General features: G+C 49.0%; 1 protein-coding gene across 1 annotated transcript; it reads right to left on the bottom strand.

Annotated features, from left to right (window-relative positions):
- Positions 1-71,776: 71,776 nt before the first annotated feature.
- Positions 71,777-278,527, bottom strand: LOC119389326 (neprilysin-1). Its single transcript, XM_049415052.1, has 11 exons — positions 278,437-278,527; positions 160,085-160,206; positions 159,959-160,024; positions 159,743-159,904; positions 151,137-151,585; positions 94,838-94,927; positions 73,893-74,023; positions 73,617-73,839; positions 72,871-72,981; positions 72,754-72,816; positions 71,777-71,791 (listed from the first exon to the last, which is right to left on the bottom strand). Exons 2-11 carry the CDS (start codon positions 160,137-160,139, stop codon positions 71,777-71,779), a joined length of 1,365 nt encoding a protein of 454 aa, XP_049271009.1. The 5' UTR covers positions 160,140-160,206; positions 278,437-278,527.
- Between the last annotated feature and the right edge of the window lie 9,831 nt (positions 278,528-288,358).

Below are 288,358 nucleotides of genomic sequence, written 5' to 3'. Positions count from 1 at the left end.
GCACACGCACATAGGTGTTAAAAAAAACGGGCCAACTCACGGCGTGGATGAACTCAAGACGATGAACTCAAAACGAACTCAAAACTTCGTCGGCACGGCGTCATTAGCCAGAGCCGCCTTTCGTGGTGTGCTCACAAGAACGTGCCCTTTGTTCACTGCTTCCCACGTCTTCGTTATGTACCTCGGCTCGAAGTGCTTCTCGCACACGTAATCAGTCGACTGCAGCACGCGGTCCTTGCGCGGAATCGCATGGCGCCTAACATTCAGGCGTTCCGCATCTCGGGGTGCAGAAAAATCGACTTTTCAGTGCAGGTCTTGTACACAGAGTTGCACCGCGGCACAAAACACTTTTTGCCCATTTCACGGCTTTCTCACTCGAATAGCATGACCTGCCATCGCACAAAAAGAATTAAACGAGGAAGCAATGTGGCGACAACTGCTTCGTCACCGTGGCTTTGTCGGAAGAGAGGCCGGCGCGCGCCGCTGTGAGCCTCTTGACTGCTCCTGCCATCTCGCGGCGTGACGGCGCGGAGGAACCGAAGTTCGACGCAGCGAGCGCATGGCGCCGGTGCTGCGTCGTTCCACCTGTACTTCTAACACCGTGGTTTAGACTACTTCTTGTTCATCTCCAGCCCATATTCCTGTGCAATGAGTTCAATAGCACTGTTCACGCGAATACGCATATATGCGCAGGTAAGAGTTTAGTACAGAGCTTTCATCGATTGATTACGTGCACGACAATGATGCAACAAAGGTCCGGTTATATTATGGAACAAGTGTCTTTTTTTTTTTTCAAACTAATAATGTCCGCTGCCTTCCATCAATTTGTAACAACTCCGCACAAACGCTCAAGATAATGTAAAAATAAAGGATGAGATTTTGCATGAAATTATACGACATAAATGTAAGGCACGCCGTCGGGATTAATTTTGAACATCTGGGTCCTTCAAAGCGTACCTAAATCTAAGCACACGGGTGGTTCTGCATAAACGTCGTCCCAACTTAAAAATTGCGCGCGGCAACTCCGTTTTATCACTGCCGTGTCATTCCATTGTCTGTTTTTTTATTTTCTTTTTTTAGGGACAGTTTCACTACCGAAGTCTCAGACTTCACTTGATAGAAATATTTCGCTGTAGCGGGACCACGACCTACAATAAAAGGACATCTTAAGCACAACTAAAGCTGATCGTGAACTGGAGTGCCGCGGTTATACACCCAACAACAACGCGAAAGTGCATGAGCCTCGTTTTTGTTTACCACCGAGTCGATAAAATGCTGCATTCACACACTATTTAATGTTCCTCTTGTTTGGGACTATGCCAAGCGCACTTTAGGGTGTGCTTGAACCAGAAAGCGGCACCAACACTGAAATGATTCTGTCGAACGAAGGGTACGACACCAATACGCAGCCCTCTCGAAAGTCGCATTCACTGATCTTATTACAATGCGCATGCAGCGGAGCAAGCTCATTTGCTTCTGTACATCATATTAGGTATACGTACGAGCAGTTAAACTCGCGCTAACATAACAGAACAAACCGTTCTTTGAGAAAGTGCAGGACGTACGCACACGTGCAAACACGACGTGGCTAGCAGACGACGCAGGGAGCAATCCACACTAGGCGCGCTTCAGCCAGTAGCCGCCAGGCGGCGACTCCGCTCGATCTCGCGGCCAATAGACGTTTTGCCGCAGCCGGTTTGTGCGAATAAATTCAGATGGCCCCACCGGCACCATGGCCTTAATCGTGGCCTTGAGCAGCGCTGCTCAATACCGTCTTCATCCACGCCGCGTCGCGCACCACGGTGGTGCGTACCATAGAGTTTCTCACAATAATAACTAGCGCGAAATATAGCGCCACCGTCTATGGGAGTTTCCTAAGGGGCCCTGTGCCGTGATGGGAATGACGGCATGCGCGTCTGCGAGACTTGTGTTGGCTGGTGCTGAGGAAGGCTTGGGTTAAATCGAGGATACGAATGCGCGAGCAAAGCTTCTCTAAAACAAAAGCTTTATAAAATGATCTCATTATGCTGTATTATACTGCCACGCCCGCTTCTTCTTGTATTTTGATGTATTCGGGTTTGACCAGCAAGGACGGTTATCAACGCTCGAAGCTGACCGCGGCGCAGTGTTCGAGAAGCTTCGTGATTGTTGTAGATCGTTTTGTTAAGATTGCGCGCAGGGCGCGAATAGTCTAGATTGTTCCAGTGCTTGCGCGACAACCAGCGATAAGACTGGAAAGTTCCGAAAGCGCCAACTGATGTCTCTTGAAAGCGCCGACTGATCTCTTCGTCGACGTTACGACCACGTGACGATATTAGAGTCTTTTAGCAAGTTACGGAAATACGGTACGCAAATACGGTAAGGCAGCACGGTACCGCTCCTCCTTTCCCGGTCGTTGAGCGGCCAAAGCACAACCAGCGGGAAAGGAGGAACGCTACCGTACTGCCTTACCGTATTTGCGTACCGTATTTCCGTAACTTGCTAAAACTCTCTATTGTCACGTGACCGTGACGTCGACGAAGGTAGCAGTCGGCGTACCCAAAATTAAACTCTATTTGGCCGAACTTGTGGCCGGGAAACGGAAAATCAAATTACAGCAATACACATTGTACACTGGTAGCGGTGAAGAGAGCGTCGGCCGTCGATGAACTGAACATCGCCGGGATGAGCCGTCCTTTATACACCACGCATCGAAACTTCTAGCCCCACCACTGGTGGCCGCGCCAGATCTGGAATAATCTTGACTATTCGCGTCATGTGCGCAATCTTGACAAAATGATGTGCTACAATCTGGAATGTTCCCAGACATTCTAGCGCGGCCCGCGCAAGACAGCGATCACACGTGCACCGGACCAGTTAAACAAACACAGTAAAAGAAGCGCGCATGGCAGTATTATAGAATAAAAGTTCATTCACGTGCACAGCATAACCAAACGGCGAAAGAAACAGACGGCAAACTGTCGCAGAGCGAACGCTGACCTTGTCGTGTGTCTTCCAAGTTTTTCGGCCGCTCGCTAATTTTTACGTTTCATAATAGTGTACATCGAAGCAGAAGTTGTGAGAGTAAAATAATACACGTTTCTTTATAATGATAAGAAATAACTAGCTTACTACGTGGTGCTTCAGTACGAAGTTAACCGTTTTTATGCAAGAAGCGCGTCATACCAGACGCGTCTTTGAGGTGTTCGGGCTCTTCGTGAACGATGCCAGTCCGATCCGACACATTCCAGCATTCCCATGCATACAACAGCGTCGCCGCGCCCGTTTTCCCTCTATACGCCACCTCAGAAGCTCTCTCCAGCAGTCATGGGCGCATTACCAGTAAAAAGTAACAGTGTAATTGTTACAGTTACGTAAGCTAAAAAGGTTACTCTGTTAAAAAAGTCACAGTTTCGCCGCAAGGGCGAAGCAATGAATGCGATAGCAAGAAACTAATGCTATACGAAGTGAGGCTCGCCAATGGATACTCTCAGTTTGAACAGCGCTCCTGTTGCAAAGGCGGCCGAAGCAGCGAAGGAAACTAGCGTACTTCAAATGTCGAGCTGTGACACTTGATAGTTCGCGCTCATCTTCTGTTTGTTCGTTTAGCGGCGTTCCTTGAGCTCGAGTGACTTTCGTAATCTCCGTAAAATGAGCGCGGACATCAAGGTGAAAGCTCGAAACATCCCTCTTCCCCTCATCACGGGAAAACCGCGCGAGCAGACAGCGGAAGGGCAAGGTTCTCCCCGCGCAAATATAAGAAGAAGCGAGCGAGCGCGCCGACAACTTTTAAATCCCCCGTTACGCTCCTCGCGCCATCTCGGTGGTAATGAAGAAACACTTATAAGCGCCTGCCGTCTCTGAGTCCTGCCAGCGGTAAAGGGTGTGTGTATAACGCTCGCCGTTAGCTACCTGAAGGATCTGCGCTTTCTGGCGTAGTGGTAGCGCCACGCGCTGCGGAACGAGAGGTCGCTGGTTTGATTCCGCGCTTCGGAAGCATTTTTCTGAGTTATGTTTCTTTGGGACTTTGATATATATATATACATACTTATACATATAAGGTGCATGACGGCGGCGACGGCAAAATCTAGCCGAGACTGTCCATATAATTGCTATCGCAATAAAATTACTTCGCGCAATAAAAACATGGCACACCCTCCATGTACTTTCCTTGTATGCCATGTTTTTATTGCGCTAAGTAATTTTTGTCAGTATGCACCAACTAGGCCCTCAAAAAGTCCTATTAACTCTGCTACAGTTACAGAGTTTCCAAAAGTAACCTGTTACAGTTACAGCTATTGTGAAAAGTAAGGTCGTTATTCTTCCGTTACTGTATAAAATAAGTAATAAATCACAAACAAAATGATATCATTTAGTTAATAAAAGCGTACGAAGGCATGCGTGCCAAATTGTACGTGGTAAAACCCAAGGAAACCTAAAAGGTGGCCAACAAAAGTAATCGTTGTGTAAGCCTCATTTTTTTCACGTCAATAGACGTCCAAGGGTACTAGAAGTGGTAAGCGAGGTTGATTCACTTGACGACGGCAGTATCCTTGAATTGGTATAGCGCATTACGGGGAAGAAGAAACGGCCGAGCAGACCGACACAAGAGCGCTATGTCCTCTTATGTCGCTCTGCTCGGCCGTTTCTTCTTCCCCGTAATGCGCTATACCAGTTCAAGTACGACGAACCAACTCGCCCAATCTTCAACACTTGTGGGCAGTATCCTAGTACGTTTATTAACGATACCCAGAAATGCATGCGAAGAGGAACGGGAATGCGTAGCGAGTGAAGACGACGTCCATTGTGACCCTGTAGGGAGGCATTTGCGTCCGCTGGGCTGTTATACCTTGGGACATGTGTTCGCAAAAAGCCAGAGTCCCTGCCGGCGGCAAGTTATCTTTTCGTCCACTTTACTGTCTTCCCATTTGTATCCCAATTATTACAAATGACATCCCCTATACTTTCCTTGGCATTATTTTCTGTTTGTTCTCATTAATGTTGTGTGTAACAAATAAAAACGAGCCCTTAAAAGCCACCTTCTTTCCTTCATTCATAGCGAGGGTCTCGTTCTGGCAGACTTTGTGCCTTCAGGTAGTATGCGAGGGATTATTGGTCAGCTGCCATCTCGTAAAAAGATCACGTGCTACGTGATACCAAAAGGCATAGAAAGAGTGTTCCACACTCGCCGCCATGGCTGCGATCGGCGCTGACTAACACTCCTAGGTTCAAATGCACATATATACCCTCTAAAGTAGACGGTGGGATGACCGCCGCCGTAGCTCAGTGGTAGAGCATCGGACGCGTTCTTCGAAGGTCACAGGTTCGGTTTCTGCCGGCGGCAAGTTATCTTTTCGTCCACTTTACTTTCTTCACATTTATATCCCAATTATTACAAATAACGTCCCCTATACTTTCCTTGACATTATTTTCTGTTAGTTTTCATTAATATTCTTGTAATTTGTGGCGCGCCCGCGGCTTGTAGCACTGCCACGTGTGGCATCGTTGATCGAGACGGCATTCTGCGCACGATGCGCGTGTTTACTTAGATGGATAGATAGATAGATAGATAGATAGATAGATAGATAGATAGATAGATAGATAGATAGATAGATAGATAAAAAACTTTATTTAGGTCCTGAAGGAATCCACCCGCGTTTTATAGGGGGAGGATCGCGGGCCGCTCCCACGTATATAGGGACGGGGAGGCCGCGCCTCACCGCCGCGTCGTGGGCATTCAAATGTTTGAAAAAAAAAATATCGGTGGTGGTTTAGGGCACCTTTATAAAGCGGGATGCTGATGGCGCAGCGCGCTCTATGATGGAGCTTGTTGAACAATGCTGGACAACAGCTTCGACCTCAACAACGGGGGAAGACAAGAGCAAGAAGGTCAAGTGAGAAAAAGAATATATGTGACGAAAAAAAAAAAAACGAACGTAAGCTTAGCAAGCTGTTCAGTTGGAACATGATTGACTTACGACGTGTAGTTTACAATTAAACTTGAAGTTGCGTCAAAGACCAACCTGGGGCCACGGTCTTATGCACGGAAGGTAGTCCTCTTAGCGGCCCCCTCTCCTAAACTGCTAAGGGGAGCCCTATTATGGAAAGTTGAAAGGTGCAGAGGATATGATACAGATGGAAGTTCGAAAAGTGGAAAGCGTTTAACGACGGCCTTCAATTAACGAGTCTTGCTGTTGGATAGTTTTTTTATCAAAAAACTATTTTTTTACAAAAACAGAAGTAACTGTAACGGTATTTGCCGTACCGTACAGTTACTGCGCAAAAAAGGTAACAGTGTTACAGTTACAAGTTCCTCCTAATTAAATGTAACTAGTTACAGTTACAAGTTACTGAAAAAAGCAACCGGTAACGCGTTACTAGTAACTAGTTACTGCCCAGGACTGCTCTTCATCACTGTGAAGAGCCCCATAGCCATGTATTCGTCCGCGTCGCGTCGTCTGCTCAGCGTCCCGTCTGCGCGCACGTGTTGGCAAGACCAAGGTGGTAAAGTGGGCATGTTGGTATTCCATGTTTAAGAAGGGTAAGAGCGCACTGAAGACGAACACACAATGAAGGCACACACACGTACACACATAGCGCTGCTTTCAACAGTTTATTTTTGGGATCTCGACACTACTTATAGGGCAAAACCATGAGCACATCTGCTACTCTGAAGTAACAGCAACATTACTAAGCATCATAACGGACACCAATGAAATCAAATTCCTTTTTCGTCAGCGCGATAGAAGACATACTAACACACCTGTCACCCAACTTTTCAAAATCTCCTGCTTCGATTATCTCGCGTGTAAGCTGATTTCTATTTCTTGACAGAACTCTGCACGTGTCGAACAAAGGCATACAACCACACTTCTTACGATGTATTGCTAAGAACCCACCTGCCACGTTTCTAACATTGTAATGGTGCTCACGCAGCCGGTCATTCAAGCAACGACCGGTTTGTCCGACGTAGCTGCGACCACAGGATAGCGGCAGGCAATACACCACGCACTCAGCGCAATCAACAAACTTATTTTTGTGATTAGTTTTGCAGCCACGATTTTCGTTTGCATTCCTCGTCGTAATCTTGCACAGCCTTGACAATTTGCTTGGCGCTGAAAAGAGCACGCGCACTTTGGCCCGCTGAGCAATCTTTTTCAGATTATGGGAAACCGCGTGTACATATAAGGTAACATCCTTATGCGATTCCCTTGCTCAAATCTTCTCGCCGCATTTCGGTTTTTGCTGTCCCTCAAGATACACTCAGCTACGGAGACAAGCAAAGCCTGGGGAAACCCGGCATCCAGCAGCCTCTTTCTTTGCTGATCGAAACTGAATTGGGCCATATGGTGACACGACTTCGTTAAGGGCACTCCTGAAGCAAAGCTTCGTAACCGCCCTCTTAGCTAGTTTGAAATGCGCTGAGTGGTAGGGGAGTAGGGGTTTACTTGCACGAGGTTCATAATGCCAAAGGGAATGATCACAGTCGAGCGACAGGCGAAGGTCCAGAAACCTCATGGTGCCATTCTGCAGAAGCTCATGCGTCACCTCTAAGGGCTCAAGACAATCCTTGATTACTGGTATAAGACCGTTCAACTCAGCAACTAGTCGCTAGGTAGGACAATTCATGAAAAACAGGAAATAATCTATATCTAAAAGTTCTAACTACCTTGTGGCTTTCCTTGTGGCTTTGTGCTACAAACGGGTGGTTGTCTATTTTCCCTTTCTTAACCCTTCCGCCACCTTGCGGGTTTCCGCAGAACTGATTTGCAATATGTGTCCAGTTGCTTCGAGTTGTCGATGGATTCGCCCTCGCGCTGCCAATTGCTAGCTTCCTGGTTAGCTCAATTGGTAGAGCGACCGCCCCGGATAGGCGTTGGTCCCGGGTTCGATCCCCAGACCAGGACGAATTTTTCGGCAACTAAGAGGCTTTATTTCTGAGAAATCCGTTTGGATTTCCTTGTGGCTTTGTGCTACAAACGGGTGGTTGTCTATTTTCCCTTTCTTAACCCTTCCGCCACCTTGCGGGTTTCCGCAGAACTGATTTGCAGTATGTGTCCAGTTGCTTCGAGTTGTCGATGGATTCGCCCTCGCGCTGCCAATTGCTAGCTTCCTGGTTAGCTCAATTGGTAGAGCGACCGCCCCGGATAGGCGTTGGTCCCGGGTTCGATCCCCGGACCAGGACGAATTTTTCGGCAACTAAGAGGCTTTATTTCTGAGAAATCCGTATGGATTTCCTTGTGGCTTTGTGCTACAAACGGGTGGTTGTCTATTTTCCCTTTCTTAACCCTTCCGCCACCTTGCGGGTTTCCGCAGAACTGATTTGCAATATGTGTCCAGTTGCTTCGAGTTGTCGATGGATTCGCCCTCGCGCTGCCAATCGCTAGCTTCCTGGTTAGCTCAATTGGTAGAGCGACCGCCCCGGATAGGCGTTGGTCCCGGGTTCGATCCCCGGACCAGGACGAATTTTTCGGCAACTAAGAGGCTTTATTTCTGAGAAATCCGTTTGGATTTCCTTGTGGCTTTGTGCTACAAACGGGTGGTTGTCTATTTTCCCTTTCTTCTAACTACCTTAAAGGAGCACTGACACAAAAATTTTGCACCTTGTTTTTTTTGTTGCAATAGATAGCTTACGATCCACTTATCACGGCTGCAAACCTCGTTTGCGCGAGTGCGCGACGGTTATTTATTTAGAGACGTTTTTAGAGCGCCCAGTCGCAGTTTCGGTTTCAAAGCACCGAGCTGGGCAGCACAACTTCCGGAGGACGGGTAGCCACAGCTGGCCACGTGAACACGCAAAATTGTGACGTAGGCGACGCGCGAGCGTGAGTGCGATGGGCGCCGAACCAGGTGAAGTGGCGCCAGCTATGGAGGATTAGAAACAACTAACAAACGCGTAATCTATGTCCTCCGAGCATTCGGAAGCGCCCATCTCGACTCGCTAAGCTTACAGCATCGATTATTTGACTATGGCTCTCAAAAACGGCGCCGAATCGGGACGAATACATTGCTGTCGAAGCTTAAGGACATGAATCTAAAGCAAATGGAAGCATCAGTTCGGAACTTACACGTTACAGAGCGCACGGCGGCCACTTGATAGATTCGAAGTGGACGACAACCGCTTTTGGCAGTGCTGCCATGTTTTTCGGAGGCGCGAATGCCTCGCCTGCGAAGCTTGCCGTGCAAGTTGGACAGCTCTCGCGCGTGCGGCGACGGCCGACGTTCTGCGGCACCGCGCCGTTGCGGCAGGCTTGCCGCTAGCGTGAGCGGGCCATAACATCTGCCAACGGGCACGACGAGCGAACAGCGGAAGAGAACACAACTAGAACACGCCAAGCCGCAGGCACGGTGGAAGAAATGGCAGGTAGCACGGCACAAGCGCAAGGGCACAACCAGCCACCAGCCAACACAAACTCGTGACGTAGGTTTGTTTACACACCCCCCGCGTTGATGTCGGCGTCGCGAAGCGCTCGCATCTCGCTCAGTCGCGCGGCATGCACTTTAAAATTGATTTTAAATATGTTCTAGGCTATATTGGCCCTTGATATTTCGTAGACGTTGTGTACGGCTCCGCATACATCTATTTAACTCATGATCTCGCCTTCGAAATTTTGTGTCAGTGCTCCTTTAATACTCTTCAACCTTTTCGACAGCTTCACACAAAGCTGAGCTAAAAACAGGTCACTCAGTAATACATACTTAGCAATACATTGTAAGAAGTGTGGTTGTATGCCTTTGTTCGACACGTGCAGAGTTCCGTCAAGAAATAGAAATCAGCTTACACGCGAGAGAATCGAAGCAGGAGAGATTGAAAAGTTGGGTGACAGGTGTGTTACTATGCCTTATATCGCGCTGACGAAAAAAGGAATTTGATTTCCTTGGTGTCCGTTATGGTGCTTAGTAATGTTTGTTACTTCTGCGCAGCAGATGTGCTCATGGTTTTGCCCTATAAGTAGTGTCGAGATCACAAAAACAAACTGTTGAAAGCAGCGCTGTGTGTGTGCGTGTGTGTGCCTTCATTGTGTGTTCGTCTTCAGTGCGCTCTTACCCTTCTTAAAAAAAATATTGGCAAGACAGACGGCATCGCCGAAATAAAAAAAGAGCATGGCTTCACTCATCGCAGCTGGTGCCTTCCGCCTCGAATTTATCAAGTCGTGACCCCTAAGTTCCAAATTGGCGCGTGTACTTGCTTTACATTTATGTGCCGAACCTTCGACAGCAACGTATTCGTGACTATATTGCGCTATTTCCCAAAACTGTTATCAAATTCTCGGCCCGTTAGGGTTAGGAGGTGTGGCTAAACAAACAGCAGATCTCGCAAATAACGACAGAACGTACCTGGTGCCTTGCCCTCAGCGTGAGATGGTACAAAGCGATGACCCATTTCACCGTTTATCTGTGGCTGCCACCGCAGTGGGCGAGTAGAAAGCGCAAGCTCGGATCGAAGCGGGCGGGCGGTCGCATCCAACGTTCACCTGGTGCGCCACCGATGGCGGCGCTGCGAACGGCGCTCCGGTGACGCAAAGGCGGGGATTCGGCTTTTGTCTTCCGCTAGGCTGTGGCTAGAACAGCAGCATTTTTGTCATAGTTCGCTCACGTCGCACGGCGTTTCTCGACTACTAGCTGTATTTTCTTGTTATGATAGTTCTTTAGATGGCTGCTAGCATTATAGGAGGTTAATGGGGTACTGACACTTTTTTCCGGAGGCGAGTTTACTCCGCCATACCAACCTCCTGAATGCACAGACGGCTCTGAGCAAGTGTGAAGCTCAGCAAATGCTGATAAGATATTTTAATTTGATATAAAGTCAATTTTTCCATGGCGCACCTACTGACATCGACACTAGCTTGACGTCAGGCTACAGTAGAAATTTTGGTGACTTCAGGCAGCAGCTGTCTAGTTGTGATGACGTCAGGTACCCAAAACCTCCATGATGGCCGCTTGTGCGTCATGAAAACTTCCAAAATTGCCGCTTTTGCATCACCAACGGAGCCACGGCGCGGAGCGGCCGTGGAAACGTCATTATGTATTGTGCGAGCACGTGACGAGAAGCTCATACCGTGTTGTGACTTCAGGGTACAGTAAGAACCGAAACTAGCTTTTAAAAACATACTGTAATTACTTTTCCAGGGCGCAGTCGCGCTTAGCACTACCTTTTCGAGGCTCTTGGGGGCTTGAGCTTTCATTTGATGCAAAGAAACGACAACTGAAAATATTCGTGTCAGTACCGCTTTAAGAAACGTTAACATTTAAAGTATCTTCTATATACAGAGAGCCATCGCGGTCAGCATCATGCCACCGAGTTCGTAGCGTCACTCACTGGGCTGGATGGCGTTGAAATAGCTTACGTGAAAGTGCGCACGTCCCGCCAAGCAAGTTAAAAAGAGTCTGCGCTGCTTTGGAAGCGAAGCGCGATCAATTTTACGGCTTATTCGCAAAAGTTAGCGTTATATAAACAGACTTGAACGAAAGTTCACACTCCACCCCCAATTGTAGTCACGTACAAAAAATTCACCGCCATAGCCACGAAGTGAATGATGTTAGAGGAGCTTGCTCGGAGATGATCGGGTAACCCGCAAATGCTCCGTGCACATTCCTCTACCATCATATATAGACGTGACAACGTTGTTATGTATGCATTACATACACAATGTTTATTAATGTAAGGCTGGATGCTCTATATACATTTCGATGAAGTATATATACATTTCGATGAACTATAAATATTATATATACACAGGAGATGTTGTTTTACAAAGTTCAAGAAGGGCGTCCCTCGATGAGTTCGGGGACTAGTTTCCCTTTAAAGATGATTGCTTTATGATGGACGAACTATATGCATTACATATACACAAGAGATGCTCTTTTACAAAGCACAAGAAGGGCGTCCCTCGATGAGCTTGGGGACTCGTTTCCCTTTAAAGATGATTGCTTTATGATCAGTAAAGTATGTTGCCAAGGGATCATCGATGATGGGACGCAATGGAAAGTTCGAGAAGGCAACAACGATACAGGTGCCCCTGATGGTGGTGGGACGTTTGCAGTCCTACGATACGCATCGGAGAGCGTAACGTGACATCATGTGTTGGCTGGTTATCGCCAAGGCGAGATCTTCCCGAGCTGCTCCTGCGTTGCGAGCCCGTCGCGCTGCTGCCGTTCATGCTGCGGAGCGGCAACGAAGAGTGTTCAAGCTCCCGGCGAAGAGAAAGGAAGCGAGCCAAACGAGAGGTGCGGCCCTCGAGCAGTCACCTAACTAGCGCTTGCGCCGAGCGTGGTGTGTGCCGCCTTGAGCGGCGGCGCCATCTAGTGAGCATTCTTGAAATCACCGGAGAGAGCGCAGCTGCGCCGAGCGTGGTGTGCGCCACCGACGGTCACGCAGTGTGAGGACAAGCCGCGAGCATAAGAAGCTTGGCGAGCAAGCTCCTAAAACGTTCGCCGACAAAATAAAATTGATAACTTCATCGACCAGTGGGTTATTGCGAACAACTAGCGTTAATTGCTCGAGTTAGATGCACATTAAAACTTGTTACAGACCGCACCCTTGTGATTAGAGATAGATACGCTCTTGCGGTTTGCCGCTCGTGAGCCAGATTGATGCTTCCGATTGCGCAGTGCTACCTAATCGGGTGTGCGTACATGTCAATGATGATGACAGGACGGCGCGCATTATACAGTTCCTAATGCTTATGGAACGCACTCCACTGTTCGTGTTTCATTTGTCACCGATGATACAGCTTGGATACAGTAGGAAAACTCGGCGAATATGTCTAGGAAGAGGAGCAAGCGAGTACTTTCGCACCATTATTTCGGCCCCTTTATCTGGTTATTGCTACTCTTTACCGCGCTGTAACAAGGTTGAATATTTTACGGCGAAAGCTTTGAATTCCTGATTAAACACGAAAATTCACCGCCGGCGTCCCTAGTCGGCAATGTCAACACGAGTGATGCAAAAAATCATCACACGACGACGTCACCTCATGACGTCCTCATGACATCACAGACTGCCAATATTTGTGACGTCAGAACGTCACATCACATGATGACGTCATCACATGACATCGTCGGTTTCCATTGCCTCCGTGATCGGTGGGTCGATCACAGAGGTAATGCAAAACCAGGCGGTGTGTAAAAAACTTGCAATGCCTCCGATCCTGGAGGCAGTGCAAAACCACGTTACGTCTAGAAAGCATTCGGAGGGGGGCGGAGAACGAGCAATACATCGATTGAAGAAAAAGAACATGGATTTCGCTTTCGAGTCATCTTAGGCGAATGCATAAGGGACATTCTAAAAAGACAGGGCGTGCAAACACGGACACAGGAAAGAAGTCAGGACACCACAAACGCCGACTAACAACTAAATAGATGCACAGCGGTGGAAAAGAAGGCACGAAAACTTATCTGCGCACGCCCATGCAATAGGCGAACCTATTAATCTGGCACGTGTGGGGGCCTACGCGAAAGGTATACCTGTTAAGGCATTCGATTTCATCTTTATGCAAGCTAATCGACGGTTGGCTCACGCATGCGCTACCACTATTCTCGATATGCCATGCCTCAATCATCAGACGCGTTTCTTCATTCCTACGTCGGTACAAAACTGCGCATTCATTGAATTTTGGCGTGCACTTACAATCTCGACAATGTAACGATAGCTTAGAAGGTGAGCCTCCGATTAGTGCTCTTTTATGTTCTAATAATCTCTGGTTAATGCAGCGGCCCGTCTGTCCTACGTAGAAGCGGTCGCAGCTGAAAGGAACCTTATACACCACACTTGAACGGCAATCAGTGAATTTGTTTGCGTGTTTTACGAAACAAATATCGCTTCGCTTCTTGTCTTTTATTGGCTCATTCTAATAATCTCTGTTCTAATAATCTCTGGTTAATGCAGCGGCCCGTCTGTCCTACGTAAAAGCGGAATTCATATGCAGGGTAAAACTTCGAGAACTTCAACCCTGTAAGAGGAAGATTTCTTCTACTCTTTCACCGCAAAATAACTTGCTAGTCCTTGGAGGATCTGCCTTGGAGTCACTGCAAAACCCCAGCCTTAGGTCCCAAATACTGTTTTAAGCCGAACCTGAAACCAAGAGACGTTTTAAGTTTGCCGCGTACAATCACTAACTAGTTCCTGAAGGAGAGCGCTCCCACTGCATTTCAGACTGCGTTGCTAGTATAATTGCGTTGCTAATGTGCATCTCAAGTGTCCTGATCCTATCCGGCCTTTGGTTAATTATTGAGTGGACAAGAAACTCAGGCCAGTAATTTCAGGTAAGGAAGGGTATTTTGTAACTATGCCGGACAGTTTGTTGTCGGAAAAAGCATTAACAGCCATAACAAATAATTTTAGGACGGTAAAACCTAAACCATCGGTAGTGAGGCAACGTGCTGTCGACCTTTTGTTAAGACATTCTTGAGAGAATAGCTGGTAATGTCCAGAAGGCTAAATCATTTACTTTAGCTTTGTTTTTTTTTTCAGCGAAAACACATAAGAATGAGATTCCATTTTGAGCAATTGTATCAGAGAAAGGCACCTGGCAAGTCACTGTTTATCTAGTTATTTGCAGAACTGCTTAACTTCGTTGAGTTTTCGAGGCCCTTTTCGTATGCGTAATTCTCAGGCGCTAGTTCAGTTCCTCTCAGAGAAGAACCCCGGCATTGTAAAGCTTTTATATGGATATTGAAGACCTTTATTAGTCCTTGCAGCATGAGGACTTGTTAAAATGTGTTAATGAATATAATAACGTACAAGGGCACGAGACGGTTTTCACCGATAAATGTGGTGTTTCTACCGGGGATTTTCTAGAAATTATTCCCATGTATTTAAAGTCGACGCTGGTAGGTTGGAAGGAAGGCATTTATGTGCAGAAATCAAGGATTTGTATTGGCTCTAAGGTTGCTCCGGTTCTTAGTGATTTATACCTTAGCAAGGATGACCCACTTTTGGAAGGTGCCTTAGGTAATTCTGTCATTAAGGTTTTTCGTTATGTGGACGATTACTTGATTTTTTTGTAGTGGTGAGGGCTTTGAAAACGTGGGAACCTCAGTGAGCGAAAAATTTCAATTAAATAGAGGAGGGCTGAACTTTACTGAAGAGTTGCCTCAGAATAATGGAATACAATTTCTACACATTTTCTTAACGTTTCAGAAGAACCACGTTTGCTGGCAGTATGCTCCTAGATCTTCAAAACCGCTATTAAATTTTTCGTCGAAGCACTGGAAGGTCGTAAAAAACGGTATCGCCATGTCTTGCCTTAAGTCTGCCCTCACCAAGTCGTGTGAGCACAAAATGAGTGATAGCTTTAACGCACAGCTTACGCGTCTTTTAGATGTAGGTTATCCCCGTGATGCAGTGGCCACTCTCGCTAAGCGTTTAAAGAAATCCATTATGTTAAGTCCGAGCATGGTTGCAGAAATCGATAGGAAGAAACGTGTCGTAGGTATACCGTACATTCATTGCGTATCTCGCAGGCTAAAGAAAGTAGGAAGTAGATACGGCGTTAATGTTGTTTTCACGCTGCCAATAAGCTAGGTAACATATGTGCCGCTCTGCAGAGGAAGAATGAGCCAATAAAAGACAAGAAGCGAAGCGATATTTGTTTCGTAAAACACGCAAACAAATTCACTGATTGCCGTTCAAGTGTGGTGTATAAGGTTCCTTTCAGCTGCGACCGCTTCTACGTAGGACAGACGGGCCGCTGCATTAACCAGAGAATATTAGAACATAAAAGATCACTAACCGGAGGCTCACCTTCTAATCTATCGTTACATTGTCGAGATTGTAAGTTCACGCCAAAATTCAATGAATGCGCAGTTTTGTACCGACATAGGAATGAAGAAACGCGTCTGATGATTGAGGCATGGCATATCGAGAATAGTGGTAGTGCATGCGTGAGCCAACCGTCGATTAACTTGCATAAAGATGAAATCAAATGCCTTAACAGGTGTACCTTTCGCGTAGGCCCCCACGTGTACCGGATTGATAGGTTCGCCTGTTGCACGGGCATGCGCAGATAAGTATTCGTGCCTTCTTTCTTTTCCGCCGTTGTGCATCGATTCAGTCGGCGTTTGTGGCGTCCTGACTTCTTTCTTGTGTCCGTGTTTGCACGCCCTGTCTTTTTAGAATGAATACTTACCAACTAGCTCAGCTCTCTGTTATTCTAAGCATAAGGGACCTGCGAGTCTTTTTTGTACAGTGACCGCATGACGCCCGATCAGTAGTGGACCGTTGAGAGTGATTTACACTATTTTATTGCAAATACATCTTACTACGACTTTTGATGCGAAAGCTTTGCATTTTTCTACGTTAGTATGATTTCACTAATTGTGTTCAGCATTCTTTCAAACGACCGGGAACGACTCAGCAAACGTTGATTTATTAACGTATGGGTTATATTATGCTGCAACACACACACACACACACACACACACACACACACACACACACACACACACACACACACACACACACACACACACACAACCTACGAAATATTTCATACCGCCGTTGTGCATCACCTTTTGACACGTGCCCTCAACCTTTTTATTTCTTATTTAAACTTCAAGTACTTACGACGCGCTTAAATGGCAGCTGCTCAAAACTTGAATTTAACTAAAGGTTGTTGCGTGTAACGACCATTTAATTTATTTGAATGACATCACACGTCGCTTGTAATGCGGCTAAAACTCCGAACAAAAGAACTGAATCGAATGAGCAGGCTTGGCAACCGAACACGCGCAGCACGCGGTATACGTATATTGCGCTTTAGCGCAGACACGAAGCCCGAACGCTGAAATCAGTGATCGAAAATGGGCCGGAAAGTCATTTTAAGTGCGCCACAGCAATAGGAAAGTCGTGAAAAGAAATTGCCGCCATACATGCAGATGTACACACTGATGGCTAGCAGACGACACCGGGAGCAATCGACACTGAACGTGCTCCTGAGGGGAACTCCGCTCGATTTCGCTGGTCATTTTGCTTGAACGTTCAGTACAAATTGCTTCATAAACTTGCCCACTAATGTTTCAATAACTCGAGCAGAAGAGACGGCCTGGTTGCGTCGTGCAGCCTCCATGTAGCGAACGCGCGCGTGAAGAGCGGCGCCCGAGTCCCCTCTCTGGCGTCACACGCGAGAGGACGCCACTCAAAGATCTCGAGGCGAGCAGAACTTGTTTCACTTGCCGAACTCTCCACCTCCACCGTACTCTGAAAGCGGTGCGCAACCGACTTCCGGTACAGCTGGCACTACTGCAGCAAAAGGCTCTACGTAGCACACGGCGAAGCGCGAGTGAAGGCGTCTGACAGCTGCGATTGTCCGCGCAAATATTGGTTATCAACGCAGTTGCGAAAATGACTTATTTTTATGTTTAGGTAATCATGTTAAATAGCGCGATTGTCAGCAACAATATTTCACACTGGGTCTGCTCGCGTTCTGTCATCATCATCATCAGCCTGTCTACGCCCACTGCAGGGCAAAGGCCTCTCCCATGTTCCGCCAATCAACCCGGTCCTGTGCTTTCTGTTGCCACGTTATACCTACAAATTTCTTAATCTCATCTACCCACCTAATTTTCTGTCTTCCCCTCACGCGTTTACCCTCTCTTGGAATCCAGTCAGTTACCCTTAATGACCACCGGTTATCCTGCCGACGTGCTACGTGCCCGGCCCATATCCATTTCTTCTTAATTTCAACTATGATATCCTTAACCCCCGTTTGTTCCCTGACCCACTCTGCTCTCTTCCTGTCTCTTAAGGTTACACCTATCATTTTCCTTTCCATCGCTCGCTGCGTCGTCCTCAATTTAAGTTGAACCCTCTTTGTAAGTCTCCAGGTTTCTGCTCCGTAGGTAAGTACCGGTAAGATGCAGCTGTTATATACCTTCCTCTTGAGAGATAGTGGTAGACTACCATTCATGATTTGATAATGCTTGCCGAATGAGCCTCATCCCATCCTTATTCTTCTAGTTATTTCACTCTCATGGTTCGGCTCCGCGGTCACTACCTGTCCTAAGTTCTGTGTTATGCGAATAACAGTAGACACCGAGAGCACGGCCGTCGCTGCTGCTCTCGTCATGCTCATTGCTACAGGCATTAGCGTTGCTCACTGGCTAAGTGAAATGTTGAAATACCAGCTGATCATTAACAAACCTCTTTTCGCCAGGCTACCAGAAGAGTCTGTAAAGGTTCTCGTTGGAAACAAATACGTCACTGCATAATTTCGTCGCGAGGGTGTAATAACGTTTATTGTTTTCCCTTCGTGCAGCCCCTCCTCCCTTGCCCAATTAGGTTTTATTGCAATTCGCATTGCTGCTTATGTGAATTGCCCAAGGAACGGCGGGAATACCGGGAAACGCAGCTGTACATTGTCGTCATTCATATCAATATAAAGCAATGTAGTAGCCACCATATTTGTAGGACGCACTCGTATAATTTCAGTCTCGCAAGCACGTGATGCGGAAAGTTATTTATGTGCCACTCCATGAAATGTGGTCATGACAGACTCATTCGTGCAAGTTACGGAAAGGGGCGCTCGATGATTCAGAACGGCCGCGACTAACTGAGATCGAACATGGCCTTAACATGTACAACTCTGTTCTCAACTCACACGACATAATTCGCATTTAAATGAGTACTGACACGATTCCAAGACATCGCAAAAGGGACATATTTCGTTTCCTTGGCATGCAGTGACAACGCTCTGGACACACGGGAGTCAGACAACACGTTTAAAATATTTTACTTTAATTTTAAAGTTTTCGTCGCTGACCAAAGAACAAAGACGCGCACACGAAGGAAGGCACAACACCAGGCTCGACTTGAACTGATATATAACTGAAAGCCACACTGGCCTCAAACAATCAAAACAGCCAACACATGCACCATGCACCAGTGGATGCGTCGTGGTGGTACTTCTGGCGCCCTTTGTCTTGTGTTGTGAATGACCATGCCAGTTGGCGGCATTCTTCAGCGTATGTAGCGGCTTGGGATAGAGTCGTGGACTTGGAGGAGTCAGGTCGGTATAAAAGATTGGTGTCCATAGTGCAGGAAGGTTCGCGTCCGTAAAGGAGAAATAAGGGGAGAACCCGGTAGTGCTTTGAATGGCGGTGTTATAGGCGAACGTAATAAACGGTAGTACTCGGTCGCAATTTGAGTGGTCTGACGAGATGTAAACAGACAGCATGTTACCAAGGGTGCGGTTGAAGCGTTCAGTCATTCCATCGGTTTGGGGATGATAGGCGCCTGTGGTACGGTGGACGACACGGCACTCACGCAGCAATGCTGTGACGACGTCGGAGAGGGACACGCGACCACGATCATTTAGCAACTCTCGAGGTGCTTCATGACGAAGGACGAGATTGTGCAGAATGAAACTGGCAACGTCTTTTGCTGTAGATGAAGGAAGAGGTGAAGTTTCGGCGTACCGCGTGAGGTGGTCGACGGCAACGATGATCCAACGGTTACCGTCTGCAGTGCTCGGAAGGGGACCGTAGATGTCGAGGCCGACGCGGTCGAACGGCCGGGAGGGGCACGGCAAAGATAATAAGGTACCGCTGGCGTGTTGAGGGGGAGTCTTAAGTATGTGGCATGTGGAACAAGCCCGAACGTACTGTTGAATAAAACGGTACAAACCACGCCAGTAATATCGGAGCCTGATCCGAGAATACGTCTTTAGGAAACCTGCGTGGCCACATGGGGAGTCATCATGGAACATGGAACAAATTTCGGACCGCAGGTGACGTGGAATGACGAGTAGCCACTGACGGCCACCGGGTGTGTAGTTTCGTCGGCAAAGCATGCCATCGCGAGTGGTGAAGTGCTCGACTTGACGACGCAACGTGCGAGTAGAGCGAGAAGCGGTTCGACCAGCCAGGATGCCCAGAATGGATGCAAGCCACGGGTCCTTGCGCTGCTCGGATGACATGTCGGCGATGGTGAGGGCAGTGGTATCACAGAGAGGACTTGTGCAGGCGGCCGGGTCAGAAGGACGGGGCGAACGGGAAAGGGCGTCTGCGTCCGAATGCTTGCAGCCGGAGCGATACGCCGCGCGGATATCGTGCTCTTGTAAGCGTAACGCCCATCGGGCGAGGCGACCACTTAGATCCTTTAGTGACGACAACCAGCAAAGGGCGTGGTGGTCAGTCACGATGTCAAAAGGGCGTCCACACACGTAAGGCCGAAATTTCTCCATCGCCCAAATAATGGCGAGGCACTCCTTTTCTGTGACAGAATAGTTGCTTTCGGCTTTACTAAGAGTTCGGCTTGCGTAGGCAACGACGTACTCTTGGAAGCCGTCTTTCCGCTGCACAAGAATAGCGTCCAGCCCGACACCGTTAGCGTCTGTGTGAATCTCTGTCGGTGCAGATGGGTCAGTGTCGCAGAATAGGCGGCAACGTAAGGAGGCGGCGCAGTTCGTTGAAAGCATCGTCACAAGGGCCGAAAGATCACTAGAGCCGGCCGAAAGATCACTAGAGCCGGCGAGGAGCTTCGTCAAAGGAGCGATGATGGTCGCGAAATTGCGAACGAAGCACCGGAAATAAGAACGAAGACGAAGGAAGCGTCGGAGCTGTTTCATGGTAGTGGGTTGGGGAACGCTGAAACGGCTGTAAGTTTGGCTGGGTCAGGGAGAATGCCATCCTTCGAAACCACGTGACCTAGGATCGTAAGCTTTCGAGCGGCGAAGTGGCACTTCTTCAAGTTCAGTTGCAGTCCCGCGGCGGAGAGGCAAGCGAGAACTTGCTCGAGGCGGGTTAAATTGGTCGAAAAATCGGTTGAAAAGACGACAATGTCGTCTAGGTAACAAAGGCAAATATTCCACTTGAGGCCTCAAAGGATCGTGTTCATCATTCGCTCGAATGTAGCTGGCACGTTGCACAGGCCGAAGGGCATGACTGTGAATTCGTAGAGCCCGTCGGGCGTGGCGAAAGCTGTTTTTTCGCGATCGGCCTCCGCCATGGGTACCTGCCAGTATCCAGATCGCAGATCTAAGGAAGAGAAGAATTCTGCTCCCTGTAGGCAGTCTAAGGCATCGTCGATACGCGGCAGAGGATAGACATCCTTGCGGGTGATTCGGTTGAGACGCCGGTAATCCCCGCAGAATCTGATGGATCCGTCCTTCTTCACCAGCACAACTGGAGAGGTCCAGGGACTGCTGGATGGTTGGACTATGCCACGTTTGAGCATGTCATCGACCTGGTCACTGATGACACGGCGTTCGGCAGTTGACACACGGTATGGACGCTGTCGCAATGGCGCCTGTTGACCGGTATCAATACAGTGAACAGCTGACGCACGACCTAAGGAAGGCTGATCGTGGTCGAAGGAGGCTCGAAAACGCTGGAGGAGCTTGACCAGCTGTTCCTGCTGCCCAGGCGTGAGGTGGGAGTCGACAGATTTGCGGAAGACATCCATAGGAACTTCGTGTCAGTTGCAGGTGCAATGGCACAAGTCGGTAGTGATGGCTTGTCTGGAAGCCTTGTGTCTTCGAAAATGCAATCCAAGGTTTCGAGGGTCCCCAGACACTCGCCCCGTAGTAGGGTATACGGGCAAGCAGAGACGTTGCACGCTTAAAGTGCCGCGGAACCATTAGAAAAGTCGATGATGGCAAATGGGAGGAGGAAGGTTCGGTGGCGCGCACTAGCTATAGATGGTTGAAACAGTAGGGCCGAGTTAGTGGCAGCAGGCGAAAACACAAGCACTAGAACGGCGGACAAAGGCGCGATGTGAACGTCGGCTGCGGCAAATACTTTAGGCGCACCGCGGTCGTCGAATTCAGGGCACGGAGTCATCAATGTCAGTTCAGCACGAGCGCAGTCGACGAGGGCCTGATGGATAGAAGGGAAATCCCATCCTAGTATGACGTCGTGGGATGAGCGGGGAAGAACGACAAACTTGACGGCATACCAAATACCTTGAATAACAACGCGAGCTGTACACTGAGCCATCGGTGCATGTAATGCGAGGTCGCCGTACGCAGGGCAAGATTGGTAAGCGGCGTTGTGACTTTTCTCAAATTGCGGCACAGTTTTTCACTAATTGCAGAAACGACAGCGCCTGTCTCTTCATGTGCACGTACGGCGACACCTTCTACTTCTATATCGATTTCGTTGGGCGGATAAAGAGGAGTCTTGAAGAGTTCAACGACAACGCAGTTCTTGCCTCCGGAACTGCGGCTGTCAGTTTTCCTCTCGTGCGGGGCTAGGGCGGCGATGCATCGGGGAAACGGATCGGCGACGAGGCGGTGATGACCTGCGGGGGTTGAAAGGGCGTCGTGGAGAAAACGAGTCGGCGAGAGGAGAAGAAGGTCGTTGGGGAAATTGAGCAGCTTGATTTGTGGAAGTCTCACCATCCTGAGACTGGAGGTTGCGACGGCGACAGTAGCGTGCTATATGCCCCACAAAACCGCACGCAAAACATATAGGCCGATTGTCGAAGGTACGCCATGGGCTAACGGCAGAAGATCCTGTGGGCGATGTAGGATGGGGTACCATATGTGTGGGCGGCGTCGTAGTGTAGAAGGACCCTGTGTCCCGGTAGGTGCCAGAAACAGTTGGGGCCGGTGGTCTGGAAACGACGGCAGCATACGTCAGCGGTGTAGTGGTAGCCAGCGATGGCGGTAGTGCCTGCGCTACTTATGTCTCAATGACCTGGCGTAGACGTGGGTCTAATGATGTCACTGGCTCAGGTGTTCGGATGACAAGGGAAAGTTGAAGCGCAACTTCCTCACGGATAAACTGCTTTATATGTGGTGTAGCGAAGAGGAATGCCCAGCGCTGCAGCCACATCGCCAGCTCTGCTCGAGGCACGAGCTGGAGCTGCCCAGCCTGTGTTTGCTGAAACGCTGGGCGCAAACTTGTTCCTGTATCACCTGGCGTATGTTAGCTGGCAAAGGCGATGGTGGTTGGCCGGCTGTGGATAGCAGCGAAAGCTGACGAGCGACCTCAGCACGGACAAACTCCTTTATCTGGGAGAACAGTGACTCGAGGTGAGGAGCGCTAGCCACGCTCGAGATGGCTTCGTCAGATACGTGTTGGCGGCGCGTGAGAAGACGCTGTCTTCGGAGCTCGTCGAAACTCTGGCAAAGCTCGATGAGTTCAGAGACAGTGCCAGGGTTCTTAGAGAGCAGCATTTGAAAGGCATCATCAGAAATGCCCTTCATAATGTGGCGCACCTTGTCCGCTTCCGCCATCGTCGGGTTGACCCGGCGGCAGAGGTCGAGAATGTCCTCGATGTAGCTGGTGAACGTTTCACCTGCTTGCTGGGACCGGCTTCGTAGGCGTTGTTCTGCCCGAAGTTTGCGCACTCCAGGGCGTCCAAAAACTGCTGCGATGTTGGTTTTGAAGGTCGTCCAAGTGGGGATATCAGCCTCGTGGTTTTTATACCACAGCTTGGCGACATCCGTTAAATAAAACATTACGGTGCCGAGCTTCATAGGATCGTCCCATTTGTTGGTAGCGCTGGCTCGTTCGTAAGATTCAAGCCAATCCTCCACGTCTTTCTCATCGGTGCCGCTGAAGATCTCGGGTTCGCGCAGAAGTTGGGCACCAGGACATACCATGGGCGGCGAAGCCGTGGGGGGTGTCGAGTTGGCGTTGTCAGGCATGACGGCCGGCAACTTTCGACTGCGTAATTCCAGGGCCGGGGAAAACCGCAGCAACCTCCACCAAAAATATAATAAAAACACTGGGCCGGGAGCGTCCGAGCAGGACAGCAAGAGCTGTACAGGCGCAGGCAGCGTTTCAGCAAACACAGGCTGGGCAGCTCCAGCTCGTGCCTCGAGCAGAGCTGGCGATGTGGCTGCAGCGCTGGGCATTCCTCTTCGCTACAGTGGCAGTAAACGGTATGATCAGCAGCGACGTCGTTGACAAGGGCGGAAACCTCAGCTGTACCTTCGGCTGCACGGCGCGTCGAGACGCGCTGTTTTCGCAAGTCGTCGTACGACTGACAGAGTAGGACCATGTCGGCGACAGTCTGAGGATTCCGAGCCACGAGCATCTGGAACGTATCATCGTCCACTCCTTTCATGATGTGCTTGATTTTGTCAATTTCGGCGAGAGATGGGTCGACGCGCTTGCAAAGAGACAAGACATCTTCGATGTAGCTGGTAAAGGTCTTGTCCCTACGCTGGATTTGCCTACGCAGACGCTGTTCCGCACGAAGCCGGCGCACGGCGGGACGACCGAAAACCGCGGCGATGGTTGTCTTAAAGGTCGAACAGTTGGTGATTTAACCTTCATGGTTTTTAAACCAGAGGCTGGCCACATCAGCGAGGTAAAAGCGCACGTTCGTGAGCTTGTCGCAGTCGTCCCATTTGTTCGAAGCGCTTACTATTTCATACTCGACGATCCAATCCTCCACGTCGTGCTCGTCGTTGCCGCGAAAGACGGGTGGGTCGCGTTGCCGAGGCACACCAGTACAGAAGACTGTCGTGGTTGCGGCAGCTTGCGAAGGGCCAGGAGTAGTCATGGTGAAAGGCGGTGGTAGCGTCCGATTGCGAAGTTCCAGGTTGACGGGAACCCCGGCTCCTCCACCACTTAAATAGGGGTGTAGTACGTGAAGAAAGGGTCAGACGACGTTGCTTTGCGAAACTCCTTATCAGGCAGGTCTGGCTACTGGTGAGCGCGTGCACGAGCGACAACCACGAACCATATTATATATATATATATATATATATATATCCACTGTTAACTACGAGATCGACCGCAGCGTGGCTCCACTCGGTCGCCAGACTGACATCGTTCATGTGGGCAGATTAAGACGATATCACCCGCCCCTGCATCTACGACTCTCTCGGGGGGAGGGGGAAGCGTGTGACGAATCACACGAGAACGGTGTGGTGCGGTAGTAGTGAGAGAGGAAGACGAAGTGTTTAATAAACATGGATCTTCGTACAGCCATCATGTCTCCTGCGTTACACACACACACACACACACACACACACACACACACACACACACACACACACACACACACACACACACACACACACACACACACACACACACACACACATATATATATATGTGCGTAACGCAGGAGACATGATGGCTGTACGAAGATCCATGTTTATTAAACACTTCGTCTTCCTCTCTCACTACTACCGCACCACACCGTTCTCGTGTGGTTCGTCACACGCTTCCCCCTCCCCCCGAGAGAGTCGTAGATGCAGGGGCGGGTGATATCGTCTTAATCTCCCCACATGAACGATGTCAGTCTGGCGACCGAGTGGAGCCACGTTGCGGTCGATCTCGTAGTTAACAGTGGATATCTTGCGTATGATCGTATACGGTCCTTCCATTATTGCACTAAGTTGGCCGCGGTTTGGGTGCCAGGGTGTTTCGTATAGAACGAAGTCTCCCACTTGAAGCTCCGATGGAATGAATTTCTTGTCGTATATAAGCTTGTTTTTCTCGTGATATGCTAGTGAATTGCGGACCGCGTTTGCACGAGCGTCCTGCAGGTTTTCGGCAACGTCGGAGAGGAGACAAGGGTACGATGGTGTGCCATACATAAGGAAACAGGGTGGGTAGCCCGTGACCTCGTGAGGTGTTCTGTTGCACTCGTCAATAACGTCAGAGAGGAGACGCGTCCATGGTTTTCGGGGTTCGTCATTAATCTTGCAGCGAAGGCGAGTTACGATGGACTGATTGGTGCGCTCACTTAGGCCATTACACTGCGGGCGTTGTGAGCTTGTAAAAAGCTGATGAATATTGTTGTGCTTGAGGAACTGCTTGAATTTGCCGGCGGTGAATCCTGTGCCGCGGTCGGAAAGGAACTTCCGAGGCTTTCCAGCAGCGAAGATACTCTTCAGGCAAGAGATGTAGGCGTCGCAGGTCTCATTCTTGTGTGCAAAAGCCCACACATAACGGGTGGCATGATCAACGGCTAAGTGGATAAATCTTTTGGAGGAACCGTAGTTGGCAAAACCTCCGATAGTGTCCATGGCCAGAAGATCAAATGGTTGTTCCGCTGGTGGCAAAGACTCCAAGGAACCAAAGCGTTTGGTCTTCGGCTTCTTGCAGCGCTGGCAAGTATCGCAGTGTCGAATGTATTCGGAAACGTCGATGACGATGTCAGGCCAATAGTATTGTGGAGAGAGAAGCCGCAATGTCTTCTTTACACCGACGTGACCGAAAGCGCCATGAGCTTTCTGGAGAAGAAAAGATCGGAGGGCAAAGGGGACGTAGACTTTTCGTATCCCTCTGCGCGTGACTATGGTCATTCCGTTCTCAATGGTATGCTTGCCGGGCGGTTTGTCGTGGGGATGCTCTCGCAGTTGTTCAGCAGATAGGAGTTGAATAATCGGGTTTCGAGACAGTGCGTCGGCTTCGATGTTGTCAATGCCCTTTTGGTGCTTGATGTTCACGTCTTACATGGAGAGCTTCAAGGACCATCGGAAGAGACGCCCTTGGGGATTTTTGATGTTTTTAAGCCACTGCAACGCCGCGTGGTCCGTGATCACAGTGAAAGGTTTCCCGTGTAGGTAACAGTGCCATTTATCAATGGCGTCAATAAGTGCTAAGCATTCAAGTTCTGTGATGGCGTAATTGATTTCGTGTTTGAGTAGCTTGCGTGAATGGTATGCAATGGGATGCTCTCGACCTTCATCATCCGCTTGCTTCAAGACGGCGCCGATACCTTTGTTGGACGCATCGCACTATAGCACGCAAGGTTTGGAGGCGTCGTAGATTTTAAGGATGGGCTCTTCTTTTACGCATTTCTTGAGCTCAGTGAAAGCCAGCTCACAGTCCGAATCCCAGTTCCAGGTGGCGTCTTTGCTGAGCAGGCGTGTCAGTGGGTGAGCAATTTCACTGAAGCGGGCGATGTAGCGACGGTAAACATTCACAGTGCCGAGAAAACGCTGTAACTCTTTAGGGCGTGATGGTGTCGGAAACCGTAGGATTGCATCCACGTTACTTTGTTTCGGAGTGACCGTGCCATTCGATACCCTGTGTCCCAGGTACCCAACGGAGGTTCGGGCGAATTGACATTTCTTCAATTTCAGCTTGACGAATTCGCTTTTGAAAGCTTAGAAACCGCCTCTAGATGCTTCAGGTGGTCTGGGAACGTGTCGGAATAGACAACAATATCATCAAAGTAATTCGTGACGTGCGTCAAGCGGTGTTTTGTCAATATGGACTTGACAGCCCGTTCGAAAGTGGCTGGGGCGTTCCGTAGGCCAAAAGGCATGACAAGCCACTCGTAGTGACCGGTACGTGTGACAAATGCCGTTTTTGGAATGTCTTCGGGATGCATCTTCACGTGCCAGTAACCAGACGTTATGTCTAATGTCGAGAAATACGTAGATTTCCCGAGAGAATCGAGAACGTCGTCGATGCGAGGGATGGGTTGATAGTCGGGCACCGTCACTGCGTTAAGCTTGCGGTAATCGATGCAGAAACGCGTGCGTCCTTCCCCTTTTTTCTCTGCAAGAAGTGCCGGTGCAGCGTATGGTGATGTAGACAGTCGTATGACGCCTTGTGCAAGAAGGTCGTTGATCTGTCTGTCCATTTCAACGCTATCGGCTTCTGAGCATCGATAGGGAGCCCTGCGGATGGGAACATTGTTGGTGAGAAGAATGTGATGCGTTTCGCTGATGATGCACCCGATGTCTGTCTGTGACTTGGAAAAAATGTCGTCGTACTTATGAACAAGCTGCTTCAATGCGAACTCTTGAGTTTCATTTAGATGCACTAAATCGCAAACTTCAACATCCTGCAAAGAAGCGTCCATATTAGCCGTGGCATGGTTTGGTGCACGAGGATGCAGGATGTCATTCTCTTGGCGTAGAGTCAGGGTGTCAAGGTCCAGAGACAAGTTAAAGAGACAGGCACTGTCCAAGCCAAGAAGTAAGTTGCTCTTCATGCCTTGTAGAACATGTGCCTGAATTTCCCTTGTGACTTTTCCTATCTGTATCATTAGATTGACGCGACCCAAAGTTTTGGTAGATGATGTGACTTGTTGAACTGAGATGCATGAATTTCTCATTATTTGTAGGTGAAGAGCCTCCAGCACTGCTTCGTTGATACAGGTGATCGTAGCTCCAGTATCAAGAGTAGCGCTGACAGGGTACCCGTTAATGAGTGGATCAAACTGAATTACATGAGCTTTGGGTCGCCCTCCTCGTTTCCCTGGTCGGTAGAGAGGGCGGAAATGCTTGCGCGTCGTGGGCATTCATTGTGCCAGTGCATCTGTCTGGGTAAGCCATCCATTGCGCAGTGTCTGCATTCAGAAGCGGGTGTTCGTAACGGCGTATTAGGTGGACGCTGACGGGCGCTGCCGCTTGCTGCGTTGATCTGCGTGTTTCGACTGGGAAGAACGCGCTGTACTTTAACTCTCTGCAAAGTTGACTCTACGCGCAGCGCAGCTGAAAGCCACGTCGCTGGTGTAGACGGGTTAAGCCCAGCAAGAGCCATTTCCATATCGGCGGGAAGGCCGTCATTGAGCCTGGAAATAAGGTGTGCGTCCTTTAGGTCGGCAAGGCGTCTGAGACACGTTTTTTCGTTATAGTAGTCCTTCAGGCTCTGGCCTGGCTTCAGCCGACAATGAATGAATTGACGGAAAGGATCCGCTACGGCGCTTGTAAAGCGTTGCTTCATGCATTCGGACAAGCTGTCCCAAGATGCGTCAGTGTCGAACACCTCGGTGAGGAACCAGCGGAAAGCCTCACCTTCAAGGTAATCGGAGAAGTGGCACAGCTTGTCTCGCTCCGTACATGCAGCGGCCGCAGTCTTCACATCGAAGAGCCGGAGCCACTTGTAAAGGGGACGTCCTCGGGTGCTCCAGAGAACTTTGGGATGTTGATGACTTTCTTGGATGTTGCCATGATGAAGGGCACGGTAGATCCTGTCGACTAGTGTAACGCAGGAGACATGATGGCTGTACGAAGATCCATGTTTATTAAACACTTCGTCTTCCTCTCTCACTACTACCGCACCACACCGTTCTCGTGTGGTTCGTCACACACACACACACATATATATATATATATATATATATATATATATATATATATATATATATATATATATATATATATATTGTAATGACGAAGAACGGCACCGTGGTTTGGACGTTTGGGCGCTCGCACGCGCTGAATCGGCTAGCGCGAAAGAGAGAAGGAAGACGAAGCAGAATAGAACAGCCGGCCTAGCGAACAGGCGTTGTGTCTCTCTCGTCATGACAATGGCGCAGTCTACGACCGTCGAACCATAAGCGCGAACATCGTCCATGACACCAGTCAACGTGCAGCCGCAGTAAGCGTGAGTAGAGGACGGCGTCCAGGCCTCCTCAGCGCCCACTAACCTGCCGCCGATGCAACCACCGTTCGGGGACGGCGCCTAGGCCTCCTCGACGGCTCCACACCGTTTCACCAACGCCGTGATACCTGTTCACGAGCAGGGACTCCGTCCATGCGTCCTTGACCATGGATTCATCCGCTGTGAGTACCGGGACCATCGCGTACGCCGTGGACACCGCCCATGGCTCGTCGGGCGCCTCAACCGACAACGGCGCGGAACTCTTGCGTGTCCTCACGGAACTCTCAACACCACAACGTGACGTCGTTGAACTCCGGGTTCTTGCCTGCCGCTTCACAATCGTCGGCCGTTTGGGCAGTGCCGGTGTTCCAGAGCTTCCAGGACGACGTCTTCGGGTGGGTTGAGACTATCAACTCGCTCGGCACCCACCACGCCTGGTCGGACCATCAAAAATGGCTGGTTGCCGTCGAACGCCTTCGCGATGCCGCCAAGGCATGGCATGCCTACGAAGGCGTCCGGCAGCGATCCTGGTCGGAGTGGTGTGCGAAGTTGACGAGTCTCTTTCGCCCACTTTTTGATGTCTGCGACTTCCTGCCTACCGACCCACTGTCTACCGCGGATGGGAGCTGTGAGACGCAGAATCCCGACGGTGCAGCTCGGGCCCCCACCCCCCTGCCCTCTCACGGTGACCGAGATCGTGAAGGGCACGGCGCAGCTGTGTCCGCTAGCTGCTCCACGGACAGCTTCGCGGAGTGCCCTGCGGCAGTCGTCGACACTAGCCGCAAGGTTTACTTCTCCCTACAGATGTCCGACTTCGTCTCGGTACCCACCACAGGGCCATCCTTGACAAAGACTAAGACCGTCTGCTCGCCACAGCAGCCGGCGAGCCGGCCTCCAAGCTGTCCAGCGCTAGAGTGCTACACTCTAAGAAAAAAAAAAGAGTCAAAAGAGTGTCATGGAACCGTGACTCTCTTTGGGCGTCCATGTGACCCCTTTTGGAAGGTACAGGCAGAGAAAAAGAGTTAGCAGTTCGGAAGGAGTCACTGGACGCCCCTGAAGCGCGTTTCGATTGACTTCTGTCATGAAAGAGCCGCCGTATACACCATACATATCGCGCGCTTGCCCTTTGGCGCCGTTGTGGCGCGTTGCTCGCCAACGGAGATGAGGTTGGCGCCGGGGTGACGCGCCGCTTCTGCCTTCTCTCTCAGTCGTCTCAGTCTCCTCGTCTATGCTATTGGAATGTGTTGCGTTGGTTGCGCGGGTTGCGTGTCTTGAAGTTTCATCAGAGAACACCCATACACTTAGAGAAGGGAAACTGTACCTTTGACAGTGCAACGGAAATAAGGGTAGCGGTGGCGTTGTGGACTAAAGTAGCCGACCAAGAGATGCCGTTGTACAACAGGAAACGGAAATGAGTTTTATGCAATATGGCTGCCGTCGCTCGTTTTTGGTTGCTGTGCAGTGCGCTCCGGTCGCCCGTGCTCGTACAAAAGAAATAAATGTATATGCCACGTTTTGTTCACTTACCGAGCCCTGCGAGTGTCGCAATGAATCTTCTGAACTGTCTTTCGTGTGTATTCCGTGCCCCAACTGTGTGAAATGCTACGAAGGTGCCAGGAGACGCCAATGCCTCAACTGGCATTAACGCACACAACACCGGCGATGTGTAAGCCTGATAATGTTTTATTACATATTCATAAATCATTACAAGACAAAGTACACCACTGAGCGTTCACACAAGCAAACAACGCGGTTACATCGTGAAGTAATGGCTCATAAAGCGCGAACGCACGAGCAAGAAGAGCTACGAAGCGTATGTATACGCTCGTGTACACTATTATTATTTCCCTATTTCCTCGTGCCAATTTTATGCAGCCTCTTTGGGACATCACCTGGCCGGTAGCCTTGCGGAGAGAATACGATAGCTTGCAGCGCAAAACTCAGTGGCTGGCAAAACTCGCTTCTCTAGACCTTTTGACTTCACATTGTGAAACCACCCGAATCCGTATTTTCCTTACTACTGGCTTGTTTCTTGACAAGTTTAGCATAGCAGGTAAGGTGCCGTCATCTCCTTATATATCATATCAATAAAAAAAAAAGTGCCGCGCTGGTAAATGCGAGGACGCGGGTGTGAATTCCCTCCACGACGGCCGCATTTGTTTTGTTTTATCGCCTAGGAAAACTAGGTGACGGATGCGGCCGCCGTGACGGGCATTTCGGTGGGGTGCGAAAACCGAAAACACGTGTACTTGGATTAAGGTGCACATTAAAGAGCCCCAGGTGGTCAAAACTGATGCGGAGTGCCCACTATGATGCGCGTCATAATCGCATCGTGGTTTCAGCACGTAATTCTCCAAAAACAATTCATATATTAAATTTCTATGGATTCAAAACTATTTTAACTGGTGGAGCGAACCTATAATAAATTCGCCCTGGATGAAAAATTATCCTAACGTCTAGTTTCTCTCTGCAGAGGCAATCGGCTAAGTTGTGTCCAAAGAGGCAAGTAATGGCTCGGAGTAGCACAAAATTTGTTTCAGCTTGCAGCTGACCACAGACAAGTGGGCTGGGAAAATTCCAACCTTTCTTGGTAAAAGCCCACTTGACAGCACGGCAAGTGCCCAGAAATGAATAGGTATGGTTTAATCATTCTGTGCGTTCCCACATTGTAAGTAACCAGCTTAATTCACAACACAGATACATAACAAACACTTCATGGTCACAACAATACTGTAGGAAATATCAGTACATTGCTTGTAAACACATGGACAACAAGTAAAATTGTACAACCAAGTCATGAGCTCCTTGGATTGCTTATCCTTTTTGCTTAGAACAATTATAACACAGCAGTGTATGAGCACAAAAACAATAGTCTTGAACTGCTAAGTCAATTTTTACAGCAGACTTCCAAGTCTTTGCGTGGCTTAATTCTCTGTTTTTGAATTCCAAATACCAAAGAATCCTAATATGTACAAACTAGGGGTGTGCGAATATTCGAGTGTCGAATTCGAATCAAATAGTACCTAATCGAATAATTCGATTCGACTTTCGAATAGCTAGTATTCGAAGTTTCGAATAATTCGACAGGACAAATATCTAAAGCGCGACAAAGGCCGATGGTGCAACTTGGTTAGGGTGGGGTGGCAGAAACTAACGCTAACGTCGTTACACTAGGCCTTCCGTTAAAACTTTCACTGACATCCTGGTTCAAAAGCGAGCGCACGCTCATCTTAAAAGAGATTGTCATTTCCGCAGGTAGGAAAACACATGAGAATACTGTCAAGCCCTTCACAACTTCGTTCCCAAAACGAAGGCACGGACTTCTTGCGCAGTTCGGTCGCGTATGCTGCAAGCGCCGTAAAACGTCCCGACTTTGACCTGTGAAACCCTCGGTCATTGGCTTTGCTTGTAAAAGTTTGTTCACGCTGGGCAGTCGCCACTGCCACACCGAACCACTCGTTCAGAAACTTCCGTCGTTGCGGCACGCAGTTGAAACGCTGCTGTGACCGGGCGCCCGAAGATTTTTGGGCACGGAGCACCCATGGCGATGAAGCACATTACCGTTGTCAGATGAGCCGTATTGCGCGACCATGGGGAAAAAACTAGCCACCATACCCCCCTCTGTTAGTCTTTAGGAGGTTTGGAGTGGCGCTGCTGACTGGAATGGCGGCTCTTCTATCAACATGCTCGCGTGCCCATAGAAACTGAAACAAAAGCCACTCTCGAACAAGTGCGTAATGAAACTGTCGGCACGCCGTAGCGTCCCTGATTTGTCCTTTGTCTTGCCGTAACTGGCGGTACACATTTTGTCTAAGTATACTATTCGATATTCGATATTTTTGGCCACTATTCGATTCGATTTGAGGTGAAATTTCACAATTCGCACACCCCTAGTACAAACATTTGCAGAAACAATTTGCGACAGTGAGCACTGCAAAATGGGCCATTAGTCATCTCCATCATAATACGAAGCAGTTTCTCTGACACCCCTCTCAAGTGTGCTACAGCACCTATTTGAACAGAGAATGATTCTTCAAATTTTCTGACAAAATTGAAAGCTGCTTCTGTGGGCACCGTTAAATTACCTAGAGTCTTGTCCTGCACCTCCACTGCTTTGAACATCATGGAGATTTGGTTTGGTGAAGACAAATCTTGGCTTTTGTCTTTCAAGAGATCCTTGCACTGTAAACATGGTGCTTTTTTCAGAAATGCTTGTACTAGGTATACTGACACATAACAAACTATGTTTGATTCAAGTACATCTGCTGGTTCTTCGGTGTCTGAAAGGTTTGAGCTGAAGGTGTCGGCCACAGTAGGACTTTCTTAATCGAGCCTCAATTTCTTTAGCTCAGTTAGAAGAACAGCCTTATCTGCTTGGCAGTTGCTGCCATCTGAAAGCTTGAAGAGCTTCCCGACAATGATATGCCTGAGACCGGCAGTGAACTGGAATGTGTTTGCAGTCTCGTTACAGCTGTGCTGCTGCCGAATGATCCCAAACAAGTTCTCCAAGGGATCCTGATTCAGACGACGAGCGAGCAAAAACTTGAAGTTATAGGATTCCTGCAGATCTACCCACAGCATACAAACCGCTTTAATTGTCACCTGCCAGCCCTAAATGGTTCTTGGTTGCCTAGGTTTTTTGAATTTCCAAGATTTAATCCATGCAATCCAAGAATGCAAGAATTCAATGTGCCCTGTAGAAGTATTAATTGTATACCTCATTTTTCTCTCAGCTATCAACACAAGAACTGTTTAATGAATCAAACTGATCTATTTTCACAACAAACTCAGCTGTGCTTGTGGCTTCTGGTGGAGAACATTAAATGCTATGAATGCTTCTATTGCTAGATAGACACTGTTGCTGAGCGCCCACTTTACTTTCATGTTACCAAACGCACTTTCATAGATGTGCCTTCAGTGAGTTTAGGTAGACATTTTAGTTTCAGGTGATGTGTTGATTCATACAAAGTCTTAATATGCCCCCAGGAAGCAACCTTATTACCAATAGGAATATCATGCTTCCTCAGATTATTCCTCATACATTTCAACAGGTGGGGGGCGTCAAAAATGAAGGAAATCTTCTATTTATCAGCAATAAAGAAAGGCCTGTCAGGGCTCACACCCAGTGTCCTTGCAATAACGCAATTGCTGCTACCCTGGTCACAAACCAATGCTTTGACGAAGAGGCCACATGCCTTTAGCTCAATGATTAGCTTTTTCAATGACGTTAAAAGGGGCCCTGCACGAACTGTCCCCTCTCTTCTCAAAAAGGCTACTGGCTGTATCCATTTCTTCGCTATCCCAGAAACCACAAGTGCTGCAGTGTGCAATGTGCCATTTGTTCTTTCTCTGGCATTATCAACATATCCATGTATGATGTCTTCCTTAGGGTCATACTGCAGATTTCTTTTTAATGAAATTTTGTCAAAAATTAGGCAGCAAGCTCTGTCTTGAATTTCCCAATTTTTTTTGCCTTTTCTTTGAATAACTCGAGAATCTGAGGCAGAACTCCTGTCTTTATATTTACGGCCGACAGCCACGTCCTTCAGGACTTTACTGTGGGAAGGCTCAGTACTAGGGGTGTGCGAATATTTGAGTTTCGAATTCGAATCGAATACTAACTAATCGAATAATTCGATTCGACTTTCGAATAGCTAGTATTCAAACTTTCGAATAATTCGACAGTGCGAATATCTAAAACGCAACAAAGGCCAATGGTGCAACTTGGTGAAGGTAGGGTGGCTAAAACTAACGCTAACGTCGTTACAATAGGCCTTCGTTAAAACTTTCACCGATTTCCTGGTTCGAAAATGAGCGCGTGTTTACTTTAGAGGAGGTTATGTTATTTCAGCACGTAAAAAAAAAGAAAGACAAGAAAAGTGGCAAGCCCTTCTCAACTTCACTTCCGAAACAAAGGTACGGACTTTTGAATAGTTCGGTTGCGTATGCCGCAAGTGCCATAGAACGTCCCGAATTTGGCATGCGAAACCCTTGAGGATTGGCTTCACATGTGAAAATTTGATCACGCTACACATTCGCCACTGCCGTACTGCATCGCTCGTTCAGAAACTCCCATCGTTCTGGTGCTCAAACAAAACGCTGCTGTGAATGGGCACCTGAAGATTTTTGGGCCCAGAGCATGGCCATGGAGCACAATAACGTGACAGTTGTCAGATGAGCCGTATTGTACAATTATATAAAAAAAACTAGCTACCGCACCACCACCCTCTGTTGCCCAAGAGGTTAAGAGTGGCACGGCTAACTGGAATGGGAGCTCTTCTATCAACATGGTTGCACGCCCATAAAACCTGAAAAAAAAAAAAAAACTCCCGAACAAGCACGTCACCACGCCGTAGCTTTCTTGATTTTTCCTTTCTCTTGCCGTTACTGACAGTGCACGCTTCGATACTATTCGATATTTTCGGCCACTATGCAGCACTATTCGATTCGAGATGAAATTTCATTATTTGCACACCCCTACTTAGTACCTTTGATAGATATTTATATGCCTCAGGGCTTGTAAAGTAAAGACTGAGGGCAAACTGTCTAAGTTGCATCGGCCATCGTCTCCCATGTTTTTTCAGTGGTTGCAGATACATTTGCACTCTTAGAATTTCCAAAAAGTCCTTCTTTAGGTACCTGCCTGCTTCAAGAAGAAGCTGCGCATGAGATGCAATTGGTTTCTTGGACTTTTTAAGTCTTGCAACAATTTGATGGATGTGAGAGTTCTCGTCGCGGTAGCGCTGAAGCCTCTTCATATAACGTGGAGTGAGCACTTTCCGGGTCCTGGCTCTTGGGGTTCCTGGAAAATCAAAAAGCCACATCACTAATGTTAAGTCTAAGCAAGAGGCTTTAAAACTTGCACTTTGGTTAAATGGTTTGCTAAGTTTGGTACACTAGAAACACGTACATTTGTATTTTAATGCAACGTATTATTACCCGGAATTTTGTGTGCATCCTTTAACAAATTTGCAAGCTATGCCCAAATTGAAATACGAGTTCAGGCTAGTGTAAAAGGCTAATTTGGTATTTTTGCATGTTATGAGAACAAAATAAACACAGGCAAAATGTATTTTTTGTCACACAGCCATGTATATGACTGGCCAAAAGTAGGCACACACCCAGTGGCGTATAGTAAAACGTTAAAACAAAAGTGCATTTTTTAATGAAAGCATCTATTTAATGTAATGAGCTGTATCATTAACTAGCTGTAGTGCCAATATTTATATATTGGGGACGCATGTGGGAATAATTCCTTTTCGTTTTGTAGAATGAAGACACACTTACTGGAATTACTATGTAATCTTGCATTAATCTTGCTTTAATAAGAGGAAGAATACCTACTCTGTGTAGTTTGTGCTGTTGGCAATGGCTCCTGTGCCCCCTGGGATGCTGGTATTGGTGGAGAGATATTGAGGGGCACTGGAAAAGAATGCTGTGTATTTAAGCAGGAGCAATGGCATTGTGCTTTATTTTTGGAAAGCTCCCACTTACTGGTCTCACGCCTTGAGGCTGAGAGCTCTGGAGAGAAGTCGGGGAAATCTTGGTATTCTGAAAGTACACATCATTACATTAATTCTATATCCGCTTTAGAAAAAAACACATCAGATGAAATACACACTTTCGATCAAGTAAACAATGAAAATTACCATCTATGGAAGCAGCGAAACGAAGCTTCGACACTTGTGACATAAATATTATTCGCGAAACCACTGCCGTTACAGGGTGGAAGGTACAAAATACTCATCAGGCAAAATTCGTTACAAAATTTAGATTTTATAGTAATCGTGAAACCAAGGAAAATGATAAGAGTTTCTGAACAATCTCGACGGTCCCAACACACACACACCCCTACATTCTGGCGAGATGGGTCTTAGATCTCAATATCGGTGGAGGGGTATGAGACCCCCAGAGACCGCATTAACTTTAAGCCCCCTTGACTTTAAGGACTGCTGATAATAATCTAAATGTTTAACACAATCTAATCATTGATGAAGAACCCCAAAGCACGTTCTCTTTCACCTAATGCGATTATCATTACGTTCAATAATCACCGCTGTTCGCGCCCTTCGCGGATATAAAATCTCTTTAAAAACTTGTGCTCGATTATTAGAAACGCTGCACGCATAGCCACTTCAAATTGCCTAGGCGTCCTATTCAAAAATCACGCGCAATCCCTTTAGGTACAGTACACCGAAATCACAAACCAGACGTGTCGCGTGTGCAAGTTACACGGCAATGCAAAGCTGACACTGAACAATATGTGGTGTATGTATTCGTCATTATAGCAATATATTAGTTGATGTAAAAACTATGTCAAAGAAACGACGACGGACCATTGAACAAGAGCATAACTGACGCTCCGGCTTACCTGTTTACGGTGCGGAATCAAAAGATCGACTCCATGAAAGCGTCAAACGTACCCCTCGATCTCGATCGCTGCGGCATTCCTAAATTCGCCGGTAAACTGAGTCAGCTACTATTGCTGTAAAGATAAAAGGGCGTCTGCGAACTGAAGCGAAAGGCGCTTCCGCATTTACGTTGCCGCCGAACAATTTGAACGCCAACGGCCACGGAAAAGATGGATACAAATTGGATTTTGGTCCAGTTAGTCATCACTGAAGTCCTAAAACGTTGACACTTCAATTAAAAAGCAGCTATACATATTAAGTCTAAACATAAGTAACTTTTTAGCTATCCTAAGCAAAATAACATGTTTGAATGATTCATTGGCTTGCGCAAAACAATTTCTTAAAGTGTAAAATTTGGGTGGTTTAGCGCCCCTAGCAGAGAAAATGCAAACTAAGATAGCCGACCGCTAAAAGAGGAGTCAGTAGCTCCACTCTACGCGCATATCGATGGAACTCGCTGCGGTCGATTTTTTCGCCCTCTGTGGCGATCGCTAGAACTTGAGACTTTCCGGGGCCTGGTTTCATCAGTTCATGTTCATGCGCGTTTTTGATGGTGTTGACGCCGGCTCCGCGCACGAAGTGACGCTTGCAGGGCGGAATATTCATGGAGCTGCGGATATGGACAACGGGCGCCAGTTAACGGTGAGTGTACTGCTTTCGTAGGCACTAATTATACAGCTTTAGCTGGGCGTCTGCAGCAGCTCTGCGGAAGTTATCTGCCAGCCATTTCCAACAGCAGCCTGTGTCCGCGGGGCTGTTGCGGATGCCCAACTAAAGCTGTCGGTTAACGAGTTGCCACCGTTATGCGCGTTGCTGTACAAGCTCCCATAAAGTGAGCGATGCAAACAATTATCAAGGGTCATTTCTTGCTGATCGCGCGTTGTGTCTGCACTACTGAAGGTGCAAGATGTCGTTTTGAGATGCACTTTAGTCTACTTCATAATAACATTTCCATCGACCTTGAGTGTGCTGCGTGCTTCCGCGCGTGGGAACGTGAAAAAAAAAATCTGTGTACAGAACGCTCAGACGCACTATATATAATGGTTTTTGTTGGCTTAAAGACGGTAGCTTGAGGTGCAGATATAGTACGGTGGCTTCTAGAACGTATGCGGTAGTCATTCAAGGTGGACACGCCTCGCCGCTAAGGCGAAAATGCTAGACTTTCGACGGCGCCCGTTGTTGCGGCCGTCGCCGTGCACTTTTAAATGCGAAGCATTTCTTAGCGAACTTCTGCGAGTTTGAGCCTATCTATCTATCTATCTAGCCGCCTACGACTTTGTGCTCTCCTGGCCGTTTCGTTAATGGGATGTATACCAAAATTGATATGGAATAACATGACCGTATTACGAACATAAATGACAGGTCATAACATCAAAATCATGACATGCATGTCATGAACAGCATGATTTACATTCCGGGGCCTTGGGGCTCTTGCGGCCATTCCGTTAATTTCATATATACCAAAACTGGTATGACGTGACAAGAGTTCATGGCGAATATAATGACAGGTCCTAACGTGCAAATCATGACACGCATGTCAAGTGCGGCATGATTTATATGACATGGTCTCGGGGCGCTCGCGGCGGTTTAAATGAATGGATACATACGAAAACTGGTATGACGAGACATTTCGACATGACGAACATAAGTGACACGTGGTAACATGAAAATCATGACACGGGTGTCATGCACCCGTGTCATGACGCACTCGAGGCCGTTTCGCTAGGTTGATATACACCAAAATTGGTATTGCGCTATGTGACTGTATGAAGAACATGAATAACAGGTGGTAACATGAAAACCATAACATGCATGTCATGTATGTCATGATTTACATGCCACGCTCATGGTGCATTCGCGGCCGTTTCGCTGGCTAGATATACGCCAAAATTGGTATTGCGCGACGCGACTGTATGACAAACGTAAATTAGAGGTGGTAACATGAAAACCATGACATGCATGTCATGCACGACCTAATTTACATGCCACGCTCATGACGCACTCGCGGCCGTTTCGCTAGGTTCATATACACCGTATTGCGCGATGTGACTGCATGAAGAACACGAATAACAGGTGGTAACATGAAAACCATGACATGCATGTCATGTATGTCATGATTTACATGCCACGCTCATGGTGCATTCGCGGCCGTTTCGTGGGCTTGATATACACCAAAATTGGTATTGCACGACGCGACTGTATGACGAACGTAAATTAAAGATGGTAACATGAAAATCATGACATGCGTGTCATGTACGACATGATTTACATGGCACGCTCATGGTGCGCTTGAGACGTCCCCCCTTGATACCGACCGCCAAAGAGGGGAGGCTACTAAATCCTTCTGCTCGAGGCTCCGTGCAGACGTAACTCCGCTCGGCGTCCCTATAGCGGCAAGAAGCGCAGATTTGGCGGGATGCTCTGACGCGCTCGCAATGGGGTGAAGTCGAGGAACTATGCCTTTTCCGATGACTACACTTTTCGTGCTTCTCGCGCTTGGCTAGTGACCAGAGCGACGGTACGTCCGCGTTATCAACGCGATCAGTCAGCCGTAGGTGGTAGACGATAAGAATAATATAGCATACAACATCGCTCCGCGATTGCACCCCTGCTCGCTCCACGCTCCCGCTGTGACGGCGCGAGGTATTTTCGCGGGCAGTTTGTTTTGTGCCGGTTCCCCTGTTCGCATGAATGCTGAACTCCAGGAATAATTGCTGCGTTGTTGGTTGCAATAACCCCTAAAGGAATTCTCTGGGCACGCGTTTTTACCGGTTTCCATTGAGAGAATACACTGTAAAAAAAAATGTCTCAGTTCACGGCAGAAGCTGCTGGTAAATCGGTGCCAGAGGCATTCTGTTAATAAGGAACAGCAGGCTCCGTATCACAGAGACTCCGTTATTTATTTTTCTGTATCCGCGTTCACAGCATCCTTCTGTTATTACGTGCACGTCATATCTCTGTCATCCGAAACACTGCAGCTCTGTCATCCGAAACACAGCAAATCTGTCATCCCAAACACAGCAAATCTGTCATCCCAAACACGGCAAATCTGTCATCCCAAACACACCATGAACCTGTAACTAGGAATACAGCAAATCTGTTACTTCAAACACACCATGACCCTGTTACTAGGAATACAGTATTTGCGGTATTCATAAAAGAGAAAAACGAAGGTTGCCGTATAACGGTCTGCCAGTGAATTATTCTGTTATTGTGAACGAAAACTGAAGCTCTCGTAAAAAGGTTGGTTCAATTTAATGGCTTTTCTGTGCTTAAGGTTTTGTGTCCTGAAGGATTAAGTTTTAGCTTGAAGGAAACAGTTGTTTCACTGAGCATTAAGTAAACTTAGGTTCGGTAGTAACTTAGTTTGTGAAAAATTAACACAAGCCCTTGTTGAATTGTGGAGAGGTGTGAAACGTCAGTACACTGTAGAAAAGCCGACGTTTCATAGGAATGTTTATGGAGCTGCTTAAATTCTCACAGTAGGGTGTTTTATCATATTCAATTACACATCACTATTTCTACACCACAAGCGTGTACATTTGACAGCACTATTTTAACCTACACTAGTGCTGTCTTCATGTACTGTGCATGCGTGCACCACCTCTGCTACAGCATGCCATATGAATAATAATGCACCTTTAACAACACATGGATGAATTTATTTACACAAAATTTATTTACAAGTGTTGTGTCACAAACCAGCTAGTGACATTTCCACAGACTGCCACTTCAGCACGTTGTTTATGTCTGAAAGGAATGTTAAAAACAAGTGATCAAAACACATCCGAGAAGCAACAACGTACACTCTTTATAATGCCTTCTCTGCACGTGTATATGGCCTTTGATGCGCATATCCAAAAAGTAGGGGCAGTGCACTTAAGACATTTCCCAACTGGCTCTGATCACGCTCAGAGTGAGCAGCAAGATTTTCAGAAATACTATATATACTGATCTCCAACTGTAGGTTCTGCTGTTAAGCTCCATGTGCCACACACAGCTACAAAATATGGCTGAGCTTTGCTTAGCAGTGTTCATTGATCATAGAATGTGTTTTTCTTTATGCCGGAGGGGTGTTTGAGGAACCCTTTAAAAACTGAAAAAGCTTGACCTCAACTAAGAAACATATGTGAATATAGACTACACTTAGTGGTTTAGATCAGTAGCGAAGCTAAGGGGTGGCACACCGGGCCCGTCGAAATTTTTTTTTTCTCCATGACATGCATACATAGCGCAAAATGACCATTTGCCTGCCCGGACCCACCTTCAGATCAAGGAGGTGCCCCCCCCCCCCCTAAAACATTTCTGCCTACGCCCCTGATTAGGTGGATGAATTTCCCAACCCCATGTAACATAAGCATCAGTGAGATTGATTACTAGGAGAAAATTAAGGTCGAACTTTCAATTTTTCTCTTTTCACTTCATGCTATATCCTTCGCGCAATACACAGTATCTCGAATGAGAGTAGAACAAAAACTTCGCCTTCATGTGTCGAATCTTGTGAAATAATAGGAGTATGTTTTGACAACAACCAGAAATATACTTAATAGTCCTGATCATGCATGAACAAAGCCACGTGACAGTTGCTGCCCCTGCGGTCTCCTTCACCTTATTTTGTAGTACAGTACGTACGACTTGCAAGCTATGCAAGCATGGAAAGTACTGTCTGCCCTCGATAAGACAACAAAGACACGTACACGCTTAGTGCATGTGACTTGCGGTTCAGGCTTGCGAGTGCACCTTATAACAGCCATATGTTTGGGTACTGGTGAAATTACTAATGACTGCGTGCCAAAACTGAGCTGTGACATTCCCAAACTACAGAGATGCAGCCCAGCATCAGGCTTCACCGCAATACGTTTGTGTAAAACGGTTACGTGACGTGTGAAATCACGTTATTGCTGAGCGCAAGCAACGCGTCATTGAATTCAGAAAAATTCAACTGCTCGCTACACTCCTTCCTGAATGTGCAGCTCAATAAAGAAGACGCAACACAGCGTGCGAGCACAATGGTCGTGCCTCAAGGCAGTCACTCCGAATCAACAGAATGCATTGAAATATGCCTACGCACAGTAAAATTACAGCTACTGCCTCTACCATTTCCTGCACCTAATTTAGTAATAAGATATGTATGAGCAATGCATGCATGGCGAACACGTGTTTAATCTTATCCCTAATGCAAGCATGGCAAACACGTGTTTAATCTTTATGACCTGCGGCATGCGAGTGCGCCTTATAACTAGCTGCTTATGAGACTATTGGTGAGTAGGTAATGATCGAAACAGTGAAGTATTGCTTACCTGATTGTGATGTGTGCGAGGTGACAGACTTGGCAGGCAGTTGCGAGAGCGCTGACCAAAACCACGTACGGTGCCGGAGAACACGAACAACAATGTGAACACGGTGAACAGCGCGCCAACAACCTTTGCGCAGTGCGCGCCCCTGTGGTGGTATGCGAAGCACGTACTAAACCGATGGATGGACGAAAAGTTCATGTAAGCAAAGTAACCAGCGTCCCCTCAGACGCACACGTTTTCTATGTCGATTTTGAAAGTTGCGACCGAGCTCGAGCCATAACCGAGCTACCATCACTACCATTGCGGTGGCGAAAGTAGCGGCGGCGCTGTGATCGGCGGCGATGGGAAGCGCGCAGCGAAGGCGGCACCGGCGGTCTGTAGCGGCGCGGCTTTTAATCGCGCTCGCGACGCACTACGTAAGTCAAACTAACTTCTTTAGCGCCTGCCTTTCACTCTTTCTGTATTCTAGCCTATACTGCGATGCACCAATTCTATGGGGCGGTGACGGCCGTACACACCACAGCAGTCGTATTAATTGATATGTCGTTACAAATCTGCACAATGGACAGGTAAGAATAAAACAACCATTATAACAGAAACACGCATCTTACCGTTTATTACGCATTTCTAGGGTACGATGATGAATTTTTCAAGCGTATTATGTGTGGCCATCTGCGCGCTTTTTTCTTTTTGCCTGTTGCGAAGAGTTATGGTGGTGGAAAAACTTTATTGGTTATTCAGGGGAAGCGGTAGAATGGTAAATAGTTCTCAAGAATGGATGTTCTTGTCGCAGGTATTGAGAATATTTTAACAACCAACGAATTCTTCGGTGAAGAAGTGTATTCCTCGTGGATGTTCACCGAGCAGACTGATTAATACATAAAAGAACAAACATTTGCACGAGCCTTCAGAAGAATATTGTTCTCGCCTTATAGTTCAGAGTATTTCATTATTGCACTAACTTACGTAAGTTAATCGCGCGTGCCTTCGTTACTGTGTTTCATTGATGGCGTGTTGATTAGTGTGCTAAATACGCAACGCACCTGCGATGCTAAGAACGTTCTCACAAAAGAAGTAAAGGCGTGCAAGCACAGATAAAAGGGATGAAAACAGGAGAACGCGTACACTGTCCGTTCTCCTGTGGGTCGTGCATTCTCACGATGTGATGAAGAAAAAAAACGTAAACTATTATACGCACAATCGAGATTCACATATGCGGGGATCCTCGGACGGGTATGTTTTTTTTTGTTTTTTTTTTTGTCAATAAGGGCTCGTAGACGCAGTACAAGTACCTGTTCGTTTTCAATCTTGCAGGTGTCTGCGAAGTGCAGCCCTTCGACGAAGACCATAGATCTAGATGTAGTGCGGGTTTTACCTCTTCTGAACGACGTATCCGCTGCTATTTAGAGGCTAAAATTACGTGTACCATCTTTCCCGAGTGGCATGTTTCGAACTATCCCTTCCTATAATTCTCTCGTGTAAGTATGCTACTTGCATTTCCATGCAAAATACCTAATCACTGAAACATATTGCTCACACCAAATCTCTTGCGCTTAATTGTCAAGGGGTGCATGGTGTTGCATGGAATTCAGGATGCATGTATGGATGGATATTTTAAGCGTCCCCTTTGTAACAGACACGCTGACCTGTTAGCCATAAATCTTTTTTTTTATTCTGTCTAATTATTTGTGTATAACTAAGGAAAAATTTTATTTCTGTGGAAAAAAAAGGCGTTTCACGGTACAGTTCCTTGGTTTTCATGCCATTTAATTGTCCTTTTTCCCCACTTTTCCGCCTTAGAGTTTCCTAAGGCGGAACCCTAACCCTATGCGGGACACCTCAGCGTAGTCGGCGACTATAGTGCTGCCACTATACGTTTGCCACCCGCCGCGACAGCTCTCTCAAGGCGCTGCACACGGCTGTTGCTTAACTGTTCTAGCTCAATGTATCATTGTCGAACGGAGTCGATGGTCCAAGTTCAGACAGTGTGTCCGCCATGCACACAAATTACGGAAGCACACTACATGCGTGTTCTTGAATTACAGAAGACATACGTTTTTCTGATGTTTTACGGAAAGAGCGACGGAACGGAAACGTCGACTACTCCTTTACGTCCAGTCCCGCTGTTTCGTAAAAGACGCAGCACATTTTGTGCTCTAAACGTCCACTTCCGCCATTTTTCAGGAAACAAATCATACTCTGTGTTTCTTACGGTCTGTTCCGACGTTGAAACACGATATATTTTTTTCAGTGTATGAACGGAATCGGCGTGAACGGTGGATCGCACTCGTTCGACGACAAAAGTGAGTTTTGTAAATAGTTGGGTTTTTTTTTCTGGGGTTGCATTTCCCGTGATTGTTGATCTGCCGAGCAACACCTCTTCCACGGCGCCGTGAACGTGCCCCGCTTCGAGGAGGTCCCTGCCCTTCTTCAGGTTACCTCCTCGGAGGAAACTATATCACGTAGCTCTCTGTATCCAAACGTAATAATAATTGGCACGATTTGCAGTGCCATGGCAGCAAAACAGGAGCCACGACGACGAACTCGGCTGCACTGATTAAGTCGGCGCAGTGAATGCAGCGCCATGGCCGTTCGATGGAAAGCGTTTTTTTCATTCAGTGGCCGTGACAGTGCAATTGCTGGTATTGCCAGTTTCAAGCTGCCGCTGAGTTCGCTGCCGCGTTAGCCCGAGGGTGATAAGCTGTGATTGTTTAGTGAGCGAGGCGGCCCGCGTTATACGTGCGCAGTTTCGCTCAACGGGCTCGTCACCTCCGTTGTCTTCCGCCAGCTCATGCATTTAATGTTGCCGCGTTCGCCTGAGGATACACGAGGTCTGGCGAAAAGAAGCACCCGCGCTAACGCTACGTTCTCGGACAGCTGCTAACAATTTGACGTCTTTTGGAAGCAAACGGGAAAGGAAACGCCTCAAGCGAAGCACCACGGCGCAGGGGCTTGCCGCCGCCTGCGTTGTCTGCTCCCTTATCCCGCCAGATCTGCTGCCGTGGCCGCTTTGGCGCTGGAGGCAGCGCGCGACTGTGGCGGCTCCTAACGTATGCACGGTGCCCATAGCACCGCTACGCTCGCTCACCCCCTCTTGGCTATGCATCTCAACATCTACTCGAAAAGGATTCGTGCTGGGGCCGGGAAGGAAGAGAGGCAACGAGCTTCCCTTGTGTACAAAGAAATTATTTAATAGTAATTATGACTGGCATACAAATATGCTCTCTGCACACAACACACGCCACACTAAATCATACCAAAAGAACACAACACTCGCGACAACATTGCAGAAAACAGGAGGATGATATCAATAACAATAAAATAACGCGATTAACACGAGGGGTGGAGATAACAATTATTCAAACTGCGCAATGTCTCAGCACGCCGCTTCCCGCTTCGCTAAGTTCGTGAATATAGGAAAAGGGTGTAGCTCATCTCACGAGTGAGTCCATGATGTCGCAGGCCTAGGGGCTCGTTGTTCGGGTCGGTTCGGGTTGAGGCTCGTGAGTTGTCTTCCGGGTCACTGTCCCACTCGTCCGGCTCGATCTCTTCCGTCCTCATCGTCTCCATCATCTCCTTCATCGCCTTCCTCAGTCATCATCTCATCGTCTCTACTCTCTATCTCATTCCATCCTCTGCCTCGGTCCTCATCTCATCGTCTCTCATCTCGATCTCATCTCCTCGCTTTCCATTTCTTTTCTGATCGTGGTCCCGCGGCCGCTTTTCGTAGACCCTGACTCCGCCCCTCCGTAACACCCAACCAATTGTCACCATTTGCGCAAAATATTTCCTTGTCGGTCGGCTTGCATCAGCCCGTCGACCGCCCCCCATAGCCCACAGCCACGCAAAACCCTCTCCTGAGGCAAAACAGAGCAAAAATGCACAAGCGGAAAACTTGGAGAGGGCAATCGGCAAGCTTTCCATAGAAAAGGGGGCGCCCAGGAATTTCAAAGGCCAAACAAAGCGCGCCGCCTCTTACGTCCAACGCGCAGTGTTCTGAGCGCCGCGCAGAAATGCCTCTGGCTGTTCCCATCGCCCCCGTTTCTGCTGCGCCAGACAACCACATGTCAAGGTCGTGTTTCAACGCTTGTAACAGGCGTCTTCGGTACGGTTCCTCGTAGTTGCTGCCTCTTCTCCCTGAGTGTCGCAGGCGGTCATTCACGGAAGACGCGGTAATGAGCCCTGGGAGCAATGGAGGGGAGGCTGGCCCGGCCCGGCGCGGCCGGCACAGGGCTATCGCGAAGTCGCATGAATGAAATCAACAACGGGCGTTCCGCTTTCCCAGGCCATAAAACTGAGGGGTGCGCATGGCGCCTCGCCGCCGCAGTGACCGCCGCCCAAGGACGCTGCCACCCGATGCTGGTGTTTGCGTGGTGGGCCCCGCGAGGACCATTGACAAAAGCTTTCAAGAACCCCGCTGCGGATTGCTGTCTTGGTCGTCTCCGGTGGGAAGGGGAAGGGGTCTTCTTTTCTTCGAGGCGTCGGTTAAGAGAATGGGTGTAAGCACTTTACGAGGCCGGGGTCCGGTCAGCCCAAGTCGGACGTCACACGCTCACGGCCGTTTCGCTAGATTGATATGCACCAAAATTGGTATTGCCCGACGGGCCTGTATGAAGAACATAAATGAGAGGTGGTAACATGAAAATCGTGACAGGCAAGTCATGTGCGACATGATTTACATGCCACGCTCATGATGCGCTCGCGGCCGTTTCGCTCGCTTGATATACACCAAAATTGGCATTGCGCAACGTGACTGTATGACAAACATATATGACAGGTGGTAACTTGAAAATTATGATATGCATATCATTTACGGCATGATTTACATGCCACGCTCATTGTCTGATCGCGGCCGTTCTGCTAGCTTGATATACTCCAAAATTGGTATTGCGTGACGCGAATGTATGACGAACATAAATGACAGGTGGTAACGTGAAAACCATGACATGCATGTCATGTACGGCATGATTTACATGCCTCGCTCATGGTGGACTCGCGGCCATTTCGCTCGTTTGATATACACCAAAATTGGTATTGCGCGATGTGATTGTACGACGAACATAAATGACAGGTCCTAACATGCGAATTATGTTAGGCATGTCATGTACGGTATGATTTACATGACACTGTTATGGTGCGCTTCCGGCCGTTTAGATAACTTATAGACCTCGTGAGCTGGTATGGTGGCGCTACTGCTCTCGCCCTCTATCGGGCTAGCGGCGCACTGTTAGGATTGTCGCCTACGGGACCGACTGCATGTTTCGAGGCGGCGGCTACGGTTGCGGCGGCCGCTGTTCTCCAAGAACGGCCGCCGTAGTTCTTTTTTTTTTTTCTGTCTGCGTGTGTAAATACGCTGTGCTAACTTATCTTTATTTATGTTCTTCTTCCTGTCTGAAAAACCTCTTAAACTACAGCCGTTTAAAGCTGCCGAAAAACCAGCATGCAGCGACTCTTGTTAACGTAAGCATTCAAAAAAACTTCGTCCCCTATTCGCCTCAAGCCATTCGAGGAAGACAGGCCCCTCTCAGTCATTCTTTTCGCTGAAAACCGAACTGCGAGCCCTACCAACAAAAAAAAAGAAAAGAAAAAGCCGACAAAAAACAGCTGTTTGCGCCGGAAACAAGTTCTTTTCCGTCTCTTGGACGCCATGCGGGGAACAGTAGACCACCCCCACCCCCCCTCCCACACACACACAAACACGCTCACAACGCACGCACACCACACAGGCGAGCGAGCGCACACACTTCACAGACAGTGAGACTGCAAGCGAGCGCCCATCAGTTCGTCACTGCATGGTTGTCGTCTGCTAGGAAAGCGCATCGCCAGCCACGGCCGCCAGCTTGCGCGTGAACGTGAGGACAAGAAACGATGATCGTCTGTTGTTCTGCGGTTTCCGTAGGATTGAAATTGCAATAACGTGTGTTTCAAAAGGAGTTCTTGGTCGCTTGGTACGAAGTTGCACGCGAGTGGTGCGCGATGGAATCTTCCGACATTATTGGGAAATGCAGAGTGCAATCGAAAACCGAGGACTACGCCGAACGAGTGGAGGTGAGCTTTTGATTTTTCAGTGCTCTACGTGTGCTGAGCCATACCGAACTGTTTTCGTTCTCAGCGAAGAGGACACGGCAAATTTGTGTCTGATTCCGCACCGGCTACCCCTGCTCGCCGCTCTGGCTGGCAAGCAATCACGCGTGAGAGCAGAAGACGCAGACAGGCACATTGCCCCTCTAGGTGGCCGTTGTCAGCCTGCTTTCTTCCTATTTCTTTGTGACCTTGTAAGCTTGTGTATACATTTAAAATAAATTATAAAAGGCGAAAAAAAAAAACGCACGAGAGTGAGGACACTTATGGACAGAATTCGAGGCGTTGCTTACGCAGCCCCGCACAGCTGCGGTAGAGTAGTCTTTCATTTTCGTCCGACTTCTGAGGTAACCCGCAGAATTTTAAAGCTAGTTGCTTCCGAACGGTGTTCCTACAGCTTTTGTGCCAGCCATGCACGCAGAAGTACGGAAAATTACCGGAGTTCTGCGACGTTTTTACGTCCTTTCGGCGAGGAGCCATGCGTTTCTACCGTGACTGCGGGCACGGGAGCAACAAACGACAATCCTAAGTTTTCCGCCGCGGCCGTCCGGTGGCGCTGCCTGTTCGGTTCAAAGCTGCAGCGCACTAGGCCTATACCAAAATTGGTATGGCATGACAGGAGTGCGTGATGAACATAAATGACCGGTCATGCAGTGTATATACCAGAATATACGTTTCATTGGCATGGTATTTACCACACTGTGCATGCACGCGTGCATGGAAAACACGCGATATATGGTGAACTAGATGCCATGGCATGAATGATTTCATGTAGCTGAAAAATAAACAAAGCGATGTATGCAGCTCTTTGCTGGCTACTTCGCATTACATCGATTCCCACAGTGCGTGGGATCTGCCGGATTTTTTTTTCCTTCGTTTCTGTTTGCTGTTTTCATGGTTTGCCAACATCTGCGATGACGCTATAACGGAATCAAGTGAGTGTACGTGATTGTGGGAGTTCTGTGTGCTAACTCTGGCATATGACATGTCTGATCTCGACGTAGACGGCGTCCGCACGCGCTGGGTGTCGTTCGGGCCCTCGTACTCGCATGTGTTTATCTGAGTATGGGTTACTTTTGTAAAACATGCGGTCAGTAACCGCTTACGGCGTGCCACTGACTGCCGGAGGAAGTGTTCGGGTGTCGGGGTAAGCCGGCGCAAAACCGTGTTTATTCTGAAACCAAATTTTGAAGCAATTTCTCAGAAAAAAGTGCTTTCATTCGTGTATAGCCAGTGCCTATTGCGAGACGAGGTTCCCGCTGCCTTTTACGTGAAAATTTGTTTTCGTTCCTTCATTGTGTCTATGTGAACCACGTATTTTGTAGGTTTTGCAAACCATTACTGGAATTTCATTTTCTCATCATAATATCACGTTCTGCTTTTCAGATACCGTTGTTCATGGTGCTCACGCTGAACAGGAGCGACAACCTAGCAAGCCACAAGTCTGAGACCTCCAGCCGTCACCACTTTTTGATTTATTCTTAATCACAAGGAATAAAGATTGAAACATGATGCCCATTTCTGTAGATTATTTTGCACTATATGACACTATGCACATCAGTCACACATTTTAGTTGGCTATACTCATAGAAGCAGGTAAACGAGGAATACCCAAACTTCTTAATTGGAAATTAAATACCATCTTTTCGCGCTTTCTATATAACTTTGCTGGAAAATATGTGTTGTTTTGACGAGTTTTATTAAAATATTGCTAAAACTGAACTATTCCCTTTTTGCAGTCGCTGGGCAGAACGGCAAGTATTATTGGACATGCTTAAAATGAATACTCCACTATTTTCAACAGTAGTGGCGCAAAAGTAGAGCAAGGGTCAAATGAGTAGCTTAAAATAATCGTGGAGTCGCTTGACGCTTCGGTGTGGGTCACTTGACCCCCGTAGGAGTGTTACCGGCAAGAGTCGTCCGACTCCCTATAAGTGGTAACGTGATCCTTTGGATGAGAGTCTCAACTCTTCCTAGAGGGTCGGGGGACTCTCCTAGAGCGAGCCGACCTTGACCCACCAAGAGAGTCACCGTGACTATTTAAAGAGAGTCCTATACGTGGCAAGTCAAAACTCTCCGAAAAGAGTCACGCATACTCTTTTTTTCTTAGAGTGCAGGAGGCGTCGGGCGACGCCAGCCGTGTGTTGACGTCAGCTCCATCGCAACCAGCCAGTGACGAAACACTAACCACCACTCCCGGTTGGGCCCACAGTCAGGAGCAACATCATTGCCGACCATCACCGCAGTCATTGGCCGAGTGTGCGGACGCTCGCCCCCATCCAAGCACCGATTCCCTAAAGCAAGCTGAGGTGCTTATCCCAGCTGGGTTCGTTGACACCAAAGACTTGCCAGTTCAGGACGTGTCTCAAGCTAATGACACGGCTTCTGACCAGTACGGCTCAAATGTTTGCGACCCTTTGGCAAGGACAGTCACCTCGAGCACCTTGGGAACATGACGGCAATACTACCACAAGAGCATGAGCTTCATCAAGAATCAGCTCGGAAACTCGCTCGCACTTCGTCGCACATGGGCAGGAGAGCCAGCTGGACCCACCGCGATCAACTCCACACGATCCGACATTCAAGAGTTGCGAATACGCGTTGTCTTGCCCGGTTCATAGATATGCGGCGCGACCAGCGTCAAGTCGACCTGTGGCAATCCGGAAACAGTCGGGTCCGCCCACCAGAGACGTCGCCGACAAGTTTTCAGAAGACGTCGCACTATGGACAAGACCGACCACAGCGACAGAGCCAATTCCGCCCGCCAGAGAACACACTGGCAGATCCCCAAACCAAGTCAGAGCGTGGCCGGGACCGACCACCAAGATGCAGCCAGTGCGCCCACCAGAGACACAGTCGGCAGCTGCGGCCGCTCGCAGTCATGGCCGAGTGGAATGACGAAGAACGGCACCGTGGTTTGGACTATAGTTTGGACGCTTGGGCGCTCGCACGCGCTGAATCGGCTAGCGCGAAAGAGAGAAGGAAGACGAAGCAGAATAGAACAGCCGGCCTAGCGAACAGGCGTTGTGTCTATTTCTCTCGTCATGACAATATATATATATATATATATATATATATATATATATATATATATATATATATATATATATATATGGTTCGTGGCCGTCCGCCCCACGGAACGCCGTCAGAGATTGCTGGCGAACTAGAATAACATTTATTAGTTAAAACAAGCGTCACAGGTAAGGCAAAATAACAGTGAAACTTCCGGCGCATAACCTTGGCCCCGGCGGGGCGCACGCCGCGTACACGAGTGCTCCTCGAGACAGTCTGTCGGCCCCCATGGCTGTCCACGGTCCGTTCTTATATCTTGTTCCTGACGCGTGGAACATGCGTACTGCCACCCTAGCATACATTAGGGGCGAGGGGGTTTATCGGCCGCGATCCCCTATATATATATATATATATATATATATATATATATATATATATATATATATATATATATATATATATATATATGTGTGTGTGTGTGTGTAACGCAGGAGACATGATGGCTGTACGAAGATCCATGTTTATTAAACACTTCGTCTTCCTCTCTCACTACTACCGCACCACACCGTTCTCGTGTGGTTCGTCACACGCTTCCCCCTCCCCCCGAGAGAGTCGTAGATGCAGGGGCGGGTGATATCGTCTTAATCTCCCCACATGAACGATGTCAGTCTGGCGACCGAGTGGAGCCACGCTGCGGTCGATCTCGTAGTTAACAGTGGATATATGTATATATAATATGGTTCGTGGTTGTCGCTCGTGCACGCGCTCACCAGTAGCCAGGCCTGCCTGATGAGGAGTTTCGCAAAGCAACGTCGTCTGACCCTTTCTTCACGTACTACACCCCTATTTAAGTGGTGGAGGAGCCGGGGTTGCACACCAGCGTAAAGTCGGGAGACACAAGTACAAAATGTAGGATATTCATTTGATCATTTATTGAAAAATTTTACACATCAAAACAGTGCAGAAACACGCAGTAAACTAAGATTGTATAGGAACACCAATGTAGTTCACCACATCACCGGTACATGGACGTAAAATTTTTATGGCACAAGAGAGCCTGCACAAAAAGATTTATGGCGCAAAAACTTTCACGTGCATACATGCGAGCTCGCTGCATGCCATCTCTGCGTTCTGCCACCTTCTCTATTTTGCACCGTCAGACAATGCTTCGTCAGGGAAGCCCACGTTAGAGTGGGCTTCCCTGACGAAGCATTGTCTGAAAGACAAGCAGATAAGCCTATTCCTTCAACAGCTCTCGCACCTTCGGTCGGGACTATCATGCTTTATTCGCGTCCCATATTTTCTTCACTTAGTGTAGTGTTCCAGCGTCTATTGCCACTATGCTTTCGCGTGCGTGTCACGTAACTGTTACTTCTTGAGAGTGAACTGCGACGTTGTGTTCTTTTCTTGCGTCGCGGCAGAGTGTGATTTGCTTGTGTTTAGTTTGAGTATTCCTTTGTTTGTGATCACTGATATCGAGGCGCGTGATTTTTGTTAAAGCGAATGTTCGTTTTGACGTCGCCTTCCGTACGAGTCCCCTGGCCCGCAGTCGATCAGGGGCCGTATTCTCAAATGACGACAATCGCAAAAGTATCGCCTTTGGTGCGCGCTGATTGGCTATTGATTAAAACAGGAAAAGTGAGGGCGCCATCTAGTATTTCCGTCGACGTGACGGTGCTCTACGGCGCTCCTGTAATGCCTGGAATAAACGAACACACCTTATCACCGTCGGTTGGTGGTGAAGACTAGCATTTCAGTGACGTAGGCGCTAGCTTCTAGTATTCAATCCTCGGTGGATCTACGCAGCATTTTTTGCGCTGAAGCTTTCAGCGAGCATTACGTTGGGGTGTTATCACTATTCGTTCCTTGCCAACGCCTGTTTTTTCGTGGTTTGAACGTCCCAGGAACATGAACCGTGCGTTGCTCGCGTGGCTTATCGCGAGCCGGCAACATGCTGAGATGTTGAGACGGTATCGCTGCGGCGGCACACTACAGCTGAACTCTCCGAGCACGCCGTGTTAAACTCTCAACGAAAATACATTTCACGCAAAGTTGCATTCTTTCAATATTATACTGTGCATTAAACAATCGCACAAAAAAAGGAAGGATGGCTTTTTTGACCTCGGTTTATACTCCCACAATGATACAATGATACACTCCAGTTTTTAGATTTAGCATTTTTTTTTCAATTGTGACGACCAGATTTGCTGGGAGTATAAACCAAGGTCAAAAAACGCCATCCTTCCTTTTGACTCATCTCATACTAAACTGGTAAGAAGAGGGATTGCTTCCTCATGCCTCCACTCGGCTCTGACAAAATCATGTTCTCATAAGGCCAACCTTGGCTATGACTGCCAGATTTAGCGCCTTCTTACGTCGGGTTTTGCTTCCACTTTGCACGTTGCCGTTGCTTCCACCCTTTTTAGACAGACTGGTGCCTCACCCAGCGTTACTACACGACAGAGGCCCAACAAGTTTGTTGTCATGCCCCACATGCATACACAAGGTTTCACATAACCTTAAGAGGATAGGATCAAAGCATGGGGTAGACCTCGTCTTCACGGCACCCCTTAAGCTTTCCCGTTTATGCAATCTTGGCGGTGAAAAAACAGAGAATACAGTCTGCGGTAGGAAGCATAAGAAGCCACTTGTTCCCTGTGCTGCGGAAGTCGTATATAAGATACCAATCAGTTGTGGAAAATCTTACATAGGGCAAACGGACCGATGTCTTAAGGACAGAATAAGGAAGCATGCAAACACGGTGAAAGCTCAGAATGAAGGGCCCCCCTTCCTGCGCATTGCAGGAATTGCGGATGCAGAGCACTGTTCGAGGTGACTGACGTCATGAGCAGAGTAAAAGGCAGGCGAGAAAGGGAGATCGTAGAGGCTGACCAGATAAATGCTGCAGTAGACAGGTGCATCAGTGTCCCTTCGGTGCATCTGACAATGAAAAATAGAGTTCCTTCAAAGCGGATAAGTGTAAAAGCTGATCAAACACAACCCATGCACGTTATCGTAGTTTGTGAACGCGCTTTCCCAGAAATTTGTTATTGGGTGTGTGACAATCTGCCGTGACGCGCCTGCGCATACGTTTTCGTGGTGAGATGCCTTTCGAAATAAACTCAGTTGCAAGTTGACCGTCTGTTCTTCTGTTTGGCCTTGTCCTTCCTTCCAAGCCTTCGCTCTCCAAAGCCAGATATGTTGAACCAACTAGCCCAGCAATTAATTATGTTGAAGATAAACAGGCGACGTTGGGCCAAGCGCGCCGGCCAACTCGCTGCTGACCTGGTCGATGGCCAGTCACGGGCCGACCTCTTTATTTAGTTGTATGGCAGACCAAATTGGCCAACGACTGCTTCCCAACTCGTTGCCAAACGTCGGCCACTGGCCATGTCCCCTTGGGCACACACAAACACACAGTTGAGAAGCAAGCCTCTTTTGTCCCGCAGACGCGTGCAATCAGCTGCTCTGAGCTGAGCATCAAGTATGTTTTCGGGCGATCGCTCGTAACATGAAAAGAGGCATACACGCTGCTGCACTGTTATCATTTCATTTACTTTGGTTAAGCCTTATGGTGAATTCCATTGGCAGATTCAGAGCACTTCCGGTAGCAGTTTATCTGCTCCATTCGGAGCAAGTCTGTTCCATTGGCGGATTGAGAGTGCTCCCTGTATGCTTCATCGGCAGATCTGGAGCAGCTACGGCGCCAGATCCACTCCACGGAGCAGCTCTCTCAACTTCGCGAAAAGCGGCGGATTCGACCGGAAATCGCAAGCTCCCCGCGCGTGCGCAGAGCAGGGCGTACCGCGTGTGCGATGAAATGCGCTGTCCGACCGCGCCCGTTCTCTCCACTCGCGCCCGTGAAGGCGAAAACCGCGCGAACCGCGAGGAATACTGGGCGCTTGCAAAGCAGATGTGCGCTAGCGCCCCCTACCGTTTGCTCTGGCGAGGGCGCTTGTGTTCCATTGGCAGATTTCCTTCGGATGCTATCCACGGAGTGGAGTGCTCCGGCGTATAGTTCGTCGGCCACTCCGAATCCGCCAATAGAATTCACCATTAGATGCCTGATCGAACACGAAAATTGACCGTCTGCGTTTCGCGCCGCCAACACGAGTTATCCACAAAATCATCACGTCATGACGTCATCATGACGTCACAGATTGACAAAATTTGTGCCGCCACTGTGACGTCCTCGTGACGTCACATAATCACGCCATCGCATTTATGATCGCTTTGTTTTGCCTACGTGACCTGGGGCCGATCACGGAGGCAGTGTAAAAGCAGGTGAGGTGCAGAAAGCTTGCAATGCCTTCGATCCTGTGGGCAGTCCGAAACCACGTTATGTGCAGAAAGCTTTCGGAGAGGAGCGGGGATGATCAATGCATCGACTGACGAAAAAGAAGAAGATGGCTTTCGTTTTCGAGTCGTCTCAGGCGAATTAAATAAGGGACCATGTTTTTTTTTTTTTCGTGTATTTTTTTCGCATACGTTGCACCTATGCGGTAAGTTCTTCAATGTATAAGTCTTACATGTTGACATCGATATTGGTGACCACCACGTTTTTATCACCTGACGGAGACAAATCGTCAGACCACACATCGTCAGAATTATTTCTGGCCGAAGAAAGCGGGTTTGCGCGCCACACGCCATATTATCGTTAGTCGTTACGCATATGGCAAGCATGTCAAGTGAGTGATGCCATGACCTCTCATTCATCTTAGGCAGATTCGTGCCCTTCCATGCCAATTTTGGTGTACACCAAGTGAACGAGACGCGAGTTACGCGTGTAATTTTTTTCTTTTGGTACCGCGGCAACGCCGACGGACACATTCGGCTTCGCATGAAAAGGCTTGAAACAGCAGAGCGCGGCAGGCAGCCTAGTAAAACAAATGGAATGCACGAAATAAAAGAAAGGATATGAAGGGGGCAAACGCGTCAGCAAGAGCTACCCATTTACTAAGTGCATATCTGCCACGTTCTCTTGGTTATCTCCGTGTTCTCTCCTGCAGCAAGTGTACGTTCGTCATTCCACACGAACGTAAATTAGGCGCCTTCTGTCACGATGAAGCGCGCGCAGAATGTGGTACTCAAACAACCGCGTAAGTGTAGACCATTGTGGTGACAAACCATCTGAAAGGAAGTATACAAAATCCCCGTAACGCTCAAACGCGTTCTCTGTGCGATGAGTCGCTCCAGTATTATGTTGCTTTGACGCAGTATTAAGAATTGCCCAAATTCCCGCAATTTCGGCTAATAGCGGCCAAGATATCAGGAGCGTAGCAAAAGCCCCTGAAACATCGTAAAGTAGCGACACTCTCCTCCTCAGCTCTAGTTCCTCCTCGGTCTCCTTCTCCTTCGAACGTGGCGTTACCTACTTTGCTCCTGCGTAGCAGACGCCCTTTCGCGGAGATAGCGCTTGCTTGTCAGGCAGTGCGCTGCAAGCATTCGCACCAGCCGTCTAGCTCTTATGATCTTTTTTTAAAATAATGTTTGTTTCGGATATGTTAGCATATATCACCGGCTACTCCTTCTCGCAAATAGAATTGGGGAAAATCACAGCACCGAAAAAATTGCATAAAAGAGCACCAAGCGAGAGTTCGTGTAGGTGTCCTCTTCTAGAGCACAGAATTTCTCGCTGGTGGCTTATGCCCATTTATTAACTGCCCCTTTTGCTCTTTGATGACTCATTCTAAAATTATCTAAACGAGCGTAACGCTGGCCCATTACAGCTCTGTCTAGTGCCGCATAGGGTATACAATATGTGCCGAGAGCGTGTGCTTGCCTTTCATTGGTAAATTTAGTAGCTTTTTATTAGCAAACTAGTTTTTTCAGTGGTAAATATCGACTCACGAGACGCACTGCAGTCCCTGAAGTCACCGCGCGCGCAAGATCAACTAGTCCTGGACATGAGGCGCTTAGGCAAAACTCACAGGGTCGCTTATGCGTTCGCCTAAGACGACTCGAAGGCGAAAGCCATCTTCTTGTTCTTCTTCAGCTGAGGTATTGATCCCCTACGAAAGCTTTATGCACCTCACCTGGTTTTCCATTGCCTCCGTCATCGGCCCAATGATCACGGAGGCAACGCAAAGCATCGATGTCATCTGATGTCATCGTGTGACGTCACGTTGTGTGGCGCCGAGATGACGTCATCAGTTCTGGCGATCTGTGATGTCATGGTGACGTCATCTTGGGATGATATTTAGGATCAGTCGTGTTGACGCAGCCGACGCGGGACGCCGACGGTCAATTTAAGCGTTTGATGAGGCATCTAAAGCTTTCGCATTATTAATACATGAATCATAGTTGACATATGTGGACGGTGTTGGTTGAGATTAAACACACCAACCGTATTGCGCAAGTGCGCCTTGTAGCTGTATCTGAAATACGAACTATATCGCTGAATGAACGAGCAAGCGAATGTAAAAACTAGCGTGTCACCGTAAACGTTTCCTTCGCGAGACCTCCACTCGCGGATATTAACCTTCACACGAAATAGCACGTAAACATATGCGCGAAATGGCCCGTATACGTGAGGTTCCTAAACGATGAAAGCACCCTACAACTCGGTTGGGCGCGCACGCTTTGCATAGCTACCTTCGCATCTCAAGTCCATCGGCTGATCGGTCAACGTAAAAGAGTCAGAGAAAGCTATTTCATCTGAATTAAACGAGCATGCAACAAAAAGAAACGGAGAGTATAAATCCTAATGTGAGCTTTCGCACTCCAGCTTTGTCTCTTCAAAACAGCTGCGCCGAATATCTGAAGTTTCGCAATCACGTCTTGAGTCCGCGCGCATGATGCTAGCTGCGCAAAAACCAATACCGCGAACTCGAACCAGTCGGCGCAACACGTCAAGCAGAAAACTTAACCGCGTATTGTTGACAAAAAAAAACAAAACAAAAACAAGGACCCCGCAGCAGCAGTAATAAAATGTGTGTGAGAGATGGCGACGTACTGCAGTGTGATGCCCGCTCTACTATACGGCGTTAGAGCGGGTATCGAACTTCGCGAACCTCAGCGCATACTTACAATGAGAGACTCGCAACTTACCTCGCATAGTCGAGTCGAAAATGTCGGCCTGAAGCTCTCCCTTCTGATTATATGCAACCAAGCATTTCGTCGCAACTCGTTGCGCTTACCGGACGGTATCATGTATCTTTCGGACGGTATCCTTCGCTAGACTTGTTCAGGCATAAGATGGCGCAGCAGCCGCCTATGGCAGGCAACAGCGACGTCGGCCTTGTGTGAAAAGTATTTTACAGCACAATAGGCACGGAATGACAAGTGCGTATCCAAGAACACATGCGCTGTGCACCAGAGAGTCCACGCTTCACGAGCAAAGATGGCATTCGAGAGCGACTGTAAACAAACCAACGCTGCCACGTGACGGCAGCTGGCCAATACCGACGCGGCGTCAGCCTCGGAGAGGACGGAGTAGGGAGAGAGAAGAGGAGGCGCGCTTTTAGGCACCTATGCCACTACTTTACGATGTTTAAGGGGCTTTAACGGGTCTGGCACGGCAGCGCCGCGGCGCGGCAGTTCACCGCAAAAGGACCTCGCTCTTCCCATGTATTCGCGCGGCGCTTTGGACACTCCCCCTATTCTAGGGCACTCTAGTAGTGCTGAACAGTAGCGAGATGCAGTATAGGTCACTGTTTCAAACTTATGGCACGCACGTAGTGGCCGAGCGAGCAGACGGCAGCACCACAAAAAATAGAACATGGCGGCACCCGTCAAGAGGGGTTCCTTCCGCCTATTACGTCGTCGTGCGCTGTAGTTGCTTAGTGAAGGAAACCGTGGACAATGGCTGCAAAGAGGCGAGAAGAGAGGCCAATGCAGTCTCTCTTCGTTCAAGAAACGAGTGCTGCTTTCTTTTTCGTTTTGCTTAGCACGAGCTTGTTTTTCCTCCCTCTACCTGAAAGAAGAGTGCGGTGCCTCGGGTGACGGCCATTGGATGAAAGTGCCCCGTTGCGCCCGCTTGGATGCGGATTGCTCAGAAAAAAAGTTTCTCGGCAGTGGCCTGAGGTTGTGTCACGTGCATGACACGTGAGGCAAAAGGTAAGTCACAGTTTCGCCGCAAAGGCGATGCAATCAATGCGATAGCAACAAATGTTATACCAAGTAAGGTTAGCAGTTACCCTGTCACACGGCCACCACCGAGCTCCGTTAAACTTCCTAAATGTCCAACTCCATTAGGGAGTTCGACGGAGATGAGCTGTGGCCATGTCAAACAGCAATTTTACGAGCTTTGGACAGACGCCGCAAGGGGTTCGTTAGGCGCTGCTGCGCCTACGTCTGCATGCAAAACTTAGCGGTTAATTTCGCTGAATACACTCTCAATCGTACGTATGGTTATAAAACTAATTTATTCAAATCGAAATAAAAAGAGACATTCTGGCTTTTATCGCAGAAACGCGCACGTACAAGCATGCTGGCAGTAATGTTGACAGGAGTTCTGGCAACACTCTACGTTTTTTCTGGTACGCGTTTTCTCAACATGCAATAATTGTCGAACATACTGGAAGTTCTCATCGATTTCTTTCAAGTTACGCTTCCACCTACATCACGTTGTCCTTTCCAATATCGGAGGAGCACAGGTCTCACGTTCAGTCCACGAAGCCCTGCTTTGGATGGGCACCACAACAGTTCGCCTGTGCTGTCGGCACGACTGCCTGAGTCTACTAAGAAGGAACAACCCGCGTCACTCACTGCTGCGACTTTTGGTAATGATGAAGGAGATCAAAGAGCACCGAATGGGAACGGAACGAGATGCACAGGCGTAAACACAACGGTGCGCACGCACTCGGAGGCCCTTATTCAAAATGGCGTTAGGACGGTAATTCGCGAGGCATGGTGCGGAGTGCACTTATACGCGCATTTTCTTTTATGTTAAACGCACCTTATGAATGAATTATGCAGCGAAAGAACTTTTTGCTTTATTCCGCCGTGCTCGAGCTAAATCACACTGTTACATAGAGACGACGAAAATGTAGAAGTGATATGGATGAAGATTTGTGCCACACTAATTCCTTCGCACGGTGGAAGCGTTAGTCTGAGAGTATTGTGAAATGCGCCGGGTATAAGGCGAGATACATCTCTGTCCCACGGCAACGGTGATCGGACGACCGTGCACGGTCCAATAGCGACTGATGAATTTGTCACAGAAGCCGGGAACGCGCAGCGGATGTCTCCAGGGGAAAAAGCCACAACACGGCGAGACGAGGCGTAGCGAGACTTTCGAGCTTCCTGCGAGAGGCACGTACAACTCGGTCAACAATAGAAGACACTTCGCCGTGATCGCCGAGGAGGACGCGTGGAGCTCCAGCGAGAGGACTTGGGGATCGTCACCACTTAAGAGGGACCGCTTTATTCAGCCGCGCTAAATCACACTGACGACGAATATGTACGAGTGATATGCAAAGATGATCAAGAGTCATTCATTTGTCGCGATCACCATATTGATATATTTCATTACTGCGTTGACTGCGGCTGCTTTGTGCCTGCAGTTTTCTTCCACAACTACAGCTTACTGGGAACGAGAGCACTCCATCCCACCGCTAATGGACATCGCCGAACACCATTTGTAGAACGCCCCGTTTAACTTCCTTGGCGTAAAGGAGAACACGGGTCACATCTCTCTTGACGTAAAGACGAGGTAGTTAAACTGAGTTCGCAAGTACCTTTGTGATAGAGGGTGTGCCTCTTTTGGATCCGATATCGCGTAACTCTACAAAACACTGGCGCGAGGGAATGCGGCCGCTCCAGCGAGCGCAGCGGTTTTCTTGCTGTCTATCGTTTCATGGCGAAGCAAGCGCTGCGAGCGCAGCACGTACAAAGGTATCAGCCGTCTGCTAATCTCTGTCGAGATATTTGATCAAAGTTCGCAGTTCCTGCCCGAGCGACGCAGGCCCCGGCACCCCTTCAGGCGCCTTCGCGCGCTAGTGTGTTTCATCTCGGTCTGAGCCGCGCCCGCCGGCGGCACTCGCAAGCTTTCGCTCGCACACCGAGCATACGACGTGCTGGGCGCCGCTATCGGTTTGGACTTCACGAGGAACATGACGGCGAGGGCAACAATGCGCCTCATGTGTCCATATAAAGGTTATCGCGATAAAATATTTTAATTTGAAAAAGTGCTGCTAGCGTGAATAAGCCGACTAACGCTCCCTGAAGTCGTCGTGTTTCGTCGTCCTAAGTTCTGCGCCTTAAGAAAAATAAACATTATTATTGCCTGTGACGAATATCGATTATTACCGACCACGGGGATCAATGCCAGCGGCCAGCCACCTCGGCAGGAGAACACCATTCGAAAACAACAACAAAAAGCTTGTGGCTTTGCCCCTGACGTGAACTTATTTAAACGCCACGAAAATGTAATTCACTTAAGCAAAATGCTCTCGACAATACTAGAAAAAAATAAGAGCGGGAGCCTTGCAAAAGGCGACCAGGTTAAGTTTGAGCAAAAAACGAAAGAGCGCTCTAACCTATCATTTCACGATTGTAATTTTTATTGACTACTCGATGATATTATTAGACATGATTTGGAAACTACGTTCGCTAAATTAATCAATGATGTTTTTAAAATTACGCTAGCAATGTGAGGATGATAAGAACGTGCCTTGCGTCATAAAAACCAAAGTGATCGTAACAGAACTAATTCCTCATGCAGCCGAAGCAAGGACGTATAAGAAACTGGTGGATATGCCACAGCACTTATCGCATTAAAATACTGACCAGGAAACTTATACATGTGACGCGCACACTCACCGATTGCATTTCGGTAGACATCGTACGAGACGGCCATGCGCAACTGAGGAACCGGCAACCTGCAAGTAAAAAATTCCACCATTTCCCTTTAAAGAGGACCGTGAGGCGATGCGAAGCCGGAGCACTTGCACGATAGCGTTCAGTTGGCGTTCGTTGGGCATGCTCCCGACCTCGCGTCATGGAACGCGAAGAGGAACGCTACGCGCGTCTTGTCTTTCCTCTAGCCTGGCGGTTAATTCTCACAGGGCGAGCGGGGAACACGGTCGACAGGCGTGCGAGAGGGGGGCAGCGTAGGAGAGGAGAGAGAGGTGAAGGGGACACGCATGCGCTGGCGCTCATCGCGGCGTTGCGCAGGAGAGAATTTCGGCATGTCTAGTCCGCGTTTCAGAGGAAGAGTGGAGACGGGTAGGGGGAGAGGGAGGGAGAGGGGAGAGGAAAGTGGAGAGGAGGCAGAGGAGAGAGGGAAGTGGAGAGGGGAGAGGGTGAGTGGAGAGGGGAAATGGGAGAGAAGTGGAGAGGAGGTGTGCGGAGAGGGCATGCGCATGCGCAGTAAGGGTGGTCACGCCGCACACCACCACCACCACCACAACCGGTTAGAACTCCGCTATAAGATGCTCCGCTTCTAAAAAACCATTTTTCCTCTCCGCACAGATGCACGCACAACTCACCAGACAGGGCAGAGATACCCAGAAAAGTATTCCGGAATACAGATATCGAAATACATGAACTAGAAGCCCGAAATACAGATACTGAGATACATTTGCCTTTAACGTAACCGGGTATTTCGGAGATATTTTTGCAATAAGAAGAAAAAAGTATTCCGGAATACAGTTACAGCGATACAGAAACTGGAATACTTTTTTTTATTATAAGGATGCGCGTAGTACGCAGACATTTATTAGTGCAGCATAATGTTGTAATTAAAGTTGCAGCGCGTTGAAACTTTCAGTTCAATTATTTGTTTATTACAGTACCCTCAGCGCCATTAAGACATTGCAGGGGGGGGGGGCGGGGTACAACGTACATAATTAGTAATAGCGACAGAACTACGAGTATCAACTGTAATAAAAAGTACACTATTTCACAGCAACAGTAACAAGCATTGAACACCGAAATCGACAAACTTGGTGACAACAAAGTTACCTATGCTAGAAATGGCACAGTTTAAGCAAATCACTCCAATCACTAATGAACACGAGTGAATTGAGAAAAAACATACATTCATCATGCACATAAGATCATTTTTGCTGAGAATGTTGCTGTGTAGGCTTCTCAAATAGGCTGTCTTCTAGACAGCGTCGGTTCGGCCTCAGCGCAAGACTCGCGAAAGAAAAAAAAAGTCTCTCTACCGCTGAAGGCTAGCACAAATTCGTGTTACAGTGCATAAATACCGCCTTCATTGCCGGACTGCCTTGTAGCGTGGTGATATCTCATATCGGGTCATCCAGGTACCGAAACACTTCCGCCCTCACGTGGTTTGTTCTGACCGTTCAGAAGCCGAAGTCGGTCCCCATCTTCGGCATCCTCAGCTGTCTGAACCGATTGGCGCCGGGTCAGACGGCTGAGAATTCCGCTGCCATATAGGCCAGCCATAATTACCTACGCGCAATGAAGCCCAATATGTCAAAACTGCACAATTCAAACATTCGGCTTCCTAAAATCACGTTCTTAGTGGGTGAGAAGGTTTACGCCCTCCCAAGTCGCTCCTGCTATTTGGTACCTGCTGGTACCACAAAAGACCGTTTCACGCTTGTGATAAAATAGGAACGCACCCTGACACGGTGGAGAGGTGGCCGAAAGCGCGACAAAGATACCCATCTTCTAGTCACTTCCGGCGCAGCTACGGGAACTGCTTTCGGAAGTGCCGCCGCTTTGAGAATTGAACGCAGGCGAAGCATTGCAAAGCTTCTGTTCCAAGGCGGTATCCGCGCGGGGATCGCGAAGTAATGGCTTGCCACCCGAAAAAAAATGAGGAGTGCTGCACTGGCCTTGAGAGACAGCGACTTTGGTCGGCAGAGGCCGACAACACTGCCTCCGCGATTGTGCCGTCTGCGGCGTCGCGCGCTTTACCACATGGGCCATTCTGTGCTTGAGGGGAAACCATCGCCGCCCTATCTGTCAGCGACCGGCGACACACCTTTGCTTGTCTTGGCAGAAAAAAAACGTCATTCCCCCGTTGGAAACACGCCTCAACTCATTTCCGACAAAAAAAAAAGCCGGCAGATCCCACGCATTGTGGGAATCGATGTAATGCGACGCAGCCAGCAAAGAGCTGCATACATCGTCTTGTATGTCGTTTAGCAAAATGCGTGTCATGGTTTTCATGTTAACTCCTATTATTTATGTTCGTCACACAGTAACGTCGCGCTATACCAACTTCGGGGTAGATCAAGCTAGCGAAACGGCTGCCAGGCACCATGAGCCTGGCACGTAAGTCATGCTGTACATGACATGCGTGTCATGACTTTCATGTTAACTCGTGTTATTTATGTTCTTCACACAGTCACGTCGCAACATACCAATTTCGATGTATATCGAGCTAGCGAAACGGCCGCCAGCGCACCATGAGCGTGGCACGTGTCATGCTGTACATGACACGCGTGTCATGATTTTCATGTTAACTCGTGTTATTTATGTTCGTCACACAGTCACGTCGCAAGATACCAATTTCGGTGTATATCAAGCTAGCGAAACGGCCGCCAGCGCCCCATGAGCGTGGAACGTAAGTCATGCTGTACATGACATGCGTGTAATGATTCTCATGTTAACTCGTGTTTTTATGTTCGTCACACAGTCGCGTCGCGCAATACCAATTTCGGGGTAGATCAAGCTAGCGAAACGGCCGCCAGCCCCATGAGCGTGGCACGTAAGTCATGCTGTACATGACATGCGTGTCATGATTTTCGCGTTAACTCGTGTTATTTATGTTCGTCACACAGTCACGTCGCAAGATACCAATTTCGGTGTATATCAAGCTAGCGAAACGGCCGCCAGCGCCCCATGAGCGTGGAACGTAAGTCATGCTGTACATGACATGCGTGTAATGATTCTCATGTTAACTCGTGTTTTTATGTTCGTCACACAGTCGCGTCGCGCAATACCAATTTCGGGGTAGATCAAGCTAGCGAAACGGCCGCCAGCGCCCCATGAGCGTGGCACGTAAGTCATGCTGTACATGACATGCGTGTCATGATTTTCGCGTTAACTCGTGTTATTTATGTTCGTCACACAGTCACGTCGCAAGATACCAATTTCGGTGTATATCAAGCTAGCGAAACGGCCGCCAGCGCCCCATGAGCGTGGAACGTAAGTCATGCTGTACATGACATGCGTGTCATGATTTTCGTGTTAAGTCGTGTTATTTATGTTCCTCAGACAGACACGTCACGCAATACCAATTTCGGGGTAGATCAAGCTAGCGAAACGGCCGCCAGCGCCCCATGAGCGTGGCACGTAAGTCATGCTGTACATGACATGCGTGTCACGATTTTCGTGTTAACTTCGTGTTATTTATGTTCGTCACACAGTCACGTCACGCAATACTAATTTCGGGGTAGATGAAGCTAGCGAAACGGCCGCCAGCGCCCCATGAGCGTGGAACGTAAGTCATGCTGTACATGACATGCGTGTCATGATTTTCGTGTTAAGTCGTGTTATTTGTGTTCCTCAGACAGACACGTGGCGCAATACCAATTTCGGGGTAGATCAAGCTAGCGAAACGGCCGCCAGCGCCCCATGAGCGTGGCACGTAAGTCATGCTGTACATGACATGCGTGTCACGATTTTCGTGTTAACTCGTGTTATTTATGTTCGTCACACAGTCACGTCACGCAATACTAATTTCGGGGTAGATCAAGCTAGCGAAACGGCCGCCAGCGCCCCATGAGCGGGACACATAAGTCATGCTGTACATGACATGCATGTCATGATTTTCGTGTCAACTCGTGTTATTTATGTTCGTCACACATTCACGTCGCGCAATACCAATTTCGGGGTAGATCAAGCTAGCGAAACGGCCGCCAGCGCCCCATGAGCGTGGCACGTAAGTCATGCTGTACATGACATGCGTGTCACGATTTTCGTGTTAACTCGTGTTATTTATGTTCGTCACACAGTCACGTCACGCAATACTAATTTCGGGGTAGATCAAGCTAGCGAAACGGCCGCCAGCGCCCCATGAGCGTGGCACGTAAGTCATGCTGTACATGACATGCGTGTCTTGATTTTCATGTTAACTCGTGTTATTTATGCTCGTCATACAGTCACGTCACAAGATACCAATTTTGTTGTATATCAAGCTAGCGAAACGGCCGCCAGCGCACCATGAGCGTGGCATGTAAATCATGTACATGACATGCGTGTCAATATTTTCATGTTATGACTTGTCATTTATGTTCGTCATACAGTCATGTTACGCCATACCAACTTTAGTGTACATTCGATTAACCAAGCGACCAGGAGAGCACCAAGTCGTAGGCGGCTAGATAGATAGATAGATAGATAGATAGATAGATAGATAGATAGATAGATAGATAGATAGATAGATAGATAGATAGATAGATACGCTCAATGTTGCAGAAGTTCGCTAAGAAATACTTCGCATTTAAAAATGTAACGAGATACCCGTGTCCTGCATAGTATCGCGATACAAACGATACATCTTTAAAGTATTTAACTACCGAGATACAAATACATTTTTGAAATGTATCTTGATACTGAAATACAGATACACAAAAGTATCTCGGAAATACTATCGCGATACTGCCCAGCCCTGCAACTCACCGATCCAAGTGGTTGTACTTTCCGAGACGCATCCAGCTCTGTTCTGCCCTGGCCGAGAGGAGTATGACCACATTCGTGCCGAAGCTCGATTCTGGGTGCAGCTCCTGTAGCGCCGGAATGCAATCATGTTGGACAAGGAAAAATGTGGCCACGATAGGCGCAAGTCACAATGGAGCTGGATTAATTAGGATTAATTAGCATAATTAGGCCTCATGAAGCTCAAGTATCTCAGGTGGGCTTGGTTCGATCTCACACAACTTAGTCGTAATAAAGCTTAGTCTTAAACAGCAGAAATTGGGAATAATAGGGCTCCATTAGGCTCGACTCGGTCAGTAATAATTCGGATCTTCCTGAGCTTGACTTCCCCGCCTCATCGGGAATCCAACTTGGATTGCTCGCTTTCTGGTGACGCGAACCAGCACAATGAAAAGCCTAAAGGGGTTCCGCAACACTTTTTTGAGTATGGTCAGAAAACGCTGCCGATCGGTAGCCGAGGCTCCTGAGATCATGCGAGCCAAACATTATAGCGCGGCCTGGAATTCACAACTAATTATCAGTCAGCTACTCGGGCTACTCGTAAGTGGACGTGGAGGAGTTCTAATGGCGAAACTAAAAATGAAATAGACTTCATAATGTGCGTCCACCCGGGCATTGTACAGGATGTAGAAGTAGTTAACAAGATCCGACGGTGTGACGATAGAATGTTAAGATCTAGAATTCAACTAGACTTGAGGAAGGAACGGCAGACACTGATACACAAAAAGCCGATTAATGAACTAGCTCTGAGAGGGAAAGTACAAAAATTCAGAGTTTCACTTCAGAATAGGTACGCGGCTTTAACCGAGGAAACCGACCTTAGCGTTGACGCAATGAATGATAATCTGGCTAATATCATTAAGGAGTGTGCAGTGGAAGTTGGGGGTAGAGTCATTAGACAGGACACTGGTAAGCTATCCCAAGAGACGAAAAACCTGATTATGAAATGTCAAGCCATGAAAGCCTCAAATGCAACAGACAAAATAGAGCTGGCGGAGCTTTCAAAGTTAATCAATAGGCATAAAGTAGCCGACATAAGAAAGTATAATATGGAGTTATTTGAGCATGCTCTAATGAACAGAAGAAGCCTCAAAGCGATGAAGGCAAAACTGTGCATAGGCAAAATCAGATGTATGCATTAAGGGACAAGGAAGGCAAGCTCACAACCAATATGGATAGAATAGTTGAGGTAGCGGAAGAGTTCTACAGAGATCTGTACAGCAGCCGAGACAGTCAGGATGAGAACGTAAGAAGCAGTAATAGCCCAGAGGAATCTGACATCCCACCAGTATTGACAGGAGAAGTAAAAAAAACGCTAAAGGGAATGCAAAGAGGCAAAGCCGCTGGTGAGGATCAAGTAACATAAGACCTGTTGAAAGACGGTGGAGAGATTATGCTAGAAAAACTGGCCATCCTGTATACGAAGTGTCTCTCGACGGGGAAGATACCAGAATCTTGGAAGAATGCCAACATGATCTTGATCCATAAAAAAGGGGACGTCAAGGACCTGAAAAATTACAGGCCCATCAGCTTACTCTCCGTTGTCTACAAGCTATTTACAAAAGTAATTGCTAACAGAATTAATACGACAATAGAGTTCAAACAACCAAAGGACCAGGCAGGATTTCGTACAGGCTTCTCAACAATAGATCATATTCATACTATCAATGAGGTGCTAGAGAAATGCGCGGAATACAACCAACCCCCTATACAGGTTACGAGAAGGCATTTGATTCGGTGGAGACATCAGCAGTCATGCAGGCACTGCGGAATCAGGGCATCGACGAAGCTTATATAAACATAATGGAAGAAACCTACAGCGGATCCACAGCCACTATAGTCCTCCATAAAGAAAGCGACAGAATCCCAATAAAGAAGGGTGTACGGCAGAGAGAGACGATCTCTCCGATGCTATTCAACGCGTGTTTACAGGAGGTTCTCAGGGCCGTAGATTGGGAAGAATTAGGGATAAGAGTTAATGGAGAGTATCTCAGTAACCTGCGATTCGCTGATGGCATTGCGTTGATGAGTAACGCGGGAGACCAATTACAGCTCATGGTTACTGAACTGGATACGGAAAGTAAAAGAGTAGGTCTGAAAATTAATATGCATACAACTAAATAATGTGGAACAATCTTGGCAGAGAACAGCGCTTTGCGATAGGTGGCGAGACACTGGAAGTTGTAAAGGAGTACGTCTACTTAGGGCAGGTAGTAACCGCAGAGCCGAACCATGAGAGTGAAATAACTAGAAGAATAAGGATGGGATGGGACTCATTCGGCAAGCGTTATCAAATCACGAATGGTAGTCTACCACTATCCCTCAAGAGGAAGGTATATAACAGCTGCATCTTACCGGTACTTACCTACGGATCAGAAACCTGGAGACTTACAAAAAGGGTTCAACTTAAATTGAGGACGACGCAGCGAGCGATGGAAAGGAAAATGATAGGTGGAACCTTAAGAGACAGGAAGAGAGCAGAGTGGGTCAGGGAACAAACGGGGGTTAAGTATATCATAACTGAAATCAAGAAGAAATGGATATGGGCCGGGCACGTGGCACGTCGGCAGGATAACCGGTGGTCATTAAGGGTAACTGACTGGATTCCAAGAGATGGCAAACGCGTGAGGGGGAGACAGAAAATTAGGTGGGTAGATGAGATTAAGAAGTTTGTAGGTATAACGTGGCAGCAGAAAGCACAGAACCGGGTTGATTGGCGGAACATGGGAGAGGCCTTTGCCCTGCAGTGGGCGTAGACAGGCTGATGATGATGATCAGTCAGCTAGAAATCGCTCACTCTTCGCTCGATAAATGATGCCATAAAGCCAAAGCCCACGGACACTGGCTGATTTGAGAATCGTGAGCTGCATAGTGATCGCTGCCGCCGCGGGATGACACGACGTGCCCGCACGCTCGCACGCGATCCCACTGAAAGTAAGCCACACGTTCGAAGAAAAGGGTGATGATGGACGCTTGATGTTACCCCGTGCCATCCCTCGTCTCCAGCGCGCTCGCCGGGAAGAGAGAAAGCGCCCTCCTGAAACTTCCCTCGCTCGTACTTGACGGATTCTAAAGATTTTTGCGGCAGTCGATTTTTTTTGTAATGAAGCCATTCCAAGAAGACTTGGAAAAGTGTTGCAGGGCCCGTTGAACAGCTCCGCTGCCGAATGACCGCTGCAAGATGGGCGCCGAAGAAGCGGATGTCGAAACGCGCCGCTCGCGACGTCATCGCCTTCACAACGTCTGCCTTGAACAATACGTTCCCAATGAATCAAAACTCCTCTGCGCCACTGTCCAGTTCCGAACGAACGAGGATGACCCACCCCGCGCACGCGCAGATTAGAGCCTTTCACTCTTCGCGGCATGCTTCCACAGTTTTCCGGCGATCAACTGAGCGGCACTTCATTTAGGCCTAGCTGGTGCATAATACTGAGATTAAAGCTACAGCGTACAAGACGCCCGCCAAAGAACAAGACGAGGCACACACAAGTGGCGCTCGACAAACCTTTGTTGCCGAGCAGCACCCGAAGAGCTACATGCAAGCGCCAAGATGGGATCGTTCGTTGTTGACCTTGTGCTGGATTGTTCATCTTCCTTTAAGCTCCTGATCTCAACTTGTTGCCATATACACTGCTGAGCGCGCAACGTATGCGTGCAAACGCTGCGTCAAAAATAGACCTAGATTTCTGGTGTTTTGACGAGGCAGTTTGTGCTAGTGATTGGAAACGTAATACGGGTGCTATGGACTCATAAAAAAAACTCGGCGGTTTCATGCGAAGCAGTCAGCGAGTACTTTTATGCTGTAATTTATGGCTTTGAGCCAAGCGTTACGAGATGGATCGACGTGTTTTTGCAAGTGCAGTAGCTGTGTGCACAGTTTGCTGCATTTTCAGCATCACCCGGCATGGTGGTCTCGTGTTTATGGTGCTCGACTGCTGACGCGAAGGTCGCATTTCGATGAAGGCGAAATGCTAGAGGCCCGTGTACTTAAATTCAGGTGCACGTTAAAGATCGCCAAATGGCCGAAATTTCAGGAGCCCCCCACTATGGCGCCTCTCGATCATTTTGTGGTTCCGGGAAGTAAAACCCCAGCAGTTATTTTGAGCTTCCCTAGTTTCGTCATATCATCTCGCCACCAATAAAATTGACTCACTTTTAAATCGTTCAGCTTCCACACTGCTACGAGAGAACGATCATTTGTAATACAGGGCTCTTATCAAATACATTCGTGCGCCATTGAGGTATTCAACTCGGAAGAATCATAATAAAACAATACGTCAACAACCCTGTCATAATAACGCTTATAAATACTCTTTACTTACACACACCATTTCCCATTGGGATACACTGCCTGCTGATGTAAACTGCTCATCTGCCGATGAATTCATTAGCAGCATTCAGAATTTAGAATTGAAATGGTAAAAACAATTGGTGTCATTAGCATTTCATATAGTTTAGCCTGCACAGTTGTTATAATGCTGTTTTGCTGCTTATATGAACACCTTTGCATAATGTTCGTATTCCTTGTTCATTCTGTATGTGCTCATACTCTTTGCTCTGTATATATGGTCTCATTTTTTTTCAACTTTTGTGAACTGCATTTAAGTTCAACCTAAAGCCCCTCCATGCGTTTTCCGCCGGCTAGGTTAAGTAGCGCCAACTCGTCCGCCCCCTCTCCTTTTACACCGGTTCCCCGCCTAGCGGAAGCCGAAGTGCCGCCATGATGTTTCTGCTGCTTTTCCGCTTGATGCACCTGCCCCATGCCCGCCCACGCCCTCGCGACGCAGAAACACCGAGCGAAAACTCGCTCGGCGGCTGGCAGTTTACGACGAACCTCAAAACAACAACACTTGCAAAACGGAGAAGCAAATATGTTCTTTCTCGCGTGTGCACATGCGTGCGCAGAAACAAGATGGAAGGAAAAAGCGGAAGCAAGTGGCTCAAGAACTTCCTTCCGGAAGCTCCGAAACCGGAAGTGGGCGTCGTCGTCTAACAATAGATGGCGGTACTTAAAAAAGCGGCAGTAGACGCGATGGAGGGGCTTTAGTTCAACCCACTCCTGCATGGGCCCGAGAAGGGCCTGCAGTATTGTGAAATAAATAAATAAAATGAAGCGCGAACGAATAGCACAGTCCACTCACCGGGGGCTCCCACTCGAGCGCCGTGCTGTTCACCGGCTGCTGAATTAGCCTCAGCCGCCTGATCTGCAACGCGGTACGTTACGATGAAGTGAAGGCAGGTATGCAATGTGCGCGTACCTTTGCTATGGCCACCTCCTTGGACTGCTCGTTGAGCCAGCTGACGTCGCTTCCTTTGAGCAAGAGCAACAGCGAGGCCCTAATCTCTTCTACCATCCGCGATACGAGCCGCTGCAACAGTCAATATACACACGCAGAAGCTTCGAGAAAACGCCACACGACGGAAGGTCGAATGCCCCTCCACAGCTGCAAGCGAACAGGGAATCTGGCTGAACGTCCTGCCAAAACTGTGTAAGAAATTAAGGAATAGGCAAGAATCCCTTGCTGTCTTGTTTGCCTGTTTGTTTTGCAGAACACGCCATATATTTGACGCAGTTTGATCCATCGTTATATGCATTAATAATAACAATAATATTAACAAGTTTATCTGCAATATTTGTGAGACCACCGCCAATTAGGCACGAACGTATGGGCCGCTCAATATAGCTTAGTGTTGACCCAGCGACCGACTCGGCGGTTGGATATTGTGGTTCGATATTACAAGAAACAAGCTTCACTCTTTTCCAGCGTATGAAACCACGCATCACTGCGTATACAACGACATCGGCTGAATTTGACATTTCTTCTTTGTGTACTTTTATGTCACTTAATTATGTCACCTTGTAGCAAAGCCCCGCAATGCTTTTGATTATCTGCTAAGCCGCTGATTCATTCACGATTCTTGTGCATCGCTGCAATAACCGCATTTTGCTTTCATTCCCGCCCAATCCTCGAAGAAGGTGGCATACTTGATCGAAAGAGCAAACCTGCGCGGAATCGGCGCCGCCCACGGCACGCAACGCCATGCGACCGACGGCCACGGGCAGCATCCGGGCCGCCTGCTCGAAGCAGAAGCCCAGAAGCTGCGGCTGATCCTCGGCACCAAACTTGGCCATGTAGAACGAGTGACGGGCGTTCATCATCTCCACAGTGGTGGCCGGACCCAGCAGCGCCACCACCCGCCAGCCCAGGTAATTGAGAAGCATGCGCCTACAGTGCAGGTCAGTGAGCGCAGCACACGTGCTGAGGAAAGCGTGACGCACCGGTTTTCTGAGGCGAGGAACTTGTCCAGCGTCTGGAAGATGCTGGCGTTCCACACCAGCAGCTCCTCGTCGCATCGCGCAGCCACGCCGCCACGCTCGTGCACTTGGCGCACGATGCCCGCCAGGAGTTCCTGTTGTTCATACCGCAATCTCTAAGCACTCGATCGTTCAACCACATGGAACCAAGCACAGCGTTTTGTCCGTGTACGACCACCATCATCTATGGAAAAGCTTTCGCCGCCTATCATTGAGCGTGAATCTGGTCGACGCTTTTTTTGGCGCTCGAAGAAATATCATTTGAAAGCGCGTATGCTTGCGCATGTTGGTAATTCGTATCCGATTTTTAGCGCACAAACAAGGACGGCGCGGACACAGCGCTGTGATAAAGTGAGTGCTTTGTCCGCGTCGCTTTTCATCCGTGTTCGTTTATGCGCTAAAAAGTGAACATGAAAAAATGCCGGTTTTGAGGTCAATGCAGCTGCGAACACGTTTTGTAGTTTTAAACAGCTGGCCAGCATATACACCAGGAATGGTGTAGAGTTGGTGACAAAAGGTTATTTGCAAGCAGTACAGAAGAAGGCCGAGAACTTTGCTCCACGAATCTTTTGCTCACCTTAGAGGGGGGGGGGGTCAACTGGGCTCTGCCCCCCTCCCACACCCTCTCCCACTGACAAAGGTTTTTCGACAGTGGTGACTGTCGCCTGCACACTGGGAAATGAACCAATGTGGCCAAGTTTTCACAGGAATCACGTCATCATATTAAGAAATTCGTCCCACGCTTCTGCTCTGAAAATGGTCTTCGGCGTCTCACGACCACGCACTCCCTGCGGCGCAGGCCGCCTATGCGACGCTTTCGCGCCTTACGCTCCAGCATTCTAAAGGAGGCTACCGCTGGGCAGGGGCACCATAAAGGTAGGGCACTCTGTGATGCTTTTATTCTGCTTTACCTGGCCTAAAATTTACATCATCGACGACAGGAATACGGGCGGGGACCAGTAGACGCTTTATGGACCGGCGAAACGTTGTACCTGTTTGAGGACATTAATTTTCTTTCATCGAAAAGCATCACCGCTGCTCTATATGCAAGCTGCTGTGGGTCGATGAGAGTGCACAAGTGTCAAGTGTGTTATTTCGGCCAAACTGCGAGAGCTAAGAAAATTTTTCTGCTTTAGTCTCCAATCAACCTGCTTTGCCTTGCTTATCATATGGTAGCTTTCAGCGATCGCGGCGGCTTGCAAAAATGCGATGTATAAGGACTCCAGCACATTGGGAAGACCAGGCTTGCCTCGCAACTTTTTCTACGATACCAGGAAGATCGTCAAGGGCCAAGGCTTTCTGGACTAAGGAACCTGAATTTACAGCCGGGCTTGAGTCATCTTGAATTCACTGGTACGGCGCAAAATACAACTCGGATGGCAAAGAAGCACACACGACAAGCGCTGTTTATTTCTCTCCCCCCCCCCCCCCTCTCAGCAAAGCTGCGTTCACAGAATTGTATACGCGCAGAAACAGCTCAACATCTTTATACTACAACAGAAAATACTTATGCTCATATGAATTCATCTCACCCGCTGCTATAATTAGCCTCTGCCTGTGTGAGCGGCGGGCAGCCTTCCCGAATTGCGTTCAGAATGACACACTTCCCGTCTATTCCGAAAAAGGATAATATAGTTCAGCATAATAATGTGATGCTTAATGTGCATACGTCATTTTAACGCCTCGAGATTTCACAGATTTGTGACGTCCCGTAGCAAGCGGGCAATTTTATGGCAGAGCGAAAAGTTTTTGACGAATGGCGAAGAAGCAATGATCAAAAATAGGCTGCATTGAATATAGTGCGTTTTCGTACTTTTTACGCAGTCATGCATAAGTGGTCACTACGCGACTGATCATTTTCGCGTCATTTGTTGCCTCGCGTTACGAGCAGTTGTTATGTGCATGAGCGAGAAAATTTCGACCAATCAAACAGCTAACGACCAATGCGGAAGAAAACAATGCGGGGTAGGTTAACGTTATAATCGCCCACATTTTTTAAAAGAAGATTCGAACTTACATTGTTAGCATAGGCGCATTTATTTACTGCTAGCATAGGCGCCCCTTAAGGAACGTCGCAAATGCAAATGCGTTGAGTATAAAGAATGTAATACGCCTCTAATAGCACAAATTCTTACATTTTAAGAAAAACTTGTGCTGGACAAGTTAACAAGAATGGTAATATAGTAATATGATGATGATGATAACAATAATCAATCAATCAATCAATCAATCATTTATTTAACGTGCCCAGGAACAACCGTAAGGTCTTTGTGCAGGCGCACGCAAAAAAAAAACAAAACAAAAAAAAATAAACTATACAATACAGACAGTCTTCAGAAATAAAAAGAGCAAATACACGTAGACAAAGAGAAATGAACACAAAAGGGGAGGAGTAAAATAAGACAACACGAGAAATATTGAAGGGGAATGAAAAATTAGATTGCATATATACAACTATGCGGAAAGACGGAGAAGGGAAGACTTTGTACATTGTGCCATACTATGTCAAAACAGTACAAAGCTCGGATAAAAACAATGATTGTGGACTATGAAAAATGTCAAGATCAAGAAAATTAACATTATAGAGACTTTGTATTCTGTGAACGGTAGAGTGTTGGAAGAAGCAGGCGGGTACATGAAACGGTCGGTTCTCTCTGGTTAACTTACGCGGAATTCGAAAATTAACACAATTGAGAAGTACAGGGCAGGATATGATACCGTGGACTAGCTTGTAAAGAAACAAGAGATCAGAACGATTTCGTCGGCAGTGAAGTGATGGCAATGATAATAATTCAGCAGTATTTGAACGAGATTTTTTAGCAAAGCGATGGTTATATATGCTAAGGAATTTTTTCTGGACTCGTTCAATGGTGTTACCGCTGGATTGAGCAATGCCATTCCATATCACGGACGCATACTCCAGTTGAGGAAGACATAGCGCGGTGTACAATTTTCGGAAGGGCATAGGAGAACGGAATTCTCTAGACAATCTGCAAACACAGCCTAGGGTGCGAAGACCCCGCAAAGCAACACGCTTAGCGTGAGCAGAAAAGTTTAACGTGCTATCAACAACAACACCAAGATCACTGATCTCATAAACCTTGCATAAGGACACAGAATTGACAGAGTATTGAAATGACACGCTAGATGTTTTGCGAGTGATAGACATGAATTTTGTCTTCGAGGCATTCAGAGAAAGGTTATTAGCGTTGCACCATTCGGAAAAAGAGCGCAAATCTGACTGCAGCAAGCGACAGTCGTTAACTGAATGAATTTCCTTAAAAATCTTGATGTCATCGGCATATAAGAGGAAAGAAGAATTACGAATGGCAAAAGAAACATCATTAACGTAAATTAAAAATAGGAGTGGGCCTAATACTGACCCTTGAGGGACCCCACTAGTCACTTTATACAAAAAAGACGTTTGGCCATTTACCGCTACATAACAATATCTATTGAGCAGATAGCTCTGCAGGAGATTCACAACCGACAAGTCAACATGAAATTGCGCAAGTTTAACCATAAGCAGTGTGTGGCTGACTACGTCAAAAGCCTTGCTCAGGTCACAGTAGAGTACGTCAACCTGTCCTCTCTGAGAAATAGGTGTGGAGATCTGCGTCATGAAACTAGCAAGATTTGTGGTAGTTGAGCGGCCAGCGAGAAAACCATGTTGATTAGGAATCAATGAGCTTTTAACACTAAAAGACAATATTTTGTGAAGAGCCAGCTCGAAGATCTTTGATGTGGCACATAGTAGAGAAATCGGGCGATAATTAGAAACATCTGTTTTAGAGCCCGACTTAAATACTGGGAAAACACGAGCAGTTTTCCACATGCTAGGAAATGTGGAAGTGTCCAGGCAGTTATTAAATATCGTAGTCAGTACTGGGACAAATATACTACTATAAGCTTTTAGTATGGCGGAGGGGATGCCATCTGGGCCACATGATAAGGATGGTTTTAAGCACTTAATGCATTCGCAGATAAGATTTTCATCCAGCGACAAAGCACTGGGTGAGCCAACTGCCTTAGGCTGTCTGATATCAGTGCTAGAGTCTGAGGCCTTATAAACGGATGAGAAATGTGCGGCAAAACAGTCAGCGACGGCATGCACTTCTACCCCATTTGAGTCTAGTAGTCTGAAAGACTCTCCGCTTTTGCTGGACCGTTTACGTACATACTTCCAAAACTCAGCTGGTCTGTCAGAAGCGCTTTTTTCTAAGAATTCAATATACGAACTATGATCCCGTTTATATAGGCGTTTAGCGAGAGTTCGAAAAAGGCTGAACTCTTCCTTCCACTCGCTCGATGGAGAACATTTAGATTTCCTGTGTGCGCGATCTTTATGCTTCAGTGCACTGATAAGTTCAGATGAGAACCAGTGGGGATATTTACGTTGTTTATGTGTGTATTGGGGAATAAAATTACGTATGCTGCTCAGTACAAGCTCCGCAAACTGATCAACCTGGTCATCAACATTCGGTTTGTCAGTAACCTGTGACCAGTCAACGGTGGACAAGTGATGATAGAGGCCCGTGTAATCACCTCGCTTGAACGCAAATCTTGGAGATTTGTTTACGTAACTGCTGTAGCTCGTTGTTTCGGCTGATGCAGATAATCTTACGTTAAGTGGTGGGTGGAATTTGTCCGGACGTACAAGAGAGATGTTGGAGCGGGAAACTTCAAGGGGTTGATCGTTTGACACACACAGGTCTAAGACGTTGCCACTGGAATTGACGACTGAATTATGTTGCACTAGGGAATTAAACGCCAGAAAGTCCAAGAGCAGGCTGCACTTTTTCTCTGTGAAATGATTGTAATGAGAAAAGGTAAGCGTGCTCCAGTCAATTCCAGGTGCATTGAATAATAATAATAATAATAATAATAATAACAATAATATTATTTTCCTAGAAACAGTATTTCGACTACGAGCAAACAAGGCAAAATATAACATGTGCAAGAAAGTGCAGTATTAATTAATGAAAAGAAAAGGTGCGCCCGTATTCACAAACCAACCTTATCTTAGCGCTATAAGGCGGACTTTCGTAAGGAAGGGAAAAGTGTAAGGATAAGAAAAGGTCACAGTGCGTTTCATAAACTCGCCTTATTCGGTTTTAAGGTAGCCTTACGGAAGGCGGCCTTGTCGTCATGAGGAACGAGCATGGGAGCGAGGCTATGAACTTTTACTGGCTTATTGTTGGTTTATTAGCAGGAAATAAAAGCTGTATGCTCCTCAAAACAATAAGAAAAATGCAGGAACGCATACCCGTACAAGTTTCGGTACGAACGCGCCTCGTCTGGCCGCGCCTTCTGCTCCTTTTCTTTGTTAACGTTTCTTCCGTTGTCATAGCAACCGGCGGCTCGCGTACACGCGCCGGCACATGCGGAGTCAGACGCGCCGGTCCACGAAGCGCTGGTTTCCACAAGAGCACCGACAGGTGCGTGGCGTTGCGAGCGGTTTTTGACCGTTTGCCTGCGTGTGTGGCTGTTTGCGTGGATCATACATAGGCCCGTATTCACAAACCAACCTTATCTTAACGCTAAAAGGTGGCCTTTCGTAAGGAAGGGAAAAGTGTAAGGATAAGAAAAGGCCGCAGTGCGTTTCATAAGCTCGCCTTATTCGGTTTTAAGGTAGCCTTACGGAAGGCGGCCTTGTCGTGATAAGGAACGAGCATGGGAGCGAGGCTATGAACGTTTGCAGGCTTATTGATGGCTTATTAGCAAAAAAAAAATAGCTGCATGTTCCTCTAAACAATAAAATAAATACAGAAAAGCATGCCCGTGCGAGTACCGAAAAAGCTGCCAACCTTAATTCCGCGCGCCGCGTCTCGCCATGCCGTCTGCTCCTTGCGGACGCGCGCCTGCGTCTCGAACCGCCGGTTTCCATGGCAACCGACGGACGCGCGGCTATTTATAGCACCCGGCAAGCGTGCGTGTGTGTTGCGCGCGTACATTTCTTTCTCTCCGTTTTGTTATTGAGCGCGCAGGCATTTCTTTTCTTATTGACGTTGCTTGGTCAATTATTCGCCATGGCAGCAGAAAAGAAAAAAGTGAATTTTACTGAAGAAGAGAGAGCGCTTCTCATCGACTTGGTTAAGAAGCATCGCAATGTTATAGAAAATAAAAAGACGGATGCGGTGTCACTGACAGACAAGAAAAAAAAATGGAAACAGATAGAAGAAGAGTTCAACAGCAAGAGCGACGTGCGGCCGCGCACCGAGCAGCAGCTACGCAAGTGCTGGGACAATTTGAAAGGAAAGTGGCGCAGGGCCAAGGCAATTGACACAAAGGAGTTGTTTCGAACTGGTGAGTCGTTTTCGTCGCCTCCTGTTTTTCAGCAATTATAAATATACGTCCTGTAACGGCACGTAACATCACAATTATATTTAAACATAGCGCAAATGATACTCATTTCGCCGGCTAAAGACTGTGGAGTGCCGACCGGTACGTGCAAGACGCGCCTTGGCCTATTGGAAACGTACGAAATGGGATTTTTGATCTTATAATATTATAATTGTTTCACTTGGTTTGATTTACGTACATTTGGATCATTAGATGCACTTATAGTCATTGTGTTATACAATAAATTTTAAGAAATTTTACTTACGTAGTGCGTCACGGGCGTGTAGGGTATAAATAAATAAATAAATAAATAAATAAGCAATTTCTGTAATTGCACTGCACGTCGGATACCAGTAGTTATGCACGTTTATAATATCGGACAGAGCTGCAGCCAGAAATTTTTTTCGGAGGGGGGTGGGGGAGCTCAACCATACTTTATCTATGTTCGGGGGCGCATTTGTATGTGTGCGTGTATATATATGCAAGCAAAATTGAAAATTTTCGGGGGTTTGAACCCCCCCCCCTCCTGGCTACGCCCCTGCTATCGGAAAGTAATCGAGTGGTCGCAATTTATCTGGCGTAGCGTAACGAGTATACGGTATGAGAAAGGTGCTGAGCCACGTACACAATTATGTTTATGGATAAATCAACTTGTGGCACACGTATAGCAAGGCGTTGACTATCGCGGCTTGAATAATTTGATAACACGGTAACGATGACACTCGCTTCCTGCTTTTCAGGTGGCGGCCAAGCATCAGAGAGTGCGCTGACAGACGAGCTGCAAAGAGTCGGCGCTGTGGCTTCACATATGTCGGTCCGCCTCGACAATCCATTCGACAGCGACCGGGCGCGGCACAAGGCTACTCACGACCATAGCTGCACTCCAGCTGTGGCAGCACTGCTGGCACCCATGCAGGCGGTTCCAGTCGCTCAGCTCACAGGTGACATCATGTATTTTCTCTTGGAAAATAGCAGTGTGCTGCTGGTCATATTTTCAACCGATCAGCTAAAATTCGTCCTGCAAAATGATGTGGAGTTGAAAAAAAAATATGGTGACGCAAAATACCTCGCTTTAATTTTTTTAGTTGAATTTCGTGTATTTGCCACAAACTGCCCGATAGCTGTTTGAAATCATTACCCCTGTGCCCTCTTGGGAAGTGTATAAAGACAAAGAGTGTTCATGCAGCAGGCAATCATATCCACGCTCCGTATCAATTTGCTACCTGTTCTCGTCACAGAAAAAAATCATAAATATTTCTCTCATCGTAATCATGTTCCATATATATGGCCAGTGCCTGCAGCAGTAATGTTGTCTAGTGATGCTTGCAAAGAGGTGCTATCTCGCTAATGTCAACTTCAATTTTTGTGTAAATATTAATGAACGCGAATGCTTATTGCAAAGAAAATGTGTCTAAAATAAGAATTGTTTATTTCTTTCCAGCTTCTAACCACGCCGAAGATTTGGGCAGCCTTGCAGACACCCCAAGGGACCTGGATATGTTCGACCCGGATGTACAAGACGCAGCAGCAAATGAAGTCGTATTTTCACATCCAACACCAATGCTTGAGCCAGCCTCGAATGATTCGAACGCACTTCAACAAAGCAGACAAATTTCCCACAGTACTCTCTGTGCTTCTGGTGAGACAACACGCACAGGACGAAAGACAGCTCGAGCATCAAAGCTGGAGGAAGAACTCGAGGCAGGCCTAGAGGCTGTTGCGGAAGAAAGAAGGCAAAGGCGGAAGGAACACTTGTTTCGCATGCGCATGATGCGAGCAGAGGGAAAAGAAAGAAAGGCAATTAATGACCAAAAATTGAAGAATGCAGAAGCAAAGTCTCTTCTCTTGAAGTTAAAAGTGGAGCTGCTGAAGAAGCAGCTACAATAAATTACATACTTTCCCCCCACCCCTCCCGAAAGAAACTGCCGGAGTGACATAGAATAAAGTTTATTCAGTCATTCATTTATGACAGAGTCGACTGCTTGCTTTCGATGTGTCCTTAGCGAGTGTAGTAGTCCCGAATAATGCGCCTGCGGGCTCTGAATCCGTCTTCCGTGTCCACTGGCTCGCCTGGCGGCAATGCATCACTCGGCTGTGCGGCAGAGCCATGTGCGGCAGCAGGGGCGGGCGTTGAAGACGACTGCGGCTGCACGACCTGGTCGTCTTGGGGAAGAGGGTCATTCAGGTGTCGGCTGAAATTGTGTAGCGCAGCACACGCTGTTATAACCAGAGCAGATGTAGTTGCTTTGATCTGCATCCTCATGTCGAGGCACGGAAATCTCCTCTTCCAAATGCCAAAAGCCCTCTCCACCGAGCATCTCGTTTTCTTGTGGGAGCGGTTGTACCTGAAACATATGCACTTTTAATTGAAGTATTACACATAAATTTTAGTGAAGGCTTTGCACTACTACCGCCAGTTTACTTACCTGAACTCTGCGGCGTTTTCAGGGTCCTTAAGTGGAGTCATCAGGTAGCGATGGCACGCATAACCCATGTCTCCCAAAAGCAGACCAGGAACATCACCCTGCTCATAGCGAACTCGAGCGTGGTATTCGGCTGTCGTGGTTCGAGCCGGGCCAGCTGGCCACAACATCAAAAAACTGCAGCCCAGGTCCCGCCTGCAAAAACCAGGCGTGATGTCTGCTTGTAAGCCGATCCTAATATGTATTTTTTTTTCATTTGTGCACATTGATCACAGCAATCAGGTAAACTACTCTCGCGGTGACGTATAAATGCGCAACCATAACGTCACTCATTTAGCTGGTGAGCCCTGGCGATAAACAAGGCTGTAAGGCCATTGAACTTACTGCGAATCACGGTTCAAATGGAGCTAATATGTTAAAAATAAACTTAATTTTCAGTTTCAATACATGTCATAGCTTTTACAATTGTGAAAAACCACCCTTGCTTCGACACTAAAATTATATCCTTAGTGCATACGTCACTCGATCGGATCATTAGGCCCCACTTCAGTTGTAATGGCGAGAGGAAAACAAAGGGTTTAAGTAAACACGGCGAGTACGGCAAAGCGTGTCGCGAATGGTTTGTTATGTGTATACTGTATAGCGTTTAGTGTAGCGTATACATCGTACATAGCTTTAGAAGCCGCACATATATATATTTCATCAAATTATTTTAAAGCAGCAAACACTATATGCACTTTTTACGAACCTGCACGTTGATGGAAAAATATCCCTTCCGGCAGCGGAAGACCTCCGCATCGTCGCCTCCAGGGCTCTTGATCTTCACATGAGTGCAGTCGATGCATCCCGTCACGCCAGGAAAATTGGCAATGCGATAAAATTCTTCCATCACTTGCCCTGCTTGTGTGACATCCGGCAACTTGACGAGCGCAGGGAACAACGTACCCGCAATAACTTTCGTCACTCGTTTAACGATGCGGGACACTGTCGGCTGCGATACCAAGTCCGCACTCACAACTTGAAAAGTCCCGGCACCGTAGAATCGGAGGGCCACCAGAACCTGCAGAAGTGGCGGCACAGGGCAACCGCGACCGTCGAGGCTCGGTTCCAGCGGCAGCACGGAGAGAAGCTCGAGAACCGCTCGTTTCGAGAAGCGGTATCTGCTTAGGAACTCGTCCTCATTGAAGATTTCCATGGGATTTTCGCGGTCCCTCAGCACACGCAGCGGTATTTGCGCGTACGGACGCGCACTGCGAGCTTCAACCTCTCTTAATAGCGCGACGAAGTCGATCACATCGGAAAAACTCCTTGCATGACCCGCCATATTGCGTCGCATAAGTGGCGCCTTAAGGTACCTGCCGGGCTACCTTATCGAACGCCACCTTTTCACGGCGATAAGGTTAAGGAAAGGCTGGATTGCGGCATAAGGTTTGTTTATGAAACGCCTTAAGGGGCCGAAAAGGTAAGGAGGGCAAAAGATAAGGAAAAGGTTGGTTTGTGAATACCGGCCTTAGGCTTGTTACTGAGTGCTACAGAAAGGCGAAAATTGAATTTCACTGAAGATCGAGCGCTACTCGTCGACTTGAAAGCGTCGCATTGTGAGAGCGAAAAATTGTGATAGCACGCGGTGTTAGTGAAAGACAACACAATGGGGGCAGCTCAAAGCAGCAAGAGCGACGTGCGGCTGCTCACCGAGCAGCGGCTACATGAGTGCAAAAATAGGTAAAAAATATTCCATTCTGCAGAGAAACACGTCGGCTTCCGCGCCGTACTCTGACTGATTTTTTTCACACGTTTAATAATGAGGGGCAGTGTGGATGTCACCATTCACGATTTGAAAAGCATCTGAGCCGCAGAAACACCGCCACCAGCAGCTGAAGGAGCGGTGGCACGGGAAAGCCGAGGTAGTGAGGGTCGTTTCCAGCGGCAAGCTCGGGGACATAAAGTGCTCGCTTCGATGAGCGGAATCTGCTCAGCAACACATCGTCGCTGAACTCTTCCATGGAATTTTGACGGTTCCCGAGCACTCGCAGCATAAATTGCACATATGGATGCCGGTAGCGTACGTCACCTTTTCTTTAATGACATTGTAAAGCTTCTTGCGTAATCAGCCATAGCGCGCCGCCTAAGTGGCGCCTTAAGGTCTACCTTAACCGGGCTACCTTAGCGAACGCCACCTTTTCACGGCGATAAGGTTAAGGAAAGGCTGGATTGCGGCATAAGGTTTGTTTATGAAACGCGTTAAGATGCCGAAAAGGTAAGGAAGGCAAAAGATAAGGATAAGGTCGGTTTGTGAATACGGGCCTAAACCGACCTTATCCTTATCTTTTGCCTTCCTTACCTTTTCGGCACCTTAACGCGTTTCATAAACAAACCTTATGCCGCAATCCAGCCTTTCCTTAACCTTATCGCCGTGAAAAGGCTGTGCACTGAAACGCAATTAACAGAGAGTTTGGGAATTTGGGCCCCAAGGAGCTTGAGGACCCAAGAAGCTTGCAAGCCGCCAAGGCGCATGCGCAGAGCCCAAGCCACTCTTGGGCTCTGGCGCTTGCGTTGACTCAAGACGCAAAGCTTGAAAACTAGCGTGGGTCCCCAAGGGGTCTTGGGTCACCAGCGAGAAGACACAGCGCGGGCCACGGCTCCCGTATCTCGCATGATATAAATTTCGTCAGTGTGGCGCTCCGTGCGCTTGCCCAACGCGCAGCCTGCATTGGCCCAATTCTCAAACTCTGCTGATCATCCGAACGCAAGCGCACGCTGCCCGACGCAGCTTGGGGACCCAGCGTCTTGGGTCCCCAATTCTCAAACTCTCTATTAGTGAGCAGCTTTTAGACATCAACGAAATTTCATTGAATGACACAAATCTAATACAGGTAAGGCCGCCATGGACATAATTGTATTGATGCATAAAGTTGTGTGGTTATTGTATAAAAAGTGTTGCTTGTAATACCATTACACGCATAACACGCATAGCCTATGTATGGTTGTCCCAGTGTATGCTACGTAAAACTGACTGTACTTCTATAATGCTATTAAATAGAGCTAAGCAAATTCTCATTCTATATCAAAAATCACTCCAAACTGAGTGCGAACGAACAAGTTCTCTTTCGCTCTCTCTCTCTCCGTATATATATATATATATATATATATATATATATATATATATATATATATATATATATATATATATAAACCTCAGTGATACGAATCTCGCGGGGTGACCAAAAATATTCGTGTCATCGGAAATTCGTATCACCAGAAAACATGAAAAATTAGTATGCGACAAAAAAAAGTTGGCATACGTTTTGATTCAGTGTTTCTCAGGGCCGCAGCGACGTCATGAACGGCTCTCAATGATTGCCAGTAAAGTGTTTAGAGCTCAACGATCATACTTGCACTGGTCAATATACGGTGCATGCGCGCGTGTGTAATTAATGAACCAGACGTGTTGTGACCCGTGACCGCTAGTTGCCCCTTCCTAATCGTACTACGCTTTTCTGCATGACAGCAGAGTACTGCGGCTAAAGTGACTTAAGAAGCGCTTTGCACGCGATAGATCAAGGAAAGAAAATTGTAGAATCGCTGTCCTTTGATGCTGTTATTTTCTTATCGCGGTGGTGTTGGGGGCGCTTTTCGGGAGATTTACGGCCATGACCGCACAATCGGGAATGGATGGATGGATGAATTACTTTATTGAGGTCCTTCGGTGCGCGCAATTAGCGCGCAGCGGGCCGCTCCCATGTCGGGACAGAGAGGCCTTGCCCCTCCGCCGCGTCGCGGGCACGATGGCTCAAAATTCGGGAGTCTCCCGTGTAAATCGGAGAGTTGGCGGGTGTTGCGAGGCCTAGCTCCTTCGCCAAGACCGTCAGCTTCGTCTCTTGGGGTCTTCGTCCACCTTTCATGGGACTTCAAGACGGACCCGCAGCCCAAGTTTCAGTTTTGTTTCATAGAACGTCTGATTGCGTGGTTATGGCTCGCATCGACGTGGCAGGCACGTGTTATCACAGTACAAAGACGCTGCTTCCTCGAGCATAGGAGCACGCGTCAACGCGTCGGGAAAAAAAAACAACAAAAGAAAACCGCGACGTCAACGCCATCTGTAATGTAAAGGCGAAGGCGCATAAAGGCCTCCAAGATTCGCGCGCACTATGTCGGAGGCAACGACGCACCGTTGATGGTCGCGCAGCGCGCACGCCCGCGACCACGCGTGACTGCCGCGCCTTCCCCGACAGCGCGGGCAGCACCTGTTCGTACCTGTGCGCTAGCGTACGTTCGTATCAAACGTCGCGGGGTGAGAATCGGTTCGCAACAACCGAACTCCAATACATTGCAGTCAAATGGGCCTTGGCCGGGACCACAGAAACGTTCGTATCACCCCGAAATGCGTACAAGCCGTGATCGTATCACCGAGGCTTTACTGTGTGTGTGCGTATATATATATATATATATATATATATATATATATATATATATATATATATATTGTAATGAAGAAGAGCGGCTCGGGCACATGCTCGGGAAGCGCGAAGAGGAGAACGAGAGGGGAGAATGGAACAGCCGGTCCAGAGGACGTGTCTACGTCTCTTTTCTCATTTCGTTACAATGGCGCAGTCGCGAAACACAGAGCAATCAGGAGACGTTAATCACCTGCCTCTATCACCCTTCGAAGCGGACGAGTGCTTTCGGACTCGCAGCTACTACCTTCCGGGGACAGCGTCCAGGCCTCCACGGCGGCTCAACCACAGGGTTGCGACTCCGAAATGACCCAGTTGTTGGACGTGTTGACGCAACACCTCACCAACATGGCAAGCAGTTGCACTTCCGCCATTGGATGCGCCGCGCTTGGGCCGCTACCTGAGACTGCTATTCCGGAATTTCACGGGTTTCAGGACGATCCTAGGTTCTCGACCATCGACCCTGTCGCCACGAAATATTCTGGGCCTGAGTCTACCAAGAAATCCGTCGCGGAAGGGCACCTCTGAGGAGCTGCACAAGCCTGGAACCGTCTTCAGGGAAGCAAGTATGCCTCACTTGGTGCGCGGCCCTCACGTCGACATTTGCACCGCTTCCGAGAGCCTATGACACTCGCTTCATGGAGATGCGGTCAAGCCGGCAAGCCCTAACTGAAGACATTGCCGCATACATCTGCGACAAATTACGCCTCCTACAAGCTTGCGATACTGCCTGGCCCTTTCCGGCAGCCAGACAGTATGTCGTCGATGGCATATACGATTCGACACACGCGGCCATACGTCAGTGCAGACAGCCCTAAATGACATCGATGCTTTTATCCGACAGGCGGCAGAGTTGCAGGAAACTGCAAGATGCTCCTGCAGTCTCCCCACAGGAACCACGCGGCGCGGATGCTTTTCCTGCGGGCGCTTCGGGCATGGATACAAGGACTGCCCACAAGCGCCACGTCAAGCCATCCAGTTATAAGCGCAGCCACTTCCAACAGTTCGGGTCCTCGCCGACGGCATCGGTGAGCTCACGACATTCGAGGATACTGGAGCCCAGCGAACGGCGCTGCTTCGCCGTCACGCCCCAGTCACCCTCTAGCCTTGGACCGAGCTGCCCCTACGCGGCCTCGGTGGCAGCGTACTCCCTGTAGGTGCGGTAGACCTGCAGCTACACACCCAAACTGGGAGCAAGTGACTTGCCGCCGTTCCCGTCTTCGAGGACCTACTCGCTGACATGATTCTGGGAGCGGACTACATCATGTCAGGTCAAGTGCAGCTCACCATACGTAGATGCCGACGGCGTCAATATCTGCGGCTTGACCCCGAGTACTTCTCCGGATAAAAGTTCCTAAGGCGAGCCAGCAACGCTGCACTCAATCTCAGACGTGCTCAAAAGGCACAAATCACTTTTCACCGATAGTACTGCGCAGCTTCCCGGCACAGTTAGCTTACTAGTACATCGTATACCGACTGACAATGATCCGCCGGTGTCTGTGCCGTTACGGCGATAGGTAGAAAGAAAGCGGGCCGTGATTGGCGAACAAATAGAAGAAATGCTAGGCGCTAATGTAATCAGGCCGTGTTCTAGTCCATGGGCTGCGCCTGTCGTTTTAGTCCGCAAAAAGAACGGTAGCCTACGATTGTCTGTGGACTTCAGGGAGCTAAATAAGCACACCATACGCGGGGTATTGGCAAATCAATGTCGCTGAAGAGTATATGTGCAAGACGGCTTTTCGTACGCGTTCTGGCTTGTACGAGTTCAACCGCATGCATTTCGGGCTGCGAACAGCCCCAAGCACGTTCCAGCGAGCCATGGATACAGTACTGGGTTCGCTGAAAGACCAAGCTTGCGTTGTGTACCTCGACGACATCCTTGTTATCGGTGTAACAGAAGAAGAGCATCTGCGAAATCTCGACGGAGTTCTGAAGAGGCTGCATGACGCTGGATTCCGCCTTAACCGGGAAAAATGTCAGTTTGGCTTGACGACAACACCCTATCTCGGGTATACCGTATTTTAGGACGGCGTGTAGGCCCTTCCTGAAAGAATTCAAGCGGTGACGAACTATTCCATGCCAACCTGTATTAAATAGCTGAAGGTATTCCTGCAAATCGCGTCGTACTTACGCAAGTTTGTCCCCAACTTTGCGTCACCAGCTGCACCGCTCACGGACCTGTTAAGGAAAGGAACGCAATTTCAGCGGGGACCTTCACAGGACGACGCCTTCCGGACCCTTAAATTTCAATTGACCTATAGCCCTGTTCTGTGCCACTTCAATGAAAAATGGACTACAGAGGAACACGCCGATGCAAGTCAAGTTAGTATAGGGGCAGTTCTCATACAGCGTGACCCGTACGGACGTGAGGACGTCGTCGCCTACGCCAGCCGCAAACTGTCTGACGCGGAGCGCCGTTACCACTCCAACGAACTAGAGTGCCTGGCTGTCGTCTGGAGCGTAGACGAGAAGTTCCGTCACTCCCTGTTTGGCCGGCAATTCGCTATTGTAACGGATAACTCCGTTGTGGCGTGTATGTTCGCTAAACAGCACCCTAAGCACAAGTTTGCATGGTGGATAGTTCGGCTGCAAGATTACACTTACAACATCCGTCACCGCGCAGGAGCACAAAACCAGGTTGCGGATGCCCTATCGCGAAAGCCAACAGAGGAACGCTCCCTGCAAAACCGCGAAGACTGGATCATGTTCTCACAGCACGAAGTTTCGAATGCTCAACGCGCCGACAAAGATTTAGACACAATTATGAATTCCATATACGGGATGCAACGCCAAGCTTGCTTTACGCGGCACGCTGTATCGCCGTCGTTGGATGGAGAAGCAAGACGAACGCCACCTTTTGGTCATTCCTACCTCCTTACGTTCGAGTTTTCTGCATGCCATCCACGCAGGCCCGTAGCCAGTGGGAGGGGGGGGGGGCTAGGCCCGCCCCCCCCCCTCGAAATTTTTGTGAAGTAGGTGTTTTGACCAAAAATAAATAATAAAAATAGGTGTTTTTCTCAAATAGTCAAGGTTTTCAGCCAGTGCCCCCCGAAAAAAATTTCTGGCTACGGGCCTGCACCCACGACACACCCGAAGGAGGCCCCGTCGGCTACCGAACAACATTGCGCAAAGCACGAGAGCGCTTTTGGTGGCCGAGAACGGACAGGAATGTGCGTTCGTATGTCGCAAGCTGTAACGTGTGCCAACAGCACAAACGGCGTCCGGGCTGTCAACCTAGATTACTTACACCTATTACGCCTCCGGAGATAATTTTTCACACTGTGCGAATAGATCACATCGGACTTTTTCTAGGGGTGTGCGAATATTCCAGTTTCGAATTCGAATCCAGTAGTTTCTAATCGAATAATTCGATTCGACTTTCGAATAGCTAGTATCCCAAGTTTCGAATAATTCGACAGGACGAATATCTAAAACGCGACAAAGGCTAATGGTGCAACTTGGTTAGGGTGGGGTGGCTAAAACTAGCGCTGACGTCGCCGTTCGTTCCGCTTTCACCAACATCCTGGTTCCAAAGCGAGCGCATGTTGATCTTGAAGGAGACTATGTCATTTCCGCACGTAGAAGAACACATGAGAAAACTGTCAAGTCCTTCACAACATCGCTCCAGAAACGAAGGCACGGACTTACGTAGTTCGGTCGGATATGCCCGCAAGCGCCGTAAAACTACCTGACTTTGGCCTGCGAAACCGTCGGTGATTGGCTTTGCATGTAAAAATTTGTGCACACTGGGCAGTCGCCGCTGCGGTACCGCACCACTAGTTCAGAAACTCCCGTCGCTCCGGCGCGCAGTTAAAACACTGCTGTGAACGGGCGCCCGAAGACTTTTGGGCCCGGAGCCCACATGGCGATGAAGCACAACATTACCGTTCTCATACGAAGCTGTCAGCACGCCGTAACGTCCCTCATTTTTCCTTTGTCTTGCCGTAACTGGCGGTACACATTTCATGTAAATATACTGTTCGATATTCGATTCCATATTCGATATTTTGGGCCACTATTCGGCACTATTCGATTCGAATTCGATTCGAGATGAAATTTCACTATTCGCACACCCCTAGCTTTTTCCAGCATCGGAAGCAGGCAACAGATATATTATAGTCGCTGTGGACTATTTGTCAAGATATATAGAGGTCGCTGCCATGCCTTCCCTTGCCGCCATCTGCATCATAAATTTTCTGCGGGACCACTTCGAATGGAGACACGGCCTCCCTAAGAAACTCATCTCCGACAGGTCGACCACTTTCCGCAGCCGTGAGCTCCGTAGCAACTTCGGCAAGCGGGAGTTGAGCATCATTTCGCGGCAGCCTACCATCCACAAGCGAACGGCCTGACAGAGAGGTCGAACCAGACCCTACAAGCTAGTCATCGTAATATAATCGACAGCGCAACGGGTTAAACACGGCCAGAAAGAAGAGATGGACACAGCGCCGTGTCCTTCTCTTCTTTCTGTCCGTGTTTAACTCGTGGCGCTGTCGATTATATTACGATGAACATCCACCAACTAGCCCAACTCGCGATCCTACAAGCTAGACTGGCACCGTATTGTACGAACAAGAAGCCCGGTGAGGCCGACTTGGGAAAGATGCATACGCAGTTAACACGGCGTCGCAGAGTTCAGCCGGAACCCCTCCATACGAAATAGTCTACGGCCAACTACCAAAAAAAAACTAGGCGCTACACTCTCCTTGGACACGCCTGTACAACCTGGACGTTCTGCTGCACGAGGGGCACTTTGCCGCAAAATACGAACCGAGGCGCACAAGAAGATAATGTATGCCCAACAGGCGCAAAAGCGACATTACGACCGCCGCCACCGTCGGGCACCGCCATACCTTATCCGCGAAGAGGTGTGGGTGCAACGAGGTACACCGTCCCTTTCGAAGAAACTATGTGCGAAGTTCGAAGGGCCCTTTATTATTACCAAACAACTGGGCGAGAACACTTGGCGAGTGCGGTCCTCGGATTCTGACTCGCGCGCAGACAAAAGGAGGCGAGACGACTTTGCCGCGTGCATGTGTCGCGTATTAAGAATTGTGTCCGTAGAGGTCTGAAACGCCAAAATCTGGTTTTATTTCAGAGGTGGACATTTCGCAGCGTGGCCGAGTGTAATGACGAAGAGCGGCAACGGGCTCGGGCGCATGCTTGGGTAGCGCGAAGAAGAGGAGAACGAAGGGGAGAAGAATACAACAGCCGGTCCAGAGAACGTGTCTACGTCTCTTTCCTAATTTGTTACAATATGTATACTCGCGAACAAGTTCGCACGCCACTGGATGTAACCAAAGGTGCGCCTATTCGCGAGAACTTTGTAATTAGGAGCAAAGCACATGCACTGATTTACTTGTAGGTCGAAGTGAACAGCCTAGCTGACTGACGTCATAAGCGTCGCCGGAAGAGCGCACCCCAACAACGTTTTTTTGGGTGCCTACAGAGAGAGGCGCCTCCTTTCCCAGAAATAGCATCCTCTCTACCCAGGACTTCTCGAAACATAAATACAACCAAGTGTGACGACATAGAGCGTCGTGGGGAAAGTCCGCCGTCATGTTCAAGATCGAGCAGAAGGGCCTGCAAGACTATGGTAGTCCCAGCACAGCGGAGGCTTTCGCTGCAATGTTGTAGGAAACTGTACGGTCGGTAACAATCAACGCATCTCCACGAAGTGAATGATGGTGAGTGGGCGAAGCACAAGGGGATCGTTCGGTGTTACCGCAAATCGCCCGTGACTCTCGTGTATTTTTCACTGCAGCATGCATTGTGCTGTCATATGCTTGAGTGATGGGCGCTTAATGTCGGTGTTCTTACGGTGTTTGAGGCACGTAGGCAAGGGGGGGGGGGCGAGGGCCCGGGCCCCCCCCCCCCCGAAATTCGTCCAGCCTTTTATATTCCCGGGCAACTTTTTTTTTCATTTTACCATGAAAAGACTTTCTTTCGAATAATTAGGCCTTAGGCCCCCCCCCCCCCCCCCCCCGAAAAAAAATTCTGGCTACGTGCCTGCGGTGTTTGGTCATTTCATTTTTGCGCTTGTTCGCCGTTTGTTACCCGTTAGACGTCTTGTTTTTACGGCATTTTTGTCATCTTATTTTTGTGAGATGTTTTCGGTTTCGACTGTACACAGTGCTGTCGGTTTCGGTTTCGTGTACCATGACCGCCGGACGCGGATGGACGGACAAGCCTCGGCCAACAAGAGGAAGAAAGTTCTCCTTGGCGCCAGGGTGCGCTCACTTATCATCAAGGCGTTCAAAGAACAAGATGAAGAAGACTTCTCTTTGGCGCGAGCTCTGTCGGTTTCGCGTACGGTGACGGCCAGACGCGGATGGACGGACAAGCCTCGGCCCTAAGGTGCTTAGCCCATAAAAGAGGATGACCTTATTTTCAGGTCTGCCAGTCCCATACCGCCAATTTCCCACAGGGTGGGTGCCCTCCCAAGCGACTACGTACTTTGTTCTACCGAGCTTCAGGCCTGAAGTGCGCTTATCCCTATTTCACCGAAAGGTGGCTGCAATTCTCCCACAGCAGCGGCGGATGCTTCACCACGGCTGTGGTGGGTCAAGGTGCGCCTTTACAGAACCTTATGGGCCACGTTTCCAGATAAGTGCCTACGAACAACCAAGCGCCAAGTCGGTGCACTCCTCTGCCCTTTTAGGAAAAATCGGTGGGTTTCCTGTCGGCACTGGGAATCAAACCCGGCACCTACCGCATTGGAAGCGGACGCTCTACCATGTAGCCACCGCTGCGGTCACCACTCTATAGTCGGTGAAATGTGGTGTCCACGGTGATTCGATTCGGTGACGACGCAGTTCTGCGATTCGCCTTTCGCGTCAGCGTGCGACGCCTCCTAGCTATAGCGTTAGCAAATGGACTAACGGTGTTTCTCCGTCGCCTACAGCTTCGAGTGCACTGGCGCCGACCACTAGGGAGCGCACACCTTGCCGTTTCTCTCCTCAAATGACGGCGCTTTGAAAGAGTGCATGACGAGTTATTGCTTGTTATGTGCAAGTTGAAGCCATCTTTGATTCAGCGTATGCTGTGCGCAGATTAACCCCTACCGCTACCACAGAAATCGAGATTGAGATGCGTCACCAGGCGTCAACGTGGATGCGTCCACATGAAGCGGTGCTCTGCCAAACACCAATAGACGTTGTTCAAGCTCTCGTATATCAGAGTATAATAAACATTCAACTACTTCTGCGAGGAAACGTGCCATTTTCGTGTTAAACCGATTACTGTGACGGAGGGATCCACCATGTTTTCGACACATGCGACGGCTTCACGCATGCATATCGAAATCCCATACAACAAAGTATAAAGCAGTAAAACTTGAGCATGCCAAGTGAAGAACAATTGCGATAACATTCTACGCGATGATCACGCATGTGCGCAGAACCCATGGCAGTATACATCTTTCGGATGAAATAGAAATAGCGGCCGTGGCAAGCATAGAGTTTTTCCTCGTGGAAGAAATGTACAACAACAATATGAGAGGTTTCTTCTACTTGTATTCGCCAACACAAAAGAAAATGTTTGTGTCACCTTTGAAAAAAACCTTCTAGAACGGCATGCGTGGTGAGCAGGAATCGATTCTGCTTTCAAATATGTACGTTATCCGAATGGCGGCATTTGCCAGCCCCGTCGTCTTCTCTCTACTGTGAAACAAAAAAGACTGACTCCTCACCAATGTGGGCCCTTGCTGGAGCTTGTCCAGAGCAACGATGTTGTCGCTGCTGAATTCCGTCAGCTCCCGCAGAGTCTGGTACTTGGAAAGCTGGGGAGAAAAATGCGATAAGTGGAGAGCTCACCGAAGGACGGCCGCTTTTATCTGTCCCTTATATCTCGAAATGTGATGAATGCTTTGTTGAGGGTCTATATCTTGCCATCATCCTCAGCCCAGATATCAATGTTAGCTTGGGTGTGCTGAAACGGTGCGAACGCTTAACACGGACTAGTGCTACCGTGGTATCACGATTCCTACTTTTTTAACACGAAAGTGTTTTATGCCGGTGTCCACCAAGACTTTCATGACGTACTTCCATCACGTAAATACGTCAGCAAAATGCACATGATCAGATAGCAAAAAAAAGAACTAGAAAGAGTCCTGTAAATGGGAGTCGAACCCACGACTTCTGAGTCCGCGACAATATGTGAGGGACGCTCTTACCACTGCACCACGGCGACACATGCAGGAGGCCTTACGAACGCGCTTTTTATCTCTCACGCTTTCCTCTCAGAGTGCTCTTGATTCGCGGGGTGATGTGGCCTTCTGGGAGCGGCAGAGTAATGTAATGCATGGCCTCCGCGATTAGCTCCGGAAACGCGCCGTTACATGCACCCTTGTCTCATCCGGCACGTTTCCGAAAGAAGTGTAGTTTTGTCAACGCCTTACACCGCGAGGTGGCGGCTTTAGCCCAAGCCTCGCTCATAGCACTCATCCATATTAAGAAGTGGCGATTCGACGCTCGCCTGGCTGTCATTCCGCGTTCCCCGCTCGAACCATGAGAAATCACGGACAGACTAGAGGGGAGACACGACGCGCGTCGTGTTTCCGATCACGTTTATAGCCCGGCCGTGGTGTGATCTTTCTCTTGACTCTAACATTCCAAGGGATGGCGACCTCAGCCCCTAGCTCAGTAAAGAAGCTCAGCGTCCAATAACCGACGCTCTTTTGGTTGTCACACCGTTTTCTCTGATTACGCTCTCCCCGTGCGAATAGAACGCCCGAGCAACACTAGCAACGGCGCCTTGCCGGAGCCATTCTAGAAGGCCACGAGTAATGCATCATGACAAGAACGAGTACCGACTGCGAGCGTTTCGGTAGTCTCAGCGCGGCGGAGGCTTTCGCTGCAGTATTGTAGAAAACTGTATGGTCTTTAAAATGCGGCGTCCACGGTGATTCGATTCGATGACGACACACTTACGCGATTCGCCCTTCGCGTCGGAGTGTAACGCCTCCTCGGCAGCGTAGTGGCGCTTCCAAATTGACGAGCGATGTTTCTCCGTCGTCTACAGCTTCGTGTGCAAGGGCATCGAGTGCTAGGGAGCGCACACCTTGTCGTTTCTTTCCTCAAATGACGACGCTTTGAAAGAACGTATGCCGAGTTAGTGTTTATTATGTGTACGATGAAGGCATCTTTGTGCGGGATTCACCATATGCTGTGTCCAAGTGTATGTCAACTACTACAGCTGCCACAAATGTTTAATCATATTCATGAACGTTAGTCGTCGGGACGGAGATGTGCCACCAGGCGTCAACGTAGGTGCGTACACAGCAAGCGGTGCTAGAGCTGCCAAACACGAATAGACATTATGCAAGCTCTCGTATATCTATGTATTGCCACGTGCGTTTCTTCTTATCACTTTTGCTGCATTCGGTTTTTGCCCCCAAAGACTGTCAGCAACGCTCAGCGCAAACCGCACCTGACCGTTCGAGAAGCTTCGCGATTATTGTAGATCATTTTGTTAAGATTGCGCGCAAGATGCGAACACTCGAGCTTATTCTAGAGATTGCGCAACAAGCAGCGATATCGCTAGAAATTTCGATAGCGCCTGTATAAAAGCCGACGCGCTTCACCGCTTGTGAGTTGATCGACGGTCGACGCTCTGTTCGCCGCTATCAGTGTATTGCTTTTTAGTTTCCCGGCCACAAGTTCGGTCAAATAAAAGAGTCATGTCTGACGCGCTGACTGCTGCCTTCGTTGACGTCACGACCACGTGACATCTGGTGGAGGTGCGGAGTACGTTCATGTTCCGGACGCCCCCGTCAAGCCGTGAACCCAGCCTCGCTCGTGAAGAAGACACCGACACCATCAGGGACAGTCAAGCAAGCCGGAGACTCAAAGGGCTAACCCTCAATTTGGACTCTTACCGGACAAGCCAAGAGCCACGGCGACGAAGACAACGGGCACGATGACAGCCGCAGTGTCCCCTGCAGCTGTCGTGATGCAGCCGCCCAGAGAGCCGCCTACCTTCCATGGATCGCCAAGCGATGACCCCGAAACCTGGCTGGAGACGTTCGAACGGGTCTCAGCATTCAACAACTGGAAGACCGAGGACAAGCTGCGTCACGTGTACTTTTACCTGGAAGACGCTGCAAGAACTTGGTTCGAGAATCGGGAATCCAATCTTCGAACCTGGGACATCTTTCGCAGCGCTTTCTCCTGGAAACGTTCACAAGCGTCGTGCGAAAGGAACGGGCCGCCGCATTACTGGAAACTCGGGTGCAGCTCCCGAATGAAAAGGTGACAATCTTCGCGAAAAAGATGAACCGACTGTTCCGCCATGCTGACCCTGACATGCCCGAAGAGAAGAAGGTTCGTTTCCTCATGCGAGGAGTAAAGGAACAGCTCTTCGCTGGACTTATGAGGAATCCACCGACTACCGTCCAGGAATTCGTCTCAGAAGCCACGACCATCGAGAAGACGCTGGAGATGCGCACCCGGCAGTACAATCGCCGCGCATTTCAAGACAGCGCTTGTTCATGCCCTCGGATCCGACGACTTGCGCGAAACGATCCGAGCCATCGTGCGAGAGGGGCTGCGAAAGCTCGCACCTTTTGCACCGCCCGAAGTGACGTCGATTGCTGACGTTGTACGCGAGGAAATCCAACAGTCACTGGGTGTTTCTCAGCCGACACCGCCGCAGCTGCAAGCAATGAGCTATGGTGCTGCAGCCCGACGCAACGCCCCCCTCCTCGCCCACGTCAAGACGCTGCGCCGCCCCAGCAGTTCCGCCGCCAGGCACCACCACCACCACCACCGACGTCATACCACCCGTCAGCCGGCCAGCGATACACGCCGAGGAAGACCGACGTTTGTCGCGCCCCTGACAACCGCCCCCTCTGCCTCCCCGCTACCACTGCGGGGAGGCCGGCCACACGTACTGCCGCTGCCAGTACCGAGAGATGGGGCTACGCGGATTCGCCGTCAACGCGCCGCGCCCGCAGCCAAGCGAACGGCCTCGCGACATTGACGACTACCTCACAGGCACACAGTGGCAAGAACGACGACCTTCCCGCTCACCGTCGCCCGGCCGCTACATGTCACCGCACCGCCGGCAGTACACTGGCCCAAACCGGGGCCGGTCGCCTAGCCCATATCCGGAAAACTAAGGGCAACAACCGATGGAGGTGCGGTTGCTGAACGACGAAACGCTGAAGATCCTCCGCCGTCGACGATGACATCGCGACGAAGTTCCGAGCCCCCGCCGCACGCCGAACGAAGTCGACGTCCTGAAGACGAAACTGTGACCGGAAGCAGACCTGACGACGCAACGCGGAAGTAGCGATGCAAACCGACGTAGCCGTGACCCGACGCCGCGACGTAACCGCAACGCAAGACGGCGGATTAGCGACCTCGACGTTCTGATCGACGGCCACAACATCACCGCTCTCGTCGATACTGGAGCCGACTATTCCGTCATCAGTGGGCCGTTCGCAGCGAAGTTGAAGAAAGTTAGGACTGCTTGGGAAGGCCCCGAGATCCGGACCGCTGGAGGCCATCTCATAACGCCGATTGGTGTCTGCACGGCGAGAGTCACCATCAGCAACCGGACTTATCCTGCCAGCTTCGTAATCCTACAAAACTGCTCCAGGGATGTGATACTTGAAATGGACTTCCTAAGTGACCACGGCGCCGTCATCGACTTAAGAACCAAGTCGATAACCCTATCGTCAGAGAAAGCGACACCGCCGGATACGAAGCCATGTCAACATGCCCTGAACGTGCTCGAGGATCAAGTCACCATTCCTCCTAGATCCAGCATCATAATTCCCGTCGGCACCGAAACGGCTGAATGCATCGAAGGTGTCATCGAGAGCGATCAGCGTTTGCTGCTAGACCGTGACATCTGCGTCGCAAGAGGCATTGCTCGGCTGTATGAAGGGAAAGGAAGCGTGATGCTAACGAATTTCACCCAAGAATACAGACACCTGAGCAGGGGCACGACGACTGCGTACATCGAAGAAATCTTGGTTGTCAGCGATGCGTTTGCCTTTTCAGATTCTGACGAAGCTACAACGACAACCGCAATGCCTGAGCCATCCTTCGACGTAAACCCAAGCCTTCCCGCCCACCAACAACAACAGCTCCGATGCCTTCTGAAGAAATACAAGGACTGCTTCTCGTCGTCATCACGGGTCCGGCAAACGCCCCTTGCTAAACACCGTATCATAACGGAAGAAAATGCTCGACTACTCCGTCAGAGTCCCTACCGGGTTTCGCCGCGAGAAAGGGACGCCGTTAAGAAACAAGTGGACGAAATGCCACGCGACGACATCATCCAGCCGTCCAAGAGTCTGTGGGCGTCTCACGTAGTGTTATTGACGAAGAGGGATGGAACCCTACGTTTCTGCGTCGATTATCGTCACCTGAACAAAATCACGAAGAAGGACGTGTACCCTCTTCCACGGATAGACGACGCCCTGGATCGACTCCACAACGCGAAGTACTTTTCGTCGATGGACCTCAAGACTGGCTACTGGCAAATCGAAGTCGACGAGAGAGACCGAGAAAAGACGGCTTTTATAACACCAGACGGCCTCTTCGAGTTCAAGGTCATGCCCTTCGGTCTTTGTTCGGCACCTGCGACATTCCAACGTGTTATGGACACAGTGCTGGCTGGCTTGAAGTGGCAGACGCGACTCGTGTACTTGGACGACGTCGTTGTGTTTGCCTCAAGTTTCGACGAACACCCCCGGCGCCTTGAAGCTGTACTTGAAGCAATCAAGACCTCCGGCCTCACCTTGAAGCCTGAAAAGTGCCGCTTCGCGTACGAGGAGCTCTTGTTTTTAGGTCACGTTATCAGCAGGGATGCTGTTCGCCCAGACCCGCGGAAAACAGCTGCCATCGCTGCCTTCCTGCCACCCACTGACACCAAAGCCGTGCGCCGTTTTCTCGGCTTGTGCGCCTACTACAGGCGCTTCGTCAAGGAATTTTCACGAATCGCCGAGCCGCTAACTCACCTCACGAAGACCGACGTGCCATTCAAGTGGGAAACGGCGCAAATCGAAGCATTTGAAGAACTGAAACGACGCCTTCAAATGCCTCCGATACTAGCGCATTTCGATGAATACGCCGATACGGAAATCCACACCGACGCAAGCAGCGTAGGACTCGGCGCCGTCCTTGTGCAGAAGACTGACGGGCAGGAAAGGGTCATCAGTTATGCTAGCCGGTCGCTATCAAAGGCAGAAACGAACTATTCCACAACGGAAAAGGAGTGCCTAGCGATCATCTGGGCTACATTCAAGTTTCGCCCCTACCTCTACGGCAGGCCCTTCAATGTTGTGAGCGACCACCACGCATTGTGTTGGCTAGCTAACTTGAAGACCCTTCAGGTCGGCTCGCACGGTGGAGCCTACGACTTCAAGAATTCGACATTACCGTCGTTTACAAGTCCGGAAGAAAACACTCCGACGCTGACTGCCTGTCCAGCGCCCCCGTCGACCCACCGCCGCAGGACGACAAGGAGGACGACTGCTTCTTGGGAACCATAAGTGCCGACGACTTCGCCGAACGACAGCGAGCGGACCCAGAACTCAGGGGCCTTGTGGAATACCTCGAGGGCAGGACCACCGTTGTTCCGAAGGTATTCACGCGGGGACTGACGTCGTTTTTCTTGCGCAACGGTGTTCTCCTAAAGAACTTCTCACCGCTTCGAGCCGATTGCCTTCTCGGTACCCTCGACATTGCGGCCAGAGGTCCTCCAGTCTCTGCACGACGACCCGACGTCTGGACACCTAGGTGTTTCTCGCACGCTAGCAAGAATACAGGAGAAGTACTACTGGCCGCGCCTTTCCGCTGACGTCACCCGTTACGTAAAGACCTGCCAGGACTGTCAGCGACGCAAGGCACCGCCCACTAGGCCAGCCGGACTTCTGCAGCCTATCGAGCCACCTCGGCGGCCGTTCCAGCAAATCGGGATGGACTTACTGGGGCCGTTCCCGACGTCCAATACCGGAAACAAGTGGATCGTCGTGGCAACTGACTACCTCACCCGCTACGCCGAGACAAAGGCATTGCCCAAAGGCAGTGCCGCCGAGGTAGCCAAGTTCTTCGTGGAGCACATCGTCTTGCATCATGGCGCCCCAGAGGTTCGCATCACCGACAGAGGTACGGCGTTTACGGCTGTCCTAACTCAAGCGATCTTGGAATACAGCCACACAAGCCACCGCCGGACCACCGCGTACCACCCACAGACCAACGGCCTGACCGAGCGTCTCAATAAGACCATCGCCGACATGCTGGCCATGTACGTCGACGTCGAACACAAGACGTGGGACGCCATCCTTCCATACGTGACCTTCGCGTACAACACGGGCGTACAAGAAACGACGTAGATGACGCCATACAAGCTGGTCTACGGACGAAGCCCGGCAACGACGCTCGACGCCATGTTACCAAACGTGACCGACGAGGAAAATATCGACGTGGCCATCTACCTACAGCGCGCCGAATAAGCACGACAGCTCGCCCGCCTACGGAACAAGAACCAGCAGACGACTGACAGCCGCCGCGACAACCTTCGACGAAGCCACATGGAATACTAACCCGGGTATGGGTATGGACCGTGTATGGGTATGGTCGCCAATACGTCGACGGGGACTTAGTGAGAAGCTTCTTCGTCTTTACTTCGGACCGTACAGGGTACTTCGACGCCTCGGCGCACTCGACTACGAGGTTGTCCCTGACGGCATCACGAACTCTCGGCGCCGCCGCGCGCGACCTGAAGTCGTCCATGTCGTGCGCCTCAAGCCATATTACGCGCGTTAGTTAATCTGAGGACTGTACTTTTGCTTTAGTATTGTACTTTAGTGCATGTGCTTATTGTTTATTGTACTATCTTGCTTGTTCGTTGTACTTTCTTGCTTTATTGAGTTATTTATTGTTGCATGCATTGGCCACCTCCCCCCCCCCCCCGGCCGTTCTGTTTTAGGCATCGGGACGATGCTTTTTCAGAGGGGGGCATTGCCACGTGCGTTTCTTCTTATCACTTTTGCTGTATTCGGTTTTTGCCCACAAAGACTGTCAGCAACGCTCAGCGCAAACCGCACCTGATTGTTCGAGAAGCTTCGCGATTATTGTAGATCATTTTGTTAACTTGTTAAGATTGCGCGCAAGACGCGAACACTCGAGCTTATTCTAGAGATTGCGCAAGAAGCAGCGATATCGCTGGAAATTTCGATAGCGCCTGTATAAAAGCCGACGCGCTTCACCGCTTGTGAGTTGATCGACGGTCGACGCTCAGTTCGCCGCTATCAGTGTATTGCTTTTCAGTTTCCCGGCCACAAGTTCGGCCAACTAAAGAGTTTCATCTCTGACGCGCTGACTGCTGCCTTCGTCGACGTCACGACCACGTGACAGTATAATAAACAATTAACTATTTCTGCGAGAGCACTTTCGTGTTATACCGATCCCTATGACGGAGGAATCATCCATGTATTTTTTTAGTAGATCAGCGTTCTGCACCTCACCCGGTTTTGCCCTGCCTCCGTGATCAGACCGCCCTTGACCATGTGGTGACGTCATCACATGACGTCACATGGTGGCGTCATCACGTGATGAGTTTTTGCATCCCTCGTTCCCGACGCCGCGGGGCACCAACGGTCAAATTTCGCGTTTGACGAGGCATTTAACGCCTTGGCCTTAAAAAGGCCGTGTCCTTTCAATGAGTCCCGACTTGCCACTCTGTTGAAGGAGACACGTTCACTCTCTTCTGGACATTCCGAAGAAGAGAGTACAATAATGTCTTTCGAGATTGGTGTGCTACACGGTCACTGAATACCAGCGAGACTGAACATTTCATTCTATCGCCGACCTAGCTGCGCACCCTCCGTGTACAAGATAAATAATAGCTAATGTGCATTCCTTCAAGTACCTAGGTCTTCATCTGTCTCAAGATTTGTCTTTGGACAGATCATGTAACCCACATTATCAATTCAGCTAGACAAATGCTTGGTTGTCTTCGCCGCAATCTTTTCATGGCACAGTCACACGTAAGATTACTTGCCTACAAAACGCTCGTGCGACCTAAACTTGAATATGCCTGTGCTATCTTTGACCCCCACCACTCTAATCTCACTATACTCGGAGCACGGTGTAAGACCATGACTCGGAGACAACTTTCTTTGGCAATGAAGGGAAAGCTAGAGAGCCACAATGCACCCATCCAACCGCTAATGAATGTAGTCTCACAACTGCGTCCATATTTTCTGCGTGAGATATATAAAAAACTCCTTCATTTTCTACATGTAGCTTTTCGAGACGGAACGCAGCGCACACAAGCGAGGTATTTCTATTTCTTTTACTTGATACGTTGTCACAGCGTTTTTGCGTGCGTGAAAAAGTCGCGCCTTTTACCCGTACCTTAGGCGCTAAGCAGCGTTTGCGTCGAAATGCAACGCTAGCCATCACTTTCCCAGTCGTTACGAGACGCGCGCCAAACCGGACTACTTCGCGTAGCAGTACATGTGCAGGCGCTCCGCCCGTAGCTTTCCCTTCATTGCCACAGAAAGTTGTCCCCGAGTATAAAGCCCTCGAATCGGTTCAGAACCGTTCTGCTAGATGTATTCTCTCCGAGTACTAGTAACACACAAGCGTTTCGTCTCTAACGTCTAAACTGGAGCTAGTACCTCTTGCCTCGTCTCACGCCTATGCCTCGTGACAGCCAGCTGATTCAACTGACTCATCGTACATCTCGAACGGGCCACCTGAACGCAGTAATTCCGCTGCGAACCCGCACCACTACATTCCATCAGCCATTCTTCGTCCGAACTGTCCGAGACTGGAATGGCCTTCCGGGAGATGTTGCACTCGTCCGTGATGCAGCGCGCTTCCGATCTGCTGCCGAACACTTAGTCTGATATATGGAACTGCTGTTTTTGGACTTACCTTTGTAAATAGTTTTGTAGCGTTAGCTACACTTGCCTAGCCGGAGCCGATTTCGTGTGGAGCGTCATGAGCCGTGCTGCGCATGCGCGAGGATCAGTGATGTCACACAGCTGGGTCACCGGAGCTGGCATCTCACACGCTCTCCGACACCGCCGCGCGCGGCTCGCCACTGCTGGTTTGCGCCGCGTTCGAGAGGAGTGACGTCGTAGACACAGTGGCGCCAGGGCGCGCGCAGCTATTCACCTGCGCCGTGCAGTCGCCGTCTGACACTGCGCTGGGGCCGCTTGATAGCGCCTCTGAGTGGCGTTTGCAGGTGGGTAACGCCATGGAGAAGGAGAGCGCGAATGCTGCTCGATGGCGCAGAAGAGCCGAGAAGCTTATCTAATAGGATCCTGAAGTACTTGCCTGGCAATTAGCGGTTACTGTGTTGTGCCACAGAGACGGCAGCGTGTTACTTCACTGACCATCGAGCCGTCTTTGTGGCAACAGAGAAGCAGCCTGACGTTGAGCAAAAATATGCATGTGCCACATAATACGAATACCGTGTGTGTGACATTGGAGCAGCAGTAAGCATGACAATCAAGCTAATCCTAGACAATCTGGAAAGCTAAGAATAATCAGCTGAACCTTTGCTAACACTACGTATACCCTGGCATAGCCGAGCTAAGCATTTTTTTGTTCTTGCTTTCAAATTGTCATCATTGCCGTCTTTTGTACTTTGTATTTTGTGATTGTTTGTTGTAAATTATTGTATTTCTTTTCTTTTTTCTATCTTTTGTTCTTACTTTTGATGCCCGCCCCTTCATGTAATGTCCCTTGGGACCCTTGAGGTATAAATAAATAAATAAATAAATAAATAAATAAATAAATAAATAAATAATCTCCAAAGAGAGTTCACGTGTGTCCTTAAATAGATATACAGACGTGGCAAGTCAGAAGTCTCAGAGAAGACTCAAAGGACATTATTTTTTTTTCTTGGAGTGTACTTACTGCATGTCTGTCTCCATTGCACACCTCCAAGTTGGTTGTTTACCGACCAAATGGCATTTCGGCACTCAAGACTGAAGTGACGAAAAAAATCTAGAGTGATGCGTTAATTACCGAATGTCGGGAGAAAAGGGAAGAGAACGGAGAATAAAGGCAATGTACTTACTCTCGGAAACGAATGTCACTTAATTGGGGTTGCGCTGGTGAATGCCAGCAGAGGTAATCCCATCAAATATTGAAAGCGGTGCACAGGCGCATTTACCGGCAGAAAAAATGGGGGCTCATGCCATATACATGTGGAGGCGGTCAACGTTAGTTTCGCACTGCAAAACCAACAACATCTTTATTGAAATATATACCTCACAGGCCCCTAGGGCTATATATCGCGTAAGGGGGAAATGTAATAAATGAGAAATACAGTAATTAGAAATCATATGAGGAAGGAACACAAGTATGCGCAGTAATGAAAACGCGAACACAAAGGGCAAAATTTGCGTTTGTGTAACAATACATGCAAGAAACAGACAGAAGAGGCAAGCAAACGTACGCTTTCGACCACGACAGCTCATTAAACAATAAAATTTAAGAGAGCAAAATACAAACAATAGAATTACAGCACAAGCGGGACGTTGGCTGCGGCGCGCGAAATTGGCCCATCCAGTGACCCCGACGTCATGAAAACGTCATGAAACTTGTTCAGAGAACGCCCTGAGACTACGTGGCATTCCACTGCAGCAGCAGACAGGAGTTATTTTTCGTCTCCCGAGGAAGACGGAGTGCCGTGCGCGGGAAACAGCGGCGGCACAGTCATCATTTCACCGCTTCAACAAACACGCTTCGTTCCGCAAAAAGTGGGCAAAGATGCACGCAGGTTTTCATGATTCCTCTCACTTGGGGATATACGCCGGCCAAAAAGGCCAGTGTCTGAACAAAACACCGCAATTTCGGGTAATTTTGCAGCGCACTGTCCAAATTGTCATTGCAGACCAAGTTCTGATACGAAATCTATCGCACGTGGGAAATAACAGGAGTAAGGGGCAAGTAAAGAAACCGTTGTTTATGATATCGGGCCGCCATTGCGTAAGCGCACCCTCAGCAGTATTATACAGAGACACTGATAAATTTTTAAACGACAGCTTTCACGCACGACGACGAATAGCTTCACGCCTTTCAGACACGTGCTCGATAGAGCTGTTGTTACTGCACACTTTGTGTCATAGCACACGTATTTGAGGAGCGAAATGCGAATGAACAAACGTTGTTAGTGCGCAAGGTCCGTTTCGTGTTCTTGTGCGTCGGTGTGCACTTGTGTAGCGCATCCGATTATCCCTTCTCTTTGATGGCACTGGCTGAGGCTGTAGTGGACAGGCTGACCTCTCGTGACCCCCCAAAAAGGTATGAAGCAAACGTCGAAAAAAAAATTACGCCATCTCCCGCTAAAGGCACCGTGCAGTCGAGTTTTCCCGTGTGACTGCAGCGCCAGAACGCAATGCCTAGCGGATAAAAAAAGCAACTTTGAGACGATGCCAGTCAAAATGGAACGCGATGCGCGCGTCTCCCTCCCTGCATTAGTGGGCGCACTGTGGCTGGGCTACACGGGGGACGCATTCGCGCGTCTGTTTTCTGCGTGCCCCTAACGGCCAATGTCAGCGAACTCGGGACAGGCCAGTGGGTAGGGTGCCTTGATGCGCGTTTTGTTGCGCGTTTTGGGGGGCGCACACATCGAGGCACACTACCAGTGGGAGCAACGCAGCTCCCTCTGGCCAGTGGACGGTGCCTAAAGGGGACCATGAGGCGATGCGATACTGTAGCACTTGCACGATCGCGTTCCGTTGGCGTTCGCTGGGCATGCTACCGGCCTCGCGTCGTGGAACGCGAAGAGGAACACTACGCGCGTCGTGTCTTCCCTCTAGCCTGGCCGTTAATTCTCACAGGGCGAGCGGGGAATGTCAACACCTTCTCGAAAAATATGAAGGCCTTAGTTCTGTTCCCTTTCCACTCGCGCTACGTCAGCAGATGGGGCGAACGCATGAGGCGGCGAGCGAGTTTTTCTAGTCGCCGCGACACGACGCATCCGCGCGTCGGGATCGCGCCGGTGCGCTTCCGGATCGCGCGTCTGCCGAAACTCATTCTCCGGCGCGTCTGTACTGACGTACTGTACATCTCTTCACTGTTCCGTTGGCTGCGTTTTCTTTACTGTGAAAGGAATGTGAAAGCGACGACGCCGAGATGCCGTGCAAATTCTGTGTCCCTCGATGCCGCGGTAACTACACGGGGGACACGAAGGTGCACGTCTTCCAGTTTCCGAGAGACCAAGGTCTGAGGAACGCTTGGATTCGTGCTGTGCCACGGGAAAACCTCACGGTTATCGAAAATTCCAGGGTAAGTTCTTGTTTTTAGGGGCGAAGCTCCTTAAGGCGGCACCCGTTCGTCCCTCGTAGTCGTCGTCGTCGTCGTAGTAGTAGTAGTAGTCGTAGTCCGTAACAAGTCTTACGCTTTGACCTCCAAGGTGGTGCCGGTGGGAGACTTTTCCTGTGCGTTGTTGAACAATAAAAAATTCGCAGCGTGCGCGTTAACTAAAAGCCGAATTCTTCTGCCTCTCATTCCCCATTAGCAGCCATTGGCATGTTCCAGTAGGAAACGTTAGTAGAAGTAGAAGTGTAAGTGTTAGCTAAAAGCCGACTTCTTCTGTCTCTCATTCCCATTAGCAGCCATTGTTTACCTCCAAGGTAGTGCCTGGTGAGATTTCTCCTGTGCGTGATTAAACAATAAAAATTTTGTTCAAAACGCCGTTGATTGATTAAATAAACCAACGAAAGACGCCAGATGTTTTGTAAAAGCAAAACGAAAGAACGCCAGATGTTTCTAAAGCAAAACGAAAAGACGCCAGCTGCTTAACGAAAGACGCCAGATTTTTCTAAAGCAATGGTTTTCTAAACAATGAAAATTCACAGCGTACATGTAAAATTAAAGTGAGCTGCAAGTCGTCATAACTCATCGAACCTTTAGTATAAACGCGCCGGATCTCACGTCGGTGATGATGTACTGGGCAGAATTCACGGAAGATTCACGGTTTACCGATGAACCTCCGCAGCTTCGCCCACTCATCATTCACTCCGTGGATATGCTGTGATTTTTTTCGTATTTAAGTGTTAGTTATTTCAAATTATATATACGTACATGTGTAAGTGGCTCATGAGCCGCACGTTTGTATGACAAGTAGCCATCGGTTTGCTGATTGCAGTTAAATTTTTTTTCTAGGTATGCGAACTTCATTTCATGGACGAGGACATTATTCGAGTCGCGACGCATACAGACCAAGCAACTGGCCGCGTAATGACAATGCCGCTAGCTCATGTGCGCCTTCGCCCAGACGCTGTACCGTCGAAGTTCCCGAATTATCCGAGCTACATGTCCAGAAAGACCGCGAGAAGGGAAGATCCTGACTCCAAGCGCGCGCGCATAGAGAATGCAGCCCTCCAGAAAGCCATCGCTGAATCCAACGAGGCGTTTATCCGAGCACGCGTGGAGGATAAAGTCAACAGTTTGAGCGAACTTGCCAACCACTTGAGGAGGCAACGGTTGAAGTTCTGGGATGTAATCGAAAGAAATGAAAGGCTTCATCTCATTCACATCGTCGACGATGAAGCGCCGTAGTTAAAATACTCTGTTTGCGTGAAAGGAGACGAGCGTGACACTACACGTCATGAAAACAGCCGTAAAAATGCTAGGCGCAAATCTCTGCGTTCTCCAAATCGCTAACAGTAAAAGGGGTATGGTGCAACTCCTGGAAGGCATCGAGAAGTGGGACGGTGACCTGAGGCGGTTTGTTTCACTACTAGATCTGCTTTGCACGTCCCAAGCAGAAGACGACGCCAACTGTATTCGATTTCTGAAGGAGCAAGTCCCCTTGCACCTATCGAAAAAACAGCGCAGGCGCTACTCTGCTCATTTCATGATGTTCTGCTGCATTCTTTTCACTATATCGCCCCATGCGTACGCGTTCATGCGCAGCCATGGAAGCATCACCTTGCCGCATCCTATGACAATCAGATTAGTGTGCTCGTCTTATGGTATGAGTCTTCAACAAGAGCATCAGAGCAAAACATTCCTCAGCTATATGGTGAAAAGAATTTCTGACGTGAAAGATGACCAGCGCTTTGTCACAGTTATGGTAGATGAAATACATATAAAACCCTACTTTGACTACAGAGAGGGTAATATTACTGGCACCGCGCTTAATAGAAATGAAGCTGCTAACTGTGCGCTCGTTTTCATGGTGCGCAGCCTGACGTGTAAATTCAAAAAAGTTGCACACATCATGCCGGTGCACCGAGTGGAGGCGGAGTTCCTGCCAAAGACGCTTAAAGAAGCGATTTGCGGGCTGGAAAAGATTGGTTATCGGGTTATGTGCGTCGTCAGCGACAACAACTCTGTCAACAGAAAAGCGATGTCCCTCTTCGAATCACCTCCTCGTAGCAGAATTGTGTACCAACATCCATCAGACCCTTCAAGGCCGCTGTTCTTCGTTATAGACCCAGTGCACATTCTAAAATACATACGAAATAACTGGATCAATCAGAAGCATGACCGAATTTGTTTCTACTTCCCGGAGATCCAAGGAGACACGCCACAATCTGAGCGAATGCAAACAGCGTCATTTGCGACCATCAGGGACCTTCACAGCAAAGAGTGTGACCAGCTGTTGAAATATGGCTATGGGCTGTCGAGAAAAGCCCTCTACCTTTCGGATCTTGAAAGGCAGGACGTAAAGCTTGCTTTACAAATCTTCAGCGATTACTTACCAGAGGCGTTACGCGCTCTTGGAGCAAAGCACAACCTGTTCTATTTTAAGGCTACTGCTACATTCATCGATATCGTACTCAAGTGGTGGAAAATTGTAAACGGCAAAACTCCATGGAAGGGAGAAAGGCTGAGAGATCAGTTCCAACAACCAGTGCTTTCCATTGATAACGATCCAAAAATTGCCTTCTTGCATATTTTTCCTAAATGGCTCGATGAGTGGAAAAACAAAGGCCTTGACAAGGGTACTCTGACAAAGGAGACTCACGCTGCTCTCGAACACACTACCTATGCGCTTGTTGAGCTCGCTAGGTACAGCTTCGAAGAGCTTGGAATGTCGTATGTTCTTTTTGGGAAGATACAGACCGACTGCGTTGAAGATCGGTTTGGAAAGTATAGGCAGCCGGCAGGTGCGCAATATCACATCTCCATCAGGCAGATATATGAAGTCGAAAACAAGCAGCGCCTGCAAAGTACCTTGCCTACAGTTTCCACTGACCAGCACTGGGAATATGTCCGAAAGCAAGTCGAGGCATTGCTTCCCAGCAGCAACGTTGTTGTGACCAGCCAGGCTCTTACACAGATGCAGGACGTCCTCCCAGTCCTCGTCTACGTTGCAGGTTATGCAGTATACGCCTCCCTTGAAAAGTTGAATTGCGCGCAATGCAGGGACTCGTTGACCGTGGAAAAGATCACAGTCTCTGCCACAAACGAACATTATGGTCTCGTGAAGCACCTGGACCGAGGAGGCTTAGTTTATCCATCGATGTTTGCACTTTACGCAGTTACTTACAGCTACGTTGTGGTAGAGCAGCTCGCTCCAGAGCCAGCACTGCTTATGATGCCTGAACAACGCCAGGTCGTCACGAAACTGACGCTACAATTGCTGGCTAGTGAAGAGCAGTCAGACTTCGATACGTGTGAGAATGGCCACACGATTGAACTAGTGCTTAAACACATCCTGCAGTGCAGCACCAACATTCTGCTAAAGAACTTTTGTAGGAAGGTGAACGACAAACTTCTCGACGCTGCCGATAAATAAAAAAAAGGAAAGCCACAAATGTCGAGGTCAAGTAACTGCATGTATCGCTTCTAATATAGAGCAAGTACAAGAAGAAACTGCACTTCGTAGATAAATGTTTTGCTGCTACAGTATTCTTGCCCTCTAATTTCTTTTAAATGCATGCATGATTGTTCTTGCAGAAAAAAAAAGCTTCCGCGCAGCGCACTTGCGAGACAACCTCTCTTGAATAGCGCTCTTTATTTTTTTCCAATCCGCCCCATCGTGTGACGTCACGCGGAGAGAGCCGAGGCCTTCATATTTTTCTAGAGGGTGTTGGGAATGTCGACAGGCGCGCGAGAGAGAGGCAGCGTAGGAGAGGAGAGAGAGGAGGAGGGGACGCGCATACGCTGGCCCTCATCGCGGCGCTGCGCAGGAGAGAATTTCGGCATGTCGAGCCCACATTTCAGAGGAGCCAACCGAGGCAAGCGCTGGACTGAACGCGCGCAGCGCTTTGCCATTTGAAGGAGAGGAGACTAGAGGAGGAGAGTAGCGTATGCGCCGTGAGAGCAGAAGCGAGAAAGCAGGAGAAGCGCAAGCAGGTGCTGGTAGAGAAGTGGAGAGAGTAACGCGCAGCTGTTGGAGAGAGAGAAGGAGGAGAGTCGCGCATGCGTAGTGTGAGTGCGGACCACAACACTGCGTGCGGATGACCACGCCGCGTTACATACCCCCGAGCAAGAGATACTTCGCATCTAAAAGACTTATCAAATCGAGTAATGGTGTAGTTAATGAGTGTATACGATAGATAAGATGATAAGGATTAAGGTGACTGAAGAAAAAAGTTTATATTGGCCCCGTGGGTAATTAACTGAAACCTAATTAAATTGGTCACTTGTAGAGAGCACTTTATTGAAAGCAGAATGATAAGGCAGCGTTTATTCGCCTACTTGTTATTCTGCAGGGAAGAGAAGGAAAACATTTGCTGATCCACCTTTCATAGGAATCCGTATAACACGAAAGTGAAACATGTCTTTACAGGGGTAGTTGAACGTTTATTGTGCATTGTTTTGCCACAAGAGCGAACGAATGAATGCTGTAGCAAAAAATTTTAACGTCACGCGAAAAACGGCAAGCAACTCGAAACTTGCAGCGCGCTCTAAAGCAGAAAGGACTCACGAAAAGAACGTACAGAAGACAAGCGCTAAATAACAACTGTCACAACTGTTACTCCTTTGTGTGTGAGCAGCACGCTCCTTTCGGAAACGCGGCCACTGCAGCGAGTGAAGTGACTTTCGTTCTCTCTGTAACGTCAATGGAAACTTGCGGTGAACGCACAAGACGTACAAACCACCCCCATCAAGAGATAAACGCGCGCGCACGAGAGCCACCCCCTGTAGAGGTGCGCTCGCATCGTAACGCGCGGGGCGACGACCTTTAAAGCGCGCCCTGCGCGCCATCTCACTAGTGATAATAAGAATACGCTGAAGCAACCGAGCTCTGAGTACCGCCAATGGTAAATGGTGTATATAAATAGCTCGCCGTTAGCAAGCTGGAGAACATATGCTTTGCGGCCGAGTGGTTTCTCGCCACGCGCTGCGGAGCGAGAGGTCGCCGGTTCGACTCCCGGCTTACGAAACTTTTTAGTTTTTTTTCTTTGCCATGTGTTAGTGTTTATTTTACAGCGTCATATCCATGACGGAAATACGTCAGTGGAGCCGTGCTGGAACCCGGCATAAAAAATTTTCGTGTTAAGAAGGCCAGAAGCGTGTGGGCAGAAAGATATGTAAAAAAAATCACAGCATATCCACGGAGTGAATGATGATGAGTGGGCGAAGCTGCGGAGGTTCATCGGTAAGCCGTGAATCTTCCGTGAATTCTGCCCAGTACATCATCACCGACATGAGATCGGGCGCGTTTATACTAAAGGTTCGATGAGTTATGACGACTTGCAGCTCACTTTAATTTTACATGTACGCTGTGAATTTTCATTGTTTAGAAAACCATTGCTTTAGAAAACATCTGGCGTCTTTCGTTAAGCAGCTGGCGTCTTTTCGTTTTGCTTTAGAAACATCTGGCGTTCTTTCGTTTTGCTTTTAGAAAACAACTGGCGTCTTTCGTTGGTTTATTTCATCAATCAACGGCGTTTTGAACAAAATTTTTATTGTTTAATCACGCACAGGAGAAATCTCACCAGGCACTACCTTGGAGGTAAACAATGGCTGCTAATGGGAATGAGAGACAGAAGAATACGGCTTTTAGTTAACGCGCACGCTGCGAATTTTTTATTGTTCAACAACGCACAGGAAAAATCTCCCACCGGCACCACCTTGGAGGTCAAGATCTGGTATTAGCGTTACGACTGGTTACGCACTACTACTACTACGACTACGACGGACGAACGGGTGCCGCCTTAAGGAGCTTTGCCCCTAAAAGTAATGCGATGAAAACACAGAAAAGTGCCTGTATGTCCGCCGTAAGTGGACATATATAAAGGTAACGTTTCGTGAGTGCGCAGTACACAAATGTTGGGCTATACTCGGCGACAACTTATCTTGACATTGGAGCGAAGGCTACGGAGGCACTGCGCTTCCGCACATTCGTGTTGCTCCGCAAGTAGTACGCAGCTTGCGGCTGATTTCAGTTTTGCTCGCTCGCATCGTTAACGCGTTTATAAAGATATATACACGAAAAATGTGAATGGGGGCGACATCTCGATTGCTCAGTGTAAATTTTAGTGTCATATTACGAGTATGTTTTTCTTGGAGAACTTAAACAGGGCGTTTGCTGCCGCACACTGAACCACTACGTCATGGACGCCATGTTTACCTTGCAATACGAGCGTGCTGGAAAGATTGTCAAGAAATGGAAAGAAAAGGAAGGCATTCTTGTAGAGTGAACAATAACTGTATTTTACCTACGACTTCCTGCAACTCTTTGAGTCTTATAATAAAGCAACATTTATTTCAGCAAGGCCAATGAAAAAATTATCAGTAAACTTAAGTACTATTTCTTGGCGCGGTAGTAGGCATGCATTTTGGTTCAGTAGCTTCCACAGTGCTGTCAAGGAAAGTCGTCGCCGAGTATAGGAAGCAGTATGCTTACCGCGTGTAATACTTAATAAGGATTAATTAAGGGTCTCGTTAGGCCGCCAAAGCTTCGTTTGCAAATAGGGGTATAGGAAGACGGGGTTTGGGATGTAATGTCCACTGCATGAGCTGAGGGGGGGGGGGACCGTGCATGAGGGGGGACCGTAGGAGAGGAGAAACATCTGGCGTCTTTCGTTAAGCAGCTGGCGTCTTTTCGTTTTGCTTTAGAAACATCTGGCGTCTTTTCGTTTTGCTTTTAGAAAACATCTGGCGTCTTTCGTTGGTTTATTTCATCAATCAGCGGCGTTTTGAACAAAATTTTTATTGTTTAATCACGCACAGGAGAAATCTCACCAGGCACTACGTTGGAGGTAAACAATGGCTGCTAATGGGAATGAGAGACAGAAGAATTCGGCTTTTAGTTAACGCGCACGCTGCGAATTTTTTATTGTTCAACGCACAGGAGAAATCTCCCACCGGCACCACATTGGAGGTCAAGATCTGGTACTAGCGTTAAAGGGACACTAAAGGCAAATAACAATTTATGTCAGAGTGAAAGCCCAATGTATGACAAATTCTAAAACGGCAATATTATCAACAGCAGTGCCCTACTTACCGAGAAATTAAGCTAAATGTATCACATAATGAGCGCCACGAGTGGGACATTTTCGAAGTGATCCCGATGACGTAGGGAAGTCGGCCTACAATAAATCGCTAGTAATCAAACTAGCAGCAGTAAAAAAAGAACATTCCGAGCATCAAAAGACGTAATAAAATGCTGTTTGTTCGTTTCCACTTGATTCATGGAAAACAAAACCTCCGTGGCGTTGCCATTGGGAACGGCGCGCGTGGTTCAAAGGTTCCCTTTTCGCCGAACTGTGCCTCGCCCGTCTCAGTCGTAGTTTCGGGATCGCGTACTGCCGTGCGTGTTTTGCGCGCTCGTGAAAGTCGCTGTGACAGAAAGTTCGACAAAATGCCGCGTGCGTGTGATATTGCCGGATGCCCGAATGGTGCACAACGCCAGTGCTGCAGCAAGGAAACCGGTGTGTCTTTTAACTGGGCGCCGCGGAATGAACCCTTACACTCGAAGTGGCTTAGTGTCATGCCATTGCGCCAGTGTGCTAAACAGTCAAAACCTCTGCGTGTGTGCTCGCTGCACTTTCGTACTGAGGATTACGAGACCAACCGCAACTTGGTGACGGCTTTGAATGTGCCCATCCGAGCAAGTCTTTGCCGCAGCGCCGTTGTTGCTACTGTGGGTCCCGCTACTTCCGCTCGGATGCTACTAGTGTCGGCGGCCGCGCAGTAAAAGCGGGCAACGTTGGGCACGGCAGCAGTGACGTATGAGAGTCGTATTTTCAGGCGGGAGATTTGAAGCGCGCTAACGCGATGCGGACCACTAAAAACGTGATTTTATTTCAAAATAAGCACTTCCTTGGCACAAAAGCAGCGCTACGAGGTTTCTGGACCGCTATTTCAACAATCAACGTCGACTTAATATTTGCCTTTAGTGTCCCTTTAAGACTGGTTACGCACTACGACGGGGACGAACGGGTGCCGCTTTAAGGAGCTTCGCCCCTAAAAAAATAGCTCTCAGACGCTCGTGTGGCTGTTACACCGCATTCCCCGCTTGTCCTGTGAGAATTAGCGGCCAGCCTAGAGGGAAGACACGACGCGCGTAGCGTTTCTCTTCGCGTTTCACGACGCTTTGAAGGAGTGCATTTCGAGTATCAATGTTTATTATGTGCTTGTTGATGTCATATTTGTGCGGCATTCAACATATGCGGTGTCCACGTATATGTTAAGAACTTCAGCCACCGCGAAGGTTAATTCATGATCATAGGCGTTAGTGGTCGGTACGGAGACGTTCCACTAGGCGTCAACGTGAGTGCGTTCACACAAGCGGTGCTATATCTGCCAAACAACAGTACACAATGTACGAGCTCTTATATGCCAGTGCACTCACGTGCACTGGCATATACAGTTCGTCCATAACTTGTGCGTCTTCGAGGGGTTCCACGCTGCCGAGACATTCCCCTCGCACCAACGTGACACTGTACGGGGATGCATTGATAAAAATAGAGGTGCTGCCCTGAGTGTTTTGCACGGTCGCGAAAGGCACCAGCAAGCCTTTCTTCGTGCAAACACGGTCAGATGGCGAGAGGATGCAACGGCGTCGGAGAGACTGGCGCGATAGACTGACACTGCCGTTGACAAGTTTGCCGGCACCTTGGTGTCGTCTTTGACAAGTGCCTAGCCCGCAGCCGATGGACTGTCTGCCGGCGTCAAATCAGAGAATGGTGAGAGCTCTATTTCGGCGGGTGCGCAATGAATTACGGCGTCGTGGCGGGAGAGAAAATCCCATCCGAGGATGACGTCGTGAGAGCATGCAGGAATTATGATCAATTCGACGGCGTACAGAGCATCCTTAATCATGACACGGGCTGTGCACACCGCTGTAGGGCGAATACTTTGGGCGCTGGCTGTGCCGAGGTAGAGCCCGGAAAGTGGCGTCGTCACTCTTCGCAGTATTCCAGTAAGCTTTGCGTCCATAACGGATACGGCGGCTCCAGTGTCGATAAGGGCAGATGCGCGAACGCCGTCCACAAACACGTCAATCACGTTCGATGGGCTTCGCTGAGGGCTTTCGCAGTTCGATAGAGTCGCAGCCCTTGCGTCGTATACTGCGACGACTATTTTTCCTGGTCGCGTAGGACCAGATGTAGCCGCATCGGGGACAGTGAGCGGCGTCGTGGTGACGGTGAACGGCGGGTAGAGGGAGCTGGGCGAGACGGCGGTGACATAGGCGGCGGCGAATCGTAATACGGGCAGCTTTACTGACTTGGGACGGTTGAGGGGACTCGAGGCGACTGCACGCAATTGCAGTAGCGGCCGACGTGACCGAAGCAACCGCACGCAAAGCAGATGGGGCGGTTGTCGGAAGTGCGCCATCGTTTCGCCGGAGTAGGTCCCATCCATGGCCCAAGACACGGTGGACGGTGCGGCGTCTGATAGGACTGCATGGTGGGCTGCAGTCGTGGCCTAGGAATGACGTCGGCGTACGCAGCCGGCACACTCGCCTCGAATGCCTGTGGTCTGGTGACGCCGTCTGCGTATGTATGTGCGGCAGACACAGGGATCGCTTGGGGTGGCCTGGCTACAACTAGCGCGTAGCTGAGCGGCACAGGCGCCGGATGTGGCTGGTGGTATTCGAGCATGACCTCCGTGATTTCCTGCTGAATAGCTCGGCGTAGGGGAGGCAGCAGTGTGGTCGACGGCTGTTCAACATGCAGCGGGTGAGCGAAGGCCAGTAGAGAAAACTGTCGGGCAATTTCTTCGCGCACAAATGACTTGATCTCGGCGAGCAAGGCCGAGTAATCAGAAATGGCCGGCAAGCCAACGAGATCGGCGTCGCGTGATGGAGGTCGACGGGTAAGCAACCGCTGCCGGCGCAGCTCCTCGTAGCTTTGGCAGAGCGTGATCACCTCTGTCAGAGTACGACGGTCCTTGGCGAGTAGCATGGTGAAGGCATCTTCGTCGATGCCTTTCAGAACGTTGCGGATCTTGTCAGACTCAGACATGGATACGTCGGCCTTCTTGCACAAGTCGAGGACTTATTCGATGTAGCTCGTAAAAGACTCACCGGTCTGCTGAGCTCGTTCACGTAAACGCTGTTAGGCTTCCAGTTTACGAACGGCAGGGCGGCCAAACACGTTGATGATGGCGGTCTTGAAATCAGACCACGTGAAGAAATCGGTTGCGTGCTGGTGTACCACATGCTTGCCACACCCGCGAGGTAGAAAACCAGGTCGCTCAGTTTTCCTGCCTCATCCCATTTGTTGGGTACGCTCACGCGCTCGTATATCGCGAGCCAGTCCTCCACGTCAGTGCCATCCTCGCCGGTGAAGACAGGAGGATAGCGGATGCGGGGGACACCGGGACATGGTGTCGGTACAGGGGAGCCGTTTCCTGGGCGGCGTCTTGAGGCATGGTAGAGGGCACGATACGGGATCGAAGCGCCAGGGGCATCGAACGGGGACCGAAGCTGGTTGGACGGCGCAGCACCTCCGTCAAATTATAACGGCGCTTAGTGACGGCCATAGTCGACGAAGCACAGCGGCGATATATATATATATATATATATATATATATATATATATATATATATATATATATATATATATATATATGGAGGCGCGTGCGTGTGTTGTGTGTAAATGCCCTATCGCAATTCGCTAACAGTTCAGAAGTAAACAAAAGCTGGTGTACAAATGACCAGGCGACGTTGCTAATTCCTGAGAGCCAAGGAGTTGAGCCGTCCCGCAGAGTGCTGGCTAGTCTTCTTGAGTCGGGTAGGATTGCAGAGCGGCCCGCCACGGTGGTCTTGTGGTTATGGCGCTCGACTGCTGACCCGAAGGTCGGGGATGGATTCCCGGCTGCGGCGGCTGCATTTTAGATGGAGGCGAAAATGTTTGAGGCCCGTGTACTTAGATTTAGGTGCACGTTAAAGAACCCCAGGTGATAAAAAATTTCCGGAGCCCTCCAGTATGGCGTCCCTCATAGTCATATGGTGGTTTTGGTACTTTAAACCCCAGATAGTATTATTATTGGATTGCAGAGCAGTTTTCCCCAGGAGTCTAATTTGGCCACCTATACAGTTGGCATTCTCAGTATATGATGACTGAGGGGCGCGAGAGAACGGCGCACACAAATCAGATTTTCCTTTCCGTGCGATCGTGTCCGAGAGAGGCACTTGGTCTCTCGCGGTGTCTACGTATCTACAGTCGCAGTTGAGCACACTGCGATGACCCGTTCATCATTCCGAACCGGTAGTCAGTTTCATCAAAGAAGACGGCCATGAGAACACCACGGGATTTAGCATCGACATAGAAGACATATTATTCACTGCCTCATGATGAACTGATGACTATTGTAAGAGTGCATATGCAACAACGATGAAGTGGAGTTTGTGACCAAGTGCGGTATCTCGGTGGAAAGTTTTTTAGAATTATTGTACTTTTACATTAAAAACACGTACGTCAGCTGGAAGGGTAAGAACTTTGTCCAGAGATCAGGGGTCATTATTGGATCGAAAGTGGCTCCAGTACTGAGCAACATTTTTTTGGCCAGAGTTGACAACGAGCTTGTAACTGGCCTTGATGGTTTGGTCCAAAAAGTGTACAGATATGTGGACGACTACTTGGTGTTGATTAATTCAGCCAGCTTTGATTGCAGGGTTGATGAAGTGCTACGTGTGTTTGGTAACAAGGGGCGGGGCTTGACTTTCACGTGTGAAATGCCGAAGAATGGAGCGCTGCGTTTTCTGGATTTGCAGCTGTCATTCCAACAAAAACACGTGTGTTGGATGTTTTCCCCTAGGACCGCGAAGCCGCTCCTTGATTACAGCTCTGGGCACTCTCGCCTGGTAAAAAACGGCATTGCGCTGACTTGCCTAAGATCGGCGTTGGACAGGTCATGCCCACATCTTATGGAGGCAAGTTTTTTCGCGCAGGTGTAAAGATTAAGAGACGCCGCGTTTCCTGATAATGTCATAGCTGCCACTTGCGAAAAAATAAAAAAGTCCATTAAGCAACGGCCTGGGACAGTTCCAGCCAAGAATGTCCCGCAGGAAAGAAAAAGAGTGTCAAAAATTCCGTACGTCCACTGGCTCTCGCACGGCCTTAAGAGAGTGGCTTCCAGGTATGGGGTGGATCTCATGTTCTCCGCAGAAAAAAAGGTGGGCCGCATCTGCTCAGCCGTTGGGAAGAAGATAGGTAGGCAAAAGCAGTGTGAAAAAAGAGGTTCTGCCATTAAGCACGTAAGGCAGTTCGTACCTTGCGCACGTGGTGTTGTATTAGAATACCACTGTCGTGCGGCAAGGCATACATCGGGCAAACTGGTAGATGTCTCAACGTGCGTTTGCGAGAGCACAGCAGCTCCTTAATAGGAAGGCCGTTCACACATCTGGCGACGCATTGCAGAGGGTGCGATCTAGACATGTGTGCCAGACCCAAAATCACCGGCGGCGGCGCGCCGGTGTTTCCACCTCCGGCGGCGGCGCGGCACGGCGTGGGGGGGGGGGGGGAGCAGTGAATGCCATAAGTACACGCCGTAATGTTACATGAACGAGGGCTAGCAGCTAACTTTTTTTGCTCCGATCTCACTTAACTCTACAAAACGCTGGTGTATGGCAATACGGCCGCTCCCGTGAGAAAAGTTGTTTTAGGTCAGTTTCTCGTATCAGTGGTCCGAGCGCGAAGCAGTGAGCTCACAGCGCGTAGAAGGTATACGAGCCGTTCGCTGGGGGATGTCTGCCGAAACAGCGCGCGCGCCAGCGCTCTCGTCCGCGCCCTTATAGTCAAAGTTCACAGTTGCTGCTCGAGTTACGCAGTCCCTCTCCCCAGACATCCCATCCTGCTCCTTCGCCCATCAAATGACGGGCGGGACGTTTCCTTCTGCTTGAGAAGCAATCGACGGCAGGCCTCGCACGCGGGTTGATGTTATTCCGTGTGACGGAGATGGCCAGTTTCTTTCATCTCTGTATTCATTCTAAAAAGACAGGGCGTGCAAACACGGACACAAGAAAGAAGTCAGGACACCACAAACGGCGTTTGTGGTGTCCCGACTTCTTTCTTGTGTCCGTGTTTGCACGCCCTGTCTTTTTAAAATCAATACTTACCAACTAGCTCAGCTATCTGTTATTCTAAGTTTCATCTCTGCTTCAGCCTTGTTCCTTGCCAACGCTCGCGAGCTTTTACTCGCGGGTAGAACATACAATGCGCGGAGCGATGTTATCGATTTAGAGTTTATACGGAACATGACGGCGACAGTGAAAACCTGTCCTGAGTGTCCATACAATTGCTAACGCAATAAAAAATATACAAAAAACCGTCCTGCGCTCGCCCTTTTCCTGGAAAGCTGCATCGTCTCCGCTGTAAACCGTTCGAAGAATCATATAATCCGGCGCCTTTTCCACTGGTTTCGTTCTCGTCTCCAATACCTTTCTTACAGGGGACATCTCCTCGCCACTTATTTCTTCATAAAGCACGCGTACAATGCCAGTACTAAGCGTTGAACCTACCATGATTTCGCGCTTGTCGGCTACAGTCTGTTATCTCTTGCATGCGCGGTCGCAAACGCACAAAATGGAGCGAAATCAGTTAATCGCACACGATAGTCGTGCGAGAGCAGCAATAGCGGGTGGGCGGCTGCATAGCAAAGCAGTATGGGAGACAATTTACAACCGTTATTTCTCGTATATGAACCAGTCGAGAGTATGTACGCTGATAATGTCACGTGAATCACTGTTCTGGAATCACGAAGCGCACCAAAAGACAAGAAACGCCAAGAGAGAATAACGTGCTCGTTGTTTTTGTTTTTTGTTGTATTTTCAGAGGATCTTAGGGGCCCGTTATAAAAACAGGGCGTGCAAACACGGACACAGGAAAGTAGCCAAGACACCAGAAACGCCACTAACAACTGAAAAATCACACAGCGGTGGAACCGAAGGTAGACACAAATATTTATCTGCGCATTCCCACCTAAGAGGCGATACCTAAAAATCAAGTGCGAGTAGTGGTCTACGTGAGAGATATCTGTTCACTCTCTCGACTTTTCTCATATGTCCGCGTTTCCACGCCATGTCTTCTTAACATGAATACCTACGAACTATAGTTCAGCTATATTCTAAGTTTGCCATTCTCTTTACTTCTGTATTTATTTATAGATATACTCGAGTAAGAATGAAAGGAAAAAGTGTACTAACGCACCGAGATATATATATATATATATATATATATATATATATATATATATTACTTATCTATTTTATTTATGCACAGTGTACTAGGTCCAATACTCCAAGAATATGCTATCCAGCGAGTTGGGTCGTCGCCCTTTAAGGCTGAAGGACGCGGCAGCGTTAAGGTCAGGCAATACACGTGATATTTCTGAAGAAGAAAAAGATACTACAACTTCTGGGGAGCTATTCTGGATGCGTTCATCCAAAGGAGATCTCCAGAGTCCAATTCGGGAGAGCGCATTCAGTGTTTCGAAATAGCGGTGAGCCGTGATGCCACATCGCTCTTGACCACGTCGCCGCACCGAACCCGCCAGCACATTCCTAGCGTAAGAAGGGAGTGGACGAAATGCACAGAAACAGGAACTTTTCAAGTCTGAATTTGCATATGAATGTGTCCCAGATGTTTGAGAACAATGCAGGGAATGCGTACCGACCTTACAGCTGCGTTACGCGAGCGGCCGCATTAAACCTAAATCGATGGCTAACACGATCAAAACACGTGTGCACCGAAAATCGGATCTCTGAGGGCTGCGTTCGTTGCATTGAAGCGCATTCTGTCCGTATAATTTGTGTCGAGTGTTTGAAAGCTTAGTGATGTCATGATGGCGCTGCAGAACAAGAATTGGAACCAGGGGGCACGATCTCTCGCCGAGTTCCCGCTATTCAGCGGCCGCTGAAATGCACTGTTCATTACATGGACACATCGGGAAGAGCTTCTCCGGCGAAGTGCTGTATTTTATTTTCAGATTCCCCGTTCGAATTAAAAGAAAAGACTAACGGCGGCGCGCCGCAGTTATTGAGCGGCGGCGGCGGCGTGATCTCTCTTGGGACTTCGGCGGCGGCGCGAGCGGCGTGACCAAAAACAGGCGGCGGCGGCGGCGCACACCTCTAGCGCGATCAGGGTAGCTGCAAGCCTACATTTGAGCAGACCACTGTAATCTACAGGCACAGAGGCTCCGCGGAGAGGGAGAATATAGAAGCCCTCTTTATCCAGAGGGAGGGGCGGGATTGCATCAGTCTGCACGAAGGGGAGATAGCCTATCTACAACGGTACTTCACGTAGGTATGCCGGGCATATGGTTTTATATTTTTTGGTCGACTCGTTGGGTTAGATTTGATTTCACTGCGGTATAAATATGTCTTTCCTGAATAAAAATATTCCAGTTGCTAGTAGCGCGTCGTCCCGTGTACTTCTTTTCGTTGTGTGCCGTTTTCTCGCGCCCCTCAGTCATCATGAACAAATACCAACTCGCCCAACTTTTTACCTTACTTAATTCTCAGTATACACTGGTAACAAACGAGCGAAGATCGACCAGTGCCATATAGCTCTTTGTGAACGTCTGGCTGGGGGCCGCGGTTGTTGCTGCAAGCCGATGGTCTAAGACGAATGAAGCACGATTTCAGGAGTTTTCCATTGCCCCACTTTCGTTCCGAGCCAACGTCGTCGCATCGTTTAGGTCGAAGCTATGTCCTGTGCAAGGATCTGCATGGGTGCTGTTTCGACTTGGAGGCGTGGCTGGTGTGGACACGAGTGGCCTTTGTCTGAAGCAGTCAGCAAGACAAGTTGATGGAAGAAAATACTTTATGTACAAGTATTTACATCGTTCGATCTCAGGGATTCTTCGGTGTGCCGGATAAAACATAGGTGAGGTCCATTCCCTCTTTCGTCTGTCCATGGGGTGGTGTGATGAGTGAAGCGCGCATTTGAATTGTACACCTTTGAAAAGTGCGCGTCATAAAGAGAAAGACAACAAGGAGTGCGCGCGTGGAGATGAGCACAGTACCGAATGGAAGACGACGACGATGAAAACCTTCACGAGGGCGCGAGGCGCAATAAGAAAACAATACGGAATATGTCAGGGGCCAATCACCTGTCAATGCGGCAGTGTCCAATGAGGAGTAGACAGGTGGACCCGAGGGCGAGAAAGCCTCGTGCACGGAAGAGCAGAGGGCACTTCGAGGAGGACAAGACGAGCAGAAAGTGTTTCTGACACGGAGCGTTGAAGACGGGCCGTCGGGTTGCGGACGCGAGCTTTCAGGGCTTGAACCGGCCGGAGTCTCCTGCCATCGTGTTTCCGAGCTAGGACACCATATAGCCATGACACGCGAACTTCAGCTCAAGGCCGGCGGATTTCAGTAGCAGCAGCAGCAGTTGGGCTACGGGCTGTGCATCGAGCTGCCTGGCCAGGGTGCCCCTGGCATCTCAGCGCGTTACCCAGCAGCCGTCGTTGCCTCTGCGTCACTAGCCAGCCCGCGTGAACTCTTCAAGCCGGAGCCACCGCGTTCCGGTTGCGTCAGTCCGCCCTAAACGACATGGTGAGACTGACCACCAGTAATTCCACCGCTCATCCGCGATGAACTATACTGCTTAGTTTTAGTGTGCGAATTAGCATTTTGTGTCGTTAGAAGTATTTAACGTGTGCAGTGGACCTTTTGATAAGTGTTTAATTTTATGTAGATAGTTTTGTAGCGTTAGCTACACTTGCCTAGCCGGAGCCGATTTCGCGTGGTTCCTCATGAGCCGTACTGCACATGCGCGAGGATCAGTGCGGAGCTGGCATCTCACGCGCTCTCCGCCACCGCCGCGCGCGGCTCGCCGCTGCTGGTGGCGGAGAGCGGGAGGAGTGGCGTCGTAGCCGGGCAGACAGACTGGCGCCGGCGCGCGCGACTCGCCGCTGCTGCTCTGCGTATTAGAGAGGGGTGACGTCGTAGCCATGGCGCGTGCAGCTATTCGCCTTCGCTGTGCAGTCACCGTCTGACAATGCGGTGGTGCCGCTTGATAGCGCCTCTGACTGGCGTTTGCTGGTGGGTAACGCCATGGAGAAGGAGAGCGCAAATGCTGCTCAACGGCGCAGAAGAGCTGAGAAGCTTATGTCATCGGATCCCGAAGTAGTTGCCTGGCAATTAGCGGTTCAGCGTACGAAGACTGAAGAAGCAACCTGACGTTCAGCAAAAATAAATATGCATGTGCCACATAATACGTATACCGTGTGTGTGTCATTGGAGCAGCAGTAATCATGAAAATCAAGCTAATCCTAGACAATCTGGAAAGCTCAGAATAATCAGCTGAACCTTTGCTAACGCTACGTATATCCTCGCATAGCCGAGCTAAGCTACTGCACTTTTTTCCCTCTAGTGGTTATAAAAAGTTTCTTTGTGTGTTGAAACCAACGGTTTGTCCTTAATAAAGCTCTCCAACGCTCAGTCTTCGAGAGCTGTCGTAAAAAGAGAAAGCACTTCCATCACAGGTGGCCAGTATTCCGCCAGTCCTGCGGCACTGGTAGGTGCTTAATGAAAAGCACACCCGCACCTCAACGTCCAGTTGACGACGTAGGTGAAGAGTGACACCTCGGATGACCCTTGTTGGGGAATTGGCGGCTCGTTGAAACCACTTAGTCGCACCTTGACGGGATAAGGCCAGGCTCGTGAGAGGATCTGCACGGAGTCGGAGAGGCGACACCGCAGGTGCGCGGAGTGCTATTGTTAACCATCCCGCCCCCCTATCCCGCTCAGAAATGTTTTCAGTCGCTGAAAAGCGTGGGAGAACGGCGACTGGCGCCGGCGGATGGGGCCGGCAAGGCAATGGCACAACAGCGCATAGGTGGTGAATGTCATTTTGTTAATAACTGTTTTGTTAAATCGAAGTAAACCTCTTACATGCATGGATAAACCCGTCTTTTGGAATATGGTTTCTTCTATACGTAGTTTTGACGTGACGTCACAGACAGGGTCTCTGCGCTGGGTACCTCAACACGGCGGCCACCGTGCCATTTATTCTCATTAGGGAGTGTCAGTGCAGGGGAGGACACACAGTCGTTCGGTCCCCTCTTTCTTCTGTTCGCCAGCCGCGCCAAGGGGGAACACAAAGGAAGGCGGGGGGGCACCATCTATTAGACACTTTGCCAAAGGCCTTGTAACCAAAAGGGCGGCCCAGCTGATTGCGGAGATGGACAGACAAGAGATCGAAAGCCGCTGGTTTTCTGCATACAACGGGTTTGTCGATCTATCTCGGAAGAATTTAAATGAGCTGGCTGACGAAGCTGCACGAGGTCTTACTATCCGTGCACTACGCGACCAGGATCCCAATAACATGCAGGGACCATTACTTATAATGAAGTCACGAAGCATTACTACATGAAAATAATGGAATTCTCAGTGCCACACGCTTAGCTCAATAGAGCTCAAGCGGTGGCTGTGAGATTGTTACAGACAAGAGCTAACCCGAATCCAAACTTATATATCCAGAAAGTGAGCTACAAATCAATTGAGACAACTCTAATGGCATCATTACTATGGATAATATGCTTTGGCAGCGTCCTGGGGCTTTTACAGCATGTGACAAGGAAAGCGACTGGTGACAAAGAGTCATTCCCAGTGGACCTCTTTTAGATCAAGTACAGGCGGTCAGAAGGCCCAAAATACGGCAGTAAGGTTAAACCTGATTGTAACGACTTGGGAGCTGCCAGCGTCAACGTAAGGGTTGATCTTCAGGACCCGAATAACGTTCAGCATACCATACCATCGCCCCACTCCCCGGCCGAAGAAACTCGTCGCTTTGGTCTTACAGAGTTGGCTGCGATAGCAACAGTGCCTCACCCTGTCATAAGTGAGAACAGTCGGTCGTAACATATGGATAATGATAATAATAATAATAATATCTGGGGTTTAACGTCCCAAAACCAAGATATGATTATGAGAGACGCCGTAGTGGAGGGCTCCGGAAATTTCGACCACCTGGGGTTCTTTAACGTGCACCTAAATCTAAGTACACGGGCCTCAAACATTTTCGCCTCCATCGAAAATGCAGCCGCCGCGGCCGGGATTCGATCCCGCGACCTTCGGGTCAGCAGTCGAGCGCCATAACCACTAGACCACCGTGGCGGGGCATGGATAATGATAGTGGCGTACAATCGAGCGGAAGGAATTGCTGCAAAATTGCTACGTATGTTGTTGGCACTTGTCCAGTACCCATGCCAAAGTACAAAACGCTGTCTCTGGCAGCGGGCAACCGAAAAAGCGGTTGCTTGCACTAAGCTTATTTGAGGGTGCTGCTTTTGTGAGTGGGTGCGTAGTCAAGTGTTATTTTTCACATTTTGCTGGTTTTCTATATCAGCCGGAAAAAATGAATACGCAGTTACTACGCGTTGTTGAAAATAAAGCAGTTAGATGTCATTTGAACATGCCTGTATACGTCTCATCGACATTCTGATAAGTAATAACGATATCTGGGGTTCAACGTCCCAGAACCACTATATGATTATGAGGGACGCCGTAGTAGCGGGCGCGGAAATTTCAACCATCTGGTGTTCTTAACGTGCACTGAAATCGCACAGTACATAAGCCCATAGCATCTCGCCTCCATCGAAATGCGACCCCCGCGGCCGGGATCGAACCCACGGCCTTCGAGTCAGCAGCCGAGCAAAGTAACCGCTGCACCACCGCGGCGGACATTTTGATAATTAGGTGAGTGCTTGTCGTATTACAAGTATAATTGTCACTAATTCATTAAACCTCCCTAACGACAATATTAGTGGTGGCTACTCCACTGTAGTGGTAACAATATGAACTAGGTTCGCTTCACGTTAAGCTGTTCCTCTCTTCTAAACAAATCTTGCTGCGTGATAGTTGGGACACCCTGTATATGACAAAGAGAAAACGTGAAATTCAGGGCCTTCTTTTCACTTTCCGTCCAACCGTTGTCGTCTCCTCGCGTACGAGAACTGATCAGATAACCATGCAGAATAGAAAGAGGCTGTTTCCCTGCATATTGCGTTTAACTAAAAGCCTCAGGTCTATATACATGCTGTGTTGCTTGAAAAATGTTTCTGGGCCGCCATATTTGCTGGAAAATAGGTGAATACAATAAAGGCCGGCAGTTATATATTGTACTCTCCGAGAAATAAAAAAATCACGCCATATACAGGAAGTGAATGATGATTGAGGAGCTGGCTCGGAGATAATCGGGTAAACCGTGAATGCTCCTTACGATCCCTCTACTGTCATATAAAGACGTGACACGTTGTTATAGTAGCGGTTGTGGTCAGGCTGTTGTCGAACCAGAAGCGGTCGCAGACCTTGCAACTGTGGCCGAACTGGTGGTCGAGGAAATCGCGCTTGAAGCGCGCGTCGGCGCCACCAACTTCAGGTAGCGACCTGCTTTCGACGCTTGGCCGCTGCATCCTGCGCCCGTACCTCTTCGAGGTTCCCTTGCCGCCGCTTCCGCGCTGCTTCGGCTTCGCGGGCTTGTATCTCGGGGTCCGCACGACGCTGACGTCTCTCTGCGGCCTCGCGAGCTCTCACCGCAGGGTCTTCGCGGCGAGCCCGCACTGCTGCTGCTGCCTTGCGAGCCCTCCGCTCCGCCGCCTTGTCTTCGTTCATGTTATTAGTATCGAAGCGCACTGACTGACGACTGTCGAAAGAGAGGAAGCGCACAGTTGTGGCCCTCTAGCGGTCTCCTATCAAACTAGAGCACGCGCCGGAGTGGAGCGAGCGCCGCATGCTACAGTTGGCTATGCTACACGTGGTTTTGCCTGCTTTAATAGCTAAACACACGCAGCACACTTGCACGAATATCATCATCAAGGCGCTCGAAGAACAATAGGAAGAAGACTTCTGTTTCGCGCGAGCTGCTCCTGTAGCGGTCGTCTCTGGAACTAAGGTTACGGCACGGGACTTCGCCCCAGCTTAAGAACCTGGCGAGCCATCTCCTAAAAAAATATTCGAGCAGGTTGACCGACTCGCATCTTGAGAAACTCAAGACCTTTAAGGTTCCCGCGAACAAATGTACTACCTTTGAGATATGTATTTGGTATTCGAAGATGATACATATGACGTATTTAACTCTCTTAGGAAAAATAAAGTCTTCCAGAATTCTGTTTGCTGTCCAGAGCTATCACGTTGGCGTGGGACAGTGGAAGTGCTTCTATGCTTCTCGCTGCCTGATTGCCTCGTCTTGTGAGTCGTCGTGCAAGTGTGCTGCGTGTGTTTAGCTATTTAACGCCTCCAACTGTTGGCGACAACGAAACCAGCAGCTTTTATGATTCCGTGAATAAGGCCATTCTTATTGTGATGGTTTTATCAGCCGATAAAAGAAGAATGAACTGTAGACAACATCCATACCGACCTGCGGACGCTTTGATTAACGTTCATAACTCATTTTTCTTTTTTTTTATTAAGGTAACGAGAAATACGCAACAAAAGGACACCATTGTGATAAGCACTCATTTACTTACGTCCGCTTTCTTTTTTTTGCTTTTACAAGAACGTGCCACATCTCGACTGAATTAAGTGCGGTCCAGCCACTCTCTTGTTAGCCGATTTTTCTGCGAATCAGAAAAAGACAACGCATTCGCAAATAAAATGCGCCAGTAGCTACCGCAGGCCGATTTGCCCGGATGTTCGGCTACTGGCGTTCCAACCCGAGACTTTAATACGTTGCGTGCAACTTCCATTCACCGAATACGCGCCACTATGATTACAAATATCAACCAGCTGAACAGCAAGCAAGCTATGCTTGAACTATCAGCTGAAGGACACAGTTGAGTACTATGAAGTCAGCCTGAAGCCTTGAACACCGACTACACATTCAATTGACTGCAAACATAGTGCAAATGCTCAAGATTCGGCTGGTGTCCAAGTAAATGGAGTCTTATACGTAGTCACTGAGTGCATGTAACTCTTTACAGCTCCGGACCTAGCGAACACACGCGTGACGTGAAACGAGACCAAGGAAGCCATGAAGGTAGTTGGCGAGCACATGGCAACGATCACCGCACATTTAACTCGCAGTTACTCCGCTTATAGCGTACTCGGTTCGTAATCATAGACGGTTTAAAATCCTCTAGAAGAAACATGTTCCAATGTGTACAGCCGCGGCCACGTCTGTGTAGAGCGCGCGAGCAGCCGTTTTTGTGCTCTGCGGGACGACCCCCTGTGGCAGTTTCGGACTCTTACGTGGTGTGTCAGGAGCATGTTGCGACCGGTTCGCGAATTCACTGTGGCAAGCGCCATTGAGCGAAAACCTGTGCTGGAGTCCCGATGGGTCGGCGTTCGGATGTAGGCACAACGCGCCGCATTGTCTTGGAGGCGGCTTTTGGCCAAGCAAGCCAGGGATACTGCCATGGCTGCGACCCGCCTCGGAATTCCTAGATGACAGGCGCCATTGTGCGAAAACCTGTCGGTCGGAATGCTGCCTCCCCCGCACTCGCACTCAGACGGAGGATAGAGATTCTTTATTTGGGAAAATTAGGTGAATAGTGGGGGTAAGTGACGCAGTAACTGTCTCTCAGGCGAGGACACCACAACCGCGACACCTGGGGGGAAAGGGGAGAAAAGTATAGGAGAAGTTAGAGTGGAGGAGGAGGCCTGGGGGAGTTAAACACATAACTGGGGGGAGAGGGAAAAAAAGAAGAAAAAGAAAGGGGAACACGCGTTAAACATGACTGGGGGAACAGGAAAAAAAAACACGGAAGTTCCGTTTGTTGGGGGCTTGGTCGGCGTGGTTCAGAGAAGACGGTCGGCCAGTTGCGCGGCCTCGATGTAGTTGAGGACCGCGCGCAGGGCAGGGCGAACGCGATGGGCTGATCCTACCGGGTGCAGAATGTCATCCACCGTGGCAGACGAAAGTCCCAGCTGCTTGAAGGCACGAGCGAGCGCTTCGCGATGGGTGGAGAGGGCGGAGCAGGAAAGGAAGAGATGCGCCACGGTTTCCCTCTCTCCGCAGTCACTGCAGAGGGGCGAGGGCGCACCGCGGAGGCAGTGCCCGCGCTCAGCAGGCCAGACGGAACCTGTCCGCAGTGCGAGGAGGAGGGACCGCTCTTTCCTGGTCAGCATGTTTTCCGATAGAATGCGTGGTGGAGAGCCGGCGGCCGTGCGCTCGTCGGGGCGGTTTCGTACGAGCTCTCGCCAAAGGTTTCGGCGCGCTGAGTCCACGGAGTCCGCGCACGTTGTCAGGGGAACAGCTGGGTCGTGTACTGTCTTTGCCAGGTCATCGGCAGCCTCGTTCCCTGCGATGCCAACGTGCGACGGTATCCACTGGAGAGCCACGTCGCATCCGTGTTCGCGCAGACTGTGGAGTGACCACGCCACACGTTGTGCGAGTGGCGGGACGTGTTCCTCTTTGGCGAGCTGGCGGAGGGCAGACCTCGAGTCGGTGTAGATTGCCGCGCGTGTGACTCGCGGCGTTTCACGGATGAGGTCGGCAGCAAGGTGTATTCCTACCAGCTCAGCCGTGGTGGAGGAGGCGCGGTAGGCGAGTCGGCATTGGCGCTTCAGTGCCAGCTGTGGTGCCGCGCAGGCAGCGGCCGCAGAGTGGTCCCGAAGCACGGAGGCATCAGTGAAAAACTGTGTCCTTCCATCAAGGTCCTGGTCCATTCTGGCTGCGGCTTCCTGTGCGATAGCACAGGCCGGTGTGTTGTGCTTCGAGCGCACGCCTGGGAGCTCGAAGCCGATGGGGAGCGGCACTCTTTGTTGAGCGGGGGGGGGGGGGGGGCACGGGGGAATTTCGAGTGCGGAGTCCACGACGATAGAGTCAAACGTGTCGAATAGTGTTCCGACACGCTAGTTGGGCGGTGCCCGCAACTGGGACAGGATGGCGGCCCCATTCGGTGCACGTTGGAGGCGCTCGAGGTGGTAGAGCGCGCGCAGTTCGCTTGTGAGTGACGCCGGCCAGGCGCCTGTCTCCGCGAGCGTGGCAGCCACTCTCGAACCGCGCAGGAGTCCGTGACACATGCAGAGAATTCGGCGATGGTCAGCGTCGATGGCACTCCACTGTATGGGGCGAAGACTGCACAGAGGAAGCGCGTAATGCACCTTGGACATTGCCATGGCCTCGTAGATGTTCATCGCGAAGGAGGCCGGGCATCCGGCTCCTCGCGCGAGAATCCGTCGGACCGCACCCTCGACACGGCGTGCTTCACGTCTCACACGGCTCACCTCCAAGTTCCACTTTTAGTCTGTGGTCTATGGTGGTACCAAGATAGCGGACGTGGGTTTTCCAGGGCAGCGGAACACCGTGGAGTGTGATGGGGTGGTTTGTATGCCGTTCACTGGCACGCGGGTGTGCCTCTCTTTTGGCGACCGAGATGCGCAGTCCTATGCTGTCCAGGAACCCGGCGACGGCCTCCTCGGCGTCCTGGAGGCACTTACGCACCCTGGCTAGGCATCGGGTGGGGCCGCGCACATACAGGGCGATGTCGTCCGCGTAGATGACCGCGTGCACAGTGAAAGCGTCTTGTTTGGGAAGGCGCTCGGTGAGCGGTGCTAGAGCCAAGTTAAAAATAAACGGGCTCAGCACGCTTCCTTGTGGCACTCCGGTGGTGACAGGGCGGCGCGTACTGTTCGCCTTCCCCACACGGACAGTCAGTGAGCGGTCGGCGAGGAAGGCTTCAATGTAACGCAGGAGTTTGCCCTGCACACCAAGCGCACAGACCACCTGGATGATCGTGGTGTGGGGGAGACAGTCAAAAGCTGACTGCACGTCGAGCAGAAGTGGCCGGGCTGTCTCCCGGTCGTGTAGCTCTTGTTCCAGGGTGCCAACAACCGCGGCAATCGCGTCAGCCGTGGCGCGAAGAGCGCGAAAGCCGCACTGTTGTGGAGGGAAGGTGCCGCTCGCAGTGGCTATCCATTGGAGGCGATGAAGCGCCATTGCCTCCATGGTTTTCCCCGGCACCGATGTCAGGGATATCGGCCGGTATGAGGCTAGGCTGCGCGGTGGCTTCCCGCGCTTCAAAACCGGCACGACCAACGCTGTACGCCAGGTATCCGGGAGGGAGCTGCTGTTGAAGACCTCGTTGAAGGCGACGAGCAAGAGATGGCGGTGGTCGTCGTTGAGGCTGTGTGTTATGCCGTCCGGCCCCGGCGCGCTGCGGTGACGTCTGCGGTTGAGCACACGAGCGAGTTCGTGCTCAGTGAAATCGGCGTGGCACAGGCAAGCGAGTTGCTGCGAGACGGTCGCGTCTGTCGGCACAGAGGGCGATAAGGTTGGACGGTTGCCTCCGAGAGTGCCGGCACTCACGCTCGGAGGCGCAGGGAGGGCTGGGGTAAAAGCGTCTGATAATAGCTCTGAAAGTTCCAGCTCCGTGATGCCGCGAGCCACAGCAATCGCGAGCACAGGGTGGCGAGGGGCCCTTGGGTTGAGAAGTCCTCTCATGATGGGCCAGGCGCGATTACGGCAACGTGGATCGCCGAGAGACGAGCAGACGCCGGAACAGCTGTTGCACCTGAGTCGCCGTCCCTGTCGTCTGCAGACCGCATCTATGCGATTGTGCACCGTCCAATGTTCGACACGGTCCGTGCGGGTCGCAATGCGCTGTGCACGTCGGCGAGCGGCGCGCAAATTCAGCAGCTTCACGTCAGGGCACGGGGAGCCGGCAGGCACAACACAGCGCGTTGTGGCTGAACGCGCGCACTCCGCTATGTGAGTGAAAAAATCACTGGCGAGCGTTGGTTTCGCGCAAAGTTCACGAAGAACACGCCACCTCACGACACTGTACACGCGCTTCGCCCCGCGACTCGGGTGGCTGGGCGAGAGGGCGATGGGGTAATGGTCCGATCCGGCAGTGTCTGGGGCTCGTGCCCAGATGTACGAGCAGGACTGAGACACCAGTGCCAGATCGATCGTGGAGGGGCGTGTGTTGCGGCGCACAAACGTTGGCTCACCAGTGTTGAGAATGGAGAGACCTGTGGCGGCGATCGCGTCCGACAGGCACCGGCCGCGAAGGTCAGTGAGCCCGCAACCCCAGCTGTTGTGATGAGCGTTGAAGTCCCCACACACGTGTTGGAAATCCGGGACTCAAAAATCACAGGATGGCTTGGTAAAATAAAAATGGTTTTAATAAGTTGAAAAAAAGAAATGCTCACACGAAAGAACACACGTACTGAAGTTCGTCGCACGGGGGGACACACATAGCGTCCGCCGAACTCACACTCACGGTCTCTCGCGCTCACATACGCACAACCGCGCCGTCGCACGAACGCGCACACTCTCCAGAGACAATCCCACCACCAGACTAGTCTCAAGCCACACCGCTGATCATGGGTGGCGCTAGCTACCCGCTAATAAATATAGCTAACACTCGGCCGTCCTGAAGCCTTAACGTCCTCGTTAAGGTGGTTGCAAAAATAAAAAAAAAACGATAGCAGTCTTACAGCACACAGTCGCGTAGTCTGGCAGGTAGTACCCGTTGCCTGCGTGGGCGTCTAACGGCCAAGGGCTCTTCGCACTGATCCGCGGTTGGTGCTCGGATTCTTCGTCGTCGTCCACATGAGACGTATTACTTGTTGCCGACCACACCTTCGACTGTGAGATGTGCTTTCGCACGTAGTTGCGCATCCGAGGGAACCAGAAAGTCTCCTGGATCTTTGCCACAGTTCGGTCCACAGAAAAATGACCAAGCAGATCATGACATCGGACCACAACTGCTTTCCTCATGCACTTCGGTAGCACAAACTTCATAACCGTCTCTTTGTCAGAGTTGATGATCCGCATGAGTCGACCATCCTTGAGCACATAGTCCTTTGTTCTGTTCTTGTCTTCTCTCGAGCGGTCACGTTCCGGCTGTTCAAGTATTCGTATAAGTTCTCGTAACTCTTCGTCTCCTCTTTGAGTGGCAACTATCTGGTCTTCCAGACTACAGGTCAGGCACACCTCAACGCGTCTCTCCAAAAGATCATCCATGGTATCAGTCGGACACTCCACTGGTTCTCGACTCAAAGAGTCGACATGCTCCATCCGTGTGCCCGGCCGATGCCTTACTGTGAAGTCAAATTCCTGAATGAGGTCATACCATCGTGCAATCTGTGGTTTCTGTGTTCGCTGTGCATTCAAATAAATCAGGGCCTGGCAGTCTGTGACCACCGTGAAATGTATGCCCAAAAGTAGGAATCGCAGTCGATCAACACACCACACAATGGCCATCAGTTCCAATCTTGTGGAATGATATCTGCTTTCTGATTCAGTTGTTTTCTTGCTTACACAGTACACAAGGTGCCAATTGTTACCCCTTTTCTGGAGCAACATTCCTGCTAACCCTTTGGAACTGGCGTCAGTGTGCAATTCGGTTTCTGCCTTTGGATCAAACAGCTGCAACACTGGCTTTGACTTAAGTTTTTCCTTCAGATCTTAAAAACTGCTCTCTTGGTCCGACTTCCATTCAAATACTGCATCTTTCTTGGTTAGTCTTGTGAGTGGTTCAGCAACCAAGGCGTACTTGTGAATGAACTTCCTGAAGAATCCACTCAATCCGAGGAAACGCCTCACCTCATGCACATTCCTTGGCCTTGGGAACTCGGATATTGCCTTTGTTTTGACCTCGCCTGGCTGTACTAGCTGTACTAGTCCTCCCATCAGACGGAAACCCAGGAAGTCCACATGGTCGTTTGCAAATGAGCACTTGCTGAGTCTCAGTGTCAAACCCGCATCTCTGAATGCATGCAGGACTTGACGCAATCGCACGACCATTTCACTCCAATCTTTTGCCGGTATGAGGATGTCGTCTAGGTAGCACCGCACGATTTCACCCCTCAGTGGTCCGAGCACTCGATTCATAAGCCGTTGGAACACGGCAGGCGCATTTGTAAGACCAAAAATCATTCTTTCGAATTGGCCAGTTTCGTCTGGAGTGATGAACGCTGTTTTCTTCTTGGCTTCTTCTGTCAAGGGCACTTGCAAGTAGCCTTGAGCCAAATCCAGAACTGTGTAGTAGGTAGCTCCCGCGAGGCCTTCAAACTGATCATCTATGTTGGGAAGGGGATACTTCTCCTTCGCGGTTTGCGCGTTAAGCCTTCGGTAGTCGATAACCAGGCGCTTTTCCCCATTCTTTTTGTCTACTACGAGCACAGGGCTGGCATAATCGGAGTTCGTCTCGGTCACTATGCCGAGGTCCTTCCATTCCTTGACAATTCTTCGGATTGTTTCTCGCCCTTCGGCGTTTGTTCGATGTGGACGCAGTGCAACAGGGGTGCTACCCGGCACTTCTACAATGTCCATCTTCAGCACACTTGTGCAGCCCAATTCTGCTGGGGTCATTGCAAAGCATTCTCGGAATTCGTTCAAAACATCTACGAGTTCTAAATACTGGGACTCTGTCACAGAGGGTCCAACGTTCACGTCACAGCGTCGTATCGGCTGTCGTTCAGTTGGCACAGGCGCCTCTTTCACCGCTTTCTTTCCCTGCTCCGCGTCATCCAAAATGGACCTTCGTGGAGAAACCTGTAGTACCTCTACTGGTGTAGCTCGTCCAAACGGTTGACTCTTTTGTATGAAGGCCTGTCCGTCACCCACTGGGTGCATAGGAACAGTAACTTCTCCGAGCGTCATGTCGAGCAGGACATCTTGACCACAGTGTCTGTATACGACGGGAGTGGTGATCCTTTGCTCCGTGCACAGTGTAATCCAGTTTACGGTGTCCCTCTGGAGTACGCACTCCTCCTTGGCTCTCAATTGCAGTCTTTGGTGACTTTCATCAGGCTCCAGATGAGCAAACGGACAGTCACTACAATGCCAAAACCGCAGAGAACCTCCCATTCTTGCATACGTGATGTAAGGCAACTCTGTGAATGTCCTTCCGACCAATAAATCGACAGACTGAGCTTCATCTGGGACTACGAGGATGGGTATGTCCTTTGGCAAAACACCATCGATGCATAAATCGGCCTTGCATTTTCCAATGCTTTTTGCCGCAGGCACGGTGCTATTTCCAAAACCATACAGGGCTGTTGTTTCGGGAACGATTTCTAAGCCACATCGCGCTGCTGCGGAGGCACGCAGGAGACAGCCAGAACTGCCTGTGTCAATGAGCCCAACGACAGTGAACCTTCCATTCATAGTGACTTCCTTCAGCAACACGCTTGGGCTCTTTATTTCACATACTGGCTCACTTACTGTATTTGCTTCACTGCGCTGCAGTACCACCTTGCAGTGACGCTGCGTGTGGTCTACTCCATTGCAGCGAAGACACTTCATCGGCCGTTTTGGTTGCGGACAGTCTCTCGCTATATGGCCGTACTGGCCACAGTTGTAGCACTTTCGTTCTCCTTTTTCATTAGACAGAGGGGGTCGCCTGTCCTTGGTACTTCCCTCGTCGACTGATTTTCTTGCATGCAACACGCTGGTATTCTGAGCACGTGTGTCGTCGCTCACCGCTTTACGGTCACGTGTTGAACCGAAAAACTCTTGCCTTTCACGCTCAATCCTTTCGAACTCTTGAATGTCGTGCAAGATGTCGTCGTCGTCTTCATGACTTTTTCCGAGCAACATCGTGCTGAGTTGTTTCGAACGTAGTCCTGTGATTATCTGCTCACGGGTGTCCCAGAAATCCAAGTTCGCCTCCTTGCACAACCGCACCTTGGCGTGGAAATAGACGACTGAGCTTTCGTTGCGCTGTTGCACGCGCTCGTGCATTTTGCGCCAGCGTTCCGCCGCGCGCGTCTGGCTCACAAAGGTACGCCGAAAGCGCTCTTCAAAATCCCTCCAAGTTTTTATTTCGGACCTCCTCGAACGCAGCCAGTCTCTTGCCGGTCCGGTCAAACGGGACTTGGCGGTCTCAAGCATGAAAGACTCAGGCCAGCTGTGTAGCGTCGCAGTTGTACGGAGATTTTCAATCCAATCCCTGGCTGAGGGTGCGTCCTCGCAACCGTCGAAGCTTGGTATGTTGTTGCTGAGGTCGGGCATTACCTGGAACGCAGCGATTCCACCGGGCGTTCCCGTGGACACGGGCTGTGGCGTCGCTGACGGAGCCAAGCGCTCGAGCAACGCCGTTAAGACGCGGTCCTTTTCCATAAGAGCGTTCAAAAGTTCGCGCACAGTAACACCATCACTTTGGCCGGCACCCACGGGAGAATGCGCCTCACGCACAGTCTCACCAGTAACACCGCTCTCGTTGTCGCTACCGGCTCGGGCGTCTTCACTCCGAACGTCCTGGTTGTTCATGGTGCCGCTCAGTTCGTTAGGCCTTGTAATCCAATCCCACTTCTGAGATGTTGGAAATCCGGGACTCAAAAATCACAGGATGTCTTGGTAAAATAAAAATGGTTTTAATAAGTTGAAAAAAAGAAATGCTCACACGAAAGAACACACGTACTGAAGTTCGTCGCACGGGGGGACACACATAGCGTCCGCCGAACTCACACTCACGGTCTCTCGCGCTCACATACGCACAACCGCGCCGTCGCACGAACGCGCACACTCTCCAGAGACAATCCCACCACCAGACTAGTCTCAAGCCACACCGCTGATCATGGGTGGCGCTAGCTACCCCCTAATAAATGTAGCTAACACACGATGCAGTCAACTGTCAGCGTCGCGGCGAGGCGGGGGACAAACGCGTAATCACAACGGAGGTTTGGGCGAACGTATACACACGCAACCGAAGTGTCCACACCACCCACACGCACTGTCACTGCGAGGCACTCCACTGCGTCATCACAGAAACGTTCACAGGGAATGCAGGTGTGCGCGAGGGCGGCGCGCACATACAGGGCAGCTCGGGGCGAGCCAGAGGGATGACCGGGCTCGGTGCAGGGCGCATCAGAGCAGTTGCTCAGCGCGCACGTCGTCGGTCCGCTGTAGCCGATGTAGTTGTGAAGCGTCAGGTCCTCGGCGCGCGCGTGCGTCTCCTGCAGGGCGACAATGTCGAATTCATGCAGAGCTTTGTGCTCCGCAAGTTCGGCGTGTCGGCGGCGCAGCGAGCGACAATTATATTGCAGGATGCGCGGCCTGGAACGATTGCTGGGGTCACTAGCCATGTTGGTTTAGGGCTTGTTGTGTGGCGAGAGCCGCGACGCACAGCGAGTGGGCAGGAGAGTTCGGCGGGAGAAACTCCAGCGCTGTTCTGACTGCTGCTGCGAGCACGGCGATCGCCGAATCGCGCCGAGCGCTCGCAGAGGGGTCGGCGGGAGTAGATGCTGGTAGCTCGTTGTTTGAGCTGCCTCCAGCGATGGAGGAGTACAGCAGCCCCTGCCTAGTTGGCTGGAAAACACGGGCCTGTTCGGAGGAGCTCTTCGCGGCGCCGTGTGTCTGCGCCGCCTGGCTAGCGGTATCTCTCCTGGCCTGAGCGCGAGCCCCTGCGAGCTGCCGCTCCTTTTGCCAGCGAGGGCAGCGCGGTTCAGTGGCAATGTGCTTGCCACCAAAAAGAGGCATTTGGCCACCGGTGCTGTGCATTCCGACTGTTCGTGGTCTGCCCCACAGCGAAGACAGCGCCGGTCGAACGGCAGGTGGTGCAGGTACCGACCGCAGGAATCGCACTGAACAGGTCGCGGGCGTCGTGCTTTCACGGTTCGGCGCTGTTTGTACAGGGAGACCTCCGCGGGAGGTTTGGTGCCCCAAAAACGAACGATGAGGTTCTTCCCTGAGCGCAAACACGCTGTTACAGGGAGATCGGACGCAATGTTTTTGCGTATATCGTCCTCCCCGAGAGCTGCGTCGACGCCGAAAATGATGCCGCTACAGGTGTTGTTGTTAGAGGCACTCCTGGCGCGGACACTAATACCACAGATGTCTGTGATCGCGAGGAGGGGCTCGAGCGGGCTCCCGATGGGGACATCAGCGGCCACAACGTTCCGGCGAAAGTTTACGCGAACGCGCACGACACCATCCACCGCGGCAAGGAGCGAAGAGATGGCCTCCTGTGTGGAGGTTCGAAAGTTCATCCTTCTGCTCCTTGGGCGGAATAGAGCCGTCTCCACAGGGCCTTTGGTGCTGGACGTGGGACGGGCCCTCTTCGGCGAGGGGCGTGGCTCGGGTCTCCCTTTTCAGAGGTGCACTGAGGTACGGGGGCGGAGTCACGTTCCTTTTTGTTGTTATTCGTTTTCTGGCGTCGCTTCCGTTTCCTCTTTTAGGGGCGAAGCTCCTTAAAGCGGCACCCGTTCGTCCCTCGTAGTTGTCGTAGTCTTAGTGCGTAACCAGTCGTAACGCTAGTACCAGATCTTGACCTCCAAGGTGGCGCCGGTGGGAGATTTTTCCTGTGCGTTGTTGAACAATAAAAAATTCGCAGCGTGCGCGTTAACTAAAAGCCGAACTCTTCTGTCTCTCATTCCTCATTAGCAGCCATTGACATGTTCCAGTAGGAAACGTTGGTAGAACTAGAAGTGTAAGTGTTAGCTAAAAGCCGACTTCTTCTGTCTCTCATTCCCATTAGCAGCCATTGTTTACCTCCAAGGTAGTGCCTGGTGAGATTTCTCCTGTGCGTGATTAAACAAAAATTTTGTTCAAAACGCCGTTGATTGATGAAATAAACTAACGAAAGACGCCAGATGTTTTCTAAAAGCAAAACGAAAGAACGCCAGATGTTTCTAAAGCAAAACGAAAAGACGCCAGCTGCTTAACGAAAGACGCCAGATGTTTTCTAAAGCAATGGTTTTCTAAACAATGAAAATTCACAGCGTACATGTAAAATTAAAGCGGGCTGCAAGTCGTCATAACTCATCGAACCTTTAGTATAAACGCGCCCGATCTCACGTCGGTGATGATGTACTGGGCAGAATTCACGGAAGATTCACGGTTTACCGATGAACCTCCGCAGCTTCGCCCACTCATCATCATTCACTCCGTGGATATGCTGTGATTTTTTTTCTTTCTTAATTTTCTTTTTCGCGTGGAACGGCTGGATCTTTTCTAGTCATTTTTGTTTTCTTTCTTTTTTTGCGCGGGTAGGGACAACACTGCAGAGCATGGACCCGACAGCGCCGACGGGCTGACACGGGCACATTTTAACGCAGGTTTGATGACGACATCGTCTGAGGTGCTGCTGCATGGTCAGTTCTAATCGCGATTTGGCCAGCCTCCGAGCCAATCTTGATCCGTACCGCACCGATCGCGATCAAAAGTACTCCGTGTGACGCCGGTATTATGGCACGGTGTGAAAGCAAGCTTGACGGCACGCAGTTCGAGCCATCGTGGTGATGGCTGTTCGACGGTGGATACGCAGGTCGTTGGAGGCGCACGTAATATTTTCAAAGTTATTGTTGTGATCGATTTCGAACATAAGCCTCCTGTGTTCCCGAAGAATCTGTCTTGGAAACTGGACTCGCTTGAGCGCTGGCCAGACGTCAGCTGAGTTCAGTAACGAACTCTGGAATTGAAACTGCTGAACGAGTTGGCTAGGTGAGCGGAGTATTAGTTAATGCATGCTAAAGATGTTAATACGTTAATGAGGACGTGTCCAATGTCGACCGCATCCTGGATTAAGCGTTGTACGTATAAGACATCACGCTGGCCGTCGTTCCACCTGACAGCTACTTGGTTGTTTTGATATAAAACACTGAAACGGTGGCCCGGCGGGCTGGTCGTATGTCGTCTCCATTCTTTACTCGCGCGTCGCAGGCACACGAACAACAGATCGAGCAATGTTGCAGGAACAAAAGCAACAAACCGTCTATCATTGCCGTGTATCATTGCCACCGTCATAACGGCCGACATCACGACGGCTCGAACTTCTGCGTGCCGTCGAGCTTGCTTTCACCGGTGACACTTTTGATCGCGATCGGGGCCGATACGGATCGAGTTTGGCGCGGAGGTTTGCCAAATCGCGATTAAAACTGACCATACAGCAGCACCTCAGACTATGTCGGTATCACGGTGGTCGGTATCAAACCTGCGATCAAATGTGTCCGTGTCAGCCTGACGGCTCTGTTCGGTCCATGCACCGCACAGTGTTGTCCCAACCCGCGCGAGAAAAAGAAAAAAAAAGAAACGATGACTTCAAAGAGCATGCAGCCCATGCAGCCGCATGCTTTTTGAAAATGACGTCAGAAAACAAACAACAACAAAAAGCAACGAGGCTCGGCCCCCGTCCCTCAGTGCACCTCCGCGTGGCTCAGCCGTGTTGGTGGCCGGAGGCTGTGGGAGACCGTTTGGTTTCGCTTTCGCTTGTGGTGGGCCGCGCGGTGGTGCGGGTACAAGCGGAGCGCAGAGGGGTGTGCCAGGAGGGGCGCCGGTGGAGGGAAGCGAGGGGAACGCATCATCCTCGTTGTTTACAGCCAGCGTGCCCATGACGCAACTAGGAATGCTGCCTCATCCAGTGGCGTGCTGGGAAGGGAGCTGTTTCCCTTTCCCAGCGCTCTCCGTCGCCTGTTGTCTGGCCGCCGCGTCAGGAGGGATCACCTGTTCATCGGCTCCAGTTGATTTCATGGTGTCAGTGGTGGCTGCGGTGGGGACGAGGGTGGCCGCCGCTGTCTTGGCTGTGCCGAGAGAGGAGGCTGCCTTTTTCTGAGGGGACCTCGTGACATCAGCGGCTGCGGGAAAGGAGGGATGAGGCGAACCGGCCAGGCGGGTTTCTTCTGGGCTGCTGTCCGCGGGAGGATCGGCAGGGTAGCAGGAAGGGGGCGCGGTGTGCTTCCAGGAAGGGGGCGTCTGTGGCGGGGGTGACCCGCGGCTGTTTGTCTCGCTCTCCTGCTGTGAGGGTGCGAACGTGAACTTGTCATGCTGTGTACAACATTCCTCCCGGTTGCTGCTGCCTATTGGCTCCAGAAGCGGGTTTTGGGGAGAGCGTTGCCGACTCTCTGGGTGCGTTTGCGACGAGGCTGGCGGCGAGAAGATGGCCGCGGTTGTCTGCTGGGCCGACTTTCCTGACAGGGATGAAGGGGTAGTGGGGGGGTGCTGTCATGGCGCTCGCCTTACACTTCCTGGCTTTGCCTGGCTGTGGTGCGTTCTTCGGGGCGGCAGTAGTCCTGGTGACCTTTCGGGTGCGTGTGCGGGACACAGGCATGGTATCCTTGCGAAGGAAGCTCGCCGCATCTTTTAGTTGCCGCGCGCGAGTGCGGTTGGTGCGGAATGGAGAGATGCGGGGAGGGCTGAGACGCCATGACTCCTAAGTTGCTTGCTCGCGTACGAGGTTGGCAGCCTCTTTCATGAGGAGCTCGTACGTTTTCGAGTGGTTTAAACCACCACTCAGTGAGTAGCACGGGGGAAATCCCGGTGGAAGGTCGTCTGCCATCATGAAAGGTGGATAGAAGATAGGCTATGGTGGGGGATCTACATTTGATGGCCTTGAAGCCCTAAGAAGGGCTGCGCACTGGGCGCGGTTCAAGAAAAAAATAAAATAAACGCTCAGGCGCGCGTTAAATAACTGCGATTTTCCTGGAGAGTCCGGTTGAGAGAAACGCAACGGAGGTTTCAGGAACACCCCTTTGTTGTACGGTGTCAGCGTGGAACCGCTCCGCAGTGACGCTCTCATCGAACCAGGTCAGGCCTCCACCCGGAGGCAGCCATCAACGCTTCTTACGAGTGTTCCCGGCAGCTGCAGCCGACGGTTTACCCCAACCCTCCTTCGGACTCAGCCTCCTCGCCGACCACGTGAATTGTGTGGTGCACTGGTGTTCCCTAATTGGACTGATCCGTGTATTGTGTGACTTATTGCCTCCTTTCTGGATGCCGGACGCCGGACGGCAACTCGCCAGATTGGCGGGAGCTGCGAACACCCGTTTTTCAGTGCCTCCGGATTGTCAGACTCGGGGCTTTATAAGCCGGAGACTTTTTGTAAAAGCTCTCTCTTGATATCTCATCCTGCTTCTATGTAGATAAACCTCTGTCTTCACGTACGAGCGCTCTCCTCCCTACAAAGGCGGGGCGAAAGGTCCGAGGACGGGGGCCAGCTACCCAAGTCGAGAGCCGCCGTGCATGGGTCCCAACACCGGCCTAGTAGGCAGGCTGTCCACGTCAGAGCCCGAAACTACCTCAAGGTGTCGCCCCGCAGAGCGAAAACCGGCTGCTCGCGCACTCTACACAGACGTGGCCGCGGCTGTACCCTAGCAAGATACGACTGGGTCAGTCGAGCAGGCAAAACAAACCTTGATTTATTGAACGCTCGTGTTAAAGGAGGCACAGAGAGTGCGCAGCGATGAGTGCCGGTTTTGAATGAATCGCGACAAGTCTAGATTAGCAGATAGATACAGCCCATACACTTTGTCGCGTTGTTAGCGCCGCAGGGCCACGGGCACGCAGAGACCGACACGTACTCGCTGCTTGCTCGGACGGAAGAATACCCGCTCTTTATTGGTTTAACGAAACTTGAAATACGACGAATTGGTGCATAGCTGATGGGAAACTTTGTGCACAAAAAAAAACATGGTTGATCCCTCTGTCATAGGAATCGGCATAACACGAAAGTAAAACGTGTCTTCACAGACGTAGTTGAGTGTTTGTTGTGCATTGTTTCGCTCCGAGGACGAAGGAATGAATGCTATAGCAACAAGTTGTAATGTCACGCGAAGAACGGCAAGCAGCTCCAAACATCCAACGCGTTGCTCAAGCAGAAAGGACGCACGGAACGAACATACACAGGATGAGCGCGAACTAACAACTGTCACAGCTCGGCAGTTAAAGCGCGCTGGTCAAATACAAAGGAGGACGCACGAAACGAACGCACAAGTACACACAGGATGAGCGCGAACTGTCACAGTTGTAACTTATTTGTTTGTGAGCAGCGCGCTCCTTTCGCAAAAGCGGCCGCTGCAGTGAGCGAAACGACCTTCGTACGCTCTGTAACTTGAACGCAAACTTGCGGTGAGAGCGCAAGACGTACAGGATAAACGCGCGCGCAGGAGCGACCACGCCCTGTAGAGACGCACGCTCATCTCAACGCGGGAGAGGGGCGACGACATTTAAAGCGCGCTCTTCGAGCCCTTCGCGCCATCTCGCTAGTGATAGCGAAAACACACTGATGTACCCTGATCTCTGAGTACCGCAACTGGCAAATGGTGTATATAAATAGCACGCCGTTAGTATGATGAAGAACGTGCCGTTTGTGGCGGAGTCGTTTCGCGCTGCGCGCTGGGGATCGAGAGGTCGCGAGTTCGATTCCAGGAGACGGTACTTTTAGGGGCGAAGCTCCTTAAAGCGGCACCCGTTCGTCCCTCGTAGTTGTCGTAGTCGTAGTGCGTAACCAGTCGTAACGCTAGTACCAGATCTTGACCTCCAATGTGGTGCCGGTGGGAGATTTTTCCTGTGCGTGGTTGAACAATAAAAAATTCGCAGCGTGCGCGTTAACTAAAAGCCGAATTCTTCTGTCTCTCATTCCCCATTAGCAGCCATTGGCATGTTCCAGTAGGAAACGTTAGTAGAAGTGTAAGTGTTAGCTAAAAGCCGACGTCTTCTGTCTCTCATTCCCATTAGCAGCCATTGTTTACCTCCAAGGTAGTGCCTGGTGAGATTTCTCATGTGCGTGAATAAACAATAAAAATTTTGTTCAAAACGCCGTTTATTGATGAAATAAACCAACGAAAGACGCCAGATGTTTTCTAAAAGCAAAACGAAAGAACGCCAGATGTTTCTAAAGCAAAACGAAAAGACGCCAGCTGCTTAACGAAAGACGCCAGATGTTTTCTAAAGCAATGGTTTTCTAAACAATGAAAATTCACAGCGTACATGTAAAATTAAAGTGAGCTGCAAGTCGTCATAACTCATCGAACCTTTAGTATAAACGCGCCCGATCTCACGTCGGTGATGATGTACTGGGCAGAATTCACGGAAGATTCACGGTTTACCGATGAACCTCCGCAGCTTCGCCCACTCATCATCATTCACTCCGTGGATATGCTGTGATTTTTCTCCTTGTATTTTCTTTGCCATATGTTAGGACCCCGGCATAAAACACTTTCGTGTTAAAACAAGACAATTCACCGGAACTAGAGAGACAGGACGGGCGCTACTTTAATTAACTTTATTTGCGGCTTCGCCAGCAAATATATGCAGAAAACACAGATGGGCAGAAAATGAAATGCGTTGTCACTAACACGATTTCACTTCAGTAAAAATTATCGAGATATTCAGTTTCTGCCTTCTAAACCTTCACCGATGTGTCACTGGCACACCTACCCCCTCTTCCTGATGTAAAACGCTTCCAGTAACTCCCGTGCCATCTTATTCCTACCTCTGTCCATAATATTTATCTCATTTAGTTTCGGCTCACATACCTCGCAACTTGCGCAATGCTCAGCCAAATTAGTACTCCCACTCTTAACAGCGCTTGAATGTTCCCCCGCCCGGCCATTAATACATCGACCCGACTGGCCTGTACACGCCTTGCTGCAGGTCAACCGGATTTCATAGAAAACCCCCTACAACAGTTCAACTTTCTACCATGTTTTTTTCTGGCAACCACCACTCTTCCCATCACGAGAAACACGCAAGCACAACTGAGCAAGCTTCTTCTGAGCGGAGAACACTAATCGGACCTTATGACGGTTCGCCACCTTTTTCACATGTTGCGCAACCTTATGTACGTCGGCACAACTTGTTTTTGCGGAGAAAATTTCTAATCAGCCTTCTAATAAGCAGTTAGACTGCCACTTTCCGGTGGCAGCCTAACGAAAGGGCTCATCTGTGGCGACCTTATATCTCCCCCTTGAGGCTTTGACGGTCCGACGTGATGATGGAGGAAACCAAAGACATCAAAAGCTTCAGAAATTCAAACGGCGCGGCGGAACAACACGCCGGCCGTAACGTGTTCGTGTCCCACCGGTCACTGACTGCAGGGGACTGTTGCACAGACTGTCCGAGGGGGACCGTTGGTTCCGCGAGGCTGGCAGGCTGAGGTTTCTGATGGGGAACATGCTGCGGTGGTGCTTGCTGTGTAGTTAGCGGTGGTTCCTCTCCAAGGACAGTAGGTGCAAAAGGCACTAGGTGACACCGGTTGCGCTCTTTCGCTCCGTTTCGACCACGTAGCTTCTTGGTCTTTGCCCCGGACTGAGTACCGTAGCCTGCACTTGGTCAGGTAGCACCCAGACACGCTGACCTGTCAGGTCTCGAGCTCCGTGATGCTTATCGTAGTAGTCTGCTCGCTTCCGCTTGTAAGCCACATCCTTGGCGACGACGTCTTTCCTTCACGGCCAGTTGGGATGTAGCTGGGAGCCTTGCTTTGGGACTGTGGTTCTGAGTTGACGCGCCATCAACAGCTTGGCTGGACTGAAGCCATCGACTGCTGGAGTATCTTGATAGCTGAGCAAGGCTAAATGAGGATTTTTTGACTAGCGAAAAAGGACCTCGACTGTAACAACCATCCTCTCCGCTTCCCTATTCGATTCAGAGTAGTGTGTACTGCTGGTCGCATTGTTGAACCCGTACGAAGCTGCAAACGCCACGAACTCTTGCGACGAGAACGGTGGGACGTTGTTTGACCTGACCTCCTGCCGGATCGGGATTCCGTGGCGAGCAAAGATGCTTTTAAGAGCCTCCATAGCTGCCTGAGCGGCCATGTTCCTCAGGGTCACCACCTCAGGGAACCTTGAGTAAAAGTCAGCCACCAGGATGAACGTCTGGTCATTGGGGTGGAACAAGTTCATTCCTAGGAATTTGAAAGGACGTCCGGGTAGGGCCACGGAGACCAAGGGTTGTGCAAGGTTCACGCGGGGCGAGGCGCACTGTTCGCAGTTGGAGACGAGGCGACATAACCCGAAATTGCGGGCTACCGATCCGACTCCCAAGTTCTTTGGTTCTGATGATGCCCTGATGACCTTCGTGCAATAGCATCAACACGGTGGGTCAAAGAGACGGTGACATCACTATCCGGGCTCCTTTCAGCAGAACACGGCCACAGAGAGAAAGCTCGTCTACCACAGAGGCGTACTGTGAAAGATGCAATGGCATCTTCGATTTTGTGGCCAACCTTGCTGGCAGAAGGACGTGATGGCCTTTCACTCTCCATCAGACTCTTTGTTCCTCTCGCGCGTCTTTGAGGCTTAGTGGCAAGGCTTCCGACGTGCAGCCGACTGCTTGAGCCCCAAAGAGTTTCACTGTGTCTACGGGAGTGGTTGCCTTGTGAGTGATGCGTGACAATGTATCTGCCGTGGCTAGCAGCTTTTGTGGCACTTGCAACGTGCGGAACTAGTATCGCATGGTCTTCAGCCGTAGTCTCTGAATACGAGGCGGCAAGATGTCCACTTCCATCTTGCCCGAAAGTGAAACGAGCGACGGGTGGTCAGTCTCGACGTCGAAGGTGATGCCACGGACGAACTCGTCGAACCTTTGGATAGCCGACGTCATTGCCAAAGCTCCTTGATTTTTTCGAATGCTGCCTTTTGCTCATTCTGCCACACCCAATTCGCAGACTTCTTCAGTAAGGCTCTGATGGGTGCTGTGACGTCAAAGGTGTGTGGCAAGAATCTGGCGAGATCATTCACCATTCCGACCAGTCGCCTCAAGCCGGCAACGTCCGTTGGAGCTTCCATGGCTTTAATAAGAGGTGTGTTCAAATTAAAAGGTACGAAACTACACTAAAGGTACAAATGAAGACTTTATTCAAAGTATACACTATACGTGTGCCTGATCACAATGATCCCTTTGATGAACGAGCCGAAGGATTCCTTGTTCCCAAAATTCCTGTGGCCATGACGAGACCCAGTACTTCACAGCGTCCTCAAGTTCCTCCTTCGAGTTGCAGCGGTTCCCTTTCAGATGTTTTTTTTTCAGATGTTTTCTTTTCGTCCACTTTACTTTCTTCACATTTATATCGCATAATTACTACAAATAACATCCCTATACTTTCCTTGGCATTATTGTCTGTTAGTTCTCATCGAACATATATAGGCACACAAATAACAGGGGGCGCCACGCTCCGGTGGCAGCCTAACGAAAGGGCTGAACTGTGGTGCCCTCTACACACTCGAGTTCCGCCAAGCGTAACACGGTATCGAGTCGGAAATATCGGTCTCTTCTCAATCCATGCTAGCAATGCGCCGGCCCAGAAGGAAAATAGTCGCCGCCATCCAACGTTGCCGGCATGCAGCCTGCTTTAGCGGTACTCTAAATTTTTTCTCCACTGTGTCTAGTCCTGCTTTAGGGAGAAAACCTCAATTCTCTCGTTGACCAGTAACCTTGAACGAAACATGGCCGGCAAATGAAGCGGAAAAAAATCGCACGTCACCTTCTCCAAGGAGACGTGACATACGCCATTATGGACAACTTTTGTGACGTCATCATGGCATTACATATCGCCAAACTTACCCCCGAATGCAGAGATGTTACTTGGCTCGTGCCTTCGACTTGACTTGGGCAAGTCGACCCGAAGCAAGCAGTGGACTTGAAAACGCCCAAGTCGGCCTTCGCGTTTCATAGATGCTCAGGTTGTCTTGCTCGGTCAAGTCAAGAACGAGCTTCAATGCAGAAACACGTTGCTCGCCCGGTACAGAGGTTAATAATGAAGTTCTTGGCGTAAGGCACGTGTTACAGCAAGAAAAGTTCGTATATTTCAAAAGAACTATGACATCAAAGTACTACAAGCATATTTTTGTCATTTTACTGTTAACGAGCGGCACGTGGTTCCCGCCGCCGCAGCGATGCGCAGTGTTGCTTCTGTAAAGCGTCCGTTGCCCGCTGGTTTCAGTGGCCGCCCAAGCGCGGCGCGTTACTCCAAGCTTGCTTGTTTTGGCCTGCACGCTAATAGAATTTCCCATAAAGATGAGAAACGCGGCATGGTTTGCGTTGTGTTTTTTCGTCGTTTTTTTCTTATCGAACGCGGAGTGTATATGCGCTGCCCTGGCTCGCAAGTTTTAAGCGAGGTGTCGCGAATTTTCAAGGTACTAGCCTTTCTATTCGCCTATGGACATACTTGTAGCGAGATAGGTCGCAGTTATCTATGAATAAATAAAAAATGAAACAAGTTCTGGGAACAAAGTGTACAAAGCCCTTGTTCAGGCTCATGTGTATGCGGCCAACCAACAAAAAAAGCTAAAGAATAGAACTGGAAATGCTAATTATTTGTCTACTTTCATTGGACATCCGATTCTTGGTAAACAAGACAAGAAGCGGGGTCGGGATTACGGGCATCGGCGGAATTTTGCCTCGGGGGTGCAGCAATGCCGCGCTGCATGTTGGTAAGGGAGGGAGGGGGGGACGCACATGGTCAGGATATGTTATCTGCTGGAAGCTTTGTCGCGAACAACGAAAAAGACACAGGCCTGCCATGTGCGTCCTGCGAGGTCAACGAAGAGCTCATCCACCTGTTTGCACGAGAGCACCTGTTTGTAATACAAAGCTACGAGGACGTCCCAAGAAAAGCTTCGCCTTGTCACCAAAAAATTTGTGCTGGTCTGTGGAATAAACGCGCACTAGGGGAAGCTCTTTTTTTTTCTGAGAAATGCTTAAGGAATTTTTCGTATCGTTGTGCTGCAAACGGATGCCTGTCAAGTTTCTCAATCCCACACAGCTGCACCGAACGAGACAAAAACGACGTAAAATGTGTACTATGAAAACATTTTTCGGCTCACGCTACGTCCCCCAGGTCACTTTTCGAAGCGAAGTCGTCGAATCAAGGAGAAAGAATCTATTCGCTGAGTCGCCGCAGCAAGGCACGTTGTCGTCCTAAGAGACACCTCAGCGCAAGGCGGCCCCGCGCTTCACCGAGGAAAAAAAAAAGTGTGCTGATCGATCTTGTGAGGCAGTTCAAGCACATTATGGAATGTAAAAAACTGATGTTGCGTCAGTGGCGAAAAAAAATGAAACGTGGAAAGAAATAGCCAAGCGCTACAACGTTAACCACGGGATTACCAGGCGCCACCACCTGCAGCTCAAGAAATGCTGGAATAACCTCAAGCAGAAATGCAAAGAGGAAGCTGCAAGAGAAAAGCGAGAACGCCACAAAACTCGTAAGAAGTATATTTTTTTACATGACTGGTTCACTTGAGTTATTATTCTTGTGACCTTCCACAAGTTTTGTATTCGGGAGATGAGTGATTGGTGAGCGTAAATACACATCCTGTAACGCCAGGGAATTCGGCCACTTCATAAAATCCCGCATAACTTTACGAAATCCCGCCGGCCGCGGGAAGCGCACCAGGATCGAGTACAAGTGGTTTGCGATGAGTAGCTGCAACATGGGAGGCACAGGCTGTCCTCGGTTGTTGTCCCCGCTTTCTTGAAGCGGCAACATAGCCAGAAGCTGCCGCACGGCGTTCTTGGTGAACCTGTAGCGAGCGTGGAATTGTTCCTCGTCGTACAACTCCATCGGATTTCCTCGGTAACGTAAGGCGGGTCGCGGAATCTTCGGCAGGCAATGTACCTCAGAAAATGCTACGTCCATAGCGTGGCAAGCAAACTCAAAAGCGGACCACCTACGGGCGATGTTCATTCGAGAAGCGACCATGTTTGAATAACGCATCAAGGCTGTTTCAAGCTAGCCCCGCAGCAGACTTAAAACTCGTCCTGACTTCGACCGAGCCAAGCCGCCCGCAAGTCGTCCGCAAGTTCGACAGCGATTTATGGCTAGCGGCAGAGCTGTCTTGAGTCAAGTACGAGTCAAGTACGAGACAAGTAACATCTCTGCATTTCGGGGTTAGTGACGTCGTGACATGACTTCAGGCGACATTGGCTTGTTCAAAGGTGAGCCGAAGTATTGCATCACTCCGCAAGGTGCAGAAAGGGAGGAACAATGCGTGTCCCGGATTGTATGCAGCAGGCCTTACGAACCACTTATTTGGCGACGTACCTCAGCCAGGGCGAACTCGTAGTCATGCACATCGGTGGCCACAGCCGCAGCCATGTCCTGCGCGCCCATCAGCGCCATGCTGCGACGTATGTAAGCGGCATGCGCGACCAGCAACGCGTCGTCGGCCGCCACCAAGTGCAGCAAGGGCTGAGCCAGGTCGACGCTGAGCAAGTTGACGTGTGCGTCTCTCGGGTCCGGCTCGACCCGCAGCGACACGAAGAAGGGCAGTGCATAGTCGACGCTGAGCCTCTGCAGCACGAAGCGCGCGCGTGGCAGCCGCTCACCCAACTCGTACGGCCACTCGCTCAGCGACAGGCTGCGCATCAGGAGCGTCAGTGGCCGCAGTGCCTCCTGCTGGCGGCTACGCATGTCATGGCAGCTGTAGAAGAGCCGCATCGCCGACGTCTCGTCCCGCAGCCGCTGCTCCAGCGGCCCCTTGCGCAGAGTCGCTGAGAGCACAAGGCAGTCGCTGAAAAGCCTAATCTATCTATCTATCTATCTATCTATCTATCTATCTATCTATCTATCTATCTATCTATCTGGTCGTCTGCTGAATTTTGCATAGCATACTGAAATTGGCGTAGGAGGTCACGAGTGCATAGCCAACTTGGTGATTGACAATAGCAGGGTACGCACTTGGGCTGGCGATCCTAGCGTTGATATTGTCACGCGGTCGTGCCGTTGACGAGTGCAGCAGTCTGCGTGTTCAAGACGACACTATTTTTAAATGCGAAGCATTTCTTAGCGAACCTCTGGCACTTTGAGCGTTTCTATCTACGTATCTATCTATCTAGCCGCCTACGTCTGGGTGCTCTCATGATCGCCTCCTTAACTTGGTGTAGACCAAAATTTGCATGGGAGGGTAAGAGTATTTGACGAATATGATTGCCGGTTCAGGACATGAATAACTTTAAAATCCTGTCGCGTATGTCGTCAAACCCTTTCCACTAGACACGTGTGGCACATACCCGTTTACCACGGGCCGCGGGGTACGGGTATGCGCCACAGGTCATTGACAGTTTATATCTACCCAGGAACAGCGAGGACAGACATTGGTAACTTAAATGCTAGATCGTTAAGGAAAACCAACATCGGCAGCGTTGACTCAACGAATGGAAAGAATGAAAATTAGGATCCCAGCCGGAATCGAACCCAAGCATTCTGCGTGGCAATCAGATATTCTACCACTGAGCCACGCCAGGTCTATAAACTGGTTTGGAAAAACAGCATACGCAGGCGTTATATCGGTGCAACGTCAATTGTGGTTGTGGTGCTGGCTGTCTAATTTTAAAAGAACGCAATAAACACTACATGATAATCCTACGATGTGTACTCCTAGGATGCAGGCGTCATATCAGATTAACGTCTGTAGTTCCAGTGTTGGCTCCGCTTTTATAGCAGTCTAATAATGATTACATTAGTATTCCTATGATTGAGCAAGATATATTGAAGCATTCCTCGACCCCAGAGGAATATATTAACGATAGTTACATATGATATCCACATCACCGCACCGTAAAGTGCACTTCGTCCGCCAGAACGACGCAGTCTCCTCTTCATTTCTTACGAGGCTGGGCGATGGCCTCATGCTGACCGAGGATGATGCCAGATTGATTGACAGCCGCTTTGTGGATTAGGCTACGTAGGCCACATACGCCCAGGTAGCCTACGAATACGACAAAAACCAGCCACTGATGTTGGTCTGCGTAGCACTATCCAGTCCTACCAGCCTCGACGGCCTATACCTCACCAACGCGAAGGGTGGCTTCAGGTTCCGACATGTCGCCGGCTCTGTCGACAGACAATTTGTCGACGAAATGACCGAGGCATCCACGAATTCCAACAGCTCTACTATACCACATACTTCACTACACATGGACCCCTCGTCACCACGATCACGACCGGATACTATAACAAGTCATGACCAGCTGCTGGTGCTCACTGATCACGGTGATGACGCCCTTGTTCAAGAACTGTCAAGAAGGTCTTCCACACATGCACACGGGTTCGTGAAACGTGCGTGTGTTCTCGGGACACGTATAAGCACTACATATCACCTTAACGCTTCTGGTGTTGGTAATACCCACGTTGCCATTGGCAGCGTTACCCAACCGTAAACAACTGGTTATATAACACATATGCGGCTCTTCAGCATATATATGTGTGCGCATAAAATTTATACAAATCTTTAGTATCTTTTTGTAACATGTCGCTCACTAAAAAAAGTTACGCCAGTCACCTACCCGCCGCATGGTTCGCATAACATCGACTCTCATGGTACGTGGGATCTGCCGAATTTTTTCATTTGAGCGAAGTTTTGCCCAGAAAATGAAATGGGGTCAGTTCAAGCTATACCAGGACAGAGGCGAGAACAGCGTCGGCCGTCGAGAGATCTCATCTGCGGTGAAGTGCATTTATACATGCGTCATCGAACAATTGAACCTTATCGCTGATGCTCGCGTAAGCCCTCGAATACAGTTGACTATTCGCGCCCTGCGCGTTAGCTTAACAGAATGATCTGAACCAATTGCGAAACTTCCCAAACATTACGGCTTTGTTAACATTAGAGAATAATAACTAAGCGGCGCAGCGGGCCCAGAGGGCGAGCGGAGACGCAAGCTGTGCATGCGCAGCACGCTGGGGCAACCAGCGTATTTACGGAGCGAACCGCTCGCCCTCTCGTATCCTCTGCACAGCGGAGCGTGGCCAGCGGACCAGCGTTTTCGCAAGACAAGATGGCGACCCCAAACACAAGCGGCCGCGGCATGTTGTCAGCGATGCCTGCGAACACGGCGCTTGCTCCGCTCCAGGCGAAAAAAATTCACCGCCATATCCACGAAGTGAATGACGTTAGAGGAGCTTGCTCGGAGATGATCGGGTAACCCGCGAATGCTCCGTGCACATTCCTCTACCATCATATATAGACGTGACAACGTTGTTATACATACATTACATCCACAATGTTTATTAATTTACGGTTGGATGCACTATATACATTTTGATCAAGTATATATACATTTGGATGAACTATAAACATTATATATACACAAAGATGTTGTTTTACCAAGTTCAAACACATTGCTCTACCACCGTATATAAACGTGACAACGTTGTTATATATGCATTACATAAACAATTTTTATTAATGTAAGGCTGGATGCTCTATATACATTTTGATGAAGTATATATACATTTCGATGAACTATAAACATTATATATGCACAAGAGACGTTGTTTTACCAAGTTCAAGAAGGGCGTCTCTCGATGAGTTCGGGGACTGGTTTCCCTTCAATGATGATTGCTTTATGATGGATGAACTATATGCATTACATATACACAAGAGATGTTCTTTTACAAAGTACAAGAAGGCCGTCCCTCGATGAGCTTGGGGACTCGTTTCCCTTTAAAGATGATTGCTTTATGATCAGTAAAGTATGTTGCCAAGGCATCATCGATGATGGGACGCAATGGAAAGTTCGAGAAGGCAACATCGATACAGGTGCCCCTAATGGTGGTGGGACGTTTGCAGTCGTACGATACGAATCGGAGAGCGTAACGTGACATCATGTGTTGGCTGGTTATTGCGAAACAAGAGGTGCGGCCCTCGAACAGTCGCGCTTGCGCCGAGCGTGGTGTGTGCTGCCTTGAGCGGCGGCGCCATCTAGTGAGCATTCTTGAAATCACCAGAGAGAGCGCAGCTGCGCCGAGCGTGGTGTGTGCCGCCGCGCCGACGGTCACGTAGGTGAGGACAAGGCGCGAGCATAAGAAGCTTGGCGAGCCAGCTCCTAAAAGTCCCGGCGGTGCTTTTCAACCGAAAAATTACACATCATCTCCCCCTACGGGCAACCATGCTGGGATGCGAAAGCATCGCGGCGGGTGCGCACCGAGTCTCCCTTTCTCTTATGTGAATTATGAGACGGTGGTTGTCGAGGCGTTCGAATTACCGCTTGCCGACGCTGACGTTTACGTTCGGATTCCTGAGCCTTCCTCTGCTGCGCGGCGGTGGCGCTGCCGCTGCAACTAGCGCCGACGTTGACGTTGTTCATGGCATTTCGCACACCGCTGCACAAAGAGAGAATGACGGAAGCACAGGGAACGCGCGCCTTCGCAGCCTCGCAGCTTCGAGATTCGCTTGCCGGCGTTGCCGTTGACGTTCAGCTTCGCGAGCGTCCATAGCGCCGTTGCGAAGGAGAGTACAACGCTTGCCGGCGTTGCCGTTTACGTTCAGCTTCGCGAGCGTCCATAACGCCGTTGCGAAGGAGAGTGCAACGGGAGCGAGCGCGCGCCGCATTATATACGAGCGCACAGCTGTGGCGGAGAAAGAGAAACGGGAGAGGAGAAACGAAGCGGAGGCAGCGCTCACGCCACCTCCTCCACCCCACCTCCTCGCGCTCACGCGGCGAGAGGGGGGAGAGTTGGCGCATGCGCAGTATGGATGCCGACGACGCCTACACGCGGTGTTTTTCCAAAGCAGTTTCTAGACCTGGCGTGGTTCTATGGTAGTATAGCTGACTGCCACACAGAATGATTGGGTTCGATTACTACTGGGATCCTAATCTTTATTCTTTGCATTCGTCGGGTCAACGCTGCCGATGTCGGATTTTCTTAGCGCTCTCGTGTCTAAATTACCAACGTCTGTTCTCGCCGTTCCTGGGTAGATATAAACTGTCAATCACATGTGGCGCATACCCGTACACCGCGGCCCATGATAAACGGGTATGTGCCACACGTGTCTGGAGGAAAGGGTTTGACGACGTACGCGACAGGATTTTCACATTCACGCCATGACCCGACAGTCATATTCATCAAATCCTCTTACCCTCCCATGCCAATTTTGGTCTACACTAAGTTAAGGAGACGATCACGAAAGTACCCAGACGTAAGCGGCTAGATAGATACGTAGATAGAAACGCTCAAAGTACCTGGGGTTTGCTAAGAAATGCTTCGCATTTAATAGTTCGTTCTCTTTTACGTAGTAGTACATAAGTTGTCACTACGCGATGAACCATTTTCGCGTCATTTGTTGCATCGCGTTACGGGCCGTTGCTGCGGGCATGACCTAGAATATTTAGACCAATCATAAACAGCTACTGACCCATACGGAAGGAAACAATTTGAGACAAAGTTGCCAGGTCTGGCCAGGTCTGCCAGGTGAGCCGGTGGCAGCAGAAAAAAAAACGTCTTGGCTACTTTTAAATGCGAAGCATTTCTTAGCGAACCTCAGGCACTTTGGGCGTTTCTATCTACGTATCTATCTATCTATCTATCTATCTATCTATCTAGCCGCCTACGTCTGGGCGCTCTCCTGGTCGTCTCTGTAACTTCTAATGTACCAAAATTGGCATAGCAGGGGATCAGTGTATGGTGAACGCGATTCGCTGGTCATGATATCAATAACGCAAAATACCTGTCGCGTACGTCATGAAACCCTTTCTCTCAGTCACCTGTGGCACATACCCTCATACCAGAGTTTATGTTATGCGGGTATGTGCCACAGGTGATACAAATTTTCAACCAACACAGTAAACGCGAACACACACATTGACACGCAAGGGAAGTGATAATAATAATAATTGCAGGGGCTTTAATTTTGACTGTCTGGTATTCTTTAACGTGCACCGATATCGCACAGTACACGGGCATCTAGCATTTTGCATGCGACCGCCGCGGCCGGGATCGAACCCGCGACCTTCGGGTCAGCAGCCGAGCACCGTAACCGCTACACCACCGGGGCGGACTCAAGGAAAGTGAGGAAGCTGAAGACAGAACACCCCTGGAAGCCGCTCAACTACCATGCACTCGTTCACGTGGTCCGCAACGTGGACCACGTCGATTGCGCAAAAACCGGGGTCAATGCTTCCTACAATAAATCTGCCGAGAGAACCAGGCCGCTCATCATTATCGATGACTTAAACATTGATCTATCAAGACGGAACAGCGACTGGTCTGTATACTGCGTGAAACACGGCTTGAATATGGACAGGGCATCAAAAGACCTCGCTGCCACGTGCAGGACAGGAGGCGTCATAGACCATTTCATCGTAAGACGCATCCAGGATTTCCACCAGCTCTACTATACCTCGTACTTCACTACACTTAGACCTCTCGTAGCTGCAATCACGAACGGATCCGGTCGAGCTGCACTGATCACGGTGATGATGACCTTGTTGAAGAACTGTCAAGAACCCCTTCTACACGTACACACGGGTTCGTGAAACGTGCGTGCGTTCGCGTCATAACAGATAAATATAAACATAACGGTAACCGAACTGCAACTGTGATTGCAGCGTACGTGCAGTGCTTCTGCGTGTGCCACTTGGCTGTGTGTATATCTAGAATAATATTTCTGAAACGGAGCTTTGTTGCGAGTAACGCCTGTCCTGTGCATTTGCGTTTCGTCTTTGTGCTGTTCGGATTCGCGCTATCCAGTGTTGAAGAATATAAGCACTACATATCAGCTTATCGCGTGTGGTGATGGTAACACCCATGTTGCTGTTGGCATCGCTGCGCAACTGTAAACAACTGGTTATATAATGCATATGCGACTCATCAGCATGTGAGTGTGCGTTACCACTTCATATTTCTCTAGCGTCATTCCTTAACGTTTCGCTCAGTATGAAAAATTACGCCAGTCACCATCCCGCGCATGCTTCGCATAACTTCGACTCCCATGGTACGTGGGATCTGCCGAATTTTTTGGATATAGTTCCCTCAATTTGAACCAAATTATCAATATTGCCACGCGCCCTTGTGTCTATATTGTCACGTGGTCGTGACGTCGACGAAGACAGCAGTCGGCGTTTGCAGGATGAAACTGTTTATTTGGCCGAACTTGTGGCCGGAAAATGAGAACTAGCACTACAGCAATACACGCTGTACAATGATAGCGGCGAACAGGGCGTCGTCCGTCGATCAACTGACAAGCGGTCAAGCGCGTCGGCTTTTATACAGGCGCTATCGAACTTTCCAGCGATATCGCTGGTGGTTGCGCAATCTCTAGAATGAGCTCGAGCGTTCGCGTCTTGTGCGCAATCTTAACAAAATCATCTGCAACAATCGTGAAGCTTCTCGAAGAATGAGGCGCGGTTTGCGCTGAGCGTTGCCGACAGCCTTTGTGGGCGAATGCAGCAAAAGTGATCAGAAAGGTACGTGGCAATATTTTCATGTGGCCAAGTGCAAGCATACTTGTAGCGCCACTCGGCGCCGTGTTTGAGATGCTTCGCGATTGTTTCAGAATGTTGGCGACTAGTCAAGTTTATTCGGGAGCTTACGCGAGCACCAGCAATGACACTGGAAAGTTCGATCACTGATGCATACGATACGATGCGTTCCGCCGACGAGCAGATAACCGATGGCCGACGACTGTGATCGCCGCTATCATTGTACAACGATCGTGTCGCTTGTACTTTGAGTTTTTCTTTTAGTGAGCACAAGTTCCAAGGGTCGATCTAAATAGGTCGCGAAGCTTCGGGCGAAAAGCGGTTCAGAACGAACGACATCAGGGGTGCTATAAAATTCCGCAATCTTGTCAAATTCCGTAATGGCGGCATTTTAAGCCAATCGGAGAAGCCGTAGCAATCCTCCGGGAGGAATTTGACAATGTCCAGAATAGAACCCCAGCAAGGGGTCCGGCGATTGAAGCGTGGCTATAGGTGTGGAACGAAAAACACTAACTGAAAAAAACCAAGTTTTGTTGAAGGATGAAGCAATGTTTGCGTTTTACAAATGGCATTTATTTTCCGAACAATGTTATGTAGGTGCAAGGAATTTATGACAGTGTTTATTTATTACGATAAACCTTTTTCTTAGCGCCCTCTGAAGAGAGGCGCACGCCATTATTATTCAGTGCCGCCCATGCGGTGCATGGAAAGGCGCACTCATTGAGTTCGTCTGCGAGGACATGCCTCCACACATGTTTTGTTGTTCAGCACTTGCATGCGTTCTTTGAATTATTGTGGTAAGAATTCATTTTTTTTCTGTGCGCGTCTACAAGCAGGAGGAAATGGTATAGCGCTGATGCGCACTCATTTTACGCAAGGCAAACGTAATTTAGCGATGACAAGACTCTAAATGACACTTGGAGAACGCGGCTTCGGAATAACAAAACCCAACAGGTGCAGGGCGTGAATGCACTTGTGATAAGTGAGAGTACTTGAATAGATAAACATGCTACCAGCAAAAACATCGATACTCGGTTTTGTTATTCTGAATCCGGGTTTTCGGAGTGTCATTCAGTGTTGTTGCTCTTATCATCGCCGCTAAATCACGTTTGCTTTGTGTAACATGGGTGCGCACCAGCGCTAGCATTTCGTCCTGCTTGTAGACGTGCGATTATTTTTGCCTACGGTATCTATTTTCTATGTTGTTATTTTTTCATTCTTATCAAGGCCCTTTCAAGTCCAAATAATCTCAGCTGTAAGTCGGCACTCGTCTCTGTCTATCCCAGTCTTCATCAAAGTCGCGCTGCATTCGTCGGAGTGTGCACCAACTCAAGGTATTATTGGATGAGAGAAATATGTTAGGAACATTGAAAAATATTCGCATGAATGACTCATCGCACACCCCCGTGTAGCCGAAGAAAGTGATGGAACGCAGAAGAACAGTACCGAAAACCTTCTTGGTGACTTCATCTCGGACGAAATCGTGAACCGAATAGTGGCCCATGTCATCAGGTACAGGGTACCGGCTGGGCCAGAGGCTGCACGCGTACTCGTAGAAGTTCTTGCACGGGTCCCGGTTTAAGTTGAGAGTGTCTTTGAGCTCGATGGCTGCAAGACAGGCGTTTGTAGCAGTGAGGGCAGCCGCACGCGATGGCGCCTCACCTGCGTCCTTGCACGCCTGCGCCTGGCAGTCGTAGTACTCGATGCCAACCTGCTTGAGCCGTTCAGCTGCGTGGGACAAAACAGGTGAGCGTGTTGCGGCCAGTGGAGCTGTTCCTTCCAACTGACCTTTCCCGTACTCACGCGCGTAGTAGAAAGTGTAGGTCAGCGTTATGCAGGTCATCAGGACCACCGAGGAGCAGAGAACCAGAAGCCACTGCTCGAAGGTGGACCGGCGCTCCCAAAAGCCACTGCGCACAGATGCAAAGCGATCGAGGCATTGTGGGAGAAACCCTGTTTGCTGGCGCTGTGGTAACCGGCTCTCCAGTTCTCAGCAGCTGCGACCTTCGTGCCACCTGACCCCCTGAAATGTTCCCACCAGGAATGTTCTACCGCTGGCATTGAATGGCTCACTCTGCTTGACGACGCAGATAACACCTACGATAGCGGTCGCGGAGCTCGATCCCGATGCCCCCTTCGGCCGATCGTAACAATGCGTAGGTACTTTTACGCCATGCCCGCGATAGCGTTAAAGAGCTCGTTTCGCAGAAATTCCGGTGTCGGCGGCGGCTTTTTTGGTTGCGAGCGAACAAGCAGCGTTGGCCGTGAGCGAAAATTCGAGGTAGATGCAAATAAAGATAAGGGCCAGAGGGCAGCCGCACTTTGGCTTTCCTTGGGCACGGTTTGGATCTCTACCGAGAAGACTAGCGATCGGCAAGGCGATAATCACCCGTGTACACTGGACACACAAGGCACTGTTGCCAGAAAAGTGCTGTTGAAGAGGGAGCAAACCTTTACGTTTACTATACGTATGTCGTGTGTGTGTGTGTGTGTGTGTGTGTGTGTGTGTGTGTGTGTGTGCGTGTGTGCGCGCGTGCGCGTGTGTATGTATGTGTGTGTGTGTGCGTGCGTGCGCGCGCGCGCATGCGTGTGTGTGTGTGTGTGTGTGTGTGTGTGTGTGTGTGTGTGCGTGCGTGCGTGCGTGCGTGCGTGCGTGCCGATATCGCTATCGCGTTCAAGCTTAACGGTATTTCAATTTTTGTCACTGGCATGCGTTCACGGCGGTACGTGGACGACGGCTATCCTTAAATACTGCTTATAACCATTATATCCTCAAACGAATGTTCTTTCGGGACCTCCGCGGTGGTAGGGCACTTTACTGGTACAGTTGTTACTGTGCTCGGCTGTTGACCAGATCACGGGTTCAATCCCGGCCGCGGCGGTAGCTTTTTTAATGGAGGCGAAAGTGCTAGAGGCCCATTTACTTCGAATTAGGTGCACGTTAAGAAGACCCAGGTGTCTGAAGTTTCCGGATATGAGCCCTCCACAACGTAGTGCCCTGTAATCATAGTGGGGTTTTCGCGCATAAAAACCCAGTAATTAATTAATTAAGCTTTCTTTGTGTATTTAGCCGCAATACAGTTGCAGCGCGCTACTGTGTACTCGGAGGCTATACCTACCTGCGTTGCTTCGGTTACTAAAGCAAGAAATCAGCAATGCATAGTTGCCGCACGAAGAGCAGTGTTGTGGGTCATTCGGTTAGAGCTAATTAGAACGGACAGGCTTGAGAAATCACGTTGCCGAAGGTAGCTAGTACTCATGCGATAGACGACCGCTGGTACACTGGACGTCTGTAACATGCGTCCTTTGGTGGTATGAGCGCATACTTGGAGTGGTTTCATCCATAAAAAGGTTTCGATACTTTACACGATTGGTAGTACCTCTCATACATACACTGCTACTCAATAATTGCACTACAGTAAGTCAACATTTTTTTGTCAACGACTTTTTCGGTGATATACTCAATAGAAAAAATACTGAGTATATATGGAGCGAGCTGTACAGTTCCTGTGGAGTCATTGGAACGCGATTGTTTCAAGAAATTCTCAACGGATTTTCAATCACTACTCGATAGTGGTTTTTGTAAGGCAAACACTAATATATTTTATAATTATAATTTCATAAGGAAAACACTAACTACTTATGTAACGACACGTTTAAATTCGTGTGATGCCGATAGCTATGACGGAGGGATCAACCATGTCTTTTTGCTTGTTTTGCGGCGCGCTGCTCATGCACGTGTCCACGCCTCGCTTCCTTCGTAGAAACGATGAAACGCGCTACTGCGAGGGGTGTAGAGATGACTGTTGCTAAAATGAGACGAGGAAAACAACACAGTGTTGCCGCACAGAATCAACGCGGTTGCGATACCTGACGCGTTTTGATAAACGCAATGATAAGTTACAGCGCACGTTTAGTTTAGAAGTTTGACAGTCACATCTCCTCAGAATGAACAATTTCCTTGAACGCCTGGATTAGATGAGAAACGCACGTCACCACAAAAGCGCCTGTTGCAGCTGCCGTCCGGATGAGTTTTTAGTCGCGCGGAACTCCGATATTCTGTTATTTATTTTTTTTTATTTATGAGTACCTTACAGCGCCCTCGTGGGGCATTGTGTAAGGGGGGCAATACAGCATGTACAAAAAAGATATAAATATACATAGGTGAAATACTGATTATTACAGGTGTAACTGAACACACGAACATAGAAATACACGTCTATTTGTGGCCGCACAGCGAGATCCGCTGACCACACGCGCAAGATTTCGAAGAAAACGGTCGCAATTTCATGGTCTCAGCCAACCACTGTTACTCAGCCTCTCCTCGTGGATGCACAGGCAGACGACTCCTCGGCTGCATCCAGCACAAAATGACGGCGGCGCACAGTGTTGCCGGACCACAGTGAATCTTCACCGACGTGCTTAGCAGCGAAACACTTCAGTTGCTACAGGCAACGACGACGGCCACGCGTATCAAATAAAGGCAACAATCTATCTCATGAGTAACATCAATATATATGATGAGCAACATTTGAAGTAAAAAAGGTTCACTAATAAACATTTAGGAGTAATGCTGCTAGGCGACTACTCTTGGAATGCACATGTAAAGCCGCAGTTGCCTTGCATTATATTCAGCGAAATTTAAAATGTGCAAATTCTAACCTTAGAAACACAGGGTACCTAACGTGTGTAACACCTATATTGGAATACGCTTGTGCTCTTTCGGACCCCTTTCAGGTATTTCTGAGTGAGAAAAACTACAAAACAGAGACGGCCTTGGGTGGGTATGAAATGAAGTACAGTTGCACAGCAATAAAAAGAGCTGAATTGGAAGCCCCTGTCATATCGCAGGGAAAAAATGCGGCTAAAGCTTCTCCATTACATATTTAATAACAACGCTGAACTTGATACCGAAAGACAGTTAAATCCTCCGAAATATTGAAGTGTTTGTGCCGTCGGGCTGCCAAGGAAGTGATGGTGGCCGGGTGAACTCAGAAACAAACGTTTAATAACACTAACAAAATTATGCGAAAGCTACACGGTACAATAACGTGGGCACACAAACTCGCCCCTAATCTTGGCCCCGGCGGGGCACACCACTCCCGTGCACGCAGCGTTCCGTCACCGACTGTCCGGCCCAGGCAGCACGCCGCCATTGGACCGATCTCGGCCCAACGTCGGCAAATGCCGGCAGCAATATTGGCCCCACGTCGGCAAATCACGCTCGCGCTACTTTCACCCGCATCGGCCCGACGTCGGCTAGCCGCCTTTGGGCCGACGTGGGCTAGCCAGCGTCGGTCTGCCGGGCCTGCCGTTATTCAGCCGATGATGGCAAGCCGTCATTGGGCCTATGTATGCAAGCCGATGCTGGCGCGGTGTCGGCCCCGCCGACGTCGGGTAGCCGCCGGCGTGACCGTTTACACCCGTTATTATGCTTTAGCAGTGGTGGCTTACCGTGTGTTAAGTACGGTAGTACTGTACCGTCGTGGTCGGCACGTAGCTAGTTTATATGGAGACACCGGCGGTAGCTGCTCGATACGTAAAGTAACCTGATCAGGCAGGCTGATACATGTGTTATAAAGTAAAATGGCTGCGTGCCGACCACGGCAGTTCGGTATTACTGTGGTTACTGTACTGTAAGTCAGCAGCGCTAAAATAGACTATTAGCGGCCCAACGACATTCATCGACGTTCATTGGTGCCATATTCGAAAAATGTTTCTTAATTAGAACGACTGCTCCACTGATGTCTTAGTGTGCGATTAAGACCACAATTCTGTTGAACCGTGCAAGGCCGAGAGCGAAAGTCAATATTGTCTCAAACAAAACTAAATTGATGAAAGGCCTGCTGCACCAACTACGCATGCGTCTGAGAAATTAAGGAGCAACACATTTGCAAGGTGATAAACACAAATTTATTCACAGATATGAACACACGCCAGCAGTTCCGGAATAATTATGCCATAATGGAATATCTAAACATCTATAGATACCGTAGCCAACATCTAAAACAACCCCACAGCCACCGTATTCCTCAAAAAAAAAGCAGGACAATCCTAATCGAGAATGGGATCAGGCGCAAAATCATAGGCGTGAGCAGGATTCCCCTTCAGAGGGGGTGGGGGGGGGGGAAGGTTCACCGCGGCGCCCCGCCCCCTCCCTATTAAGTCAATGTGTTTGGCAGACCTTGCGCCCACCTCTAGGTGACTACGGGGGCCGGCCGCCCCCCCCCCTGCCCCACTGTGCGCACGCCTATGCGAAGAGTTACAATCTCTTCAACGTTATGCGCGGCACATTCACTATAAATATTGAAAGAACTAGAACGGGCCAAAATAGGAATAAGGATTAACGAAGTATATCTTAGCTACTTGCGTTTTGCGGACGATATCGCGCTTTTCAGTAACGACGGTGCCGAATCACGAAAAAAATTCTGGAGATGTAAACGAAGGCAGCATTAAAGTAGGATTAAAGACGGACCCGAAGAAAAGAAAGATAATGTTAGGCGGCTTACCGAAAAAGCGAGATTAAGAGTGGCAACTAGACTAGAGGATTGTGTATACGCGTGAGTTAATTACGAGCAGAGGAGCACCCCCCCCCCCCACGTTTATTAAGTTCACCAAGGAACGGTAGGCATTCGCAACACACGACTGGCAATTAAATTAGCGTTATCCTTTAAGCGGGAATTGCAATTTTTCAGTGATATCTTAAGGGCCAAAAAGATGGATAAACTGCTGCCTGCGACGCGAGAAACATTGCGAGCGGTACCACAAGATCCCATGAACTCTACATCTAAACAAGATAGACACGCACGCATTCCTAATCTAAAGGTAAGATTGCAACAGAAAGGAATCGTGCATAAAAACCACTCACGTGTGCCCGTTGGATCGCTAAAAACACGATCGAATAAAAAAATACAAGCGCACCATATCAGAATACACAAAACACGATGGTCAATAGAGAATACGCGATAAGAAGAGAACAAAAATCTGATGACACGTAACAGCAGTGAACACGCGGCCTTATATGAGGTGAGCATGGAAGCAGGGGGCCACTGGTTTCTCGCTGCGGTGATCTCTGCCGAAAACAATGCCGGAATCCTGCCGCGTATCCGTCTCGTGCACGATTTTGACTTTCCACCACACATGTCCACACACCGCACTTCTTGAAGAATTCTGCTGGTCGGAGTGAAAAAAAAACCTGCTCCCGCAGCTACGACTGTCCCGCCGTCTGGACGGCTACCCTACCCTGCCTGGTCAAGCGAGTTTCGCGACAATGACGCTGAACGAAGGGAAGGGAGGGAGGGGGGGGGGTAGAGGTTGAAGAAGACGAAAAAAAATGCGAATTCTCCCTTCTTGACAGCACGGCTCAGCCTACCACAATGGTGTGCGATCCCCCCAGCATGTCTATGGGCATGCCATTTGAGAAAGGCGTTCGTCGAATTTTCAATGCATCACTTGTTGCCACATGTCGCTGCATGAAAACTTTCTGTACACCACGTTGGAGCCGCATTTTTCATCGTATTTCACGTGCCATAATAATAATTTTATGCGACTGTTTCTGAAAGCACGTCGGAAGCAATCGTTGAGCGAGATTTTTACTTGAAAAAGATATGTATGTCGCAAAATGGACGGCAAAGAAGTGCAAATGCGAACTGAAAAACACGTGGCAAACACGTGTTTGTCAGTTCGTTAAAGATGGTCAGCGGGCTAGTTGATTTGTAAACATTCAAACGACAAAACGTGTTTTCACTTCGCCCGGTCTTTTTCGCACCATACCTATTTTTCTGAAGTAATGAACCAACTAGCTCAGCAACACGCCTTGCTGAGCTTTTACTATTTTCATAAAGTAAAATTATGTGACATCACTGAAGGAAATGCGCTTGTTACGCTTCACCCAAACACGCGCGTGAGTAAATATGTGTAAACACAGAGATCGGAAACTGTCCGTGTAGTATATGAGCGCTGGCGGCACACATTCAGCGGCTGAAAGGATATAGCGCTATAAATATGATGACGGGCTCGATTTATGCACAGAATTAGTATTCACATAAAACTTCTTCCGCTAAAAGCATTCGTGCGGGAATGTTTGGGTGAATTTTGATGCTGGATACATTAGCGAAGTCGGCCGACCAGTGGCAAAAACATTTACGAAACAGAAGTACTTCGAATTTGGCCCATGAAGTTAATGGTATGTGTTACAACGTTTCAACATTTTTGATAGCGTTGAACAACTGGTCAACGAAGTGGCCATCTAATTTCAGTCAGTTATTCTTCTAAAGACCACCTTTTTTTGGTAGAAAAGTGACTGTGCTAGTGATAGTTGTTAGTCATTGTCATAGCAGAAACGAATAAGAGAATACAAGCTATTCAGTCCGCGATACTTCGCGCCCCGAGTCGTGCGTGCGGCATTAGCACGGTACAATATTTGAACTTTGTTATTTGTGCTAGTACAGCAATCCATGTAGCGGTATTCTACAGCTTAAGCTACAAATATTCAAGCGCCTAATGCTCTATTGCATTACGATTGTATCCTAGGCGGGCGAGCTGCCGGGCTTCTTCGGCGGGCTAAAGGTAGAGCGCAACGTCCAGGTTATTCTCGTCACTGACGGCCGGCAACACGGCGTCCAGCGTCGTTGAGGGGCTTCCGTGAACTAGTTTGAACGGCGTCATATATGTGCGCCGTTTCTTACACTGCCGTGTTAACTTCAGGTTATGTGCGGAAGATATTATGGCGTCCCGTGTCATGTGTTCGACGTACAGTACATTCGGCGAGGGTTTCATTTACCCGCTCAGTGAGGCCATTCGCCTGCGGGTGATGTCCGTCGGTGACTTGTGTGGCTCTATTTCAAGATGGTTTGCGTTAGCTCTGCCGTAAAAGCCGTACCTCTGTCGGTGACGAGGACTTTTCGAGCGCCGCGACGCAGGAGGACGTTCTCAACAGGGCATGTATACCTGTCTGAAGGGAGACAAGAAAGTTCCAACATCGTCGATAAGCCATCGGCTCCGCCGATGTCAGCTGAAGCACGGCAGAATGACGGCATGCTCGGACCAATGTTGCCGGTGAAAACCATCGGCTCGGCCGATGTCGGCGAAAGTACGGCAAAACGGCGGCTAACTCGGCCCAATGTTGCCGGTGAAAGACCAACATCGGCTGAAAGGCGGCGAGATCGGCCCAATTTTGCCGGCAAAAGTCAACGGCTCCGCCGATATCGGCGCCAGGCTGGCAATGCCGGCCCGAGGTGGGGCCGCGCACAGCCACCGTAAAACCAATATCGGCCCGACGTTGTGTGCTGCCTGGGGGGCCGCGCCACGGCTGCCGCTTTTAAAGCCCGTGAGTGGGCCACGCGCATCACTGGTGCGCAGCACGTGTCACGCCAGCCTCGCGATGGGCGAGATTCCCACAGTATATATCTGCACGCATTGATCACCAGCGCAAAGTTAGGGAGTACCGGGCCAGAACGAACCTGTAAGCCAACTCTTTTAACGCAGCGAAGCTGTTTAGGCCGGCAGTAGTTTGTCCAAAGCACGCTGTGCCGCAACGACGTCAGCGCGCGTTGCCTATATAGCAACCGGTGGCGCAGCTGTGCACCTGCTTCGCTAGCCCATACAACTGCTCCGCCACCAGCCCGCCTGCGTGGACACGGCACGCAACCACTCGGTCGCGCCAGACGTGACGTCACGGCCAACTACACATTCGCTCCTTCGTTCTGTATTAAGCCGGAGTGCGGCGTCAGACGCACACATGGGGAGACCGAAGAAGGTTCGCAGTGCGAGAGTAGAGAGTTCAATTTCCATTTAATAATTCTATATATCTCATCGCTCAACTCTCTCTCTGTCTTAGTATTTATATATATATAAATATAAAGGAAAGAAGTCTACTTTTAAGGCCTCGGCTTTCTATGTTAGACACAATATTAATGAGAACTAACAAACAATATAATATATGTATGTGCATGTGACGTGTGAAGCCACTCCGTAGAAGCCGAGGATGAAGTGCGCGTGAATAGAATAAAAGTATGGCGTATGAGCCGCGGCCGGACTACCGGATATAGCGTCACACAAGTCAACAGGATGGAGACCTGGTAGCCGACTCATCAGACGCACATCACCAGCAAAGACACCTTGACCACATGCAGACCACCGAAGCAGATTCTGCTACACACAGCGACAAGCATCATGACAGACCCAGCGGCTGACCTTGACATCCCCAAGTATACCGGATCAGTGGACGATAGACCCGCACACGACTGGTTCGACCTATTCGAGCTCCACATCATGGTCGGAACGGGGGATGGTCACCAACATCAATGACGACGCCTCCGGTGAGGCATTCCGATTTTTTTACCTCACACACAAAGCAATGGATCGTAGAATATCAGAGAAGTGATCGCCCAATTTATAGTGAAGATTCGTCTGTAATCCACCATCTAGAGAAATTTCAACTAAGCCATCACAGTGTACGACCTTTTCCCAAAAGACCTAGCCGTCCATCAGATTTCCTTTCTGCACGAAAGTCGTTATTTTTAACGTCTTCACTCCACCATATGACACGAGGTGTTACTAAAGCACCCGATGCCTTTGATTCTTCGCCTCGCATACGTAACCCACCACCTTCACGCGGCTCTTCAGTTGCTCCTAACGCTCACCGCCTGCCTCATAAGGTCGCTGCGTTCACGGTAAGCGAGCTGAAGCATTGGAAGAATGCCAAACGACCTCAGGATGAGTCGAATATGTGTATTTCGCCGCAAGGTTCTATTTCAATAGTTCCGCAGTCTTGCCGAAATTCGCAACTGGAACCTGATCAAGCTATGTATTCCCGCTCAGCGCTCATGCACCCGTGAGTCGAATCAATACAAAAGGCTCGGATGTATCAAACTTCACGCGCAGCTGTGCGTCAGAAGCCTCCGTAATGAACGACATCGCAGAAGCCTCTGAAGAGCTTCATAGCAATGGTGGCGCTCTATCTGCAGTGCCCGACAAGCATCGCAACAGCCCACTGTGCACCGCCTACATAGTGGACCCCACATCAGCTCACGAAAAAAATCAAACTGATGTTCTTAATAGGAATCCACACAAGAAACTTCCGCAACATCAGGAATTCCAACAAAGGCAACGCCAAGAATATCAGCCCACACAACAAAGACTCCAACAAAGGCAACGACGAACAAAAACTTCATCGGAAGCTCACTCACGGATTGAACGACGTCCGAAAGCAAGATCATTGACCCAAAGGCCAACTGAACATGTAAGGCATCTACCCATAAAACACCACCACCAGAGACGTATTCGCACCACAAAAATGCGACAAAAAAGGCACAAAGCCATCCATTGTACTACACAAGAACATCGACGTTGCCCTATCAGCCCCGATCAAAGAACACGCAAACTGGAAGCACAACATATGTCCGAGCCACTGCACTTGCGGCACTCGGGACAAGCAGCCCGATGCTTACGGCGTCCGAGCTGCCGATGCTATAATGTATCGCGACATTGTTCATTTCTCAAAGGAGAGCATGACGTATCTTCATCAGCATGGCACAGGGCATGGGTACGTTGTCCAGCACGCAACAGCCAGCCGCGCCCACCAGAGTTGTTTTCTATATCACCGGACTGTTAGATTCTGTAAGGTTTAGTGAGGTTACGAAACTCGATCCCACATCGAACTATTTGCCTGTTTTCACATTTTTTTTGCATATGGGACTGTCATCGTCCATTTTTTAACACGAAAGTGTTTTATGCCGGGGTCCACCCCGGCTCCACTGACGTATTTCCGTCACGGATATGACGTTGCAAAATATAAATACTAACAGATGGCAAAAAAAAACTATAAGAAGAAGTTCCGTCAGCGGGAGACAAACTTACGACCCCTCGCTCCACAGCGCGCGGCGCGAAACGATTCGGCCACAGACAGCACGTTCTTTGCCATGCTAACGGCGAGCAATTTATATACACCATTTGCCGGTGGCGGTACTCAGATATCGGTGGTAAATCAGCGTCTTTGCGTTATTACAAGCGAGATGGCGTGAAGGGCTCGAAGAGCGCGCTTTAAAGGTGGTCGCCCCGCGCGGATGAGCGCGCACCTCTACAGGGCGTGGTCGCTCGTGCGCACGCTTACCACGTGATGGCGGTGGCTTGTACGTCTTGTGTTCTCACCTGAAGTTTGCGCTGAGAGCACGAATGTCACTTCCCTCACTGCAGCGGCCGCTTTTGCTAAAGGAGCGCGCTGCGCACACAGAAATAGGTTACAATTGTGACAGTTCGCGCTCATCCTGTGTATGTTCGTTCCGTGCGTCCTTTGTGCTTGAGCAGCGCGTTGCAAGTTTCGAGTTGCTTGCCGTTCTTCGCGTGACATTACAATTTGTTGCTTTAGCATTCATTCCTTCGCGCTTGGGGCGAAAGAATGCACAACAAACGCTCAACGTTCGTCTGTAAAGACACGTCTCACTTTCGTGTTATACAGATTCCAATGACAGAAGGATCAGCCATGCATTTTTTTGTAACTTGCAGGGGCGTAGCCAGAAATTTTTTTCGGGGGGGTTTCAACCATACTTTATGTATGTTCGTGCGTGCGTTTGTATGTGTGCGTGCCTATATACGCAAGCAAAACTGAAAAATTTCGGGGGGGTTTGAACCCCCCAACCCCCCCCCCCCCCCTTGGCTACGCCCCTGGTAACTTGCGCACTCTTTCGGGGGGAGTGGGAATCATGTGACGTATGAAGCCACTCCATAGAAGCCGAGGATGAGGAAGTGCGCGTGAATAGAATACATTTATGGCGCATGAGCCACGGCCGGTCAACCATATCTAGCGTATAGAAATATATATATATATATACACTGTGCTGACTGAAGACGAAAAGGCTGAACTGGGTTGTGGTTGGCAGGCACACGCGGCACGGAACAGAACAGCCGGCCCAGCGAACGGGTGCTGTGTCTGTCTCTTCTTTTACAATGGCGCAGTCGCGAAACGCAGAGTCATCGGAATACGTCAATCCACGTACGGCGGCCAAGCCTACACGGCGGCTCCTGCGACGCTGTTGCCCGGTCCTTGTGCATGCTGACACAACAGCTCCTCAATACGGCAAGCTGCTCTCCTACCGGCATTCGGAGCGCTGCACATGCACTACTCTCTGAGACGTCCCTATCACCTGGGTCGGCGCAGTCGGCACTGCAATATTCTTGGCCACATTCCACCAAGAAATCTCCGGCCCAAGCCTGTCATCGCTTTCAGGGAAGCCCGTGTGCCTGGTAGTCTACTTGGAGCGCTGCCCTGACGTCCATATTCCCACCGCTTCCGGGCGCCCATGGATACGCTCGCGCCGACAAGGCCCATCCGAAGACATTCCCTCCTACGTCTACGACAAATTACGCCTCCTGCAAGCATGTGACAGTCTCTCCAGCAGCCAGACAGTACGTCGTCAATGGCATCTATGACTCGACACACGCGGCCATACTACTTGTGCATAGAGCACAAGATGGCTTCGAGACTTTCATCCGAAGGGCGGCATAGTTGCAGGAAACTGCTATACTCGGCGACAACTTATCTTGGCATTTGAGCGAAGGCTACGGAGGCGGAGCATCCGCACATTTGTTTTACAACGCAAGTAGTTCGGCACCTTGCAGACGATTTCAGTTTCGGTTTCGCTTGCTCGCATCGTTACAGCGTTTAGCACTACGTATACATGCAGAACAGGAACATAGTGGAATTGTGATCAGTGTACGTAGAGGCATCTACCTAATGTACTGTATATTGTCACGGGGTTGTTACGTTGACGAAGGCAGCGGTGGGCGTGTCGAAGATGAAACTCTTTATTTGGCCGAACTTGTGGCCGGGAAACGAGTCAGTCAGAGCGTCGTCTGTCAATATTTCTGACAAGTGGTAAAGCGTGTCGGCTTTTATACATGTTTTATCGAATGTTCCAGCGTTATCGCTGGTGGCCACGTAATCTCTAGACTATTCGCGTACCGCGAGCAATCTTAACGGAAAGATCTAAAACAATCGTGACGCTTCTGGAACATCGCACCGTCGTCTGCACGGAGCATTCCAAACGGTCTTTGCGGGTGAAGCCCGAAGGCAACAAAACAAGACACATGGCAATATGATGAACGCCGCCAAGGGCACACCACAGCCTGAATACGATGTTTGCTCGATTGTAAAGCCCGAACCGCACGTACGCTCCCAAACGCGCATGGGGAGCGCGTCAGCGCGCGCAGCCCGGGCGTCTCCGGCGAGTTATGGCGGTTTCCACCCACACACTACGCGCGAAGGCGCACGCGAAGCGCGCGCTTCCTCATACGTGCAAGACATCGTTTCGTACAAAATTACTGATAGTTCATCAGAATACTTACAAAACCTCCTTCTGTTACCTTTTTTATGGTTAGATGCATGCAAAAGTAAATAAGAACTAGAATTTTTCACATGATGTGTATCATCATCCGTCAGTCAAGCCGCTGCCGGTAACAGCCATGCCACAGTTGCGTATTTGCAGGGCTCCAAGCGCTTTCGAGCGCGCGCCGTCTCAAGGTCGACATCAGTCGCTGCGAACACTCGCGTACCGCGCGCGCTTTGCCGCGCTTGCTTCGTCTGCGCATGCGCGGCCTCCGGAGCGCGTACAGCCAACGTACAGCGCGCGCTCGGCCAGCGTACGTGTGGTTCGGGCTTAACGCGATCACGATTGTAACGCGTGAGCGACCTTAGTAGTGCAGTCATAGGGACCGAGAGCCATACGAGCGCTCCGAGGAGGAACGTGGACTCAGAAGTGGTGGTGCCACCGCGAAGGCTCTTCTGCCGCTATTGTTTGTGCATTGTAAAGGTTTGCAAGCTCGCGACACTCTTCAGCAAGCCTGGCGGTGTCAGAAATAGGCGCACAAACAGATGGATCCGGCTTGTAGGGTAGTATCGTGTCAATGGTGTGCGACGGGTGCCTTCCGTACAACAGGAGGAAGGGTGAAAAACCAGTAGTGCTCTGAGGGGCGGTATTATAGGCGTAGGTGACGAAGGCCAGAATGGCATCCCAGTTTGTGTGATCGGCGGCGACGTACATTGAGAGCATGTCCCTGAGCGTGCGGTTAAAGCGTTCGGTTAGGCCATCCGTCTGCGGGTGGCAAGCAGTAGTTTTGCGGTGAACAGCATGGCACTCTTTGAGAATGGCTTCGACGACTTCCGACAAGAAGACACGGCCGCGATCGCTGAGAAGTTCCAGGGGTGGACCATGACGCAGCATGAATCGGTGTAGCAGGAAGGAGGCAACATCACGCGCTGCAGCCGCTGGGAGGGCAGCGGTTTCGGCGTATCGCGTTAGATGGTCAACGGCGACGATGGCCCAACGGTTACCAGCCGACTTCAGAGGAAGTGGTCCATACAAATCGATGCCCACGCGCCCAAACGGAAGGCTAGGGCAAGGTAATGGTTGTAGACCGACTGGTGACACATGCGTTGAAGGTTTTCGGCGTTGGCAATCGAGGCAGGAGCCGACGAACTTCTGCACGTAGCGGTACATCCCTCGCCAGAAGTATCGTTGTCGAATGCGGTGATAAGTTTTGGATACCCCAGAGTGCGCGCATTGCGGATCAGAGTAGAAGGAATCGCATATTTCAGCAGGCAGACTTCGGGGTATCACAAGTAGCCACTGGCGGCCGTCGGCGTTGTAATTGCGTCGGTGCAGTAGGTCGTCACGAATGGCGAAATGGTGGGCTTGACGACGCAACGCGCGAGTGGTTGGTGTTGCCGACGGATCAGTGAGCAAGTCTATCAGCGAGGCGATCCATTTATCCTTGCGCTGCTCGGTAGCGATGGTCTGAACATCGATAGAAGAAACAGCAATGTGAGATACTGAGCAGGATGCATTGTCGTCAGGCAAGGGGGAGCGCGAGCTGGCGTCGGCGTCAGCATGCTGGCGTCCGTTGCGGTACAGCACGCGGATGTCGTAGTCTTGCAGGCAAAATGCCCAGCGGGCGAGACGGCCTGAGGGAACCTTCAATGATGACAGCCAGCATAGTGCATGGTGATCGGTGACGACATCAAATGGGCGACCATACAAATAAGGTCGGAATTTTGCAAGGGCCCAGATGATCGCCAGGCACTCTTTTTCCGTGACGGTGTAATTTGTCTCGGCTCTAACAAGCGTACGACTTGCGTAGGCTACGACATATTCGGGGAACCCTGGTTTGCGTTGCGCAAGAACAGCGCCGAGGCCTACACCGCTGGCGTCCGTGTGTACCTCCGTCGGGGCCGTAGGGTCGTAGTATGGGAGGAGACGTCAACAAACGACGGAGCTTTGCGAACGCGTCGTCGCGTTCGGACCACCACGTGTGTAGGGGCCCGTTACTCCCAAGGAGCTTTGTCAGCGGCGATATGATGGTGGCAAGGTTGCGTATGAAACGTCGAAAATAGGAGCACATTCCTACGAAACTGCGCAGTTCTTTGACGGACGTAGGTTTGGGAAATTCGGGCACGGCCCGAAGCTTGGCCGGATCGGGAAGGATTCCGTCCTTGGACACGGCGTAGCCTAGGATTGTCAGCTGCCGTGCTGCAAATCGGCACTTCTTCAGATTCAGTTGAAGGCCGGCGTTGCTCAAACGCGTCAAAACATGCCCCAGACGTTGAAGATGCGTGGAGAAGTCCGGAGCGAAAACGACGAGGTCATCCAGGTAATACAAGCACGTGTGCCATTTCAAGTGGCGCAGAACGGTGTCCATCATGCGCTCGAAGGTCGCGGGCGCATTGCACAGACCAAACGGCATGACGTTGAACTCGTGCAAGCCGTCGGGCGTGACAAAGGCTGTCTTCGGTCGAACGTCATCAGCCATGGGTACTTGCTAGTACCCCGAGCGCAAATCGAGAGATGAAAAGTATTCTGCTCCTTGGAGGCTGTCAATCGCGTCGTCGATTCGCGGCAGCGGATAAACATCCTTCCGAGTGATCTTGTTGAGCCTTCGGTAGTTCACACAGAAGCGCACAGAACCGTCCTTCTTGGCAACGAGAACAACAGGAGACGCCCATGGGCTGTCCGAGGGTCGAATAACGTCGCGTCAAGCATATCGCCGACTTGCTCATTAATTACCCGATGTTCTGTAAGAGACACGCGATATGGACGTTGCCGCAGTGGTGGATGGGCGCCAGTGTCGATGCGATGTGTAACAGCGGACGTGCGGCCGAGAGAAGTTTGCCCGACATCGAAAGAAGAACGAAATTCTTCCAACAGGCACAGAAGCTGGGAACGCTGGACCGACGTAAGGTTGTCAGCAATGGAGGGACCAAATACATCCGCGGGTGATGAATCAGACGCGGAAACGGCACTGATGGTGCGGGAACTGGTGCAGTGCGAGTCATCGGATGCGTCCAGAACTAGTGCGTCTTCGAGGGGCTCCACTCTGCCGAGACATTCCCCTCGCACCAACGTAACAATGTGCGGGGATGGGTTGGTAACAAAAATAGCGGTGCTACCCTGAGTGACTTGCACGGTCGCGAAAGGTACCAGCAACCCTTTCCTAGTGCAAACGCCGTCAGATGGCCAAAGGAGTGCAATGGTGTCGCAGAGACCGGCGCAGTAAACTGGCACGGCCGTCGACGACTTTGGAGGAACTTTGATATCGTCTTTGACGAGGGTCTTGGTGAATGCCGATGGACTGTCTGCCGGCGTCATATGTGAGAACGGTGAGAGTTCTAGGGCGGCTGGTGCGCAGTGAATTATGGCGTCGTAGCGGGAGAGAAAATCCCATCACAGGATGACGTCGTGGGAGCATGCAGCCATTATGATGAACCCGACGTCGTACAGAACGTCCTGAATAACGACGCGAGAAGTGCATACTGCTGTAGGCCTAATACTCTGGGAGCTGGCGGTACGGAGGGACATCCCAGAAAGTGGCGTCGTCACTTTTCGAAGTAAGCGGCTAAGTTTTGCGTCCATAACGGATACGGCGGCTCCAGTGTCGATAAGGGCAGATGCGCGAACACCGTCCACAAACACGTCTATGACATTCGATGGACTTCGCTGAGGACCTTTACAGTTCGATAGCGTCGCAGCCCTTGCCTCGTGGACTGCGACGACTAGTTTTCCTGCTCTCGTGCGACAGAACGTGGCCGCACTGGTGAGAGTGAACGACGGCGTGGAGACGGAGAGCGGCGAGTGGATGGAGCTGGGCGTGACGTCGGCGACATAGGCGGGTCGTAGAATGCACGGCTTGACTGGCTGGTGGTGGGTGACGCGACTCGAGGCGGCTGCACGCGATGGCAATAACGTGGCACGTGACCGGCATAACCACATGCAAAGCAGATGGGCCGATTGTCGGGTCTGCGCCATCGCCGGGGCCGGTACCGCCCATGTCGCAGGATGCGATTGACGGGGCGGCTGTTGAAATGACTGCAAGGTGGGTTGCAGTCGGGGCCTACGGATGACGGCAGCATACGTAGCCGGCACGCCCGCTTCGAAGGACAGAGGTCTAGCGGCTGCTTCGGCGTAACTCAATGGTGCAGCCGCAGGGATTGCCTGGAATTCCTTGTTCTTTTTCGGAAGGCAAACCCCAAGTCGTTGAGCATTCTTTGGATCGTACGAGTGCTGATGGTCGGCATGTCCATGTCAGGGTCGCTGATCACGTCGTTGCGTATCTTCTCGGCCGTAGGTATTTCATTGCGCATGAAGTAGCTTTGCACTTTGCGCCGCAGTGCTGCCAACGCAAACTTGTCATAGCGCAGCAGCCGCGTCTTGCCGGTGATGCGCTTCTCAGTTTGGCCCGAGAAAATCAATTTCTTGCGCTTCGAGGAGGCAAGTGGGGCCCGCAGAGCTTCAGCCTTGATACGTTTAACTGTTCGCTCGCTCACTCGGGTGAACTCGGCGACAGCCGAGCTCACCGGAGTGAGCGAGCGAGCGCACATCCATCCATCCATCCAGCCGCCTACGTCTCGGTTCTCTTATGATCGCCTCCTTAACTTCATCATCATCATCATCATCACCAGCCTGTCTACGCCCACTGCAGGGCAAAGGCCTCTCCCATGTTCCGCCAATCAACCCGGTCCTGTGCTTTCTGCTGCCACGTTATACCTACAAATTTCTTAATCTCTTCTACCCACCTAATTTTCTGTCTCCCCCTCACGCATTTGCCATCTCTTGGAATCCAGTCAGTTACCCTTAATGGCCGCCGGTTATCCTGCCGACGTGCTACGTGCCCGGCCCATATCCATTTCTTCTTCTTGAATTCAACTATGATATCCTTAACCCCCGTTTGTTCCCTGACCCACTCTGCTCTCTTCCTGTCTCTTAAGGTTACACCTATCATTTTCCTTTCCATCGCTCGCTGCGTCGTCCTCAATTTAAGTTGAACCCTCTTTGTAAGTCTCCAGGTTTCTGCTCCGTAGGTAAGTACCGGTAAGATGCAGCTGTTATATACCTTCCTCTTGAGAGATAGTGGTAGACTAGCATTCATAATGTGATAACGCTTGCCGAATGAGCCCCATCCCATCCTTATTCTTCTAGTTATCTCACTCTCATGGTTCGGCTCCGCGGTTACTACCTGTCCTAAGTAGACGTAGTCCTTTACAACTTCCAGTGTCTCGCCACCTATCGCAAAGCGCTGTTCTCTGCCAAGACTGTTCCACATTACTTTAGTTTTATGCATATTAATTTTCAGACCTGCTCTTCCACTTTCCGTATCCAGTTCAGCAATCATGAGCTGTAATTCGTCTCCCGCGTTACTCCTTAACTTGGTGTAGACCAAAATTGGCATGGGAAGGTTAGAGGATTTGACGAATACGACTGTCGGGTCATGACATGAATAACGTGAAAACCCTCTCACGTACGTCGTCAAACCCTTTCCTCCAGAGATGTGTGGCACATACCCGTTCACCACGGGACGCGGTGTACGGGTATGCGCCGCAAGTGATCGACAGTTTACATCTATATACCCAGAAACGGCGAGAACAGACATGGATAATTTAAATGCGAGAGCGTTAAGAAAACCGACGTCGGCAGCGTCGACCCGACGAATCGAAAGAATCAAAATTAGGATCTCAGCAGGGATCTAACCCAAGCATTCTGTATGGCAATCAGGTATTCTACCACAGAGCCCCGCCAGGTCTATGAACTGGTTTGGAAAAACAGCCTATGCAGGCGTAATGTCGCTGCAACGTGAATTGTGGTTGTGGTACTGGCTATCTAATTTTACAAGAAAGCAATAAACACTACGTATGTACTCCTGCGATACATGCGTCATATCAGATTAAGTTTTGTGGTTCCTGTGTTGGCTCCGTTTTTAGAGCAGCGTAATAAACATTAAACTTGTATTCCTATAATTCAGCAAGTTTCTGAAACAGCTACAGGCATTTTTAGGTCTCGCATCTTACCTGCGCTAGTTTGTACCTAACTTCGCATCGACAGCAGCTCCACTCAAGAATATGCTTAAGAAAGCGTCGACTTTTGCGTGGGGCCCTTCACAAGATGCCGCCTTTCAAACCCTTGTGGCAGCACACTGCGCACAAACCGGCGCAGCCTCCGCCTCGTCACTATCCAGCCCGGCGTGACACGGCTTCATGCTACACCACGCCTCCGATAAGGGACAGTGCCGACGCAGCGTCACCGGAGGCTTACGTCACCGACGGTGGCTTTAAAACCAAGCTGCCAAGCTCGGAAAGGATCATTCCTTCGCTACCCGACTGAGCGCAGCGTCGGTATGCTCGCCCCGCTGCTGCTACTCCGTTAATAAACAGTTGTTACGTTTTATGTTGGGATGCGTCCTTCCACCGACACGGCATCCCACATCTGGTGACCCGGATACCGAACAAACCGCACCGCCATGGCCGACCCGGAAGCTCTCACCGCTCTGCACCAGCAAGTGCAACAACTTCAACAGGCACTGCAGACCCAGCAACAGCAGCCTTCCCGCAGCGCCTCCACAACAGAGGCCGTGCCTGCCGGCTCCGCTTAGGACGTCAGAGCTCCCGCAGAAGGCATCCCGCACGCTGCCTCACACGACGCCTGGCGTGTCGCCGTCAAGCTTCCGCCGTTTTGGGCGGACTCGCCCGAAGTCTGGTTCGCCCAGGTCGAGGCCCAGTTCTCCCTGGCGCGCATCACGCAAGACCGCACCCGCTACGATTACGTCGTCGCCCACCTCGACGCACGTTATGCCAACGAGGTCCGGGATATTCTCACCAACCCACCAACGGCCAACCACTACGAACACCTGAAGACTGAACTTATCCGCCGCCTGTCGCTCTCGGATGAACAGAAGGTGCGGCAACTTCAGTCCACAGAGCTTGCTGAGCGCAAACCTTCGCAGCTCCTGCGCCACATGCGTGCGCTCGCGGGAAGCTTGCAAGTCCAGGATTCCTTCCTGCGAGTGCTTTGGCTCCAACGACTCCCGCCGCACGCCCAGGCAATTCTGCAGGCCCAGGTTAGGCTACCCCTCGACGAACTTGCGGAGATGGCTGATCGCATCATCGAGGTCTCCTTGCCGCAGTTGTCGCCCACCATCCAGGCTGTCGCCGCACCGCTGAACACCGCGGAGCTTGCACGCCGCATCGACGACATCGATCGACAGCTCAACTCCATTGAACAACGCTTGGGTGAACGTCTTCCGATGCACCAGCGCCGCCACTCGCAAAGCCGCGACCTTAACACCAGTTCGTCGCGGCAACCCGACAACAACGGCCCGTGCTACTACCACCGACGCTTCGGGGACAGAGCCCGGCAATGTCGACCACCCTGTTCCGCTGGGCATGCGGAAAACGCCAACGGCAGCTCGTAGAGACGGCCGCAAGCTGCCATCCCGGAGGCCGTCGCATCTTCGTCACCGACCAAATCACGAAGCAGCGGTTCCTTGTCGACAGCGGTTCCGACATTTGCTGCTACCCGCGATCCCATCTTCAAGGTCCTCGTCCGCCTACGTCTTTCGAGCTCAGCGCGGCAAACCGCTCTACAATCAAGACGTACGGCTCGCTCTGCCTGCACATCCAGCTCAGAAACATACGCCGTGACCTTCGCTGGAATTTTGTCATCGCCGACGTCGCCGAGCCAATCAACGGCTCAGACTTTCTGGCCCACTACAACCTCCTTCCGGACTGCCGCAACGACCTCCTCATCGACGCGACAACGGGACATTCCACACCAGGTCAGCGAACGACCGCCCAACAGCCAAGCATCAAGGTACTCAGTGTTGACAATCATTCGCCGTACCACGCCATCCTCGCCGAATTTCCCGGATTGACGCGCCCCAGCGGACTGCCACGCAGAGTGCAGCACACCACCGTGCACTACATCCGGACCACTTCAGGCCCCCCGGTTTTCTGCCGCGCCCGTCGCCTTGCCCCGGACCGCATGCGCATAGCCAAAGCAGAGTTCGAGGCCATGCTCCGCGAAGGAATCGCCCGCCGCTCTGACAGTCCATGGGCCTCACCACTCCACCTTGTTCCGAAGAAGACCGAAGGCTGGCGGCCCTGTGGAGACTACCGTGCCCTCAACGCGCGCACCATCCCGGACAGGTACCCCATCCACCACATCCAGGACTTCGCCCATCGCATCTATGGCTGCCACGTGTTCTCCGTGCTAGACTTGGTGAAGGCGTACACACAGATACCCGTCAATCCGGATGACGTCCCGAAAACGGCAATCATCACTCCCTTTGGCTTGTTCGAGTTTCCCTTCATGAGCTTCGGCCTGAGGAACGCTGGACAAACCTTTCAGCGCTTCATCGACGAAGTCGTCCGCGGCCTCGACTTCTGCTTCGTTTACCTTGACGACATACTGGTATTTTCCCGCGACGCCGAAGAGCACCACAGGCACCTTCGTCTGCTGTTCCAACGCCTCGACGACCACGGTCTACTCGTCAATATCCAAAAAAGCACGCTAGGCGCTTCCGTCGTCCGCTTCCTCGGCCACGAAGTTTCATCTGAGGGAACTCGGCCCTTGCCCCAACGCATCTCAGACCTGCAAAGTCACCCTCAACCCACCACCGCTAAAGACCTTCGCCGTTTCCTTGGCATGCTGAACTTCTACAGGCGTTTCTTGCCACACGCTGCCGACTACCAGGCTCCGCTCCATGATGCTTTGGCCGGCCTACGAGGAAACCAACCCGTCGCGTGGACTCCGACGTTAGCGAGAACTTTCGAAGATTGCAAAGCCGCCCTCTGCACCGCCACGCTCCTCACCCATCCCGTGCCAGACGCTCCCTTGGGATTGTTCACGGATGCATCTAGTTTCGCCATCGGCGCCGCCCTCATGCAACGCGTGGAAAACACCTGGCATCCCTTGGCGTTCTTCTCCAAGAAGCTCGAAGCTCGGAAAACGACCCCTTCAACCGCCAGTTCCACTGAGGAAACCACGACCACCGCCCCGACAATGTTGCCAGCCTACTACAGAGAACTTCTGGCGATATACGAGGCAGTGCAACACTTTCGCCACATTCTCGAAGCACAGAACTGCACCATCTATACAGACCACAAGCCTCTTACCTACGCCTTCTCTCAACGTCGCGACAAACTCCCGCCTGTACAGCAGAACCAACTCTCGTTCATTGCACAGTTCACCACCGACATCCAACATGTCAGCGGGAAAGACAACGTGGTCGCCGACGCGCTTTCACGTGTAGCAGCCATCAGCTCTGTGCAGATAACAGCAGACGTCCTCGCCGAGGCTCAGACTACGGACACCGAACTGCAGGAACTTCTCAAGGGCACGTCCTCGCTTCAGCTGCAACAAGTCCCCATCCCAGGGTCGACAACCACAATCTGTTGCGACATGTCGACAGGACGAAGCAGGCCCTATGTACCCCTGTCCCATCGCCGTTGTCTTTTCAACCAGCTCCACAACCTCAGCCATCCCGGCATACGCGCCTCGACACGCCTCGTGGCTGACCGCTACGTTTGGCCCTCCATGCAGTGGGATTGTCGCACCTGGGCGCGCTCCTGCATTCAATGCCAACGCGCTAAAGTCACCAGGCACGTCACGTCACCACTCGGAACATTCCCTCAGCCCTCTGGTCGGTTTGAGCACGTCCACCTCGACATCATAGGACCCTTTCCCCCGGCTGGCCCCTACCGCTACTGCCTCACCGCCATCGATCGGTACACTCGATGGCCCGAGGCATGGCCCCTCGAGGGAATCACCGCGGAAGACGTCGCCTCGGCCTTCTTCACCGGCTGGATTGCTCGTTTTGGCGCCCCCCGCCGCGTAACCACCGACCAAGGACGACAGTTCGAGTCGCACCTTTTCAGGCTCCTCGGGCTGACCGTCGGTTTCGAACGCTTGAGGACCACCAGTTACCACCCCTGCGCCAACGGAATGATCGAGCGTTTCCACCGGCAATTCAAAGCAGCCATTATGTGCCACCCGGAATCAACCTGGCTCGAGGCCATCCCAGCCGTCATCCTCGGTCTTCGCGCCACCTTCAAGCCGGACATCCACGCTACACCAGCAGAGCTCGTCTACGGGGAACCACTCCGTCTCCCAGGTGAATTTCTCGCTGCACAGCCATCCAGCACTACGACGTCAGATCCCACCGACTTCGTCGCCCGGCTCCGACGCACCATCGCCGCCTTACGCCCGTCACCTGCAGCCCACCACTGCAAGCCTACACCTTTCGTCTTCAAGGAGCTAGCATCGTGCACGCACGCTTTCCTCCGCGACGACACCGTCCGCAGGCCTTTCCAGCCACCCTACACCGGACCCTACCTGGTCGTCCATCGCGACAACAAAAATTTCACTCTGCGCCTGAACGGGAACGACGTCCGCGTCTCGATTGACCGGCTCAAGCCCGCATACATCGCTGCGAACGAACCGGGCAGCGCTACTCTATCCACAGGCATACATCCACAGCCGCCGACGTCGCAGCCCGCTCCGGTCACGACACGCTCTGGACGTCTGGTACGCCTCCCAGATTTCTACAGACCCTAAGGGCTCTGTACTCCGCGGGGGGGGGGGGGGTGATGTGGCAGCACACTGCGCACAAACCGGCGCAGCCTCCGCCTCGTCACTATCCAGCCCGGCGTGACACGGCTTCATGCTACACCACGCCTCCGATAAGGGACAGTGCCAACGCAGCGTCACCGGAGGCTTACGTCACCGACGGTGGCTTTAAAACCAAGCTGCCAAGCTCGGAAAGGATCATTCCTTCGCTACCCGACTGAGCGCAGCGTCGGTATGCTCGCCCCGCTGCTGCTACTCCGTTAATAAACAGTTGTTACGTTTTATGTTGGGATGCGTCCTTCCACCGACACGGCATCCCACACCCTCAAGCACCGTCTGACACAGTGCCCCGTTTTGAGTCATTTCCAGGATAAGTGGGACACCGAGGTTCGCACTAACGCAAGCCAGGTTGGTCTAGGAACGGTCCGTTCAGCGCGACCCAGATGGCGTTGAGCATGTTGCAGATTACGCCAGCCGCAAGTTATCGGACACGGAACGCCATTACCACTCGAACGATTTGGAGTGCCTAGCTGTTGTCTGGGCCGTGGACGAGAAGTTCCGTCACTACTTTTAAATGCGAAGCATTTCTTAGCGAACTTCTGCGACTTTGAGCGTATCTATCTATCTATCTATCTATCTATCTATCTATCTATCTATCTATCTATCTATCTATCTATCTATCTATCTATCTATCTATCTATCTATCTATCTAGCCGCCTACGACTTTGTGCTCTCCTGGTCGCTTGGTTCATCCAATGTGCACCAAAATTGGTATGGCGTAACATGACTGTATGACAAACATAAATCACAAGTCATAACATGAAAATCATGACACGCATGTCATGTACAGCATGATTTACGTGCTACGCTCATGGTGCGCTGGCGGCCGTTTCGCTAGTTTGATATACACCAAAATTGGTATCTTGCGACGTGACTGTGTGACGAACATAAATAACACGAGTTAACATGAAAATCATGACACGCATGTCATGTACAGCATGACTTACGTGCCACGCTCATGGAGCGCTGGCGGCAGTTTCGCTAGCTTGATCTACCCCGAAATTGGTATTGCGCGACGTGACTGTGTGACGAACATAAAAACACGAGTTAACATGACAATCATGACACGTATGTCATGTACAGCATGACTTACGTTGCACGCTCATGGGGCGCTGGCGGCGGTTTCGCTAGGTTTATATACACCATAATTGGTATCTTGTAACGTGACTGTGTAACGAACACAAATAACACGAGATAACATGAAAATCTTGACACGCATGTCATGTACAGCATGACTTACGTGCCACGCTCATGGGGCGCTGGCGGCGGTTTCGCTAGATTTATATACGCCAAAATTGGTCTCTTGTGACGTGACTGTGTAATGAACATAAATAACACGAGTTAACATGAAAATCGTGACACGCATGTCATGTACAGCATGACTTACGTGCCACGCTCATGGAGTGCTGGCGGCAGTTTCGCTAGCTTGATCTACCCCGAAATTGGTATTGCGCGACGTGACTGTGTGACGAACATAAAAACTCGAGTTAACATGAAAATCATGACACGCATGTCATGTACAGCATGACTTTCGTGCCACGCTCATGGAGCGCTGGTGGCCGTTTCGCTAGCTTGATCTACCCCGAAATTGGTATTGCGCGACGTGACTGTGTGACGAACATAAAAACACGAGTTAACATGACAATCATGACACGTATGTCATGTACAGCATCACTTACGTGCCACGCTCATGGGGCGCTGGCGGCGGTTTCGCTAGATTTATATACACCATAATTGGTATCTTGTGACGTGACTGTGTAACGAACACAAATAACACGAGTTAACATGAAAATCATGACACGCATGTCATGTACAGCATGACTTACGTGCCACGCTCATGGGGCGCTGGCGGCGGTTTCGCTAGATTTATATACACCAAAATTGGTCTCTTGTGACGTGACTGTGTGACGAACACAAAAACACGAGTTAACATGACAATCATGACTCGCATGTCATGTACAGCATGACTTACGTGCCACGCTCATGGGGCGCTGGCGGCAGCTTCGCTAGCTTGATCTACCCCGAAATTGGTATTGCGCGATGTGACTGTGTAACGAACATAAATAACACGAGTTAACATGAAAATCATGACACGCATGTCATGTACAGCATGACTTATGTGCCACGCTCATGGGGCGCTGGCGGCGGTTTCGCTAGATTTATATACACCATAATTGGTATCTTGTGACGTGACTGTGTAACGAACATAAATAACACGAGTTAACATGAAAATCATGACACGCATGTCATGTACAGCATGACTTACGTGCCACGCTCATGGAGCGCTGGCGGCCATTTCGCTAGCTTGCTCTTCCCCGAAATTGGTATTGCGCGACGTGACTATGTGACGAACATAATAACACGAGTTAACATGAAAATAATGACACGCATGTCATGTACAACATGACTTACGTGCCACGCTCATGGTGCGCTGGCGGCCGTTTCTCTAGCTTGATCGACCCCGAAGTTGGTATTGCGCGACGTTACTGTGTGACGAACATAAATAATAGGAGTTAACATGAAAACCATGACACGCATTTTCCTCAATGACATACAAGACGATGTATGCAGCTCTTTGCTGGCTGCTTCGCATTACATCGATTCCCACAATGCGTGGGATCTGCCGGCTTTTTTCGGCCGCAAGTTCACGGTGGTGACGGACAACGCCGCAGTTGCATGGATGTTTGCTAGGCGACACCTGAAGCACAAATTCGCCCGCTGGATCTGCAAGGCTACGCTTACGACGTCAAGCATCGAGCAGGGGCGCTAAAACAGATTGCCAATGCGCTGTCGCGGAAACCATGCGAAAAGAGCTTACCCCAAGCCAAAGAAAGCTGGATTTGGTTCTCGCAGAAGGATGTTTCTAGCTCTGAACGGTATGATTCAGATTTGGCAGCAATAATAACGTCCCTCGAACACACTCAGGGTAATTCAAAGTTTGTCCTCCACGGAAGAACATTGTATCGACACCATTGGACCAGTAAGCATGAAGAACGCCACCTCTTAGCGATTCCATTGACCATGCGTTCTCAAATCCTGCACGCCATCCATGATGCCCCGGAAGGCGGACACTAGACCGGCGAGCTACTCTTCGGAAGATCCAGGAACGTTTCTGGTGGCCGAGGATGGAGAGAAGCGTTCAATCGTGCGTCACGAGCTGCGACCTCTGTCAAGAGCATAAGCGTCGCCCAGGATGCCAACCTGGGCTACTCACACCAATTCCACTCTCTGACACTACAACACTATCAGGATTGATCACGTCGGTCCATTACCAACTACAGCAGCAGGGAACCGGTACATCGTGGTCACAGTGGACCACTTGTAGAAGTTTGGGGAAGTTGCTGCGGTGCCCTTTTTCGCAGCTGGCTTCGTAATCAAATTTCTACAGGACCGTTTTGAATGGAAGCACGGCCTACCTAACAGGGCTGGACAGTATCGCGATAGTATTTCAGAGATACTTTTCAGTATCTGTATTTATGTATCGAAATACATTTGAAAAATATATTTGTATCTCAGTAGTGAAATACTTTTACGATGTATCGCTTGTATCGCGATACAGTGCAGGAGACGGGCATCTTGTTACATTTTCTTTTTGTCGGAAATGAGTTGACGCGTGTCTCCAAGGAGGTATGACGGTCTTTTTTTTTTCATTTGTTTTTGTGCCAAGACAAGCAATGGCGCGCCGCCGGTAGCCGACAGAAAGGGCGGCGATAATTTCCCCTCAAGCACAGAATGGCCCATGTGGTAAAGCGCGCGACGCCGCAGGCGGCAGAATCGCGGAGGCAGTGTTGTCGGCCTCTGCCGACGAAAGTTGACATCTCTCAAGGCCAGTGCAGCTCGCCTAGTTTTTTTCGGGTGGCATACCATTACTTCGTGACCTCCCGCGGGGATACCGCCTTGGAACAGAGGCTTTGCAATGCTTCGCGTGCGTTCGGTTCTCAAAGCGGCGGCACTTCTAAAAGCAGTTCCCATAGTCGCGGCGGAAGTGACTAGAAGATGGCTATCTTTGTCGCCCTTTCAGCAACCTCCCCAGCGTGTCAAGGTGCGTTCCTAATTGATCACAAGCGTGAAACGGTCTTTTGTGGTACCAGGCTCGCCCACCGCCGGAGGCGACTTCGCCTGTTGCGGCTTGCTGAAACGGGTGCTGGTAGCGTCGGTGGTGATGGCACCTTTATTGAAGAGTGACCCTTTCGGCCCAGGCGACGAGTGCTTGCTGTAGTTTCTGATGGGGCGCTCTGAGCAGCTGTCCCTGATTCCACGTCTGTTTAGAGAGCTTGCAGGAGCGACTTAAGAGGGCTTACACTCTGTCACCCCAGAAGAACGTGATCTTAGGAAGCCAATTTTCGGATTGTGCAGTTTCGACATATTAGGTTCCATTGCGCTTATGTAATTAAGACCGGCCTATATGGGCAGCGAAATCCTCATTCGTCTGACCCGGCGCCGACCGGGCCAGACGGCTGAGGATTCCGAAGATGGGGACCGACTTGACTTCTGAGCGGTCAGAACAACCGACATGAGGGAGGAAGTGTTTCGGTATCTAGTTGGCCAGAGAAGAGATGTCGCCGAGCTCCAGGGCTATCCGGCTATGAAGGCGGTATTTATTCACTATAACACGAATTTGTGCCCGTCTGCAGCGCTAGATAGACTTTTTTTCTTTCGCGAGTCTTGTGCTCAGGCCGCATCGACGCTGTCTATAAGACAGCATGCTTCAGAAGCTCACGCAGCAACCATCTCAGCAAAGCTGATCTTATGTGCAAAGTAAATGTATACTTTTTCTCAATTCACTGGTGTTCATTAGTGATTCGAGTGATTTGCTTAAACTATGCTATTTCTAGCATAGCTCATTTAGTTGTCACCAAGCGTGTCGATTTCGGTGACCAATGCTTGTTAATAATAATATGTGGGGTTTTACGTCCCAAAACCACTGTATGATTATGAGAGACGCCGTAGTGGAGGGCTCCGGAAATTTCGACCATCTGGTGTTCTTTAACGTGCACCTAAATCTAAGTACACGGGCCTCTACCATTTCGCCTCCATCGAAATGCGACCGCCGCGGCCGGGATCGAAGCCGCGACCTTCGGGTCAGCAGCCGAGCACCGTAACCGCTATACCACCGCGACGGATGACCAATGCTTGTTACTGTTGCTGTGAAATAGTGTACTTTTAATTGCGATTGATATGAGTAATTGTGTTTTTATTAATAATTATCGTTAAGGTGTTTATTGACGGCACTCAACGACAATGCGTAATGGCGACAGTCACGGCAAGGCACGAACTCGCAGCGCGAGCGGCGTCCTTTCAGAAGCAGCCAAAGAGGACGACCCACTAGAAGGCGCTGGAGAGAGCAACCCATTACTATGTTCCAAGGCTTCGCTACAATTACCCCGGGTACGAAAAGGGAGCCGCCCGGCGACCTAACAGCTGGTCTCTATGAGGGGGTCATAGTAGGCCTTGAGGCGCTCCACGTTGACAATGTCGCGCCCTCGACGGCGCATTTCCGAAGATGGTTCGATGGGTTCGATCAGGTATTTGACCGGGGATGTGCGCTTCACGACGCGGTAGGGGCCTTCGTATTTTGGCAGCAGTTTTGACAAGAGCCTACTTGCATTGGTAGGGACGGAGAGCCATACGAGCGCTCCAGGGAGGAACGTGGGCGTAGAAGTGGTGGTCCATCTTCGTAAGAAGCGCAAAACCACACACAGGGACAGCTAGAAAGAAAGACACTACACAAGCGCTTGACTGCAACTAAGCGTTTATTCGGAAGCACGACATATAAAAAGGAAAGAAAGAAGACAAACAAAACAAAAGCCCACGTGTCATATCGGTTATTACTCATCAATTATTGACCAACACACCATCCAAAAAAACGAAGTTCCTTCTTCGTAAGCGCGATAGACGGTGCGCTGACACAATCAATATCATCCCGTTTCATTTCTGCAGCTTCAACTATTAATCTCGTTAACATATCTCTGTTGCGATACAAAATGCAGGTGTTATCAAAGTATGGCACACAGCCACAATCCTTGCAGTGGATAGCCAGGTGTCCATCCACTCCTTTCTGCACCTTATTATCATGTTCTTTTACTCGCTCATTTATACATCTTTCAGTTTGTCCTACGTATGCGCGGCCACACGACATGGGTATCCTATACACAACAGTCTGTGCGCACTGAACATAGTCATTGTGATGGTTAATTTTACAACACTTTTTTTCTTTCTGAACAGGGCAAGTTTCACTACACAGTTTAGACAACTTCTCTGGTGCAGACATAACCACTCCTACGCCAGCCTTATTTCCAATCTTCTTAAGATTATGTGCTACGCCGTGGATATAAGGAATAACAGCAGACTTTTGCTGTTGCAGAGATATATCATGACGTGGTCGATTTTGATTCTTGAGGTCCCGATAGAGTGATTCGGCGACAGCCGCAACGAGTCTAAGTGGGTAACCTGCCGCCTGCAACCGTGCAACCTGTTGCTCAAAGCTTTTCTGCATTAGGTGTAGGCAAGATTTCTTCAAAGAACTGAGAAGGCACATACGTGCCACAGGCCTCTTCACTGCTTTTTTGTGCGCAGAGGAGAAAGGCAACAAAGGTTTCCCGCTCATGGGCTCATAAAACCAACAGACATGGTTATCCAAAAACCGTATGTCAGGTCAAGAAACTTAAGTGCGTTAGAATTTGGCATTAGAATTTGGCGTTAGAATTTCGAGGCGGCTGAACTCGTTGGCAATAACGTGCCACGTGACCGGCGTAAACGCAAACAAAGCAGATGGGCCGGTTGTCGGGGTTGCGCCATCGGTTCGCCAGGGTAGGTCCCGCCCAAGTCGCAGGACGCGATTGACGGGTGTGACATAACATGACTGTATGACCAATATAAACTACAAGTTGTAACATGAAAATAATGACATGTACGCCATGTACGGCATGTGTTACATGCCACGCTCATGGTGCGCTCGCGGCCGCTTCACTAGCTTAATACACACCAAAATTGATATGGCGTGACAAGAGTGTATGAAGAACATAAGTTTCTGGTGATAACTGCAAATCATATGGCAGGCATACCATGTAAATTTACATGACATGGTCTCGGGGCACTCGCGGTCGCTTAATGAAATGCATATATGCCAAACTTGATATGACGAGATATTTCTGTATGACGAAAGTTAGTGACAGGTGGTAACATGAAAATCATCACTTGTCATGTCATGTACAGCATCACTTACTTGGCATGCTCATGGTGCGCTCGCGTCCGAATCGGTAGCTTGATATACACCAAAAGTGGTATAGCGCGAGGTTACTGTATGACGAACATGAATGACAGGTGTTAACGTGAAAATCATGATATGCATGACATGTACGGCATGGTTTACATTACACTGTCTTTGTGCGCTTCCGGCCGTTTTGTTAATTGGATGTATACAAAGTTTGGTAAGGCATGACATGGATGTGTGACGAACATAAATTACAGGTCATGCGTTGTAATTACCACATTCTACATGCATGCATGCATTACAAACACGCGATATATAGTGAACTAGATGTCATGACATGAATGCTTTCATCTGCCTCAATGACGAACAAGGCGATATATGTAACTTATTGCTGGCTGCTTCGCATTAGATTGATTCCCACAATGCGTTATTGTCTGTAAGTTCTAATTAATATTGTGCCTAACAAAGAAAAACGAGCTCGCTCTTAACAGCCATCTTCTTTCCTTCATGTTACCTTCTCTGACATTTATGTTCGTCATGCAGTCACGCTGCAAGTGTCGACAATGGAGAATCAGACACTCTTGGATATTTCTTTTTATTTGAAACTGTGGCGCGTGGAGTGACCCCTCTGCGTCTCCTGCCACACGGGGGCGTCTGACGCAAGGTGCGTCTAAAGTCACTGGAACGGGAAAAGTACCGCGTTCGTTTTCTCTTCGCCGCCGCGCCTGTTCGGCGGCTTCGCCACACAAATTGTCCAGCTCGCTCACCGCTAGTGTCTCCAGGCCGCCGACGCACGGCGCTTTGAAGAGCGATTGTTTTTATAGCTTCACAAAAGCATGCAGGAACATTACGACATCCCGTATCATTTTAACACTCCATCGCAAGCCTGTCGAGGCATCGAAGAAGGCCTGGGTGCTGCGCTTTTGGGTGCAGCAACCGGCGGGACACGGGCAAAGCCCTCTTTGCTATTCTCAGAGTGAAAAAGGATGCCAAGCGACGGGCTTTTTGGCTGCATTCGCAGAATACGGCGCGAAAAATTTGTTCCCACGACTGATACCCGCCTTTTGCGAGGCAAGCGTTTCATTGAGAATTCGCAAATATTGCTTCGGGGAATGTGTGCGTCTCCGCTGCACTAGTGCAGCTCGCTTTGCGTGCCTGGCGTAGGAGGTTCATGCAGAATAAGATTGCCGGGCAGCTCTTAATTATGTTTGGCGTAAAATTGACGCATTTGGGCTCACATAAAACGATCAGCGCGCCATGAAAACTGATTACTACAGATTGGATTGCGTGACGTGACTGTATGACGAACATAACAGTGTGTACCATGAAAATAATGGCACGCATGTCACGTGAGGCGTCATTTACAAGTCATGCTCATGGTGCACTTGCGGCCGGTTCGCTGGCTTGATATGCACCAAAATCGGTATTGCGTGACGTGACTGTATAACTGTGCAAGTAAAGCTGCTATGGGGGCTAGTTTGTGCGAATACATGGCTTGTTCGCGCTGCCAGGAACTGGACGACTGTGTGTGTCTTTTTCCGCATCAAGTCGTCCAGTTCCTGACAGTGCGAGCAAGCCATGTAGAATTGTGCCTTTTGTGTCAATCCGGCAGGTCCCACGCATTGTGGGAATCAATCTAATGCGAAGCAGCCAGCAATGAGTTGCATATATTGCCTTGTTCGTCATTGAGGCAGATGAAGGCATTCATGTCATGACATCTAGTTCACTATATATCGCATGTTTGTCATGCATGCATGCATGCATGTAGAATCTGGTAATTACAACGCATGACCTGTAATTTATGTTCGTCACACCCATGTCATGCCTTACCAAATTTTGTATACATCCAGTTACCAAAACGGCCGGAAGCGCACAAAGACAGTGTAATGTAAACCATGCCGTACATGTCATGCATGTCATGATTTTCACGTTACCACCTGTCAATAACTTTCGTCATACAGAAATATCTCGTCATATCAAGTTTGGTATATATGCATTTCATTAGGCAACCGCGAGCGCCCCGAGACCATGTCACGTAAATCATGTTTTACATGGTATACCTGCCACATGATTTGCAGTTATAACCAGTAAATTATGTTCTTCAAACACTCTTGTCACGCCATATCAATTTTGGTGTGTATCAAGCTAGCGAAGCGGCAGCGAGCGCACCATAAGCGTAGCATGTAAATCATGCCGTACATGGCGTACATGTCATTATTTTCATGTTACCACTTGTAGTTTATATTGGTCATACAGTCATGTTATGCCATACCCAATTTGGTATACAACCCCTTAACGAAACGGCCAGGAGAGCACATTGTCGTGGGCGGGAGGGCCGTACCCAGGAATATTTTTCGGGGGGTGTTTGTGTGTAGAACGGCTAACTTTGGCAACTGGTGGTCGCGGTGAATGCGTGCAAGTATTTTAGCATCACCCAAAAAGTTAAAGCATGAAAAAATTTCAGGGGGGGGGGTGTCAGAACCTCCTCAAGCTCCCCCTTTGTTACGGTCCTGGGGGGCGGATAGATAGATAGATAGATAGATAGATAGATAGATAGATAGATAGATAGATAGATAGATAGATAGATAGATAGATAGATAGATAGATAGATAGATAGATAGATAGATAGATAGATAGATAGATAGATAGATAGATAGATAGATAGATAGATAGATAGATAGATAGATAGATAGATAGATAGATAGATAGATACTACGTTCACACTCGCAGAAGTTCGCAAGAAATGCTTGGCAATTAATAAATGCGGGCAGCCGAGCGCGTAAATGCCGAGCAGTTAGCATTTCTTTATCGCGTTAGTACGCATGCGTGCTCCTGTAGGCAAGTGAAAAGTGCCACTATTTCTTTCCTAATCAGGTAGAGAACAACGGTAAGCTTCATTTGGGGCTCGCGGAGTAACGCATGCGTAAAACATGCGTTACTCCGCGAGAAATCAACACCGCGCCGCCGCAGCTTCGGCCGCGCTGGCCCAAATAAGCCGGCGGGCAGGACGGTTGCGGTACTTTTCCCATTCCAGTGACTTTAAGTGTGCCCGGTGTTTTTTTTTTTTTTTTTTTTCGTTCCACAGCACGAGTGGGTATAGAAAAGGGCCACTTTGTCGTGCCCGTCTCAAGGCCAGTTTTGAAATTAAAAGAAAATGTAAGAGCGTTGGGCGATAGAAAACACGCTTAAGCTCCTCCGAGATCTGCGTCCCACCATCGATAAATGGTGTATATAAACAGCTCGCCGTTATTAAAGACGATAGTCTTTCTTGGGGAACTTAAACGCAGAAATTTTGGTCTGTCTGTCTTTCTGTTTGTCGGCACGTCCCTCGATTCAGCCACTCGGCCAAAGTTGAACCCCTTGCACAAGGGCCAGCCATCGTGAACGGCTCACTAGGTTCATACTTGTCTACATGGTTAATCAAAAAGCAAACATTACGCATATCTGAGGCGCAACATCACTAGATAAGTATTAGGTGGTGTGTTCCTTTAATATAAAATACATAGATACGTAATTCTAGAGACCCTAGTTTCTTAAGCTGCGCTGAAAATGCGACTGCGCCGAAACTTGGCTTCCACCGTGCTCTCTGCGCGAGCTCATTGTTGTGTTTCGGTTTCAGTTCAGTATTGCACTGTACGAGTGCCATGGGGCGCCGCTCTGGCATTCCTGCTTTACCCAGGCGACGTGAATATAAAAGAGTGTGTGGAGAGTACTCGTTGAGTGCGGACGTTTCTTCTGCTTCGGCGCTTCGCGCCAAACCGCGTGTTCGGGCTGGCTGGCGTCCCCGCCGGTCGCGTTGGTCACCGCCGGTCTTGCCTGCTGCTGCGCCGGGACTACCAGCCCGCAACACAGCATTCACGTTTCCCGACGTATTGCCAGATGGCGTTCATATCTCACGCAGCGCCTCTTCTATCGTCTTTACACGACATTTGCAGCGAAGCACGCAGATACGCGGCCAATTTTTTCGCCGGCGCGTGCATGGCACGTAGTTGATTTGTCCAACGCAGCGCGCTGGAAAGCGAGGGGTCGCTGGATCGAATCCCCACTCGGCTGCTTCGCAATTTTTTTCTTCTGCTTTATTTTTAAATGCGAAGCATTTCTTAGCGAACTTCTGCGACTTTTTTGTGCCTCTTTTCTGTACATGCATACATATACATATCTAGGACATGGCGGTAAAGGCGACGGCAAAAATCCGCTGAGAGTGTCCATGTAATTGCTATCGCAATAAAAAAAACAAGGACACATTCCGCTTGTGCGTTTTATTATGTCTCTCAACTTTCGTTCATCGAGTCAAACAACAGATTACAAAAATTACAATGACGCCTCGAATAATTCTCGCAGTGTCACGTGCTACTGTGGGCGACGTCATAGCACCAATGTCAACGTAGAGGAGCCACGCCAAAGCACAGATAACAACGTAGGGCCATTCCTTGTCGTACGTAATCTCCTCCATCTTGGGGCGCGTGCCCGCGAGACGAAGGGCAAGCAGCGTTCAGCTTCACATTTGAACGATTTCCACGCCGCGTAGCGTTGCAAATTGTAGCAGACGTCATCGTGAACGCCTATCGTATGCATTGCGCTCGTCAGCTCAAAATGCTCAGTCCTGGTGAGGGGCACTTTAACGGCCCTTTATAGTCTGGCTCAGCGTTTGCGTCAGCCACCTGCGGCGAAAGTTGGCGACGCAAGGTTCACCACGTTACGCTGACGCCTCTGCGTCACCTTGACGCATGCGCATTTGCTCAACAAGGGAACAACGCCTTCCCCGTACTTGACGCATATATGGTGCTGGACTCGAATGGAACTTGGCATTACTATGTATAACTTGGCATCACTTCGTGAGGGTTAGGACCAGCTAGGAATCGATCAGCTCCGCTGTCCCTTTAGCCTCGCGCGACTAGTGCAAGCTACGCCCGGCTTTTTTGCAGCGAAAGCTGTTATGAGACGACAACAAGGGCCATTTTTGGCGCCGTAGTTGTCCGCCACCGCCGGTGTCCGTAACCGCGCGAAACAAGAAAAAATTCGGCAGATCCCACGCGTTGTTGGAATCGGTTTCATGCGAAGCAGTCGGCGAATACTTCTATGCTGTATTTTATGGCCTTGAGCCAAGAGTTACAAGGTGGATCCACGTGTTTTTGTAAGTGTAGTAGCGGTGTGCCCATCGTCGGCTTAGCAGGCACGTGGAACACACTGGCGTTTAACGGGTAACTTATGGTGCGACGTAACGTCAACCCTCACGTTAGAGTACATACGTCAGTATTATCAAAACTAAGTGCGCTTTATGGTGCAGTCATGTGAATATAATACGAAACTTTTGTTAATGTATCCCACCGGGGTCGAGCAGTGCCACAATATATATAGCTTGCTGAATCATAGCAATACAAATGTAATGTTTATTAGACTGCTATAAAAGCGGAGCCAACGCTGGACCCACAGACGTTAACTTGACGTGACAGCTGTATCGTAGGAATACACATGTAGTGTATATTGTTTTGTTATAAAATTAGATAGCCAGCACCACAACCACAACGTTGCACCGACATTACGCCTGCATATATAGGGTGTTTTTCCAAAGCAGTGTCTAGACTTTGCGTGGCTCTGTGGTAGAATACCTGATTGCCACGCAGAATGCTTGGGTTCGATTCCTGCTGGGATCCAGATTTTAACGCGATAGAGTCAGAGAGCTCGTGTCGGCATCGTTGATTGTGAGCGAAAAACCGTCCGTGACCGAAAAATCGAAAGATGCAAATAAAATAAACAGTAAAAATCTTCTGTCCCACCGAGGATCAAACCCGGGCCGTTTGCGTGGCAAGCAGATGTCCTACCACAAAACAACGATGTTACTTGCAACTGCTTCGGAAAAAAATACCACATAAATGCCAAGTAGTAGAAGGAGTCTCCTTAACGCCTTTTTTTCGGCAGGTGTCACGACGAAAATGAGCCCATTCGGCGATTTGTAGGTGCATTGGCGAGGCCATCAAAGTACGTTTTTTGCGCGACGCCATCCTTCGAAAAAAGCCGGGATAATGCAGCCATCGCCACTAAAAACACACACGAACTTTCAAACAGCTCCAAAAATGGACAAAGATGTCCATCTAGCGGAAAACATATCAAGCCAACGCCTGCTTTCTAGAGGAGGCGTTGATCAAGCAAACAGCAAACGTCAGATAATGTGCTGCCATCTGTCAGGCATTGTGAGAAATATGTCTCGACTCTTGCACAGGGAAGTGCTTTAGATCGAAAACCTGTACCATTACTACAGATACATCGCGCGCGCGCGTGTGTGTCTGTGTGCGTGTGTGTGTGTAAAATACACATTAATAAGTATGTACTTAGCGGTTGAAGTGCGCACTAGGGTCCGGATTTCGCTATCGCGTTCAACTCTAAAAGGCGAAGCTTAAGGGTCTCCCATTTTTTATTCTTTCAATCCGTCGGGTCAACGCTGCCGATGTCAGTTTTCCTTAACGCTCTCGCATTTAAATTACCAATGTCTGTTATCCCCGTTCCTCGGTAAATATAAACTGTCAATCACCTGTGGCGCATACCCGTACACCGCGCGCGGCCCGTGGTGCACACGGGTATGTGCCACACTTGTGTGGAGGAAAGTGTTTGACGACGTACGCGACAGGATTTTCATGTTATTCATGTCATGACCCGACAGTCATATTTACCCCCCCCCCCCCCCCCCCACGCCAATTTTGGTCTACACCAAGTTAAGGAGGCGATCATGACAGCACCCAGATGTAGGCGGCTCATATATAGATACGTAGATAGAAACGCTCAATGTGCCATAGGTTCGCTAAGAATTGTTTCGCATTTAAAATAGGCAGGATCGAACGGGGTTCGCACCTGGGCCCTCTGCGTGGGAGCCCAGTATTCTACCTCAGAGCCATGCCGGTGCTAGGAACTGCTTTACAAAAGGACCCGATACAGGCCTCATGTCGCGAAGGAACCACATTAACATATGTAGTGTAGCGTGGTAGAAGACTAAAATAACCCGGCGTCACACAACGCGAATTTTTTAACCAGGCATCACACCATGCGAATTGCGCAACGAGTGGGCTGTTAAATGCTTCCAACGCATTACAAAGGGCTCAGCCATAATTCCCCACCGTTATCAGCCGCAGCATCAACAATGCCTTACAGGTGTTTAGCGGGTACCACGGTTCTCCGCAGAATGACGTAGTGGCATGCTGGCTGCTTCCCTACTTCACAAAAATGATGATGACTTATGGCGTAGTGGGTTCCTCGCAAGTGCACTTCTATTGGTTGCCAAGGAAGCCCATAAGGCTCCCATGATCCATTTCTTCGGGGTCTCAATAAAGTTATTTCCCTCTCTCACTCTTTCTCACGTTAACGTATGTCATATAACGTAACGTGGGGGAGAGTTAAATAAGGACCGGGCGTCACACAATGCGAATTACGTAATTAGTGGGTCGTTTAAAGCTTTCAACCCATTACAAAGGACTCAGACATATTTCTTCATCGTCATCAGCCGTCGCATCAACAAAGTGCACATAATGCCTTACAGACGTACCTCGCTTCTCCGCAGAATGACGAATAATGGCGTAGCGGGTTCTTCCCAACTTCACGAACATTATGATTTATGGTGATGGGCACGTTGCTAGTGTAGTTATATTAGTAGCCCCAAGAGAGTTTATAAGGGATTCTAGAAGAGCCGCTCTTCCAGCTTTCGCTGTGACTGTGCTGCACTTTCCGCGCAGGTCTGGCGTTCTTTTAGGGGCGAAGCTCCTTAAAGCGGCACCCGTTCGTCCCCGTCGTAGTGCGTAACGAGTCTTAACGCTAGTACCAGATCTTGACCTCCAAGGTGGTGCCGGTGGGAGATTTCTCCTGTGCGTTGTTGAAGAATAAAAAATTCGCAGCGTGCGCGTTAACTAAAAGCCGACTTTTTCTGTCTCTCGTTCCCCATTAGAAGCCATTGGCATGTTCCAGTAGGAAGCGTTAGTAGAAGTAGAAGTGTAAGTGTTAGCTAAAAGCCGACTTCTTCTGTCTCTCATTCCCATTAGCAGCCATTGTTTACCTCCAAGGTAGTGCCTGGTGAGATTTCTCCTGTGCGTGATTAAACAATAAAAATTTTGTTCAAAACGCCGTTGATTGATGAAATAAACCAACGAAAGACGCCAGATGTTTCTAAAAGCAAAACGAAAAGACGCCAGATGCTTCTAAAGCAAACCGAAAAGACGCCAGCTGCTTGACGAAAGACGCCAGATGTTATCTAAAGCAATGGTTTTCCAAACAATGAAAATCCACAGCGTACATGTAAAATTAAAGTGAGCTGCAAGTCGTCATAACTCTCATCGAACCTTTAGTATAAACGCGCCCGATCTCACGACGGTGATGATGTACTGAGCAGAATTAACGGAAGATTCACGGTTTACCGATGAACCTCCGCAGCTTCGCCCACTCATCATCATTCACTCCGTGGATATGCTGTGATTTTTTTTCAAGCGAAGCTTCTATTGATACACTTGTGTAACAGGTGGTGTTCCGAAAAACCCTCCTTACCCAAGCTCGCGACCAAACAATAATAAAAAATTACAGCATATCCACGGGTGAATGATGAAGAGCTTGGGCGAAGCTCCTGAAGCAATCATGGTTACACCGTGAACTGCTCAGTGGTTTCGCCCAGCAGTAATCAAAGCGATACGCCGCTTTGATTATTTTACCTTTTTCCTTCTTTTTTAATTTTTTGTATTTTTTCATTTCCTTCATTTTTCTTATATTATTTTTTATATTCTTATTTTTTATTATTTTTTATTTCTTTATTTTATTTTTTTTTCTATCTCTATGGGACAGCGCCGTCTAGTATATCGCCACCCAACTGCAGTTTGGATGCATCTCTATGGGACAGCGCCATCTATTGAATATACGGGAGACGCGACGGCCGGGACACGCCGCATGGAGCGACGACCAACCAGGTGATGCTATTCGCGGCGAGATCGACCTATAGGTGGCAGCACCGTCACTCCGCTAGTGTGGATACTGATTTCGTTTGGTGTATGTAGAAGCGGTAGAAGTGCACGGGGCTTCTGTTTCCACATCGTGATTTTGTGTTCCGTACCCGCAGAAAACTCTTCGTTATCGATGGTGAGGTTTTGTTCGGTGCCACAATGCCGCACATACTGCACAGAGTCAGGGATAAGCTTCCATTTCTATCCCACCGACGCGGAACGTCGCCGACTGTGGCTAGTTAGGCTTCGTAACGGCAAGACGCCTTCTAAGTACGCGATGGTGTGCAGCAAGCACTTCGGCGACGGTGCATGCTAGCGTTCGCGAACGAGAACGGATGGTGAGTAGTCGGCGATAACTTCGCTAATGTGTGCATTTATATGCTTGTTGAGCACTGCTGTGCACTCGAGCGTGACGACGGTTGCATATAGTAAGCGATCGCTCGGGGAAGCTTCCATGTGCTTTGATTTTCCTACACTTCAGCAGGAAAATTAAGCGAGAATCAATCGAGAAAGAAGAAAATTAATTCACGGAATTTATTCTTTGCCCTTCATGTACAGTTTGCGCTGCGAATGCAATGTTAGTTCACGCTCAGCTGCGAGTCTGTTTAAATGAGTGTCCCCGAGCCCTTTTGTAGTTCGCGCATGTTCCATTGTGCTTACACGGCCGCAAGAACAGTTCTCAGTGTTCCGCAGGGCAAGTACGTACACCGAAACGCGGCAAGTGTGTATGCATGATCTAGTGCATAGTAAAGGGTATCGTTTTATGAGCCCTCACTCGCCACGTAAGCGATGAAAATGCGCGAGCCAGTTTATCGCCACTGCTGATCTTGATGAATATATTTTTCTCGCTCGCTCTCTTTTTTTAAGGGTTTTCGCGGAAGAGATTGAGGCCTGACGCACTTCCGACACTGAACTTGCAAAAGCGCAAATTTGACAGGCATAAGCTACCTCGCAAGTACACGGGTGTCTTTGTATACATTTCGCCACAAGTTATAATTGCGCAAGGCAACTCAGTTTTGCGATCTCCGTGTCATTCCATTTTCTGTTCTGTTTAGGGGACAATTTAAGTACCGAAGTGTCAGACGTGACTTGACGGAAATATTTCTCTGCAGTGGGACCAGGACCGTACACAACTAAGGCTCGTCGCGTAACCTATAAACGACCGTCCCGAAGTTATACACCTAACCACAACGCGCAAGTGCATGAGAGCCTTTTTTTTAACCACCGAGCCGCTAAAAGGCTATATTCACATGAGATTTCATACTTCTCATCTTTAGGACAACGCCAAGTGCACCTTGTAATGCGCTTGAACCACAGAGCGGCACCTACACTGATATGACTCTCGTGAACGGACGGTACGACAACCACACACAGCACTCTCGACAAGTGCACTCACTGACCTTATTACAGTACATACAGAGCCGATCAAGGCCAAATGCTTCTTTACATCGTGTTAGGCATACGTACGAGCGGTTAAAGTTGCACCAACGCAACGGAACAAACCGCCTTTTGAGGCCCTGCATGACGTACGCGCACATGCAAACACAACGCGGCTAGCAGACGACGCAGGGAGCAATCCACACTAGGCGCGCTTCAGCCAGTAGCCGCCAGGCGGCGACTCCGCTCGATCTCGCGGCCAATAAGGAGCTCCGCTCCTACAAAACAATATGAATGTTCTTTCCGGGTCCCCTCCCAGTGATCGTGCGAGCCAATTCCATTTTATCCCATCCCGTGGCAACCATTCTTATCGTCCATCGGTTCTAACTAGAATGTTAACTAGAATATCCGCTGTTTGTTCCCTGACCCATTCCGACCTCTCGACGTTACTCCTATCATTTTTGGTTCCACGGCACGCTGCGTGGTCCTAAATTTTTTTCTTTAGTTGCTGTGTACACCTTATATATTTCCTAGAATAGCCCTTTTGCTAGCCTCTTTCATTTCATGCGATTAGCTGCTTCATAGCACTGTACACCCTTGCCTATATTAAAACAGGTATCACTCTCCGAGAAACAGTTTTCTTTTTCAGTTAGTGCCAGAAAAAGTTGGAAGGCGGTGCTTACTCGGTCGACCAGGAGAACGACGAGTCCGAGTCAGAGTCTGGGAAAAGACACAATATCAATTGCATACATTGGAATGAATTCTGTCCTGTCTGCAGTGTAGTAACCACGAGCACAAGCAGTATGAGAAAGGTTGGGGCCAGTAATAAATAGCCTGCTAGTACAAGATTCTCCCGGCATCCTAATATCGTGCATACGTTCGTCCTTTTCTTTCTGCAAGAATGTTTTCCTTTGATGCCGCTCATATATGAATTAATAAAACGAAAGATTCAGGGCCGCTCCACCTTCTGCAATGTACTATAATGGAAAACCAAGTGCAACTTCACTTCTGTGACAATTTTTTTTTCTTTTCTCAAGAAAGACCGGTTATATTTCAATATACTAAAAAAAAAGCAGCACGAAAAAGACACACATGACAGGCACGTAGTCCATCGTTACTTTTCTTTTCGTTCTGAATTTTGTGTGCTCTTGTATATCAAGGCGGACTGACAGCTTGCTCAAATGGCTGTTTTGTTCCCAACATTTTTGCGTGAAAGGCAGGAGGGCCAACTATGCGACATACTCTCTTACATTTGCCTGTCCGTACGAATAAATGCGGTATACCAGAATGAAGCCTCAATTAAGCGGCCGCGCCATACGGGCACTTATAACCGTACACTCAAGTAAGAGTTGTTGCGTGGGCGTTATCAAAGCTTCTCGAAAATAACTTGTTCAAAATTGAACTGCGGAAATTGGCGCCTTTTGTCAGCAAGCTTTTCTTTTTGCTTGCAAGCTCGTTATATTATCGTAATTACTCAAATGGGGCACTCTTATCGGTATCCTTAGCCAGCAATTTCCCGCTGCTTTCTTTAATCTAGTACATTCCTTCGTTGCTGCTACGAGGAACATGAGCATATGCCGTGCATTCTTTTTTAACATCATTCGTACCACTCCTTTCCAGTGAACTTTCCAGTACCTATAGAATCAAAACGCGTATATACCAAAGCCTAAGACCACAGGCTTCGCGACTGCTGTTAGAAGGAGAAGTAATCTACGAGGCGAAGCATGTAGCATCGCGCAACGCGAACACGAAGAAATTTCACAACAACGTTCGCTGTACTATAGTTCTCCAAACGACGGCAGTAGACAAGGACCCGCATGAGCTAGGAATCACAGTGATAAACAGAGACGTTATTGCAGCAAGTACCTGGGAAGCGAGGGCTAAGAACAAGTACTAGAGACCGCAATTTTCTTTGGTAAGTTCTGCAGCAAGTTTGGTGGCAAAATCGTTTCTATAACGCAAAAGGCGTGCCACCTTTCCGACAAGAATACATACGGCTCCGTAGAAAACAAATAAGGTTGGGACCGGGAAACTTGAATTTGGGAGCGAATCAACGTAATTTTGGAATCGATATGGAGGTGGACAGCATATGGGTCAGCTTGCGGAAGAGAAGCGCCATTAGCCGGCCAGCGCACACGGGCGAGCGTCTCAGTGCGCGCTTTCTGCTACTCGCCGAACATCGCCGAAGCAGAAATCTTCCTCGCGGAAGTGCTGGCTGCATGCGCTTGTTGTAGCCGATGGCTGTTTACAGAGTTTGAAAATTTAAGCTTCACGCAGCCCTGAGGACTCGTGTGAAGGCTGACACCCTTGCGTACATTCAATGAAGCTATAGCGCTGAAAAAAAAACCAGCGAAGACGCGCGCTACCAAGAAGAGACTTATTTCGAAAAGGTGTGGTGCTTATAGGAAAGACGAGGGCGGCAATAAATGTATGTAAGCCAGAATCATCCAGATATGCGATTTAATTTGTGCTCAGAGTGAACGACACAGTGGGCGCCTTGTTTTGCAGTCAGGCTGGCCTAAACTGTCTCCCGTGTTTCGTGTTCCTAAACAAAACTACGCACTTATCAAACAGAGGAAGGCAACCCAAGTCGCTGCAGGGCACGTGCCCATCGCAATAATGGTTTAACTTCTGCTTGTGCTCCCTGAGCCCTTCAGGCATCTTAGTCGGGGTCGCCCACAGGACCGGAACCAGCCAGGCCTCATGGAGAAGTAGAGATCAGGAGCCGGAGCTGATAACGTTTATTTACACGACCATTTCGTAGCGTGAGTAGGAGAGATCCGACGCTCGCGTTATAAGGCCTTGGCCTTCCTCAGAATCCCTGTTGGGGAAAACCACTGAGTCCATCCAGAACAGTGCAATCAAGAAGTCGTCTTCATCTCCGCCCTCAATGAGCAAAGGTCAAGCACCGCCTCCTTCCCAACCCAGGAAAGAGGGAAGCAGCGCGCCCGAACACAAGACACAATAGGGCACCAGACACGCAATGAAAGGGTGGCGCACGTACATTCCTGTAAACTGCCCGTGACGCTTCTCCCCTCCTTGATAGCAACGCGGGCACTGCTGATAGCCAGCTCCTGGCCGGGTCACAAAAGCCATAAAACCACTGCGGAATGTGGGAAAGGTGCCTGACGAGAGACATTGGGCGCTCGGCTAATTGTCCGGTCAATCTCGTAGAATGCTGGACAAAGCAGTGCACAGGTGGACCAGTTCTTCCGAGCAGCCTTGACTGCAAACAGCTCATTCCTAGGCCATAAAACTGTCAAACTCAGCCGGGTGTGTCCAAAGCGCTTGACGAGGGGCACTGACATCTTTGATGATTAGTTCAGAACACGACTGCCATGTTGTCGCCACATCCGGTGCACTTCGGGGAACGTTGACGATGAAAAAAGCAGGGCAGACGCCGCCAAATCATTCCCAGCGTCCAAGCAGCGCGAAGCCGTGAAAGCCGATCATAACACTCGTCTGTGTACACCTTGCCACACGAGAATGGGAAGCGACAAACAGCACCTTGTGCACAAAAGGGCACTGATGCTTCTTCGCGCATACTCGGCGTTCGTTGCGAGAATTGTCGAAAGCTCTACAAATTCTTACTAATCTCTTGTTGAGCGGCACCTACTTCCACCTGGCTGGTTACATTATGTAAGCTGTGGCATAACCCATGCATTATGTAGCTGCACGAGCTTGCCGGTTCCTTCAGCTTTTTGAACGCCGCCTCCGCCACTGACAGGAGAGCCTGCATCCGGCAGCTGCTGCATCCGGTGATGGCAGGATTTGTGCTTCTCAAAACAGAGGTTAGCAGTTGCGCGCTTCACTAATTTAGAATGTGCTGATGTATGCGGAAGCAGCTTCTTATTCTCTCGAGCGTGATATCCCCAGCGGCAATGGTTGCCGGTCAAAATTAGTTTCATGTCTAAAAACTGGATGACATTATTATCAGGAACTGCGCGCGTAATAACAAAGTTGAAAGAGCGTATGCTATGTTGGTAATTCATGTTTCACTCTTTGAGCGCACAAAAGAAGAAGGTCGAACGTGTCCGCGTCGTTTTCCGTCCATGTTCTTTTGTGCGCTCAAAAAGTGAAAAAATAACAAAGTTGTCAAGGCACTCCCGGAACATAGAAATCACACCATTCAATGTTTCAGTGTTATTTGAGTCAAAATCATACAGCAGAAAGCAGTCGCCCATCTAAAAATGAGTAAAATGTTTAACGCCATCGTTCTTTCTTTTATGCCTCTGTCGAGATGGCCGAGATTTATATTGCTCAAAGCAGGGGCTATAGACACGAGCCAATAAAGACTGCTGCTTTCTGAAGACGAGCCGATCGCATTCGACGAATGCAGAGTTTAGAAAAAGCGCCAATAGTTCTAGAAATCTGCTGGCGCAAATTCCAGTCTGCGTTTGGAAATATTATAAAAACTTAAAGCTGCGCTTAGGACGAGACACCAGAATAGAAGTAGACAGGGCGAACGCAGACTGATTTATTGGATTAACATAAATCACATTGTTCCAGGAGGGAGGCTTATGTGATTTCAATAAATCAGTCTGTGTTTGTGCAGTATGCTTCTACGCTGGTGTCTCGTCGTAAGCGCAGTTTGTTTTCGTAATATCTCTTAACAACTAGCCCATCAACACACGCTCCTTGCGTTTGGAAAGCAATGGCACCATAGTCATCTATGCGGTCTTCAATGCAAGGCATGAGCGCATCTTGCGGCATAAAGTAGTGCAGAACTTTAACGTCTCTCGAGCAGGCAGATACTCTTAATTCGGTCGTTATTTGTACTAACATACTCTGTCCTTCATTTGGGCTTTTTACCAAGAACGGGTCGTCAGTACGGAGTAATCTAAGCTTCTGTTGCAAAAAACTGCCATCTGCAACGTTCCTCTTTCGAACACAATCACTACGTTGCGAGACAAGCATGCGCACGTCATGTTCTCTTCCTTGGTCCCTGTGTTTTCAGCGCTACGGCTTCATTGAATGCAAACTAGCTGAAAGGTATACATTCTTATGTTGAATTCCAATGGCAGAGTCGGAGCAGCCGATGGATTCTGCGAGCGAGCACTCGACTCTGGCGTAGAGCAACACCTCCAAATCCGCGATTGGAACACAATCCGCGCCGCCGGAGCAAGCATGGGAGCAAGGAGGAAGCGGAAGTTCTTGAGTTGCCCAGAATACCTTGCGTGTAATTATTCCATTCTGCTAATTCCGATGTCGAATTCCCACTCGTACGCGGCAGTTTCAGCGTCGCTTTCACTATCCGATGAACCGCTGTGCAGGAACTGGAGGTTTCCGACGCGGAGCTGCTGCTGTCGATCAGCGGACAATGCCGCATGATTTGTCCAGACGACCATGTCGTCCGCTATTACTGTCAAAACACGCAACACCGGCAGCACCCCCAAGCAGGCAAACGTGTTAAAGGAAGTATGTCACGCTGATTTCCGGTCCACTCCACCGATGTTAGCGGAGCAATTTTTCCGGCTCCACCGAGTGACTCCCGCTCTGAATCCGCTCCGATTCTCCCATTGGAACACACTTGCTCCAAAAGGAGCAGAAAAGCTTGCTCCGACTCCGCCATTGGAATTCAACATTAGTTGCGTATGTGTGTCCTCCTCTGCGGCACCGAATACCGGTCTACCGTGCAAGACGCCTTAAAGGGACCGACAACTGCCCAGAATATGAAATGAGTTGACTGCACTGATGAAAAGATTGTCCGTCGCATTGACTCAAACCAACCCTGTTTATCTCGAGAGAGGCGGATTTATATTTTTATTTCTTCATTGAAAGTCGCGAAAAATGACCTTTGGCGCCTCTGGCGGCAAGATCATAAATGGTCCGATGAAGCCGGTCACGTGACCGTTGATTGGTGTACGCGTTAGATGACTTTTCTGTTCGTACTTAAATATTGTTCATTTCTTTATATTAAAATATATTACTCCATAAAAATGTACATATAGGCCTGCGTTAGTTGTTTGCAACAAAGTGGCGCTGCCTTCGCTTGGCGTAGGCAGCCTTGACACAGGCGCAGGCAACCTTGGGCGCAGCGCACACAACGCTGTACAAATACAGAGAAGGTGCATAAAGCCACATCATCCCATTGTAACAGCTTGCTATATTCAAAAATGGTTGGAAAGCTCAAAATAAAGGTGGTTAAGCATAGTTACAGTAACTCCTGCGAAAGCAGAACAACGACAGCTTTCACAAGGGCTAGCGGCATAGCTATCAATTCTCAGCGTTGCTGGAGCAAGTCTTCATGCGTGTTTGGAGCCTTTCAGATCGAAAAATACTGCTTATAAAATAACTACGTGCTTTTCGGATAAACCACTGCAGCTACGAACTCTACGAAGGGTAAGCTTCCTGTCGCGCCGTAAAAAACTGGGTCGAGAAAAATCAATTGTCGGTCCCTTTAAAAGACAGCGAATACATATTGCAGTGCTTTCAAGTGTTGTCAAGCGCACAACCGGAGAGAGAAAACTCCCCATTTATTAAAAAAAACAGCGCAGGTGGCATTCTAAAATTTCGTTTTCAGCGCGCGTCAGTGCTCCCGAAGCAGACGACGCTGTCGTCGCTGATCCGTCCTAGCACGTCATGGAGACTGCGCGCCAGCTTCTCCAGTGGTGGGCCTCGCGGCAAATAGTTTCCTAATATTGTAGGAAACTCTATGCGCCCAATAGAACACAGAAAAGGCAAAAGCCTGCCAAGAGGAACCACACATGCGCGCCACGCGGCCATCTCGAGATAGCGCTGTAGCGCCACGTGCTGCGCAGTGGCCGCGCGCGTGGCCCATCGGCGTGGGTTAACGTTTTTAGATTATTTTCAGTTTGCAATCTAGCTTCGAGAGGCGGCCAGGTTTTGTCGCCGTCGCGAGAGGTGGCGCTGGCGTAGCGTTGAGATCGGTTGAGATGCAATACGAAGGGCGACGCTTGCTTCAGCCGCGTGCTTTTGCTGCGTTGTTGGTTTGTGCTCGCGAGTTAATCACTCATGTATTTTGAGGTTTCACACATTCCACCAAGGTATGAGCTCTTTGCAGTGATCGCGCATACTATAAAGATGTTTATTGGCGGACAGTCGGCGACGATGGACGACAGCAACAGTCAAGGCGGGGACCGACTCTCTGCACGAGCTGCGTTCTCTCCGAAAAGAGCCGAAGAGGGCGACCCACTAGAAGCCCCCCCCCCCCTGGACAGGACGACCCACTTCAGAGTTCCAAAGCTTCGCTACAATTACCCCGGGTACGAAAAGAGAGCCGCCTGGTAACCTGACAACTTGTCACTATGAGCGGGTCATGGTAGGGCTTGAGGCGCTCCACGTTTACAATGTCGCGCCCTCGACGGCGCATGTCCGAGGATGGATCGATGGGTTCGATCAGGTAGTTTACAGGAGATGTGCGTCCAACGATACGGGGGCCTTCGTATTTGGGCAGTAGTTTTGAAGAGAGGCCAGTTGCAGTGGTAGGGATCGAGAGCCACACGAGCGCTCCAGGGAGGAACGTACATCAACTCAGAAGTGGTTCTGTCACCGCTATTGCTCCTCTGCCACTCTTTGTCATGCGTAGTGAAGGTCTCGGCAAGTTCGCGACACTCTTCAGCAAGTCGGGCTGTAGCAGAAATCGGCGCAGACTCAGATCGATCCGCCTTGTATGGAAGGATTGTGTCGACTGTGTGCGAGGAGTGCCTGCCATACAATAACAAAAGGGAGAAAAACCAGTAGTGCTCTGAGCGGCGGTATTGTAGGCGTAGGTGACGAAGGGCAGAATGGCATCCCAATTGGTGTGATCGGCGGCGACGTACATGGAGAGCATGTCGCCGAGCGTACGGTTAAAGCGTTCGGTGAGGCTATTCGTCTGCGGGTGGTAAGCAGTAGTTTTGCGGTGAACAACGTTGCACTCTTTTAGAATAGCTTCAACGACTTCCGACAAGAAGACACGGCCTCGATCACTGAGCAGCTCCTGAGGTGGACCGTGACGTAGCATGAATCGGTGGAGCAGGAAGGAGGCCACATCGCGCGCTGTAGCCGCTGGGAGGGCGGCAGTTTCGGCGTATCGCGTGAGGTGGTCTACAGCGACGATGGCCCAGCGGTTACCAGCGGACGTCAATGGAAGTGGCCCATACAAATCGATGCCAACACGCCCAAACGGCCGGTAAGGGCAAGGTAGAGGTTGCAGGCCTGCCGGAGACAGATGCGTTGATGTTTTGCGGCGCTGACAATCGATGCAGGAGCGAACGAACTTCTGCACGTAGCGGCACATCCCTCGCCAATAGTACCGTTGGCGAATGCGGTGGTAAGTTTTCGATACCCCAGAATGCGCACACTGTGGGTAAGAGTGGAACGACTCGCATATGTCAGAACGCAGACTGCGGGGTATTACTAGTAGCGTATGACTTGAATATGCCACGACATATTCCGGGAACCCAGGTTTGCGCTGCGCAAGGACAGCGCCGATGCCAACACCGCTGGCGTCCGTGTGTACCTCTGTAGGGGCCGTAGGATCGTAGTGGCGTAGTATCGGAGGAGACGTCAACAAACGACGGAACTTTGCGAAAGCGGCGTCGCACTCTGACGACCACGTGTTGAGGGGCCCGTTGCTGCCAAGGAGCTTCGTCAGCGGCGATTTGATAGTCGCGAAGTTTTGTATGAAGCGCCGAAAGTAGGAGCATAGTCCTACGAAACTGCGCAGTTCTTTGATGGACCTAGGTTTGGGGAACTCTGTCACGGCCCGAAGCTTGGCTGGAACGGGGAGAATTCCGTCCTTGGACACGACGTAGCCTAGCATTGTCAGCTACCGTGCTGCAAATCGGCACTTCTTTAGATTCACTTGTAGCCTGGCGTCGCTCAAACGTGTCAAAACAAGCCGCAGGCGTTGAAGATGCGTGGAGAAGTCCGGGGCGAAAACGACGACGTCGTCGAGGTAGCACAGGCACGTGTGCAATTTCAAGTTGCGCGGAACGATATCCATCATGCGCTCAAAGGTCGCGGGCGCATTACACAGCCCAAACGGCATGACATTGAATTCGTACAAGCCGTCGGGTGTGACAAACGCTGTCTTCAGTCGAGCGTCATTATCCATGGGGACTTGCCAGTACTCTGAGCGCAAATCGAGCGATGAAAAGAATTCTGCTCCTTGCAGGCTGTCAATGGCGTCGTCTATTCGAGGTAGGATATAAACGTCCTTACGGGTGATCTTATTGAGTCGTCGGTAGTCCACGCAGAACCGCACACAGCTGTCCTTCTTCGCAACGAGAACGACAGGAGACGCCCACGGGCTCTTTGAGGGTCGAATAACATCGCGGCTAAGCATATCTTCGACTTGCTCGTTAATTACACGACGCTCTGCTGGAGACAGGGCTGGGGAGAGATACTCAGAAAAGTATTCCGGAATACAGATATTGAAATACATGAACTGAAAGCCTAAAATACAGATACTGAGATACATTTGCCTTTAACGTAACGGGATATTTCGGAGGCACGACATCCCACCAGACAAGATGCCTTCATGCTGCTTGATGTTTCAGGCCGCTATCACCTGGACTATCTGGTGATGGCTCATTGATCCAGACCACCTTCCGTCGACGTGCTTGCCGCTGACTACGCCGAATTCGACACATCATGCGTCAGTTCTGGACGGAGCCTGCCCGTTCGTCTGGCAACCCGGATCAACGACAGCTGCGTTCGAGGCGGCCGGCGCGCAGTATAAAAAGCACCCAAGGAGCCTACACTTCGGGCACGACATCGCACCAGACAAGATGCCTTCATGCTGCTTGATGTTTCAGGTTAGTTACCTAAACAACGCGGCTTGTGTTAAGAGTAGCAACTGCTGTCTTCTCGCGGTGTCGTGCCCACGTGCTCTTGAAGACATATTGAAGCGAACGCATGTTTTTTCAGCTGGCTTTTGTTCTTGCTTGTGTAACCTTTTGCTCTTGCTTGCTGGCGATGTCGAGTCAAACCCAGGTCCCATGTCAAAAAGCGAGGCTGACGTTTTTGCCGCGGCGCTAGAAACTATCCGAAAGCTTGAGGAAGCACAAGGGTCTTTACTAGAAGAGCTAAAAAGCATCAAAGAAAAGCAGGAAACCTATGAAAACACTGTTCGAATACTTAATGCTAAGGTGGCGACCTTGGAAGCAGCTGTTGATTCGCGTAGCACAGCAGAGGAAGACAAAAATGAAGAAACTATGTGCGTCTCGGATCAACTGACGGCTATTGCGTCAAGATGGGAGGATGTTGAAAATAGAATGCGACGCTCGAATCTTCTATTTTTTGGCATAGAAGATGAGTCAGGTGAAGACTGGGCAATGTCCGAACAAAAAATAGGTAAATTCTGCTCAGAAGAATTGCAGATGACCGCTAATAGCGTTCAATTTGAGCGCGTTCACCGTTTAGGAAAATATAGCCCAGAAAAGCGAAGGCCAATAATTGCGAAGTTGACCTATTTCAAGGACAAGGGACTCATACTGTCATCGGGGCCTAAACTTAAGGGAACAAATTTTGCGATACGCGAAGATTTCTCGCCTGCAACTCGCAAAGCCAGGGCAAAACTGATAAATTTCGCAAAATCGCAGCAGTACAAGTTGTCAGTTGACAAACTGCGCATGGACTCAAAAACCTATATTTACAATGCAACGGCTGACACTGTCATGCAGTTTAATCCATAGCTCATGCGCAGTGGACGTGCGCACATCTTGAAACAGCCGAAACCAGTCATCATGTCTTCCCCCTTGTCAATATTATTCACTAATATTCGAAGTATATTATCGAAGTGTGCAGAAGTCTCATCTTTCCTCGAAGACAGTGATTCCGATATCATCGCTTTCACTGAAACGTGGCTACACCCAGACATTCGTGATTGCGAAGTTCTTTCAAGCTCCAGCTCATTTAACATATACAGGCGCGATCGCACTCATAAGCGAGAGGGAGGCGTTCTGCTTGGCATTAAGAAATCGCTAACATCATTTGCTATTAATACAGATTCTGATCTGGAAATCATATGGACGGCCTGCATTACATCTTCCACCAAACTATTGATAGGCAACTGTTACCGAGCACCAAACTTCGATCACTCCTTCTCAGACAAGCTGTGTGAAAGCATTGCGAGAGCACTTGAGCTCTTCCACGCAGACGTCACTTATCTGTTCGGTGACTTCAATTTTCCACAGATTGACTGGACACTGCTATCATCCCCATGTACTGTTTCATCAGGCCTCATTGATCTGACTTTAGATTTTAACCTATTTCAAGTAGTTACCCAACCTACCCGCGGTCCCAATATACTAGACCTCATCTTTACAACAGCCCCTGATACAGTCAGTAGCATAACTTACTTAGATGGACTGAGCGACCATAAATTACTTCAAATCACCATTAACATTCCGCTTCCTTTCACTGGTGTAACGAAAAAACAGATTCGCGACTATAACAGAGCTAATTACGATTGCATTAATGCCGATCTGCAAGTCTTTTATGATAACATCCTGATGCCCCATTTTCATAAAAGGTCTGTTGAAAGAAACTGGGTTCTTTTTAGAGACAAGCTCACAGAATTAGTATCCAAGCACGTTCCACTCATCACAATATCGAACGATAAAACTAACCCTTCGTTTACGAGAAAACATCAGCATATGAGAAAAAAAGAAAAGGAGACTGTACGATGCTGCGAAGCGTGAGTGTACGCCTGATGCATGGGTTAATTATAAAAACTACGTGAAATCATACTGTTCTGCCCTTTGCGAAGCCAAAAATAAGTATTTCTCGCAAGACCTTCCCGCACTACTAAAAAATAATCCCAGTAAATTCTGGAAAACGATCGGTCAACGTAGCTTGAGTAACGATATTTCGATACATAATGCTTCTAACACCCCATATTCGGATGCTGACATTCCCATTGCATTAAACACGTTTTTTACATCTGTCTTTACCAAAGAAGATCATTCTAGCATCCCTTACGTTCATGATTTTGATTACCACTACATGGCACCTGTTGACATTACACTTAATGACATTGTACATCTGATCAATAACCTTAGCGTGTCCTCGTCCTCCGGTGTCGACGAAATAAATTCAAAAATACTAAAAAATACCATTTCAGTTTCCCGCGTCATCTTACTTCACATTTACAAACAGTCATTATCAACAAGCGAACTGCCCACTGATTGGAAAATAGGAAAGGTAGTACCCGTTTTCAAAAGTGGTAATAAACATTCACACGAAAATTATCGCCCCATCTCACTAACATGCATTTGCTGCAAGATGCTCGAACACATTATCGCATCGCATATCTACGATCACCTAGAATCAAATCATTTCTTCTTCCCAAATCAGCATGGATTTCGAAAAGGCTTCTCCTGTGAGTCACAGTTATTTGAATTCACTACTGACCTTCATTACAGCATGAACGATAACTTACAAATAGATTGCATCTTCCTGGACTTTTCTAAAGCATTCGATCGCGTAGCACATTGCCGACTAATATCAAAACTTTCTGCGCTTAAATTACATTCGCTAGTCTTGTCATGGGTCCGTAATTTTCTTTCTAACCGCCAACAGTTCACCGTTGTCAGTAATTACTTCTCTCCTCCTTCTGATGTCACATACGGGGTGCCGCAAGGTAGCGTCCTTGGTCCTTTACTATTCTTAATCTTCATTAATGACCTGCCAAATAACATATCTTCTATACGTATATTTGCTGACGACTGCATTGTTTATCGTTCCATAAAAGTGCTGATGATCATCGATCCCTCCAGAGTGGCCTAGATCGCATTAACAACTGGTGTAAATCATGGCTAATGACTCTTAACATTTCAACATGTAAAATTATGTCATTTACCCGTAAATCAGTTCGTTCGCTCTTACAACATCAATAACAACACACTGGCTAGAACCACATGGTATAAATATCTAGGCGTTCACCTCACACAAAATCTTTCATGGGTGGACCATATAACTACCATTTCTGCGAATGCTTCTAGATCATTGGGGTATCTTCGTCGCAACCTACATTCCACTACTCCTCACGTACGTAAACAGGCATACCAAACATTTGTCCGATCCCAGTTAGAGTGCGCATCATCCATTTGGTCACCTCATCAAAAATATTTAATACAGAAGTTAGAAGCTATTCAGAACAGGGCTTGTCGCTTTATCACGCGGAATTATAACTACTTGTCCATTGTAATCCAGCTAAAGCTCGAACTTTCACTCCATCCGTTAACAACACGTCGTGACATTGCGCTTTTGTCTCTCTTTCATAAATATGTCACTGCCACTCGATCACCGCTAGCATAATTACAACGTTCCTCTCACTTATCACACAGATTACTCAATGATTTCAGCTACACCCGTGTCTACGGCACCACTAATGCTTTTAACTACTCGTCACTCCCGCGTGCCATACGACTGTGGAATGATCTTCAAACAGCATCGCCCTTCAGCGTAATCACGATAAATTTCGCGAGCATCTCATCAACCATTTCACTGATAATGTTTAGCTGGTTCATTTGCTCCCATGATTCATGCATCCCCCTGTTATGTTTTTTTTTTCATCATCAAAGTTATGCTATTGAATTAAGTCTTGTTTGTTATCACAACTAGTACCGGTAAACTGCGTAGTCTGTTTCACTACGCATTATTCGATCTGTCGAACACGCTGTTGAATTTCTTGTATGTGTTTCAAACTTTCCTACTCATGTGACATACATATGACTAGTTTTTGTACTTGGACATTTTTTGCTGTTGTTGTTGATGTTGTTCTGCATTGTTCCTACTGACTCGACGTTAACCCAATTTGTTCTTACTTTGTATCGCCCCCCTTACACAATGCCTCGGCGAGGCCTGTAAGGTACTTGTAAATAAAATAAAATAAAATAAGATACTTTTGCAATAAGACGAAAAAAAGTATTCCGGAATACAGATACAGCGATACAGATACTGGAATACTTTTATTTATTTCAAGGACCTCATACTACGCAAAGACATTTATTAGTGCAGCATAATGTTGTAATTAAAGTTGCAGCGCGCTGAAACTTTCAGTTCATTTATTTATTTATTACAGCACCCTCAGCGCCATTAAGACATTACAAAGGGGGGGGGGGGGTAGAAAGTACATAATTAGTAATACTAACATAATTACACGTATCAATTGCAATAGAAAATACAGTATTTCACAGCAACAGTAACAAGCATTGGACACCGAAATCGACATACTTGGTGACAACAAAATGAGACATGCTAGAAACAGCAGAGTTTAAGGAAATCACTCGAACCACTAATGAACACCAGTTAATTGAGAAAAAGTATACATTTGTTTTGTACATAAGATCTGCTTTGCTGAGGAAGTTGCGTTGTGAGCTTCTAAAATAAGCTCTTCGGAATCCTCAGCCATGTGGCCCTGTCGGCGCCGGGTCAGACGGCTGAGGATTCCGCTGCCCGTATTGGCCGGTCGTAATTTCCTACGTGCAATGGAGCCCAATATGTCAAAACTGCACGATTCAAACATTGGCTTCCTAAAATCACGTTATTTGGGGGTCAGAGGGTTTAAGCCCTCCCAAGTCGCTCCTGCCAGCTCTCTAAACAGACGTGGAAACAGAGACAGCTGCTCAGAGCGCCCCATCAGAAACTACAGCAAGCACCCGTCGCCTGTGTCGAAAGGGTCACTCATCAATAACGCTGTCACCACCACCGACGCTACCAGCACCCAGTTCAGCAAGCCGCAACAGGCAAGTCGGCTCCGGCGGTGGGGGCGGCCTGGTACCACAAAAGACCCTTTCACGCTTGTGATCAATTAGGAACGCACCCTGACACGCTGGAGAAGTGGCTGAAGGCGCGACAAAGATAGCCATCTTCTAGTCACTTCCGCCGCGACTACGGGAACTGCTTTTCGAAATGCCGCCGCTTTGAGAACTGAACGCACGCGAAGCTTTGCAAAGCCTCCGTTCCAAGGCGGTATCCGCGCGGGGGGCACGAAGTAATGGCTTGCCACCTGAAAAAAATTAGGCGTACTGCACTGGCCTTGAGAGAGAACGACTTTCGTCGGCAGAGGCCGACAACACTGCCTCCGCGATTCTGCCATCTGCGGCGTCGCGCCCTTTACCACATGGGCCATTCTGTGCTTGAGGGGAAACCATCGCCGCTCTCTCTGTCGACGACCGGCGGCGCACCTTTGCTTGTCCTGGCACAAAAAAACGTCACTCCCCCGTTGAAAACACGCCGCAACTCATTTCCGACAAAAAAAAATGTAACGAGATACCCGTGTCCTGCATAGTATCGCGATACAAACGATACATCATAAAAGTATTTCACTACTGAGATACAAATACATTTTTCATATGTATCTCGATACAGAAATACAGATACTCAAAAATATCTCTGAAATACTATCGCGATACTGCCCAGCCCTGGCTGGAGATACGCGATATGGACGTTGCCGCAGTGGTGGTTGGGCGCCAGTGTCGATTCAATGCGTGACAGCAGACGTGTGGCCGAGTGAGGTTTGCGCGACATCGAGCGAAGAGCGAAATTCTTCCAATAGGCACAGAAGCTGGGAACGCTGGACCGACCGTAAGGTTGTCAGCAATGGAGGAAGCAAATACGTCAGCGGGTGACGAGTCACATGTGGAAACACCACAGAGTACGGGAGCTGGCGCAGTGCGTGTCACCCGGTGCGTCCATAACTTGTGCGTCTTCGAGGGTTTCCAATGTGCCGAGACATTCCCCTCGCACCAAGGTAACAATGTACGGGGGATGGGTTCGTAACAAAAATATCGGTGTCGCACTGAGTAACTTGCACGGTCGCAAATGGCACCAGCAAACCTCTCCTGATGAAAAGGCGGTCAGAGGAAGAAAGGAGTGCAACGGTGTCGGAAAGACCGGTGCAATAGACGGACACAGCCGTTGACGAGTTTGCAGGAACTGTGGTGTCGTCTTTGACGAGTACCTTGGTCGCAGCCGATGGACTGTTCCCCGGCGTCAAATCGTAGAATGGTGAGAGCTCTATTTCGGCTGGTGCGCAACGAATTACGGCGTCGTGGCGGGCGAGAAAATCCCAACCCAGGATTACGTCGTGAGAGCATGAAGAAATTATGATAAATTCGACGGCGTACAAATCGTCCTGAATGATGACACGGGCTGTGCACACCACTGTCGGGTGAATGCTTTGGGCGCTGGCTGTACGGAGGGAGAGCCCGGAAAGTGGCGTCGTCACTTTTCTAGTAGTCGGCTAAATTTAGCGTCCATAACGGATACGGCAGCTCCAGTGTCTACAAGGGCCGATGTGCGCACACCATCTACAAACACGTCTACTACGTTCGATGGGCTTTGCTGAGGGCTTTGGCAGTTCGATAGCGTCGCAGCCCTTGCCTCTTGGACTGCGACGACTAGTTTTCCTGGTCTCGTGCGACCGGACGAGGCCGCATCGGTGACAGTGAGTGGCGTCTTGGGGACGGCGAACGGCGGGTAGATGGAGACGGGCGTGACGTCGGTGACATAGGCGGCGGCGGCTCGTAATACGTGCGGCTGGACTGGCGGTTGACGGTCGGTCCGACTCGACGCGGTTTTGCGATTGCAATAGCGGGCGAAGTGACCGGCGCAACCGCGCGCAAAGCAGATGGGGCGGTTGTTGGAAGTGCGCCATCGGCTTGCCGGGCTAGGTCCCATCCATGTCGCAGGACGCGAGGGACGGGTTAGCTGCTGATATGACTGCATGGTGGGCTGCAGTCGGGGCGTATGAATGACGTCGGCGTATGCAGCTGGCACACTCTCTTCGAAGGCCTGGCGACGGCTCCCGCGTAAGTAAGTGGGGGAACCACAGGGATCGCTGGGGGCGGCCTGGCTACAACTTGTGCGTAACTGAGCGGCGCAGTCGCCCGAGGGGGCTGGTGGTATTCCGGCATGACCTCCGCGATTTCCTGCTCACTAGCCCGGCGTATGAGGAGGCAGCAGTGTGGTCGACGGCTGTTCAGCAGGCTGCGGGTGAGCGAAGGCCAGAGAACTGGCGGGCAATTTCCTCGCGCACGAATGACGATTTCGGCGAGCAAGACGGAGTGGTCCGAAATGGCCGACATGTCAGCGAGATCGGCTTCGCGTGATGGAGGTCAACGCGTCATCAGCCGCTGCCGGCGCAGCTCCTCGTTGCTTTGGCACAGTGTGATGACCTCAGCCACAGTGCAAGGGTTTTTGGCGAGCAGCATCCCAGGCAGCACGCCGCCATTGGACCGATCTCGGCCCAACGTCGGCAAATGACGGCAGCAATATTGGCCCCACGTCGGCAAATCACGCTCGCGCTACTTTCACCCGCATCGTCCCGACGTCGGCTAGCCGCCTTTGGGCCGATGCAGGCTTGCCGGCTTCGGGCCGACGTGGGCTAGCCAGCGTCGGTCCGAGACGGGCCTGCCGTTATTCAGCCGATGATGGCAAGCCGTCATTGGGCCTATGTATGCTAGCCGATGCTGGCGCGGTGTCGGCCCCGCCGACGTCGGGTAGCCGCCGGCGTGACCGTTTACACCCGTTATGTTTTAGCAGTGGTGGCTTACCGTGCGTTAAGTACGGTAGTACAGTACCGTCGCGGTCGGCACGTAGCTAGTTTCTATGGAGACACCGGCGGTAGTTGCTCGATGCGTAAAGTAAGCTGATCAGGCACGCTGATACATGTGTTGTAAAGTAAAATGGCTGCGTGCCGACCACGGCAGTTCGGTATTACTGTGGTTACTGTACTGTAAGTCAGCAGCGCTAAAATAGACTATTCGCGGCCCAACGACATTCATCGACTGCCATTGGTGCCATATTCGAAAAATGCTTCCTAATTAGAACGACTGCTCCACTGATGTCTTAGTGTACAATTCTGTCGAACCGTGCAAGGCCGTGAACGAAAGTCAATATTGTCTCAAACAAAACTAAATTGATGAAAGGCCTGCTGCACCAACTACGCATGCGTCTGAGAAATTAAGGAGCAACACATTTGCAAGGTGATAAACACAAATTTATTCACAGATATGAACACACGCCAGCAGTTCCGGAAAAATTATGCCATCAAGGAATATCTAAACATCTATAGATACCGTAGCCAACATCTAAAACAACCCCACAGCCACCGTATTCTTCAAAAAAGCAGGACAATCCTAATCGAGAATGGGATCAGGCGCAAAATCATAGGCGTGAGCAGGGTTCCCCTTCAGAGGGGGTGGGGGGGCGAAGGTTCATCGCGGCGCCCCCCCCCCTATTAAGTCAATGTGTTTGGCAGACCTTGCGCCCACCTCTTCTTAAGTGACTACGGGGGCCGGCCGCCCCCCTGCCCCATTGTGCGCACGCCTATGCGAAGAGTTACAATCTCTTCAACGTTATGTGCGGCACATTCACTATAAATATTGAAAGAACTAGAACGGGCAAAAATAGGAATAAGGATTAACGAAGAATATCTTAGCTACTTGCGTTTTGCGGACGATATCGCGCTTTTCAGTAACGATGGTGCCGAATCACGAAAAAAATTCTGGAGATGTAAACGAAGGCAGCATTAAAGTAGGATTAAAGACAGACCCGAAGAAAAAAAAAGATAATGTTAGGCGGCTTGCCGAAAAAGCGAGATTAAGAATGGCAACTAGACTAGAAGATTGTGGATACGCGTGAGCTAATTACGAGCAGAGGAGCACTCCCCCACCTCCCCCCCCCCCCCACGTTTATTAAGTTCACCAAGGAACGGTAGGCATTCGCAACACATGACTGGCAATTAAATTAGCGTTATCATTTAAGCGGGAATTGCAATTTTTCAGTGATATCTTAAGGGCCAAAAAGATGGATAAACTGCTGCACGCGACGCGAGAAACATTGCGAGCGGTACCACAAGATCCCATGAACTCTACATCTAAACAAGATGGACACGCACGCATTCCTAATCTAAAGGTAAGATTGTAACAGAAAGGAATCGTGCATAAAAACCACTCACGTGTGCCCGTTGGATCGCTAAAAACACGAGCGAATAAAAACTGCAAGCGCACCATATCAGAATACACAAAACACGATGGTCAATAGAGAATACGCGATAAGAAAACAAAAATCTGATGACACGTAACAGCAGTGAACACGCGGCCTTATATGAGGTGAGCGAGTTCAACATGGAAGCAGGGGGCCACTGGTTTCTCGCTGCGGTGATCTCTGCCGAAAACAATGCCGGAATCCTGCCGCGTATCCGTCTCGTGCACGATTTTGACTTTCCACCACACATGTCCACACACGGCACTTCTTGAAGAATTCTGCTGGTCGGAGTGAAAGAAACCTGCTCCCGCAGCTACTATTGTCCCTCCGTCTGGACGGCTACCCTACCCTGCCTGGTCAAGCGAGTTTCGCGACAATGACGCTGAACGAGGGGAAGGGAGGGACGGGGGGGGGAGGGTAGAGGTTGAAGAAGACGAAAAAAAAAAATGCGAATTCTCCCTTCTTGAAAGCACGCCTCAGCCTACCACAATGGTGTGCGATCCCCCCAGCATGTCTATGGGCATGCCGTTTGAGAAAGGCGTTCGTCGAATTTTCAATGCATCACTTGTTGCCACATGTCGCGGCATGAAAAGTGTGCGTATACCACGTTGGAGCCGCATTTTTCATCGTATTTCACGTGCCATAATAATAATTTTATGCGACTGTTTCTGAAAGCACGTGGGAAGCAATCGTTGAGCGAGATTTTTACTTGAAAAAGATATGTATGTCGCAAAATGGACGGCAACGAAGTGCAAATGCGAACTGACAAACACGTGGCAAACACGTGTTTGTCAGTTCGTTAAAGATGGTCAGCGGGCTAGTTGATTTGTAAACATTCAAACGACAAAACGTGTCTTCACTTCGCCCGGTCTTTTTTGCACCATACCTATTTTTCTCAAGTAATGAACCAACTAGCTCAGCAACACGCCTTGCTGAGCTTTTACTATTTTCATAAAGTAAAATTATGTGACATCACGGAGCGGCCGGCAGGCTTGGTCTGACGGTCCCGACGTGGGAGTCGCCCGCTGCGCGCTGACGCGCGCCTTGCAGGAACCAAATAAAGTTTTTCAACCAACCAACCAACTGAAGCAAATGCGCTTGTTACGCTTCACCCAAACACGCGCGTGAGTAAATATGTGTAAACACAGAGGTCGGAAACTGTCCGTGTAGTATATGAGCGCTGGCGCCACACATTCAGCGGCTGAAAGGATATAGCGCTATAAATATGATGACAGGCTCGATTTATGCACATAATTAGTATTCACATAAAACTTCTTCCGCTAAAAGCATTCGTGCGGGAATGTTTGGGTGAATTTTGATGCTGGATACATTAGCGAAGTCGGCCGACCAGTGGCAAAAACATTTACGAAACAGAAGTACTTCGAATTTGGCCCATGAAGTTAATGGTATGTGTTATAACGTTTCAACATTTTTGATAGCGTTGAACAACTGGTCAACGAAGTGGCTATTTAATTTCAGTCAGTTATTCTTCTAAAGACCACCTTTTTTGGTAGAAAAGTGACTGTGCTAGTGCTAGTTGTTAGTCATTGTCATAGCAGAAACGAATAAGAGAATGCAAGCTATTCAGTCGGCGATACTTCGCGCCCCGAGTCGTACGTGCGGCATTAGCATGGTACAATATTTGAACTTTGTTATTTGCGCTAGTACATCAATCCATGTGGCGGTATTCTACAGCTTAAGCTACAAATATTCAAGCGCCTAATGCTCTATTGCATTACGATTGTATCCTAGGCGGGTGAGCTGCCGGGCTTCTTCGGCGGGCTAAAGGTAGAGCGCAACGTCCAGGTCATTCTCGTCACTGACGGCCGGCAACACGGCGTCCAGCGTCGTTGAGGGGCTTCCGTGAACTAGTTTGAACGGCGTCATATGTGCGCCGTTTCTTACACTGCCGTGTTAACTTCAGGTTATGTGCGGAAGATATTATGGCGTCCCATGTCATGTGTTCGACGTACAGTACATTGCCAGGATGTAGGCGTGGGTTTCATTTAGCCGCTCGGTGAGGCCGTTCGCCTGCGGGTGATGTCCGTCGGTGACTTGTGTGGCTCTATTTCAAGATGGTTTGCGTTAGCTCTGCCGTAAAAGCCGTACGTCTGTCGGTGACGAGGACTTTTGGAGCGCCGCGACGCAGGAGGACCTTCTCAACAGGGCATGTATAACTGTCTGAAGGGAGACAAGAAAGTTCCAACATCGTCGATAAACCATCGGCTCCGCCGATGTCAGCTGAAGCACGGCAGAATGACGGCATGCTCGGCCCAATGTTGCCGGTGAAAGCCATCGGCTCGGCCGATGTCGGCGAAAGTACGGCAAAACGGCGGCTAACTCGGCCCAATGTTGCCGGTGAAAACCATCGGCTCGGCCGATGTCGGCGAAAGTACGGCAAAACGGCGGCAAACTCGGCCCAATGTTGCCGGTGAAAGAAATCGGCTAAGCCGATATCGGCGGGAAGGCGGCAGAAGGCCGGATAACTCGGCCCAATGTTGCCGGTGAAAGACCAACATCGGTTGAAAGGCGGCAAAATCGGCCCAGTTTTGCCGGCAAAAGTCAACGGCTCCGCCGATATCGGCGCCAGGCTGGCAATGCTGGTCCGAGGTGGGGCCGCGCACAGCCGCCGTAAAACCAATATCGGCCCGACGTTGTGTGCTGCCTGGGATGGTGAAGGCATCGTCGTCGATGCCTTTCATGACGTTCCGGATCTTGCCAGACTCAGACATGGTCGCGTTGGCTTTCTTGCACAAGTCGAGGACGTCTTCAATGTAACTCGTGAAAGACTCGCCGGACTGCTGGGCTCGTTCACGTAAACGCTGTTCAGCTTGCAGCTTACGAACGGCAGGGCGGCCAAACACGTCGACGATGGCGGTCTTGAAAGCGGACCACGTAGCGAAGTCGGATGCGTGGTTCTTGTACCATAGGCTTGCGACACCCGCGAGGTAGAAAACCAGGTTGCTCAGTTTGCCTGCCCCGTCCCATTTATTGGGTATGCTGACACGCTCGTAAATCGCGAGCCAGTCCTCGACGTCGGTGCCATCCGCGCCGGTGAAAACAGGAGGGTCGCGGATACGGGGGACACCGGTACATCCCGTCGGTGCAGGGGGAGGCGTTTGCTGCGCGGCACCTTGAGTCATGGTAGATGGCACGGCACGGGATCGAAGCTCCAAGGGCATTGAATGCGGACCGTAGGTCGTAGGTGTTCAAAGGGCACAGCACTCTCCACCAAATTATAAATATGTTAATTGGCGGACACTCGGCGACGGTGGACGACAGCAACAGTCAAGGCGGGGACCGACTCTCTGCACGAGCTGCGTTCTCTTCGAAAAGAGCCGAAGAGGGCGACCCACTAGAAGGGGCCTGGTGAGGACGACCCACTTCAGAGTTCCAAAGCTTCGCTACAATACGTATTTGAGTAGATAGCGCGAAGTGTCAGCGCGGATTCTCGACATGCCGAGGTGTAGCACGCCGTTATCGGGGTATGCTTCGGCAGTGGCAAGTCTCGTACCGCGACATTTCTTTATGGGAGCTTTTTGTGTGTTTAGAGGAATTAAAACCAAGTTGTTTTCAGTTTAGCTGCAAAGGAACCGGGTCTGTTTCGACACTTCTTGAACCCTTCTTGGCGCACTTCAGGACTGTGATGTGACAAGTCGGTTGTCCCGTTCACAAGGACGCCACTGCTACAATATTATCTCGGGTATTTACGCGCCAAAACCACGATCGATATGATTATGAAGCACGCCTCCGGAAATTTAGACCATCGAGTGTTTAACGTGCACTGACATCGCACCGTACACGGCCCTCTAGCACATCCATCGAAATGCGACTGCCACGGCTAGGATCGAACACGCGACATTCGGGTCAGCAGTCGAGCACCATAACCACGTAGTACTGCACCACCGAGGCGGACCACCACTGCTGCAGAGCTTCACTCATACGTGGTGTTAAGAATGCATTTTGCTGTCAAAGACGCTTTCTAAAGCCTAAGATCTTCAGAAGAGGTCCGATCCGCAAAAAATAAATTAATTCAAATGTGAAGGCTTCCCGTACAGTTCCGTCATCGTAACCAGCTTGAACCGACGTAGCGGCCGCGGGGAGTGCCAATAGGGATTTTTGATGCCGAATGGAAGTGACAGAAGCGATTAGAATTGAACATGGTATACTTTTTGAATCAGCCACGAATCTGAAACAGCCGTTCTTAGAACAAATTTAAATTGATGTTCACGTCCTCGTATTTATTTATTTATTTATTTATTTATTTATTTATTTATTTATTTATTTATTTATTTATTTATTTATTTATTTATTTATTTATTATACACAAAAGTCTCAAAATTAGACATCATACGAGGAGTAATGCCAGTAAGAAAGGTCGGTTAGGACGATGTCAGATAGAGCGGTAGTCCATATTTCGTTTTCTTTCTTTTTTTTATGTATACTGCAGGCCCTTCACGGCCCGTGCGAGTGGGTACATAAATACATGAAAGTATATACATTCCTGAAAATTCATGTTGAAAATTTAGGTTTCGCCCATACTCATATACAGCTTTGCTGTAAAAGAAGGTCGATACGTATTAGAATCGGCGCATATGCTATAGGTACACGGCATTTGCAGGCGTATGGCGGGAGGAACGCACTGGAATGACAGTTATCGGGATGACAGTTACAGGGATGACAGTTATCGTACTTTTGCGCCGATTTTGGCCTTACTTCATTGCATTGACATTTTGAAATGTTCATGAAATATTCGGGCTTACAAATGACTGTATTCGATTCGATGATCAAATCTAAGAGGCACTGTTCCATTTGAATATCGAAATTTTCGGATACTCGCACACAAACCGTGAATACGTCGCTTCAAATAATGTACCTGCTGCATTACGTTTTACAAAATCGAATGAAAATGACAAGACGTGTTTTTCTGGCTTTCTTGCTGGTTTTGTATTTGGTAGGCTTGTCAGCGCAGCAGGCGTAGTACGTGTTCAGGTGATTTTGGAATATGATTGTGCATTACGGGAGCCTACGATGATTTGCGCATATACTGGCGAAAAATTAATGCCAGTTACAACGGGAAACGGTATGAAGGTAAGCGCACTGTGCAGTGTTTGCCTTACCTTTAACTTATTTTTTTTTTTCATGCCCTGTCTCACATGCTGCTTGTTTCTTGTTATAATGCTGAGATACAACTAAACGCGCGTTTCACTCAAGCGAAGTGAAATGAGACCACAACGAGTTTGTGGTATTCGCTTGTCGGCCTCTTTCACATAGTGGCGCAGTAGCAGACGACGCGCCGAGACTAATCCTAACTTTAATCTTAACGCGACTGCAGAGCCCCCACCTGGCTGGCGATCGCGGCGAGCCGCTCCGCGCCACTGGAAGGCTGCGCTCTTTGTCAACTGGAGTAATCTAAAAACGTTGGCGTGGGTGTAACAGAGCACTGCACGATTCTGGGCCCAGGTCTTGTAGAAGTTTACCCGCCCAGTTAATCAAAGCGAAACCCGGGCCCGGCCCGAACCCGAGAAAACATTTCAACTACCCGGCCTGGCCCGTGCGCAGATCGGGCCCGACAGAGGCCCGAGCCTGTAATATCTAAGTGGTGTTGTTCGAACACGGAATCAACAGCAGGGCGTTTTCAGTAGCAAACGTTCTGATGCTGCAAGCTTCGCTAACACTTCAAATCCTGGCTAGCATACACGGCTGCAGGCAGAAAATCTGGTCAAACTACGGCCGCTGTTAGTTCGTTACGCGGCTCCGTAGGCGTGTCCCAGAGGAAGCGGCCCAATCCTAAGCGGCCTTCAGAATAGCCGTGACAATGCTTGGCCGTGATTTTAGATGAAATTTTTCCTGGCTAGAGGTACGGCCTGCGCTTACGCGTGACGTCCTGTCTATAGGCGGCCCTGAAGCGGTTGCGGAATAAAAAATGTTGACACTGTAACGGCGTTTCGCGGCACTATTCGTCACTAGGGTTCATTAGAAGATGAACATCAATGCATTTATACACAAGTGTGGCATCAATATGCAAATTACACACGACACAGGAATCCCACTCGTGACCACATGCACCGAAAGCAGGTACCATCATAACCACTGCACTACAGCGCCACCACGTGCTTGCTTGCTTCTTCGCAGGCTTATAGATTGTATTCACGGGACGTCATGGTGGTGGAAGCGATAGCGGAAAGTGCGCCGGCTATGCTGGCAACCACGTGGCCGCCATCGGTCCCGACCGGTGAATTCACAGTTCGCTGCCCTCAAGCTGTATTTCCTGCAAATTCCTAATTGCTTTAATTTATTTGGCTCTGAAAATGTTACCGGTTGTGAAGCTGCCACAGCCGTGGGCTATGAGCGCTCGGCTCGCTTGAGCGTGTAAGCTGTGAAATTGGGCGCCGATGCGAAACAGCGATACACGGACAAAGTGGCTCTCAGCGGTGGCGTTTGGAAGAGGCGCTTATCCAGGAACCCTCGCTGAAAAGTTACGGCGACTGCGTCGTTGTGCGCCCAAAGTAAGACAATCTTTCGCGTTGAACTTATATCTGCAAGAGCAAAAGGCGAGTTGTTTACCAAACAATTTGATGTTAGTGCGATTCTCTACCGAACCTGGTTGAAGTAGCCGGGTTAACAGCGCTTACGAAGTAATGCATGTAAAAGCACCGTTACACGGGATTGCACAGCCGGCCATTTTTTTTTAAACTTGAACGGGCGAGAGTCGACCGCCGAGTTGATAAGCGCCGTGCAACGGAACGCAGCGGCGAAATTTACGAGAATATGCGCAAGCGCGCTATGAGCAGCTCTGTGCAGCTGTCGTCTGCTAGGCTTTACCGGGAACCAGACACCGCCTCCGGTTCTTGTGAGCACCGCTATTATCCTTTTTTTTCTATCATTCTTTTTTGTGAACGCTGCCATCAAGTTATAAAGAAAAGGCCAAGTGGTAGCGCTTGAGATGTGATTACACGCGCTGATTATACTACGTGCGTATCAGCATTTTCACAGCGATACCGTTAAGCTTTTCGTTATGCCATGCGGAGTTGACGAGAAACTATCAGCGGCCAGCGCGCTCTCTGGAGGAGGTGGTAAAATTTTATTTGACCAAGGGATTTGGGCACGTACGTCCCAGGGTCCCCGCACGACCCCACTGCGCTATGCGTTCGTGAGTTCATGCAGTTCCATGACGTGGGCGGCCCGGTCAGTGGCGATCTTCTGCTTGGCCGGGTCCGTCGAGCGCAGCAGGGTCTCCCATGTGGTCAGTGGCTCCGGGCCCCGCGTGGGAGGGTCCGCCGGGCATTCCATGAGAATGTGGGTGAGGGTAGCGTGGGGATGAGTGCATTGAGCACAGGACGGGGCGTACGCTCCCGGGTAAATGCGGGGAAAGAAATAGGGGGAGGGAAGGGTGCGGGTCTGAAGGCGGCGCCATAATATTTGGTGAAAATTTTTCAGGGATCGGTGGGGTGGGGGGTATAGCTGGCGTTCGGCACGGTATGACTGGGTAATCTCGTTGAACGAATGCATGCGCTCCCTAGAAGAGCCCGACTCCGATTCCGCCCGGTTGATGAGACCTCGGGCGTGGTCATTGGCGGCTTCGTTGCCGGAATTCCGAGTGCACAGGCACCCAGATCAGCTCCACATGGCGGGCCGGGTTTTTGGTGGGCGAGCTGAGAATTTGGAAAGCGTTCTCGTGGACTCGTCCTCGCGCGAAATTTAGGATCGCGGTTTTCGAGTCGGAAAGAACGTACCGGGCGTCAGTCTGTGTGAGGGCAAGCGCGATCGCCGCTTCTTCCGAGGATTCCGGTGTGGACGCAGGAGGAAGGTGGAGAGTTGCGATGGGTCGGAGTGTGCGATCAACGACTGCAACTGCCGCGTCGTCGCCCGTGCAAGCTGCATCCACCCATACGGCGTCCTCTTCAGAACCGTAGTATTTGTGGAGAGCTATTGCACGTGCCTTGCGGCGGGCCGAATGGTAGGTAACGTGGGTGTTTCTTGGGAGAGGTTTTACTATGAGCTGTGTGTGTATGGGTCGGGGGATTGGTAGAAGTGTGGGATCGGCTGCTGGTATGTGAATATTGAGGGTATCAAGTATGTAGCGTCTCTGGCTTTTGAACGGGCACTTTTGAACGGCCATCCAGTCGAAGGCCATTAAAACGCAACTCTATCGACTCGATGAAGTTGTCGCGCTGCTACACGGCAGTTCTGAACGGCCGTTGAGTGGTTCAGGCGCCTCTCGCAAAAACTGCGTGGCGCTGCCGATCTTTATTAAATGTGAAGCATTTCTTAGCGAACTTCTGCGACTTTGAGCGTATCTATCTATCTATCTATCTATCTATCTATCTATCTATCTATCTATCTATCTATCTATCTATCTATCTATCTATCTATCTATCTATCTATCTATCTATCTATCTGTCTGTCTGTCTGTCTGTCTGTCTGTCTGTCTGTCTGTCTGTCTGTCTGTCTGTCTGTCTGTCTGTCTGTCTGTCTGTCTGTCTATCTATCTATCTATCTATCTATCTATCTATCTATCTATCTATCTATCTAGCCGCCTACGACTTTGTGCTGTCCTGGCCGTTTCGTTAATAGGATGTACACAAAAACTGGTATGGCGTAACATGACCTGATGACGAACATAAATGACAGGTCAAAACATGAAAATCATGATATCCATGTCATGAACGACATGATTTACGTGCCACTGTTTCGGTGCTCTTGCGGCCGTTTCGTTAGTTTGAAATATACCAAAATTGGTATGGCGTGACAAGAGTATGACGAACGCAAGGGACAGGCCCTAACGTGCAAATCATGACACGCATGTCACGTACAGCATGACTTTTCTGCCACGCTCATGGAGCGCTGCCGGCCGTTTCGCTAGCTTGATATACACCAAAATTGGTGTCGCGCAACGTGACTTTGTGACGAACACAAAGAACAGGTGGTAAGATGAAAATTATGACACGCATGTCATGCACAGCATGACTTACGTGCCACGCTCATGGTGCGCTGGCGGCCGTTTCGCTAGTTTGATATACACCAAAATTGGTACCGCGCGACGTGACTGTGTGACGAACACAAACAGGTGGTAAGATGAAAATTATGACACGCATCATGCACAGCGTGACTTACGTGCCACGCTCATGGTGCGCTGGTGGCCGTTTCGCTAGTTTGATATACACCAAATTTGGTACCGCGCGACGTGACTGTGTGACGAACACAAATGACAGGTGGTAACATGAAAACCATGACACGCATGTCATGCACAGGATGACTTACGTGCCACGCTCATGGTGCGCTGGCAGCCGTTTTTTTTTCGTATTCATGTCACCGAAAGTTAAATAATACAAAGCCGCTTAAAATCACAAATATGCCTGTTTTTGGTTGAACATTTTAACAAAGTGTATTTGTAGTTAGCAATACATATTTATTTTTAAGTTGTTGAGCAGCGAAACTGGCGAGCGACACACAGTAAGACGGCACGATAGAGACAAGCAAGTTGCTGATGTCGAGACTATGTGCAGTTCGCACATTACAAGTGGCACAAATACTTTAATAAATAATCGATAGCGCTCACATATACTGCTTTAAAGCATACTGGTTAACGTTTTCTTTTTGTAATCGTGAGTACGATAACACTGAACGAGAGAGCACGTTCGCGCTGTTTCTACTTCCGTCGCTCAATAGCCATCGAAGTTTCATTAGAGTTGTGGGTGCTCCGTTGACTCGATGGCCTTCGAAACCACCCGTGTGCAGCTCGTGCTTGACCATTGAGTCAATAGACTGTCGGTTGGAAGGCCTTCCAAACGCACGTGCGACAAGGGTATTAGTCAGTCTCCATGCTTAGTGAAGCCAATCAAGCAAAGCTATGCTAAGATCAGGCTAATTAAGCCTAGCCATGTCATGACCACGCTAATTAGGATCGTGCTAATTAAAATAGCAGCAATAAAGACATGTTGATTAGACTATAATTAGGACCTTACTAAGCCCTACCTAACTAGGACCTTGTTATTAAAATTTACGCTAAATAATAGCTTGCTAATTAGAACCATGCTGTTGAGAACGTTTAAGAACAAGCTAATTATGACATTAGAAGTTATGGTCTTATTAATAAGAACCTTGCTAATAAGGAAGCTCTAATTAGCATAGTCTTACATAACGCGATTCTAATTAGGAAGTCATCAGCCATGGAGTATTTAATTAATACCGTAATTTGAACGCGCCTAATTACCAGATGCTTAGTTATCAGGATAATGATTAGTAAGATATTATTTAACACCCCCTTACTTATCAAAGTAGTAATTGCAATGTCCATATCGTATATTAATTAGCTTGATCTTAGCAAGGCATGGCATAATTAGCTTGACCTTAGCATAGCCTGACCTAAGTGGCTTGACTAAGCATGAACACTAAGACCATGAAGAAGAGGACGAAGAGCCAGAGCGCGCGCCGGTCTCTGATGATGAGAGTTTCTTGTCGACTTCGCACGGCATAACGAAAAGCTTGACAGCCCCGCTTTAAAGATGTTCATGCGCACGTCAGCGGGTGTAATCACATCCCATCCATCTGAAGCACGACCGCTTGACCTGTTCTTTATAATTTGATGGCAGCGTTCAGACAACAAAAAAAGGATAACGATAGCAGTGCTCGAAAGAAGCGGGGCTGGTGCCCGGAAAAGCCTAGCAGACGACAGCTGCGCAGGACTGCTGATAGCGCGCATGTGCGTACTCGTTCATGTTGCCGCTGCGATCCGTTGTACGGCGCTTATCAACTGGGCGTTCGATGCTCGCGCGTTCAGATTTAAAAAATGGGCGGCTGTACACTATCAACTGCATCAAAGAGAACCAATGTCAAAGGTGACGATTAATACACAAAATGGTTAGCCAGAGTTGTTCGCTCCTAACATCAAAATCTCTCATTTCTACGCAATAGCACATGATTTGCTATGCCTACAGCTAGGAAATGATCCACCTTAGTGCGTGCAGTGTCGAGATTACCGAGTTAGCACTTTCCAAACTACGTGACAGAAAGTCCCGCATGACATAAGTGTTATCTGGCGCAGGTACGCGCCTCTAATGCTTCGTCGAGAGCAGGTTCTTTCTTTGTCAATTTTGTGACGATGGCTGGGGCAGCGTTATGATAACTGCGCTTCATTTTTCCCGCAACAGCCCGGTTATCGTGAATAATAGACCCACGTTCGTTAAAACCAGGTCGTTACCTGAACACTTGCGCTCGTCGTAATACTTCTCAAATACTCGTCAATAAACAAACTGACAACAATGTTACCAAAAACAGGCGGCGCTTTCGGCGTTTCGCTAGTGACAGCTGCTCGCGCCCAATCAAACTTAGCCATGCTATGCTTCCAGACGTGCAACAGGCCTATTTTCATTTTTTCATCGCGTTGCTTCTACACCGAAGTTTGAACTCACCCGTCGCACATCTGTTTTTTATCCTGCGCAACGATCAGAGAGGTCAGAAGCTTTCAACTACGATGACGACATGAATCAACACAGGCAGGGGCGTACCCGGGGGGGGGGGGGGGGCTCAAAGAGCGGGGGGGGGGGGCTCAAGCCCCCCCCCCCCCGCGAAATGTTTGTTTTGTTTGCGTATATATACACGCGCACATACAAACGCACGCACGTACATACATAAAGTATGGTTGAACCCCCCCCCCCCTCGAAAAAACTTTCTGGCTACGCCCCTGAACACAGGCATCGGTGTTTGTGCTCCTTTCGTTCCGTGAACTTGGTATCGCAACGTGCCAAGCGGTACCAAATGGTCTGTTAGAGATTAAAGTTACGTTGAACTTGAATAATCACGGCACGGAAACCAGAGAGTCACTTTAAACACTAATGCACTTAACGTTAAGCTGGACAATGGCGTACGTGGTCCCTCGTCTCCATTTACGTTTCACCTCTTGCTTCGAGCGTTGTCCTAAGAACCCCACAAGGCCAGCTATACCAAAACATACAAACTAATTACCAGTTCACACGTTTAAGACCTGCAAAGTCATTCCACTCACCTCCTGTCTATCGTCGGCGCCGCTGCGGGCACGTCTCGTGGGCCACCGCTGCTAGCTGTTTCAGCCTTTTGAACGCTTAGCGAATGCTTACTAGCGCCTTTACAGTCGCGAAACGTTGCTCTGTTTTGCGCGTGTACCGCGAAGAACCGCCATACTTTGTGAACTGAGCGTATACGCTGCATACGCTAAAACCCCCGAAGCTTCGTAAAGTAGCGACATACGTGGTTAAAAGCGCGCCTCTTCTCTTTTCTCCCCCTTCCACCCTCTACGAGGCTGACGCAGCGTCGGTATTGGCCAGCTGCCGTCACGTGGGACCACGCAGCGTTGGCGGCGTTGGTTTGTTTACCGGCGCTCTCGACTGCCACCTTTGCTCGTGAAGCGTGGACTCGCTGGTGCACAGCGCATGCGTTTTATTGATATGCGCTTGTCATTCCGTACGCGTTGTGCTGTGAAATACTTTTGACACAAGACCGATGTCGCTCTTGGCTGCCATGGGCGGCTGCTGCTCCATCTGATGTTAGAACAAGTCTAGCGAAGGCTCCTCGTGATACCGTCCGGTAAGCGCAACGAGTTTCTACGGAATACTTGGTTGCGCATAATCGGAAGGGAGGCCGACATTTTCGACATGACTATGAGAGCTAAGGCACGAGTCTCTCGTATACTGTAGGTTTGCAAAGTTCGATGCCCGCTCTAACGCCGTAGTAGAGCGGGTATCGCACTGCAGTACGTCGCCATCAATCACGCACGTTTTATTACTGCTTCTGCGGGGTCTCTGTTTTTGTTTCCTGGTCAGGAATAAGTGGCTACGTTTTCTGCTTGACGTGATGCGCCGACTGGTTCGAGTTCGCGGTATTGGTTTGTAAGCAGATAGCATGCACGCCTCGTGGACTGATGATCAACAATGTGATTGCGAAACTTCAGAGATTCGGCGCACCTCTTTTGAATAAACAAAGATGGAGTGCGGCAACTCACATTATGATTCATACTTTCCGTTTGCTTTTGTTGCGTGCTCGTTTAGTTCAGAGGAAATAGCTTTCTCTGGCTCTTTTACGTTGACCGATCAGCCGGTGGACTTGCGATGCGAAAGTAGCTATGCAAAGCGTGCTATGCATCGCGGACGCTAGGCGGCGCTGCGGCGGTAAAGTGCTTTTCAAAATGGCAGCCTCCTTGTGAAATTGTATATCTACCAAGGAGGTTTAAAATTTTAAACATCCTTGATATTTACCAAATAGTTGGTAATCTGTCGGTGGAACATTGAACTTGTGTTCGTGTTCCATTTGCATGTGTTTGAGTGTGCATTCGGAGCGTCATGAACTCGTGAAGACTACAGAAAACACATTCGACTTCGGTGCGTGCCGCAAGAACGATTTACGTGTGTCCTTTTGAGTGTTTCTCCATATATCGCGGATGTTTCGCTGCGTGACGAAGGTACCTTCAGGTTTTGAAACTCCCGCATGTTTACTCCATGTGCGTGTGCTGTGAGCAATTTCGGTTATTTGTGCCACGAACTACACGCATCTCGGTGACAGAAGCGCAGTATCAGCTGTGCGAAGACCACGTGCTTTTGCATATTAACGTTACGTATGTAGGTGCTAGAATTACGAGGGTGTTTTAACGTGCCTACACCAACATGTGCATTTAATGCGCGTGTATACGGCGCATACTGTTGGGAGCATAGGCGTATCTACCGGGGGGGGCAAGGGGGGCTGAGACCCCCCCCCCCCACTTTCGACAGTGGTCACTGTCGGCTGCACACTGGAAAACCATGAACTGTGGAGAATGTTACTTCTACACAGCAATCATTGTATTATATAAAGATATTTGTACAGCGCTTCTGCTGTGGAGAATGGCTCCCGTGTCTCACAACCACGCACTGTATTCTCTGCGGTGCAGGCCGTCTATACAACGCTTTGCGATACAGCATTGCAGAGAATGCTGAGTAGGAGCTCTTAACGTTGGATCACTTTGTCATGATTTTATTCTGCTCTGCCTGGCCTGAAATTTACAGTACCGACGACGCAAATACGGGAAGGAACCAATAAACGTATCATAGACCGATCAGACGCTCTTCATGTTTCAGGCAATTCATTTTCTTTCATAGGAAAGGAATAGAAGCACCGCTGCTATATCCGCCTCGTGCATCGGTATGGTGGCGCCACCGCTCGGCTCAGGCGGTTGCACCCTCTCCCAACCCCCCATAGGATCCCATGCATTTTGAATGAAGTTTGCGATTCCATTGCGCGAAAACAAACCAGCGCCATCTCTCGACAATACGCCACACCGACGATGCAACACCTCTTTCTTCCACCGACTGGCCATGCTCCAAGCTAACTCATCTCTCCACTTTCTTTTATTTCTTTCAGTGGCCGTGAGAGCGCGCGCTGTGCACTGTGTAGTCGACAGCGCACCCGACAAGGCCAGCTGGGCTCGTCGCTTTCGTCGCGTCTTCCTTGGACGTTGCAACGTTAATGTTGTGTAAGGCGGTGGCCACACGTCGAACGATGAACCCTGATTTCGTTCAGCTGCCATCTCATCAACGGCAATGTTTCAGACGCCTCAGTTGAGTACTTTTGTCCGTTGGTTGCTGGACAAGATGGCTTCCTGCAAGACCGCGTTTTTCCAAGTCAGCTGTGTGTGTAGTTCTCGGCGTCGCAGCAGTTTGATGACGCGAGGACGTCAACTGGTGCTACATCGTGGGAACCGCTGAAGTGACTGCAAGCTTGACGACATTGTGCCAGAATATTCTAGCGTACTGTACGTGCACGATTGTGCTACACCTAAAATAGCACGTTTGGCCTCGCGCGTCAACCTTATACGACTGTGTGCAACAAGAGTGTTGTTATCGTTGTTGCGTCGGTTAATATTGAATTGCAATGGGAATACCGTTCTTCCAAAGGTAAGTGAAGCTGTAAATAGTTGCCCTTCTATATGCTCGCTACTCCACGAACATTACTTCTAGAATCGCATTTTATGTTGAGTTGCACGTACCAAAGGAGAATCTAGCATACGAGATACATTACACGCGTGCGCATTTCCTATTTACGTCTGAGTAATGCCATGCTCAATTCAAAGCGCATGTGTTAAAGGATTGTGGCTTCAATGGTGAAAGTGATTAGATATTCCGAAATATGTGATTGCAATGCATTTAGAACCTTCTCATATGTTAACACGGTCTGTAAACAAAAAAAAAAACGCTGTGTGAATGTTTGTTGGTCATTTGCTAAAGTACGTTCACGCATTATTATGCAGCTGTGTGACGGCTGTTAAAACGTTCAGCAAGTTATATTTTGGTTTTCTTGGCCTAGTTGAGTGCTACGAGTGTTGGGCGAAGATAAAAACAATAAAAACGCGTGTCTTTTGTGCGTTTCTTAAGCAGGCATACAGCCGTAATAGTCATTGTTGTTGTACTGTTTGGGGTGTTCAATAAAACAAGAATGCTGTTTTGTATTGCAACAGTTTTTATTTCATTTGTGTTAACAGAGTACGCAAACAACTTGGACACATGCACGTAAGAAACGTACGCAGTGCATCGCGCGCACGCATAAAAAAACGGGCCTGTCATTTTAGAACAAATAATATAGAACAATCGACGTAACAAACGGTATGGTTGTCTAGTGGAGCAGCGTCGGCAGTACAAATATCAAACCAGAATGAAAAATGAATAGAAAAACCGCGAGTAACGGGCGCTTTGCCCACGGCTTCTAAGAGCCGCGCGTATCCACCTTTCGCCACCGTTCGCCGTAGGTGGCGCCACCAGTACAACTCAAAGCAGCAGCGCACGAGGCGGTGCATAACTGCAGGATGTCTTAACGCGATTGCGCTAAGGAGCCCATGTCGCAGGAATTCCGGCGTCGGCATCGTTGGTTGTGAGCGAAAAATGATCATTGTTCGTGACCCGGCCAGAAATCGCTATGAATGCAAATAATAAACGATTCTGTACCCGAGGCGGAATCCAACCCCGGCCTTCGGCGTGACAAAGGAGGTGTTCTACCACAGAGCCACGCCACTGCTTGGAACTGCATTGAAAATAACTTTTCTGCTTCACAAACATACTCGTCCTGTGTACAGGCGTCCCAGTACGAGATGTATTATCGCAGTAAAACGCGGTGCAAGCGTGCATTGCCACAGGGCCTCACAGCATGTGAATTGCATGACGAGTTGGTGGTTTAAAGCCGGCCACCCATTACAAAGGACACACACACACATTACTGCGCGTATTCCGTTACAAACACTTACGTAATAGGTAAATCGCCAATTTCGCAAAAGTATCACACGCTTAATTGCCGGACCAGCGCTGTTCAGCGCTAGTCCTGTTTGGTCTTTCTCGCCTTCTATTATTGCGCTGTTTTCTACTATCAAGTTCGCGCGCTCCAAGCAAAGTTGCAAATACAAATGCGATGAGTATAAAGAATTGACTACGCCCCTATTGCCCTAAATTCTTATTTAAAAACAACTTGTGGGTGACATGTTAACAATAATAATAATATAACAATAGTAATAATAATAACAATGCGCCAAAAACACGACTTCGACTAGGAGCAAACAAGGCAAAATAAAAGATACGCAAGCCTAAATATCTGCAAGAAAGTGTAGTACTAATTGCGGGAAAAAAATGTACAGTCACTGTTGCCTACAATAAAATACGCAATTATTTGTAAGCAGCTTCTAGACGTTAGCGACATTTCATTGAATGATACAAATCTATACTATAAACAGGGCAGGCCACCATCGGCATAATTGTTTACTTAAGGACATAACTATGCCGCGAATTAGAAGACACACACAAAGGGAGGGACACGATGACAGGACGAGCGGCCCTGTCATCGCTCGTCATGTCATCGTGTTCCTCCCTTTGTGTGTGTCTTCTAATTCACGGCCTAATTATGTCCTTAAGTAAATACCAACTAGACCAACAAACAGACTTGTTAGGCATAATTGTATTTACGCATAAATTTCAATAATACTTCTGTTGGGCGTAGTTGATACATAGCTTTTAAGATGAAAACATCACCGCAAACCATCTATTCTTTGTGGTCCGTTGTGGTTTCGGCTGAAGTTTTCATCAAGCATATGGTGTGGCTAATTTATAAAAAGTGTTGTTTGCAATACTATTACATGCCTAGCACGTATATGTATGAATGCCCCAGTGCATGCTACGTAGGACTGACTGTACCTTTTCTGTAATCTTATCGAACACTGGTATATACTGGTATATATATATATATATATATATATATATATATATATATATATATATATATATATATATACAGTAAAGCCTCGATGATACGATCACGGCTCGTACGAATTTCGGGGTGATTGAGACGAATTTTTCTGTGGTCCGGGCCAAGGCCCATTAGCCTGCAATGTATTGGTTGTTGCGAACCGATTTGCACCCCGCGACGTTTGATACGAACGTACGCTAGCGCACAGGTGCGAACAGGTGCGGCCCGCGCTGTTGCGGAAGAGGACGCGGCAGTCACGCGCGGGCGCGGGCATGCGCGCTGCGCGACCATCAACGGTGCGTCGTTGCCTCCGAGATAGTGCGCGCGAATATTGGAGGCCTTTAGGCACCTTCGCGTTTAGGTTACAGATGACGTTGACGCCGCGCTTTTTTTTTTTTTGACGCGTTGACGCGTGCTCCTGTGCTCGAAGCAGCAGCGTCTTTGTACTGTGTCAACACGTGCCTGCCACGTCGATGCAGGCCATGTCCCCGCAATCAGACGTTCTATGGAACAAGACTAAAACTTGGGCTGCGGTTCGCCATGAAGTCCCATTAAAGGTGGACGAAGACCCCAAGAGACGAAGCGGACGGTCTTGGCGATGGAGCTTGGCCTCCAGCTATCGTGTGCAAAGCGCTTCTTAAGTCACTTTCGCCGCAGTACTTTAGTGTCATGCAAAATAGCGTAGTAAGATTAGGAAGGGGCTACTAGCGGTCACGGGGCACAACACATCTGGTTCATTAATTACACACGCGCGCATGAACCGTATATTTACGAGTACAAGTATGATCGTTGACGTCTAAAGACTTTACTGGCAATCATTCAGAGCTGTTCATGACGTCGCTGCGGCCCTGAGAAACACTGAATCAAAACGTATGCCAACTTCCCTTATTGTCGCATACTAATTTTCCATGTTTTCTAGTGATACGAATTTCGGATGATACGAATATTTTTGGTAACCCCGCGAGATTCGTATCACCGAGGTTTCACTGTATATATATACAGCGGCCGGAGTGAGGGACGCCAGCCCCCCCACTCGCGAACAAGTTGGTACGCCACTGGTTGGGAGCTGCACGCAGGCACAGAGCACCTTTTCAGCGGTTCGACGATCACCTATTTCTGCAATTAGCACTTATGCGCGCTATGGTAGGACATACAGTAGTTCTTAATTGCTCATACTTAGTATTTAACTGATATTATATATAGGGACTAGCTACCCTCCTACCTTTATTCAGCATCGCACCGCGTCACGCCGCCGTTGTAATGAATGTTAAAGGCGCACACCAAAGTCGAGCATAACGTTCACAAATTTGCGACGGACCGGTCCCCGTCAAGATAAACAGTTAATGCTTTTACATTTCTATGTTGCGAACGTCCGCGTGTAGTTGGCACTGCTATTTAAGAGATGGTGCAGTACGAACTTCAAAATTTTTATTATTACTGTATGCCTAATGAAACAGCTGCTCTTTAGAAAATAAGGTTTCTTTGTAACTGGTAGAATATCATCGCCACAGCAGCATACAGGTTGACGTCTTTGTGACTCAGGGCTACACATACCACGCTGGAATAAGAGAATTGTAGTAGATATTCAAAAAAGGGATAAAGTCAGTGGCATATGCTCTCCTGCTGCCTCGTGCACCTGTACTTGATGTTCATATTCATCAGGTAATTACGCTGCCATTTTGATAAAAAATCAACCCACCCATGTTCAATCAGGGTTGATCATCCTGTCTAACTGCCCTCCGTTTATTTCTTTTGTACAATGTTTTGCAAAAATCATCTGTTCAACCTGTTTTGTGGAACACGAGCATTCATATATATAGGTCAGTGTTTCAGCCATTTGTTTTGTATGCACAAGTACTCTTTTTAATGCATGACAAATGTCCTACTCAGAATGTGATACAAGAAATGTTAGCTATAGTGTTTTCTTGGAATCAAAACAGTAACGTCTGTTGCATATGACACACTGCACTAGTCCCGGTATTTACCCAAATGCTGGGAGATTTACGAGATCGTCAATGGAGTAATCTGTAAGGCACAGGAAAGTGTTCCCACAATTGACCATCTTGTAGAGAAACAGGGGGGCCAATAACTCCTGTTGCTTCGCCTGAACTGTCATCTTGAAAAGGATACGAAATAGACAAGTCCATTTGACTTTCTGCATTCATAAGATGAAATGTTCTACTGAAGACTCTGGCTCGACTTCTTAACTGCAGACTTTAAAAAAAGAACAGAAGATAAATGCAAATTTGAGATGATGCTTGGTAAATATCTCATTCCGAGATTTGCATTTAGTGTGCAAAGCTTAGTGTGTACTGCTAGTCTTATACGTAGAACAATATGGCACAGAAAAACAGTGCAGGTTAGCTTGTTCATGTTTTTTACCACGCCTTAACACATAGCAAAATTACAAGGTACGATACGTAGTGTGCGTTGTTGATCATTGTTTTATCACATGTGCTCTTACAAGGAAAATATTTTATTCATCCTGAAAACTTACAACAAGTTCTGGCAAATAAATCTAAAGCTGTGCTAATGACAAACCAGAACCTAGCTCTTCTTGTTAGTGCTTCGCTTCTTTCTGGCTAAACCTATCAACGTGTACATAAAACCTGCCTATAAGCAATGTGCCATCCTGATTCTGCCTGCTGTAAAATGATTATGCTGAAATTTTTTATGCTGATTACTACTTGATATTACCTTAAATGCCCCCTTGCCAGCACCCACTGGATATGCAATCAATATGAGTATTTAAGTCAATATGAATGTATAAATTTACCCAACAGACGTAACACACATGGCAAGGTGCATGCAGCCGATCTTTTTACTGTTCGCATCTGTTAAGCACATTTACTTGCTTGGCACTACCTGGTTCAACCAACCGGCACGTTCAACCTTGTGATTTCAAGATAGAATTCAGAGCATGGATGCAGTGCATTATCTTTAAATTTGGCTTTCTTAAGACAAGGTTTTGTATGAGCCAAACAGTGAAATTATCCCGAGTCACTGTGTATTAAAACGTGCTCCTAGGTTTTGTGCTCCAGGTCTCAGGGCTAATTTCGAACACTTTGCCGAAGAAACATTTCTGTTTGAAATTTGTGAACGGTTTCGCAACTATGGCAAACGAAAATAAAGTCGAACCCTATAACAATAGGACAGGGAGCTTAAACGTAATTTGTTGTACATGCCTCTTGATTGTAAAGGTCGCGCCCACAACACTGACCGGTTAGCCAGCAATTCTTCATAGTTACAGTCCATTTCATGCTGGAGGTGTCTGCTATAGAGGCACTTGACTGTCTTGTAGGTGTGACAGAGTGCGGGTAAAGATTCTGCTAATTGTATCAATGCGGCTGAGATAAGACCTCCCATGAAATATGCTCTAATTAGTGGTACTCTCAAGGTTCTCATAGTAACAATGACCTCCTTGATTACAATAATTTATTTCATTACAAAATTAAGTAATGCATACCATTTCATTGCACTATCCTCACAAGAACTCATACCAACCGATATTCTGTGAAGCATCCAGTGAGCTGCATCAGTTCTTAGAGAGCCTTATAGTGCTCATAGCTCCATAGCGATGCACGCGCCATCTTCAGCACCATCTGCAAAGTAAAATATGTATGCGACTCAGTACATCCTGCTAAACTGATCAGCTGTGAAATACATCAGAACTCAGTTCAGATAACTGGCACAAATTTCGGTTTGATGTCTGTGTCTAAAACACTTTTTCAACACTTATATTTATTGTCGTAGGGCTTGGGCACCAAGGAATTTTTTTCCATCATTATTCCGCACACAATGCACAAACTTGCAATGTAGATGAAGCATTTTTTTGCTACAAAACTGCCTTCAAGAGGTACTTCATGAGCTTATAGTCGCTCAGCCCCGGGTCCTGACTGAATTACGAACAGGCTGCTGCGTAATCTCGATTATAAGTCAATTACCGAGGAGGTCAATCTCCTCTGGGCAGAAGGCAGAGTGCCGGAGGCCTGGAGGACCTCCTCGGTGGTACTCATTCCCAAGCCGGGCAAGGCACTCGCCAAGGAGAACCGCCAAGGAACCGCCTTAGGCTTGCGTAGGGAAGGTGATGGAGCATGCGGTACACAACAGGGTATCTCGATATATCGAAGATAAAGAGCTCTTTCCATACAACATGGTAGGTCCCCGGCCGGGTCTCTCCACACAGGATGTGATGCTCTTGCTTAAGAGGCAGCTTATCGACCGACAAACCCGAGATGGTCGGGGAATATTGACCCTTGATCTCGCCAATGCCTTTGATACCATTTCACATAAGTTCATTCTTGAGGCGGTCGAGAGCATGGGGTTGGGACCAAGGTTCCACGCCTATGTTCGCGCCTTCCTCCGGGACCGCAAAGCAACCATAAAGATTGGGCAATCAAAATCGGGAGCCATCATCCTAGGTGCGATGGGCACGCCGCAGGTTGCGGTCATTTCGCCTCTTTTGTTCAACATAGCCACGAAAGGCCTCTCGGAGCGTCTTTCCACTGTAGCGAATACCAACCACGCCCTATATGCCGACGACATTACTGTCTGGTGCATGGGAGGTTCGGATGCTGAGGTGGAGGAAGCGCCCCAGTCGGCACTGTCTATCACAGAAAGTTTTCTGGAGGGCACGGGGCTTCGGCTCTCACCCTCCAAATCGGAGTTGCTTCTCTACAGACCTGTTCGGCCTGGGAGGATGCCCCACTCACCGCCTGATCAGGTACAGATTACGCTAACCACGAGGGACGGGCAGTTGATTCCCAGTCAACTGTATTCGGGCATTAGGCTTCCTTCTTGAATGCAACGGCAGAAACACACACGTTTTGGCCCGCATCACCTCCCAGACGGAGAACATGGTTCGGCTTATTTTAAGGGTATCAAACCGCAGGAGAGAGCTGAGGGAAAGTAATCTCCTTCGGCTCTACCACACATTCCTCATGAGCCACATTAATTACGTCGCATCATCTCTAAATTGGTCTAAACAAGAGAAGGATAAACTCGACACTTTAATGCGGAAAATTATTAAAAGGGTGCTAGGACTCCTCATGAGTACCGGCACGGACAGGCTCATGAGCCTGAGCATGCAGAACACCCTCTCGGAGGCACGGAAACTAGCTCAGGTCGCGCGGCTCTCCTCCACCAAGGCTGGGCAGCTTCTCCTACAGTCGCTTGGGTACCATCATAGGGGCAGTGCGGAAAAGAAGATATTTTATCACAAACAATGAAGGGTACATACGAGGTGGAACCCTTCCAGCGTAAGGTCCATCCGCGGTACAATATCGGCCGGCGAAGGGCACGGGCCAAGCCCCTGGTTGGTTTCGTAGCTGAATCCCCGGGAAAGGTGGCTGTCGTCGTTGCGGCGCAGTATGGCCGCTCGGACAGCTTTGCGGCCATGGTTGTTGATCATCGCTGTCGCGTACTCAACTCAGCTTCCGTTAGGAAGGTGTGTGCCTCCGTAGCAGAGCAGGTAGCGATAGCTCTAGCGATGGAGGAGCCTTCGCGTACTGAGATATTCACTGACTTTAGGGCTGCCATCCGGGCCTTCGCTTCGAGGGTGGTCTCACGAGAGGCTGCCGCTATTCTCAGTACGAGGGGTGTAGTAGCCTTTCGCACAATTACATTGTTCCCGGCCCACATAGGCTCAGGGGTTCATCCAACAGTTCCCAACGTCAGCGAACTTGCCCACGACCGTGCGTGAGAAATCACGTGCCGCGGCGGTGTGGGTGGGCCCGAAGGCGGGTTCACGGAGAGCTTCAAGGATCCACTTAGCACCTTACACGAAGTTACGTCGCACTATCGAATGTCAAGACGGAGATACCCCGTCCCGCATTCCAAGCTTACTAGGCCGCAGTCGTCGGCTCTCCGGATGCTGCAGACAGGTTCGTTCCCGTTTCGTAGCACGTTTAGTCCCTTTGCTGAAGGCATAAATCCAGGATGCCCTAGCCGTGGGGCGGACAATTTCACACTCGCTCACATTCTCTGGCAGTGCCCGGCGTTACTTAGCGCAAAGTACAGCACAGAACAGGACTGGGAGAGGGCTCTTAAAAGCCGCGAGCTCTCAGTCCAGCTGTCGGCAGTCCAGGAGGCTTGCGAACGGGCGGAGGGCCACGGTCTACCAGTACCGGCGTGGGTGAGGCAAGCAACTGCGGCGGACCCCCCTTCGGGGGTTGTCTGATCGGGGTTCTCCAGTACCAAGTAAAGTTCGTTTCATCATCATCACAGCTAGCTATTAGACGTCAAAGAAATTGCGCGACGAAAACACGGACAGAAGACAAGGAAAAACACAGCGCAGTTTGCGCTGTGCTTGTACTTGTCTTCTGTCCGTGTTTTCGTCGCGCAATTTCTTTGACGTCATGGATCACCAACTAGCCCGAAATGCTGCTCTCATTAGCTATTGGACTTTTTTCATTGCTACTCCTGCTTTGTGGTCTGCTGCCTTTTATGTTAGCAGTAAAAGCGTTGTTGCACTTATTCTTATGTAAAACTGATGTTGGAGACAGTCTTTAAGTGGTGACACACTCTTCCTTCCTTTTATTAAATGCGAAGCATTTCTTAGTGAAGCACAGGCACTTTGGCCGTTTCTATCTACGTATCCATCTATCTAGCCGCCTACGTCTGGGCGTTCTCCCGGTCGTCTCCATAGGTTGTAATACACCAAAATTTGCATAGCATAGGATGAGTGTATTACCACCACGATTCACTGGTGATGGCATGAATAACGCAAAATACTTGTCGCGTACGTCATGAAACCTTTTCCCTCAGTCACGTGTGCCACATACCCCATACCAGAGTTCATGTTATGCGGGTATGTTCCACAGGTGATACGAGTCTCAATCAACCCAGTAACCGCGAACATACACATTGACACGGAAGGAAAGTGATAATAATAGCAAATGTTGGGGTTTTACGTCCCAAAACCCCAATATGATTATGAGAGACGCCACGGTGAAGGGCTCCGGAAATTTGAACCATTTGGCATGGCATTCCTTAACCTGCACTGACATCGCACAGTACACGGGCCTCTAACATTTCGCTTCCATCGAAATGCGACCGCCGCGGCCGTGATCGAATCCACGACGTTCGGATCAGCAGCTGAGCACCGTAACGACTACACCACAGCGGCCGACGCAAGGAAAGTTAGGGAACTGAAGGCAAAGCACCCCTGGAAGACGCTGGGCAACCATCCACTTGTCCACGTTGTCCACAACGTCGACCACGTGGATTGCGCAAAAACTGGGGTCAATGCTTCTTGCAATAACTCTGCCGAGAGGACCATGTCACTGATGATTACCGGTGACTTCAGCATTGATTTATCAAAACCCAATAACTCCTGGTTCTTAGACGGCATGAAAGACGGCTGGGATGTCGACAGGGCATCACAAGACCTCGGTGCCACGTCCACGACAGAAGGCATCATAGATTATTTCTTCGTAAAAGCCATCCACGGTTTCCAACAGCTCTACTATACCTCGCACATCACTACACTTAGACCGTTCGTAGCCGCGATCGCGAACGGATCTGATAACAAGTCCTGCCCAGCTGCTGGTGCTCACTGATCACGGTGATGATGACCTTATTCAAGAACTGCCAAGAACCCCTTCCACATATGCACACGGGTTCGTGAAACGTATGTGCGTTCTCCGTCATAACGAATAAGTATAAGCATAACAATTGTAACGCAACTCTAACTGTGACTGTAACGTACGTCCAGTGCGCCTGCGCGTTCCACTCGAAGGTGTATATATCTAGGAAAACTTTTCTGAATAAAACTTAGTTGCGAGTAGCGCCTGTCCTGTGCATCTGTGCTCCTTCATTGTGCTATTCGAATTCGCGCTATCCAGTATTGAAGAATATAAGCACTACATATCAGCTTACTGCGTTTGGTGTTGGTAATACATATGTTGCTGTTGGCATCGTTAGGCAACTATAAACCGGTAATATAATACATGTGCGGCTTTGTGTGTGCTTATAGCATCTGCACATTTCTCTAGCGTCATTCCGTAACGTTTTGCTCAATGTGAAAAACTGCGACACAGTCGCCTTCCTGCGCGTGCTTCGCATAACATCAATTCTCACGGTACGTAGGATCTGCCGAATTTTTTTTTGTCAACGTTTATTTTCTATTAAGTTTTCTTCCTCTTACCATCTTCCCTTGTACAAGGTAGCCCCCAATCTAACAACAACTGCTAACCTGCGTTTCTTGACATCTCTTTCTTTCTTCCTTCCATCCTTCCTCCATATTTTAGTCTTAGAGTAAATTTAAGTCTGCAAAATACACACAAAGTTCAGTAGTTGTATTGTTCCAAACTGCACAAACAGTGATAACCCTCACCCTACAACCAACAAAATTTGCACTGCCTTTGGCAATGATACCACAGAAAAAATATTCGCAGTTTCAAGCTCACTCCCCAACCACCTAATCACTTCGTTCCTCACTTGTCATGCGCGGTTTTTCCCCTTTTAAGCTCTTGTTGCTCTGAATAAACTCAGTTGTGAGTGCAGCGCTGTGTGTGTTTTATCTCTTCTTAGTCTTCGTTTTTTTGTGCGCTGATGTGCGTCAAATATGAATACGCACCAACTCGCCCAACTTGCTACACTGTTTCAGCAAATACACATCATTTGATTGACTTTAAATGTAACTGTTTGCCAGGTGTCATAATAATGAAGAGCTCACAACAAAGCGTGCTACAGAATGGAGTAGGTCCATATGAGAGAACACGCTTTGGATGGATGGATGAATGCTAAGAGCGTCCCCTTTAAAGGGGCGGTGACGTGCGCCACCAGGCTCGACAGAACTAAAATAAACGTTTTTTTCCAGGTTGGCGTAATGCCTTGTCTACTACGATCAAATCAATCTTACTATAGAGAAAAGCAAAAAGAAATTCACAGCCCAGTACTCTGCCTCTTACGGCAGAATGTCCTTACCTTTCCCACTATTTATTTTTTTCCCTTTCTCTCTAGTTTTCTGCCACCAATACTCTAACCGTCTCTTACTTATTTCTATCGCGGACGTGCTCACCTTTCCATTGTTGTCCCTAAAACACAAAGCTTCATGTAGGCTCGGGCCGAAACATACACCTGGGTGCATATCTCCACATTCAATCAGAATATGCTCCATCGTTTCCTTGTCTTCCCTGCAGCATGTACATTTTTCTTCTTCTATACTGAATCTCGCTTAATAAGAATGGCAGACTGGGCTTGTTGGTTTAACATATTTGAAGTTATAAGGCGCAAATAAGACACGGACGAAGAATAGGAACACACACACGGAGCGCCACTTCCAACATAAATTTATCGAGAAAGAGCACAGAACAGATTTATACACCACGCGCGCAGTCATCGTGCCTCAATGCGCAGTCGCATTCAAGTAGCGTAACTCTTTTGGCGATAATGAAATGGAGGCAACGCTGACGCATAGATCACCTGATTCGATTATATCCTTAGCCTCAATAAATAATCGTACTGACTTATCAGGACTTCGGCCGACTACCGTGCAGGCGCTAAAGTCCGGAACGCAATGACAATCCCGGCAGTGTATCGCGAGGCCCGTGTGTGTGTTCGCGAACCCGTGTGTGTGTTCCTATTCTTCGTCCGTGTCTTATTCGCGCCTTATAACTTCAGAATCTCGCTTTATAACTAGGCGTTATAAGGCAACCCGACCTCGTTTCAAACATTAAAGTGTTTCCCCTCAAATTATCGTAAAATGCCTCCCTCCTTATTTTCCTTTTTTCATTTCGGTAGCTACTCAGAGCTGTTTCTTTTCCTCGCTGCTATCCAATAAATCCTCGCCGCCTTTCTGACCCGCTTAACGCTCTTTGTTGCCAAATCCTCTACACAGCCAGCCATATACTTGCTGGTGAGCCTCCTGATTCTTTTCCTCCACCGTGAGTCAACGTTATTACTTTACAAATACCGGAACACCTTCTCTGCCCATCTACTCCGTTTCATATTCCCTAGCCTCTCTTCGAACCTTATTTTGCTCTGAGCTTCCCTCACCTCAAAATTTATCCATCCCATATCGCCCTTTAGAGCACCATGCGTCGTCTTCCCGTGAGCGCCCAACACGAGGCGTCCCACAGTCCTTTGATTCACATCCATTCCTGATTGCACCTCTGACCTCATGCACTCGACTGAGTTCCGAAATGTAAGCCCCGGAACCATTACACCTTTGCACAGACCTCGAAGCGCCTCTTACTTATCGTATCCGCGTACCGCCCTGTGCTTCATTATTGCACCATTCCTCTTTCCGTTTGCTGCCGAGGATTTTTCCTATACCTCCACATATCTATCACCCTCATTTACCTAGACTCCGAGGTACTTGTATTCGGTTACTCTCTGTATTTCTTGGCCCTGTATTGACACCGCCTGATCACTCAGACCATTGAATACCATCAATCCACATTTTGTTACACTAAATCCTAATCCAACAGCTTCACGCCAACTTGCAGCCACCTGGTCATTTGTGTGCCTATGTCTGCTGCTTTCTGATTCGGTACTTAACTCATTCTTCCCAAAAGAAGCATGAGTGCAGGGAGCTGTATGCTATTTCATTTTTTTTCTTGTCTTCGAGACGGACAAAGTGCACAATGCAACACTGTTATCGAAAGGTCTTCTCACCCACTGATATTCTGTGCCTCGATGAATTTTCACAGTTGCGCAGCTGTGAAAGAAGGACTTCAGTATCCACCGTAACCGCTGAAAAACGAGGGCACACGGTTATGCCACATGTTAATAATGAGCACAAGTCGACACCGAGGATAAAGGCAAACAAATAAAGTATGAGACTCAGTAAAATGAACACAAGGTTGGCCTTAGTGCACCTATGACCAAATGACGGCGCGATAAACGTAGCCTTTCGCTTCAGTGAGTATTTCCTAAAAGCATGCTGCTTCATACATGCTTTATCGCAAGCAAAGAAAGCACAAAATATCCTCAACAAGGCGCACTCGCGCGTCGAGTGAATGGCCGTACGAAGCATGTATTGCCTTCACAGTAGTTTTTACACGCGCATCAGGCACCTCACATTGTCGTTATTTGTGCTTAGTGCTCTTCTAATAAGGCGAAAGCCTTAAGTGCCTCATCGAACGCAAAATTTGACCGTAGGCGTCCCGCGGCTTCGGGAACGAGTGATGCAAAAAATCATCACGTGATGATCTCACAGATTGTCAAAATTTGTAACGCCCCTATGACGTCACGTGACGTAATGCCTCATGATGACGTCATCACGTGACATCGTAGCTTGGTCAAATGTGGTCCGATCACGGATGCAATGCAAAATCAGGTGACCTGCCTCCGATCTTGGAGGCAGTGCAAAACCACGTTAGGTGCAGAAAGCTTTCGAAAGATGGCGGTGCAGGATCAATACATCTAGAGTTACTGTATATGCTATATACAGTAACTCTAAATACATCTAGAGTTGCTGTATATGCTCCCTACGGACATACAGTAACTCTAAATACATGGACTGAGAAGAAAAAGATGACGTTCGCCTCCGAGTCGTTTTAAGTGAATGCATAAGGGACGCTGCGAGTTCATTTTGCTTTTATTGTACTTTCACCGCGACTCACAGCGCAGAACGACACTTGCAGGTGCCTGAGCGACGATATGGAGGAGCAAACAGAAAATAGAAGCATTACTTACTGTTTGGGTTCCGTACTGCGCAGAGCACGCAGAAGGCGCATCATCCTTCTCGGTAGTACGCAGCGGCCGGCTCGCTCGAGACCTCAGACCATCGCGATACCAACGCGCTCGCAGTACGGCATATTCTACTGCCGTCGCAACAAGGCGTTGACGTCCAGCGTCGAGAACACAGTCAAGCTGCCAGCGCACAACGGGCACACAAGGCCGACACCGCTGAGCAATTCTGAAACCACCATCACAAGGCAACGGGATAAAATGGCGAAGAGCGTGACAGCGTGCTCAACGCCACCTCTTCGGCTCTCCCGTGTTACAGCGAAGCTTCGATACTCTCAAAACAAAACGCCCCTCAACCACCAACAGACGCTCGCGTGCTCCTTTGCTAGCAGCATATGCGCGCGCTCGTGGCGTTTTCACCTCGGACGCTGAGGTGGACAGACAAGCCTACGAAAGCGTTCGCTGCAGCATTCGGCTGTAGACTCTTGCACAACTGCAACGCCACAACTATATTTCGACCTCTGGGCAGGCAAACGGCATATCTTTCTTTGCAATAAGGCATACAGCACAGAGCTCACTATTTGTTTCAATAAAGAAAACCACAAAACAAGCATCAAAACAGCACGCTGGATGGCAAGGCGCATGTGAACAATGGGAACGCCCTTCCACACGTTCCCTGTAAAGATTAGGTTGGAGCTGCCTTGCACTTTACAGAGAGAGAGAGAGGAGAGGAGAGGTTGAGGAAAGGAAAAGGTGCAACTTCGAGGGCTTCCAATGACGCCAAACGGCCCTTCCTTCTCCCCGCGTGTGTTTCCCGTTTTCATATATAAACGGGGTACTCGTCTAGCAACTCGTTCAGTTCATTCTAAGACTGCCACGGGTAGACCAGGGAAATTAAAGGCACCAGAAAAACAGCGTGAATACAATGCTCGACCAAAGGAACAAATTCGTCATGCTGAAAATGGTCGCGGATACAATCACGGTCTACCAAAGCGACCACAACGCCATTATCACTACCATTACTCTAAAGTAATAATGAAACCAAACCCCATCCCATCAGCGTGTGTGGTATTTGATACAGCTTCGCTGGACATTGACTTTCGCAGGGCGGGATGGCAGCCAAACTTCTTTTAAATGCGAAGCATTTCTTAGCGAACTTCTGCGACTTTGAGCGTATCTATCTATCTATCTATCTATCTATCTATCTATCTATCTATCTATCTATCTATCTATCTATCTATCTATCTATCTATCTATCTATCTATCTATCTATCTATCTATCTATCTATCTATCTATCTGTCTGTCTGTCTGTCTGTCTGTCTGTCTGTCTATCTATCTATCTATCTATCTATCTATCTATCTATCTATCTATCTATCTATCTATCTATCTATCTATCTATCTATCTATCTATCTATCTATCTATCTATCTATCTATCTATCTAGCTGCCTACGACTTTGTGCTCTCCTGGCCGTTTCGTTAATCGGATGTATACCAAAATTGGTGTGTCATAGCACGGCCTTATTACGAACATAAATGACAGGACATACCATGAAAATCGTGACACGCATGTCACGAACAGCATGATTTACATTCCACGACCTTAGGCTCTTGCGGCCGTTCCGTTAATTTCATATACACCAAAATTGGTACGACGTGACATGAATTCATGACGAACATAATGACTGGTCCTAACATGCAAATCATGACGCGCATGTCATGTGCAGCATGATTTACATGACATGGTCTCTGGGCGCTCGCGGCCGTTTAAATGAAGGGACACATACGAAAACTTGTATGACGAGACATTTCTGTATGAGGAACATAACTGACACGTGGTAACATGAAAATCATGACATGCATGTGATGTATGACATGATTTACATGCCACGCTCATGGCGCACTCGCGCTCGTTTCGCTAGATTGACATGCACCAAAATTGGTATTGTGCTATGTGGCTGTAAAAAGAACATAGGTCGTAGCATGAAAACCATGATATCCATGACATGTATGTCATGATTGACATGTCACGCTCATGGTGCATTTGCGGCCGTTTCGCTTGCATGATATACACCAAAATTGGTATTGCGCGACGCGACCGTATGACGAACGTAAGTGAGAGGTGGTAACATGAAAATCATGACGTGCAAGTCATGTACATCCTGATTTACATGCCACGCTCATGGTGCGCTAGCGGCCGTTTCACTAGATGTACATACACCAAAATTGGTATTGCGCGAAGTGACTGTATGAAGGACATGAATAACAGTTGGTAAGATGAAAACCATGACATGCATGTCATGTATGTCATGATTTACATGCCACGCTCATGATGCATTCGTGGCCGCTTCGCTAGCTTGATGTACACCAAAATTGGTATTGCGCGCAGTGACTGTATGACGAACGTAAATGAGACGTGGTAACATGAAAATTATGACATGCATGACATGTACGACATGATTTACATGTCATGCTCATGGCGCACTCGTGGCCGTTTCGCTTGCTTGATATCCACCAAAATTGGTATTGTGCTATGTGACTGTATGAAGAACATGAATAACAGGTGCTGGCATGAAAACCATGACATCTATGACATGCATGTCATGATTTACATGCCTCGCTCATGGTGCACTTGCGGCCGTTTCGCTTGCATGATATACACCAAAATTGGTATTGCGCGACACGACCGTATGACGAACGTAAGTGAGAGATGGTAACATGAAAACCATGACATGCAAGTCATGTACAACCTGATTTACATGCCACGCTCATGGCACGCTAGCGGCCGTTTCAGTAGATTGATATACACCAAAATTGGTATTGCGCGAAGTGACTGTATGAAGAACATGAATAACAGTTGGTAAGATGAAAACCATGACATGCATGTCATGTATGTCATGATTTACATGCCACGCTCATGATGCATTCGCCGCCGCTTCGCTAGCTTCATCTACACCGAAATTCGTATTGCGCGCAGCGACTGTATGACGAACGTAAATGAGACATGGTAACATGAAAATCATGACATGCATGACATGTATGACATGATTTACATGTCATGGTCATGGCGCATTCGTGGCCGTTTCGCTTGCATGATATACACCAAAATTGGTATTGCGCGACGCGACAGCATGAGGAACGTAAATGAGAGGTGGTAACATGGAAAGATGACATGCAGGTCATGTACGACATGATTTGCAAGCCACACTCATGATACATTCGCGGCCGTTTTCCAGCTTGATATATACCAAAATTGGAATTGCGCGACGCGACTGTATGACGAACATGAATAACAGGTGGTAACATGAAAACCGTGACATGATGTCATGTATGTCATGATTTACATGCCGCGCTCATGGTGCATTCGCGGCCGTTTCGCTAGCTTGATATACACCAAAATTGGTATTGCGCGAAGCGACTGTATGGCGAACGTGAATGAAAGGTGTTAACATGAAAATCATGCCATGCATGTCATGTATGGCATGATTTACATGCTATACTCGTGGTGCACTCGCGGCCATTTCTCTCGTTTGATATACACCAAAATTGATATTGCGCGATATGACTGTATGACGAACATAAATGAGAGGTCTTAACATGCGAATCATGTTATGCATGTCATGTACGGTATGATTTACATGCCACTGTCATGGTGTGCTTCCGGCCGTTTTGTCAACTGGATATATACTAAAATTGGTATGGTACGACACGAGTGCGTGATGAACATAAGCGACAGGTCATGCATTGTATATACCAGAATATGCGTTTTATTGGCATGGTGTATACTAGATTGTGCATGCATGCGGGCATGGCAAACATGTGATATATGGTGAACTAGGTGCAATTGCATGAATGATTTCATTTGGCTCAAAGACAAACAAGGCGATCGATGTATGCAGCTCTTTGCTGGCTGCTTCGCATTACATCGATTCCCACAGTGCGTGGGTTCTGCCGAATTTTTTTTTCTTTCCTCGCTCGCGCATGCGTCGTAAATATTACTTGTCACGTGTCGCTGCTCTCGGGCGCTTGTTAAGAGCACTCCCGCTTAGAGCGGCAGCTTGTGGAGAGTCACGGCTATTTTTTTTTGTAGGGCTCCCTATAAACAGGATTTCATGAGGTACTTATAGGAGTGCGCCGCCTCTATGCAGTTCGTTATCCAGTACCTGGCTGAGAGTGTATTTTAACCTATGGTAATTTGTTGTACAAAAGGGCCTCACGGTGCAAATAGTAGAGCGGACATGCTGGCTACGATGAACTATTGCTCGGCAGCAGCGTACTGTAGCTATTTTTTTCTGCAAGTACAACTGGGAAACGTCAAGAGCATTTTGTATCAGATAATTTAGTAAGGAATGCGATTTCCAGCATGACGTGTTTCAGTATTGAGCGCAATAAAAACAGAGGGGACAGACAACAAAACGCTTCGTTCCCTTTCTGTTCCTATTGCGCTCTCTATTGAAATGTAAAGCATGCTCTACTAACAAACCAAATCGCACACCCTTTTGGACTTGTAGCACCTGTCTTCAGCGTTGTAGCGCCTTCCCGCAGCAAGATAAATAAAGGGAAAAAGCCGTATTTAATACCTTCGCTGCAAATATGCTAACCTCGATAAAAATTAAAATCAACCGTGTGCAACACGTGTACATTTCTAAAGATGCCTAGACAGCCGAAAGGACAGAAAAAATACTATTGTGATAACATTCTTTGTGTGTATCACCCCAATGCTAGTATATAAAGTCTATAGACGTTATCTGTATAGACTTTATCTGTCGAAATAACTTATTATCGCATAGTTTACAGTTTATTTATTCCAGTGTTATTGTGCAAAAAGCAAATTATCAATAGATTCCGTCTTTAAGCGCGCCCTGCGCAGGTGCATCACATATCTTGCCGCGCTGAATTTTCTCTCATTGCTTGGGCTAGTCGCAGGGGCGCAAAAAATCTACCCTACGAGTTGTAAAGGCGTCGGCACTCGTTTTTCTTAAGACTTCCACCATTGCAGCAGATTTCGGATGTTTTTACGGACCCGTGCAGAATGAATACAGCTGTCCAGCTTATCCCTTCGTTTCTCACGTTCCCGAACGCCGTACCACTCTTAAATATCATCCATAAAACTCCTCTTTGCGGGTTTCTTGATGCATCTTTCAGCAGTGTATGCTATTCACGATTTGTGCCGCGCTCGTTTCTTTTTCTATTATAATGATGTATGCCGTCCTAACGATGTTGTAGCGGTAGAAGATGACGATTGGACTACGTGGGCAGGAGGTGGACGAAGAGATTTCGATCTGTTATCGGGGTTCGTTCCGGTTTGGTGATAAAGGCGCGAATAAGCTTCTCCACGCTTACTCATTGCGTGCGTATGGTTCGAGGTGAGGGGATATCTCCGGCGCGGAATTCGCAAATGTATTTTTTAGGTCAGATATTTGGTCAAGGCAATATACTTTGCCCCACGACTTGTTTAACGGGCATGTACTGTTATTGCACATTGCAACGCCGTTGCGGCAGTATCATGCAGCTCTCGCACCTTAGAGCGGAATAAGACGAAAGCTCACACGTTAACAATGCGGGCACACGAAACAGGTTGTGCGGCGACGACCCGAAATGCAGTGGTTGAGTAGACACCTATGCCAAAGGTACTGGGGCATAGGGTTCGGCTACTCTGCGCCGATTTGGATACTTTTTGGGGCTGGTGGCGGGCAGAAAAAAACGTCTTGGCTACTTGGCTATTTTTGGCTACATTCTTGTTTTCTCAATTCCTACCAAGTTATCAGTACCTTGCGACGTCAAAGCCGCTGCTTTTCGAATATGCGGTGTCAAAATATGCGACCGAAACTGGTGCTTCGTTTACGCAAAAGAATACTTATCGATACGTGGTCGAGACTCGGGGGAAAACTGTTGCATGGGGCCTCATTTTGCAGACCATCTGTTGCTCAACGCGACGTTTAAGTGTAATTGTAAGTGGAATATTACCAACTCGCCCAGCAAAACGTCCTTCTGAAGTTCATCACTAGTTCCTTGGGCTCTTTTCAGTGTAATAATCTTCTGTTGACTAATCCAGCGTATTTGGTAGCTATCTATGCTATCTGCGTGTGCCGAGCTAGGACGGCTTCGTGGCATATCCGTTACCAAGGGTGCCCACCTGACGTATTGTAGCTCTGTGGATGGCTTCAGCCGTCGCCGTCTCACACGAAGCGAATCTGCCGGATTCTATCGTCGGAATAGTGGCGACAAGCAAGGCTATGTGACGACTACCTTCGTGTCGTATGCGCATGGGATGGCAATGGAAGAAGCCCTCGGATGTATAGGGAATGGACAAGGACAAGGTTCCGTGTGACTGAGTTCGTGTGGAACTGTGCCCTTCCCACGTTACCGCGGAATAATAAGACAGTGGCCAAGCCTCGAAAAGTGGAGCTGATTGGAAACGTGACGGTGGAGGAGCGGGTTCGGGGGACGTTGGAACTACGACCAAAGTTTTGTTTCGAGCCACAGTTGAAGGCTGCCCAAGCCCTGGCGATGGGTAGGGCTGTTGCGGATCGTGTGCCGGAAGCTGAGAAGCCTCGATGCATTGCAGAGTGCGCTGAGTGCGCTGGTGTTATTTCAGCTGCGTGTGGGAAGCCACGTGTGTAGGTGAATGGATATATCGATAACACACGTTATCTGGTGGACTACTTCATCGAAAGGAAGATTAGACCCTTGGTGGCGGACAAAGAAGGGACTATCGCGCTTCTGCCGGAGGACGTGTTCTCTGAAAAAGCGGAACAAGCTGTGCAGAAACACCTAAAACCATTTGTTGGAAAACCGGTTGAAGTTAAGAAGCTGGTCACTATTCTGCAAGAGATGAATCTGGAACGCCTCTGTGCTGCAGTGAAGTGAAGGGCTCTGTTTTACAGATGTTTTTCACTGTGAAGACGCACAAGCCGGAAAAACCGTTTCGCCTTATTGTGTCGGAACGCGGGACCTGGCAGTGCGAAGTGTCTGGCTACCTTCAGAAACACCTATCGTCCCTATGTGTGGTGGACCCGCTCCGTGTCAAGAATTCCGATGAGGTAACAGAGTTCCTGAAGGAAGGCTCTGAGAAGGTACTGTCTGGTTTCAGTATAGATGTGCAGGACTTGTTCTATTCATTGCCGCATGACAGGCTACTTGTGAGTGTAAGAAATTGCATCAGGGATGACAATAACGAGCAGGAATTCCAGCAAAGGTGTGGTGTGTCGACAAGTGCCTTCCTTGAACTTCTGGCTGCGTACTTGACTTCTACAGTAATTTGTTGGGAAGGTGGTGTTTTCACTCAAAAGTCCGGAATTTGTATAGGCTCATGTGTCGCGCCTGTTTTGGGTGAAATATTTTTTGGCATGGTTGATCGTGCATTGGAATGTGCACTAGAAAGTGTTGTAGTTAAAATGTTTAGGTATGTTGATGATTACCTGGTGTTGGTAGAGGACTATAGGTGCGTGGATACGAGGGTGGATGTCTTGAAAGTGTTTAAAGAATTAGGTGGCGGACTTGAATACACATGTGAAGTGCCGAATAATGGGCGCATACAGTTTTTGGACCTGTGTTTAAGTTTTTTGGCGAGTCATGTATGTTGGATGTATGCTCCCCGTAGCGCGAAGGCCTTGATTGATTACCGTTCGGGAATCTCGAAGGTTGTGAAAGATGGGGTGGCGGTGTCCTTCCTGAAGGCTTCACTCAGGAAGTCTTGTCCGCATCAGATGGAAGAGAGTTTCGCAAGACAGGTGGAGTGCCTAAGGGATTCGAGGTTCCCGGAGCGCCACTTGGCCTTCCTTGCAGAAAGGCTTTACCAGAAAATGAAGAAGAAAATGAGAGGGTCACAGAAGCGTTCGGTAAACGACAGCGGTCCTTTTGTTTGTATTCCGTACCTTCACCGGGTGTCTCATCGGCTGAAAAAGGTAGGGGCCAGGTATGGGTGTAATGTGGTTTTTTCAGGTGGAGGAAGCTTGGCCAGCTTTGCCCGGCGGTGCATAAGAAGTTACAGAGGCAAGGTCGGGAGAACAACAGGTGCGACGTCAAGCACCGAGAAAAGTTAGTTGACTGTGGTAAGAAAGTGGTCTACAACATACCTTTGTCCTGTGGGAAAAGCTATGTCGGGCAGACAGAGCGCTGCTTAAATAATAGATTATTTGACCACAGAGCCTCTTTGAATGGGCCACCATGTTCGAACCTTTCGCTTGTAGGGACTGCGGCTGCGCGCCCAGGCTGACGGAAGCAAGTGTGCTAGCAAGATTTAACGGAAAAACGGAGCGAGAAATTGAGGACGCATTCTGTATCTACAGGTGTGGTGAAGCATGTGTCGCGAGGCCATCGATAGTGTTGCACCCTATCGAAATAGATTACTTGAGTGCTAGTCACTAAAACTCGTTTTTTATTCTTTCATCACCTGTCTTGTTCATTGTGTATATGTGTGAATGTTCTTCAATAAATTTCAGTTGATAGTCTGCGCTGTGTATGTCACCACTTCACTCTGTCCGTGTTATTTTGCGCTAAGTTTAATAATGGAATATTACCAACTCGCCCAGCAAAACGTCCTTCTGAAATTGTAAGTGGGCAGGACAAATACATAAAACGGTCCGCATTCAGGAAGCTCTGCACTCACCGACATTGGAAGTCGGATACCCGACGAGCTGATGCGTTATTTCTTGGAATTAGGCCCGGACTGCCACTCGGAAATATTGACCGCTCGGACTTGGTCATCACGCGAGAAACGATCGCGAAAGTGACTACAATTTATTCTTCAATACCAGAACTATTATTTCGAGCACATTCATGCCTGACTCAATTTTTATTGTTTTCACAGGTCTGGTACATTTAGTCCTGTTGCAACGCAAGCGTTTGCCGAAGTACACTCTAAAAAATGGCCCTACTTTACGACAAAATTTGCTGGTATATTGTGACTGAACACTTTTTCGCAACTTAAGAAAGACCTTTCCGTTAGACGGCCAGTGCGTTTTGTAGAAATCGTTCAACAAGATATAGGTGCCGTCGTACTTAGAAAACGGAAGATTTAGTAAACCATGCTTGTACTTATTGAGTGAACCGTTAAGATACGGGTGTGCCAATAGCACGACAACAGAAGGCCCCGTTCTCTGTACCTGTACTCGGTAAAATACAAAGTGTGCCAATAGTTCAACAAAAGACCCTGTCTTGTGTATCTACAACCTACGGGCCAGCTGTTTATAGTGTTTTACAATAATGAGAAAATGCAAGACCATTTACACTGAATCTGCGCTGTGAAAGAATGCTGTGCACATTGCCTTCTCAAATGGCGTTCCTTTGGTGAGCAGCAGTTGCTGCTCACTAACAGAGCAATTGTTGACGACACCTCCTGGAATGATGCATCGCAAATATGTCATAAGCACCAACAAAATTTGTTTTATTAAATTGTACAGTAGCAGACATCTTGAACCATGAAGTATGTGACTTCATACTTCATAAAATGGCACAAGAAGGTGCGCTTTTCCCAAAAGCAGTGATGAACCTTGAAAAACAAGCTGTCTGCTAGGTGAAGCGCCAATATGTCCTTCCGCACCAGGCATGGGGTAAGCAGGGCTTGTTCCTGCAAATGAATAAAAAAGCAATGCTATTTAGCAAAACATATCCTTTAATGTCAATAGTGCTCAACCAAACAAAGAAATATTTAAAACAACAAAAATCGGGGTTCGTACAAGGTCCAAGGAGAAAATGCAAGGCTATTCAAGGGCCTGTCACGTTAGCACAAACTACCAACCAAGGAAACAATCAATATCACACTCAAAGCACAAATGCTACCAATCAAGGAAACGATTAAGGAACACAAAGCAAAAGCATTATGCGAGACCCTCTGCAGTGCGTCACCTTGCCACATTTTCTCATAAATTGAAGCAGATAGTCCATTGTGCAAATACTGTAGTTTTAACCACACAGAATCAGTTTTGTGGTGTTCAAATAAGTTATCTGAATAGGGTGCTGTGCCTCAGTATGCCTATGCCACTTGGCTGCAATGTAATTAAATGAGTAAACGAAAAGATGCTATATGCAAAGCGAAACACAACAGTCCTATATCTAGAATAAAAGGAAAAGCAAATGCAGGCTATGCAAGCTAACGTTTCAATCAGAGGCTCCCTAAGCACTAAATAAGCAGTTGATAATCTTAAACACCGCAAGCAGTGCTGTTGTCAGCCTCAATACTGGAACATTGTGAAGTAAACAGCATAAAAACAGGAACCAAAATGACTCGAGATGAACGAAGCTCACAGAGTAGCAAAATGAAGTACCACCGTCTTCATCAACAGACAAGAAAATAGCATACTTGTCTATACCTACTACAATCGGATATATTTTTTGCAAGCCTGCCTTTTATGTGTGAATACCCTCTTCCTGCATACTTGGGGCTACCCAAACCAGCATATTGATATATACAGGGTGTCCCAGCTATCACGCAGCACGATTTTGAAAAAAGAGGAACGACGTCACGCGAAGCAAACGTACTGCCTATTGCTCCTAGTACACTGGAGTAGCCACTGCTATTTTTTCGTTAATGAGGTTTCATTAATTAGTCACAACTATATTTGTAGCTCGACAAGTGCTCACCTAATTGTCAAAATGTCAATGAGGCGTATGTAGGCATGTTCAAAGGGCATATAACTGCGCAATTTTGAACAACGTACTAATTACGTGCTCATTTTTCCGGCTGATAAAGAAAGCCCGCTAAATATGAAAAATAACACGTGACTACGCTCCCACCCGCAAAGGAAACCAGCGCCCTCAAGTAAGCTTACTGCAAACAACCACTTTTCCTGTTGTGCGTTGCGAGAGACAGCGTTCCGCATTTAGGTAAGGGTAGAGGTCGGGCGCCAACGATATGCGTGCAATTTCGCTAGCATTCATTCCGTTCGATAGTACGCCGCAATCATCCATATCGCACGGCCGACTGTTCTCATTGACAACGAGGCAGGTGTTCTGATTACGGCCTGACTGTAAAACCAAGCGATGCGTTTCTTAGGCCGGGGAGTGGCAGATAGAGGATGCGTTTTTTTTTCTTCATTTTTTCCTTGATAAGGCCTACATCATTAGGAGCCTGTTTGAGGGCGCTGGTTCCCGACGGGTGCAACAGTCTAGTCACGTGTCACTTTTCATATTTCGCGGACTTTCTTGATCAAGCGGAAAAAATGAGTGAGGTTAGCACGCTGCTGAAAGTAGCGCAGTTAGATGCCATTTGAACATGCCTACATACGCCTCATTGACATTTTGACAATTAGGTGAGTACTTGTCGAGTTACAAATATAATTATGACTAATTAATTAAACCTCATTAACGAAAAAAATAGCAGTGGCTACTCCAGTGTACTAGGAGCAATATGCAGTTGGTTTGCTTCGCGTAACCGTTCCTCCTTTTTTTTAAATCGTGCTGCGTGATAGCTGGGACACCCTGTATATGCATATATACTGTGTCATAAAATCAGATCAGTAGATGATCGATTTGTGCAATAGAACTTTTTCATGTGCCCTCCCTTCATTTCGCATTTTCGATGGAGGCGAAAATGTTTGAGGCCCTTGTACTTAGATTTAGGTGCACGTTAAAGAACTCCAGGTGGTCAAAATTTCCGGAGCCCTCCATTACGGCGTCCCTCATAATCATATCGTGGTTTTGGGACGTTAAACCCTGGATATTATTATTAATCTTTCATACCGTGTTTTCAAAGCTGCCCCTGCCTGTTCAGAACACATACCTGCAACTTCACTATTTAGAAGTACATACAAGAATATGCCTCTTCTGCAACGGCTATGTAGTAAAATAGTGTGCAAACATGGGCTGGAGTTCATACAGTATGACTTGTACAGTATAGTAAATTATTGCCATGACACCGATCTTTCTAACCTAAGCCTTTAAAACCATTCAAATCACATGCAACCAGCTCACCGAGAGGACAGATTTTACTTTGAAGTGTTGCATTTTCCCCAGAGTTTATATTTAGCTAAAGGTGCAATGCTGCAGCTTGAAATGTGCTACTTTTTCACATGCTTGCACTGTGATTTTTGGAATTAACAGCAACTGCTAATAAGAAGAATTTTCCTTTAAAATTCATTTAAAGTTGGCATTTGTCACTTTCTCACATATTTTTTTCTCACGCGTTTCGCAGCAGCAGTCACCTAGAAAAACATTTGTACTCGTAGTCCTAAAACTTCTTTACTCACCTGTGTAATTAAGCTGCCAAAGTCATCCCTTGCAATGCGTCTCCACAAAATTCAACATAGGCACAACAGCATCTCCTGCATAAAAAATGCATTGCGAAATTGCCAGCAAACATTTCATTCAAAGATGCTTTAAAGATTTGTACTAATAGAATCCCCAGTAAGGAACAAAGGATTGCAATTTAGCAGACTAAGATTAACTCGTGTCATTTTAGGAATGCTAGCCTGTGCCACCCATGGCCATGGTGGCAGGAGTGCACAATGAACTAGATTCAAGTTTGCATGCCACATTTATGCTGCAGTCAGAAGGGTGTGCCACCCTCTGCCACAAGTGGTAATGGCTAACACTTGCAGTGACAGACCTAACACATACACAAGTACAAAAGAAAGTGTACGAAAAGACGGCTGATGCTGCCATAGCTGAAAGGGTAGAGAAACCCTTTCTTGACTGCATGTCTCTTTCTCTCGTGTTTGTTCTGCTACGCTTGCTAAGATACATAAGTTTCAACACATGCATTATGTGGAAGGCACATCCAAGACTTTTGAAGGCATTGAGCTATCTTTTTCTCCACTTCCCATTTCTTTTCTTCAGCATTTGCACAATTGAAATTAAAAAAACTGCAGGAATTAGCTTCGTTTTCTCTATTTTAGTTACCTGTTGCCCCTCTCCTTATCTATGCTGCAAAGACATGGAATTCTGTGCTCAAAGAAGAAGGCATTTCTGCATTTAAATATAAATCTTGCAGACAATACCTTTGGGTAGCACAGAAGGGATGGAAGACAGAAAGATAACCATGGCAAACGCATATGCAGCTATTTCCATTCAGTCTCCTGCGCTGTTTGACGTTACACTGTAGATCCATACTAACTGGACCAGTCACAGTCCTAACGCCCCTTTCACTTTTCTTATGTTCAATCTCCGATCCTCTTCCGTTTACAGATGCTAAAGCACATTCGATTATGCTTTTTAAGAGTGAATAGGTTAGCTATTTCATATTAACAATATTTTTCTACGAGCTTCTTTAATCCATGACATACTGCTAAACGAACATACAATGAGTTATTTACTGCAAAACCTATGGACCAATTCAACAAGGCTGTGCAAACTCTGCAATGCATTTTATGCCCTTTACGAGTTGTACATACAGAAGTCATACACAGTCCAGAATAAAAGCAAATTATTGTTTTTACATCCACAGTTAGCATACTCTAGCAGTCACCACGTTCTGATCTTTTTCCACCACAAAGGGATGCCATAAAATCCTGTGCAAGCTATGCCTTGGCAGTCCTACACAAAATTTTAAAGTGCCAATGACAAAAATTTCAGAATTTTGCGGCTATTCAAAATAAATACCGAATATTCGTATTGAATCAAATGCTAAGAATTGTACTGTCGCAGTATATGGCTTAACCGTTCATATGCAAATTATTAAGCACAAAATAATTTTAGTGAACCTGCTAATGCTTTGTCCTCTATTTATATAGTGGCTATTTGTCTTAATGCTGTTGAGCTGTAAGCAAATGGCCTTATACTAGCTTCAGCTCAAAGCTTAACACTTTCTCTACGAAGTGCAAATGTCCTAGAAAGAAATATGTTGAACAGTTGAGACAATTAATTGAATTTTGCAAAGCTGCACATGTGATGAAACATAAGGCAAAATAAGCTATGAGCTATTTGTTACATGATTTAAGTGCTACAGATCCTAAAACATCGCGGAAGAGATACCCATTTACCAGGCACCACTGCATGATACTTTCCCAACTCTTCTGCTTCTTGCCAATCTGGAACAGTGCACTGAAGCTGCACATGGTGTCTACAATATGTATTTGAAAAAGCAGAGCCATGAATGAGCCAATCAAATAACTGGTTACAGTCGCATCTTATTTGAATGCTTTTTAATCATACAATATATTTGAATGAAGCAATTTTTTGCAATATTACCGTGACTGAGGAAAAAACTACACAGTAATTTTAAACACCCCCACCACGTTTTTTTTAAAGTGCTGATGCACACTCCTATCTGCTGCGCACCAAATTTTGTTTGCGTAGTTTCATAACCTGTGAGAGAGTAGTATGCATGACACACTTATCCAGAAAGAGGTACAGTTGAGCTCCCGAATTTTTTTCTTGCTGCTACACACGTAAAAAAACAGTCACAGTGACCCATAAGTTAGCTCTCAGAACTGGTCAATGCTTTAAAAGATGAAAAGAAGCACATGTAAAAGCAAACCAACCAATACCTTCGTTGCCGAAAAAAGAAACAGCCGTAGAACAGCTGATGTCTGATTATGAATCTGTATTTTCATTCTGAGGTGCCATTGCTCAGCGTCAATTATATTAGTTGCAGCAATTTAGCTGCATGTCAACCTGCAATATATTATAAGAATTCTGAAACACATGACAAAAAATATGAATTGTAGTTGCAACAAACACAGAACATGCAGCATTCAACAGCACGGGCGTATTGCATTGCTTTCGTTGCTACTATAACCTCAAGAGTTTAAAAAGATGACATTGAAAGTGTCGCCGATTTGGTCTAGCTTGCTATGCGTCGCGATCGCTCACTGCCTGCGCAAGAAGTGGTGGCACGGGTCCAGACAGAGAGACGCTCACGATAACGTTTACCCGTACCGGCACCACAATAACGCCTTAGTGGGCTACATGCAGCATGCAACAAACCGGCGCCGATTATCGCTCACTTGATCGTTCTACTGGTTCTACAACTATGCACGCACACGCAAAAGGGAAGCTAAAACGAGCCGACAGCTGACACCCTGACCTTTCGGTCGTTCTGCTCCCACAACGGAAGTTTCAGATTGCAGCTAGGGAACACCTCCTGTAGTGGGATAGAGGAGTCTCCTCAACGCATGTAATATTGCATGGCAGAAGCGTAGAAGCGTGTGTTGCGTGCCGGGCGAACGAAACACCGAGCACTAACAGCATCGAATAAAAACATACAAAAACATGTAAGATTCGTTGATCTCATATTGCGATTCTTACACATCTGCCTAGGCAATCGATTACGAACTGCACATAAGCGTTGCACACAGTGCAATCTTTGTACGTACGCTCACACGATCATAAATATAGTTTTACGCAGCTCCTCTCGGACACGGCTATAGAACAGTAACAGCACGTGTTTACAAAGCGCGCACTGTCACGGAGGAAACAAGTATTTAGGTCATGCCTTAGCGAGTTCAATAGCGCGCACACACCCACACAGCAATAACGCACAAAGGTCATTCGGAATAACTTACCATAGGTCCTCGGCTTCAAAAGTGTAGGTGACTGACGACTCCGCGTTAATTGTGCGGCCGCCGGTCAAAATGGCTACCGCAAGCAAAGGATCGACGCCGCTGGCCGCTCGAGACGCACCACAGAACGACATAAGCGCGATGTTATTTCGCGCTTGTGTTGTCCCGTGTCGTTCCCTGTACGTAGCTTTCGTCTACTTGTAGCGCAAAAAAGTTTACTATGAATAACCAACTGGCCACTACCCTGGCGCAGTGGCGCACCGACGGGGAGGGGTTTCGGGGGTTGTAACCCCCCCCCCCCCCCGTAACTGCCCCGCTGTCCTTCTCACCGGTAGTCCAAGGTTCATATCCAGGGGTGTCCTGACGTCTACTTTTCCTGACTGGCTCTAGAAATGTGTTGTATTCACTCATCTACTCCTAAACTGAGGAGTGCTCTATGGCTCTGCGTTCCTAAATTTCCAGGGAAGCAGCTTTCCAATAATAATATCTGGGGTTTAACGTCCCAAAACCACGATATCATTATGAGGGACGCCGTAGTGAAGGGCTCCTGAAATTTTGAACCCCTGGGGTTCTTTAACGTGCACCTAAATCTAAATACACGGGCCCCAATCATATTTTCGCCTCCATCGAAAATGCAGCTGCCGCGGCCGGGATTCGATCCCGCGACCTTCGGGTCAGCAGTCGAGCGCCATAACTTATCACTAGACCACCGTAGCGGGGCGCAGCTTTCCAAGAAAAAATATGCTTTCACGGGTTGTCAGTCTGACCCCTTTTTTATTTTCTTGCCCCTTTGATTACTACAATAGAGCATATGCCACGGCAAATATAAGAATGGAACACATCGTGGGACGAGCTCTCATTTCACTCCAGCCGCAACCAAAAATATTTCTCAGATACGTCTAAACGACTGTTTTTCGACCGTCAAGAGATCCTACGTCATAATTTTTCTCTCTCATATAAATTTCATTGAACGAGAATTCAATTCGCCCTTAAAACATAAGACTCTCGGCCGTGTTTGGATGTTCCCGTAGCCTGAAAATAAAACTCTGCAAAAACACCTACACAAGTCGATATCTTCGGTTTTCTTCCGACCCCCCCCCCCAAAAAAAAGCGGAATATATTAGTCTTAGACATTAATACTGTAGCGGTGAAAGAGCGAGGCATTCACCAGTGGGTTCATCTCTTGGTGAAAAGGCGCGAGCGCTGATCGCGAGCTGTGGTTGCGGATCCTGCTTGTTTCTCGCTGGACCTGCGGTCTGCCTGCTACCAGACGTCGTCAATAAACCCTCTTGCAAAGTGGTGGAGGAGCTGGGTAGTTAAATCTGGAACTTCGAAGCCGGAAGCTGCCCACTGCGCCGACAATGCCTGATCAGACCACCGAGCAAGGCACCGCCCAACAAGGCACGGCCCAGTCGCCGCTGGTCATCGTGCCTACCACCCTGCGCCAACGCGATCCTCCCTTCTTCAACGGCACCGAGGACCAAGACGTGGAAGATTGGCTGCTGTTATTTGAAAAGGTGAGCGCCGCCAACAAGTGGGACGACCCCTCGAAATTGGAGTATGTCCCATTCTATCTCAAAGACGTCGCCAGCCTGTGGTTCCACAATCACAATTCGGAATTTTCCACGTGGGCCGCTTTCAAGACCATCTTGGCAGCTGTGTTTGGTCGTCCCGCAGTACGCAAGCTCCGCGCCGAGCAGCGCCTACGCGGACGTGCGCAAAAGCAGGGCGAAAACTTCACTAGCTACATCGAAGATGTCATCGATCTATGCAAGCGCCTGAACCCTGAGATGACTGAACAAGACAAGATCCGACATATATTGAAAGGCATCGACGATGATGCTTTTCAAATGTTGCTGGCGAAGGACCCACGTACCGTGTCCGAGCTTGTGACCTTGTGCCAGAGCTTCGAAGAACTTCGTAAGCAACGTGTCTCAGTTCGGAGGTCTATGACATCAGACGACTCCCTCGCCGCCTTGACCGTCGGTGGTGATAACACCCTGTTGGCGCAGATAAAAGAATATGTACGCGAAGAAGTGGCTCGACAGCTCTCGTGCCTGTCGTATTTGCCGACCACCGAAGTGCCCACGAACTGCCTGTCGCCGACTATCAGACAGGCTATTCAAGAGCAGGTCTCCGAGGCGTTGCCGTTGCCGTCCGCCTCTCCACCGACACCTGTCGCCGCACCACTGACTTATGCAGCTGCCGCAGCAAGGCCGCCGCGTCGTCTGCCAGTATCGCCCCCACAACCTGTGCAACCGTCCACCATGCCATTTTCTGCTACACCGCAGCACTACGGAAATCCCTGGCGCACTGCTGACAACCGGCCCATCTGCTACGCTTGCGGGATTCCAGGTCACGTTGCACGCCTATGTCGTCGGCGTTTCGCGGTGAACCCGGAGGCACCAAGATATCACGACTACTCGTTTCGGCCGCCATACCGCGCGCCTCACACGCCACCTGACGTTTACGAACGCGACGTGCAAGCTGCTCCCGATACCCAAACCTTTGCTTCTCGACGCTCTGCTTCCCCTTCACCACGTCGTCGTTCTGTGTCCCCTATGCGTCGACGACCCACCCCCACTGAGACGGAAAACTGACTGCCGCAGCTCCGGAGGCACGAGCTGCGTCATCGTCTATTCGTGTAAGTCCTCGCCTGTCCCCCGCCAATCTTATTGATGTAACTGTCGAAGGTGTACGAGCACTTGCGCTCATCGATACTGGTGCCGCAATATCCGTGATCAGTCAAAGACTCTGCCGCTCTATTCGTAAAGTAACGACGCTTTCTCCCGTGGTTTCCCTCAGCACTGCGAGCGCACAAAAAATTGAGCCCGTTGCGGCGTGTACAGCCAGAGTGGTAATTCGGGACGTGTTGTACACCATTGAATTTCTCGTGCTGGCTTCATGTTCCCACGATATCATTCTAGGATGGGATTTCTTATCACGCCATCACGCCGTTGTCGACTGCGCTCGAGCCGAAGTGGAACTATCTGCGTTTCGTGAAGCGCCTTCTGTCGATGTGACCGTATCTACTGTGACCAACCTTGTCGTCGCGACGGACATTGACCTCCCTCCTTTCAGCGCCGTATTTGTTCCTGCCTACTGCGCTTCCCTTTCTGACGTTACTGTTTTGTTCACGCCATCTGACATCTTCGGTAGCCGCCACCACACGTCGCTGCCATTCGCCGTTCTGGCGCTTCGTCAAGACACCACCGGGATATTTATTTCTAATCCCAACTCGTGTCCTCTCAATTTGCGCCGCAACGAGACGCTCGGCCACATTCAGCCTATCGATGAAGGCGTTATCGTGCCTCTTGATTTCTACGACACCAAGTTGAATCCGGAGCTGAACGCGTTGGTTCCTCACCTTGCGTCGGACAGCGTGTCCTCAGATGCATTTCACCGTTCCATCGACAGCCATCTCGCTCCGGCTCAACGAGACCAGCTTCTTGCCCTGCTGCATGAGTTCAGACGTTCGTTTGACTTCCCCCAAGCGGCGCTAGGTCGAACAAACACCGTTGTTCACACAATTGACACCGGGGACAATACTCCTTTGCGCCAGCGCCCCTATCGTGTGTCATCAGCGGAGCGTCGTGTCATTACAGAGCAAGTTGACGACATGCTACAGCGCGGAGTCATCAAGTCTTCTTGTAGTCCTTGGTCTTCCCCAGTTGTACTCGTCAAGAAGAAAGATGGTTCCATCCGATTCTGCGTGGACTACAGGCGCCTGAACAAAATTACGAGGAAAGATGTTTACCCTCTTCCCCGCATAGACGACGCCCTCGATTGTCTCCAAGGTGCCGAATTCTTTTCTTCGCTAGACCTGCGTTCGGGTTATTGGCAGGTCCCAATGGCCGAGTCTGATCGCCCGAAAACAGCGTTCGTCACACCGGATGGCCTCTACGAATTTACAGTAATGCCTTTCGGACTTTGTAATGCGCCCGCAACGTTCGAGCGAATGATGGACAGCATTTTACGCGGTCTTAAATGGAAGATATGCTTGTGCTATCTTGACGACGTTGTCGTTTTTTCACCCGATTTCACCTCGCATCTCACTCGTCTGCGCAAGATTCTCCAGTGCCTTACCAACGCAAGCCTTCAGCTTAACCTGAAGAAATGCCATTTCGGGGCTCGGCAACTCACCATACTTGGTCATGTCGTTTCAAAAGACGGCATCCTCCCCGACCCTGACAAACTTCGCGCTGTTGCTGAATTTCCCAAGCCGACTACAGTTAAAGAACTACGGAGCTTCGTGGGCCTGTGCTCATATTTTCGTCGCTTTGTCCGGAACTTCGCTTCCATCATCGCCCCGCTCACCAAACTCCTTGCTGGCCCGGCGGATCTTTCGAATTGGACACAAGCCTGTGACGAATCCTTCACTACTCTGCGCCAACTACTTACTTCGCCGCCCGTCCTGCGCCATTACGACCCAACTGCGCCAATCGAGGTACACACAGACGCCAGTGGCGTTGGCCTTGGTGCAGTACTCGCGCAACGCAAACCTGGTTTTACGGAGTATGTGGTCGCCTATGCCAGCCGTGCCCTCACTAAGCCGGAAGTCAACTACTCTGTAACCGAAAAGGAGTGCCTCGCGATTGTGTGGGCGTTAAACAAGTTTCGCCCCTATTTGTACGGCCAAACTTTCGACGTGGTGACTGACCATCACGCACTCTGTTGGTTGGCGTCGCTAAAAGATCCTTCTGGTCGGCTTGGACGTTGGGCCCTTCGCTTACAAGAGTTCGACATTCGCGTCGTCTACCGATCGGGGCGAAAGCATTCTGATGCAGATGCTCTCTCACGATCACCCGTGAAATCCGATGAAAAGGAGACCTCAACCACTGACTTCCCCCTCGCCGCTGTTAGCGTCACCGACATGCCATCTGAACAGCGGAAGGACCCTTGGATTGTCTCTCTCTTGAATATGCTCTCCGACTCCTCAACTTCCGGATACTCGCGGGCTCTTCGCCGCCAGGCAACGCATTTTGCAATACGGGATGCCCTACTATACCGTCGCAATTATCAAGTGGCGGGTCGTAAATGGCTGCTCGTCATACCCAGCCATATGCGGTCTGATGTCTGCGCATATTTTCACGCTGAACCGCAACATGCACACGCTGGTGCGCTAAAAACGTATGAGCGGATCCGCCAACGTTACTACTGGCGGGGTATGTACACATTTGTGCGAAAATACATTCGCTCATGTTCCATGTGTCAACAGCGTAAGACATTTCCTCATTCACCCGGTCAACTGCAGCCTCTACCATGTCCTGCACGCCCATTTGACCGTGTTGGGATTGACCTATACGGCCCACTTCCGTGCTCTGTTGCTGGTAATCGATGGGTGATTGTAGCTGCCGACCATCTGACAAGATACGCCGAAACGGCAGCGCTACCTTCGGCTGGTGCTCGTGACGTTGCCACCTTCATCTTGCATCGGTTCGTTCTTCGTCATGGGGCACCACGGGAGCTACTGAGTGACAGAGGTCGCGTGTTTTTGTCTGAAGTTCTACAACAGCTTCTTCACTCATGCCGTACAGTGCACCGCACATCAACGGCCTACCACCCTCAGACGAACGGCCTAACGGAACGTTTCAACCGCACACTGGGAGACATGATTACTATGTATATTGATTCGGACCACTCCAATTGGGATGTCATTCTCCCTTTCGTGACGTACGCATACAATACTGCGACGCAATCCACAACAGGCTTTTCCCCATTCTTTCTTTTGTATGGCCGCGAGCCATGCAGCACCCTTGACACAATACTGCCGTACAATCCCGATGCCTCAGAATTCAGTCCAGTTTCCGAAATGGCCGAATATGCTGAAGAGTGTCGTCAGCTCGCACGCTCATTCACGGCGGATAATCAAGCCCTCCAAAAAGATCGCCATGACCGTGATGTGGCCCCGGACACTTTCCCCGTCGGCTCTCTCGTGTGGCTTCGACTGCCTTTTCACTCTCCTGGCCTGACTCCCAAGTTTGCACCGAAGTATACCGGCCCTTACCGCGTCATCCAGTGCCCCTCTCCTATCACCTATGTGATTGAGCCGGTCCAGCCGTCCACGGACAAGCGCCGTCTTGGTCGTGAGACGGTCCACGTCAGTCGCCTCAAGCCCTGCTACGACCCTCCTGTCCTCTCGTCACCTTGAGTCGCCAGGATGGCTCCTCTTCATCGCCGGGGTATTGTAGCGGTGAAAGAGCGAGGCATTCACCAGTGGGTTCATCTCTTGGTGAAAAGGCGCGAGCGCTGATCGCGAGCTGTGGTTGCGGATCCTGCTTGTTTCTCGCTGGACCTGCGGTCTGCCTGCTACCAGACGTCGTCAATAAACCCTCTTGCAATACGAAGAGCCGGAACATACTGCAGCGCACAACGTGAAAAAACAAAAGAAAAACAGATGATATATTCAAGAAACTCACCAAGAACAGCTACGGCAAGTCATCTATTCAGAAAGCAGTTCACTTCCAAAAACACGACGCAAGCTGATAAATCCAGCAAACCCCCCCCCCCCTTTTCCAATCAACACCACCACGGAAATGCATCAGTCTCTACTATCCGAGTAGTGATCGAAACCATCGCTCCCAATGACCGGCCGCCGAAAGAGAAAATTCAAGACACCAGCTGAACCGAGAACCTGAAAGAAAGGCGGGAACCAATTTTGCAAGAGATCGCTACTCATAGCCGAAGATTCCGAGGACGCGGACCGCCGAATCAATTTTCCTGAAACAACAGTTTTCGCAGTTGAAACCAACTACCGGAAATGAATCCTGACATATGTTAACGACCCAAACAACGTGAACCGCGCTCAATGCAACCTACCCCTTGTGTACAGCACACAAAAAAAAAGAAAGAAAAAAAGAGAGAGAGAGGCATCTGCGTACCCACTTCGACGCGTCCGTCTAAAAAGCTCCCCACCCCCTTCACTGTTCAACTCATGCCTTCCGGTCAAGCCCTTGCACTGCTCTGTTCTTTTGCCGACAAGCACCGCCGCCGCCTGAAACACCGTTCCATGCCCGCCGAACAAGAAAAGAAGCCCTATTCATGTGTTTCCCTTCCTCAAACTCCGAAGAGGGAACCGTATGGTTTCGGGACAATGCTCACTCAAATTTTAAAGATAAGAAGGCGTCGGCGGCATCTGATCCATCCGCCAAGCTTCGACGCACGTGTTTTCTATTTTCTTCGGGGCTGCTGGTGAATGGTACCGTCTGCCGCTTAATGGCTGCAACGGAGTTGTCGCGCATTTTTTTTTTTCTGAACCTCGTTGACAGCGGACGAACGAGACGTGTTAGTGCGGTGAGAAGAAAGGCCACCTCGCAAGCGGCTCGTTCATCAAAGCGACCGCGAACCCACGGAGGCTGCGTAGCACGAGCACACGACGAGTTTAAGCACATTGAGTGGTTCCTGCATTTCTGAGCAACACTTGGAGCAACTAGTGTGTGCGTCGCCAGCCATTGTCGCAGCATCGCACGCACACAGTGACTCTAAGCATGCCCACGGCTGGTCTGGAGGCGCGCGCCGGCCGTGGCATGCCATGCGGAGTCTGGCCGTCACAAAGATGGGAGGAGCAAGAAGCCGTGGCAGAAGTAAATGTTTTTAACGACGTCTGCTAAGAAAAAAAGAACCTTGGGAAAGTGCGGAAGGTCTGTTGGGGCGTCACGTTTTCTTTTTCTCAGTAAACGTCTCTCGCCCTCTCTTTTTACCACTTCTTTTTTGCATGTACATCGGACGGAAACTACAAAGTTTGATGTGCACACATGCGTGCACGTTCAGTTTGCTTGCTAGAACTTGTTGCTGTGTTTGCTGCGTGAATCTGAAGCCTCTCACCTACTACCCAAAAAGGATTTCGTGTTCATATTCAAGCGACGCAGCAACAACACCGGAATGCCCGATTACGTCCATAGAGGAACCGGTAACTCAGCAGATATCGTCGTCTCATGCGTCCATTAACCAATTTTTACTAAGGATGGTTCAGCCGCCGAACCTATATGCGCCGGAGTGACCTGGGAATCTACGCTGGAAAGTCAGTAAGTGCGGCTCTAATGCAGTTTATCCGTGAGCTGAGAATTGTACTGTACGTGTGCTGCATTGAACTGTACATGCTATTTATAATGAATACTATGCAGTTTATAAGTAATATTTATGGTGCGCTTTGAAATTTATTGTTTGATGAGACTCCAAGGAAGCGTAGGAAATTATCAGCTGCAGCGTTTTTTAAGAGTTAAAGTTGCCATGCATGCGGGCTTGTTCGTATGGCATTTTCTTATTACACTGGTAGTGCAAATACATGGGACACAAGAAACGCACACGAAAACACACACACGGCGCTGGGTGTCTTCATGTGCCTTTCTTGCGTCCTGTTTGTATGCGCTACCTACCATAGTAATAAAGTTTTAACCGCCAGCCAGCCGACATGTCGGTTCAATTTGTAGTTTATTTTCTACGTGCACTGCTCCACTGAACGGTTTTTTGGCCTTGTCAAGTTATTTCAAGACCTTTCTGTAAAACGCTGAATAATCATCATCATAATTCATGTTATTATTATTATTATTATTATTGTTATTATTATTATTATTATTATTATTATTATTATTATTATTATTATTATTATTATTATTATTATTGTTATTTGGTATTTTATTTGTTGTCGCATTACTCCAGCTGAAGCAAGGAAATGTCATATTATGCAATGTGCTAGCCCCCCCCCCCCCGCACTCCTGTAATCTTGTCAGAAGTTCAACCCCCCCCCCCCCCCTGAGAGAAATCCTGAGTGCGCTAATGCCCTGGCGCTTCTCACGCACGCCTCACTTACTCAGCACGGATCCTGACGTGCTCCTCCGCCATGCATGTAGTTCGGCAGGCTCTGCGGCCACTGCGGCGCCAACGCGCGCTTACTCCGAACAAAAAGGTAGAGCGATAACGCTGCGCGGGTTATTTCAAATGTGTGTGCAGAAATACAATAGCTTTTGCGAATTCGACGCTTAGGCTGATCGTCATGTTGACCATGGCCGATGGCTTTGTTCGCTGTTTAGTTAGTGACCAAATGGGCATGTTTCCCCTCTCTGCCTCGCATCACTATTTTTCATTCTGTTACAAGCATTTTACTTCGGCGCAACTCCCAAAACTTCTAATGCTTGACGATGAGGAAAAAATAACGGTTTGAGTCCTTTTTTTGTCCCCTTCGGCGCGAGTTCACATTTCGGGCTTGGGTGGTAAAAAGGCATGTCAGTTGCTAAAAATTACCATTCTGGCTAAGTTGTGTTTACAGTATAGCTTGCAAAAACACGCCCTCCGAGATCTGTATCTTCTCTTCTTAATTTATTCTATTCATTCTTTCCGTTTTTCTGCGAGTGGGTTCACGTAATGTTCCGGATGTGGCGAGAGTATTAGGGAGAAAAGAGAAAAGGAGAGCAGAGAGACGATCTGAGTAAATGAAAGCAATCGAAAAGGAAGGAAGAAACCGCGCGCCTGCGTTTCCGGGATGTCCCGTGGAGTTTTTTACGGCAGCAGGGTGCGACACCGTAATCGCTCGACGCCGTAGTTGTAAGAAAACTGAGCGCTACAAGCTATAACAACACAAGTAGATTAGCCAATGCAGGTGAGTTTACTGTATAATTTTACACAAAACATTTTATTGAAAACGGCCCATGATATCACAAACAAGAGCAAAAATATATAATGCCAAACACTTATGCTATAATAAGAACAGTGCAAGGCAAAATAATTAAAAGTACGCCAGAACTGAAGCGACAGATCCAGAGTGCACTGTGCAACATACAGCCGAAAAATGTTCAACAGCAACACAAGAGAATGCAGTTGACGTAACTCAGCAGATGCAATCATCCAGACAACAATATAAAAAGGCTTGAATGCAGCCACCACTGAGCATGCAGCGCACTTCACACGCAAGAGTAAAATGTGTCGAAGAGCTCCCGTGAGAAGAAAAGAAGTCTATATCAAGAGAGATTGAAAGCCTAAGAAAGAAATTAAAGGATGAAATTAAAGGATCACGGATGAGTCTGAATGAAGAGCGTGCATGAATTAAATCTAAGTGGACAGACTTTTGGGCTACTTGGTTCGTTACGTTCATTGAAGCTATAGCGCTGATAAGACAGGGACCACAGAAAGAGGACAGGACGTGCGCTACTCACAACTGAATCTTTATTTCGGAAACATGTTGTACTTACACAACAATGAAAAGACAGCAATCACCACAAAACCGTATCACAAGCGCAAGCCTGCATCATCCAGATACGCGATTTCCTTAGCACTGAGAGCAATCGAGGGCGCACTGACGGAATTGGGATCTTCTCTAGCAATCAACCACGACTCGACAATTTCTCGCGTATCTTTATCAAAGTTCCTATGCAGAACTACGCACTAATTGAACACAGGTCGGCAGCCGTAGTCATTACAATGCACTGATACATGCCCGTCGCGGTAACAGTTAAGCTTCTGTTTGTGCTCTCTGAGCCTATCATTCAGGCATCTGCCCGATATATACCCGATATATACCTTGCCGCACGAAAACGGAAATCTATAAACAACACTTTGAGCACAGGCCACGAAAGGGCACTGGTGCTCCTTCACGCATACTCGGCGTTTCTTGTGGAAGGCGTCAGGACCCTTACAAAGGCTCACTAATTTCTGTGGAGCTGAAAACACCACATTTACTTCCGCTTTGCTGGCCATCTTCTTAAGGTTGTGGGATAGCCCATGCATATATGGCACAGAAACGAACTTCTGCCTGTCTTGATTGCGCCTGCTCGAGCTTGCCGGTTCTTTTAACTTCCTTAACACCTTCTCTGCCACTGACAGGAGCACGTGAGCAGGATAGCCTGCATCCAGCAGCCGCTCTTCTTGTCTGCAGAAGCTGAACTGCATTCGGTGAGGGCAAGACTTGCGAAATGCATTAACGAAACAGAGGTTAGCAATAGCGCGCTTCACTAATTTTGAATGTGCTGAAGTGTGCGGAAGTAGCTTTTTATTCTCGCGAGGGTGATATTCCCAACAACAATGGCTGCTGGTCAAAGTTAGTTGAATGTCTAAAAACTGTATGACATTATCGACAGGAAGTTCATGCCTGATAACTAGCTCGCCAAGGCACTCGCGAAACATGGAAATCATCATCAATCACATCAAGCTCGAGCAGGCGCAATCAAGACAGGCGGAAGTTCGTTTCTGTACCATATATGCATAGGCTATCCCACAACCTTAAAGGGGAACTCCGGTGCATTTTCGGCCATATTGAGATAATGCCGTTTTCAAATAGTATAAACAGTCCTGTAACAGTAAGGGTGGTTCATTTTGCTGAAAGACTCGTCAATAATTTTAAATAAGCAATAAACGAGGAGTCGAAACCGAAACAGGGAGCTGAGCTGCTCCGTGCTGGGTATGCGATGACGTCACGAAGGGCCGCCACGGCTGGCCAGGGTGTAAACATAGCACACGTGCTTCCTCTATCGCGCGAAAAGCAAGCTGGCGATGTCAACGACGCGGAATCAAGCTGTGCCAGCCCGTCTCAACTTACCAGTGAAGAGTTCAGCGATGATTGCAGCTACTATATGAGCGCGGAAGCATCGCCTTTTGATTTCGACCTGCCGGCGCGTGAAGTAGCTGACGTGCCCCGCATCGATCTCCTCGTTGCTCAATATGGCGCGTCTTTACTGTAAAACCCGATGTCAACGACGACTAAGACGCTAGCAGCTAACAAAACCGAACAACTTTACTCGCGTCGTCGCCGCCTCGTAGAAGAAAGCGCGCGCTGCAACTGCTGCAACCGTCTGTTGAGCGAGGCGGGGTTCGAAAAGTGTAGGCACGTTACGTCACACGCACAGGGTGGTCCGCGTTAACAGGCGTGATTCCGGAATTGGCTGCCAATTTTAAAATTCGTTTTCTAAAAAACTGAACGACTTACGGTTGTATAATTTGGCACATATCATCAGGGTACCGAGGAGAACATATGTTTAAAGTTTAATTTAAAGTTTAATATGTTTAAAGTTTAAAGTAGATGTAGTGTTTTCAGCTCCACAGGAATTAGTGAGCCTTTGTAAGGGTTCTGACACCTTCCACAAGAAACGCCGAGGATGCGCGAAGAAGCACCAGTGCCCTTTCGTGGCCTGTGCTCAAAGTGTTGTTTATAGATTTCCGTTTTCGTGCGGCAAGGTATATATCGGGTATATATCGGGCAGATGCCTGAATGATAGGCTCAGAGAGCACAAACAGAAGCTTAACTGTTACCGCGACGGGCATGTATCAGTGCATTGTAATGACTACGGCTGCCGACCTGTGTTCAATTAGTGCGTAGTTCTGCATAGGAACTTTGATAAAGATACGCGAGAAATTGTCGAGTCGTGGTTGATTGCTAGAGAAGATCCCAATTCCGTCAGTGCGCCCTCGATTGCTCTCAGTGCTAAGGAAATCGCGTATCTGGATGATGCAGGCTTGCGCTTGTGATACGGTTTTGTGGTGATTGCTGTCTTTTCATTGTTGTATAAGTACAACATGTTTCCGAAATAAAGATTCAGTTGTGAGTAGCGCACGTCCTGTCCTCTTTCTGTGGTCCCTGTCTTATCAGCGCTATAGCTTCAATGAGCATGCATGACTGGTGGTGTTTAACACAAAGAACCGTAGCACTGCATGAACGGGAGCACCTTTCCGTAGTTTCCAGAAGGTTTCACTGTATTTCTTTTCTGATTTTTGCCCGTGTTGCGCAAAACCCAGGAGTCTCTGCATTATTACGCATAAAATGTTTCTAATACTTCAAACAAAAGCAGCTTCCATGACATCGCGAAAAATTTCGCGGTTTTGTTGAAACAGAAAATTTTTCTTTTGTGCTACGCGCATATTGCTTATAAAATTACGGATTTTTTTTACAGACGCATGCTCTCTTGGCCCTCTTTTGCCCCTTTCTTTTCTATTATAAGTTCCAGGCCCAAACGCGTGTCTTCTGCCTGGTGATACCGACCAGGTCACGTCTGCGGCGGTGTCTTGCCGACAATGTAACAAGTCCTTTTAAGAAAAGTCACGCTATACCCGCGGAGAGAGTGCCATTTCTGCAACAGCGCAAGGGTCATCCTGCACGATGTCATTGTTGCCAAAGTCAACAGCTTATGCTGAATCTCGGCAATTTCGAAGGGTTTTTTTCCACCAAAAGGCGCTTCCATTTAGTCATTTAAGTAAAAACATTGCGGCTGTTTGTTTTCACGCACGCGTGGCCACGTTTGGCTAGTTTGACCGCCCTTGGCTCAAGTTGGCCACTTTTAGCCTAGTTTTTCCAATTTCTGAGCTATTTTTTGCCTTTCACACCTGGCAATTTTGTCTTTGGATTACGACAGGCGGCGGGGACGGTTCTAAGCCGGCAGCGCGGAAGAGCCAGCGAGGCTCCCTTCGTGTGTCCCTTGCCGTCCACACGGCCTAGCAAGCTTGTTGGGTCGTAGCGTTCAAGAATCGTTGGCTACCATGCCTGGAAAGTCACAGCATCGCTCACATCTACGGCCTGTGACACAGGCAGCTTGCCAGAACTCGCTGAGCCGTCTACGAGCGACGATCCAATCAGGCGTCTCGAGTCGTCGCATTCAGCGAGCGTCCCGAAAGGGAAGAAACGCGTTTGCGGAAGAGGTCCGTTATTCTGTGTTATTTCCTCGCCCGCTTCGGCGCAGCCGAGTGCAGTTGCTGCAGCGAGCGGAAGTGGCAGTTATCTAGGCCTCGCTAGGTAGAGAGTGCTTAGGTAGCCCCTGCGCGTGGTAAAACCCCCCACCCACAATTTAGGATTGTAATGAATCAGCGCACTTAAATAAAAAAGACATGAATCTTTATCGTTCCTGCTTTTGTCAAGATCCTTCATTTGAGGTTAAGAAATTCCTAAACCTTCGTTAATTACGAGCACTTTACGAGTTCAGTGACTGGGTAGTCACCCTTCGGGAAATATTTTATCGCATATCTTGGCACGTTAACTTTTCCACGAGCTCAAGGTTGTTTTTGCGGTATCACTGTGTTTCATTTACTGTTGATAAGCAATACATTCGTTCATGCAAAAAAAGCGATTCTTTCAAATTCGTTATATTCATACGAATGTGCTTTTCACTTTCAATGCAGAAAGGTATAACGCTGAATATTTTACGTTCATGTCTGTGTACACTGCTCATTGTATGACATTTATCTCTAAGCATTGCTAATATTAGGACATGGGAACCAACCGCGTTGTAGCTTTTTTTCTTTCTCCAAAGCACTTTTAAGAATGTGAAATAACCTGAGGGAGCAGCCATCGAAAACAAGTATAGTATAAATTTCAGCGGCATACATACGTAATTTAAGTATAGCGCTTCGCGCATAAACAAATTATTCGCGTTTGGTAAGCGTAAAAACTTGCGTAATAATCAACCTGCAAGGACTTGCTGCCGGAACACGCCGACGTCGACGGTGCGCAGGTCGTAGGCGGCGAAGCACGCTGGCCCGCCGTCCAACCGGGAATGCACTGCACGCACAACAAGACACATCTGAGCTCAGCGCGAAGCACTGCCAATGCGAGAAAGCTACGCCTCGTGCATCCAAATCCCCGTTCTCCTTTTCTTTCCCATTCTCCAGGTAAGCTGCATCATAATAACCAAGGTTGCAAAAAATGAACCTGTTCACCGACATTTCACTTTTACGCTCTATGATCGACTCATAAGAAGCCGTTATGACTTCGGGCACGTATTTAATATTATACGCTTAAAAACAAGGCGGAAATATCGTGAATAATCATTCTCGCATAATATAAAAGGCACTTCTCAGCAGGCTGTAACTTTCTACCTTCCTCGCTCAATAATTTGAGTGATTTCTACGTGAATTTTGTTTGTGCCTCTTTCGCGTATTATAACAACAAAATACCTTGCGGTATGAACTTGGCATGGCTACCGGGAAGACGACAAATGATGCTACAAAGGGCGATAGGGAATGGACATGTTTTGAGGTGGCGAAGCTCAGAGCAAAATAAGGTTCGAAGAGACGGTAAGGAACATGAAAGACAGTAGATGGACACAGAATGTGTTCCGGTATTTGTATAAGAAGAGCGTTGACTCACAGTGGAGAAAAAAGCACTAGGAGACTCAGCACCATACAGCTGGCAGAGAGGATTTACTGGATAGCAGCGATGTGAAAAAATACCGGGTCTGAGTAGCCACCGAAAAGACCAAAACGAAATAAAGAGGGAGATATTTTCTGATAATTCAAGGGAAAGCGCTTTACTGCTTCAAGCGAAGTCGGGTTACCTTAGAACGCGTAATTATAAAGTGAGATTCAGTAAAAGGAAGAAAAATGTACATGCTGTGGGGAAGCTATAGGGAAACGACAAAGCATGTTCTGATTGAATGTGGAGATATCCACCCAGGTGTGACTGTGGGCACTAGCCTACATGAAGCTTTGCGTTTTAGGGACAACAATGGAAAGCTGAACACATCCACGATAGAAATAAGTAAGAGATGGTTAGAGTATTGGCGGCAGAAAAGTAGAAATAAACCGCAAAAATAAATAGTGGAAAAAAACATGGCTGATCCCTCCGTCATAGGAATCAGTATAACACGAAAGTGAAACGTCGCTTCACAGAGGTTGTGCTCATTGTGTAGCGATATATGAAAGCATGTACAATGTCTATTGGTGTATGGCAGGTGTATTGGTTTATGGCAACGCTTGACTTAGGGGCACCCACGTTAACGCCTAGTGGCACATCTCCATCGCGACGACTAACGCCTATGTTCATGACTTAACGCTGTGGCAACTAAAATTGTTAACATATACCTTGACACAGTATATCGTGAATCCCTTGCAAATATCGCATGGACAAGCACATAATAAACACTGGTACTCGATGTGCGTTTCTTCAAAACGTCATTAATTGAGGAGAGGCATGGCACGATGAGCGCTCCCGCCTAATAGGGTAACCTAAGCCTCTGCTCATGCATACACTACCACACTGCGCTTCGGCAACACGGGAGGCAGAGATTCATAGCTTGAGCCGAGAACGCGCGAAGGCGTTCCACGTCCCGCTGGCCCCTTTCTAGCTCCACGAAGGCACGACAATAACCCGTTGACATCGTTGCTTTTCTGCGGCGCTTATTGCAGCAGTTATATTAGTCGGTGCTATCACACTCGAAGCAGGTGGCGAAGAAACACCGTTGGTGCATGTGGAAACTGCACTACTCCGAGAACCAGCCGTCACACGCTTACACGAAGCGAAAGGCAAAGAACGTAGCTACGACTAAGGCGACTTCTCGATGCTAGCGCGGCCGGCGCTCCTCACTGGCATCGAGACGCTCTAACTGCGTTGTCACCAAATCCCTCTCTATGGCGCTCGTTAGTGTCATGTCGGAATACTTCACTTCACCGCTTACAGACGGCGGCACCGCCCCGCCCCGCTAGCCCTGCCAACAGAGAGCACCGTTCGAGAGAGAGTATGTGAGAGATATAAGGCGCGTTTGCGGAACCGTGTGCATATGCCACCGCCGCCCATGCACCCAGTTCCACAAACGTGCCTTATATCTCTCACATGCTCTCTCTGGCACGATGCTCTCAGTTGGCGGGGCTAGGCGGGGCGGGGCGGTGCCGAAAGATATGAAAAAGTTAGACTAGCTAGTGTCGCATTAGCATGTCACTAATGTATATGCGTGTATCTTGATCTTTCTGTACTATTTTGCACCAGGCAATAAAGAAAAAAAAAGCGGCGGTTGCATACTCTGTAGAGCGCCGGGCGCCTACCGTCGCGGACCGGGAGGTCGTGGGTTCGATCCCAGGCAGCGGAGCTTTTTCTCGTAGTTTTTTATTGCGATAGCAATTATACGGACAGTCTCGGCTGATTTTTGCCGTCCCCGTCGCCGCCGTCGTGCACCGTATATATATATATATATATATATATATATATATATATATATATAAGCCACAAAGAAAAATAATTCCGAAAAACTTTCCGACGCGCGGAATCGAACGGGAGACCTCTCGCTTCGCAGCGCGCGGTGTTAGACGGTTAAGCCATGAACAGTACCGCCTTTCAGCCTGCTAACGGCGAGAGCTATTTATATACACCATTTACTTCAGCATGGTTTCTTAGACACCACATAGATGGCGCGATGTGCGCGCGTGGCGTAGAGTGCCTCGATGCGCGCGCCCCCGCTTAGAGTGGTGTCAGCTTTTGAAAGGGCAGGTGCCGCCTCTTCGGCCTTGGCGGCAGCGTGGCCGCCATGTTGAATCCCCCGCCCGGTCACTTGTGCGTGGCGCGCGTGCTGTTTTTAGGTCGGTGCTCGTTTCCCTCCAGTTTTATGCGCTCGTTACCGTCCCCATGGCCGGGTGTTGCGTGCCGCAGTGGACCAATCATTCCAGAAACGGTGTGAGCTGTATCGTTTTAGAAGATACGAGGTTTCTTTGGACAGCAAAACTCAAACGTGACAAGCGGCATCCGAAGAACACATTGTGCACTTGCAGCGTAAGTTTCCGGCCGGTATTTCGAATGCACATGCAAGGATAACTTCTGCCGGTGTCAACCTTGCGTAATAAATGGACACACTGATATCAGCTACATGCTTGAAATATTTTGGTTCACGTGTGCATGAATCCTGCATTTTACTTCGCGAACATTCTTTACTGCACTTGGTTGCGAACATTCTTTACTGCACTTGGTTGGTCCTGTATCTGCCTTTGATTTTTGCTTTCGCTATTTTTGTGATTTAAAATGTATCATGGAATATATTATGCGCGTTTTTCTGCAGATCAGATCCTTCTTTTTTCCTAAAAATATTTATTTGTGAGAATTTACGTCCCAAGAACCCCGATATGATTGTGAGACGCGCCGTGTATAGTGGAAGGCTCCCGAAATATTGACCATCTGTTGTTCTTTAACGTATACACCTAAATCTAAGTACGCGGGCCTCTGTCATTTCACCTCCATCGAAATTTGGCCGCTGCGGCCGGGATTCCATCCCGCAACCTTCGGGTCACCAGTTAAGCACCATAACTAAAACCACGGCGGGTTCTTGTTTTTTATATTTCTTTCCGTGTTTCAAGTACGCCTCTGTGCTGGTCTGATGCCCATGTATGTATGTGTGCAGTTAAATGTTTTTTATCCTTCCCTGTTTCTGTGTTTGAAGGTTACATTTTCGTCCTGTCTTAAATAATTACGCAGTTCCTGTTTTTTTAATCATTTACGGTCACTGTGTATCGACTAGTGGCAGTTGTGTTTTATTGTGTAATTTACATTTTATTTGTGTAATTGTTTCTGTCTGTGCAGCATTAATGCGCACAAATAAATGGCCTGTACACTGCATGTACTAGAAGAATAAGGATGGGATGGGGCTCATTTGGCAAGCATTATCAAATCATGAATGGTAGTCTACCACTATCTCTCAAGAGGAAGGAATATAACAGCTGCATCTTACCGGTACTTACCTACGGAGCAGAAACCTGGAGACTTACAAAGAGGGTTCAACTTAAATTGAGGACGACGCAGCGAGCGATGGAAAGGAAAATGATAGGTGTAACCTTAAGAGACAGGAAGAGAGCAGAGTGGGTCAGGGAACAAACGGGGGTTAAGGATATCATAGTTGAAATTAAGAAGAAGAAATGGATGTGGGCCGGCCACGTAGCACGTCGGCAGGATAACCGGTGGTCATTAAGGGTAACTGACTGGATTCCAAGAGAGGGCAAACGCGTGAGGGGAAGACAGAAAATTAGGTGGGTAGATGAGATTAAGAAGTTTGTAGGTATAACGTGGCAACAGAAAGCACAGGACCGGGTTGATTGGCGGAACATGAGAGAGGCCTTTGCCCTGCAGTAGGCGTAGACAGGCTGATGATGATGACACTGCATGTTAACGCGTGCGCGCGCGCGCACACACACACACACACACACACACACACACACACACACACACACACACACACACACACACACACACACACACACACACACGCACACACACGCACGCACACACACACACACACGCACACACACACACATTCAGTATTTTATTTCTTTGAGCAAGCATAATTTATTTATTAATCATGTAAGCCCTGAAGGCTCATACGGGAATGCGCATACAAACAGTTCTCGCGAAGCGTCTATACAATGAAGACGCATGAAAACAAGAAGACGGGGAAGCATTGTGTACAGTAGACACGCTATGTCAGTAAAGAAATCCAAGAAACAAAGTCAAGTTGTACAATGAGTACGTCATGGAAAACCAGTTAATGAAATAAAATCTCACAGGCTCCCTTATGCGTTCGCTTAAGACGGCTCGAAAGCGGAAGCCATCTTCTTCTTCTCAGCTAGTTTTTTGCGCACAAAGCGCGGTTTTGCATTGCCTCCAAGATCGGAGGCACCTCACCTGGTTTTGCACTGCCTCCGTGATCTGCCCACTTTTGACCAAGTTACGATGTCTTGTGATAACGGCATCGTATGACGTCACGCCAAAATTTGTGAAGTCATGATGACGTCATATGGTGACGTCATCACCTGACGATGATTTTTTTGCATCCCTCGTCCCCAACGTCGTGGTACGCTGACGCCGTAGACGCGGGACGCCGACGGTCGAATTTCGCGTTTGATGAGGCATTTAAGGCTTTCGCCTTTAAAAAATACGTCCGCCACGGTGGTATAGACGGAGCTTGGCTGCTGACCCGAAAGTCACGGGTTCGATCCCGGTCGCATTTAGGTGGAGGCGAAATGCTAGAGCCCCGTGTACTGTGCGGTGTCAGTGCAGGACCAGATAGTCAAAATTCGTGGAGCCCTCCACTACGGCGTGCCTCATGATCATATCATGGTTCTGGCAAGTAAAACCCCAGATATTATTATTATTAAAAGAGACAATTAAACGACGCCGTGCATCTGCCGCAAAAAGTGTAAAACAGTATTGGAAACACTCAATAATATGTGCATGCGATTGGGCATGCGAGAAAACCTGCAGATACAGAAAAATAAACTACAGATACAAAAAGAAGAAGCAAAAACGCACTGATACTGCGCGCATGCAAAGTTTTACGGCATACTACTCAACAACGTATTCATCGTTTTGATAAGGACTCGTGCAACTCGAGTGCCGATACAGTAGCGGCTACAGATTGTGAGCAAGGAATGTCAGCAATAATAATGATAAAGAAGCATTCGTTTCATTTTAGCACGATATTCGCACCATAATTCCCCTCGGCCCTCTATTCTGTGTACAATATGTATGATGCCATTTATAATAAACGAGTAAATTGTTTGAAAACTTAGCAAAATGAGCCACCTTAATCGCGCTTAGGTAGCTTCGCAACACTAAATTGTGTGTGTTCAGATACATATACTGCTGCTGCTGCTGACATGTATACAAATACTTCAAACGATTATTTGTGTATTTGGAATGCAGAGCTTGCGAGAAAATTAAGTAAGGCTTTAGAGTTTGGCGATTCCGGCGTAAGGAAGAGAATTCGTTTTCAACATCACAGTCTACGTCTACCTCTAGCGCATAACACATGCACAGGCCGTCAGCTTACATGAATTACATGCTTCCTTAAAGGGGTACTGACACAAAATTTCGCGGCCGAGATAGCCTGCTGGATCGATTTCCGTGTACGTGCGTGTACCATCTGCAAAATATCGACAGCGAATAAAGCTTGGAAGGTATTTTATATGAATTTTGAAGTTCGCATGCGCGATCCAGCATTATAGGCCGCACCTATTGCATTGACACCCACGGAGGTGACCCGAGGTGACCCCCCTACTTCCCCTACGTAACCGTTGTAGCCGGTGCAACAAGTTATGATGACGTCGTAGCCGCCATTTCTGTTTTGACGCGCTCGCCGCAGCGCTGTTGGTGTCTCAAGGAAATCGTCGCCAACAGACGAACGATGAGGAGGACGACGACAACGAGGACAATGAAGGCGACGACATCGCGTAGCACGTGCGGCAAGCGTGCGAATGCGAGGAGACGACGCGAACAGCGGGGAAGTGCGTCACACTTCTGTGTGCTGACGTGATCGAGCGCTGCAGCCGCTAGGTGGTGATAGTTGCACCCGGAGGCTTGTCGTTTTTGAAACCGAAACTGACACTGGTCGGTAATGAGGAGCCTGTAATTAATTATTTGTCGCGCGCTGCAGCAAACGATGTGCCGTGTTATGACTAACAGGGCCCCAGCAACACATTGCAGCAAAAAAACGCGAGGCCAAAATATTTGTGTCAGTACCCCTTTAATAAACATTTAGGCAACAACAGCAATAAAAGCTGCCCAAGCCTCAAAAAAGAAAAGAAAAAGAGAAAGCTCACTAGCGTGCACTTATTTCCGGACGTATTCGCGCACCGCAAGCGCTTTGTGCAGCGCGTTTCGCATGCTGCCGAGCTGCGGCGGGATTCGCAATGGCGGCCGTCGTAGCAGACGACGCGCCTGTCCTCACCCTCAGCGGAGCGCGCGGGCATCAAGGCACCCTAGCGTGGCGCGCTTTAAAGATCGTCGCTCCGCTCCAGTGCGAACGCCATTGCTCTTCGCCCTACAGGGCGTAGTCGCCTTTGTGCGCTTATCTTTAGGAAAGAAGGGGGCGGCCGGGGGGGGGGGGGGGGCGTTGGAGCGGAAGGTTGTATGTCTTGCGCTTTCCCCGCGATGTCCGCGCTGAAGTCACAGAGCGTACGAAGGTCACTTCACTCGCTGCAGCGGCCGCGTTTGCGAAAGGAGGGCGCCCTTCAAACAGAAATAAGTAACAGCTGTGACAGTTAGTTCGCGCTCGTCCTGTGTGCGTTCGTTTCGTGCGTCCTGCTTTATGTTTGAGCAGTGCGCTTCAAGTGTCGAGCTGTGACGCATCATAATTCGCGCTCGTTCTGTGTGCTTTCTTTTCGTGCGTCCTTTGGGTTCGAGCGACGCGCTGGCAATTTCCAGCTGCTTTCCGTTCTTCGCGTTACATTCCAATTTATTGCTATCGCATTCATTGCTTCGCCGTTGCGGCGAAGCTGTGACTTTTTTTGTTTCTCATCTGTTAGTGTGGATTGTATCAACATCACGCGTGTCGGAAATACGTGGACCCCGGCATAAAACAGAATCTAAATGCTGGGCTGTGAATCTGCTTTTCTTGCATGTGGTAAAATCGAATCGAAGTAGACAAGGCATTAAGGTATGAGGCCAAGTGGAAAAAGCGAGTTTATTTGTTTCAAAACGTCATTTTTTATTTTCTGGTCACGTTAGGTGCGCAATTTATCGCCCATCATTTGGCTGCATAAAGTTTCTGTGTACGTAGTTTCTTTCAAAAGATACAAGCAAAAATGCTAGACCACTTATCATCTACGAAACCGAAACTGAAAGTGCCAGTTTTGTGTGCATCATCAGAGTATCTCGATACGTAGTATGTGGTTGGTTGTTTAACAATCATATCAAGTGCGCACATGTAGTAATTCTCTAATAGCGTTGTCAACACATTATTTTAATCATAAAAGTCATTAATATCTCACCAGGTAGACGCGCAACGTCGTATATGTGTTGTTTACGCTCAAGGACACGTGTGAGCCTGTCAGTGATCAAATTTGCTTTGTATGACGCTGTGTGTCATATTCGTAATTCCTTCTGACTCACCCAGTTCGTCACGGCGGCCTCTCCCTCCCCCCCCCCCACCTCCACTTTGGCAGTTGCCCTCCCCTTCTCCCTTGTGGTGGAGAGGACACGAAGCATATACACACGAGAGCTAAGGAAATCAGTTCTAGCCTTGATGAAGACAAGTCCAATTGTCGAAACGTCGGCTCGAGCACCCACCACCTGTTTACGGATTTTTTCATATTCATAATTAGTAAGATGGCTATTTGGGCAAGTTGGTAAATCTTCATCTTAACACAGCGCGCACACACGAACACAGAAGAATAAGGAACCGATGACAAAGCGCTCGTGTCGTCGGTTCCTTATTCTTCTGTGTTCGTGTGTGTGCGCTGTGTTACGATGAATATTCATATTGGCAACAGCAGCACATTTTATATATTGAAGCAAGTTGGAAGCAAGTTGGCATACAGCCCGGCCTTGACACTGCAAAAGCTTGCCTCACAAATGACCGGCACTGCATCGCGAAAGCATCCCGTCACGGCACTGATGCTGAAAAGCTGAAAAAAAAATGGCGAGTTGCTGCTCGAGCAAAGGCACGCAAGAATAAGGTCCACGATGGAACTAGCTACAAATATCGAGGATTTTAGCGCTCCTGATCGCATTGTGTAAGCGCTGCACCTGTTTCAAATCTTTTTGTTGATTTTCTCTGAACTTATATATTCGACAATTTTCTATACACGAACAATCAACTCTTTTGCTAATAAAGATTTTTCATTAAAACACGGCACACTTACTTATCACATTAGAGGGTGTGCAATGAACCTCAATAAGCAAAATCGTGCCATAAGATTTAATATGGCTGCTAGTTACACGCAGGTGCCTCTACTGTTAGTGCATAATGTCTTGGTAATTTAATCACCATGTTATTAATATTCATCTGATCTCATTTATTTGGTTCTTTGCACTGGCAAAGCTTCTTTTCTGTCCCTACAAAAAATTGGGTGTTTTTATTGAGTGGAATTTGGGTTATGAGCGTTCGCGTAAGGCTCACCTTTAATGAAATTTTTAATCATGAAAAAATAACAAAAAATAATTATTTTTTGTTATTATAAAGCAAGCCTTAAGGCTTCCTTTATAATGCTAACATGTACCTAAAAAGGTGTGCTTTCTAATGTAGACCAATAATCGGTAGCGCTTTTTAAACTTTATTTTCCGGCACTTGGCCTCATACCTTCGGCCAAATGAAAAAAGTGTTTCTTTTAGAGCCTGGTGGCGTACGCTACCACCCCGTTATAAAGGGGACGCTCATAGCATCCATCCATCCATCCAAAGGCCGTCGGCCCGCTCGTCTTTCGCCTGAGTTGGGATGTGCGCCTCTGCCCTGTACTTCGATCTACAGGACGTGGTCGGCCGTGCTCGTGCGCTTCTCTTGAGGGGGAGCTTTGTACACGTTGTGCTTTCACCACAAAGTTTGCGTCAAAGCCACAAACTCACGAAGGTCACTTCGGTCGCTGCAGCGGCCGTGTTCGCGAAAGGATTGAGCTGCTAGCCTTTCTTCGTACGACATCCTGATTTGTTGCTATCACATTCATTGCTTCGCCCTTGCGGATAAACTGACTTATTCAACTTTTGTCCTGATGGCGTGCTCCCACAAGGGCTGCGGAAGATAGTGACATTCTTTCCATTTTCGAAAGAACCCCCTCTCATGCGCGCAAGCAAAAAGCCAGGGCCGAAATACCAGCCAGCGCCTCGATCGTGTTTTCTAGTCTATTTGGCGCTCAGTGGAAAC

This window comes from Rhipicephalus sanguineus, chromosome 4, assembly GCF_013339695.2.
Source record: "Rhipicephalus sanguineus isolate Rsan-2018 chromosome 4, BIME_Rsan_1.4, whole genome shotgun sequence".
NCBI lineage: Eukaryota > Metazoa > Arthropoda > Arachnida > Ixodida > Ixodidae > Rhipicephalus > Rhipicephalus sanguineus.
Note: the sequence above shows the minus strand (reverse complement) of the source record. Positions and strands in the feature narration are given on the sequence as shown.

Excerpts from the sequence above, each read along its gene's own strand:
- LOC119389326 (XM_049415052.1), bottom strand. The coding sequence starts at position 160,139 with ATGACCTGCATAACGCTGACCTACACTTTCTACTACGCGCGTGAGTAC. Across the intron at positions 159,905-159,958 it reads GCAGGCGTGCAAGGACGCAG|CCATCGAGCTCAAAGACACT; the intron begins GTGAGGCGCCAT and ends CCTGTCTTGCAG. Across the intron at positions 72,982-73,616 it reads GCGGCGCCGATTCCGCGCAG|CGGCTCGTATCGCGGATGGT; the intron begins GTTTGCTCTTTC and ends TGACTGTTGCAG.